At 36.6% G+C, this 250162-nt stretch overlaps 7 protein-coding genes and 1 long non-coding RNA gene across 12 annotated transcripts; 4 read left to right on the top strand and 4 right to left on the bottom strand.

Annotated features, from left to right (window-relative positions):
- The first annotated feature begins 36831 nt into the window (after window positions 1-36831).
- On the top strand, window positions 36832-40758 carry LOC106071941 (uncharacterized). The gene is made up of 2 exons (XM_013232173.2): window positions 36832-37275; window positions 37718-40758. The coding sequence occupies exon 2, from the start codon at window positions 37737-37739 to the stop codon at window positions 38847-38849; it is 1113 nt and encodes a 370-aa protein (XP_013087627.2). The 5' UTR covers window positions 36832-37275; window positions 37718-37736; the 3' UTR covers window positions 38850-40758.
- A 147-nt stretch (window positions 40759-40905) lies between these two features.
- Window positions 40906-100566, top strand: LOC106053523 (uncharacterized). The gene is made up of 19 exons (XM_056041581.1): window positions 40906-41078; window positions 46153-46311; window positions 48086-48207; window positions 55068-55219; window positions 57179-57407; window positions 58707-58824; window positions 60824-60923; window positions 71846-71941; window positions 72234-72284; window positions 76999-77083; window positions 77650-77712; window positions 78232-78408; window positions 80462-80600; window positions 82310-82418; window positions 86556-86628; window positions 86755-86916; window positions 87745-87887; window positions 99745-99964; window positions 100165-100566. The coding sequence occupies exons 1-19, from the start codon at window positions 41030-41032 to the stop codon at window positions 100408-100410; spliced, it is 2493 nt and encodes an 830-aa protein (XP_055897556.1). The 5' UTR covers window positions 40906-41029; the 3' UTR covers window positions 100411-100566.
- Window positions 60937-76261, bottom strand: LOC129928233 (uncharacterized). Its single transcript, XR_008779819.1, has 3 exons — window positions 76009-76261; window positions 66015-66179; window positions 60937-61435 (listed from the first exon to the last, which is right to left on the bottom strand). It is a non-coding gene; the product is annotated as an uncharacterized LOC129928233 (long non-coding RNA).
- Window positions 100567-105307: 4741 nt separating the features above from the next.
- Window positions 105308-129019, top strand: LOC106059172 (radial spoke head 1 homolog). Of its 2 annotated transcripts, none has more exons than XM_056041587.1 (8): window positions 105308-105462; window positions 112749-112906; window positions 115541-115725; window positions 116213-116385; window positions 120341-120428; window positions 126590-126803; window positions 128004-128122; window positions 128511-129019. In XM_056041587.1, the coding sequence occupies exons 2-8, from the start codon at window positions 112849-112851 to the stop codon at window positions 128748-128750; spliced, it is 1077 nt and encodes a 358-aa protein (XP_055897562.1). In that variant the 5' UTR covers window positions 105308-105462; window positions 112749-112848; the 3' UTR covers window positions 128751-129019. The 2 variants fall into 2 exon arrangements, with proteins under 2 accessions (XP_055897562.1, XP_055897563.1); XM_056041588.1 differs by lacking the exon at window positions 105308-105462 and adding an exon at window positions 109491-109620.
- On the bottom strand, window positions 129009-154921 carry LOC106059169 (probable ATP-dependent RNA helicase DDX31). Of its 2 annotated transcripts, none has more exons than XM_056041582.1 (17): window positions 154768-154921; window positions 151711-151904; window positions 146970-147045; window positions 146572-146686; window positions 146171-146280; window positions 145985-146026; window positions 145731-145795; window positions 144634-144753; window positions 141799-141908; window positions 139549-139757; window positions 138832-139053; window positions 138659-138718; window positions 136801-136991; window positions 129834-129921; window positions 129601-129703; window positions 129262-129436; window positions 129009-129160 (listed from the first exon to the last, which is right to left on the bottom strand). In XM_056041582.1, exons 1-17 carry the CDS (start codon window positions 154882-154884, stop codon window positions 129031-129033), a joined length of 2127 nt encoding a protein of 708 aa, XP_055897557.1. In that variant the 5' UTR covers window positions 154885-154921; the 3' UTR covers window positions 129009-129030. The 2 variants fall into 2 exon arrangements, with proteins under 2 accessions (XP_055897557.1, XP_055897558.1); XM_056041583.1 differs by lacking the exon at window positions 154768-154921 and adding an exon at window positions 154310-154422.
- A 13725-nt stretch (window positions 154922-168646) lies between these two features.
- LOC106059171 (uncharacterized) lies at window positions 168647-209046 on the bottom strand. The gene is made up of 20 exons (XM_013216730.2): window positions 209029-209046; window positions 199645-199728; window positions 198816-199375; window positions 197662-197785; window positions 194488-194603; window positions 192518-192670; window positions 189798-190037; window positions 187986-188078; window positions 187480-187546; window positions 185693-185844; window positions 181727-181828; window positions 181499-181642; window positions 181180-181405; window positions 180771-180984; window positions 180238-180361; window positions 175606-175713; window positions 172092-172304; window positions 171183-171843; window positions 170968-171084; window positions 168647-169597 (listed from the first exon to the last, which is right to left on the bottom strand). The coding sequence occupies exons 2-20, from the start codon at window positions 199697-199699 to the stop codon at window positions 169506-169508; spliced, it is 3561 nt and encodes a 1186-aa protein (XP_013072184.2). The 5' UTR covers window positions 199700-199728; window positions 209029-209046; the 3' UTR covers window positions 168647-169505.
- Window positions 209047-209188: 142 nt separating this feature from the next.
- On the top strand, window positions 209189-229054 carry LOC106059170 (estradiol 17-beta-dehydrogenase 8-like). Of its 3 annotated transcripts, none has more exons than XM_013216729.2 (8): window positions 209189-209589; window positions 215608-215727; window positions 215924-216114; window positions 219142-219237; window positions 225778-225863; window positions 227137-227264; window positions 227360-227434; window positions 227835-229054. In XM_013216729.2, exons 1-8 carry the CDS (start codon window positions 209544-209546, stop codon window positions 227849-227851), a joined length of 759 nt encoding a protein of 252 aa, XP_013072183.1. In that variant the 5' UTR covers window positions 209189-209543; the 3' UTR covers window positions 227852-229054. The 3 variants fall into 3 exon arrangements, with proteins under 3 accessions (XP_013072183.1, XP_055895888.1, XP_013072181.2); XM_013216727.2 differs by lacking the exon at window positions 209189-209589 and adding an exon at window positions 214159-214658; XM_056039913.1 differs by lacking the exons at window positions 209189-209589; window positions 227835-229054 and adding an exon at window positions 214155-214658 and having other exon boundaries at window positions 227360-227439.
- Window positions 229055-230702: 1648 nt separating this feature from the next.
- On the bottom strand, window positions 230703-246119 carry LOC129928027 (endothelial differentiation-related factor 1 homolog). Its single transcript, XM_056039914.1, has 5 exons — window positions 245881-246119; window positions 235571-235622; window positions 235271-235431; window positions 233421-233514; window positions 230703-232074 (listed from the first exon to the last, which is right to left on the bottom strand). The coding sequence occupies exons 1-5, from the start codon at window positions 245956-245958 to the stop codon at window positions 232025-232027; spliced, it is 435 nt and encodes a 144-aa protein (XP_055895889.1). The 5' UTR covers window positions 245959-246119; the 3' UTR covers window positions 230703-232024.
- Window positions 246120-250162: the final 4043 nt, after the last annotated feature.

The following is a 250162-nucleotide window of genomic DNA, read 5'->3' as shown; positions in this document are numbered from 1 at the left end:
CTACTTTATAATATATATATATATATATATATATATATATATATATATATATATATATATATATATATATATATATATATAAGAATTAATTAATTACCATGAATGAATGAATGAATTAATATTTTTTTTAATTGCGTCATGTTTTGAAAGGGACAATGACTAATTGTGTAAAGATTCAAGTAGATCCGAGAATGGGAAATGGGACCCATTAAGCTGTACAAAATGTGCACCAGACACACAGAGTGGATATATATACGCTTAGTTAAAAGTTTTAGTCAATACATTTTATATCTAAATCTTAAACCCTTTGGCTACGCTCATAGATTTTTGAGTGTGCAATTTGCCCTTTTTTTTTTATTGAAGAGGTATTTTTTTTTAGCTTCAAACCCTGCTGAAAGGGGGGTTTAAGCTCAAAACCTTTTTTTGGCTGCGCTAATAGATTTTTGGGTGTGTAATTTGCTTTTTAGATATAAGAGGTGATATTTAGCTTCAAACGCCGTTGAAAGGTGGGGGGGGGGGGAGGAGTTAAAATCAAAACCCCCTTAGGCTACGCTCATATATTTTTGAGTGTGTAATTTGCTTGTTTTTTATATTTAAGAGGTATTTTTTAACTTTAAATCTGGCTGAAGAGAATTTTAAACTCAAAACCCTTTGGCTAAACTCATAGAATTTTGAGTGTGTAATTTGCTTTTTTATATTGAAGAGATAGTTTTCAGCTCTAAACCCCGCTGGAGGGGGGAGGAAGTTAAACACAAAACTTCTCTTGGCTACGCTCATAAATTTCGGAGGGGGTTTTAAAATCAAAATTTTCCTTAGCTATGCTCGAGGAATTTGGGAATTGTCGTTTGCATTCTTTATTTTTGGTTTTGTTTTATAGAAGTGGGGGATTTGACTGCAAACCCCCTGGTATGGGTTTTTAATCTCAAAACCCCCTTGGCTGCGCTGTGACAAGTGATGGTTTAGTGTTGAAATCTCAACTAAAATAAGCAAAATCAAAGAAAAAAATAAGTCACTAAGTTCCGATCCCCAATTCCGATTTCATTTCGGGGGGAGTGGGTTGAACCCCCACCCCCACACTCTGATTACGCCCATGATGTAGTTGGAATAAACCTGACATGTAACATATAATAATAGCAGCAAGGTCAGGTACCAAGGTCATTCGGAGAAAAAGGTCAGAAAAATAGGACTAAATGTAGACGTCATCGACTAGCACACACACACACAAATGAGTTCAGACGAGTCATTTGGTCTCGCATCAGGGCCGCTCAGGGTCACATAATTACACGCCCCCACCGAGAGCACGCCCATATCCATTATATCCATAATAGTCCCCACACCGCAATTCTATATTTAGTGTCAACACGTGTTGGAGGCCCATGGCTTCCTATATTATAAAAAGACCCTCATTTAAATTGCATCTCTCTCTCTCTCTCTCTCTCTCTCTCTCTCTCTCTCTCCCTCCCTCTCTCTCTCTAACAATACAACACGATGATAGTAATACATATCACAGAGATAGCTACAAGAAGTAAGAATGAAACATCAACGGAGTTTGCGATGACGCCGGGTCGGGGGTCAGTGGTTTGAGCCCTCCTCTGGGCCTGCCATATTTTCCTGTCCCCTCTTCTCTTAATAACCTCTGTACCTTAGTGCTGCTATATGTCACGTGCCTTGTTGATTCAGAATTTGTTTGAGAACTAAAAACTTCAAACTCCATATCATGCAGCAATGATTCCCAAAGTGGTCTATAAAGACCCCCAGGGGTCTACGAAGGCTTCCAAAGGGTCTACAAAGTGAAAAAAAGAATTGGAGGTCTATGAGATGTAAATGGGGGTCCACGAGAGTGGATCTCATTTGAGAAGGTTGTGATTTTAATTTTGACTTCACATCAATGAAATTAACAATAATCTATACCTTATCATAGTTAATCCTTTAATTTTGAATCGTATTATTCCAATGAAGAGTTATTGTACATTTTAATACCTCATGTAAATTACTTATTTTAGTCTACAGGTCACTAATAATTAGTATAGCAGAATGTAAATATAAAATGTAGACAATAGTGTTAATTTGTTTTTTAAATTTGGCTTTTTTTCTTGTCGAGCTTCTATTGCCTCTGAGTATTTGATGTCACAAAGTTACTGTAATAACACTATCAAACCACCGCAGGCTGGAGAATCATTTGAGATGATGCCAACCTGATAAAATGTATTAAGATTTGAATAATCCCATATCTTACTATGTATACTGGCAGTGTACATTTTAAAAAAAATTATAATAAAAAAAACTATTCAAGTTTTTTTTTTTTTTTCTTTTGTTTTCGTTTAAGAGCATGTTTGTTTACATTTTGCCATGTGCTGTTTGACTTTTTACAGTTGCGTTTTATTATTTTATTGCGCTTGAAAGTGACAACATTGTCAAAAATTGCAAAAAAATGAAACCAGTTCGGAAAATGTAAGTAATAACACTTTTTTATAAATATTTTCAAATAAAACTACTTGATTTAGAAACATAAAGTATACTTATATCATAATCAATAATTAGACCTAACATTTGTAGCATGGTCTTTTCAAATTCTAACTTTTTGTAACGTACACTACCAGTGTACATGGCAGGATATGCCACTGTAGGAATCAATTACTGATATATGAATCAAAATAGATCAAGACTTCATTTAGAACATAGATTTGCATGTTTTAACCAATATTATTATATATTATTGCTATACAACATTGATACTCTTATAATTGCAAATTATAGAACTAATTATAAGGTTATTATTTGAAAAAATACAAACAATAATATAATAATTCCTTTACTATATTTTTTTTTGTTTTACTTGATGCAGTTCTCTTATGCTCTAGTATTTTAACTGATTGCTTAGAATAATATTTGTTACATTAGCAAATTATAATCTTATTGATGTATGGTTCTGTGAAAAAAATATTATTAAAATAATTATTGATATTTATATATATATATTTTTTAGGGTCTCAAGTAAATATAAATAGTTCCCAATGTCAACATTAAGAATCAAGATAAGAACCTGATTTCTGATAGTCAATAAATAAATGAGACAAAAACATGATTGAGTTTCAGTGATATTAGAATCATATAATTTGTTATTAGGTCCTTGTGTTATATCATAGTCCATTATGTCTACCTCTAAGACACCGTTATTTAATATGTATAATTATGTATAATTATTTTTACAATTTAGTCACAATTTAGTAAAGCTAATTGAGTCTATAGACTTTATCAAAGCTATCAATCTTGAAATATGTCAAATGATGACTGCGACCCAATGAAAAGAATTAGGGAAAAAATGGAATTTATGATTATTACATAACTACATAAGCATATGAATCTACAGTGGATGCTCAGTTATGTGTATTTTGGTTCATCTGCACTTCAAATATTAAAATCTTTGCTTATGGACATGATCTTTGGATATCTCACTACTGTATTATTATTTATTGTTGTAAAAAATATATCTGGATAGTACTGGTTAGTACCGGATAATGTACAATTTTTATGCCTTTTTTACTAAATTGTTATAATTTTTTAGTAAAAAAAGCATTAAAAATATACTTTTTTTGCATTAAAATGTTTAATTTGTGTGTATTTCAATGTTATAACTAATCTGTTTTCACTTAAAGATTGTAAAAATAAAAAATAAAAATCTTTTATATAATGTTCCTCACGGGGCCACTTCCTGCTACGTACACTGCCAGTGTACATCTCACAGAATCGTTACTACATGGAATTTTTCAAAAATTCTTTTTGCAATGTCTGCAATAGACATTTATATTTGATAGAAAATATATATTTAATGCAATAATAAAGTTTGGCGGTTAATGGGTCAATGATAAAGTTGAGAAAAGACCAAAAATGGACAAAATCTCTGCTTTCACATCAAAAAGAGAAGATAATGGTTTGCAAGTGTCTTAAAGTATCTTTTACTTATTGTGAAATTTGGAAAACATCACCCAATAAGCGGAAAAAAAAAGATTTTGCCAGCAGCTGAAGTTTTAAAAACTATTTTGTACACAAACCTTCATCTAATATTATTAAAGAATTCAACTAAGCAATAACACAGTTAAAAGGCCAATTGACGAAATGAATAGTGACATTGAAAGCTTCTAATGTAATTATTTGCTAACGACTTATTTCTTTATACAAGTGGACGAACCAACCCTAATGAAGCATTTTGGTGAAAATGGATAACCGCGTATGAATATTTGATGTTTGAAGGACTACTTTAAAGAGAAAGTAATCAAATATAATATCAATAGCAATGAGTGGAGCACCTTTCCTGGTTGAGTCCTACTGTGGATAATGTACCTGGATTGTTAGACCGTGAGTAATCCATCGAAAGCTAAAGATATGAGTGGTGGATTGCATGAATATCTTCAATTCGTTAGCACTGCAGTTCACCGAAGCAACTTGTTCAGGTTCAATATACAAATTCTTGTTCAAATGTGTTCAGAAAGGGATGATCAGTTGCTTCTTCACACTAAAGTTTGATGGTTGTCAAAAAGTTTTTGTTAGACAGGACGATTTATTTGTCTTGTAGATACTGTATCGGAGTTCTTGGATGTTAAAACATCTCATTTTAAAATTGAATTGAATCGAGAGGAAATCGGACATCGCCTATTGAACAGACTTGTTTCATACATTCTGTGAGATTGTTAATTGACATGATGTGAGATTGTTAATTAACATGATGTGAGATTGTTAATTAACATGATGTGAGATTGTTAATTAACATAATGTATGTTGATTTTTTTAGTCTTCACATTACAAGGTTAGAAATCAGTGAAAAATACATTTGAAAGTCATGAATCAGCGAATTGCAATATTAGCTAAGCAGGGGTCTATCAAATATCGGAAAACATTGCAAGGGGTCTACGAGCCAAAAAAAGTTTGGGAACCACTGTCGTGCTGTCTGCACAACTACCAAACACCAATAACAGCTACTGACTCATTAAAGGTAGACAATCTAAAATCTCCCCACAAAGAGTCAAAGCCATTAGACGATCATTAAGCCACCAAGTAATGTAAAAGGCTATATTGGAATTGTTTGATATTTTATATACACTATTTTTTTTATCATTACTATATATAGCTCCTCCTTCGCGGTCGAAGATGAGCACATTTCTCATTTCCTATGGACTCAAAGATGGCTGTAAAGTCCAATCCTCGCTTTAAAAAGCCGTCAGTATACGTGGCTTGGGTGGGTTAGGTCAGTTGCAGATAGGCCTGCTTCTTCTCTCTGCTTTTTGTTGGTTCAGCGCTCTTTCGCCCTGGCCACTCTTCTTGCTTCAAATCTTGAGACTCCGAGACTCACAGCTTCACGCCATGTGGAGCGATCGAGAGCTAGTGCTTCCCAGCCTAGAATGTGGATATCGCATTCCTTGAAGGAGCTCTTGAGAGTGTCTTTGTAGCGCTTGTATTGGCCTCCTTGAAGGAGCTCTAGAGAGTGTCTTTGTAGCGCTTGTATTGGCCTCCTTGAAGGAGCTCTTGGGAGTGTCTTTGTAGCGCTTGTATTGGTCTCCTTGGGAGCTCTTGAGAGTGTCTTTGTAGCGCTTGTATTGGCCTCCTTGAAGGAGCTCTTGGGAGTGTCTTTGTAGCGCTTGTATTGGTCTCCTTGAAGGAGCTCTTGAGAGTGTCTTTGTAGCGCTTGTATTGGTCTCCTTGAAGGAGCTCTTGAGAGTGTCTTTGTGGCGCTTGTATTGGCCTCCTTGGGAGCTCTTGAGAGTGTCTTTGTAGCGCTTGTATTGGCCTCCTTGAAGGAGCTCTTGAGAGTGTCTTTGTATCGCTTGTATTGGTCTCCTTGAAGGAGCTCTTGAGAGTGTCTTTGTAGCGCTTGTATTGGTCTCCTTGAAGGAGCTCTTGAGAGTGTCTTTGTAGCGCTTGTATTGGTCTCCTTGAAGGAGCTCTTGGGAGTGTCTTTGTAGCGCTTGTATTGGTCTCCTTGAAGGAGCTCTTGAGAGTGTCTTTGTAGCGCTTGTATTGGTCTCCTTGAAGGAGCTCTTGAGAGTGTCTTTGTAGCGCTTGTATTGGCCTCCTTGGGAGCTCTTGAGAGTGTCTTTGTAGCGCTTGTGTTGGCCTCCTTGGGAGCACACAACTCACCGTACAGAAGTCGCTTGGGAAGGCGATTGTCTGGCATGCGGACTACATGTCCCGCCCATCGAAGTTGGGACCTTTTTACTGTCGCATTGATACTGTGCATGTTGGACAGCTTTAAGATTTCTGTGTCTTGTATGTGGTCGGACCAACGCACCTTATGGATACTCCTTAAACAGCGTAGTTGGAAGGAGTTTAGCTTTTTGGTGTGGCGGGAATATAGGGTCCAGGACTCTGATACATATAGGATTGACGGGAGAACTACAGCACTGTAGACTTTCAGTTTTGTAGATATGCTGAGTCCTCTCCGTTGCCACACTTGTTCTTGAAGTCTGCCAAAAGCAGCACTGGCAGGAGCAATACGGATGTCAACCTCATCATCTAGATTGGCATTTGCTGATATGATGCTTCCCAGATAGACAAACTTTTTGACGTTTGCTAATTTCTGGCCATCTATGAGAATTATGGTTCTGTGACAGATCAATATTTTATAATTAAATGGCTATATAAAAAAAAATTTTGATCTTTCAATTTATACTATAAAGTAGAAAGTAAGGCGTATGTATGTAGTGACTATATAAAAGAATATTGTGATAATGAAATGACTATATAAAATAATAGTTTGATCATTAAATGACTATATAAAAGAATATTTTATAATTAAATAGCTATATTAAATGACTATATAAAAGACTATTGTGATCATTAAATTGCTATGTAAAAGAATATTGTGATCATTAAATGACTATATAAAACAATATTGTGATCATTTAATGACTATATAAAAAAATATTGTGATAATTAAATGACTATATAAAACAATATTGTGATCATTTAATGACTATATAAAAAAATATTGTGATAATTAAATTACTATATAAAATAATATTGTGATAATGAAATGACTATATAAAACAATTTTGTGATAATGAAATGACTATATAAAACAATATTGTGATAATGAAATGACTATATAAAACAATATTGTGATAATGAAATGACTATATAAAACAATATTGTGATAATGAAATGACTATATAAAATAATATTGTGATCATGTAATAGCTGAAGATTTCTGTCCACAAGCAAGTAACGTTCCCGGAGATCTCTATGATACTAAATCAATTTCCCAGGACTGTTTGAAGAGGGTTAAAAGAGTCTTTGAGGGTTAAAGTATTCACTAGGACAGCTCGTTACTTTAGACCTTTTGCGGTTGTAACGTAGCGGGCAAATCTCGACGAAGGACCAAATCGGGCGGAGTGAATGTTTGCCGAGGGTAGCCGAGGGCGCGTGCGAAAGTTAATTGGAGCGATAACGAGTAAGTCGTCTCAGCCCCCCCCCCCCACCTCCGTGCCGAGTGTGCAGGTCGTGTGGAGATGTCCGGTTCGAATCATTAAGTCTCAAGGTGTCGGTGAAGTAATGAACAAGTTGAAACATTGACTGGAGCTTTGAACTGTGGAGTTCTGTTCTGTCTACTACAGCTTTGAACTGTGGAGTTCTGTTCTGTCTACTACAGCTTTGAACTGTGGAGTTCTGTTCTGTCTACTACAGCTTTGAACTGTGGAGTTCTGTTCTGTCTACTACAGCTTTGAACTGTGGAGTTCTGTTCTGTCTACTACAGCTTTGAACTGTGGAGTTCTGTTCTGTCTACTACAGCTTTGACTAACTCTAGTCTATAACGTTAGCTGTCAATCTCTCTCTCCCTCTCTCTCTCTCTCTCTTTATCTCACCCTCTCTCTCTCTCTATCTATATCTATCTATCTATCTATCTATCTATCTTCACTCACTCATTGACTCAAGCCTCAATTAGTCCTTGCCCTATTTAGAATGATATTGAAAATTTTAAATAAATTTAAATAAATAAATGATAATTTCACTTTGAATTATGTTGACAGTAGACGCCTAGTAAATGTGGAAACATCTTTCAAATAGAGATAATCCTATCTAAATCTAGTACATGTGGAAACATCTTTAAAATAGAGATAATCCTATCTAAATCTAGTACATGTGGAAACATCTTTAAAATAGAGATAATCCTATCTAAATCTAGTGGAAACATCTTTCAAATAGAGATATTAAATACAGAACAAGATGTGTATCAGTGTAGCTCCAGCTACACTAAATAATGTCGAGAAACATTTTATGCCATTCGTTACTTTGACTACATGGCACAATACATGAGCAAGCTAGAGATCTGCTTGGACCATAGGGGACAAAACTCTTGTGGAGGGTGAGCTTTAATTGGTGATGGCTATTGTATAGTTGGACTAGAGCTCTGACCACTTGAGAAGGCGTGGATGATCTCTTGTCAAGTCTGAGGTTAGATGTCTATCAAAGAGGCACAAGACTACAGTCCAGTTAGTGGAGCATTCCCTTGACAAAAAAACCCAGCTTCCTTCATTGGTTCAGTTGTTCAAGTTTTCTCGCTACTGTTGGACTGGATAGATGTACATACGACACTTAAGACAAATTTATTTAGTTTTTAGTCTGTAATTATTTGAAATTAAAATAGCGGCCTGTATTTTATATTTAGTTTTTAAAGTGCTTTGAGCTGTCCCCGTCTGTCCGTCTGTCCCACTCAGATCTCTATTAAATGTACAAGAAATGTTCACAATAAATATAAATATTAGATAACTTTTTTCTGATACACTATATTCTAAAATAAAATGAAACATTTATGTTTGTTTATAAAGACTAAGAATGTAGTTTGTATGTAAATATCACACACATTTTAAAAAATCGACTTTTTATGCATTGACAACGTGCAGTAGCGTGGCGTTCGCGGCTACATCGAACTAAATTAGTCCCCTCAAAAACTTATAAACAGATTTATTTTATGTTTTTGTTTAGTGTGACGTAATAGATTTTTTTTCTCTTTGACGTAATACGGAATGAGTTCTTTAAATGAAGTGCTATAAGACCTCGGTACACTAATGTCTTGTAATCCTTATCATCTCTCTCATGTTTGCTATATATCTCATGTTTATAAAGACATATTTTAGTCTAACTGGTCGAGTGACGTAGTGGAAACCTTTTTTTCTTTGACGTCGTTTGAGATAATTTTATTAAATAAAATTCTATAAGAACTCGTGCGCCAATGTTTATTAACCCTCAACTCTCTGTTGTTGAAAAAACATTAGTTTGCACGAAATGGGGAAAATAAACCCGTCGCAACTGGGTTTGCGTAGTCATGTAAAACACTGCATTGATTCTTAATCTTTGAAGTCGATTTTAATAGTAATTATTATTATTAGGCCATTGATGTAGTGAATTTATTTTCCTTTGACGCCATTCAGAATGATTTCATTAAATGAAATGCTATAAGAACGCGTGCAAAAATGTTTATTGACCCTCGTCACTCTCTTGTATTAAAAAAGACATTATTAGTCTAACTAAGCCATGTAACGTAGGGAATTTGATTTCCTTTGACGTTATTCGAAATATTTCTTATGTATCGTCTGTCGGGGGCCGCCTCTGAATACAATTGTCTTGTCTAACACAATATTGTGGTCTAAGACTAAGAATGCTTTATTGATCCATATAGAAATTTGTTGTGATTACAAGGACTAATTTCTCATTTAAAGACAACACAACAGAAACATACACATAAATAGAACAGACACAACATTCAGCGATTACACACAGGCATCTTGGTCCTTTTCCTGATTCTTGATCAACGGCTGGCGTTGATAGAGTCTGACCGAGTAAGGTACGAACGAGTTTTTGTACCGCTCTGTTCTTGTCTTGATTGACAGTAGTCGCCCACTTCGCGACGACTTGAGTGGGTGGCTGTTGTCTTCCAAGATCTCTTCACACATAAAACTGTCTTGTCTAATGAAAGGTCTTTAAAAAAGAGTCTCCAAGACAATGTTCTAATCTAAAAAGAGTCTCCAAGACAATGTTCTAATCTAAAAAGAGTCTCCAAGACAATGTTCTAATCTAAAATGAGTCTCCAAGACAATGTTCTAATCTAAAAAGAGTCTCCAAGACAATGTTCTAATCTAAAAAGAGTCTCCAAGACAATGTTCTAATCTAAAAAGAGTCTCCAAGACAATGTTCTAATCTAAAAAGAGTCTCCAAGACAATGTTCTAATCTAAAAAGAGTCTCCAAGACAATGTTCTAATCTAAAAAGAGTCTCCAAGACAATGTTCTAATCTAAACCAAAGAAAACATTACAACCTATTCGTCATCCTGCCTTGTTTGCACATTGTTTTGAAAACAAAACGTTTCAATTGGCTCTGTTGATGCAAGTACAAATTATATGTGTCAGACGCATTTAGCACAATATCGGGCTTTTTAAAAAAAGAATTTACAGCAATGTATGTTTATGGTTTGCATTGTGAAAATAGTATACAACTAAATACCTTTATATACTATAATATATATATTTTATAGGTTTGTGGTTTGTGAATACAATTTATTTAATTATTGTCATCGCATGTAGTTGTTTTGGACGAGCCCCCAAAATGTCAAGGTTCTTTTCTTCTTTCTCTACGTCTGTGTATTTCAATGCTGACTTCCAAATGTAACCAAGTCATGAAGATAACAATCACAACAAAAATGAAGACAGAATGAAGATTCAGAATGCCGATTCACGGACATATTACTTGTTTATGAATATGTATATAAAGTACAGGCACCGTTCATGCAAATGAAGTTTCCAGTATCATTAATATAGTAATAATAATAGCTCAATATCTAATAGACTGAATAATAGCTACACAAAATACTTAGAGTCTATATATCAACTCGTAAAACTAAAATCCAACTGTCCTGGACTAGGAACAAAAACCACACTGTTTTACTATGAGCTACATTCCATTCCAAAAACATCTCACAAAGTAAAACAATCCAAAACAAAAATAATCTTGAAGTCAACAACCTGAATTGCCCCCCCCCCTTTCTCCTCTACAGTTAACAAGAGGCCCAGGCTGACCAGAACTCAGTCCTGACAGTTTAACTCAAATGTCAAGGCCGTTTATAGAGCTGAGACCTGGAGAAACACTACTGCTGCCATGCAAACTTTCACAGTTGACTACGTACAATTCTTCACATCCGTTGGCCAGACACCATAAGCAACAATAATATTGTTACGAATCTCACTATCCAGGCTCTCTGCAAACTGCACCATACATAGTGATGGGAACTAAACTATTTTTTTTTAGTTAAACTAAAACTAAGTTTGAACTAAAAAAAAAGTAATTAAACTTTTAGTTAATCACAAATTGAAAAAATTAGTTTAACTAAACTAAGTAACTTTAGTTAAACTTTTACTAACTATGTTGACCTTTTTAAAGGACGAAACAGCCAAACATGAAAAATATAAAGCACAACCAATCTCTTTAACAAAATGTAATAAACATTTATTTGTGCACATGAAAAAAGATTTAAATGTCTTTATGGGATAGATGTAGATCTTAATAGAAGCACTAGAATGATACTGTTATAGAAAGAAATTAGAAGTAATTGTCCAAGTTCTAATATAAGTTACCTTCAGAAGTAATGATAAAACTTCATGTTGACTCTCTAACTAACTCTAGATTCTAGAATATTCTGGATCTAATATCTTCTACAAACGAAATGATCAGAAATATAATCTGGATCTAGAATTAGATCTAGCTACTAGACCTAGCTCAAATAATTAATATTTTAATCTAAAAATAATCTAAGAAATACTAGTTACTACTAGATCTAAAATCTAGATAGAGTCTAGTAGATATCTTAGTAACTAGATCTAGAGATTTTAGATTATTATAATTACGATTATAACTAGATATGGGTATTTAGATCTATATACTCTAGTAGATAATACTAGATCTAGATAGTAGATATAAGTATAATTATAATAGAAGTAGATGTAGATCTAGTCTAGATTTAGTTAATTTAGTATTAGATCTAGTATAGTGACGACTATTGTTAGTTAGTAGGCCTATTATAGTCATTATTTTTTTTTTATAGATCTATCATCTACGCATCTTGGGTCTTAGTATAATAAGTATAATCTAGATATATCTAGATCTAATCTAGACTAGTAGAATCTCTAAACTAATAGATCTAGTCTAATAATGTAAAGTAATATAGAGATTTCAATTAATAGATCTATATTATTGACTTTTAATTTTAAATTTACATCTAGATCTAAGACTAAGACTACTAAGAGTTAGACTCTTCTTATCTTATCTTATATAATACAGACGTTACTTCAAAAAAGAAGATGATTACGTCCTACGCGTCATGCATTTAGTCATGAGACTAAAATAATTAAATATAGACTATTATGACTATAGATCTAGACGTCACTAGACTCTAACTCTAGATCTACATCTATCTAGATCTAGTTTAATTTAGTAAAAAGTTTTAAAATAAAAAGAGTAGACATTTCTTTTAGATCTATAGTAAAGCAAAATGCTTTGCCTGCAGCTATACAGTAACACACTGGTGTTTAATAAAAAGCAGCAAAATGTAGATCTATAGAAGCAAGGAAATTATCAGTATTTATCAAGCAGCGAAACTTGCTAGAAATATAATGAACACGTTTATTTTTCTCGCCTTTCAAATACCTTGAATTGGCGGGAATAGCGACCATTATAGGGTAAAGGTCAAAAGGCTTACTAGTGACCTGTGCACCTTCTAGTTTATATTCTCCTCTCTATTATTCGTTATATATATTCTCCAAATTACATAGATCTAAATATTTATTGGTATGTATGTTAAAAAAGTTTGTAAAATTTGTAATTAAACGTTTTAGTTTGTAACTAAAAAAAAAAAATTAAACTAGGATTTTAAATAACTTTTTTTTAAATTAAACTTTGGCTTTAACAATTTTTTTAGTTAAACTAAAAGTTAGCAACTTTTTGGTTAACTTTTGCCCATCACTAACCATACACCACCAACTTAAAGAACTTGACAACTCAGGGCTCCAAAGTAACGTAACACTTTAATAGTTGAATAAATAACAGCCAATACTGTACAATTGGCAGCACGTAACACAAGACTGTACAAATATCTCTTCGATAACACCGTACCGCCGTATCAACTCTTGCACTGGCCTCTCCGTCTCGTTCCGGGCTTGCACTGGGTTCAACAGTTCAGGACTGACTTTACACACTAGGCTCGTTGTGTCGGACTCGATCGCAGACCAAGATCAAGACGCCAGTCGTCTCAACTGTACTTGACAGTACTCGGCACTGAACCGTCGTAATGCTCCGTACAGAACCACACCGTTGAACTGTGCTGTAGTGAACCTTCTGCCGTGAACCCCTTTTCTGAACCTCGCTGTATTGAGCCCCTTTTCTCCACCGTCTTGACTGCGACACCTCCTCTCTTATATAGGGTCCCTACTGGCCTTCTCGAACTGGACAGAACGCCGCTCGACGTTTCTAGGTGGTCAGATGACTACAACTCTCGTGACGCTCCTGAGCTTTGTTCACGACGGCGATCTTTCCCGAACCGTCCTGTTGATACTCGACTCGGCTGACCGTCACGGTTGACCGCTCGTCTAGCGCTGGCCTGGGGTGATTTGAGTCGGCTGACTACACACACACCATTACCCCCCATCTGTGCCACCACCAGGTTTATAACACTGCCCCCTCCTTAGATCTGTCCGTCCCGGACAGAATCAAGCTCGCCATGAAACGGGTGGAGTTGGTTGATGTGGACGACCTTTCACTTGGACCGGTGGCTTCCTTGTATCCGATAAACGACATCTGTGATCCTTTTGACTACATGGTAAGGGCCTTCCCAATCCATCTGATGCTTATAGGACCTTCCGTCTCTTCTCCGGGGGTTGGATAGCCAGACCAAATCGTTCTTACGGAACCTCGAGGCATTGGCCCTATCGTCGTTCCTTGCCTTCATTTGGTCACTGCTGCTGTTGATGTTTCTGCGGGCTAAATTATGAGCTTCCTTCATTCGGAGGATGGGGGCTACATTTTCATCTTTTCGCTGAGCATCTTGGCTTTTCTCGTCTGACCGCGGCTCGGGAGCTTGCACCTCAAGACGACGACAATCGATGATCACCCCCGTTTCTTCAGCCTTCCTGCAGGGTCTGTATACTTTCTCAGATCTGTGTTGGTTCACTTCTTGTCAAAAATACCTTTTTGCACAGTTTCTTTGTAGGTGGCCTAACCCACCACAATTTCAGCATCGTTTTCTCACTCCACGTTGACCTTGTGGTATCTGGATGGTTCTACATTTCTCTAGGGTCTCGTTCATTTTTCTCAGTTCCTTTGGGATCTTCATCTTTGACCTCCAGCCTCTGGTCCTGGTAAATGTTCTCGGGCTCGTCTTTAGCAGCTTGGTATAAGAGAGCGTACACAAGGGCTTCGCTAGCTTTGTGATTACCACTAACTCTGATGGCTTCCTTCAGTTCAGGGTCACGAAGTGCATCGGCAAACGCATCAGTAATGATTATTTCCAGGAGATCTTGATTGGCTGTTGGGTAAGCTAAATGAGCGAGTCGTGCAATGTCTGCCTCCAACTCCTGTAGAGTTTCATTTGGTTGCTGTCTTCGGGTCTTTAATTTGACTCGATACAATTCTGACAGATACTCGTCCCCGTAACGGAGCTCCATCGCCTTTAGGAGAGCAGCGTAGTCTTGTGGGTTTGGAATGGACTGCAGCAGTTCGGAGGCCTTTCCTCTTAAGGATAATATAAGGGCTGTTGCTTTCTCCTCATCGCTGTTCCATTTGTTTACAATTGCCGCGGCGTCGAATTGTCGCTTGTAGACGGACCAGGACACGGATCCATCAAACACAGGAGGCTCTACCTTCATGGAAACGTCGGGTACGATCGACATCACATTTGCTTTCTGCATCTTGGTCAATTCCCTGTAAACTTGCGTCTTTATTTCTTCGATTGTTTTCGCAAGAGCGTAGACCCTCTGGTTCATCTGCTCTTCTATGGTGGTGATTCTCTCCTCCACAGCATGTATGCGTTGGTTCATAGCTAATAACTCCGTTTTGATTCCCGAGTCCATGGCGTCTATCTTGTAATTGGTGTTTTCTAGCCCCGAGTTCATAGCTGCCATCTGCTCCTGTTTGCTAGTGGTGATCTGTCCCTGCATAGCTGCCATCTGTCCCTGCATAGCTGCCATCTGTTCCTGCATGATACTGGTACTGGTGATCTGTTTCTGCATGCTACTGGTGAGCTGTTCCAGCAAGTCTGGTTCGACTTCAAAAAGTTATGTGTCCGGATCTTCTTTTTCCTTCACCAGTTCTTCCCGAAGGCGTGCTTGTAAGTTTTCTTTGTTGCCGCTCGTCTTCAGATCTCGACCACATAGCTCTTACTTCAGTTCCTTCAAAAGGAGTTGGTCTAGCGTTTTCGTAGTAGCCATAGCAGATCCGATCCAATCCGATTCGATCCGATCCGATTCCACTTCTGACACCAGTTGTTACGAATCTCACTATCCAGGCTCTCTGCAAACTGCACCATACACCACCAACTTAAAGAACTTGTCAACTCAGGGCTCCAAAGTAACGTAACACTTTAATAGTTGAATAAAGAACAGCCAATACTTTACAAATATCTCTCCGATAACACCGTACCGCCGTATCAACTCTTGCACTGGCCTCTCCGTCTCGTTCCGGGCTTGCACTGGGTTCAACAGTTCAGGACTGACTTCACACACTAGGCTCGTTGTGTCGGACTCGATCACAGACCAAGATCAAGACGCCAGTCGTCTCAACTGTACTTGACAGTACTCGGCACTGAACCGTCGTAATGCTCCGTACAGAACCACACCGTTGAACTGTGCTGTAGTGAACCTTCTGTCGTGAACCCCTTTTCTGAACCTCGCTGTATTGAGCCCCTTTTCTCCACCGTCTTGACTGCGACACCTCCTCTCTTATATAGGGTTCCTACTGGCCTTCTCGAACCGGACAGAACGCCGCTCGACGTTTCTAGGTGGTCAGATGACTACGACTCTCGTGACGCTCCTGAGCTCTGTTCACGACGGCGATCCTTCCCGAACCGTCCTGTTGATACTCGACTCGGCTGACCGTCGTAGCTCGTCACGGTTGACCGCTGGTCTAGCGCTGGCCTGGGGCGATTTGAGTCGGCTGACTACACACACACCACTACCCCCCATCTGTGCCACCACCAGGTTTATAACAATATCTTGCAAAGAACCAACCAAACTCTTGTAGAAGAAGAAATCAGAGAGAGAAGATGGGGCTGGATAGGGAAGACTTTGAGCGAATCACCAACTAGCATCACAAGGCAGAATCTATAAAGCGTCCTAGAAGATTGTAATTAGTTCTTTGACCCATTCTAATTTTAGAAAAAAATCAAAATCAATATTTATTGTCGTTTGTATTCTTACAGAAAGCATGATCTTTATCAGGGCCGCCGCGAGGGTTGTGGCCGCCTGCGTGCAAAATTTTAAAATGCCGCCCCCCTTTTTTATTCTAGATTAAAAATTAAGATTGAGTTGGACACTGTACCAAAAGCGTCCTTTGATTTAAATCTATTTTTGTACCATTCCTTATATTTTCGCACCGTTGACGTATCCAGCATGCCCTCTTAGATGTTTTATTTCCAATTTCAACTTAACAGGGTTTTTTTCTTCTACGGTGTCACAAAGTCCTTCTCCAGTTGCCTGAGTAATTAGGCGAAACCCCAGAAAATTTTCATGTATTTCAACATAAGGTTTTAAGGACCATAAAATGCAGAATAAAGTGACTTGAAATACAAAAGCCATTGATGGTGAATCTTTTTCAACGTTCGTAATTTTTGATAATGATCATCACGATTGTATTAGCAAAGACGTGCATTGTCTCCACAATCATCTGACATACGTGCATTGTCTCCACAATCATCTGACATACGTGCATTGTCTCCACAATCATCTGATAGACGTGCATTGTCTCCACAATCATCTGACATATGTGCATTGTCTCCACAATCATCTGACATACGTGCATTGTCTCCACAATCATCTGACATACGTGCATTGTCTCCACAATCATCTGACATACGCGTATTGTCTCCACAATCATCTGACATACGTGTATTCGAAAGTGCCTACACATTTATCTAACACACCACCAGGACAAAAGGAAGCAAATCAGCGCTGAATATTTTTCTTGAATTAATACAAAATAAATAATCCCAAGTACAAGTTACTTTAAACAAAATAACACAGTAAGGAAGTGTTTCTAAAATTTCCTGGTGTGACCCCTAAATGACAAAATTTTGTTCGAGCCCTCCTTAGAAGCTGGGCATCTAGAGGATCGATGTGGTCATCTAGAGGATCGATGTGGGCATCTAGAGGATCGATGTGGGCATCTAGAGGATCGATGTAAGGGTTTCTTTTAAAGAAAGTAATGGAAAAGAAACGTAACATCATTTTTTGGTTTTATTTTTCATTTATATAACACAATGTTTAGAATCTAAACCAGCCATTCCGAATTTCACATAACGAGTCCTTATGATTTTTGTTGATTTATTTTCAGAAATAGTGTTGTCTATACAATTTTAAGCATTATAGAACGTTTTTCGTGGAGATAGAATTGAAGATACGGAGGGTTTCCGCTAAAGGCGGCAAGGAGTCTGATTTCGGCGCATTCCGGCGTTTTCATTTTCAGAAATTCTTCCTCCTGGCGTCTACAACGAATTGGTTCTTACCATAAGAAGAGAGAATATTGAAACGCCAATGTTGAAGTGTTTTCTTTCAGAACGCACTAGTCATCTTTGTAAAAAAAAAAGTCGAGAGCCATATTAAGTCTAATAATAAAGAGGAAGCCCTGGTCAATAGCATTATGCGAGGGACATTCCAGGTACGTATAGAGCACGGACTTCTGTAATGGTCGTGATCTTTTTAAGACCATCTTCGTGTTAAGTACATCTCTGTGGCGGACCATTTTTTTGTTCCACACAAAAGTCGTCAATATTGTTATAACCTTGCCATGCACACCACCATCCAAGATAGTGCAGAAAGAAGGTGCGCACTATCAGTGACTAAACAGGAAGGATGTTGACATTATTAGACAGGAGAGAATGATTTCCGCCCAAGTGAGAGCTGATGTAAAGATGCTGTGTACAAGACATGTTGTTCTACATGTATTTGTGATGTCCTGTAAATAAACATCGATGTGCCTCGTTGAGTTTGCCTCCCTTCAGTTGTTACAATTGGTGTCAGAAACGGGATTATAGGCGACTCAACGAGAGGAGGTAGGAATTACCATGGCAGCTTTGAAACAATTAGACCAACTCTCAGTTAAAGAGCTTAGGAAGGAACTTCGTTACCGATATGAGATAATTGGTGGTACCAAGGAGGTGCTTACAGCTCTTCTCCGGCAAGCCTTGATAGATGAAGACGAAGATCCAGATACCTACTTATTTGAAATTAAATCGGAGATTTATGAGCTCATTGGCAAGATACAGGAAAAAATTAATGCAATGCGTGAACAAATTAACAGGATGGGGAGTAAGGTAGATGAAAGTGTATTGCAAGTGGAAGGACAAACAGATCAATTTGATAGAATGGTGTCTCAAGCGAAAGGAGGAATAGACTCGTTAGTGAAGGAGCAGTTGCCTGTAGACTCGTTGGTAAAGAAGTTGCGTGGTCAGGACTGTGGCTGCAAAAACAGTGGTGACGGAGACGCTTGGTATTGGAGCGCTGTCTGTGACTGTGTTGTGGGCGAGTCTTGTGGTTGTGACTTTCAAGACGAGAAACGTGACAACGATTGCGGTGATGATCTCAACGAGATGTACCGAAGCGAAGGGAAAGAGACAAATGAAGAAACTGAAGTCTGTTATGTGCCTGAAGCGTTTGTTCCTGTTGTACCTGTTACCAGTACCTCAATGAGCCGGACAGATCAAGACAACGTTGGGTCTGCGTCCAAGCCTGTTGCTATGGACTTTAAAGACCTCTGCCAATCTGCGGTGCCTACGAAGGAAATTCGAAGCTCGACAACTGCATCCAGAAGTTTAGCATGAGCTGTACGTGCGACGCATCACACAGGAAATGTGGATGCCTAGAAAACTACAAACAGGGCATGTGTACTTCTAAAATCATCATCGACATTGGCATAGACGAATGTCAGTCAACCAACTTTAAATCTGAGCTGTCAAGAGGAAGACATCTTCAACGTGAACTCGAAGAGACCTATCTCCTGGACGTGAGACTGTTATCTGAGGATGACCGCGGCGCATTGGACTTCGTTTGCAGCGTGGCGGCATGTGAACCTGCAGTCTCCTTCAAAGGCGTCTGTCAGGAAGGTCTGCAGAAACAGCTTGCCCGAGAAACGGCTGTGCTGAGGAAACAGTGCTTGACACTATCTCTTTGTGAGTCAGAAGGCCACGTCATCGTCTCAACAACAGCCTGATCAACTGGAGAAAGAGAAAGCGGCACCGGAGGAAAACAGTGCGGATGCCTTCGTGGGGAACACGCTCCCTGCCGCCTGTGACTCCCACGGATCGACTGTCAAACCTCTACTACATTGTTTCTTTTCGGGACGAAAAGTGCTAAGAAGGGGGCAATGTTATAACCTTGCCATGCACACCGCCATCCAAGATAGTGCAGAAAGAAGGTGCGCACTATCGGTGACTAAACAGGAAGGATGTTGACATTATTAGACAGGAGAGAACGATTTCCGCCCAAGTGAGAGCTGATGTAAAGATGCTGTGTACAAGACTTGTTGTTCTATATGTATTTGTGATGTCCTGTAAATAAACATCTATGTGCCTCGTTGAGTTTGCCTCCCTTCAGTTATTACAATATGATGAGGTGCTATGATTGGAAGAGATTCGACCATTCTGAGACAAGAAAATCCGTATGAATCACATGTTTTGAAATATTTTCTTCAAAAGTTTTGACCCATTACGTTACATACACCTCTATGGTCTATATTTGACAAGGTCTTTTAAGAGATGAAAGGACGTCTTTTACTTAAGGTATTTTAATTTGTAAAACATTAGTAAGTATGTACATTTAATAATATTCAGAAATGAATTTATAAGTACAATAAATATAAACTTTGTTTTTGCCGCCCCCCCCCCCCCCCAACCTTGTTAGTCATTCGTTGGCTTGTGGCTCTACACAGAGAATACAGCTGAACCGATGTAGGCTATTATAGTTTTAATAAATAAACTTGAAATCACTTGAACAGACTACTCTTGTGAACAAAAACACAATAAAACTACTTTTACAATATACAAAAGCCATTTAAAATAAAAGTGAAAATGACTTTTTAATTACTAGATCTAGTTTTTAAAGGATAGTGGAATAATTAGAATTTATATAAAATATTTATTTAAATTTTTAAGTAATTTTTGTTGTTAAACTAAAACAAAAATTAACCATGGAATAATGATTTGGCCGCCCCCTAACTTGGGCCGCCTGCTTGCAATTCACACATTGCACAATAGGTAGCGGCGGCCCTGATCTTTATGTTTACTCTATGTTTTTTTAAGTTTCTAGGGATATATTATTTAGCAGTTATATGTCTGGGGTATGTGGTATTTGCAATGTCACTGAAGTATTAACAAATGACATATCAAAATGTGTCATCCTACACTATTGAGACTTCAAGATTAAGTAAGGTTTCAGTATGTCTACAGAAATTATCACATCACCGGGCTAAAGTATGTAAAATAACTATTTACCATATTTTGAACACATTTATGCAAATGGTTTTGGATTTTTTTGTTTTAAAAAAATTCTTTCAATATTTGTATTCCTACGTTAATTCAGTTCTGTCCTATTAACTACTACTTTTACAAAAATGTTTACTTTTTTTTAAGAGAAAAAAATCTATTTAGTATGCTTATATGTTGGCCATAATTTTAAAGAACAATTAATAAGTAGTTTTTCGTATTTACGAGTGACCTACAGAGGTTCACTACAGCGATATAACACTTGACAAAAAGAAAAAAAATACTTTTTTTTACGGAAATGTTTTTTTCTTGAGGATTTGAATAAGTTCGTAAAATAACTTGGATTTTTTAGTTAGACATGATCACATGACCGGGCTAAAGTAAGTAAAATAACTTGCGTCTTTAAGTTTAACTTCCTTAATTATCCATATTATATTCTTCCTCTCTCTCTCCCTCTCTCTCTTTCTCCCTCTCTCTCTCTTCCCCCACCCCTCTCTCTCTCTTTCTCCCTCTCTCTCTTTCTCCCTCTCTTTCTCTCTCTCTCTTTCTCCCTCTCTCTCTTTCTCTCTCTCTTTCTCTTTCTCCCTCTCTTTTTCTCTCTCTCTCTCTTTCTCCCTCCCTCTCTCTTTCTCCCTCTTTCTCACTTTCTCCCTCTCTCTTTCTCTCTCTACTTCTTTCTCTCCCTTTTTCCCACCTCTCTCTTTTTCCCCCCTCTCTCTTTCTCTCTCACTCTCTTTCTCTCTCTCTTTCACTCTCGCTCTTTCTCTCTCTCTCTTTCTCGCTTTCTCCCTCTCTCTCTACCTTTCTCTCTCTTTCTCTCTCTTTCTCTCTCTCCCTTTCCCCCCTCTCTCTCTTTCTCTCACTCTCTTTCTCTCGCTCTCTCACTTCCTCTTTCTCTCTTTCTCTTTCTCCCTCTCTCTCTCGTTCTCTCTCTCTTTCTCCCTCCCTCTCTTTCTCTCTCTCTTTCTCCCTCTCTTTCTCCATTTCTCCCTCTCTCTCTTACCACTCTCTCTCTCTCTTTCTCTCTCTTTCTCACTCTTTTTCTCTCTCTCTTTCTCCATCTCTCCCTCTCTCTCTTACCACTCTCTCTTTCTCTCTCACTCTCTTTCTCTCTCTCTCTTTCTCGCTCTCTCTCTCTCTCTCTTACCACTCTCTCACTTTCTCTCTCACTCTCTTTCTCTCTCTCACTCTCTCTCTCTCTTACCACTCTCTCTCTCTTTAGTCCTAACAGAACTTCTTCCCTTACATCTCTATGGCCTCTGTACAAACACAAGATTTGATTGTCTCCCAATAGAAAGAAGTCACCGCTAGTGTTTGTCTAAGAGAAACCTTTGATTCAAACGTACACTAAACATTAGGTTGTAGTCGATGCAAATGGAAACTTTGGAAAAAATATAAAATATATAGAAGCTGTTTTTCTTAGAATTCAAATCTTTAACATGTCAACAATGAATAGGACTATAACCCACTTCGACTGTATTTATTGTCATCTTAATCTGGGCGATTTATATACAATGCATTACTAGCCACAGTGATATCTCAATATGGTGTGTTCTCAACATTCTTTTTGGTTATTTCAAAATCGCTCCAGACCGTCCTTTCTTTTTGTTTTTGTTTTATAAAGTTTTTCTTTAGGTTCAACTATACCGCTCCAACATTGTATCGTATCACTGTGTCTTCTTTTTAGTGACCTAGAGGAGAAAAGCCGCTATTTTTTTGTGGTCTGTCTGAACTAAAACATAGAAATATAATCTCTAAAATAAAGCAACCTCGTCGGAAGTTGATGCATGTGGCTTTAAATTTCCTCAGTAGGAGTTGTGAGGTTTGTGAGGCCAAGGAGCAGTCCCATTGTGAGGTAAGGCCAAGGAGCAGTCCCATTGTGAGGTAAGGCCAAGGAGCAGTCCCATTGTGAGGTGAGGCCAAGGAGCTGTTTCATTGTGAGGTGAGGCCAAGGAGCAGTCCCATTGTAAGGTAAGGCCAAGGAGCAGTCCCATTGTGAGGTAAGGCCAAGGAGCAGTCCCATTGTAAGGTAAGGCCAAGGAGCAGTCCCATTGTGAGGTAAGGCCAAGGAGCAGTCCCATTGTGAGGTAAGGCCAAGGAGCAGTCCCAATGTGAGTTGAGGCCAAGGAGCTGTCCCATTGTGAGGTGAGGCCAAGTAGCAGTCCCATTGTGAGGTAAGGCCAAGGAGCAGTCCCATTGTGAGGTGAGGCCAAGGAGCTGTCCCATTGTGAGGTTTGTGAGGCCAAGGAGCTGTCCCATTGTGAGGTTTGTGAGGCCAAGGAGCAGTCCCATTGTGAGGTGAGGCCAAGGAGCTGTCCCATTGTGAGGTTTGTGAGGCCAAGGAGCTGTCCCATTGTGAGGTTTGTGAGGCCAAAGAGCAGTCCCATTGTGAGGTGAGGCCAAGGAGCTGTCCCATTGTGAGGTTTGTGAGGCCAAGGAGCTGTCCCATTGTGAGGTTTGTGAGGCATAGGAGCTGTCCCATTGTGAGGTGAGGCCAAGGAGCTGTCCCATTGTGAGGTGAGGCCAAGGAGCTGTCCCATTGTGAGGTGAGGCCAAGGAGCTGTCCCATTGTGAGGTTTGTGAGGCCAAGGAGCTGTCCCATTGTGAGGTTTGTGAGGCCAAGGAGCTGTCCCATTGTGAGGTGAGGCCAAGGAGCTGTCCCATTGTGAGGTGAGGTCAAGGAGCTGTCCCATTGTGAGGTGAGGCCAAGGAGCTGTCCCATTGTGAGGTGAGGCAAAGGAGCTGTCCCATTGTGAGGTAAGGCCAAGGAGCTGTCCCATTGTGAGGTGAGGTCAAGGAGCTGTCCCATTGTGAGGTGAGGCCAAGGAGCTGTCCCATTGTGAGGTGAGGCCAAGGAGCTGTCCCATTGTGAGGTGAGGTCAAGGAGCTGTCCCATTGTGAGGTGAGGCCAAGGAGCTGTCCCATTGTGAGGTGAGGTCAAGGAGCAGTCCCATTGTGAGGTGAGGCCAAGGAGCTGTCCCATTGTGAGGTGAGGCAAAGGAGCTGTCCCATTGTGAGGTGAGGCCAAGGAGCCGTCCCATTGTGAGGTGAGGCCAAGAAGCTGTCCCATTGTGAGGTGAGGCCAAGGAGCCGTCCCATTGTGAGGTGAGGCCAAGGAGCAGTCCCATTGTGAGGTAAGGCCAAGGAGCAGTCCCATTGTGAGGTAAGGTCAAGGAGCAGTCCCATTGTGAGGTGAGGCCAAGGAGCTGTCCCATTGTGAGGTGAGGCAAAGGAGCTGTCCCATTGTGAGGTGAGGCCAAGGAGCCGTCCCATTGTGAGGTGAGGCCAAGAAGCTGTCCCATTGTGAGGTGAGGCCAAGGAGCCGTCCCATTGTGAGGTGAGGCCAAGGAGCAGTCCCATTGTGAGGTAAGGCCAAGGAGCAGTCCCATTAGGAGGTAAGGCCAAGGAGCAGTCCCATTGTGAGGTGAGGGCAAGGAGCTGTCCCATTGTGAGGTTTGTGAGGCCAAGGAGCAGTCCCATTGTGAGGTGAGGCCAAGGAGCTGTTTCATTGTGAGGTGAGGCCAAGGAGCAGTCCCATTGTGAGGTTTGTGAGGCCAAGGAGCAGTCCCATTGTGAGGTTTGTGAGGCCAAGGAGCAGTCCCATTGTGAGGTGAGGCCAAGGAGCAGTCCCATTGTGAGGTTTGTGAGGCCAAGGAGCATTCCCATTGTGAGGTTTGTGAGGCCAAGGAGCTGTCCCATTGTGAGGTGAGGCCAAGGAGCAGTCCCATTGTGAGGTTTGTGAGGCCAAGGAGCAGTCCCATTGTGAGGTGAGGCCAAGGAGCTGTTTCATTGTGAGGTGAGGCCAAGGAACAGTCCCATTGTGAGGTTTGTGAGGCCAAGGAGCTGTTTCATTGTGAGGTGAGGCCAAGGAGCAGTCCAATTGTGAGGTTTGTGAGGCCAAGGAGCTGTTTCATTGTGAGGTGAGGCCAAGGAGCAGTCCCATTGTGAGGTTTGTGAGGCCAATGAGCAGTCCCATTGTGAGGTTTGTGAGGCCAAAGAGCAGTCCCATTGTGAGGTGAGGCCAAGGAGCAGTCCCATTGTGAGGTTTGTGAGGCCAAGGAGCAGTCCCATTGTGAGGTTTGTGAGGCCAAGGAGCAGTCCCATTGTGAGGTGAGGCCAAGGAGCTGTTTCATTGTGAGGTGAGGCCAAGGAGCAGTCCCATTGTGAGGTTTGTGCGGCCAAGGAGCAGTCCCATTGTGAGGTTTGTGAGGCCAAGGAGCAGTCCCATTGTGAGGTTTGTGAGGCCAAGGAGCAGTCCCATTGTGAGGTGAGGCCAAGGAGCAGTCCCATTGTGAGGTTTGTGAGGCCAAGGAGCAGTCCCATTGTGAGGTGAGGCCAAGGAGCTGTCCCATTGTGAGGTTTGTGAGGCCAAGGAGCAGTCCCATTTTGAGGTGAGGCCAAGGAGCTGTTTCATTGTGAGGTGAGGCAAGGGAGCAGTCCAATTGTGAGGTTTGTGAGGCCAAGGAGCTGTTTCATTGTGAGGTGAGGCCAAGGAGCAGTCCCATTGTGAGGTTTGTGAGGCCAATGAGCAGTCCCATTGTGAGGTTTGTGAGGCCAAAGAGCAGTCCCATTGTGAGGTGAGACCAAGGAGCAGTCCCATTGTGAGGTTTGTGAGGCCAAGGAGCAGTCCCATTGTGAGGTTTGTGAGGCCAAGGAGCAGTCCCATTGTGAGGTGAGGCCAAAGAGCAGTCCCATTGTGAGGTTTGTGAGGCCAAGGAGCAGTCCCATTGTGAGGTTTGTGAGGCCAAGGAGCTGTCCCATTATGAGGTGAGGACAAGGAGCAGTCCCATTGTGAGGTTTGTGAGGCCAAGGAGCAGTCCCATTGTGAGGTTTGTGAGGCCAAGGAGCAGTCCCATTGTGAGGTGAGGCCAAGGAGCTGTTTCATTGTGAGGTGAGGCCAAGGAGCAGTCCCATTGTGAGGTTTGTGAGGCCAAGGAGCAGTCCCATTGTGAGGTGAGGCCAAGGAGCAGTCCCATTGTGAGGTTTGTGAGGCCAAGGAGCAGTCCCATTGTGAGGTTTGTGAGGCCAAGGAGCTGTCCCATTGTGAGGTGAGGCCAAGGAGCAGTCCCATTGTGAGGTTTGTGAGGCCAAGGAGCAGTCCCATTGTGAGGTGAGGCCAAGGAGCAGTCCCATTGTGAGGTTTGTGAGGCCAAGGAGCAGTCCCATTGTGAGGTTTGTGAGGCCAAGGAGCAGTCCCATTGTGAGGTAAGGCCAAGGAGCAGTCCCATTGTGAGGTTTGTGAGGCCAAAAAGCAGTCCCATTGTGAGGTTTGTGAGGCCAAGGAGCTGTCCCATTGTGAGGTTTGTGAGGCCAAGGAGCAGTTCCATTGTGAGGTGAGGCCAAGGAGCAGTCCCATTGTGAGGTTTGTGAGGCCAAGGAGCAGTCCCATTGTGAGGTTTTTGAGGCCAAGGAGCTGTCCCATTGTGAGGTGAGGCCAAGGAGCAGTCCCATTGTGAGGTTTGTGAGGCCAAGGAGCAGTCCCATTGTGAGGTGAGGCCAAGGAGCTGTCCCATTGTGAGGCCAAGGAGCAGTCCCATTGTGAGGTTAGTGAGGCCAAGGAGCAGTCCCATTGTGAGGTGAGGCCAAGGAGCAGTCCCATTGTGAGGTTTGTGAGGCCAATGAGCAGTCCCATTGTGAGGTTTGTGAGGCCAAAGAGCAGTCCCATTGTGAGGTGAGGCCAAGGAGCAGTCCCATTGTGAGGTTTGTGAGGCCAAGGAGCAGTCCCATTGTGAGGTTTGTGAGGCCAAGGAGCAGTCCCATTGTGAGGTGAGGCCAAGGAGCTGTTTCATTGTGAGGTGAGGCCAAGGAGCAGTCCCATTGTGAGGTTTGTGCGGCCAAGGAGCAGTCCCATTGTGAGGTTTGTGAGGCCAAGGAGCAGTCCCATTGTGAGGTTTGTGAGGCCAAGGAGCAGTCCCATTGTGAGGTGAGGCCAAGGAGCAGTCCCATTGTGAGGTTTGTGAGGCCAAGGAGCAGTCCCATTGTGAGGTTTGTGAGGCCAAGGAGCTGTCCCATTGTGAGGTTTGTGAGGCCAAGAGCAGTCCCATTGTGAGGTGAGGCCAAGGAGCTGTTTCATTGTGAGGTGAGGCAAGGGAGCAGTCCAATTGTGAGGTTTGTGAGGCCAAGGAGCTGTTTCATTGTGAGGTGAGGCCAAGGAGCAGTCCCATTGTGAGGTTTGTGAGGCCAATGAGCAGTCCCATTGTGAGGTTTGTGAGGCCAAAGAGCAGTCCCATTGTGAGGTGAGACCAAGGAGCAGTCCCATTGTGAGGTTTGTGAGGCCAAGGAGCAGTCCCATTGTGAGGTTTGTGAGGCCAAGGAGCAGTCCCATTGTGAGGTGAGGCCAAGGAGCTGTTTCATTGTAAGGTGAGGCCAAGGAGCAGTCCCATTGTGAGGTTTGTGAGGCCAAGGAGCAGTCCCATTGTGAGGTGAGGCCAAAGAGCAGTCCCATTGTGAGGTTTGTGAGGCCAAGGAGCAGTCCCATTGTGAGGTTTGTGAGGCCAAGGAGCTGTCCCATTGTGAGGTGAGGCCAAGGAGCAGTCCCATTGTGAGGTTTGTGAGGCCAAGGAGCAGTCCCATTGTGAGGTTTGTGAGGCCAAGGAGCAGTCCCATTGTGAGGTGAGGCCAAGGAGCTGTTTCATTGTGAGGTGAGGCCAAGGAGCAGTCCCATTGTGAGGTTTGTGAGGCCAAGGAGCAGTCCCATTGTGAGGTGAGGCCAAAAAGCAGTCCCATTGTGAGGTTTGTGAGGCCAAGGAGCAGTCCCATTGTGAGGTTTGTGAGGCCAAGGAGCTGTCCCATTGTGAGGTGAGGCCAAGGAGCAGTCCCATTGTGAGGTTTGTGAGGCCAAGGAGCAGTCCCATTGTGATGTGAGGCCAAGGAGCAGTCCCATTGTGAGGTTTGTGAGGCCAAGGAGCAGTCCCATTGTGAGGTTTGTGAGGCCAAGGAGCAGTCCCATTGTGAGGTGAGGCCAAGGAGCAGTCCCATTGTGAGGTTTGTGAGGCCAAGGAGCAGTCCCATTGTGAGGTTTGTGAGGCCAAGGAGCTGTCCCATTGTGAGGTTTGTGAGGCCAAGGAGCAGTTCCATTGTGAGGTGAGGCCAAGGAGCAGTCCCATTGTGAGGTTTGTGAGGCCAAGGAGCAGTCCCATTGTGAGGTTTTTGAGGCCAAGGAGCTGTCCCATTGTGAGGTGAGGCCAAGGAGCAGTCCCATTGTGAGGTTTGTGAGGCCAAGGAGCAGTCCCATTGTGAGGTGAGGCCAAGGAGCTGTCCCATTGTGAGGCCAAGGAGCAGTCCCATTGTGAGGTTTGTGAGGCCAAGGAGCTGTCCCATTGTGAGGTGAGGCCAAGGAGCAGTCCCATTGTGAGGTTTGTGAGGCCAAGGAGCCGTCCCATTGTGAGGTAAGGCCAATGAGCAGTCCCATTGTGAGGTAAGGCCAAGGAGCAGTCCCATTGTGAGGTGAGGCCAAGGAGCAGTCCCATTGTGAGGTGAGGCCAAGGAGCTGTCCCATTGTGAGGTTTGTGAGGCCAAGGAGCAGTCCCATTGTGAGGTTTGTGAGGCCAAGGAGCAGTCCCATTGTGAGACGAGGCCAAGGAGCTGTTTCATTGTGAGGTGAGGCCAAGGAGCAGTCCCATTGTGAGGTTTGTGAGGCCAAGGAGCAGTCCCATTGTGAGGTTTGTGAGGCCAAGGAGCAGTCCCATTGTGAGGTGAGGCCAAGGAGCAGTCCCATTGTGAGGTTTGTGAGGCCAAGGAGCAGTCCCATTGTGAGGTTTGTGAGGCCAAGGAGCAGTCCCATTGTGAGGTGTGGCCAAGGAGCAGTCCCATTGTGAGGTTTGTGAGGCCAAGGAGCAGTCCCATTGTGAGGTTTGTGAGGCCAAGGAGCAGTCCCATTGTGAGGTGAGGCCAAGGAGCTGTTTCATTGTGAGGTGAGGCCAAGGAGCAGTCCCATTGTGAGGTTTGTGAGGCCAAGGAGCAGTCCCATTGTGAGGTTTGTGAGGCCAAGGAGCAGTCCCATTGTGAGGTGAGGCCAAGGAGCAGTCCCATTGTGATGTGAGGCCAAGGAGCCGTCCCATTGTGAGGTGAGGCCAAGGAGCAGCAGTCCCATTGTGAGGTTTGTGAGGCCAAGGAGCCGTCCCATTGTGAGGTGAGGCCAAGGAGCTGTCCCATTGTGAGGTTTGTGAGGCCAAGGAGCAGTCCCATTGTGAGGTGAGGCCAAGGAGCAGTCCCATTGTGAGGTGAGGCCAAGGAGCTGTCCCATTGTGAGGTTTGTGAGGCCAAGGAGCAGTCCCATTGTGAGGTTTGTGAGGCCAAGGAGCAGTTCCATTGTGAGGTGAGGCCAAGGAGCTGTTTCATTGTGAGGTGAGGCCAAGGAGCAGTCCCATTGTGAGGTTTGTGAGGCCAAGGAGCAGTCCCATTGTGAGGTTTGTGAGGCCAAGGAGCAGTCCCATTGTGAGGTTTGTGAGGCCAAGGAGCTGTCCCATTGTGAGGTGAGGCCAAGGAGCAGTCCCATTGTGAGGTTTGTGAGGCCAAGGAGCAGTCCCATTGTGAGGTGAGGCCAAGGAGCAGTCCCATTGTGAGGTGAGGCCAAGGAGCAGTCCCATTGTGAGGTTTGTGAGGCCAAGGAGCTGTTTCATTGTGAGGTGAGGCCAAGGAGCAGTCCCATTGTGAGGTTTGTGAGGCCAAGGAGCAGTCCCATTGTGAGGTGAGGCCAAGGAGCAGTCCTATTGTGAGGTTTGTGAGGCCAAGGAGCAGTCCCATTGTGAGGTTTGTGAGGCCAAGGAGCTGTCCCATTGTGAGGTTTGTGAGGCCAAGGAGCAGTCCCATTGTGAGGTGAGGCCAAGGAGCTGTTTCATTGTGAGGTGAGGCCAAGGAGCAGTCCCATTGTGAGGTTTGTGAGGCCAAGGAGCAGTCCCATTGTGAGGTTTGTGAGGCGAAGGAGCAGTCCCATTGTGAAATGAGGCCAAGGAGCAGTCCCATTGTGAGGTTTGTGAGGCCAAGGAGCAGTCCCATTGTGAGGTTTGTGAGGCCAAGGAGCTGTCCCATTGTGAGGTGAGGCCAAGGAGCAGTCCCATTGTGAGGTTTGTGAGGCCAAGGAGCAGTCCCATTGTGAGGTGAGGCCAAGGAGCTGTTTCATTGTGAGGTGAGGCCAAGGAGCAGTCCCATTGTGAGGTTTGTGAGGCCAAGGAGCTGTTTCATTGTGAGGTGAGGCCAAGGAGCAGTCCCATTGTGAGGTTTGTGAGGCCAAGGAGCTGTTTCATTGTGAGGTGAGGCCAAGGAGCAGTCCCTTTGTGAGGTTTGTGAGGCCAAGGAGCAGTCCCATTGTGAGGTTTGTGAGGCCAAGGAGCAGTCCCATTGTGAGGTGAGGCCAAGGAGCAGTCTCATTGTGAGGTTTGTGAGGCCAAGGAGCAGTCCCATTGTGAGGTTTGTGAGGCCAAGGAGCTGTCCCATTGTGAGGTTTGTGAGGCCAAGGAGCAGTCCCATTTTGAGGTGAGGCCAAGGAGCAGTCCCATTGTGAGGTTTGTGAGGCCAAGGAGCAGTCCCATTGTGAGGTTTGTGAGGCCAAGGAGCTGTCCCATTGTGAGGTGAGGCCAAGGAGCAGTCCCATTGTGAGGTTTGTGAGGCCAAGGAGCAGTCCCATTGTGAGGTGAGGCCAAGGAGCTGTCCCATTGTGAGGCCAAGGAGCAGTCCCATTGTGAGGTTTGTGAGGCCAAGGAGCTGTCCCATTGTGAGGTGAGGCCAAGGAGCAGTCCCATTATGAGGTTTGTGATGCCAAGGAGCCGTCCCATTGTGAGGTGAGGCCAAGGAGCAGTCCCATTGTGAGGTAAGGCCAAGGAGCAGTCCCATTGTGAGGTGAGGCCAAGGAGCAGTCCCATTGTGAGGTGAGGCCAAGGAGCTGTCCCATTGTGAGGTTTGTGAGGCCAAGGAGCTGTCCCATTGTGAGGTGAGGCCAAGGAGCAGTCCCATTGTGAGGTTTGTGAGGCCAAGGAGCCGTCCCATTGTGAGGTGAGGCCAAGGAGCAGTCCCATTGTGAGGTAAGGCCAAGGAGCAGTCCCATTGTGAGGTGAGGCCAAGGAGCAGTCCCATTGTGAGGTGAGGCCAAGGAGCTGTCCCATTGTGAGGTGAGGCCAAGGAGCAGTCCCATTGTGAGGTTTGTGAGGCCAAGGAGCAGTCCCATTGTGAGGTGAGGCCAAGGAGCTTTTTCATTGTGAGGTGAGGCCAAGGAGCAGTCCCATTGTGAGGTTTGTGAGGCCAAGGAGCTGTTTCATTGTGAGGTGAGGCCAAGGAGCAGTCCAATTGTGAGGTTTGTGAGGCCAAGGAGCTGTTTCATTGTGAGGTGAGGCCAATGAGCAGTCCCATTTTGAGGTTTGTGAGGCCAAGGAGCAGTCCCATTGTGAGGTTTGTGAGGCCAAGGAGCAGTCCCATTGTGAGGTGAGGCCAAGGAGCTGTTTCATTGTGAGGTGAGGCCAAGGAGCAGTCCCATTGTGAGGTTTGTGAGGCCAAGGAGCTGTTTCATTGTGAGGTGAGGCCAAGGAGCAGTCCAATTGTGAGGTTTGTGAGGCCAAGGAGCTGTTTCATTGTGAGGTGAGGCCAAGGAGCAGTCCCATTGTGAGGTTTGTGAGGCCAAGGAGCAGTCCCATTGTGAGGTTATTGAGGCCAAGGAGCAGTCCCATTGTGAGGTGAGGCCAAGGAGCAGTCCCATTGTGAGGTTTGTGAGGCCAAGGAGCAGTCCCATTGTGAAATGAGGCCAAGGAGCAGTCCCATTGTGAGGTTTGTGAGGCCAAGGAGCAGTCCCATTGTGAGGTTTGTGAGGCCAAGGAGCTGTCCCATTGTGAGGTGAGGCCAAGGAGCAGTCCCATTGTGAGGTGAGGCCAAGGAGCTGTCCCATTGTGAGGTTTGTGAGGCCAAGGAGCAGTCCCATTGTGAGGTGAGGCCAAGGAGCAGTCCCATTGTGAGGTGAGGCCAAGGAGCAGTCCCATTGTGAGGTGAGGCCAAGGAGCAGTCCCATTGTGAGGTTTGTGAGGCCAAGGAGCAGTCCCATTGTGAGGTGAGGCCAAGGAGCAGTCCCATTGTGAGGTTTGTGAGGCCAAGGAGCAGTCCCATTGTGAGGTTTGTGAGGCCAAGGAGCTGTTTCGTTGTGAGGTGAGGCCAAGGCGCAGTCCCATTGTGAGGTGAGGCCAAGGAGCAGTCCCATTGTGAGGTTTGTGAGGCCAAGGAGCAGTCCCATTGTGAGGTTTGTGAGGCCAAGGAGCTGTTTCGTTGTGAGGTGAGGCCAAGGAGCAGTCCCATTGTGAGGTGAGGCCAAGGAGCTGTCCCATTGTGAGGTTTGTGAGGCCAAGGAGCAGTCCCATTGTGAGGTGAGGCCAAGGAGCAGTCCCATTGTGAGGTGAGACCAAGGAGCAGTCCCATTGTGAGGTTTGTGAGGCCAAGGAGCTGTTTCGTTGTGAGGTGAGGCCAAGGAGCAGTCCCATTGTGAGGTGAGGCCAAGGAGCAGTCCCATTGTGAGGTGAGACCAAGGAGCAGTCCCATTGTGAGGCGAGGCCAGGGAGCAGTCCCATTGTGAGGTGAGGCCAAGGAGCAGTCCAATTATGAGATTTTGCTCTTGTTACAGTGACTTCTTCCACTGTGAAATCCTTTACCGTCATTTCTGGTATAATCTAGTATTAGTATTTTGTATTTCATCTATCCAACCAGCCCCCGTGTTGTAATAAAGATGGTCAGACAGCGGCCCAGTAGTGAAAGGACACGGCGCCTTGTGTGGTGTCAATGCTTTGAACTCTGTCAACGTTCATCTTTGGTTTCCAAAGTTAAAACATTGCTGGTAATTTGGTATCATTAATACTATTAACAAGAAAAACATAAAAATAACAAAGGTTATATTAAGTTTAATTGCATCAATTAGTTTGGTTCAGTCATGTAATTAAATTTGTAATAGATCTATACTAACAATAATAAATATTTTTACCCATTGTTTTTGTTTAGCCCTATTTCATGCATTTAGCTTTCTCAATGCTCTATGACTCCATCACTTGTCTGAACCAGTTGGAGAAAGGCGTGAGAGGGTGAAGATGTAGAGATGAATGCAGTGGCGTAGCTACCAATGTGCGGGTGGTGCGGGCCGCACAGGGCACCAAGTGGATAGGGGCACCAAAATTCTCCCAGTGTGTATTAATTTCCTATTTCCGTGAGCTTTTCAGTAAAAACGACTAATTGTATGGACACGAACAAACTTAGACTACTGTATTTTAAACATCAACTAATGATTTATAAACTAGTCATGTCGCTATTTTGTTTCATCTCATTGACTATTTCTTCAATACAATGTAAGCTATAGAACAGTTTGAATCTAATTTACTAGATTTCTTTCGGACACACGTACATGTTGTTACTACACTGATCAATGCTCTGTAATATAAAGAAGAAGATAGGCCAACCTTTTTTTTTTTTACTTCATTGTTAAATCTAGATATTGAGTTAAAAAATATATTTTTAAACTCTAGCTTTAAACAATTGTCTTAGTTTATTCATTTCTTTATGATCGCCTCTTGGTGGCTCCCTCTTGACCTATAAGGGACATGCTTATTTGTGGGGCCGGCTTCTTCTCCACGGAGGGCAAGTACTAATTATTCTAATTTGGTTTCTGGAGAGCCCAGCTGATTTTGACAAAAATGGACGCAATGTGGAGGAACGATCGCATTTTATGCGGTTCCTCTCTCTCCACTGTTGCACTAATATTGAGGTGGGTAGCCTAAAGTCGCCCCTTTTATAGCGCTCATAGGCTGTAAGTACCGCCCTCTCTCTCCTTAAATGTAAAGGGGCCACGTTTGTTAAGATTTCAGCAGCGTTTGTTGGGCTTGTCCGAAAGGTGCCACAAATGAACCTTAGTGCCTGTGATTGTACTCGGTCGAGTGATTCGAGGGCAGTTTTACTAGCATATACTTGAGCTGTACTCAATTTGTGATCTGACTGCCCCTAAGTACAATGTGCGTAGCATGTCAGCTTTGGCACCCCACTTTGTGCTGGCCAGCTTTCTTAGTAACGCTAACTTCTCCGAGGCTTTTCTTTCAACTTCCAGGACGTGTTGGAACATTGACAACTTTCTATCCAGGGTTACCCCTGGATATTTTGGCGTGTTTTCACATTGGAGTCGCAGCCCACCGAGTTGAAGCTCGAATAGAGCCTTAAGAATGTCGATCCATAGGCTGAACAGGGACCAGGTCGTTTTGGCAACGTTTATCTGAATCTGTCATTTTCGCAATACGAGGAGATGGTTTGGAGGTCTGCTTGTGATGCCGCCTGTATTTGGTCGGCTTTCTTGCCGGTTGACTAGAGGACAATGTCATCCGCATAAAGCAGTTTCTTTTACTGCAGTGAGGTGCGTTTCTTAAATTTCTTTAAGTCCAAAGAAGCATCGAGACAATTTCAAGTCACATCATTGCCAGAGTCCAACGACTATAGGCGAGCTGTTAATGGGTATGAATTAACTGAACAATTAAAAGCAACAAAGCAAGATGAGACGGTTATCATTGAATCTAGAAAAAAATGATGAGGCCGACATCGTGAAAAGAAGAAAATACTTCAATACCGCAGGTTCTAGAGACTAAAGGACAGCACACAAGCATGTCCTCAAAAATTCATACTGAAGAAGCTGAACCATCAGACAGTGTAAACAATACAGAAATAAACTCTAGACTGAACGACATTGGAGATTGGCCTGATGTCATCACAGATAATATTCGCATACACCTTGTCACTCAAGGATCTGAAACAGTTCAGCGTATGGACAGTCAATTCAGAGAGGCGTATAGACATCAAGAATCAGCAAAAGGAAAGGCTAGAAAGCTTTCAAAGGCTTGGTTTTTCCGGCAAATGTCAAACGGCGAGAAAGTTCTTAGAAAGTGGATGTGTTATTCGCCAAAAAAAGAATCCTTATTTTGCTTCCCCTGCACACTCTTCTCAACAAGATCAAGTACCAAATCTTCATTTAAATCCAAAGATGGATTCAATGAGTGGTGGAGGTTATCCCCGAAAATAGAAAAACATGATACCAGCAGAGCTCACATTCAGTCATCGCTTGCTTGGAGGGAACTTGAAGTTCGCCTGAGAGTAAGGAACAATATTGACAACAAGGCCCAAGATTTGATTATACAAGAGACGAAAACCTGGAGAGTTAGTAAAATTACTATCAAAGTACGATCCTCTCTTGAGGGAGCATGTGCTTCGAACTAAGCTTTGTTCCAGACCGAATACATACATGTCTCCACAAATACAAAATGAATTTATTACAATATTAGGGGATCACGCTAAAAAACAAATCATACAGCAAGTAAAACAAACCAAATATTTCTCTATTATTTTTGACAGTACACTTGACATCTCAAAGCTGCATCAAATTTCCCAAATTTTACGGTATGTTGTCTTGGAGAATGATGGGGTGCAGGTTCGTGAGTCTTTTGTTGACTTCATCGACACAAAGGACACGCATGCTGCTGGAATCGCTGAGATGATTCTAGAGAAATTGCGTTTGGATGGCTTAGACATAATGGACTGCAGGGGTCAAGGCTATGATAGTGCTGCGGTCATGAAAGAATTAACAATATTTGATTAATGAATATATATTATAATGAAAAAAAAAGTAAAGTTTTGCAATGTTATTAATTAGTTATTGTTTTTTTATTGGGGGGGGGGCATCAAGATGAGGTACCGCACCAGGCATCATATACTCTAGCTACGCCACTGGATGAATGTGAATGCTACCGTGATCGCTTTTTAATACATAAAAAAATCTGTCAAGTAGAATTTCTTTTCCTTGTTCGATACCAAAAAAAAAATTCTATTATAAATAGTTAATTAACTTATTGTTTTTAGTGGCCCCCGAAAGGGAAAAAAAAGACTCTGTTAGTTTTGTGTGGAATGTCTGTCCGTCCGTCCCGTTAGATCTCGTAAACTAGAAAAGATAGTGAAAATCCGATTTTATAATAATTTAGACCATTCAAAGTTTTGATGCAACGGCTACTTTTTTTTTTCTGAAAGCGAAAAATCTAATTTTTTAAATCACTTATGCAAGCGTTTTTTTCTCATAAAAATACACCACTTTTACAACTATGTACTATTATTAGTAGCAAAGACGGGAGGCTCTTTTATAGGGGAGATAGTCATCTACCATATTTATGCAAATGGTTTTGGATTTTTTGTTTTTAAAAAAATTCTTTTTGCATTTGTATTACTAAGTTGAGTAAGTTCTGTCCTATTAACTACTACTTTTACAAAAATGTTTACTTTTTTTTTAAAGAGAAAAAATCTATTTAGTATGCTTATAAGTTGGCCATTATTCAAAACAACAATTAATAAGTAGTTTTTCATATTATCGCGTGATCTGCAGAGGTGCACTACAGCGATATAACACTTAACTAAAGGAAAAAAAATTTTTTTTTACGGAAATGTTTTTTTCTTGGGTATTGATCCTTTACAAAACAATTAGATCAAATAGATATTCATTTAAGACGTCAGTTAGGCCATGCTCACATCTAACTTTACATTCATTTTCACCTATCTTTTGGTCTGCTGGACCGCTGGAGCACCACACAAGATCTGTCAACCTTCTTTCTCCATTCTTCACTGTCATTTGTCTTTGATAGAACTTCATTCTGATGTTCTTTCTGAAAATATTGAGACCTGCCTTTTTGTTGCATGTGTGGACCACTTCGGGGGCCGATTTTGAGTTTGTGTTTCCACCCAAACTGTCTTTATAACCTTGTTTATTGATTATTGCTTTTTCAAGAAATAATTGTGTTAAATTTCAACTTGATCTGAGATTGGGTGTGGGAGAAATAACGTGTACACACTTTGTTTTTACCAGAGAGACAGAGTGAGTTGATATAAACTTTATATAAACCTAGGTCTACTTTATCTATTAGTTTGACCATTATTTACGATGTATCAGTGTGTGTTTGTATTGTTAACGAGATAACTGAACACACGGAACACACAATGATAACATGTCAGGTAAAATACCAGGGTTACAGCTTGGTACACAGTGTTGGCTCATGATCATCACTACTGCAATGTCATATCAAACCTAATATCTAGATGACAAATAGGGAATGAAAAACTCGTGAATCCAAAGTATATTACTATGTAGATAGGTACTTAACTTGGTACTTTGACTAACAGACACAAAGAGTGATTTGGTAATAGAAAAGAGTGATTTGGAATGAGAAATAAAAAAGACTTGAGACAAAATGTGAGAGTTTTAAAAGCGAGGATGATGTTGAAGGGAAAATGATGAAACCAGAAAAAAAAAGGAAAGAGAGGGTCAGTGCAGAAGCTCAAGAAAAGGGAAAGAAACCTGGCTAATGAGTAAGAAAGAAGGGGAGATAGAAAGAGGGAGAATTAAGACTAGAAGACAGAGTGAGAGGCTGACAGAAGAGAAAAGGTTTGTCTGCGGTACTAGAAGAGAGGGCTGTTTGTGTCTCTAACAGACATTAGAATAACAACTTGAAAACAGTCTATTTTTTTAAAAGCAGAAACCAACCAGATTTGTATCGCTTTGAAATCTAGTGCTGGTAAGTAGTTACAATTATGAGAGATTGTAACAATTTTGTCTCTCTAAACTTGAAGTAGTATCATAAGTGAAAATGTTAGATTTGTGAAAAATTGATTTGCAATTATACGGAATTAATTATTGATTTTCATGATTAATTTTAATTCTAAACATGTCAAGGACGTTCCGGTAAAAGAGAACTGCTGCCAACTAAATAATAATCATGCATTGTGTGTGTGTGGGGTGGGTGTATGGGCAGTCTTGTGTCCTACCAAGAAACAGACCTTTAGGATAGCCTTTATATGGATGGATAGATGGATAGACAGATGGACGGACGGACGGACGGACGGATATAGATAGATAGATAGATAGATAGATAGATAGATAGATGGATAGATAGATAGATAGATAGATAGATAGATAGATAGATAGATAGATAAATTAAATCTATTATTTATCTACAGCCTTGTCCCCATCTCAGGCATGCAGTACATTGGTCCCCTCGTTCACCTATTTCTCCTGCCACTTGTCATGTGTTTACAAGAACAGACTTCTAGACTGCCTAATTACAGCCCTCAAGTGACATTATGCCATCAGTACACTGACACAGACAGTCTTTGTAATCATTGCTTGTCAACAATTAAGACAAACTACAATTATTGTTGTCTGGACTTATTAGTCAGAACAACGTGCAAATTATGTCACAAGGAATTTAATAATTGTCATCTTTTAGTCGAGATAATTAAAACAATGGCAGATGCAAGTATTCTGATCCCCATCAAACAGAATTCGACTTATAATAAAATGTTACCATCAGAAGCGCAAGAAAATTTGGTCCAAAGAATAATTCTACAATTATCTGTGGCTACAGTTCCGGCACCATGGACTTCCATCGGAAAGGCTATAAATAGACTGATAGAATCAAGCAGAAAAGATTTGTTCTATGTAAATAGAAACATTGTTCTAAATAGTTCAAAACAAAGTTTAGCAGCAGTTAAACCCATATCTTGGGCGATAAACACAATAGAGAAAGTTGTTGACTTTCCTGAAGATGTCAGTTCTGAGTTAAAGCAGCTAAGTTTTGTTAGCCAGTTTGTTAACTCCAGTTGGATCTTATTTCCAGCTCTACAAATGTATAATACACAACAGGAAACTGGGCAAGGTTTAATGCCACAAATGAAAAGTCCATTGACAAATACAGACTCTGGATTTCAGACTCTTCCGGAAGTCAGCAAAACTTCCGCCTATTCACACAGTCACCTGTTTGTAATGAACAACCCCGAGTCCAAAAAGTTCATTACTAAAGGAAACAAGCTCAAGATGGACAACAAAACTTCAAATCTTGAATTAGTTGATGGGAAAAAGTCATCACTGCCGGCAAGTGGAAACTCTTTGAAATCTCTCGTTGCTAGAAACTTCCGATCAATCAAGGATAACAAGAAAACTGATAAGACTAGAGGAGGACGACATTTAGATCATGACCTAGATGTAGACAACTCAAGACAAAGGGAACCAAGAATCAATCAAGACAAGAAATGGGGAAGTTTAGGAGCTGGAAAGTTTAGACGTTGGTGGTTTGGGAAAGTTTCAACTTGAGCTCGTTGATTCCAAGTGTACAGTGATACAGGCAAGTTGCACGCATTGACTAGGAGATTTTCAGGAAACCTTTGAACACAATAAACCATTTTTTTTATTTCGTTTCTTAAAGTCATAAAAAATGCAGGAAAATAAAAAAAGAAGAGACTGCGATATTGAGAATTGTGGTAAAGATATTAGGAAACCTCTAGAAATATGTCAGAAAATAAACTTGAGAGAGACTTTGAACAAACAGTAAAACTAAACAATGTCAAGGAGGCCATTTTTTTAAGAGCTGTGTTTCAAATTCACTGTTCCACGTGAACAGCTTACAGCTGTGTTTCAAATTCAATGTGTTCCACGTGAACAGCTTACAGCTGTGGCTGTGCAGGTAAAAGTGAAACTAAACTTTTTCCAAGAAACAGATTCGATGATCCATACTTCCTGGAGTCTGTACACCAGACACAGCCATATTAAAAACTATACAAATAGTTCAACTGATATTTAGACATGTCTTTCTGACATGCATAAACTGTGTTCAAGATTAAAGGTGTTTGATTTCATTTTTCTTTTTTTTGTTCATATCTGAAAGTCAATTTCATATTCGTATTCTCAGTAGAACAAAAAATATTGGCATTCTCGCTGTTTATTATTAATATTATTTATTTTGTAACAGCAAGTTAACAACAACACATGCATGTTTAATGCAATAAAGTGACGCAATCAAATAGAGTGTATTTGTAAGATTTTCTTTTGTTCTGAAAGAAATGTCAATAAAATGTTTTTCATATAACGATTAATGAACCATTGAAATAAGCTATTGGTAATTCTATCAAATAAAACTTGTTTTGACCATTTGTCAACGTATAAAGCCATTATTAACAGAGAAAAGTGTTTTCAAGTGTTATGAAACTGGAGAGAACGTTCCAATCATAGTACTGACCATATTTCGATTAACCAACATATTCAGCAAACTTCAAAATAGCGTAACACAAAATAGCGCCAACCTTATCTATACTATAGAATGATAATGATGTGTGTGTGTGTGGATCTTGTAGTCAGGTGTCTGGATCTAATATCTGGATTATTTAGCGGTAGCGCTCTTTGATAAATCTGTGGGTGACGGAGTTAGTAACCTTGCTATTTCTTATATTACCAATACCTTTGACTGGCTCATTTTTACCGTTTGCCGTTGTAATTAATGCCTATGAAAAATTAAATGATTCTCGACCACATTATGTAGAGAATTTGCATGACTTTCTTTTGATAGTCACACCCTAATGCATAACTTTGAAGAGACCTGACAAACTCAATACTGATAAGGTTTTTTTTACATTTTAATGTAACTCTCTTGTACTTGGATGCTATTTCACTGAAAAAAACAACAACTTTTACATTCGTAATTTAATTTCAATCATGAATAGAGTCCATGACTAGAGTCCATGACTAGAGTCCATGACTAGAGTTCATGACTAGAGTCCACACTTTGCCTGAAAACGTCATTCAATAGAATGTAAACTTTGTGAATTACAAACACAAGTCAACAAAAAGACCTTCGACATTGTGTTCCTAGGAATGTGTCTCATAGTGTCTGGGGTATTGGGTGAGGAAAAGCTAATTGAAGTCTTAATAAGTGACTCTCTGAAGTCTAAAGAAGTGAATATCTGAAGTCTAAATACGTGACTATCTGAAGTCTGTATAATTGAATATCTGAAGTATAAATACATGACTATCTAAAGTCTAAATATGTGACTATATAAAGTCTATGTGACTATTTGTTTTTGAAGCCTAAATACTTGATTATTTGAAGTCTAAATAAGTGAATATCTGAAGTGACTATATGTTTATGTGACTATATGAAGTCTAACTAAGTGACTATCTAAAGTCGAAATAAGTGACTATATGAAGTCTAAATATGTGACTATTTGAATTTCAGTTGTCGATTATGTAAATACTTTCCAAAGCCTAAGGGCATTTGTTGATGTTTATTATTATGATAAATCCATATCTAAGATGATAAGTCTAGGAACAGGCAAAGAAAGATAAAATGAAAGATCTAGTACATCAAACAGTCAGATCTAGCTGATAACGTTAGTTGCAACATTTGACAATCAACTGCTACGAGATATGTGACAATCAAGGACATTGTGGAGTCAGTTGAGATTGTCCAGCAGTTCATTGGTGACTCCGTACCAACCAAAATGTTCCAGTTATTATTGTATACACTTTATATTTCTCACATTAGTGCATGTAAGTGTTATCTAGCATTTTAAATATTCAACTTATTCATATATATGTCATCTTCTTTTTTGAAGTAACGTCTGTATTATATATATATATGTCATCTTCTTTTTTGAAGTAACGTCTGTCTTATATATATATATGTCATCTTCTTTTTTGAAGTAACGTCTGTATTATATATATATATGTCATCTTCTTTTTTGAAGTAACGTCTGTCTTATATATATATATATGTCATCTTCTTTTTTGCAGTAACGTCTGTATTATATATATATATGTCATCTTCTTTTTTGAAGTAACGTCTGTATTATATATATATATGTCATCTTCTTTTTTGAAGTAACGTCTGTCTTATATATATATGTCATCTTCTTTTTTGAAGTAACGTCTGTCTTATATATATATATGTCATCTTCTTTTTTGAAGTAACGTCTGTCTTATATATATATATGTCATCTTCTTTTTTGAAGTAACGTCTGTCTTATATATATATATGTCATCTTCTTTTTTGAAGTAACGTCTGTATTATATATATATATGTCATCTTCTTTTTTGAAGTAACGTCTGTATTATATATATATATGTCATCTTCTTTTTTGAAGTAACGTCTGTCTTATATATATATATATGTCATCTTCTTTTTTGAAGTAACGTCTGTATTATATATATATATGTCATCTTCTTTTTTGAAGTAACGTCTGTATTATATATATATATGTCATCTTCTTTTTTGAAGTAACGTCTGTATTATATATATATATGTCATCTTCTTTTTTGAAGTAACGTCTGTATTATATATATATATGTCATCTTCTTTTTTGAAGTAACGTCTGTATTATATATATATATGTCATCTTCTTTTTTGAAGTAACGTCTGTCTTATATATATATATATGTCATCTTCTTTTTTGAAGTAACGTCTGTATTATATATATATATGTCATCTTCTTTTTTGAAGTAACGTCTGTATTATATATATATATGTCATCTTCTTTTTTGAAGTAACGTCTGTATTATATATATATATGTCATCTTCTTTTTTGAAGTAACGTCTGTATTATATATATATATGTCATCTTCTTTTTTGAAGTAACGTCTGTATTATATATATATATGTCATCTTCTTTTTTGAAGTAACGTCTGTATTATATATATATACACACATTTGTTTTGTGACGATACTTACCGGTACGGCGTACCGGCACCTTTTTGAATGTGGGGAAAAATGTTATTTTAACGTATACTATTAATTTAATAGTAGTTAAAGGTTAGGCAATCAATCACTGAATACCGGCACCTAATCACTGAGTACCGGCACCTAATCACTGAGTACCGGCACCTATTTATTTTACAAAAAAAAGCACTGTATGAAGATAGATAGATAAATATGAAGATAGATAGATAGATAGATAGATAGATAGATAGATAGATAGATAGATAGATAGGAATATTTGCTCCGGATCCATAAGAATATACCTGTAGGATAGTTGACCGGATAGTAAATAGTACAGAGTAGTACCTACACTTGTATTAAATAAGTATACAGTGGACGTGGTTCTCTTGTGGAATGTATTCATGTTCATATTGACATCAAAATAATGTGCTGACAATCTATAAAATATGCACCAAACATCTTTGATTCTAAAGACGAGGCGTGTCAATAGAAATACAAACGAGACTTTGCATTATACATGCGCTTTACAAACATATCGGACGTTCCTTTGGATACATCCGCTGCGTGGAGAGGGGGGGGGGAACTGATGTGTGGGCGACATCGTTCCGACCACAGCTAATGCCCAGGCATTCATCTCACCAAGATTATCCATAGTCGCTTGGCGACTGAAGGAGGCCATAGAATAGACAAACAGAGCAGCCCCCAATGGCTGGCACATTTGTGTTTTGTTGTTCGTCTTAAGAGTTTTGACCTTTGAGTGGGTTAGTTCACATGTTCTACTCCTGAACTACGTCCAACTGACCAGATGTCTGTCCTAGCTGTGCTGCTATATCTCCAGGGATAGAGATGAATAACTCTCACCCCCATTTATTTGTTTAGTCCATCCCATTGAGTTCATAGATAGATAGGTGACCACCAGATAGGAGAGGACGGACTTAATGTTAGCATATTGACACTGTCTACAGGTCACACAGTAACACCCGAGTTTGTTTACTTGGTAATAAATCTTAATTAAGGGGCTAGCCTTCAAGCCACACCTCTACAAGGGTAACCGAGTAATGAGTTTGCTTACTTGGAGAAAAATCTCAATTACGGGATTGGGCTACCACCCACACCTCTACACGGGTGCCACGTTTGCTTACTTGGAGACCAATGTACATTAGGAGGCTGGACTGTAGAACATATGAGTGACCTTTTGCTACACAAACCAAGAGCATTTTACTATTTTTATTGTCCAACAAGCCAGTAACTATTTTTGATGTAAAAAATAGTATAAGCTCAGATTTGTGTATCTTAGCAAAGGGACACTGAGCAGGGCTATAAAGGAAGAGCTAACCACATCCAACTCCTTATTTGTTTAGCCCTTGACACTAAAGTTATTGATAGACATAAACCATATTTAAGCAAGCATGGATCAACGCAGCGTACAAAGACAGCGTACTGACACTCTAAATAAATATTACTTTGGAATTACTTTTTTTTTCTTACTTTGCGTTGAGTTATTCTGAATAATTTGAGTCAAATAATTCCTCGTTATTAGTAGTAACTTATTACTGCCATTACTTGTCTACACTTTGCCACAATGTATCGGGACATAGACGCCAGTTTATGGCCGAAAGATTTCTTCCTAACAGAGACATTAATTCACGGGCTAAAAAGTATTTTGGAGGATCGTTTACACTATAAAATCTGGGAACAAATCAACGGGCGTTGCCGGTGTGTACTGCTAGTAACTTATAGATTTAAAGTGTTTTCAAATCATGACTTATTTTCAATCTAGCTCTAGATCTATTAAGTCTAATTTAGAATTTCGTTCGGTAAATAATGATGGCATTTCAAGACTGACGTAATTCAAGTATTACGTTAAGACTTACAACTTAAGAGAGAGGTGGAACGAGTATTTGATGCAATATGGTAAAGTGTTAGCAACATCAATACTAAACCATCAACTTGTTTCTCTTGTGACCTTATTTTGTGTACTCAAACCTCAGTCTGGTGTACATAGACAAGAGACACATCATTTGATGATGTCATCCGTGACTTTGCTCTGACCAACATAGAAAATAGATGTATCAAATATTTAATTTTATTATAATTCAGTCTTCAATCTTTCAAAATAGTGTCTTTTCTTTTTTTTACCAGTTTCTATTTTTAAGATAATGAATTAAAGATTTATTAGTACATCTCGATTGTATATTAGTTCAAGCCTCTAAGTAACCGAACAACCTATTTAGCAATATGGCTTACTATCTGAAGAGTTGAATCAATCAATAGACGTTTAAAAACATTGAGTACACCATCAAATGTAGAACACATGAACTGAACTGCTAGAGATTCACTTCGAAAACATTGAGTACACCATCAAATGTAGAACAAATGAACTGAACTGCTAGAGATTCACTTCAAAAACATTGAGTACACCATCAAATGTAGAACACATGAACTGAACTGCTAGAGATTCACTTCAAAAACATTGAGTACACCATCAAATGTAGAAAGCATGAACTGAACTGCTAGAGATTCACTTCAAAAACATTGAGTACACCATCAAATGTAGAACACATGAACTGAACTGCTAGAGATTCACTTTGAAATAAAAAAAAAACGTAAGCTACATTTCATTTTCAAATAATTCTGTTTTGATTCAAGTTGACAGGACAAACACAAACTCTGTTTTGATTCAAGTTGACAGGACAAACACAAACTCTGTTTTGATTCAAGTTGACAGGACAAACACAAACTCTGTTTTGATTCAAGTTGACAGGACAAACACAAACTCTATTTTGATTCAAGTTGAAAGGACAAACACAAACTCTGTTTTGATTCAAATTGACAGGACAAACACAAACTCTGTTTTGATTCAAGTTGACAGGACAAACACAAACTCTGTTTTGATTCAAGTTGAAAGGACAAACACAAACTCTGTTTTGATTCAAATTGACAGGACAAACACAAACTCTGGTTTTGATTCAAGTTGAAAGGACAAACACAAACTCTGTTTTGATTCAAATTGACAGGACAAACACAAACTCTGTTTTGATTCAAGTTGACAGGACAAACACAAACTCTGTTTTGATTCAAGTTGACAGGACAAACACAAACTCTGGTTTGATTCAAGTTGAAAGGACAAACACAAACTCTGTTTTGATTCAAATTGACAGGACAAACACAAACTCTGGTTTTGATTCAAGTTGAAAGGACAAACACAAACTCTGTTTTGATTCAAATTGACAGGACAAACACAAACTCTGTTTTGATTCAAGTTGAAAGGACAAACACAAACTCTGTTTTGATTCAAGTTGACAGGACAATCACAAACTCTATTTTGATTCAAGTTGACAGGACAAACACAAACTCTGTTTTGATTCAAGTTGACAGGACAAACACAAACTCTGTTTTGATTCAAGTTGACAGGACAAACACAAACTCTGGTTTTGATTCAAGTTGACAGGACAAACACAAACTCTGTTTTGATTCAAGTTGACAGGACAAACACAAACTCTGTTTTGATTCAAGTTGACAGGACAAACACAAACTCTGGTTTTGATTCAAGTTGACAGGACAAACACAAACTCTGTTTTGATTCAAGTTGACAGGACAAACACAAACTCTGTTTTGATTCAAGTTGAAAGGACAAACACAAACTCCGTGGTGCCAATGAGCTAGAGTTTTGTTTTCCCCAATATATACATAAGCTTCTAAAATCTCTTGGAAAATCGGTAGAAATCGGTCCAGGTTCCACCCATGAGTTTGCCAGTTAATAAAAGGAATAGTACAAAAGTAGACAATTTAATGAATATATAGATATATAGGTCATTGTTCTAGTTCACACAAGCACTTCTTGAGTACAACGGCTCTCTATGTACTGATACAGCCAACCATCTAAGCAATTATTCATTTGTATTTTAGGTTTTCTGTCAGTAGCTGATAACGGTGCCTACAATATCTCCGCCAGTGGTTCTAGTAATTGGCTCTCAAGTGGACCCTATGCATTTAATCTTGATAGAAAATGGAGATCAACGTCTGATGGAACATTACAAATAAGTAATGTTTCTATAAGCATGGAAGGTGTGGTTACATCTACTACTTGTACCAATTATTCCCTCTTTATCCACTTTATTCGCCATCATTTATTTCTTTTCTTAGCCACTTTATTCGCCATCATTTATTTCTTCTCATATCTACTATATTCCTCATCATTTATTTCTTCTCATATCCACTTTATTCCTCATCATTTATTTCTTCTCATATCTACTATATTCCCCATCATTTATTTCTTCTCATATCCACTTTATTCCTCATCATTTATTTCTTCTCATATCTACTATATTCCTCATCATTTATTTCTTCTCATATCCACTTTATTCCTCATCATTTATTTCTTCTCATATCTACTATATTCCTCATCATTTATTTCTTCTCATATCCACTTTATTCCTCATCATTTATTTCTTCTCATATCTACTATATTCCTCATCATTTATTTCTTCTCATATCCACTTTATTCCTCATCATTTATTTCTTCTCATATCCACTTTATTCCCCATCATTTATTCCCTCTCATATCCACTATATTCCCCATCATTTATTCACTTTCATATCCACTTTATTCCTCATCATTTATTTCTTCTCATATCCACTTTATTCCTCATCATTTATTTCTTCTCATATCCACTATATTCCCCATCATTTATTCCCTCTCATATCCACTATATTCCCCATCATTTATTCCCTCTCATATCCACTATATTCCCCATCATTTATTTCTTCTCATATCCACTATATTCCCCATCATTTATTCCCTCTCATATACACTTTATTCCCCATCATTTATTCACTTTCATATACACTGTATTCCCAATCATTTATTTCTTCTCATATCCACTTTATTTCCTTTGTATTCCTCCTTATTTTCCTGTCAGTTCCAGTTTATTATCCCTCGTTTCATATCATTGCCCTGTCTCTGTACATAATTTGACCATTAGAACCCTAACATTTCAATGTCATATAACATGAAAACTCATAAAACTTATTGTAATAGAATAATAGAATAATAATAGTTCAGTTTAATTTTAATAAATAGTACATATTAATTATAATGAGTTCTCAAGAGCTGCCTTTGAAGAAAAAAACGTCAATTGAACAGCTTATACAACAGAGGGAGCCATCTCTTCACTGTCCTCAACAAAGTCCCGAGAGAACGAGCGGCGGTGATACCAGAACAAAAACAAGAAGTTGACAGAAAGTTTTGGGATTTGTTCACAGATTATAAGATAAGATTACAGAACATAAGATTACAAAATATAATGTAGTGGAGTGGATATCTTTTTATAAAACACCGGCCACCCCGATATCCACGTGACCCTTCACCCTAGATGGCACCTTGTGTCCGCGCATGACAAGGCAGACCAACGTGGGCACTGTCCATTCGACCGGCACCTCTTATCGCTGTAATGTCCGTATGTTACTGGACCTAAGTCGTCTCCACTCCCTTTTGTGCTTGGTTCTACACCATGTGTTCATGTATGGCTGCAGGTCTTTAATGTATAATAAACAGTTTTGAATCGCCCTACGAGTCGCCTTGTCCTTTAGTTTGTTCTGTGCCAAACCCACCACATAAGATTACAGAAGATAAGATTACAGAAGATAAGATTACAGAAGATAAGATTACAGAAGATAAGATTACAGAAGATAAGATTACAAAAGATAAGATTACAGAAGATAAGATTACAGAAGATAACACCACTAAGACAAGATGAATAGAATTTTTTAAAAAAATATTTGCTTTTGACTGAAGTATGTGGTGAGTTAAAAAAGCCAGAAATATATTTTGTTTGAATAGGAACGGACGAATTAGGGGAGTACAGTGACCATGTGTGGACTTTGACTGCGGACAACATTACAATGGAAGCGGCCTTACGAGATTATAGTTCTCCAGATATTCCAGCCATCATGTTTATACAGGTAGAGATATGTCATAGAGATATAGTTTATAATATATATTTACAAGGCTCTGACTGATAGACTGAATACTCATAGGACAAAAGAATGAGACTAGAACCTGTTATTACTGACCTTGTATCAAGAACAACTAAGCAACCTTCACAATAGAACTGGCAGTGGTTAATTTTCCACAAAACGATTTTTTATTCGTTTCGTCCCATTTCTACACATTTTCGATTTCAAGAAACCTATCTATCAAATCTATCAAGTCTATCAAATCTATCAAGTCTTTCACGTCTATCAAATCTATCAAGTGTATCAAATCTATCAAGTGTATCAAATCTATCAAGTGTATCAAATCTATCAAGTCTATCAAATCTATCAAGTCTATCAAATCTATCAAGTGTATCAAATCTATCAAGTGATGTGGTGAAATAGTTGCTATTTCTTTATGTTTGTGTAACGTCGTGAGAATGTGTTCACAACATTGATTTAGTGTGCTACTGTCCAAGTCTCTTTCGTCAGTTCATGTGTCGTTCTAGTTTAATAAAGCCTTGTTTTAGGTTACTCTTCAGTGTTTCTTTATTTCTTATTACAATTGATTAAACTAGAAATTTTCAATTCTATGGATCTATGTGCCTCACGTATCTTTTTTGGATTTTCGTTCAACACTATTCTCAGTCTGTAAGTAAAAGTAGTAATACGAATGGAACGTCTATTTAGGCCAAAAGAGCTAGACATAGAGCCTAGCTCGCCATCGGCTGCCGAGAAGTGGCTGCACTGGCTGAGAACATTTGAGAATTTCATCTCCTCAGTCTCTCATTGCGAGATTGACAAAAAGAAATTACTAGAAAACTACGTTTCTTCGAGCGTATTTCAGTACATAAGTGAGTGTACAACGTTCGAAGAATCAATCAAAGTTCTACAAAATGTCTACGTGAAGCCTAAAAGCGAAATTTTTGCACGGCACATGATAACTCTTTGTCGACAAGAGAACGGACAAACCGTTGACTCCTTCCTACTTAAGCTTAAAAGTATGGCCAAAGACTGTGACTTCAAAGCTGTCACCGCTGAAGAACACAGAGATATCTTCGTAAGAGACGCCTTCATTACTGGACTGGCTTCAAACAGCATAAGGCTGCGACTCTTAGAGAAATCTACTCTAACTCTACAGTGCGCCTTTGATGAGGCAAGACAACTTGAATATGCCCATAACCATGCCATGGCGTATAACATCTACACAAACTCCCAGTGGAGCTAACGCCGACGTGGAGAGGCTCTCTCCAACGACAAAAGTAGAACACGAGGTGAGTGCGGCGACTAGTAAAAGATGTTTCTTTTGTGGAAACAGCCCACATCAACGCTTTAGATGTCCGGCCCGTGACGCTACATGCAACTTGTGCGGTAAGAGGGGCCATTTCCAGAAAGTCTGTAAATCGACCAGACAGACACTCAAATCTACAACCTCAGCCATAGTGAAAGCAGATGATGACACGTCTCGGACTACAACCGTTGGATCTTCCTGGGCATCGACACCAGCGTCCGGTCTTACTAAATCTACTATTTCAATACTCGTCAATGGAGTACCATTGAAGGCTCTCGTAGATACGGGGAGCAGTGAAAGCTATATATCTTCTTCAATTGCTAAAAGGTACAAATGGAAATTAGAAACGTCCAGAAACAGAATCTACATGGCCTCTACACATCTTTCTCGCACTACTCACGGCCATATTTTCGCTAAAATAAAGTACAAAGATGAACAATATGAAAGTGTTAAGCTCTCACTACTAGATGGACTAGTATCTGATGTAATCTTAGGGCTAGATTTCATCAGCCAGCACGAAAAACTGATGATCCCATTTGAAGGAAAACGAAGCACTCTCCAGGTCTGTACGCTGAAAGCTGCACGAGTTGAAGCCCCTCGCCTCTTCGCTAATCTGGCTCCTAACTGCCACCCCATAGCCACTAAATCTAGAAAATATTCTATGCCTGACTCCAAATTCATTCAAACTGAAATCAAGAGACTTCTATCTGACAAAATTATTGAGCCTTCCACGTCCCCGTGGCGAGCCCAGATAATTGTAACAACGAATGAAAGGCACAAAAAGAGAATGGTTATCGACTATAGCCAAACCATCAATCGATTCACTTACCTCGACGCGTATCCCGTGCCAAAAGTGGATGAACTGGTGCAGGAAATATCTAAATACTCAATGTACAGTACATTTGACCTCAAAAGCGCTTACCACCAGATACCTATCAGGGATGATGAAAAGCAGTACACGGCGTTCGAGGCTGGCCCAAAGCTTTATCAGTTTTGCCGCATTCCTTTTGGAGTGACAAACGGAGTCGCCGCATTTCAAAGGACGATCAACACAATAATTGAGGAGGCAGGGCTACAGGACACGTTCGCTTACGTGGATAACGTTACCATCTGCGGACTTGACTCCATTAGCCACGACCAGAATCTACAGAGATTTCTCAATGCCGCTAAAAAGTACGGTATCACCTTCAACAATGATAAAAGTGCTATTGCGACTAATAAAGTATGCCTCCTAGGCTACGAAATCTCACAAGGGCAATTAAGACCAGACCCCGAAAGATTTCAAGCATTGAGAAACCTACCTCCACCACAAGACATGAAATCACAAAAGCGGGTGATTGGACTACTGTCCTATTATTCTCAATGGATCACAAATTTCTCCAACAAGATCCATTTATTGGTGAACAACAAAGCCTTTCCTCCCCCTGAACAAGTACAACAAGCTTTTAAACAGCTAAAACACGAACTTGAAAACGCTGCTGTGTCGACGATAGACTACAATCGACCACTAACAGTCGAAACAGATGCCTCTGACATCGCGATTGCCGCCACTCTTAATCAAGACGGCCGTCCTGTCGCCTTCTTTTCAAGAACACTCACTAATAGTGAACGCAGACACTCAGCAGTGGAAAAGGAAGCATACGCTATCGTAGAAGCCCTGAGAAAATGGCAACATTACCTTATCAGTAGACCCTTCACATTGGTTACAGATCAACGCTCAGTGTCTTTTATGTTTGACCAGCAGAACAAGGGCAAGATCAAAAACGAAAAGATTCAAAGATGGCGACTGGAGCTTAGTTGTTTCCAATATGACGTCGTATATCGACCCGGGAAACAAAACGCTGCGGCGGATACCTTTTCAAGGAACCACTTTGCGTCAGCAATGACTGGAGAAGACCTCAAACTGTTACACAACAACCTCTGTCACCCAGGGGTCACGAGACTCCTCCATTTCGTTCGGACTAAGAACTTACCTTTTTCCTGCGAGGACGTCCGCAAAGTGGTAAACCAATGTAAAACTTGCGCTGAACTGAAGCCTAGATTCTTCAAACAGTTTTCAGGCACCCTCATCAAAGCTACCCAACCATTTCAGAGAGTAAGCATTGATTTTAAGGGGCCACTCCCATCTGCTACTCACAATAAATACTTATTAACAATGGTGGATGAGTACTCACGCTTCCCATTTGCCTACCCATGTCCCGATATGTCCTCATCCACTGTCATAAAGTGTTTAAATCAGCTGTTTTCCTTTGTTGGGATGCCAGAGTACGTCCATTCTGACAGAGGTACGTCCTTTATGTCGAGGGAGGTGCAATCCTTTCTGCACGAGAGGGGAATAGCTACAAGTAGAACAACCGCCTTTAATCCTTCAGGCAACGGACAAATTGAACGACTAAACAAAACTCTATGGAACGCTGTTACTTTAGCACTGAAAGACCTCGATCTCCCGATCTCGAGATGGGAGCTTGTCTTGAACCAGGCCCTATACTCGATTAGATCATTACTATCTACGGCAACAAACGAAACTCCACATGAGAGAGTTTTCCGGTTCAACCGGAAATCCTCCTTCGGGATATCTATCCCCACTTGGCTATCTAGCCCTGGTAGAGTGTTGCTGAGAAGAGAGAACCGATCTTCAAAGTATGATCCTCTCTCGGAGGAAGTCGAATTGCTGATGTGTAACCCCCAATATGCTGTCGTACGGTTGCCCAGCGGTAAAGAGGAGACGGTCTCTCTAAGACGCTTGGCTCCCACCCCCTCCCCATCCACAACAACAAGTGAACCTTCGTTCTTCCCTCAGAGTGAGGATAATGAATATCCTCCAGAAACTCAAAACACGGAAGTACCAGTCAACACCCCTACGGTGATACAAGAAAGGAAAGAACCCCTGGTAGGCTCTGAGGACCTCCGAGCGCTTCCTCTTGAAAATACCCCACTTGACGCTCAGGAACTCACTAGTGACTCCCAAACTGTAGAACAGGATAGTCATCCCCGTTACAACTTAAGAGAGAGAAGAACCAGACCGAACTATAGAGTATAGAGTTGTTCCTTTATTGCACTACATATGTTCTACATAAACTGGCATTGTTATCTCTTGCTACTGATACTAGAGTTTACTTTTCACTTACTTACGTACATGTCTACTTACTACACTATTTGTTAATATTTAAAACAGAAACTAGTAATTGTTTATAAGTCATACAACAGATACTGGTTTTTAGGTTTCTTTGTATCACCATTCACTATTGTTTACAAGAGAAATTAATATTTCGACACTATTTATTGATCTATTGTATTACAGGCACTGGCATTCTCTTTTATTTATGCTATTGGCCTACTATATTACTATACTTGCTATTTTAATTCTAGGCGGGGTGAATGTGGTGAAATAGTTGCTATTTGTTTATGTTTGTGTAACGTCGTGAGAATGTGTTCACAACATTGATTTAGTGTGCTACAGTCCAAGTCTCTTTCGTCAGTTCATGTGTCGTTCTAGTTTAATAAAGCCTTGTTTTAGGTTACTCTTCAGTGTTCCTTTATTTCTTATTACATGTATCAAATCTATCAAGTGTATCAAATCTATCAAGTCTATCAAATCTATCAAGTCTATCAAATCTATCAAGTGTATCAAATCTATCAAGTGTATCAAATATTTTGAAATAGACCTGAGAAGTCGATTTACAAACTCTCCTAATTAAATGGGCTGACTAAAAAAAAAGAAATTTATCCCAGTTATTCCTTGATATATATATATACTTGGAGAAATTTTGCAATTTTAGAAAAGAGTTCTAGACTTTGCGCTGTTAGGAATCCTGTTTCAGACTTTGCACTTTTAGAAATCAGTTTACGGTTTGGCACTTTTAGAAATCAGTTTACGGTTTGGCACTTTTAGAAATCAGTTTACGGTTTGGCACTTTTAGAAATCAGTTTACGGTTTGGCACTTTTAGAAATCAGTTTACGGTTTGGCACTTTTAGAAATCAGTTTACGGTTTGGCAGTAGGATAAAATTCCCCAAGCAATTTCTTGTTCACGTAATTAATTTTAATCCAATTTTTTAATGTTTAATTCTCTGTGGCATTTTGGGTTTAATTCTACTATTTGTTAATTACACTGTCTAGTGTATTGATTTTCTCTTCCTTTAATCCGATCAATTCCAGATGTTCCTTTACGCTCAACATCAACATCAACACTTTCTTATAGTAAATTTCTTTTTTTTTTATTTTCTATCCTATATTTGGACTTTTCCGAATTGACTTTAGAAATGAAAGAAAAGTCAAAGATTTTATTTAGCACTTTCTTTTTGGTGAGTTTATATTATTACGTTAGTATCTAGCTTCCCATCTTGGGTTTATGCTGGGTAGAGAAATAAATTGTTCTTGAAGGATTAAGGTTCACGGTATGTTTCGGATGTTGAAGGTTATTCCATCCTAGGTCAAATATTCTGAAGGACGGCGGAGCAGGTTCGAACCCGTGACCATTTAGACGACAGTTCAGAGCATAGACCAGACGATATGCCAATAAACCTAACCGGGGAGGGGGAGAAACGTGATACTAAAACACGAGGGCCAAAAGTAAGAGTATGTGTGTGTGTGTGTGGGGGGTTATTAAGTTATAGTTCAAGTATTAGAACTTAGGGGCCAAAAGTTTGTTAGAGATTCCTCAAAATGCAGGCCGTTTCATTGGCGATAACACAAAAGGGAAAGTGGAGGATCTATTAGACTACTATGTGGGAGAGCGGTAGGATGCTCAGTATGCAATTTTAAAGAAAGGTGTTCCGACCATTTTATTGAAATTGGAATGGAAAATAAAAGGGGGGGGGGGGAGGTACTGGTCAAATAAAAAAAAATACTTGGGAACAAATCAACGGGCGTAGTCGGGTGTTAAAAGTTAGTTTCATATATATTTGATTTCAACGTAAGTGTCTATTTATTTGTGTGCCTTGTTTTATTCAACAAATCCATTCTGAAATTAAAAGAAATCAAATCACAAATCAAATTACAAATGTAAAAATATCCAAAGATGTCATTATTGCAGTATTATTGAAGATGTGTATACATTGAAAGTAATCCAAAGATGTCATTATTGCAGTATTATTGAAGATGTGTATACATTGAAAGTAATCCAAAGATGTCATTATTGCAGTATTATTGAAGATGTGTATACATTGAAAGTAATCTATAAATAGAAAGATGTGTTGGTCTATCCGGTGTGCAGACTAAGAAAGTCAAGAGCACAGAGTAGAATCCAATGTCTGAGTTCTTGTACTTAAAGCACAGAGTAGAATCCAATGTCTGAGTTATTGTACTTAAAGCACAGAGTAGAATCCAATGTCTGAGTTCTTGTACTTAAAGCACAGAGTAGAATCGAATGTCTGAGTTCTTGTACTTAAAGCACAGAGTAGAATCCAATGTCTGAGTTCTTGTACTTAAAGCACAGAGTAGAATCAAATCGAATGTCTGATCTATCCTTTTCTCTCGTTAAAAATAGTTTACCTATGTTTGAATCTATGTTTTCATGTCTCTGTGTTTGAAATATATTCACGCTAACAATGTCCAGAGATTTCCCCAAGGACTACAAGGGGCAAGCACTGACGTACAGAAAGTCATTTCGAAGTTCCCAACGTTCCAACTCCATGATCCAGACACACCATTAGGATATTTATCTTTTGGAGGCTTGATGCTAGGAGATATGAATAAGAAAGTAGGACGGTAAGTTACATACACAATGACTCTATCTGACGTAAGTCTTTAGTCTCACCTATTACTTCATGTCCTGTGTCCTAAAATTCTGTGACGATGCAGGCTCTCAACACTTTTTAGACAGAATGCCCGCAGTAGCTTTTTCCTAACCAGAGACTAGCTCAATCCCGTTCTTTGCGTACAATTCCTAACCAGAGATAAGCTCAATCCCGTTCTCTGCGTACAATTCCTAACCAGAGACTAGCTCAATTCCGTTCTTTGCGTACTATTCCTAACCAGAGACTAGCTCAATTCCGTTCTTTGCGTACTATTCCTAACCAGAGACTAGCTCAATCCTGTTCTTTGCTTACAATTCCTAACCAGAGACTAGCTCAATCCTGTTCTTTGCTTACAATTCCTAACCAGAGACTAGCTCAATCCTGTTCTTTGCTTACAATTCCTAACCAGAGACTAGCTCAATCCTGTTCTTTGCTTACAATTCCTAACCAGAGACTAGCTCAATCCTGTTCTTTGCTTACAATTCCTAACCAGAGACTAGCTCAATCCTGTTCTTTGCGTAGATTTCTTTGCGGTGATTCTTACACAATAGTCTTCACTGAAGATTTCCACATAGTGAGATTTGGTTGAGATAACGGGATGGTAGATCAAAATAAGAAAACAAAATCTTTGTAGGAAGAAATGCTCTGGAACATTACCTGGTGAATGACAGAAGAGACTAATGGGAGATTGCCTGGTGAATGACAGAAGAATACTAATGGGAGATTGCCTGGTGAATGACAGAAGAATACTAATGGGAGATTGCCTGGTGAATGACAGAAGAATACTAATGGGAGATTGCCTGGTGAATGACAGAAGAATACTAATGGGAGATTGCCTGGTGAATGACAGAAGAATACTAATGGGAGATTGCCTGGTGAATGACAGAAGAATACTAATGGGAGATTGCCTGGTGAATGACAGAAGAATACTAATGGGAGATTGCCTGGTGAATGACAGAAGAATACTAATGGGAGATTGCCTGGTGAATGACAGAAGAATACTAATGGGAGATTGCCTGGTGAATGACAGAAGAATACTAATGGGAGATTGCCTGGTGAATGACAGAGAAACTAATGGAAGTTTGCCTGGCGAATGACAGAAGAAACTAATGGGAGATTGCCTGGTGAATAACAGAAGAAACTAATGGGAGATTGCCTGGTGAATAACAGAAGAAACTAATGGGAGATTGCCTGGTGAATGACAGAAGAGACTAATGGGAGATTGCCTGGTGAATGACAGAAGAGACTAATGGGAGATTGCCTGGTGAATGACAGAAGAGACTAATGGGAGATTGCCTGGTGAATGACAGAAGAGACTAATGGAAGATTGCCTGGTGAATGACAGAAGAAACTAATGGGAGATTGCCTGGTGAATGACAGAAGAAACTAATGGGAGATTGCCTGGTGAATGACAGAAGAAACTAATGGGAGATTGCCTGGTGAATGACAGAAGAAACTAATGGGAGATTGCCTGGTGAATGACAGAAGAAACTAATGGGAGATTGCCTGGTGAATGACAGAAGAGACTAATGGGAGATTGCCTGGTGAATGACAGAAGAAACTAATGGGAGATTGCCTGGTGAATGACAGAAGAAATTAATGGGAGATTGCCTGGTGAATGACAGAAGAAATTAATGGGAGATTGCCTGGTGCAACTTTTTCTTTTCCTTTTTGTCTTTTGTCTCCCCCCCCCCTCTCCTCTCTCTTTCTCTAAAACATTCTTTTGTTCTGTTTCATGTTCGCTCGCATGAGAATTTGCAAAGGAAAAAGATCGTCGCTTCAGACACACACACACACGTATATATATATATATATATATATATATATATATATATATATATATATATATATGTGCCTCCTGTCCTGTTAATTAGTCATAATGAATCATCACTGTCATGTTTTTAATATTGTATTATTATATTATTGTCAGGTGGGGACCTAAGGCTTTAATCAATGACGGCCTAGAATCAGGACCACTCACTCTGTTTGACAAGACAGGCAATGCCATGCTGATAGCTCCTTACACCAACTTTATGGCTGCCTCAATGCTGCAAGATGGCTCTCATGTCAACTGGGGCATTATGGGGGGTGTCGATTCACTTCCTGCAGGATTTGAATATAAAACTTTAGCTTTCTGCTCTCAGAATGGCATTGGAGATGTAAGTACTAGATTCACATCTTCTCACCATTGTCTCTAGACATTAGTTGTGATAATTTAGATCAACAAAGGATATGAAAGCTGGTAACTAATTAATCTGTTTCAGTTGTAAGATAAGCAGATTTGATGTGCCCGTGTCTTTGTCTTATGGTGGATGTAGCTACACATTTAATATTCTTTCTTGGAATAATCATTTCATTAGGCCGTTTCTGTGTTTTTCCTTATTTGTGATTTGCATTTTTCAGTTCTCTTTTTAATTAAAATATACACTATTAAACTTAACTTGTAGAGTAACAAATTCTGTATGGGAGAGTTGAGATCAAACTCGATGCAGGTTATAAATTAAAAAGACACCAAACGTGGATATGGAAACTACACAGTTATAATACTTTCTTGACGAGTATTTTACATAAGATCTGTGTACTTTTTTTTTTACTAGTTTAGTTTAAGTACCCGCCTATATCGATACAGATTTTAAAAAAAAATTCTAACAATTTACAGTTTTAGCGCTGATATATATCTAGATTTAAAAAAAAAAGACATTTACAATTTCAGTCCTAAAGTTCAACTAAGTACGTAAAGATGAAACATGAGCATACAACTCAATTCTTTCCGTCATTTCTTCATTGCCCACAAATTCCTCAATCTTGGTTTCTTATAATGTTTAAATCGGTTTTCTCTAAGCATTCAGTTTCAACTTTCAACAACTTCTGCTAAGTAATTCTTATGTTTAATTGTGTACAGTAATTAATTCTGTGAGAACAGAACAGTGTTAGTATCTAGTTGGCTAAGCTTGTTGTAGGCATTCACAAGAGTTGAAGGAATAGTTCGCTATTTACGCAGCATTACAACCAATACTAGTAAAGAATCCCAAAATCATCTCAATTCGACCCCAAGTTCATCTAAATCTGATCTCAAGATCATCTCAATCAGATCTTAAGGTCATCCTAATCTGATCTTAAGGTCATCCCAATCTGATCTTAATGTCATCCTATTCTGATCTCAAGGTCATCTCAATCTGATCTTTAGACCATCACAATCTGATCTTATGACCATCTCAATCTGGCTCTTAAGTCATGTAAATTCGACATCAAGCATGCAATCTGACCCACCCAATCTGACCCACCCAATCTAACCCACCCAATCTAACCCACCCAATCTGACCTTAAGATCATCTTGATCTGAACCCGAAGATTATCTAAATTTGACCCCAAGATCATATCAAATCTTAAAATCATCTCTGACTTGAATTTAGATCATCTCAATCTGACACACATTTATTTATGATCTTGATTTACAGTTATTTACTAACTGGGGTGCAAAACTGAGAACCCTCTACAACAAAACGGACGATGTCCTAAAAGTTCAACAATCCAATGATGTGTCTCTAACACAGTTAGGTGTTTGGACTGACAATGGTAGGAGCTGCTATGAAGTGTATGCGATGTACACTTGTTATATAATAGAATTGACTATAAGAAAATGTTTAAAAGCCATTTGCAAACATTCGAAGTCAATAAGAGACAAAAAAAGTGAACAAAAATATAGAGTAGTTTATGCTATTCGGACACCTATAGGCCCAAATTTGAAAGTTTGACTTTGACAGCGCATTATTTTACAATGGTTTGACATAGAAAAGAAAATGACGTATCAAAATCTTCTTTAGTTAATGGAGAATAAGGATGACTACTTATATTTGTACCTCTAACCTATATTTGTTGTTATATTTAAGGTCAAAGAGGCCGTGTGTTTTCATTTAATTCGGACACATTTGACCCACATTATTTGATTCCGGACACCATAATTTATTTCGGACAGTCTCTATATTTAGGCATCAATAAACTCAGATTTTAATTCTATATTAATATTAACTAAATTTTAAGATCCCCAGGCATAGCCCCTCACAGGAAATCATTACGATGTTTTCAAACTATGCATAAATACGAACACAAAAAATAAAAATATGAACACACTTATTCTATCAAAATTAGGTCACTGGAATAGTGACTTCTACACTGACTTTTAGACTTATTTTATGTTTGTTTATTTTATGTGTGTTGAATGTTTGGTGTTTGCATGATTAGATGTGTGTTGAATGTTTGAGTTTTTTTTTTGTTTATTAATTTAATACATTTCTAGATCTAATACAGATGATCTTTTGTAGTATAGTAGGCCCCTACAGGTTACGATAGCCATTCTGAATCCTCTATATTCTCTCTATATAAATCTAGATCTATCTAGTAGGTCTAGATCTAAGCATTTAACGTCATTCAATGTACCAAGCTCACTCCAAACATTTGCCCATTTATTCTTTATTTAAAAAAACAACAACAAACGAACAAATATAATATAAGATCATTTTTATTGATGTCCAAAACTGGCTGTCCGAAATAAATTTTGGTAAGAAAATCGTAATCTAATTCGGACAACGTATTAATTTTTTTTTTTGTATGGAATTAGAAAACTTGGCTTATGAATCAAATAAATTAGCTCCAAAAACAGAATAATTATTGCCGGGCTCATTAGTGTAGACTTAGCCAATCAAAAAATATAGTCTTAACTCTAGGAAGAGGTAAAGTCATCCGGGTAACATAGGAAAAAACAACAACCTGACTAACAAATTTGAAATTCGTTTTTCTTACATAAAAAGACAGCTAAATGGAAGGAAATTGGGTTAGAATCATTGGAAAATGGACAAGCACATTATATAGCGCGCTAGTTTTATAATACATATTAAAATAATTATTTAATGACCACAAAAAACAGCGAATGTCCGAATTCATGTAATGTCCGAAATAAATAAACTACTATATTTGTGTAGACTGGCCGGTCACTTATTTTGAAACAGATTCTTTTATTTTAGTATGTACTATAATTACGGACACATTTTTAACAGAGTGTATAACAATAACGCTTATGTGCTAAATTATTGAAATATAAATTGTTATTTATCTACTGTGCATCTTCAAGGGTCAAAGGTCACACGCAAGTTTTACGTGTTGTCCAGTCTGTTGTCAAATCCAACCAGTAGATTGTAAATGACATTTTTTGAATTCAATTTTCTTTCGTTCAACTTTGTTACAAATTCACTGACAAGTGACACACTGTGCGTGCAAACAAAAACAAATATTTAATGGCTACACTCTTGTATCATTTCGATAGGCTTTGAATAAAAAGTTACCATTTCAGACCTTACGACCTATCTATGTGGCCAGCACAATGACCAACCGCCTTTCATTTTCCCAGTAGAAGCGTCTTAAAGATCACGAAATTAAATAGTCCTGTCTTCACTAGGTTTCGAACCCGGGACTTTTCGGTTGGGAAGCCAGGCGCTTTATTCCTCACCCACCGCGCTTTCAAATTTATTATACCTTAAGACAAACTTTAAAATATGTTCATAATTCTTGGTTTCAACAGGGGCCTATTATTACTATAAAACTAGAGATAATAACACCAACTATCAAGACACTCTCCTGGCTATACAATCTTATGGTCTTCAGATGAAAATACCTTACAGGTAATAAAAAAAACAACATATCTCTGTAGTGCATGAAAGCCGTTAGGGTCTTTATTTATATATGTTTAACATATAACATAATTTTAATGTCTATTTATTCCATACTCGTCTAACGACATTAATTTGGTGACATGTAATTCAATAACCATCAAGTTTCATCTTCTTAAATTACAAATCCCTAAAGTCAACTTGTTCCATTTATCTGATGACATATGTTTCAATATTCATGTAGTGCAGTAGCGGCCCTAGGGGGTGGCAAGTGGGGCATGAGGGGCCCCGCGTTTGTAGATTATTTTGTCACCCTCAACTTCGCTATCCAGATCAGTTCGCATTAACTAGGAATTGTTACTCAATATTTTGGAAGCCTTCCCGGCTTCTAACATGACATTTTTTGGTTTCCAATACAATTCAGTACAGGTAAAGACAGCCTCTTAAAACCTGTTGGTTTGGGGAGGCTATCATTGTTGAACAGCTCACCTTGGCATCAATAAAAACAAGTAGCCGGTAGCGACCTGTAATGAAATGATAACGACTAGAATACCAATAACATGGCTTTATTCGACAAAATTAGACTACAGTAAACAGTGAATGAAACCAGCACGTCTAGCATACCACTGATGCAGTCTATACACACACACACACTGGACATGAAACACACACAATGGCCATGACCTTCAGACACGCTGGACGCACGCAGAAAATCAACTCAGTTACACTACAATCACCCCGCCTAAAAGTTATAGGAACATAAACATGTAAATAATAGTGAAGGACAGCGATATAAGAGGCCTTAGTATCCCTACAGAATACTTACAGAGTTACTCTATTGAAAAGCATTGTATAACTATAAACAAACACGTTATACACTATAAATTGATCAGTTCAAGTGTGTCATATTAAACCTACAGATACTGAGTTAGAACTTGTGATATGGAAAAATAATTAAATAAATGTTAGACCTTATAATTAGGTCTGCTTGTTCTTGGTCTTAGGTTATATCTACCAGGACCAATACTGCCGTCGCTTGGAGTTGGTGACATCGGCGGCTCTCTAACTGGAGACTCAGCCCCTGCATTTACTTCTTCTTGATGTCCATTTTCCCCTTGTTAGACATGTGTGTTAGGAGCAGCCATTGGTTCTATAGTCACATGGTCAGTAGGCACCTGCATCTGTGTTATAGGGTTTGTCTCTGGCTCAAAGTCTTCATGTTCCATATTTTGATACACCTCTGATTGTCCCTCTCTTGGAGCTGGGGCCAAATGTCGCAATGACACTGTTTCTTCTCTTCCATCAGGAAGTCTTACAATGGCATACTGTGGGTTGCATGTAATTAAGTCCACAGCTATTGTACCATCGTCATATTTTGATGCACGGACTCCCTTTTTTAACAACACTTTTCCTGGTTGAGCTAACCATGTCGGGAGTGATTTGCCGAAGGTGGACCTGCGATAGAACTTGAATATTCTCTCGTGAGGTGTCTCATTTGTAGCGGTACACAGCAGAGAACGAAGAGAGTGCAGGGCTTGGTTTAACGCCTGCTCCCATTTGGAAACCGGGAGTCCTTGAGTTTTTAAGGCCAGAGTTATAGCTTTCCATAATGACCCGTTTAGCCTTTCTACTTGAGAGTTCCCTCTGGGATTAATGTGATCCCATACTTTCTAGAAGCATCTAGAAATCTTTGCATATTCTCATCGTGCGACTCTTGATCATGACCACATACCGTTACATTGTCCACGTATGCAAAGGTGTCCTGAAACTTTTCATTCTCAATAATTTGATTTATTGTTCTCTGAAAGCATGCAACTCCGTTGGTAACACCGAAAGGGATGCGACAGAACTGGTAGAGTTTGCCACATGCCTCAAATGCAGTAAACGGCCTTTCCTCAGTCTTGATTGGTATTTGATGGTAGGCACTTTTGAGGTCTAGAGTACTAAAAACGGAATAGTTGGATATCCGTTCTACCAGTTCATCGACTCGGGGCATTGGGTATGCATCCAGTAAGGTGAAGCGATTTATTGTTTGACTGTAATCAATGACCATCCTTCTTTTATGTCTCTCGTTTGTTGTCACAAGCACCTGTGCTCTCCAGGGAGACTTTGAAGGTTCAATGATTTTGTCCGAGAGGAGTTTTCTAACTTCGGACTCAATAAATTTGTTATCACCTATTGAGTGCTTTCGGGACTTAGTAGCCACCGGTCTGCAGTCAGAAGTTAGATTACTGAATAGGCTCGGTGTTTCGACTCGTGCTGCTTTAAGACCACAGATGTGTAGAGGATTGCGTTTTCCTCCGTACGGTATGGTCAATTCCTTATGAAGACTTATAAAGTCTACACCAAGGATTACATCCGAGCACAATCCAGCAAGTAGAGAAAGTTTGACCTTTTTGTAGTGTTCTCCTTTGTACTGGACATCGGCAAATGTATGTCCTAATGTCTTTTCAGAAGATGTGTAGTGGCCATGAATATTCTGTTTGTAGACGGACGTACTGGCCATTTATTTCTCTTGACGATGGCTTCTGATATGTAACTTTCACAGCTGCCAGTGTCTATGAGAGCTTGCAACCGCAACCCGTTGACGTTCACTTGGGCCGTAGACTGTGTAAGCCCAGAGAAATGCGTTGATGACAAGGTACATGGAGTTATCACACTGGTCAGTGATATTTTGCTGTCAGCTTTGTTGGCTGTTGTTTTACTTGATTTACAAACAGTTTGGAAGTGTCCCTTTTTACCGCACTGATGACATAATGCATTTCGAGCAGGGCATTCAGTCCTAGAGTGTCTCCTCCTACCACAAAAGTAGCATAGCGACTTAATGGCATTTAATTCCTGGTCTTCATTAGAAATGTATGTTTCTAGATGGGAGCTAGTTGGTGTTTTCATTGCCCCACAGGAGATTTCGTTCGTTGAATTGTAAGCCTGAGCATGCGTTGTGGCTGTTTCTAACACTCTAGCTTCGTCAAAAGCGCTTTGTAGAGTAAGAGATGTCTTTTCCAGTAACCGCTGTCTAATAGTGTTGGATGCCAGACCAGTTATGAAGGCGTCTCTAATGCAAATGTCTCTGTGCTGTTCAGCAGTTACTTCTTTAAAGTCACAGTCCCGGGCCAGGCTTCGCAACTTTAGCATAAAGGACTCTACCGTTTGGCCCGGCTGCTGTTTACATGTAGCAACCAAATGTCTAGCAAAAATGTCATTCTTTACCTTAATATAAGTAGTCTTGAGTGTGTCTATGGCCATCGAATAGGACGATACATCACTGATGAGCATATAAACCGTAGCAGATACGTGGTTCTTCAACAACTTTAGTTTAAAGTCTTCGTTTATATCCTTGATGGACGAAAGAAAATTCTGAAATGTGTCATACCAGTGAGTCCATTTTTCTGAGGCCAGAGGAGCATTAGGATCAATGTCCAACTCTTTCGGTCTGAGTAATTTATCCATTGTAAATTAAGGAATCCAACACTAATCCAGATACATAATTTTGTCGAATAAATTGTAATGAAATGATAACGACTAGAATACCAATAACATGGCTTTATTCGACAAAATTAGACTACAGTAAACAGTGAATGAAACCAGCACGTCTAGCATACCACTGATGCAGTCTATACACACACACACACTGGACATGAAACACACACAATGGCCATGACCTTCAGACACGCTGGACGCACGCAGAAAATCAACTCAGTTACACTACACGACCAATGAACATTATTTATTTCGTCAATAAATGACATCAAATCGGATTTGACTAGGAAAACGCCTCAATCAACACCTGTGACGGGAAACGAGTTATTGGTCTACACAGGTTGCGACGTCGCGGGTCAGCTTTGAGGCCACTATAACGTTTTGGCGCGAGCCGTTTTAGCGACGGGACGTTTTGGCGCGAGATATCATTTGACGATAATTTAAAAAGCACGTAGCTTTTTTTTTAATGAGCCCTGGAATTCCAGCGACTTAAGCAAATAACCATGGTGTCTATGTATACTTAACTTAAAGTATTTTGAGTAACATGGTACATGTAATATATTTTTACTTATTATTAGCAAGTGTTTGGTATGTATAGCTGGAGATACCATACAGTCATTAAATAAACCAATGTTAATGTCAACAAATAATTGCATCAATTTTTTAGTGTATCATCTTTTCATTTTGTTTTTAATTTTAAAATGATATCTTAAAAAACGTTTTTGAAAATAAAAGTGTGCCTCTTAATAAACACACATACACAAGCCAAAATGTTTATTAAAGAAAATGATGTGAAATACAAACACACATTTACATTTAGTACGTGAAAAATATGTCTTAACACAAACACTCATGCAAAACATAGATATGAATAATTCTTATAAAAGAAATAATACAATAAACGTACATAATGTATTTCGCGCCAAAACGTCCCGTCGCCAAAACGGCTCGCGCCAAAACGACCTTCGCGCCAAAACGGCGGGGCCAAAACGGCGTCGCCAAAACGGCGTCGCCAAAACGTCATGCTTCGCGCTATTTCGGCCAATCAGCATCCAGAAAGTGTTTTTTTTTTTCAATGGGCTACTGTGAATATACGTCGGCTGGCCGTAGGGAAAAAAAAGCAAAAAAAAAAAACGCGGGATTTTTTTTTCATTATTTATTTTGAAAACCCCGTGGGATAGTCCATCCGCGAAACTCGGATCTGCGAAAGTCAAATGACAAATGTAGGCCCTGGCGCCTATCGCAAAACTTATTCTTAAATAACATCAATTTGGCTTCTGTATTCGGACCGCGCATTGCGCGAGAAGATACATAATATGATTATTAGTTCAAAGCTACGCGCCAGGAAAGTTCCATGAGGGAATCTGTCTGTGACCGTCTATGCAACAATAAGGTTACTGCAAGTGTTCTGGCTCTCCTATCAATAGTTATTTTCCGACTCCAGCGTGCTTAGCATCAATTATTATTATCTAGTTTGTGGATGCAAAATGTTTCTACATCGTTAGTTACGTTTATTAACCGTACGAAATGTTTCATGCAGAAAAATTAGAATACAGTATGTAATTAGTCATAGGCTAATTATACTGTACCTACGTAAGGTTTAGTAACAAAAATAAGGCTTACAACAGCGGTTCTCATAGGCCTAGGTAAATGTTGTAAACTCTGTATCCAAATGTATAGCTTCTGATCTCCATGTTGTAAACTCTGTATCTAAATGTATAGCTTCTGATCTCCATGTTGTAAACTCTGTATCTAAATGTATAGCTTCTGATCTCCATGTGGTTAATTCTATTGTTAGAAAATGAACAAAAAAAAACTTTGTTTAGTGTAAAATAAATCTGTGCTTAAATTACAAAAAAAGTGTATATTCAAACACGCCAAAGTTAGGACGAAGGTTGAGGGCAAAGGTTGAGCTTGTTTCTGTTCCACTACATCACGGCACAGTTTTTGTAAGAACACATCGTCTGCATCAAGTTGAGTTTTGTATTTAGACTTGATAACTAACAAGCAGAAAAGCAAAGATATATTTTGGAAATGGACGAGGAAGTCGTCAAAAGTCTCAAAAAGAACAGAGTAGCTCCTAACAGAGTAGCTCCTAACAGAGTAGCTCCTAACAGAGCTCCTAACAGAGTAGCTCCTAACAGAGTAGCTCCTAACAGAGTAGCTCCTAACAGAGTAGCTCCTAACAGAGCTCCTAACAGAGTAGCTCCTAACAGAGTAGCTCCCAACAGAGCTCCTAACAGAGTAGCTCCTAACAGAGCTCCTAACAGAGTAGCTCCTAACAGAGTAGCTCCTAACAGAGTAGCTCCTAACAGAGCTCCTAACAGAGTAGCTCCTAACAGAGTAGCTCCTAACAGAGTAGCTCCTAACAGAGTAGCTCCTAACAGAGCTCCTAACAGAGTAGCTCCTAACAGAGTAGCTCCTAACAGAGCTCCTAACAGAGTAGCTCCCAACAGAGCTCCTAACAGAGTAGCTCCTAACAGAGTAGTTCCTAACAGAGTAGCTCCTAACAGAGTAGCTCCTAACAGAGTAGCTCCTAACAGAGTAGCTCCTAACAGAGTAGTTCCTAACAGAGTAGCTCCTAACAGAGTAGCTCCTAACAGAGTAGCTCCTAACAGAGCTCCTAACAGAGTAGCTCCTAACAGAGTAGCTCCTAACAGAGTAGCTCCTAACAGAGTAGGTCCTAACAGAGTAGCTCCTAACAGAGCTCCTAACAGAGTAGGTCCTAACAGAGTAGCTCCTAACAGAGCTCCTAACAGAGTAGGTCCTAACAGAGTAGCTCCTAACAGAGCTCCTAACAGAGTAGGTCCTAACAGAGTAGCTCCTAACAGAGTAGCTCCTAACAGAGTAGCTCCTAACAGAGTAGCTCCTAACAGAGCTCCTAACAGAGTAGCTCCTAACAGAGTAGCTCCTAACAGAGCTCCTAACAGAGTAGCTCCTAACAGAGTAGCTCCTAACAGAGCTCCTAACAGAGTAGCTCCTAACAGAGTAGCTCCTAACAGAGCTCCTAACAGAGTAGCTCCTAACAGAGTAGCTCCTAACAGAGCTCCTAACAGAGTAGCTCCTAACAGAGTAGCTCCCAACAGAGCTCCTGACAGAGTAGCTCCTAATAGAGTAGCTCCTAACAGAGTAGCTCCTAACAGAGTAGCTCCTAACAGAGTAGCTCCTAATAGAGTAGCTCCTGACAGAGTAGCTCCTAACAGAGTAGCTCCTAACAGAGTAGCTCCTAATAGAGTAGCTCCTAACAGAGTAGCTCCTAACAGAGTAGCTCCTAATAGAGTAGCTCCTAACAGAGTAGCTCCTAACAGAGTAGCTCCTAACAGAGCTCCTAACAGAGTAGCTCCTAACAGAGTAGCTCCTAACAGAGCTCCTAACAGAGTAGCTCCTAACAGAGTAGCTCCCAACAGAGCTCCTAACAGAGTAGCTCCTAACAGAGTAGCTCCTAACAGAGTAGCTCCTAACAGAGTAGCTCCCAACAGAGTAGCTCCCAACAGAGCTCCTAACAGAGTAGCTCCTAACAGAGTAGCTCCTAACAGAGTAGCTCCTAACAGAGTAGGTCCTAACAGAGTAGCTCCTAACAGAGCTCCTAACAGAGTAGCTCCTAACAGAGTAGCTCCTAACAGAGTAGCTCCCAACAGAGCTCCTAACAGAGTAGCTCCTAACAGAGTAGTAACCTAACAGAGCTCCTAACAGAGTAGCTCCTAACAGAGTAGCTCCCAACAGAGCTCCTAACAGAGTAGCTCCTAACAGAGCTCCTAACAGAGTAGCTCCTAACAGAGTAGCTCCCAACAGAGCTCCTAACAGAGTAGCTCCTAACAGAGCTCCTAACAGAGTAGCTCCTAACAGAGTAGCTCCTAACAGAGTAGCTCCTAACAGAGTAGCTCCCAACAGAGCTCCTAACAGAGTAGCTCCTAACAGAGTAGGTCCTAACAGAGTAGCTCCTAACAGAGTAGCTCCTAACAGAGTAGCTCCTAACAGAGTAGCTCCCAACAGAGCTCCTAACAGAGTAGCTCCTAACAGAGTAGCTCCCAACAGAGCTCCTAACAGAGTAGCTCCTAACAGAGTAGGTCCTAACAGAGTAGCTCCTAACAGAGTAGGTCCTAACAGAGTAGCTCCTAACAGAGTAGCTCCTAACAGAGTAGGTCCTAACAGAGTAGCTCCTAACAGAGCTCCTAACAGAGTAGCTCCTAACAGAGTAGCTCCCAACAGAGCTCCTAACAGAGTAGCTCCTAACAGAGCTCCTAACAGAGTAGTTCCTAACAGAGTAGCTCCTAACAGAGTAGCTCCTAACAGAGTAGCTCCTAACAGAGTAGCTTCTAACAGAGTAGCTCCTAACAGAGCTCCTAACAGAGTAGCTCCTAACAGAGTAGCTCCTAACAGAGTAGCTCCTAACAGAGTAGGTCCTAACAGAGTAGCTCCTAACAGAGCTCCTAACAGAGTAGGTCCTAACAGAGTAGCTCCTAACAGAGCTCCTAACAGAGTAGGTCCTAACAGAGTAGCTCCTAACAGAGCTCCTAACAGAGTAGGTCCTAACAGAGTAGCTCCTAACAGAGTAGCTCCTAACAGAGTAGCTCCTAACAGAGTAGCTCCTAACAGAGCTCCTAACAGAGTAGCTCCTAACAGAGTAGCTCCTAACAGAGCTCCTAACAGAGTAGCTCCTAACAGAGTAGCTCCTAACAGAGCTCCTAACAGAGTAGCTCCTAACAGAGTAGCTCCTAACAGAGCTCCTAACAGAGTAGCTCCTAACAGAGTAGCTCCTAACAGAGCTCCTAACAGAGTAGCTCCTAACAGAGTAGCTCCCAACAGAGCTCCTAACAGAGTAGCTCCTAATAGAGTAGCTCCTAACAGAGTAGCTCCTAACAGAGTAGCTCCTAACAGAGTAGCTCCTAATAGAGTAGCTCCTGACAGAGTAGCTCCTAACAGAGTAGCTCCTAACAGAGTAGCTCCTAATAGAGTAGCTCCTAACAGAGTAGCTCCTAACAGAGTAGCTCCTAATAGAGTAGCTCCTAACAGAGTAGCTCCTAACAGAGTAGCTCCTAACAGAGCTCCTAACAGAGTAGCTCCTAACAGAGTAGCTCCTAACAGAGCTCCTAACAGAGTAGCTCCTAACAGAGTAGCTCCCAACAGAGCTCCTAACAGACTAGCTCCTAACAGAGTAGCTCCTAACAGAGTAGCTCCTAACAGAGTAGCTCCTAACAGAGTAGCTCCCAACAGAGTAGCTCCCAACAGAGCTCCTAACAGAGTAGCTCCTAACAGAGTAGCTTCTAACAGAGTAGCTCCTAACAGAGTAGGTCCTAACAGAGTAGCTCCTAACAGAGCTCCTAACAGAGTAGCTCCTAACAGAGTAGCTCCTAACAGAGTAGCTCCCAACAGAGCTCCTAACAGAGTAGCTCCTAACAGAGTAGCTCCTAACAGAGCTCCTAACAGAGTAGCTCCTAACAGAGTAGCTCCCAACAGAGCTCCTAACAGAGTAGCTCCTAACAGAGCTCCTAACAGAGTAGCTCCTAACAGAGTAGCTCCCAACAGAGCTCCTAACAGAGTAGCTCCTAACAGAGCTCCTAACAGAGTAGCTCCTAACAGAGTAGCTCCTAACAGAGCTCCTAACAGAGTAGCTCCTAACAGAGTAGCTCCCAACAGAGCTCCTAACAGAGTAGCTCCTAACAGAGTAGGTCCTAACAGAGTAGCTTCTAACAGAGTAGCTCCTAACAGAGTAGCTCCTAACAGAGTAGCTCCCAACAGAGCTCCTAACAGAGTAGCTCCTAAAAGAGTAGCTCCCAACAGAGCTCCTAACAGAGTAGCTCCTAACAGAGTAGGTCCTAACAGAGTAGCTCCTAACAGAGTAGCTCCTAACAGAGTAGCTCCTAACAGAGTAGCTCCCAACAGAGCTCCTAACAGAGTAGCTCCTAACAGAGTAGCTCCTAACAGAGTAGGTCCTAACAGAGTAGCTCCTAACAGAGTAGCTCCTAACAGAGTAGCTCCTAACAAGTGACCTAAAATTGTGCAACTAACTGACATTGAAGAGAAATCATATTTAGCTGCATTGTAATGCTTCTGGCAGTGTCTTCGTTGCTTATATATGACGATGAATCCTACAGTGAATTTAGGTGAATTATGGTGTCTGTTATCAAACATTGAACTCCAAAAATTAATCAACTTTGTCAATTACATCAAGTGCTGTAGGGTCGCTTCAAGAGGTTTGCATAGAAACTATTATTTAAACTCGCCGTTATGTACATATCTGAGGTAAACCAGTAATTGTCAACAATTTGCAATGTCTGTGGATTTATCAAGCTGGATGCTTAATATCGGAAAAGGAGCAGACAGTATTTCCTGAATGACCTGATTGATAATATCAGAAGACGTGTCAACTATTCTCCTCTGAACAGCGTCATTAGATATGAAAATTGCATTAAATTTATTATCGAATTCGGCACCAATCAGAATTCTAGCAATGCCTCGGCATATGTTTTATAAAGTGACATTAGCACTGACAATTTTGAGAGCCACCAATAAAGTTTTTTTTTTTTTTTGATTGAATTGATTCTTGCTACCTGCGTCAAAACTGATTTTTTTGACTCCATCAGCTATAAAATTACTTGATGTCCTTATCGACAAATCTCAGATGTTTGTTTGGCTTCATACATTTTGCAGAAAGCTCCATTTCAATTGACACATTGGGGTATTTCAAATCATGCTGTAACTATTGAAGTAAAACCATATCGCTAAGAAGTTGTCATTTTCTTTTCTTAACGTTGATTTATTTGAAGTTTATGTTCAAGGTTTACTCCATAATGAATTTATTTCCTTCAATATCATTCAGTAGGTCCCTTTGTATTCTTCGTGTTCTTAGATCTGTATTTGTCACCCCCATTGGCTGCCTGGTCGTGCGGTTTGCGCGCTGGACTGTCGTTCAGATTTATCGATGGTCCTGGGTTCAAACCCTGCCCGCTCCCATCCCCCGTCGTCCTGCGGGAGGTTTTGACTAGGAAGTAATTATCTTCAACTCTGAAGGAACATCCGAAACATGTAAAACATTTTACAAACAAACATTTTTATTTTATTTATTGATGTTTGACGATCGTAGATGTAATCTGAGTAATGCCCCTTTTCCTTACTAACTCAAATAGTATATCAACTATGGTTCATATATGCTTGTTACAAAACGTTAAAAACAATTCTAATGACAATTAGCCGGGGGAAAAAATGTTCAATGGTCTTAGGCGACCCCCAAAGCGATCGCGATCCACAGGTTGAGAACCCCTGGCTTACAACGTTAGAGGCGGACGAGCCCGTTAGCGTGGTGTGGTGCGGTGTATAATGGCTCAAGGCCCGTCATATGGCACTCGTCCAGTGCTTCGCGTTCTGCTAAGGCCGGCTCTGATGTAGTGTCATTTTATTTAATGTCATTGCAACACTTGACATTTATTTCATCTCCCTAATTCATTCCAATCCAGGTATTTTCAGCTCGACTCTTGGTTCTATCCTAAAGATAAACTTGGAGCAGTCACTCACTGGGACTCCATGGAAACAGTTTTCCCGAAAAGTATCGAGTAAATTTTAACAATTATTTTGTTTTTAACAAGTGTCAATAGAACAGAGTCATTTAATAGTTCTTTAGTCTGTTCCGCCCTGCTGGATCAATCTTAAATCTATTCTTTTCTTCTAATTTATTATGGACTCTATTCTTCTTATCTATCCTTTTCTAATATATCATTTTTTTATCTATTCTTCTTTAATTAATTATTTTCTAATCTATTCTTCTTCTAATTTATTCTTCACTAATTTATTTTTTTGATCTACTCTTCCCTGATCTATTCTTTTGAAATCTATTCTCCTCCTCAGGGATCTACAGAATCATCTACGTCTGCCCCTTGTTGCTCATAACAGATATTGGTGAGTTGTCTGCTCATTGTCATTGAAGCCTAAGCTATATTTAGCTGATCTAATATCTAGACTATTCTAGACTAAGAAAGTTAAACAAAAAAAAAAAAGTGATAATGTGATCTAGAGCTGCACAAATCTCTTTAGCTAACTAGAATACTATTGACTTCAACACTTGACAGCTCACAAACAACAGTCAGATACTGTTTGAACATGGAGCTTTAAGTCATATAGGTTCAATTAGTCCACTTTCTACTTTGTAGGTAGCCGCTTTAAAGTTTGAAGGTAACAATAGATAATTATAAAACCTTCTATTTTCATAAGCGATTCGCTGGCATAGTGGTTAGTGTATTGGCTTGAGGAGCCTTAGACCCTCGAATTCAAATTCCATATAAATGCATTTAAAAAGCTATCCCCCAAGATATTCCCCTCTCCCTTCAACCCCTGGTCCAGAGAAGAGACAGGATTAGGATGTAGTGGGAAAGCTAAAAGCATGAAATCGCACTAAACAAACAAAAATTGATACAAATATTTGTAATCGCGCAGATCTGTGATTGTTAGTCTAGAGTCTAGATCTTGTACAAATTTAATTGCATAACTGATCCAAACTAATTGACGCTTTTTTTTTTAAAGTATTTTTTTTCTTCTTACATAAAATACTAATAATAGATCTGTTAGAACAATGCAAATACAACAGAAATGTTGTCCGTTAAATGAACACCTTTCTTTTCAGCTTGTTAGAGCCCTGCTCTGATTTTAAGGAAGGGAGCTTCAAGGGCTCTCCCCCCCCCCCCCGGACAAAAAAATCAATAAAAAACCGTACATGCTTAATTTCGTTTAAAAACTTAGTTTTGTTACAGAACTAGACGCTGTCTTATGAAAAAAACACAACATTAAAATACTTCTATACCTCCGTTACAATGACCAGACATACTCTTGCTTCGTTCAATGAACGTTTAATACGATTAACTTTTCCCTTTCTGAAGTGTGTCTACAAGCCTATTTATCACTGCAAGAGGGCTGAGACAATCTACGAAAGTGTTCAAATATCAACAACACCGTTTATACTTGTGATAGGTAACTTTATTTGTTTACAAGGAAAATTAATTTTAGGGGAACGATTTATCTATCGCTCCGCCCTCCACTGGATCCGCAGGGTTATTACTACCATAGAAAAGTGGGAAGAAGGTCGACTAGAAGCATTCCTCCAAGTTCCTATGAAAATCAAAAAGCAATATAAAGTACTTAGTTATTGACACAAGCATGTCTAAAGTTTATAAGTTTGTAGTTCATCTCTTGGTGTTTCTTTACTTGGAGTTGATAGCTTGTCTAGTACAACAGATAGTAGAAATCACTCATTAACTCTTTGCATTTTTTAAAGTTCTCTTTTTAAATTAAACTACTTTTATTAAGCTGTGAATCGAAGTGTCACGTGTAGAAAAAAAATCTGCACAAAAATACGGAAAGTAGGAACTAGTCCCGATTACTTAGACTTACTTAGACTTAGATCCTCCCGCGCCGTTCGGCTGTCTCCACAAAGATCTGTCACTATCTGAAGCTTCTTCCCATCTGGTGTCCACTGCTCTGAGGTCCTCCATAAAAGTGTGGCACCAAGTGATACGAGGACGTCTCTGTTTGCGCTTTCCTCGAACTGGCCTCTATGTCATGGCAACTCTTGGTATGCTGATGCTCGAGGGCACTGTGAGTGCTGGGTATGGAACTCTCGGTATGACTCTCTGGCAATCCCGAAAGTGAAGAGCTGATGGGACCCTGACACGGGAAAAGCTGATGGGACCCTGACACGGGAAGAGCTGATGGGACCCTGACACGGGAAAAGCTGATGGGACCCTGACACGGGAAAAGCTGATGGGACCCTGACACGGGAAAAGCTGATGGGACCCTGACACGGGAAGTGCTGATGGGACCCTGACACGGGAAAAGCTGATGGGACCCTGACACGGGAAAAGCTGATGGGACCCTGACACGGGAAAAGCTGATGGGACCCTGACACGGGAAGTGCTGATGGGACCCTGACACGGGAAAAGCTGATGGGACCCTGACACAGGAAAAGCAGCCTGGAGGCGAATTTGGAAGCAATGTTCAAAGGGAATGAGTGGAGAAAAAAAGTCAAAAATAGCACTGCGCCAGCTGAGGGGGTAGTCATTTTCACTGAGGCCCTCGAAGGGCAGTGTGCATGTGTCAGAAGGGTGTTGAAAGAAAGGTATTGATAGACATTGACCATTCTTAAGCCAGAAAGGATTAACGCAAATTGTTAAGACATATTGACACCGTCTAGAGGTCACTAGATGATGACACTAAGTTTGTTTACTTGGAGAGAAATGTCAATTAGGGCGCTGAACTACAGGACACACCCCTACAAGTATTTTGTGACACAAGCCACGGGTATAAAAGTGAATTGTAAGGGCCTTTAGTAAATTGAATAATAATAATAATGACTGATAAAAAATCATCACTTCTATGGCATTTATTTAATGTCAAAACAATGGACAACTCTAAAGCAGTTTGCAATGCTTGTAAATTGTTGTACCAGGCAAACATTGTCATATACATTCATTTTGTTTTGCTTTAATGCTGTAAGTTTTAATGGATGTGTATATTATTATTATAGTAAATTAGCGTTATGTATTATTTTGTAAATAAATATTACTGTTGAATGACTTTTCTAACGTGTTAACTTTAAATCTTTCTCTTGTGTTCTGTGTGTCTTGATTGAATCACAATATTCTTATGTGAGCAGGCCAGGCAGGCGCGAGTGGGAGAGGACCTATTCTCTGCTGCTCAACATTAAAATTTACCAACAGTAGGCAGATGTTAGCGCTACTGGGTGGGCTCAATCTGTGCACCTCGGTATGGTGACCAAGGGGCTAGAGTAGCCTAAGTAACCAGACAACTAACTATACTAACTCAACTAAATGAAAACAAGATAACAAACTTTAGTTTACGATAAATAAAACAAAAAGAAACTTTATTTACATACAAAAATAAATCAATTATAAAAAATAATATATACACTAACTTGACTAATCACTACTACTGAACCCATCAACTAACTAAAACCCTCTAAATCTACACCACTACACTACAAACACTAACAAACTAACCAAACCAACTATCTAACTAAATCACTACAACTACTACCCTAGACTTAGATCGACAAACAAACTACAATAAACTAATCTAGATCTACAATATCCTACTACTACAACCAACCCATAGCTAAAACAAGAACATCTTAGCCTTAGGCTCAGTACATTACTATTCACTAAGAACAGAACTGAGAAACAGACTATAAATATAACTAAGTTTACTAAGGCGATAATAAAGAAACAAAATAACACTAGCTTAAATTAAGCTTCCCTAGAATTAGATCTAGAATAGATCTACAGAAACAATAACAAAACTATCAATAGTGACAATAGCAGAAACAAAATAACACTAGATTCCCTAGAATTAGAATAGATTTCAATAGATCTACAACAGCAGTTATTAGCAGTAATATTCAACAGCAGCAGTTAAAAGCAGTAACACAGCAGTAATAATAGCCTGCAATACATAAATGCAAAACTATATTAGATCTATATTCTATTAGGACTGATGGACGCCGCCATCTTCCGTACAGCATGTTGCCAACTACTATGACAAATAGTCCAAGTAGAAAATAAAATAACTACCTTACACATAGTATAGATCTAGTATAAAATATTTCTACACTTACAGGCCGTCCCAGGTACAGGAATAAAAATATAAGTAGACGACAGACCACAACGATCTTCAGCTGTCACACAGACAGATATAATATGGTACTGACCACTGGTCAACTGTACACTGAACTGTTTTAAAACAGCGTGGCATCACTTTTTATACATAAAAAGCGGAAGTAGAAATAATAAGTTTGGCACTAGCCTATAAAAATAAAATATATAAAAATATAGCTCTAGGAGCGCAAGCTCACACTTAATAATAATTTAACAGTGTCAAGTAACTCCTCGTTATTACTAGTAGATTTACGCTATAAAACCAAGATTGAACTTTACCTTTGACAGATTTACCTTAGTTACATATAAGTTTATATATTCTGCATGAGTTATCCCACATTCTACTTTACAATTAGCGGCCTCATACATACACACACACACACTCTCATGTTACAAAGATTAGTTTATGATAAGCATATCTGTAAAAAAATGATGTTAATTTTAATTTATCAATCAGTAATAGAGTTTAAAGCAAGAAAGTAAATAAAAAAATATGAATATAGGTATGTTATTTATAAGATTTGCAAAAACTTCAATAAAACGAGCTGTTTGAGTCATGTAGGTATCCGGCTCCGGCCGAATATCTAATTTTACTATCCGGTCATATCCGTCTCCGGCCGAATATCTAATTTTACTATCCGGTCATATCCGGCTCCGGTCGGATATCACAAAGTACTATCCAGTGCACCTCTAGTTTATCTGTATATAATGACTTCTGTATTGCCACCTAGTTGAACACAAATGTTAGGCAATGTACTGATACGTTTCCAGAACGTACGATGGAAGCCCTTGGTCTAAGGTCTGCCAGAGATGGATGAACTAAGTATAATGATACTAAATGTACATATTTAAAGGAACTCTCTTGTTGGGGTATCACATAGAGTCAGTTAATCTTTGTATCTAATTTATTTTTATTTATCCCTTACTTTGAGAAAAATATCTTTCTATAGGTCAGTGAATGCAACCTACGCTAAGGAAAATGGCGGTGAATTTGACTTTATTTTTGGAACTAATGTGTCATTGCCTAATGACCAGGTCAGTACAAACCATTTTTTAAAAAACATTGTCTCCAGTTTTATTGTCTGGTCGAAAGATCCTTTTGATAAGCTCGTGGTATTTTGATAAGCTCGTGGTATTTTGATAAGCTCAGGGTATTTGGATAAGCTCAGTGTATTTGGATAAGCTCAGGGTATTTGGATAAGCTCAGGGTATTTTGATAAGCTCATGGTATTTTGATAAGCTCAGGTTATTTTGATAAGCTCATGGTATTTTGATAAGCTCATGGTATTTTGATAAGCTCAGGGTATTTTGATACGCTCATTGTATTTTGATAAGCTCATGGTATTTGATAAGCTCAGGGTATTTTGATAAGCTCAGGGTATTTTGATAAGCTCAGGGTATTTTGATAAGCTCATGGTATTTTGATAAGCTCATGGTATTTTGATAAGCTCATGGTATTTTGATAAGCTCATGGTATTTTGATAAGCTCATGGTATTTGATAAGCTCATGGTATTTTGATAAGCTCATGGTATTTTGATAAGCTCAGGGTATTTTGATAAGCTCATGGTATTTGTGATTTTGATGTTTCCTTTTTTTTCAGAAATTTTGGGATTTTCTATTTTCTCGTGCTCGTAATAATTGGGGCTTGATTGTTTATGAACAAGTAAGTTTGTATGTGATTGTTTAATAACAAGTAAGTTTGTATGTGATAGTGATTGTTAATAAACAAGTAAGTTTGTTTGTTATTGTTTATGAACAAGTTAGTTTGTTTGAGGTTGTTATGAACAAGTAAGTTTGTATGTGATTGTTATGAAGAAGTAAGTTTGTATGTGATTGTTTATGAAAAAGTAAGTTTTATGTGATTTTTTATGAACAAGAAAGTTTGTATGTGATTGATTGTTATGAACAAATAAGTTTGTATGGGATTGATTGTTATGAACAAATAAGTTTGTATGTGATTGATTGTTATGAACAAATAAGTTTGTATGTGATTGATTGTTATGAACAAATAAGTTTGTATGTGATTGATTGTCATGAACAAGTAAGTGACTCTAGCTCCAGCTTGTGTGTAGATTTAGATTTCAAATCTCTTAACCTTGAGCCTAATTACTTAGCACCAATATTTTAAAAGCATTTGATTCTGAAACTAATAAAAACATTATTTTCTGCATGTATAAATCAGGACTGGCTAAATGTCCAGCTATTGTCCACTCAAGCTCTAATGACCAGTTTGACAACTGGACGAGATTGGCTTATGCAAATGGGCAGCTCCGCAGCAAGAAATGGACTGAAGATTCAATACTGTATGTCTTTACCTAGACATGCTTTACAGAGTTTAGAACTACCCGTTGTTACACAGGTTAGTGCTGCTACAGGTGCAGATTAGTGCTACTAGAGGTGCAGGTTAGTGCTGTTAGAGGTGCAGGTTAGTGATGCTACAGGTGCAGGTTAGTGCTGTTAGAAGTGCAGGTTAGTGCTGCTACAGGTTCAGGTTAGTGCTGCTAGTGGTGCAGGTTAGTGCTGCTACAGGTGCAGGTTAGTGCTGCTACAGGTGCAGGTTAGTGCTGCTAGGGGTGCAGGTTAGTGCTGCTACAGGTGCAGGTTAGTGCTGTTAGAAGTGCACGTTAGTGCTGCTACAGGTGCAGGTTAGTGCTGTTAGAGGTGCAGGTTAGTGCTGTTAGAGGTGCAGGTTAGTGCTGTTAGAGGTGCAGGTTAGTGCTGCTAGAGGTGCTGGTTAGTGCTGCTACATGTGCAGGTTAGTGCTGCTACAGGTGCAGGTTAGTGCTGCTACAGGTGCAGGTTAGTGCTGCTGTATGTGCAGATTAGTGCTACTAGGGGTGCAGATTAGTGCTGCTAGAGGTGCAGGTTATTGCTGCTAGAGGTGCAGATTAGTGTTGCTAGAGGTGCAGGCTAGTGCTGTTAGAGGTGCAGGTTAGTGCTGCTAGAGGTGCAGGTTAATGCTGCTAAAGATTAGGGTTAGTGCTGTTAGAGGTGCAGGTTAGTGCTGCTAGAGGGGCTAAGAGTTTCACACACTAATTTTCTCTAAAATCGTACACTATTTGCAATGTTTACGTAAAAATACTTTTGGTTTTGTGCTGTCTGTCCGTCTGTCAAGATTTCAAAACTCAATTCCCTACTAAAAACCCGATTTCCCCATCGTGTTGTTAATAGATGCAATGTGGTGTTTGGTTTAAAATATAATTTGTTTAAATAAACATTTACACACATTTTAAAACAAGATTCAAAATATTATAGTTTAGTAAGCAGATCCTGTGTATTCATGTAACTGTAAAGATATATATATATATATATATATATATATATATATATATATATATATATATATATAGAGAGAGAGAGAGAGAGAGAGAGAGAGAGAGAGAGAGAGTGCAAGAGCTTTACTGAGAGCGAGGGATTTATATATTTTTTTGTCTTTCAATTTCACATCATGCTATCTGACACTTGCTTCAATACATCTCACTTCCCCTGCTTCAATACATCAAACTCCACCTGCTCAATACATCACACTCCACCTGCTTCAGAACATCACACTCCACCTGCTTCAGAACATCACAATCCACCTGCTTCAATACATGACACTCACCCTGCTCAATACATCTCACTTCCCCTGCTTCAATACATCACAATCCACCTGCTTCAATACATCACACTTCACCTGCTTCAGAACATCACAATCCACCTGCTTCAATACATCACACTCCCCCTGCTTCAATACATCACAATCCACCTGCTTCAATACATCACACTTCACCTGCTCAATACATCACACTCCACCTGCTCAATACATCACACTCCCCCTGCTTCAGTACATCACAATCCACCTGCTTCAATACATCACACTTCACCTGCTCAATACATCACACTCCACCTGCTCAATACATCACACTCCCCCTGCTTCAGTACATCACACTCCCCCTGCTCAATACATCACACTCCACCTGCTCAATACATCACACTCCCCCTGCTCAATACATCACACTCCACCTGCTCAATACATCACACTTCACCTGCTCAATACATCACACTCCACCTGCTCAATACATCACACTCCACCTGCTCAATACATCACACTTCACCTGCTCAATACATCACACTCCACCTGCTCAATACATCACACTCCACCTGCTTCAATACATCACACTCCACCTACTCAATACATCACACTTCACCTGCTCAATACATCACACTTCCCCTGCTTCAATACATCACACTCCACCAGCTAAATACATCACACTTCCCCTGCTTGAATACATCACACTCCACCTGCTCAATACGTTACACTTCCCCTGCTTCAGTACATCACACTAAGCCTTATATACATCAGTTAACCTGCTATAATAAATATTAGACTTTATATATTGATGATGTTGAGAGCGGGTCTTATGTCCTAGATCCGAGTCTCCAATGATTATCACCTGAGTGAAGACCAGTGGAAAATAGGAGTTACTTCTCATCTGGCAGACGCGCTTGGAGTGGCTCCCTCGAAAGACACATTTTGGACTACTACAAAAGAGATAGGAAATAAATATAGTAAGATTAATATCAGAGAGTAACATTTGTTTACTATCATGTTACAATTTGTAAAAAGAAATATTATTATTGTATAGATTTTAACTAGGTATTTTATTCCATACTGTGCTGCGGGTCTTAGACATTTCCTTGATGACTGTCTGATTATCACTCAAATATTTTTAGAAAACTTAATTCATGGAAGTTTAAGGCCTATTATAACCAATGCCGACAAGATCAACGTCTAATCTTTCACCTCAAAACCGGGCACAACAGAATGAGACAACATATTTTCCGGAATCTCAAAATTAGAACCAGTGAAATCTGTCCATGTTGAGTGTCACCAGAGAAAGCTGATCACTTCATCCCCGGTCACTTCATCTCCTGGTCAATTCATCCCCTGGTCAATTCATCCTCTAATCCATCATATAATAATTGTAAAAAAGTATCAAATTAACAATATTTCATAATTTTTTTTACATGACAAAAAGAAATAACATTAATAAATAAGAATAGAATATAACTTTATTAAAAATATTTATAAAATTAATATCTATAGATATAGAGCTAATGTAAAAATTGTTTTACCGTGTTGATTGAAATTAATAAGATAGGCTTTTGATTGTAGGTACAGACGACAATCCATTGATTCCTATTGCTGTACATCATTTGTAATTTCTTGGCCAGTGTTTCATATTTCTTGAAGGCAGCGTTGATTAGAATAAATAAAACGTTCTATCGGGGTTTGAAATGACACTATTTAAGAAAAAACGATTGACCAATAAAGTGAAAGATGGACTTGAGGAGATAAGTTCTCAGCGACAAGATCAGAAGTAGTCTCATCGTTCTCAGCTCTCCAAAGATGTCCACTACTTCCACCACACCTTGGACTTGGATGATAAATTCTGATCGCATAGCGGCATGATCATAATTATTCTAATCGTACTTCTATTTCTCAAAAGATTTTCCCAACTTCCACCACACCTTGGCCTTTGGTCATTACATCACGCAATATGCGCAGGATAATATATTGACATCCCTTCAACAAACAGAAACCATATAACTAAATACAAACTCCGCATTACACTATATCTACTTATTGAAATATATTCTTTCATTTCTCCACAAGTCTGAAGAGAGTAGGGGGAACTACACTCTAATAACAAGACCAAAAATATCAAAAAGTATTCTAAATTAACATATTTATATATTAGAGGAAATGAGGGCTTAAAGGCAAAGCCTTAACAGGACAACTACACAATAACTAAGTCAAAAATAATTCATTGGGGATGAAATGACCGGGTATGAAATGAACGGTCATCATATTGGACTAGTCATCTGAACGCTTCAACATAATATTTAGAATGAGGAAGAAAAAGAAGAAGAAAGGCAATCGCCTAGCTTTCCCCCCGCCCTCTGCCTATTGGACGCAATCAAACCCCTCCCCCTCGCACACCCTTTCCAAGAAATAAAAAGTTTTCCAAATCAAAAGTTCTGTATTTGGTCTTGCTTGGAAAGTTAAAGGTTATGAACGTTTGAAATAAATTGATGACTATTGATGAGATGTTCATTTGTACTAGCCTCAAATCATCTAAGAATTCAATCTAATTAGAAACTACTAGACATCCATTACGTCACACTATGTTATTTGAATTAAAACTAAATTTAAATTAATATCACAATGAAACAGTTGACTTGAACTAACGGTAGACCAATGCTTGTATGTTTAGATAAAGAAGAAAAGAATCCAACATTACAGGTGGTTGTTTCTACATTAAGTAGAGGGCCAGTTGGACCTGGTGATGGAATCGGTCTAACAAATAGGTCTATATTAATGGGGTAAGTAGCTAAATATAAAAATACATTTATCTATAAACCTTACATAATTTGAAGTAAAAACAGATATTTCCAGATGCAACTAAAAAATCTGAAGTGGTCAAATGACAGGATATCATTAGAGCTGTCTGGTCTAACAAATGACAGGATAACATTAGAGCTGTGTGGTCTAACAAATGACAAGATAACATTAGAGCTGTGTGGTCTAACAAATGACAAGATAATATTAGAGCTGTGTGGTCTAACAAATGACAAGATAACATTAGAGCTGTGTGGTCTAACAAATGACAAGATAATATTAGAGCTGTGTGGTCTAACAAATGACAAGATAACATTAGAGCTGTGTGGTCTAACAAATGACAAGATAACATTAGAGCTGTGTGGTCTAACAAATGACAAGATAATATTAGAGCTGTGTGGTCTAACAAACGACAGGATAACATTAGAGCTGTGTGGTCTAACAAATGACAAGATAACATTAGAGCTGTGTGGTCTAACAAATGACAAGATAACATTAGAGCTGTGTGGTCTAACAAATGACAAGATAACATTAGAGCTGTGTGGTCTAACAAATGACAAGATAATATTAGAGCTGTGTGGTCTAACAAATGACAAGATAACATTAGAGCTGTGTGGTCTAACAAATGACAAGATAACATTAGAGCTGTGTGGTCTAACAAATGACAAGATAACATTAGAGCTGTGTGGTCTAACAAATGACAAGATAATATTAGAGCTGTGTGGTCTAACAAATGACAAGATAACATTAGAGCTGTGTGGTCTAACAAACGTCAGGATAACATTAGAGCTGTGTGGTCTAGCAAATGACAAGATAATATTAGAGCTGTGTGGTCTAACAAATGACAAGATATCATTAGAGCTGTCTGGTCTAACAAACGACAGGATAACATTAGAGTTGTGTGGTCTAACAAATGACAAGATAACATTAGAGCTGTGTGGTCTAACAAATGACAAGATAACATTAGAGCTGTGTGGTCTAACAAACGTCAGGATAACATTAGAGCTGTGTGGTCTAACAAATGACAAGATAACATTAGAGTTGTGTGGTCTAACAAATGACAAGATAACATTAGAGCTGTGTGGTCTAACAAATGACAAGATAACATTAGAGCTGTGTGGTCTAACAAATGACAAGATAACATTAGAGCTGTGTGGTCTAACAAATGACAAGATACCATTAGAGCTGTGTGGTCTAACAAATGACAAGATAACATTAGAGCTGTGTGGTCTAACAAATGACAAGATAATATTAGAGCTGTGTGGTCTAACAAATGACAAGATAACATTAGAGCTGTGTGGTCTAACAAATGACAAGATAACATTAGAGCTGTGTGGTCTAACAAATGACAAGATAACATTAGAGCTGTCTAACAAATGACAAGATAACATTAGAGCTGTGTGGTCTAACAAACGTCAGGATAACATTAGAGCTGTGTGGTCTAACAAATGACAAGATACCATTTATTAAGGGGACAAAAGCCTAAACATTTAACCATAGTTGGGAATAGTAAAGGATTATTTTCCCTTGTTTGTATCAAACAAAAAAAAAAATTATCAGTAATTAATTGACTAATTTTTAGCGGCCGTCCCGTTTAGATTTCAGAAACTAGAAGAGAAAATGAAAATCGGACATCATTTTAGATCATTCAAAGTTCTGATGTAACGGCTACTTTTTTCTCTTCCGAAAGTGAACCATCTAATTTTTTAAATTAGATATCCAAGCAGATTTTTCAAAAAAATTACACCAATTCTCAATGAAAAACTTCAGGGGAGGTAACTCTTTTTAAAAGGTCATGGACTTCTTCACTAATAAATCAAGCTTCGTTCATAGATTCGCTCATTGGTACAAAACATTTGCAACTAAGGTCACAGTGGTAAAAGTGTCAATGGATCATTATAAAATAAATTTTCCATTTATTAACTTAATCATTGAATAGAATAATGATTCAATTGATATTTTTTAAAAAGAATTTTGATACGAACTTCGTTTTAGTTATAAGTTTCAAAAATTACAAACTACTTTTTTGACATATCCACATTATAGGGTCCTGCACTTGACAGTCTAAATAAGACTAAATAGAGCTTGAGTTTTAGTTTTGAGCTTTTTCAAGATTCTAGATATAGATTTAGACTTAGATCTAGATATAGACTTAGATCTAACTCTAGATCTAGACTTAGAGACTTAGATCTATTTCTAGATCTAGACATAGACTTAGATATTGAATCTAGATTTAGATCTAAAACTTGGTCTAGATCTAGCTAGATCTATGTCTAGTTTGTATGACAATTGACAATGGAGATATTAATTTGTATTTGCGTGGGGAAAATCTTGTTGTCATCTGTAAATTAGGTCAAGAATTTTTTTTTCGTGTTGCCAATTTATCTTAGTTTGATAGAAGAATAAATCTTGTTTAGTTTCTCTTTATACAATGTGACATGGTATTCAATTTGAATGTATGGATAAGGTTAAAAAAATGATTTTTTTTTTAAAATATAACTGTACGCTAAATGAATATATGGAGATGTTGTGGCTGAGGGGTATAGCACTTTGAACTGATCACTTTGGGGGCCGATTTTGAGTTTGTGTTTCACAAAAACTGTCTTTGTAACCTTGTTTTTACTGATTCATGTCTTGTCTATACCAATGGATAAATGTGCAAAGCTTCAACTGATGCAAGAATAAGTTATGGGAGTAATAATGTGTAAACAAAATGTACCAAAGTAAGTTTATAGAAGCTTTGTAACATTTAAAAAAAAAAGGGTAAAACTAACCAAAGTTGCTCTATCTAGAATCTAAAATAGCTGAAAACTATGTGGGTGATGTGGTGATGCAAACTAAAAAAGTTTGTCATTGTACTAAAAAAAAAAAGGAGCATAAACATTTGAAAGCAGTTGTGTGTGTGTGTGTGTGTGTGTATGTTTTAAAAGATTAGAGAAAGTGTCGTTTAATTGTTTTGTTGTGGGCGGAAGGGGAGCGGATACGTCAAAGTAAGATTTTAATACACGGACCATAAGCATGTGTGTATGGGAGGGGTGGGGGGTTCGTTATAAAGCGGGTCTTTCAAGATTAATTGAAAGTATATGTCAGAGAAATTACGATGCGCTGAGTGAAAAAAATGGTGTTATAAAGAGAAAGAGAGAAAGAAAGAAAGTAAGAGAGAAGAAAAGAAAGTAAAAGAGAAGGAAAGAAAGTAAGAGAGAGAAGGAAAGAGATAAAGAGAGAGAAGAAAAGAAAGTAAGAGAAAAGGAAAGAAAGAGAGAGAGAAGTAAAGAAAGTAAGAGAGAAGGAAAGTAAGAGAGAAGAAATGAGATAAAGAGAGAGAGAAGAAAAGAAAGTAAGAGAGAAGAAAAGAAAGTAAGAGAGAAGGAAAGAGATAAAGAGAGAGAAGAAAAGAAAGTAAGAGAGAAAGAAAGAAAGTAAGAGAGAAAGAAAGAAAGTAAGAGAGAAAGAAAGAAAATAAGAGAGAAGAAAAGAAAGTAAGAGAAAAGAAAAGAAAAGAGAGAAAGAAAAGAAAGTAAGAGAGAAGGAAAGAAAGTAAGAGAGAAGGAAAGAAAGTAAGAGAAAAGAAAAGAAAAGAGAGAAAGAAAAGAAAGTAAGAGAGAAGGAAAGAAAGTAAGAGAGAAGGAAAGAAAGTAAGAGAGAAGGAAAGAAAGTAAGAGAAAAGAAAAGAAAAGAGAGAAAGAAAAGAAAGAAAGAGAGAAGGAAAGAAAGTAAGAGAGAAGAAAAGAAAGTAAGAGAGAAGAAAAGAAAGTAAGAGAGAAGAAAAGAAAGTAAGAGAGAAGAAAAGAAAGTAAGAAAGAAGGAAAGAAAGTAAGAGAGAGAAGAAAAGAGGTGTGCGTTTCATTTTATTGTAACAGAAATAAAAATTTAGTGGCCAAAAATAAAACATTAAAAATATGGTCCATTCATTGAATCTAAAAAAACGGAGGGGAATGTTTCAACCATAAAAGGCACTATAAAGCAAAGGAATAAGTCAACTGGCCTGGCCGGTGTAGTAGATCTATAGTTACAAAGTTGTTTCTTTAAACCAATATGTTTCTCTGGTTGATTCTATTCAGCTTCCATAAAAAAGAAAATAGCAAAGAAATCATTGGCACCTCCTTCCCTTTTATTTCCAGCTGTTGTAATGAAGACGGCCTGATTCTCAAACCTTTTAGACCTGCTACAGCTATAGATGATCAAATCCTTGAGGTAAACAAATGCAACAAATTTATTGATCTAGAAAACATTTCCATGTGGTATGATTATCGATAAAGAATTGAAAGAAATTCCACACATTAAAAAAAAAAGCATCAATTCATTGACTATTTCTCCTAGATGGCTTTCGCTGATGGTCAAGGTGCTAGAGGGGAAGTTTGGTCAACTTATTCCATAGTCAACGATCAAGTGTATGGAATCATCCTAGCAGCTGGTCTCACTGCTGACTACACAATTACAGCACAAAAACTTGGATTTCTGTCGCCCACACTTCCGTTTCAAGTAAGGAGACTTTTTTCCCCCAATTTACTTGTCACGTAAGACTTATTGATGAATTATTTTCTCTAAGACTCTATTGATCATTTTTTTTTTAAATGTAGTCATTTCTAAGTGGAAAGATCTGTATGTAGATAATATACCGCATTAAGTGACAAGAGAAAATGAATATGTGATACAACTCAGTGCAAAAAATAGTGTCGGTTTCAATTATCTAGTCTTTCCGTCTGTTTATCTGTCTGTCAGTCATCTATCTATCTATCCATTTATATGCCTTCTTTAAATCCAAATGACATAGTATCCTACCATTTTAAACTATTCATAGATGTTAATGAATCTGACAGATGTTTAAGCTTGCTCTAGGAAAACTTCTAAAAGTGTCTACAACTGTATACAGTTGACGATACAATAATCACGAGCGTTTCGGGATAACCCTAATTACATTGCACTTAGTCTCATCCTGTTTATTAACCCTTACAGTGCTGAGCTGTTTTACAATGAGTTCATAAAAAATGGAATGACAATTCTGATGTTTAGAGACTAAACTACCACACGCGTTTTAAGGGTTAAATATCAAAAACTCGAGCAGATCTCTTCAAGTTCAGTCCCGTAGTTTAAGTCAGTTTTATATAACCAGAAATGTTCGACAAGGAACCATTCTGATAATTCACCCAATTCTTTCAGAACATTTGAAACTGTGTTCAATGTTCTACTAATACGTGATATGCTGTACTATTTCTCTCGAGAATGTTTATTCTAAATGAAACCAAAGTAAAAGAGTTAATAGTCTAAGAACTCAAACCAAAAGGTTAATCTGGTCGTGTTGACGTTTAGTTTCAGCCAAGTGTCCTGTATTCAGCCAATGGAGTCTACGTCAATTTTAACTCCACCGATACATACACCATCAAGTCTGCTGACTGCAAAACAAATGGAGAAAACTTTTGTCTCTTCTACACAGCACCCATCTTTTATTTTGGGTAAGAACTTTCTTTTTTTTTTTCTAACATAGCATAATTTTAAATAAAGTTTTTATAATTCCTTTGTATAGCACAGGGGTTCTCAACCTGTGGGTCGCGACCCCTTTCGGGGTCGATGACGATTTGTCAGGGGTAGCCTAAAACCATCAAAAATATAAATTGTATTTTGTCTATTCTTCTATTGTGTGTGTGTTAGTGTGGGTTTGTGGCAGAGTGTGGGATTGTAAAAAGGGGTCGCCGAGCTTAATAGGTTGAGAACCTCTGGTATAGCACAATGTTCATGTTATAACATCCTAAGTGTACACTGGTCCTATCTCTTTTGTAGAGATTGGGGGATGGAAGGTTTTCATGAAGCATTGAGGCGCTCATCAAACACAACTCAGCTCTCATCAAACACAACTCAGCTCTCATCAAACACAACTCAGCTTTCATCAAACACAACTCAGCTCTCATCAAACACAACTCAGCTCTCATCAAACACAACTCAGCTCTCATCAAACACAACTCAGCTCTCATCAATAACAGCTCAGCTTTCATCAAACACAACTCAGCTCTCATCAATAACAGCTCAGCTTTCATCAAACACAACTCAGCTCTCATCAAACACAACTCAGCTTTCATCAAACACAACTCAGCTCTCATCAAACACAACTCAGCTTTCATCAAACACAACTGAGCTCTCATCAAACACAACTGAGCTCTCATCAATAACAGCTCAGCTTTCATCAAACACAACTCAGCTTTCATCAAACACAATTGAGCTCTCATCAAACAGAACTGAGCTCTCATCAATAACAGCTCAGCTTTCATCAAACACAACTCAGCTCTCATCAAACACAACTTAGCTCTCATCAAACACAACTCAGCTCTCATCAAACACAACTCAGCTTTCATCAAACATAACTCAGCTTTCATCAAACACAGCTCATCTCTCATCAAACACAACTCAACTCTCATCAAACACAACTCAGCTTTCATCAAACACAACTCAACTCTCATCAAACACAACTCAACTCTCATCAAACACAACTCAGCTCTCATCAAACACAACTCAGCTCTCATCAATAACAGCTCAGCTTTCATCATACACAACTCAGCTCTCATCAAACTCAACTTAGCTCTCGTCAAACACAACTCAGCTCTCATCAATAACAGCTCAGCTTTCATCATACACAACTCAGCTCTCATCAAACACAACTCAGCTCTCATCAATAACAGCTCAGCTTTCATCATACACAACTAAGCTCTCATCAAACACAACTCAGCTCTCATCAAACACAACTCAGCTCTCATCAATAACAGCTCAGCTTTCATCATACACAACTCAGCTCTCATCAAACTCAACTTAGCTCTCGTCAAACACAACTCAGCTTTCATCAAACACAACTAAGCTCTCATCAAACACAACTCAGCTCTCATCAAACACAACTCAGCTCTCATCATTAACAGCTCAGCATTCATCAAACACAACTCAGCTCTCATCAATAACAGCTCAGCTTTAATCATACACAACTCAGCTCTCATCAAACACAACTCAGATTTCATCAAACACAACTCAGCTCTCATCAAACACAACTCAGCTTTCATCAAACACAATTGAGCTCTCATCAAACAGAACTGAGCTCTCATCAATAACAGCTCAGCTTTCATCAAACACAACTCAGCTCTCATCAAACACAACTTAGCTCTCATCAAACACAACTCAGCTCTCATCAAACACAACTTAGCTCTCATCAAACACAACTCAGCTCTCATCAAACACAACTCAGCTTTCATCAAACACAACTCAGCTTTCATCAAACACAGCTCATCTCTCATCAAACACAACTCAGCTTTCATCAAACACAACTCAACTCTCATCAAACACAACTCAGCTTTCATCAAACACAACTCAACTCTCATCAAACACAACTCAACTCTCATCAAACACAACTCAGCTCTCATCAAACACAACTCAGCTCTCATCAATAACAGCTCAGCTTTCATCATACACAACTCAGCTCTCATCAAACTCAACTTAGCTCTCATCAAACACAACTCAGCTTTCATCAAACACAACTTAGCTCTCATCAAACACAACTCAGCTCTCATCAAACACAACTCAGCTCTCATCAAACACAACTCAGCTCTCATCAAACACAACTCAGCTCTCATCAAACACAACTCAGCTCTCATCAATAACAGCTCAGCTTTCATCAAACACAACTCAGCTCTCATCAATAACAGCTCAGCTTTCATCATACACAACTCAGCTCTCATCAAACACAACTCAGCTTTCATCGAACACAATTGAGCTCTCATCAAACACAACTTAGTTCTCATCAATAACAGCTCAGCTTTCATCAAACACAACTCAGCTCTCATCAATAACATCTCACATTTCATCATACACAACTCAGCTCTCATCAAACACAACTCAGCTTTCATCAAACACAACTCAGCTTTCATCATACACAACTCAGCTCTCATCAAACACAACTCAGCTCTCATCAAACACAATTCAGCTCTCATCAAACACAACTCAGCTCTCATCAAACACAACTCAGCTCTCATCAAACACAACTCAGCTTTCATCATACACAACTGAGCTTTCATCAAACACAACTCAGCTCTCATCAAACACAACTCAGCTTTCATCAAACACAACTCAGCTTTCATCAAACACAACTCAGCTCTCATCAAACACAACTCAGCTCTCATCAAACACAACTGAGCTCTCATCAATAACAGCTTAGCTTTCATCATACACAACTCAGCTCTCATCAAACTCAACTTAGCTCTCATCAAACACAACTCAGCTCTCATCAAACACAACTCAGCTCTCATCAAACACAACTCAGATTTCATGAAACACAGCTCAGCTCTCATCAAACACAACTCAGCTTTCATCAAACACAACTGAGCTCTCATCAAACACAACTGAGCTCTCATCAATAACAGCTCAGCTTTCATCAAACACAACTCAGCTTTCATCAAACACAATTGAGCTCTCATCAAACAGAACTGAGCTCTCATCAATAACAGCTCAGCTTTCATCAAACACAACTCAGCTCTCATCAAACACAACTTAGCTCTCATCAAACACAACTCAGCTCTCATCAAACACAACTCAGCTTTCATCAAACATAACTCAGCTTTCATCAAACACAGCTCATCTCTCATCAAACACAACTCAACTCTCATCAAACACAACTCAGCTTTCATCAAACACAACTCAACTCTCATCAAACACAACTCAACTCTCATCAAACACAACTCAGCTCTCATCAAACACAACTCAGCTCTCATCAATAACAGCTCAGCTTTCATCATACACAACTCAGCTCTCATCAAACTCAACTTAGCTCTCGTCAAACACAACTCAGCTCTCATCAATAACAGCTCAGCTTTCATCATACACAACTCAGCTCTCATCAAACACAACTCAGCTCTCATCAATAACAGCTCAGCTTTCATCATACACAACTAAGCTCTCATCAAACACAACTCAGCTCTCATCAAACACAACTCAGCTCTCATCAATAACAGCTCAGCTTTCATCATACACAACTCAGCTCTCATCAAACTCAACTTAGCTCTCGTCAAACACAACTCAGCTTTCATCAAACACAACTAAGCTCTCATCAAACACAACTCAGCTCTCATCAAACACAACTCAGCTCTCATCATTAACAGCTCAGCATTCATCAAACACAACTCAGCTCTCATCAATAACAGCTCAGCTTTAATCATACACAACTCAGCTCTCATCAAACACAACTCAGATTTCATCAAACACAACTCAGCTCTCATCAAACACAACTCAGCTTTCATCAAACACAATTGAGCTCTCATCAAACAGAACTGAGCTCTCATCAATAACAGCTCAGCTTTCATCAAACACAACTCAGCTCTCATCAAACACAACTTAGCTCTCATCAAACACAACTCAGCTCTCATCAAACACAACTTAGCTCTCATCAAACACAACTCAGCTCTCATCAAACACAACTCAGCTTTCATCAAACACAACTCAGCTTTCATCAAACACAGCTCATCTCTCATCAAACACAACTCAGCTTTCATCAAACACAACTCAACTCTCATCAAACACAACTCAGCTTTCATCAAACACAACTCAACTCTCATCAAACACAACTCAACTCTCATCAAACACAACTCAGCTCTCATCAAACACAACTCAGCTCTCATCAATAACAGCTCAGCTTTCATCATACACAACTCAGCTCTCATCAAACTCAACTTAGCTCTCATCAAACACAACTCAGCTTTCATCAAACACAACTTAGCTCTCATCAAACACAACTCAGCTCTCATCAAACACAACTCAGCTCTCATCAAACACAACTCAGCTCTCATCAAACACAACTCAGCTCTCATCAAACACAACTCAGCTCTCATCAATAACAGCTCAGCTTTCATCAAACACAACTCAGCTCTCATCAATAACAGCTCAGCTTTCATCATACACAACTCAGCTCTCATCAAACACAACTCAGCTTTCATCGAACACAATTGAGCTCTCATCAAACACAACTTAGTTCTCATCAATAACAGCTCAGCTTTCATCAAACACAACTCAGCTCTCATCAATAACATCTCACATTTCATCATACACAACTCAGCTCTCATCAAACACAACTCAGCTTTCATCAAACACAACTCAGCTTTCATCATACACAACTCAGCTCTCATCAAACACAACTCAGCTCTCATCAAACACAATTCAGCTCTCATCAAACACAACTCAGCTCTCATCAAACACAACTCAGCTCTCATCAAACACAACTCAGCTTTCATCATACACAACTGAGCTTTCATCAAACACAACTCAGCTCTCATCAAACACAACTCAGCTTTCATCAAACACAACTCAGCTTTCATCAAACACAACTCAGCTCTCATCAAACACAACTCAGCTCTCATCAAACACAACTGAGCTCTCATCAATAACAGCTTAGCTTTCATCATACACAACTCAGCTCTCATCAAACTCAACTTAGCTCTCATCAAACACAACTCAGCTCTCATCAAACACAACTCAGCTCTCATCAAACACAACTCAGATTTCATGAAACACAGCTCAGCTCTCATCAAACACAACTCAGCTTTCATCAAACACAACTCAACTCTCATCAAACACAACTCAGCTTTCATCAAACACAACTCAACTCTCATCAAACACAACTCAACTCTCATCAAACACAACTCAGCTCTCATCAATAACAGCTCAGCTCTCATCAATCACAACTCAGCTCTCAACAAACACAACTCAGCTCTCATCAAACACAACTCAGCTTTCATCAAACACAACTCAACTCTCATCAAACACAACTCAGCTTTCATCAAACACAACTCACTCTCATCAAACACAACTCAGCTCTCATCAAACACAACTCATCTCTCATCAATAACAGCTCAGCTTTCATCAAACACAACTCAGCTGTCATCAATAACAGCTCAGCTTTCATCATACACAACTCAGCTCTCATGAAACACAACTCAGCTTTCATCAAACACAACTCAGCTCTCATCAAACACAACTCAGCTTTCATCAAACACAACTGAGCTCTCATCAAACACAACTCAGCTCTCATCAATAACAGCTCAGATTTCATCAAACACAACTCAGCTCTCATCAATAACATCTCAGCTTTCATCAAACACAACTCAGCTCTCATCAAACACAACTCAGCTTTCATCAAACACAACTCAGCTTTCATCAAACACAACTCAGCTCTCATCAAACACAACTCAGCTCTCATCAAACACAACTCAGCTCTCATCATACACAACTCGGCTCTCATCAATTACAACTCAGCTCTCATCAAACACAACTCAGCTTTCATCATACACAACTCAGCTCTCATCAAACACAACTCAGCTCTCATCAATAACATCTCAGCTTTCATCATACACAACTCAGCTCTCATCAAACACAACTCAGCTTTCATCAAACACAACTCAGCTTTCATCAAACACAACTCAGCTCTCATCAAACACAACTCAGCTCTCATCAAACACAACTTAGCTCTCATCAAACACAACTCAGCTCTCATCCAACACAACTCAGCTCTCATCAAACACAACTCAGCTCTCATCAAACACAGCTCAGCTCGAGTTTAGATTCGCCACTCTAATATCCTCAGAAGATATCTTTCTGTTGTACACAGCATCTTCTACTTTGGGCTTTAAAGAGATAACATTCTGCGCCTTACCCCCCTTTCAACCTAGTCAACTTTTACGTCCTCATTGCCATGGACTAGGAGTAGACAATGTAAATAAGATCCACACCTTCTTCTTCATTTATATTTCTACTTGCTAAGTTTTTAAAATGCATTCTCTTTAATAAATAACTATTTGTACCCAATATTTTGCACAAATTTATGTATATATCTATACTATTTATACTATAAAGTATAAAGTAAGGCGTATGTATGTGACGAATAGAAATCAAAACCGCTTGACCAATCTTGTCCGACTCTATTAAAGCTATAGTATTTATGGATCTAGGCCATGTTTACAATGTTGACATGAGAAAAGATCGAAAGGATATAGATCTATATATAATTTTAAGAAATACACTTTGCGCAGATAGTTTTTTTACTTTGACACATGAAAATACAAAAAAAAAGGTCCCTTGATTTCATTATATAATAAAATTAACCTTCAGATTTGTGTTTCAAAACCATTTTTTTTTAATTAGTTCCTTATATCTGTGACTACAAATTTCCTGACGAACATTCTTTCATTAGACAATATCGTAATGTTACACATCTTTCCATGCCTAGGTCTAAAACTCGTTTTCGCAAAATTAATTTTATTTTCGTAGCGAAAGAGAAAAAACTTGAAAGAATTATTAGCTAAGTTTAACATACATCTAAATCCAATCCACTAGATTAGTAAACACAAACTTAGACCCGCAGGCCGCGGGTAATGTCAGGGTAGTATATATATATATATAGATATATATAGATAGATAGAGAGAGAGAGAGAGACCGAGACAGAGAGAGAGAAAGAGAGAGAGAAAGAGAGAGATACATATATATATATATATATATATATATATATATATATATATATATATTGTAAATTATGATCTAGGTTCACAGTCAGCAATAAACAAACAACAACCATTAGTGTCATGGCGGAGAATGATACTTTATTATATTGAACGCGTGCACCTTTGCGCACCATATCAACATCCCCTTTTCTTTAAAAAAAAATTTAAAAAAAAAAAAAACATTTCGGGGAGTATCATAGAAAAAAAAAAAACAACAACAACATAAACAACTAAACGTAACATACATGTATACGCTTCAATCAATATGAAACATATCACATTTAAAAATCAACATTCAATAGTTCATTAAGACACATAGTCATTGAATCTTGTCGGTTTCTTCAACTGATCCCTTGGTCGCAGGGAATGATCAGTTGATGAGTGGCGAACGTGTTGATCCTGAGTTCTATTGTCCTGTATGTTGTTATCAGTATCGGGAAATATATCTTCTTCTGTTTCTCTGTTCGGGTTAATATGCACTCTGTTTCTTTGGTACACTGCACCATTGTCACCTCGAATAATGTAAGCTCTCTGATTGACTTGAGACTGGATTCTTCCACGTCTCCATGTAGGGTCATTAGGAGATTGGAAATAGACCATCTGTCCAGTTTTCAGCTGACTTAAATTTCTTGACCTCTTATCATAAGATGTTTTTACACTCATCTGACGTTTTTCTTTCCTTCTCATAATGTTCTCTTGACATGTAGAAATCTTAATGTTACTCCTTTTGTTTGGTATCAGTGTTCGAGTCATCCGACCAAAAAACATCTGAACTGGGCTTAGATTTGTGTCTTGCCTTGGAGTATTTCTAAATTCCAGAAGAGCTTCATAAGCATCTGACTTTGATTCTCTAGATTTTTTCATTATGTTCTTCAAAATTTTAACTGCTGACTCAGCTTTTCCATTGGATTGATGGTGTCCTGGAGAAGATTTCAAATGAGTCACTCCCCATTCCATCATAAATTTGGAAAAATATTCCGATGTGAACTGAGGTCCGCTATACAAACTTTGGGCACCCCATATCTTGCAAATAAAACTTTCAGTTTCTTTATAATTGCGTGTGTTGTTGTCAACTGCATGTTTTCTACCTCTATGAAATTTGAATAATAGTCCACTATGGCTAGATATTGTTGGTCACACATTTGAAATAAATCAATTCCAATCTTTTCCCACGGATTAGAACCTATTTCGTGATGATCTCTCTGGTTTGCTGGTTTATTTTTCTGACAAATGTAGCATGAGTTGGCTATTTCCTGTATTCGAGCTGATAATCCAGGCCAGAAAACTGTTTCTTTTGCTCTTCTTTTCATTGAGTCTACTCCCAGATGTGCTGCATGGAGTTTTTCTTCTATTTCCTTGCGAAGTGATATCGGTATGATTATTTGTTCTCCTTTCAACAGGAGTCCGTCTTCGTATGTTAACATGTCTCTTAGTGAAAAATATTGTTTGAGTTCAGGTAAACTATTATGTTTGTCTGGCCATCCATTTAGGATATACTGAATAAGTGTTTGCATTGTTCTATCTTTCTCTGTCTCGATTCTGACTTTCTCCAGCACTGCATCTGGTATTGCCAGTCCGACTGTATTGACACAAACATCAGGGATATCACTCTTTTCCTCTGATGGGTCTCTACTCAAAGTATCAACTATGAACAAATTTTTGCCTTTGACATATTGAAACTGGATATCGTAACGATAAAGACGCATCATTAGACTTTGTAGCCTTCTCGGAGCAGAACTGAGTGGTTTTTGAAGGATGTTTTCCAGTGGTTTATGGTCATTCTGAACTATAACTGTCCTGCCATACGTATACTGGTCAAAACGTTCCAAACCAACAACCACTGCTAACAATTCTTTTTCAATCTGTGCCCATCTTTTCTGAGTATCAGTTAATGATCTAGAAGCATATGCTATTGGACTGCCATCTTGTAATAACGCTGCTCCTAACCCATTTTGGCTACTATCTGCTTGTAATGTAAGCTCTTTGTTAGGGTCAAAATATATCAATGTGCCATAAGTCGATATTTTCTGTTTTATCTTGTTGAAAGCTCGTGTGCATTGATCAGACCAAACAAATGGTGTGTTCTTTCTGATCAACTCTGTTATGGGCTGTAAATATGTCGACAAATCTGGAACAAATCTTGCAAGATATTGAACCATGCCACAGAATCTTCGGACTGATGAAATATCTTTTGGAGCATTCAAACTCAAAATCGCAGATACTTTGTTCGGGTCTGGTTTTATTCCTGCTTCTGTAATAATATGACCCAAAAAATTAATCTCAGCTGTTCTAAAAACAGACTTTTCATGGTTCAGTTTAATCTTCTTTTCTTGACATCTCTTCATCAGCTCTCTTAGGTTAATATCATGATTTCTGAGTGCTTCTTCTTTCGTTCTTCCTCTTCCTACCACTATAATATCATCAACGTAATTGAAACAGCCTTTCAGTCCTTCTAGTGCTAGATTTAATCGTCTCTGAAAAATTTCTGAACTCACTTTCAGTCCAAATGGTAATCGTTTCCATTTGTATCTACCAAAATGGGTTATCATTGCTGTCAAATTAGATGACGCTGTGTCTAGTCTGACATGCCAGAAAGCTTCTTGCACATCCAATTTGCTGAATATTTTGGCATCGTTCAAATCTGCCAATATGTCATCTAAAGTAGCAAGATTATAGAATTCCCTTAGTAAAACTTTATTCAGGGCTTGTGGATCTATGCAGATCCTAATTTTTCCATTAGCTTTTTCCACAATTGCCATCTGACTCACCCACTCTGTAGGCTCTATCACTGGTTCTATGATTCCTCTCTGCACTAGGGTCTTTAACTCCTCCTTAACTCTTTCTTGTAAAGCAATAGGGATCTTTCTACACGGAGGAACCTTGGGCTTAATGCTGCTATCAATCTTTAAAGACACTTCTCCTAAGTCACCCAAATCACCAGTAAACTTTGGACTATAGTCTTCTTCTTGGTTATTCACTACTGATGCTATGAACCTATCTTTATTGACTTTAATTAACTTCATTCTTGTTAAAGTTTCATGACCTAGAAGGCATGCTAGATTATTTGGTACAACTATATATTCCACCTCAAATGTTTCGTTAGTTTTCTCATTTCTCGTCGTTAGAGTGGCTTTCCCTATGGGTCTCATTTCAGTCTTATTCCACATTAGTAATCTTTGCGTTGCCTTTTCTATCTGATTCTTTTTTACGTATTTTTCCTGGATGGTATTTACATCAGCTCCACTATCCATTTGAAACCTTACACGGTGACCATTTACTGTCATAACTGCTGTCATCCTTTTCGTTTTGTGGTTCTCCAAAGACATCACCCATTCATTTTTTACCATCATGACATTATCTCTTGTGTCCGACTGTAGCTGTCTTTCATCGTTAGACATATCATCTGACACCTGCTGAATTTTCTTTTTGCACATCACAGCAAAATGATGTCTCCCCTTGCATGCTAGGCACATTTTACCCCATGCAGGGCACTTTGCTTTAATGTATTCGTGAATCCTTCCACAATACCTGCATTTACCTTTCTGAATGTTTGTTCTTGAAGGTGTTGATACTTTCTCAATGATTGGAGGATCGGCTTGTATTTGTCTCAACTGTTTGTTGGCGGTCTCGTATGCTCTGCAAATATCTCTGCACCTTTCCAATGTGAGACTACTATCTTGTAGCAATTTCATTTTGAGGCATTCATGTCTAATACCAAGAACTACTCTGTCTCTAATCAAGCTATCTTCCAGGCGTTCAAAACTACACGTTTTTGCTAGTCTTCTCAGATTTGTTATGTACTTTTCAATGTCCTCGCCTTCTTGCTGTTCACGCGTATTGAACACATAGCGCTCATAAGTATCATTCGTTTTTCCAATGCAAAAACTTTCAAATTTGTTCACTATTTCTTCCATCTTTCTTTCTTTTCCCTTCTCAATTTCAAGACCATCATATATGTCCATCGCTTTTGTTCCTATAATTGTTAGAAAGGTGGCCACTCTGACCTCCTCTGATTCTTCCGACAATTTAATGGCTAACTCATAGTTTCACCAGCTCCGGTGAAACTTTTGCCAATTAGCGGCCATGTTTCCTTCTACCTCGAGCGGCTCGGGTACAGGAAGGAAATTTCTAGCTGCCATTGCACGGCGTAGCCTTGAATTGTTGTCTATTTATTATTGCAAACAATTAACCTTTATATACTGATTAATGATTACCTCTGATCATTAATATACCGCTGCCACCATGTTAATTATGATCTAGGTTCACAGTCAGCAATAAACAAACAACAACCATTAGTGTCATGGCGGAGAATGATACTTTATTATATTGAACGCGTGCACCTTTGCGCACCATATCAACATATATCATTATCAGTAGGCCTATTTCCATGTACGTAGTAGAGTCTCCCAAACTTTGCGGCCATCAGTTAACAAGAATGTCATGTGGCCAGAAAAACTATCTTTCCTTTTCTCGATTAATGTCGGCGCATTTTTTGAATGTGCTTTTAAAATCAAAAACCCTCTGGAGGAAAGTTTGAAACCTAAAAAAAGTTTTACTACGTTCATAGAATTCGGTGACTTGCAGTTTTCTTTAGTTTTAAATTGAAGAGCGGTTAAAACTCAAAATTTAATTTTGTGAGGGGCTTGTACCCCGAAAACCCTATGGCTACGCCCATGATATACATATAATGGAGAGAGAGAGAGAGAGAGAGAGAGAGAGAGAGAGAGGGTATTCACTATTCAGTTCTTTGTTTTTTATTCTATTCCAAACGCATTCTTTGATAATCTACTGCAGATCCCAGCCAATCGTATTACTTGGAGATTTAACCAAGTGGGTTCCAATGTCAGGTCTTAGGGTTGTCAATGTCTGGCAATCCTTGTTTGATGTGACTCTAGCAGTCAGAGGCAGGTCAGGGGACGTGGTCCAGTTTACATTTACCTTGTCTGGCAAGCAACAAGTTCAACAAAGTCAAGTCAACTCTAATGGATGTGCATTTGTTCTCATTGATCAATTTGTAAGTTCGAGTTGAGTTGTTCAGTCTAGATCTCTCATAATTTCCTGATTGGTTCAACTAAACTATTCAAATGCTATTTAAACTCAAAATGTATTTGAAATATGAAGAGCAAAAATGTGTGTGTATGTGTACTTCTGTGTCAGTGTTTACGTGAGTGAATTGAGTCTTTACGTTAATGAATTCAACTATTTTATCTACAGGGTAATTCTACAATTAGAAACGAGACAATAAATTACAATTGTAGATTTAAACCTCTACCTGGTACAACCTCCCAGCCTGTATCTACACCAGTTACAACATCGGCAACAACTCATGCTACCAGTGGTGCGTGTGAAAACCTCCATTTTAACATGCCTGCAGTATTTCTCATTTTGTGTTTACATTTTTTGACCCAGAAGTTCTTTGAAACGTTCGGGTCAACCAATCAAATCTTTGTTCATGTTTAGCTTGGTAGAAGAACTCAACCAATGGAGTATCTCATAGGTACTACATTTGTTATCTAGCTCCCTGGTAAAAACACAGGATATTTTAACATTTATGTAAATAATGGTTGTAATCACCCAAAAATAGTATTGTCTGAAATTAAAACAAACTATCACTCATGTTTATTTGTTTTTCTAATTTTCTATTTACAATTTTTACTGATTGTTTTTATAGATGTGTGAACAGTTTCTTATTGGTCATTTGAATCTTGAACTAATAGAGTCACTTGCATCTTATATCTTGTTGGTCAGCAAAGACTTCGTAGTGAAAAGTTGCTTGTTTGTTCTCCTGGTCAATACCTCCCATTAAAGCCCCTCCCATGTTTGAATGTGAGTTTCTACAAATGTTGTGATGCTCTTTCTAGCCATCGGAGTATGAAATAAAAGATGTTGTGAATGTAACTTCTGAAATGTTTCTGTTAGAGCTTAGCCAATGTTTCCACTTGATAATACTTGCCTAATACTTCTTTACTTTTAAACCTTGGCTTGCTAGCTGTTCTTAAGTAAGTTAATGATGGTAAAAGTTCAAATAAAATGACAACATTCAACAACAACTACAAAGTAATGGATAATAACAAGTCGATATGGAAAAGATTTTCAGAATAATTAACTTTTGAAGTACAACCCTATTACCAAGATGTTAAAAATAAAACATTAATATAGAGGACGAATGTGTAACACATGTAGATCCTGAAAGAAAAAAAAAAGTGGTCATAACAGTTTAAGTACACGGATTTTATATTTAGAAAGGTCAACATTTATGTCTTGGATGTTATATTTAGAAAGGTCAACATTCAAGTCTTATAATGTTTACCATTGTGTTGAAACACTTGTACATTGCTATTCCTATTCAGTATGTAGATCCAACAAATGAGAACAAAACTAACAACAAGAAAAACATTGACAATACATTTGAAAAACAATACCTCCACTATACAACTCAAAGTTACATAAAATATAAAATAATAATAATAATAGGGCCTATTAATAATAAGAATCTTTGCTCTAGCTGGCTATCGAACTGAGCACCTGGACAGCTGGATGTCCCAACGACGATAGCCACTGAGCCAAAGAAACGTCTGTGAAAATGTAGAATTATTTATTGGTACTTTCATTATATAAACATCTACATCTACCTAAACTTCTGATTTAGAACTCTAAAGATCTAGTCTAGATCTACGTCTAGAATCTAGATTATATTTACGTAAAAATATACGCAAAGCTTCGATAATCTTTCAATAAACTGAAAGCAACTTTACATTTAATGAACAACTCGTATCAGTATAGGCTTCTACGACTGACTTCGTCATAGTTTATAGCTAAATTCAAATATATTTCTTTTTAAAACTTACTTTGAAAAATGTGAAAGGTTAAACTAGAGTTTGCCAGTGTGGCCAACGAGCTAGTAATTCTTTTCTCAATTGGTTTTCGCTACAGAGACACAAATCCCTTGAGTTCAATCCAAAATGTAATTCCCTAAGCAATGTCGAGATTATAACTCCGCCCCACTATTAAACATGAACTAAATTGACTCTAGTCATGGGACAAAGCTGACAAGGGACCAGAGAGTGAAACTGTAGTCAGGCTGTCATGTCAGACTGACATGTCAGAGTGTCAGAGCTCATTTCTCTCTACTTAAAAATCTTTTTACTTCACAAATCTCAGTTATCTTTAATTTTCTTTTCTTTCCCAAGAATTTTGAGCTTCACATTTTCCTGTGAAAGGGAAATTATTGTCATCCCTCGTCATAACCTTATCATATCCGGGTCATCGGTGATTTTATCCTGGTCACCCCTTATCATAACCTGATCATATCCGGGTCATCTGTGGTTTTATCCTGGTCATCCCTGATCATAACCAGATCATATCCGGGTCATCGGTGGTTTTTATCCTGGTCACCCCTTATCATAACCTGATCATATCCAGGTCATCGGTGGTTTTATCCTGGTCATCCCTTATCATAACCAGATCATTTCCGTGTAGCTGGAGAGACTATTGAAATTGTGCAAACCTTTAAATACCTTGGTACTATCCTAGACAATAAACTAAATTTTACTGCAAATACTGATTATATCAGCAAAAAAGGGCAGCAAAGATTACGACTACTAAGAAAACTGTCCTCGTTTAATGTTAGTGAAAAGGCCTTGGCTATGTTTTATCACGCTCACATCTGCAATATTTTAAGTTTCAATATCACTGCCTGGTATGGCAATCTGAGCATTAAAAATAGGAATAAACTTTATAGAATCCTAAATGCTGCTGGCAAAATCATTGGCAAAAAACAAACCCCATTTGGTCAGTTGTTTGAGACAAACATCTATAAAAAAGCTAACAAGATCCTCGAAATAAAGAATCACCCTTTGTGTCAGGATTTTGTGATTTTACCATCACAAAAGAGATACAAGACACCGATAGCAAAGACAAACAGACACAAACACTCTTTTGTTCCCCTGGCAATCAAATCATTAAATAAGAACAATCTGGTATAAACTTTGTCACATGTAAATTATGAGTGCGTCTGGTGTGAATGTACACTTTGGTTTCTTATAGTTATAATGTTTTTTGTTTGGTGTAATGCACAAATTGTAAGACAAATTTCCTTACGGATAATAAAGATTATTATTATTATTATTATTATTATTATTTGTGACTATATTCTGATAATCCTTCGTCCTATCGGATGAAAGCCTGGGCATTATCTATGGTCGGGTCGTTGTCGACCACACAGCAGTTCCCTCCTCTCTGTGCAGCTGTGAGACCAAAGGAACTGAATATCCGATACAGTTTGGGATCAGTAGCGCCGCAGGCTCTGTTCAGCTTCCGAGAGAGTTTGAACTATTTCGATCATGAAAAGTCGATGAATAGTCAGAGATTGTATGTAGGGCTGTTTCTTTGTATGTAGGGCTATTTCTTTGTATGTAGGGCTATTTCTTTGTATGTAGGGCTATTTCTTTGTATGTTGGGCTATTTCTTTGTATGTAGGGCTATTTCTTTGTATGTAGGGCTATTTCTTTGTATGTAGGGCTATTTCTTTGTATGTAGGGCTATTTCTTTGTATGTAGGGCTATTTCTTTGTATGTAGGGCTACTTCTTTGTATGTAGGGCTATTTCTTTGTATGTAGGGCTATTTCTTTGTATGTAGGGCTATTTCTTTGTATGTAGGGCTATTTCTTTGTATGTAGGGCTATTTCTTTGTATGTAGGGCTATTTCTTTGTATGTAGGGCTACTTCTTTGTATGTTGGGCTATTTCTTTGTATGTAGGGCTATTTCTTTGTATGTAGGGCTATTTCTTTGTATGTAGGGCTATTTCTTTGTATGTAGGGCTATTTCTTTGTATGTAGGGCTACTTCTTTGTATGTAGGGCTATTTCTTTGTATGTAGGGCTATTTCTTTGTATGTAGGGCTATTTCTTTGTATGTAGGGCTATTTCTTTGTATGTAGGGCTATTTCTTTGTATGTAGGGCTACTTCTTTGTATGTTGGGCTATTTCTTTGTATGTAGGGCTATTTCTTTGTATGTAGGGCTATTTCTTTGTATGTAGGGCTATTTCTTTGTATGTAGGGCTATTTCTTTGTATGTTGGGCTATTTCTTTGTATGTAGGGCTATTTTTTTGTATGTTGGGCTATTTCTTTGTATGTTGGGCTATTTCTTTGTATGTAGGGCTATTTCTTTGTATGTAGGGCTATTTCTTTGTATGTAGGGCTATTTCTTTGTATGTAGGGCTATTTCTTTGTATGTTGGGCTATTTCTTTGTATGTTGGGCTATTTCTTTGTATGTTGGGCTATTTCTTTGTATGTAGGGCTATTTCTTTGTATGTAGGGCTATTTCTTTGTATGTAGGGCTATTTCTTTGTATGTAGGGCTATTTCTTTGTATGTAGGGCTACTTCTTTGTATGTAGGGCTATTTCTTTGTATGTTGGGCTATTTTTTTGTATGTAGGGCTATTTCTTTGTATGTAGGGCTATTTCTTAGTATGTAGGGCTATTTCTTTGTATGTAGGGCTATTTCTTTGTATGTAGGGCTATTTCTCTGTATGTAGGGCTATTTCTTTGTATGTAGGGCTATTTCTTTGTATGTTGGGCTATTTCTTTGTATGTAGGGCTATTTCTTTGTATGTAGGGCTAGTTCTTTGTATGTAGGGCTATTTCTTTGTATGTTGGGCTATTTCTTTGTATGTAGGGCTATTTCTTTGTATGTAGGGCTATTTCTTTGTATGTTGGGCTATTTCTTTGTATGTAGGGCTATTTCTTTGTATGTAGGGCTATTTCTCTGTATGTAGGGCTATTTCTTTGTATGTAGGGCTATTTCTTTGTATATAGGGCTATTTCTTTGTATGTAGGGCTATTTCTTTGTATGTAGGGCTATTTCTTTGTATGTTGGGCTATTTCCTTTTATGTAGGGCTATTTCCTTTTATGTAGGGCTATTTCCTTGTATGTTGGGCTATTTCTTTGTATGTTGGGCTATTTCTTTGTATGTTGGGCTATTTCTTTGTATGTTGGGCTATTTCTTTGTATGTTGGGCTATTTCCTTTTATGTAGGGCTATTTCCTTTTATGTAGGGCTATTTCCTTGTATGTTGGGCTATTTCTTTGTATGTTGGGCTATTTCTTTGTATGTTGGGCTATTTCCTAAGGGGTAGTGTGGATAAAAGGGGGGGGGGTATAAAAGATACCTGTCCTGGAATTCACGGGTAAAAAGTATTGGGAGGGGTAGTCCACGTTCTAAGTAAGAAAAAAAAGGAGGGCGTACATGGCCAATATAAACACTCTATAGAATGAGATCAAATGTGAGTAAGTCTGATCAACAAAGGTCAGATATAACTAATTACCATGATGGGAATTCCCGCTCTTAAGTTCTTGGTGTACCAAACTAAACTGTCTAGTTTAACGTCCGTCTTTGGTTGGCAGGAAGTTTATCTCTAGCATTTTAGACTTTCCATGGTTAATAAACAGAACAAAGTCAACTACTTTTGTGTCTTCGCGAGAATCCAAGTTGGCCTACATTCTATTCTAAGTATAACAAAATAGTCTTTTACATTTTGGATTAAATTTTAATGTTAAAACATTTCTAGTTCACTTGCTTAGTAATCTAGACTCTAGACCTTGGAATCCTAACAATACTAATCTAGACTCTAGACCTTAATATTATATTTAAATATAGATCTAGATCTAACAATACTAACCTAGACTCTAGGGCTTGCATCTAACAATATTAATCTTATTGAGTAGAAAATTTTTCATTGTTCAAGAATTACCTGCAACAAAATGTAAAGGACAAAAAAAGAGATGGATTGAACATTTGCAGGAGCTACTTAATAATAATAGACCTACTCGTGCAAACCCACCCGAGATACCACCAGCTGCAAGAGACCTGCCTATCAAGTGCAGTGCACCCACCAAGGAAGAGATTTGCAGCGCAATCAAGCGTTTGAAGAATGGCAAATCTGCAGGACTTGACATCATCCCAGTTGCTCTAAAGGCAGACATTGATACCAGTGTGAAGTTACTCAAACCTCTCTTCTGCAAGATATGGGAAAAAGAAGAAGTGCCACCAGAATGAAAGGAGGGCTACCTCATCAAACTCCCAAAGAAATGGCATTCTTAGTTCCTGCTCCAACTATCGAGGAATAATGCTACTGTCCATTCCAGCAAATGAACCGAATGAAAGAAGCCGTAGATCCACATCTCCGTGACCAACAAGCCACAGGCTTTTGAAACAAGATACGCACAGATCAGATAGCGACGCTACGTATCATTTTGAAACAGTCAGTGGATTGGAACTCCCATCTCTACGTCAGTTTTAAAGACTATGAGAAGGCTTTGACTGCCTGTACAGACAGACCTTCTAGTGATCGTACTAGGACTACAGTCAAAAGCATATGATCAATGCTAGTATCTAAGGGCAGTGGCGTCACTAGGGTCGGTGTCACCCGGTGCGGTAAGCTTGGGGGTGTCACCCCCACCCCTTTTCAAGGAAAATAATAACCTCCCCCTTAAAAAAACTATTGTTTATTTGGTTTCTTTATGTTGAACAATAAAATTGTAAGCTAATTAATTGATTGGTTATACGCGAAAATGGTTTTCAACTCTATTTTAAAATGTAGTTGTTTTAGACATTTTATAAAAAGTTATTACATAAATTAAAAATGTACAATTATTGAATTAAGAAACACTGAGTTTAACATATTTTTTATTCGAATTTTTTTTAGGAGCTCCTTACGGGAAAGGTTAATTATATTAGTGTTTCTCAGTTTCTTCCTAAAAGGCAAATCAAACACTGAACAGGTTTACCTCCAGCGAAAGATCGTCGATCAAAGCCTGCAATACAAACAAAGGATGGAAAATAGCAAGAGCATAAGGCATCTCTAAAGCTGTTGTGTAACAACTTTCGGTGGAATTCAAAATCGCCCTCAGAGTTACGCATATTAGGTGCAGATTACCCAGTAACCCGATCAACATTGATCATAGAGATCTTTAACAAATAAAAAAGTTTCATCTATTTAGTCAGTGTTATCTCAAGCGATGGAGTTGCATTTCACGGTGTTGCATGTTGGAAAGCAGGAGCCTAACCCTATCTGAACAAACAAATCAATTAGGCTGGAGGTTAAAATCCACCTACTCAATACAATCATTGTCCCAATGACCACCTACGCTACGAGACGTGGAAGGTTGAAAAGAGACTGAGCAGTGAGGGCTGAGAAAGTTCCTACCAACAGAGAAATCTTTTCCTGCACAGGCATTCGCCGTTTAAGGGAAGTGGCGACTGAAAGTCGATTGACATTTGTGAGACAGATCATTAGACAAGACGAAACACGTTTACTAAAGTCAGCCTTAACAAAAAAGCTTAAAATTGGAACGCAAAAACATGGCCGTCACCGTGAAACCGTCTATCATGGCGTTACACCTTTTTAGAAGTCCTGAATTTCGTATTCATCTGCTGAGAATGGGCTGTGAAAGTCGCCAAGGGTTTTTCTACATTTCTGAGCTTCAGGAACTATTTCTCCTGGCGTCTACAACGCATTATTTTTCTCATAATAAAGCTGATTAAAGTCAAATGTAATTTAATCAAGAAGGTTCGTGACATGTTGATACTGTGAGAGACATTCGAGGTAGTAATTTTTATTTTTAAAAGTTGTATTTAGTAAAAGTGCGTTTTTCCCATTTGGGTGTCACCCGGTGCGATCCGCAATACAAACAATGTGAGAACGAAAATAAATACATAGGCCTACGTTTGAGAGTAGACAAGAGGAAATAACTATACAGCATGTGTGATAAAGCCTAATAAAAGAAAATGCGTTCAGTATTGGGTTCAGGGCCGCCGCTACCTATTGTGCACTGTGTGCATTGCACGCAGGTGGCCGACTTTAGGGGCGGCCAAATCATTATTCCAAGGTGACTTTTTAAAAAATGTAGTTAAATAGAAAAAAATTACTTAAATATTGTTACGAATCTCACTATCCAGGCTCTCTGCAAACTGCACCATACACCACCAACTTAAAGAACTTGACAACTCAGGGCTCCAAAGTAACGTAACACTTTAATAGTTGAATAAATAACAGACAATACTGTACAATTGGCAACACGTATACTGTACAAATATCTCTCCGATAACACCGTTCCGCCGTATCATCTCTTGCACTGGCCTCTCCGTCTCGTTCCGGGCTTGCACTGGGTTCAACAGTTCAGGACTGACTTCACACACTAGGCTCGTTGTGTCGGACTCGATCGCAGACCAAGATCAAGATGCCAGTTGTCTCAACTGTACTTGACAGTACTCGGTACTGAACCGTCGTAATGCTCCGTACAGAACCACACCGTTGAACTGTGCTGTAGTCGACCGTGTTCTGAGCCCTGTCGTGAACCTTCTGTCGTGAACCTTCTGTCGTGGACCTTCTCTCGTGAACCGTGCTGTATTGAGCCCCTTTTCTCAACCGTCTTGACTGCGACACCTCCGCTCTTTACATAGGGTCCCTGCTGGCCTTCTAGAACCGGACAGAACATCGCTCGACGTTTCTAGCTTCGTCACATGACTACATCCCTCGTGACGCTCCTGAGCTCTGTTCACGACGTCGATCCTTCCTGAACCATCATGTTGACACTCGTCTCGGCCGACCGTCGTAACTCGTCACGGTTGACCGCTCGTCTAGCGCTGGCCTGGGGCGATTTGCGTCGGCTGACTACACTCACACCACTACCCCTCTGTGTGCCACCACCAGGTTTATAACAATATTTTAAATAAATTATAATTATTCCATTATCCTTTGAAAATATAAACGACATTTGTTCATAAGAAATTATTTTGGAAACTAGAACAAATAAAATAGAGCAGCGAGCGAGGGATTCTCACGGATTTTTCGAATAGCTTGCCTTAATTTTAAAAAAGTCAATTTTGAAAACATTTTCACTTGGAAAAGGGGGGTGGTGGTGGCGGCGCTAATTTCTTTCATATGGAGGGCGCAACGTCCTGACAAAAAGGGGGGGATATAGAGTGTGTTTCCTAGGTGCGGTGAGAAGAAGCTAAGCGATGGATTGGTTGGTTCTGCAGTGACCATGATGAAGTTAACGTACCTAGTGCCAATGTGAGACGATCTGAAGACATGAAAGAGAAAGACTTTATTTTGGTTGTGAGCTAGATTTTGTTTTAAATATCAGTTTCTATTTCATGACTCTTAGATCTAGATCTCAAGTTCAATCGTGAATACTAACAGTTCTATGGAGTCATGACCTCATTGTGAAAGCCGTCATCGCTCCTCTGGGCTACAGCTTCTAATGGGAGCTCGAACGAAAACTCAAGAAAGATATTCAGCGCTGAATAGCTTCATTTGTTGGATAAATTTGTTGACAACTCTGTATCCATGTATGTCGAATGATTGTGGATACAATGCACATCTCTCCAAAATACAATCGTGATAATTATTATGAAAGTGTACAGAACATTGAAAAAGTTCCATTGTCAATGGCTTTTGTATTTCCAGCTTTTTTTCTTGGGATTATGCTTGAACTTATAAAAACAGATTAGTGAACATCTCCACGTCCAGACCATAGAACACTGAGGTCGTTGAGAAGTCAAAGTGATCGAGAAATTGTATACAGATCATGATCAATTACACAATTCATTGTAATATACCTCCGCAGCACATCAATTATAATCGTTACAAATACAGGAGCATAAGTGAGTAGTCAGAACGAGATCAGTTTTTAATGTTTATCACAAAGACCCAAGATGTCTTAGTTCTGAATGCACGTAAGTCCGAAATTGTTCTCAGTGTAAGATTCCTAGTTATACTTGAGGGCTACAACAACGATGCGAATATGAAAGGAAAAAACAGAATAGTCAACAAAAGATTTCAATCAAAAGGCTTGTTTGGATCAGTGTCCAGCTCAGTCTTAATGGATTCTTTTTCTAGAAATAAAAGAGGGGCGGTATTTTTAATTTCGCACTCAGGCGGCCACAACCCTCGCGGCTGCCCAGATTGGGTAATTCAATATATCATCAGAATTAAAAGGCATGTATTAATAGCAATCTCGTCCTACTTGAATACACCAAAACATCCTCACGTCCTACTTGAATACTCCAAAACATCCACGTCCTACTTGAATACACCAAAACATCCACGCGTCCTACTTGAATACTCCAAAACATCCTCGCGTCCTACTTGAATACACCAAAACATCCTCGCGTCCTACTTGAATACACCAAAACATCCTCGCGTCCTACTTGAATACACCAAAACATCCTCGCGTCCTACTTGAATACTCCAAAACATCCTCGCGTCCTACTTGAATACACCAAAACATCCACGTCCTACTTGAATACACCAAAACATCCACGTCCTACTTGAATACACCAAAACATCCACGTCCTACTTGAATACACCAAAACATCCACGTCCTACTTGAATACACCAAAACATCCACGTCCTACTTGAATACACCAAAACATCCACGTCCTACTTGAATGCACCAAAACATCCACGTCCTACTTGAATACACCAAAACATCCACGTCCTACTTGAATACACCAAAACATCCACGTCCTACTTGAATACACCAAAACATCCACGTCCTACTTGAATACACCAAAACATCCACGTCCTACTTGAATACACCAAAACATCCACGTCCTACTTGAATACACCAAAACATCCACGTCCTACTTGAATACACCAAAACATCCACGTCCTACTTGAATACACCAAAACATCCACGTCCTACTTGAATACACCAAAACATCCACGTCCTACTTGAATACACCAAAACATCCACGTTCTACTTGAATACACCAAAACATCCACGTCCTACTTGAATACACCAAAACATCCTCACGTCCTACTTGAATACACCAAAACATTCACGTCCTACTTGAATACACCAAAACATCCTCGCGTCCTACTTCAATACTCCAAAACATCCTCACGTCCAACTTGAATACACTAAAACATCCTCGCGTCCTACTTCAATACTCCAAAACATCCACGTCCTACTTGAATACACCAAAACATTCGCGTCCTACTTCAATACACCAAAACATTCACGTCCTACTTGAATACACCAAAACATCCTCAAGTCCTACTTGAATACACCAAAACATCCTCGCGTCCTACTTGAATACACCAAAACATCCTCGCGTCCTACTTGAATACACCAAAACATCCTCCTTCTACTTGAATACACCAAAACATCCTCGCGTCCTACTTGAATACACCAAAACATCCTCACGTCCTACTTGAATACACCAAAACATCCTCACGTCCTACTTGAATATACCAAAACATCCTCACGTCCTACTTGAATACACCAAAACATCCTCGCGTCCTACTTGAATACTCCAAAACATCCTCACGTCCTACTTGAATACACCAAAACATCCTCGCGTCCTACTTGAATACACCAAAACATCCACGTCCTACTTGAATACACCAAAACATCCTCGTCCTACTTGAATACACCAAAACATCCTCGTCCTACTTGAATACACCAAAACATCCTCGTCCTACTTGAATACACCAAAACATCCACGTTCTACTTGAATACACCAAAACATCCACGTCCTACTTGAATACACCAAAACATCCTCACGTCCTACTTGAATACACCAAAACATTCACGTCCTACTTGAATACACCAAAACATCCTCGCGTCCTACTTCAATACTCCAAAACATCCTCACGTCCAACTTGAATACACTAAAACATCCTCGCGTCCTACTTCAATACTCCAAAACATCCACGTCCTACTTGAATACACCAAAACATTCGCGTCCTACTTCAATACACCAAAACATTCACGTCCTACTTGAATACACCAAAACATCCTCAAGTCCTACTTGAATACACCAAAACATCCTCGCGTCCTACTTGAATACACCAAAACATCCTCGCGTCCTACTTGAATACACCAAAACATCCTCCTTCTACTTGAATACACCAAAACATCCTCGCGTCCTACTTGAATACACCAAAACATCCTCACGTCCTACTTGAATACACCAAAACATCCTCACGTCCTACTTGAATATACCAAAACATCCTCACGTCCTACTTGAATACACCAAAACATCCTCGCGTCCTACTTGAATACTCCAAAACATCCTCACGTCCTACTTGAATACACCAAAACATCCTCGCGTCCTACTTGAATACACCAAAACATCCACGTCCTACTTGAATACACCAAAACATCCTCGTCCTACTTGAATACACCAAAACATCCTCGTCCTACTTGAATACACCAAAACATCCTCGTCCTACTTGAATACACCAAAACATCCACGTCCTACTTGAATACACCAAAACATCCTCGTCCTACTTGAATACACCAAAACATCCTCGTCCTACTTGAATACACCAAAACATCCTCGTCCTACTTGAATACACCAAAACATCCACGTCCTACTTGAATACACCAAAACATCCTCGTCCTACTTGAATACACCAAAACATCCTCCTCCTACTTGAATACACCAAAACATCCTCCTCCTACTTGAATACACCAAAACATCCTCGTCCTACTTGAATACACCAAAACCCGATCAAGTTTCTCGGATGAAATGTTATACTGTAATAGTTTGACATTATTTTTTTAAAAGTCGTGTAATAATTAATGAATGTAGGTAATTGCATTATGGTTGAAGAACTAGAACAAACTAACGATAGTTTTGTTGGGATTTGGGGGGCACCGACCCTGGTGACGCTTCTGATCTAAATCATTATTATTATTGTTATTGTTTTAATTAGTAATACATGCCCTACATAATCGTATAATATATGCATCTAATTAAACATTTTGTTTCACATACAGATAAACACTATCGTGTTTCAGAACTAGATCTAGTTGGATCTTAAAAGGGAGAACACTCTAGTGTCAATCTAATCCTTGTGAAGGGGAGATTGGGCCAACGATGGAGGACGATGAAAGAGATGTAGAGGACGACTTTCCAACATTAGGAGAATATATAGGTCAGTTCACGTTATCTTTTACCCCCACCCCTTCTTTTAGAGCTATGCAGTTATTGTGTTTATGTTGTCCATTTTGTCAGCCAAAAAGATACATTGGTATCTTTGGTCATCCTAATGCGTATAAACCAACTTCAGTACAGAGTGATAAAACGATTATTTAGAAGATATATAAATGTCTTAGGACAGCAAAAGTAGGCCTACAGCTGTTAATTCAACTTTGTATTGTATTGCAAGGGCGTAGCCAGGGGGGATGGGGTTCAACCCCCCCCCCTGAAATGAAATCCCCCCCACCCCCGAAAAAAAATCCTGGCTACGCCCATGTTGTATTGTATTGTACTACTAGATTACACAACTGTTATTATTATAAAATCTATCATTACATTTTTATATATCATAAATACTCTCACTTTCCGGGCTCTCTGCAAACTGCTCCACACGACACTACCAACTCAAAGACCTTGACAACTCAGGGCTCCAAAATAAAGTAACACGTTATTGTCCAATAAATGACCGCCAACATTGTACACTTGGTAACAAGGTAAAACTGGCTGTACAAAGTTTTCTCCCTTTCGAACTTATTCACAAGACGTAGTTTCGAACTCGCGAGGTGTCTTTGACTCTATTCAGCACCGAACTGTCGTCATGCGTAGTACAGAACCACACCGCAGAACCGCACTGAACTGTCGTCATGCGTAGTACAGAACCACACCGCAGAACCGCACTGAACTGTCGTCATGCGTAGTACAGAACCACACCGCAGAACCGCACTGAACTGAACCAAGACAAGCCTTTAGTAAACCGTCTTGACTACGCCCCCTTCCCTCATTATATAGGGTCCCCGAAGGCCTTCTAGAAACCGACGAAACGTCGCTCGACCCTTCTGGTTGATCACATGACCATATCTGACGTGACTAGCCAGAGTAGTGTTCACTTTAGATGTTTCTTGAAACTTCGCCAGTCATAGCTGTGTTGTAATAGTTGTGATATAATAGTTGTGATGTAATAGTTGTGATGTAATAGTTGTGATGTAATAGCTGTGATGTAATAGCTGTGATGTAATAGTTGTGGTGTAATAGTTGTGATGTAATAGTTGTGATGTAATAATTGTGATGTAATAGCTGTGATGTAATAGCTGTGATGTAATAGTTGTGATGTAATAGCTGTGATGTAATAGCTGTGATGTAATAATTGTGATGTAATAGCTGTGATGTAATAGCTGTGATGTAATAGTTGTGATGTAATAGCTGTGATGTAATAGCTGTGATGTAATAGTTGTGATGTAATAGTTGTGATGTAATAGCTATAAAATGACATTATGACTTAAAAATAAAACAGAGAGGCTTTAGAACAGTGATTCCCAAAGTGGTCTATATAGACCCCAGGGATCTACGAAGACTTCCAAGGGGTATACGAAAGTGAAAAAATAAATTAGGGGTCTATGAGATGTCCACGGGGTCTACGATAATAGATTTCATTTAAGTGGGTCTTGACTTTAATTTTCACATCCCATTCATGTAACTCTTCCTAATAATATATAATTTAGACCTGAGTTCATCCTTTCAATATTTATCCTTCTATTTAAACGAAAAATTGTCGTATTTAATTTCAAGAATTATTTAAATTACTTAATTTTGTCTACATGCTTCTGTTTAGCAAAAATAAATGTAAGCTGTATAGCGTGATTATTTAAAATTGTTCATTTCTTCCTTATCAAACATGCCAATTGCCTTTTTTATGACAATATGAAACTAAGTTAGCTGGAGGATCACCTGAGACAATGTCACCCTGATAAAAAGATTTGAAAAACTTTAAAACATTGAAATATAAAGTTCAGAAGAGACCCACATCTTCAACATCATATAGAGAAGATGGTGGTTTGTGGGCGTCCTACAATATCTGTATCTTATAGCAAAATTGGTTTAAATTTGAATGTTATCAATAAAAAAGATAGATCTCTTATAACTTTGTACGTAGCTTTAAATTATTTTCTCACTTTTCAACTCACTACAGACAGAAATTAGTTTTAAGAAAATGTTGATGAATTTGAAAAAAATGTGCATGTTAAACTTGGGGGTCTACCGAAAACCAGAAAACATGGCAAAGGGTCTACGAGACAAAAAAGTTTGGGAACCACTGCTTTAGAAGATCGGAGTCTTGTGAAAATGGAAAGGAAAATTCGAAATAAAAACACGCTGCTGTCAATTAGAGAATCGAGTGTCCTGTCCTCAGCTCCCCCCCCCCCCCACTCTAAAAATAAACGTTTTGATTACTGGGTTATTATATAGAACTTTGAAGAACTATCTGTCTAGCTAGATATTCAAAGTGAGTGTGTATCTATCCATGTAATGTTAAATGTACAAAAGTTAATGTGTTACAAACAGTTCAATGTCTAAAGCTGTTCAAACAAAGGAATGTCTACAGCTGCTCAAACAAAGGAATGTCTAAAGCTGTTCAAACAAATGAATGTCTAAAGCTGTTCAAACAAATGAATGTCTAAAGCTGTTCAAACAAAGGAATGTCTAAAGCTGTTCAAACAAAGGAATGTCTAAAGCTGTTCAAACAAAGGAATGTCTAAAGCTGTTCAAACAAGGGAATGGCTATCTGTAGATCTCTAGGTTTCTCTTGTATTCTCAGGAGACAGAAATGAAAAGAATGAACGTCATGGCAAGGGGAGAGCACTACTTCCTAACCGTGACGTCTATGACGGCAACTACATGTTTGGTAAACGGGACGGACAAGGAGTTTATAAATTCAAAAACAAACTTGCTAAAAATGCTCGCTATATTGGAAACTATGTCCAAGGCAAGAAGCAAGGATTCGTAAGTCAACTTTCAGTTATACATATTGCATAAATAATTGACTTTAAATGTAAAATTAAAGCTATAGGGCCCACATTAGGCTTCAACGAAACAGGTGTAGTGAGTAAAAATTCTATTGGTTGAAATGTTCGATATTGACTAAATCAATTGAAAAGACCGTTAGTAAGTTGACCTACGTACTTTCTACGTGCGGAATACAAATCTAACTCACTATTCACTCCATTAATCCAATGCAAGCGGTTGTTGAAGTGTGTGGCTCTAGTAGTCTTATATAACAAATCAGAATGTGTCCCTCTTTGAAAGCTGTTGAGTTCAATCGGGTCCCGTGTCTTAGGGCAAAGTAGGCTACTCCATCCAACAACAAAAAGGCTTGTGACTCTGCTGGGGCCTATTCTATATATTTTAAAGCAGGTTGATTTGATCTTTAACTCCATTAATGAATGCATCAAATATCTTTTTTTCTTTTTGTTCAACATTTTGTCCTCAGGGAAAATTTATTTATCCTGACGGCTCCAGATATGAAGGTAACTGGGTGGATGACCTGAAAGAAGGTCAAGGCAAGTATTTTTATGTGAACGGTGACGTGTACTCTGGTGACTGGAGTAAAGGATTGCGTCACGGCAAAGGAACTTATACCTACGCTAATGGAACAAAATATGTGTGAGTAGCTAAAGAGAAGCAGTCGATATCACAATTTGTTATAAGTTGTATGGATGATCTGTAAGTTAACATTATCAGCTTCATCGCACCCTTACTGTGTGTAATCTTTAACTGTTTGGATTTCAGCCACTTCATTTTGTTTCCTGTCAAGAGCCATCCTTGTAAGCGTAGATTAAGAGGGAGGCTGGCCCATTACTTTTTAATGTCCAGCGAGTTTTTATTTTGTCCATCATGTCCCTACTTTACCTTCATGTTTAATTGGATGTATATCCTATAGGTATCACATTGTGAGTGTTTGTTTTCTTTCATTGCCTATCAAATCATAGCTACAACAAAAGTGAAGTTTTTTACACCAGATTTGTACAAAGACAGCGTTATTTTCACTAGAACATAGACGATGTTATTTTCACTAAAACATAGACGTTGTTATTTTCATTAGAACATAGACGACGTTATTTTCACTAGAACATAGACGATGTTATTTTCACTAGAACATAGACGTTGTTATTTTAACTACAACATAGACGTTGTTATTTTCACTACAACATAGACGTTATTTTCACTAGAACATAGACGACGTTATTTTCACTACAACATAGACGACGTTATTTTCACTACAACATAGACGTTATTTTCACTAGAACATAGACGTTGTTATTTTCACTACAACATAGACGTTATTTTCACTAGAACATAGACGTTGTTTTCACTAGAACATAGACGACGTTATTTTCACTAGAACATAGACGTTGTTATTTTCACTTCAACATAGACGTTATTTTCACTAGAACATAGACGACGTTATTTTCACTAGAACATAGACGACGTTATTTTCACTACAACATAGACGTTGTTATTTTCACTTCAACATAGACGTTATTTTCACTAGAACATAGACGACGTTATTTTCACTAGAACATAGACGTTGTTATTTTCACTAGAACATAGACGTTATTTTCACTAGAACATAGACGATGTTTTTTTCACTAGAACATAGACGACGTTATTTTCACTAGAACATAGACGTTGTTTTTTTCACTAGAACATAGACGTTGTTATTTTCACTACAACATAGACGTTATTTTCACTTGAACATAGACGTTGTTATTTTCACTACAACATAGACGTTATTTTCACTAGAACATAGACGACGTTATTTTCACTAGAACATAGACGTTATTTTCACTAGAACATAGACGTTATTTTCACTAGAACATAGACGTTGTTATTTTCACTAGAACATAGACGTTGTTATTTTCACTAGAACATAGACGACGTTATTTTCACTAGAACAAAGACGTTGTTATTTTCACTAGAACATAGACGTTGTTATTTTCACTACAACATAGACGTTGTTATTTTCACTAGAACATAGACGTTGTTATTTTCACTACAACATAGACGTTATTTTCACTAGAACATAGACGACGTTATTTTCACTAGAACATAGACGTTGTTATTTTCACTATAACATAGACGTTGTTATTTTCACTAGAACATAGACGATGTTATTTTCACTACAACATAGACGTTGTTATTTTCACTACAACATAGACGTTGTTATTTTCACTACAACATAGACGTTGTTATTTTCACTACAACATAGACGTTGTTATTTTCACTAGAACATAGACGACGTTATTTTCACTAGAACATAGACGTTGTTATTTTCACTAGAACATAGACGTTGTTATTTTCACTAGAACATAGACGTTATTTTCACTAGAACATAGACGTTGTTATTTTATCTAGAACATAGACGTTGTTATTTTCACTAAAACATAGACGTTATTTTCACTACAACATAGACGACGTTATTTTCACTACAACATAGACGTTGTTATTTTCACTAGAACATAGACGATGTTATTTTCACTAGAACATAGACGACGTTATTTTCACTAGAACATAGACGTTGTTATTTTCACTAGAACATAGACGCTATTTTCACTAGAACATAGACGACGTTATTTTCACTAGAACATAGACGACGTTATTTTCACTAGAACATAGACGTTGTTATTTTCACTAGAACATAGACGCTATTTTCACTAGAACATAGACGACGTTATTTTCACTAGAACATAGACGACGTTATTTTCACTAGAACATAGACGACGTTATTTTCACTAGAACATAGACGACGTTATTTTCACTAGAACATAGACAACGTTATTTTTTTTTTTCATATTCAGTTGCTACTCTTAGTCGTTTTTTTTTTTACCGCTACTCCTCCTGAAAATAATTGTATAAAACTGTGTGAGTATCTAAACAAAAACAAGTAACAAAACCCTTATTTGATTACACCAATAACAACAATTATTTGTTACAAAGCTGATATCAACTCTCACTGTGCAGTAAAAAATGTGTACACGTTATTTTTACCACGCCCATTCTCAGATCAAATTGAAACTTTGCACCATTATTCATTGGCGTAGCAAGACATGAATCAATACAAAACATTAACCAATAAGTCAGTTATTACTAGTAATTTATATTATTATTTTTTATATCAACAAGGGAGATTAATCCTTTAGTATTCACAGAAATGGCTAAATTAATAGGGTATTAGTATGGGGTATTAGTATGGGGTATTAGTATGGGGTATTAGTATGGGGTTCTAGTATGGGGTATTAGTATGGGGTATTAGTCCCATTACTAAATTGTTCACGCTATTTGTCCTACACGCATGTTCCGATCAAGTTGATACGTTCAAAAATGTATTCTTTGTACCTAATAAAACATGAATGAATAAAAAAAAATACTCATTATGCAATTTATTATTGGTAATTAACTACTTCTTTTGATAACAAAAAAATAACTTCTACAGTACTGATATTGTCGTAAGTGAGGAGTTCTTGTCCTTAGAGAAGCTTTGTTTTTTTAAAAGGATTTTTGTGTATTTTGCTTGTTCATACTTTGGTTAAGGTGATGTAGTGAGGATATTATGATGTTGTTAAGTGTACTTGTTATATCATGATGATGTTAAAAGTAGTGAACTGACTGAAGATGTCCCAATGTTTATTGATGATTTGAACTGAGACGTGAAGTCACTCCTTGTATGGATGTGAACACTTCTTGTATTGATGTGAACACTCCTTGTATTGATGTGAACACTTCTTGTATTGATGTGAACACTTCTTGTATTGATGTGAACACTTCTTGTGTTGATGTGAACACTTCTTGTATTGATGTGAACACTTCTTGTATTGATGTGAACACTGCTTGTATTGATGTGAACACTTCTTGTATTGATGTGAACACTGCTTGTATTGATGTGAACACTGCTTGTATTGATGTGAACACTTCTTGTATTGATGTGAACACTTCTTGTATTGATATGAACACTGCTTGTATTGATGTGAACACTTCTTGTATTGATATGAACACTTCTTGTATTGATGTGAACACTTCTTGTATTGATGTGAACACTTCTTGTATTGATGTGAACACTTCTTGTATTGATATGAACACTCCTTGTATTGATGTGAACACTGCTTGTATTGATGTGAAAACTCCTTGTATTGATGTGAACACTTCTTGTATTGATGTGAACACTTCTTGTGTTGATATGAACACTGCTTGTATTGATGTGAACATTGCTTGTATTGATGTGAACACTTCTTGTATTGATGTGAACACTGCTTGTATTGATGTGAACATTGCTTGTATTGATGTGAACACTTCTTGTATTGATGTGAACACTTCTTGTGTTGATGTGAACACTTCTTGTGTTGATGTGAACATTGCTTGTATTGATGTGAACACTTCTTGTATTGATGTCAACACTGCTTGTATTGATGTGAACATTGCTTGTATTGATGTGAACACTGCTTGTATTGATGTGAACACTGCTGCTTGTATTGATGTGAACATTGCTTGTATTGATGTGAACACTTCTTGTATTGATGTGAACACTCCTTGTATTGATGTGAACACTACTTGTTTTTTCCAGCGGCTCCTGGTGTAAAGGGAAGTGGGAAGGCTTTGGTGAGTTCCATTACTGTAACTACAAATACTGTGGACGTTTTCGAGATAATAAGGTCAGTATCTACAAGTCATTCACAAGTCATTCACTGGTTATTCATTTATCACTAGAATGTAGATAGACGTATTAGTTTTCTTGACAAACGTAATGTCAAGAAGTAACACATCTTTAAGTATGTGACAGTGACCCTAATGAGAAAACGTGATGTGTTGCTGAGTCTGGAGATCTGATCCAGACCAATTTTTACAAAGTTTATATCAACTCACTCTGTCTGGTTATTTCTCCCACACCCCATCTCGGATCAAGCTGAAATTTTGTACAATGATTCCTTTTACCGAACAAAACAAAATCAATAAAAAAAAGCAATTAGTTAATTAACTAATCATTGTAGGCCTACATTTACCCAGATACCCCCTACCCCTCCCAACCATATTTCTCAACTGTTCCAGACAAGTGTTAGGATCATAGCATAGAAAGCTTAACGCCTGAAATAGCGCTAAACAAAAACAATTGGTAAAAATATTTCTAATCGCACAGATTTCTTGTTGTTAGTCTAGCTCTATTACATATTTAAATACATGATTGATTCCAACTAGGCTAATTGATACAACTTCGCTTCATATAATTTTTTAAAGTATTCTTTTTGATATTTTCTTGTTTAGTAAGTGAGGCCCTACCCTCTTTTGAGTGTTGAAATTAATGTGAAGAAAGCTCTACATGTAGAGTAGGACATATACTATATAGTCTATGAAAGAAAGCTATACATGTAGCGTAGGACATATACTATATAGTCTATGGAAGAAAGCTCTACATGTAGAGTAGGACATATACTATATAGTCTATGAAAGAAAGCTATACATGTAGAGTAGGACATATACTATATAGTCTATGGAAGAAAGCTATACATGTAAAGTAGGACATATACTATACAGTCTATGAAAGAAAGCTATACATGTAGAGTAGGACATATACTATATAGTCTATGAAAGAAAGCTATACATGTAGAGTAGGACATATACTATACAGTCTATGAAAGAAAGCTATACATGTAGAGTAGGACATATACTATACAGTCTATGAAAGAAAGCTATACATGTAGAGTAGGACATATACTATATAGTCTATGAAAGAAAGCTATACATGTAGAGTAGGACATATACTATATAGTCTATGGAAGAAAGCTATACATGTAAAGTAGGACATATACTATACAGTCTATGAAAGAAAGCTATACATGTAGAGTAGGACATATACTATATAGTCTATGAAAGAAAGCTATACATGTAGAGTAGGACATATACTATACAGTCTATGAAAGAAAGCTATACATGTAGAGTAGGACATATACTATATAGTCTATGGAAGAAAGCTATACATGTAGAGTAGGACATATACTATATAGTCTATGGAAGAAAGCTATACATGTAGAGTAGGACATATACTATATAGTCTATGGAAGAAAGCTATACATGTAGAGTAGGACATATACTATATTGTTGACTTCAATATATATATATATCTTTTCTTTTACATTGTATAGTTTTGAGTACGTTTTTTAGCCTACCTTAATGGTAGGGCCCTGGGAGACCGCAGAGTGGACTGTCATAAATAGATAGCTACCTGGTCGAGGGGCATGCGCTTCGGACTGTCGTCCCGATAGCCCTGAGTCTGAACCCTACCCTCTTCCAGTCTGAAGTTTGGATTAATGTGTAAAATGTTTATTTCTGAAGGAACACCCGAAACATGTAAACCAAAAAAAATTAACAGGGTGTCCTAGTGTTACATCAAGTCATGATTGTGTACTGATGTCCTAGTGTTACATCAAGTCATGATTGTGTACTGATGTCCTAGTGTTACATCAAGTCATGGTTGTGTACTGATGTCCTAGTGTTACATCAAGTCATGATTGTGTACTGATGTCCTAGTGTTACATCAAGTCATGGTTGTGTACTGATGTCCTAGTGTTACATCACGTCATGATTCTGTACTGATGTCCTAGTGTTACATCAAGTCATGGTTGTGTACTGATGTCCTAGTGTTACATCAAGTCATGATTGTGTACTGATGTCCTAGTGTTACATCAAGTCATGATTGTGTACTGATGTCCTAGTGTTACATCAAGTCATGATTGTGTACTGATGTCCTAGTGTTACATCAAGTCATGGTTGTGTACTGATGTCCTAGTGTTACATCAAGTCATGGCCATGTATATTAATGTTGGTCTTGTAATGTTATAACTAGAGCACTACATCAAGCCATGGCCATGTATGTTAATGTTGGTCTTGTAATGTTATAACTAGAGCAGTACATCAAGCCATGGCCATGTATGTTAAATTTGGTCTTGTAATGTTATAACTAGAGCAGTACATCAAGCCATGGCCATGTATGTTAATGTTGGTCTTGTAATGTTATAACTAGAGCACTACATCAAGCCATGGCCATGTATGTTAATGTTGGTCTTGTAATGTTATAACTAGAGCACTACATCAAGCCATGGCCATGTATGTTAATGTTGGTCTTGTAATGTTATAACTAGAGCACTACATCAAGCCATGGCCATGTATGTTAATGTTGGTCTTGTAATGTTATAACTAGAGCACTACATCAAGCCATGGCCATGTATGTTAATGTTGGTCTTGTAATGTTATAACTAGAGCACTACATCAAGCCATGGCCATGTATGTTAATGTTGGTCTTGTAATGTTATAACTAGAGCACTACATCAAGCCATGGCCATGTATGTTAATGTTGGTCTTGTAATGTTATAACTAGAGCACTACATCAAGCCATGGCCATGTATGTTAATGTTGGTCTTGTAATGTTATAACTAGAGCACTACATCAAGCCATGGCCATGTATGTTAATGTTGGTCTTGTAATGTTATAACTAGAGAACTACATCAAGACATGGCCATGTATGTTAATGTTGGTCTTGTAATGTTATAACTAGAGCACTACATCAAGCCATGGCCATGTATGTTAATGTTGGTCTTGTAATGTTATAACTAGAGCACTACATCAAGCCATGGCCATGTATGTAAATGTTGGTCTTGTAATGTTATAACTAGAGCACTACATCAAGCCATGGCCATGTATGTTAATGTTGGTCTTGTAATGTTATAACTAGAGCACTACATCAAGCCATGGCCATGTATGTAAATGTTGGTCTTGTAATGTTATAACTAGAGCACTACATCAAGCCATGGCCATGTATGTTAATGTTGGTCTTGTAATGTTATAACTAGAGCACTACATCAAGCCATGGCCATGTATGTTAATGTTGGTCTTGTAATGTTATAACTAGAGCACTACATCAAGCCATGGCCATGTATGTAAATGTTGGTCTTGTAATGTTATAACTAGAGCACTACATCAAGCCATGGCCATGTATGTTAATGTTGGTCTTGTAATGTTATAACTAGAGCACTACATCAAGCCATGGCCATGTATGTTAATGTTGGTCTTGTAATGTTATAACTAGAGCACTACATCAAGCCATGGCCATGTATGTAAATGTTGGTCTTGTAATGTTATAACTAGAACACTACATCAAGCAGTTGAGGCTGTGGAGCTCTACTAACATATAATGTACCTGATTGATGGGAATGGCTAATACTACAATGGATTTCAGTTTTGAGTATCAATTGTACTTTCCATGAGATAGTTTCCTATGTGGGAAACGCACAATGACTTGGACATATTTGTTTGTTACTGTCACGAATTGATTGAAAATATTAAATACTTGAACATATCTATGCCTGTAAAGCACGTGTCAACTATAGGAATTTCCCATGACGTTAGCAGAAATCTGTCAATCTCTTGTATGACACTTGACAGGAAATTATTTGATTGGTTGAAGAAAATGATTTCACTGGTTAAGCCAAGGGTCAAAAATTGGAGGATGGAAAAGGCGCCATCGAAAACCTTCAGTCGTGATGTAAATTTTATAGAGATAGGACGTATTTTAATTTTGAGTTAGAATTTGTAGAGACAAGTCTTGTATTTTATTAAATCTAGAAGTAATCTGAGCATAGTTTATTATTGAGCTTTGAACGAAGTTATTCATCTGACACAGTTTTATTTCTGTATATATTATATCTATTCCTGTGCTTCCAAGTTTTGAATTAAAGTTCTGTATTTGATTTAAAAAGGATCTTCATTTATTGAATCTTTAAGATAGTATTTAGATCTAGAGATATATATCTATAGAATCCCCTGCACGTCACAGTAACTTCTTGCAACATCTGACATCTCAAGAAAAGGTCTACAGGTTTAGCACTTCTCGGCAAAACCAACAAATTAGCCCCTTCAACAAGAAGAAAGCTGTGACAGTTACATTTAAATAGGATCATTGTGGCCTAAAGTGAAGATGTCATAATGTTAGAAAAACGCCTCATGATGTTTGTTGGGAAGTGTTGAACACAGTTTGAAGTATTAACACCACATTTACACACCCTAACTATGTATGACTTCTAAACGATACAATTACACATTATGGTGAATGCTACTAAATGTGTTTTGGTGTTGTTGTTTTTTTATTGTCTTATGGATACAGTTGTATAAAATTATATAGCTCTATCAGATAGGCCTAATGTCTCAATGCTACATTCAACAATTGTGTCTGGGAACATGTCTATTTGAACAAAGTAGATATAATAGCTTGCAAGCTTGTTAAAGCCTGGGCAGTCTCGGTAAGGGCGTCTCATGTACTTCTATACTCCGTGGGATATTTGGTCCCAACACTCAAGCCTTTTTTCCCTTTTTTTTGTTTGTTGCCAGAGCATGATATAACCTCACACGATACCCACTGCATTATTACCTGGCGGGGTGCTTTATGTTGTGTGAGGCCATGATGATAGTGTCGATATTTGGGGGTGGGGGGATTGTCCAGGGCTTTGCAAAGCCTTTAGTACAGTTTTCGAGTCAGTGACCACGACCATCTGTGTTGCACTCATGTCGAGCTGAAAGTCAATGACTTGAATTGAGCCTTGCCTCCAAATCAAAACTGCAAAGACTACCAAAGATTTTAACTGTCAATGTAGGCTCCATAGTCTAAACTTCAAGAGTATATTGAATCCGACCAATCAGTATATGCAAAAATGGCACTAGGCTTGAACTCATTAATGGTGTCCAGTACTAGCAATTGAAAATTGATAGATGAATGCCTTCGCTTAGTGGTGATAGGGTCCACTAGTTTCAAACGTAGGTCTGGGGTCGTTGGGCGACACCAAGGGGAAAGCGATGAAAACGTTAATGTTTTGTCTGTTGGTGGAGAGGCCAGCTTTATCAGCTAGTTTAGTGGCATGGTGGAGAGGCCAGCTTTATCAGCTAGTTTAGTGGCATGGTGGAGAGGCCAGCTTTATCAGCTAGTCTAGTGGCATGGTGGAGAGGCCAGCTTTATCAGCTAGTCTAGTGGCATGGTGGAGAGGCCAGCTTTATCAGCTAGTCTAGTGGCATGGTGGAGAGGCCAGCTTTATCAGCTAGTCTAGTGGCATGGTGGACAGGCCAGCTTTATCAGCTAGTTTAGTGGCATGGTGGAGAGGCCAGCTTTATCAGCTAGTCTAGTGGCATGGTGGACAGGCCAGCTTTATCAGCTAGTTTAGTGGCATGGTGGAGAGGCCAGCTTCATCAGCTAGTTTAGTGGCATGGTGGAGAGGCCAGCTTTATCAGCTAGTCTAGTGGCATGGTGGACAGGCCAGCTTTATCAGCTAGTCTAGTGGCATGGTGGACAGGCCAGCTTTATCAGCTAGTTTAGTGGCATGGTGGAGAGGCCAGCTTTATCAGCTAGTCTAGTGGCATGGTGGACAGGCCAGCTTTATCAGCTAGTTTAGTGGCATGGTGGAGAGGCCAGCTTCATCAGCTAGTTTAGTGGCATGGTGGACAGGCCAGCTTTATCAGCTAGTTTAGTGGCATGGTGGAGAGGCCAGCTTTATCAGCTAGTTTAGTGGCATGGTGGAGAGGCCAGCTTTATCAGCTAGTTTAGTGGTATGGTGGAGAGGCCAGCTTTATCAGCTAGTCTAGTGGCATGGTGGAGAGGCCAGCTTTATCAGCTAGTCTAGTGGCATGGTGGACAGGCCAGCTTTATCAGCTAGTTTAGTGGCATGATGCATAAAAGACGGTTCGCACTTAGGACCATGAAGACAACAGTCTTAGCCATCCCTAGAACAAATTATTAGATCTATAAAGTAAATGATGGATGTATTGAACCATTTTTCAGATGTTTGGTTACGGTAAATTTGTGTTTGATGTGGCATGTGAACTGCATGGTCAGTATGTTCTTGACAACAAAGATGAAATTAGTGGACTGATGGATCTGGCTCAAGAAGCAGCTCTGGTCATTTTAGATGAGCAAGATCGTGGTATTGGCGAGGACTTCTTGGACGATGTTGGAGAGACAACATTGAGAATGCCGCCCTCCCCGCCTCCCATTGGTCAGTTGGTTTCTAGATTCAAGAGTTTTAAGCAATTAGACGCAGATACATTGAGGTGTAGCCCTAGTCAAAGTAGTGTATGCTCCTACACAACTTGAGGCCTAATCATATTATTATATTGTACACGCCTTCACAACTTGATTGACTTGACACATACGCTATTATAAGAATTTGTTTCTTATTCTTGACAAGTAATTCCATTGGCGTATCCAAAACTTTTGATGGGGGGGGGGGGGGGGGGGTCAAACCCTAACCCCATTTAAACTCGAACCCTATATATAAACACACACAAAAACATACATAGTATATAGCCTAGAATAAGGGGGCCTCCGACCAGAGGCGTCCCGGGATTTTTAATTTTAAGGACACTCCTGGATTCACCCAACTCCAATGGGTACCTGACATTAGTTTGGAAAGTAAAGCGGTTGGTCGTTGTGCTGGACACATGATCATAAATGACAGCTTCGTTAACCATAGGCCACAGAAACTGATGATCTAAACATCATCTGCCCTATAGATCGAAAAGTCTAAATGGGTACTTTTTTTTTTTTAAAGTAGAGTGTCTTCCCCCAACTGAAAAAAAACTCTTTAATCTTAAACCAGTATTTTGACTGACTTTGAGATTGGAGTGCGGTGCAACTATCAACAAGTTGCATACATTAAATAGATGTATATTATAATTTTTATTTAAAAAAAAAAAAAAAAAAAAGATGAATAGCCCTACACCCGAAGGGTTGGGGGTGTCAGATGCAATAGTATTCCCCAAACTCTGAATCGGCCAACATTCTAGAGGCACAATATAAAAACTGGCAAAAAAAAAAAATATTTACTTGTAAATATTTTTTTTTTACAAATTTCGTCATTTCTCTATAAATAATACCGGTACCTCTTGGGCAGCGGTTCTCAACCTTTTATGCTCGGCGACCCCTTTTTACAATCCCCCACTTAGCCGCTACCCCCCCCCCCCCCACAGCAATTGAAGAATAGACAATAACAATCCATTTTTTCAATGGTCTTTTTCAATGAGAACCCCTGCTCTAAGGTGTGGGTGGGTTTCAATTCTGGAACTAACATTCACATCAAACTTGGGCTCACTTATTTAAGCCTTAAGAGTTACGCCCCATTACATTGAGTTGATAGAGGTGCCGAAAGAATTCCCATGCTGCTCTATTCCTGTTCTTCTCTCGTCAATTGTTTCAGGACCAACTCACTTTGAAGCTGGCATGTTGACAGGGCTGCATGTTATGACGCCCGAGGAAGAAGAGGAAGCTCGTCTGGTAGATGAATTGAATGCACTCCGGGCAACTGTTGAAGCTCAGGTCAGAGAGTATCTAGTGTCAAGTTCATTCATGCCTGGCACCTTTCAATTGTATCATAGGGGAGGGTGCTGTGTGGGGGACGAAGGATGTTGACCCTGACATTACCTTACATAATGATCCATTGACCTAAGTGACAATTATTTTGACTGGTAACATATAGATGTATTCACCGAACTTCAAATGCCGTGTTGAAGCACCCAATTCTGTTGAAGCACCCAATTCGTGCAATAAACAAAGTTTTGAAAAGCTTTCTGGATCACTAAACTACTTCTGAATAGCTCTATACACTAAGCTATGTGTATACGTTAAAATAGTGAAATAATAAGACAACATCATAAGATGTTTAAAGTCTAGGAATCCTTTAAGTCACTCTAATCCTTGTGTTCAGATTGCTGCTAGAAAAGAAGCTGAACTGCGCAGACAACAAGCAGAAGCTGCTAAATGGGCCAGAGAAGAGGCGGAAAGAGTTACCCTAGAAATCTTGGCTGAAGGTGCAGACGTGAATGAGGAGGTGCTGCCAAACGTAGCCCTGAAACAGCCATCTGACATCGAGACTGCTGGGACAGAGGAGACGGAGCAGAAAGAGGACATGCCAGCAGAAGTATCAGATCTTGAAGAAGCTGAATAAGACAGTCCAGGATCTAATAGTGATAGAAACAGTTTTATAGAGATGTATTGGTTACAAATATAATACTAGGCTTGTGTAATAATAAAAACAACTCTATTTCTATTTATCTACTAAAATGTTACTAAATGGACTGAGTGGTTCCAGACCTATGCTCCTGAGACACAGAGTGATACTGACATAACGGGGTAGTATACAACAACCAGTTTATGTCCAATAACTTTCCAATGGACAAAATGTAAAGGAATAATAAAAAACATGTTTAGTTGGTAGTTTTTTTTGTTTATTTCCATTTCAATTTTGTTTTGAACTTTCTCTTGATTGATGGTTTGGTCTTGACATTACAATTAGCAGCTTGTAATCCTGAAGAGTATTCACTTAATGTGACTTGCCTGAAATTGTCTGGCCTGTTACTGAAACATTCATGAAAAATAAAATGGCAATGTAAAGTTGGTATCTAACAAAACAAATGATTTATTCCTGAATTGTCTCATGTACTACTAAAATAGCCCACCTTGTTTTCTTCTTGTGTTTGAGAGCCAAAGTGGCAGTGGCATTGTGAACCAAGGCAGGAGCAACTCTTAGAGCAAAACTTTTAGCTACATGTCCAAGGTGAAGGTCACTTACTTTAAAAATATTTTTTACTTCCTTTGAATAAGTGGCATAGGCTCTGATATAGGACTGAAAACCTGTTGAAAGGTTAAATTATTACATACTTCAGCAGAGTCTGAAAGTTATTTACAATATGCAACATTTCTATTCATTTAAACCAAACCATTGTTGAGATGTTTGTAACTAAGTAGTAAAAACTGTATCAATATAATAGTTTGCTAAAACAGACATAATGCCCAACCTTTACTTGCTAAAATGTTCATGTCCTTATCATTCAAAACACATTCTTCAAACCTGTCCTGTAGAAATGTTGCAGCTTCTTCAACAGTCTTGGGTGTCTGGCGCTGTGAATAAGTTACATTACAGTTTTGTTTTTACAGGGAACTAGACTAAGCTTGATTGATAAGAAAACTTTAAATATTTTGTAGGAATAGAAACTCAAATTCTCTAAGGTATTACTATATTCAGTTTTACCTTGGTAGTGACATCTTGTGGTTGAGGGAGATCTTGAACATGAAGCAACAAAGGTTCCAGTACACTGGACACATCCATCTGGTCAAGGCTGGTCAAAAAAAAAAAATGTAATGATGCAAGTTTCAAAGTTTGTTTAATTTCTAAAAGTCAAGCATTTTAAGGGCTACATAAAATCTGACAATTTTTGTGAAGTCTAAACCAGAATGCAGGAAAACTAGAAAGAAGTACCTGAACATCCGAACATCAATGCTGAACTATATACATGAACACCCACTGAACATCCATACATCAATGCTGAACTATATATGACATCTAAACATGACAAATGACACACTTGAAACATTTATTTAATACCCTGGGGCCTTTGAAACACTAACTGCAATATGGATACCTACCAATGACAAAGCGATGCTACTGACAACTTCATAACACTTTACATGGGTGATTTTTAAAGAATTTTAAAATGGTTATACATTCATTTCTGTCTAAAGAGCTAATAATATATGGCAATCAGTGGCTTTGTAAGTCTGAAAAGACAATCTTTTCTTTTTGCAACTTCTTGTGTGACAAAAATCTTATATTGCAAGAATATAGTAAAATATTGCTCTCTACTTTTAGAAACTGTTTTTACTTTTATTTTATTTAGTCCCTTACTTCTTATGGTCCTGTCAGTGACTGGCTACTCTCAGATACTAATATAAATCAGACACTAATTGTTTTCAGTCACTGATTTCCTTCAAAAGTCAGGTTACTTTAGCATTAATATTTTACAATTTTACATACAATTCAAATGGACACACAAACAAAAGATGTGATGATCTACAAAACTAATTGGTCAACACTTTTCTAGACACTGAAATATTGAGACAAACAACACAGAGTCATGAAGATATTCAACTCACTCAAGTGCAAGGTTTATTAAAGTTCATAATTGTCTGGCATAAAGAAAGTTTTAAAAACTTCCAATTACTTTGATAACAATCCAACACAACTCAACTTTTATAGTTGTTGTTTTTTTTTCTCTAGCCAAACAAAAAAAAAGTTTTGAACTGATAAGAAAATCTATTGTTGTTTTGATATTTCAATGGTCTGTTTAAAACCTCTACACAGCCTGAACAATTTTTTCAAGACCTTTACAGTAAATGTTCTTTCCTTCAAAATAAATAAGACTAATTCAAAGTATAGTTTCTATACATCTCCTCAGCTTATAATCAAGACCCTTTTTGAAATGTCTAAAAATATATCTGTAATGAGATAGAGACAGAACAAAGCTCTGAGATTAACTGACAGTCTTTGGCTGAGATTTAATCAATAAGATTAAGCAGGGCTGTAACAGTCTTTAAATATGATGCAATCTTTCAGGTTCAAATAGAGAAACAATCCTTGTGTCCTTTGTCACATTTGGCCAGTGGCATTTCAATCCAAAATATTTGAATTTCTAATGATGAAGAACTGTCATGAGACAAGTCCTTTAATCCACTTATTTCTCTTTTCTTGTTTATGTCATTTAGTAAGAAATTCAATAGCTGTCTAGACAGAAACAACAAGACTTGATCAAGTCAACAAGTTCAAGGGAAAAAAAAGAAATATTATTGGAAACTTACATAAATGGTTCCAAATGATCATGCTGATGTGAAAATGTAGGAATGATGTTAAAAGATGACAAAATTCACAACACATCAACATGGACTACAAATATAAGGGCTCAGATGTAGTCTCTGCTCCAGAGGTGCTCCATCTCATCTGTCCCTTGACTGTGACAGTTTGCATAACTAAATCCCTCACTTTTCCTAGTCAGCAGATGTTCTTAGCAGGATATCAAAATAGAATTTTACTCTCAAACCAGTGAATCCATCCTTACTTCAGCAACATTTTATTAGTACTCAAATCATAAAAGAAAGCCACAGTTCCCTTTAGTCTGTATAACAAGGATTTGCAAGTGTCATCATATGCACTTGACAAAAAGGGGCAACATTTGGAAAAGTATTCCATATTCTAGTGTAAAGGGAAAATCCAGAAATATTCTAGTATTGGATACAACAGATGCTTGAGAAGAAAATTGTAGCTTCAGACTTTTTGAAGGCAGAGATATTTCAGGCAAAAGCAAGAGATCAAGTCTTTGCCTGCCTGGTTGTGCAGTTTGCGTGCAGGACTTTCATTTGGACTTGTTGATGATCACAGGTTCAAACCCTGCCCCCTTCCCCTTTGTCCTGCGGGAGGTTTGGACTAGGAAGTAAACTATCTTTGACTCTGAAGGAACATCCGAAACATGTAAAACATATGACAAACAAACATTTTGTACAAAACATTAAATGACACTGAACAAGTTATTAATTACACCTAGAGCCGGTACGTGACGTTTTGGCGCGGCCGTTTTGGCGACGGGACGTTTTGGCGCAAGCCGTTTTGGCGACGGGACGTTTTGGCACGAGATATCATTTGACGATAATTTAATAAGCACGTAGCTTTTTTTTTAATGAACCCTTGAATTCCAGCGACTTAGGCAAATAACCATGGTGTCTATGTATACTTAACTTAAAGTATTTTGAGAAACATGGTACATGTATTATATTTTTACTTATTATTAGCAAGTGTTTGGTAAGTATAGCTGGAGATACCATACAGTCATTAAATAAACCAATGTTAATGTAAACAAATAATTGCATCAATTTTTAGTCTATCATCGTTTCATTTTGTTTTTAATTTTAAAGTAATATCTTAAAAAACTTTTTTGAAAATAAAAGTGTGCCTCTTAATAAACACACATACACAAGCCAAAATGTTTATTAAAGAAAATGATGTGAAAAACAAACACACATTTACATTTAGTACGTGAAAAATATGTCTTAACACAAACACTCATGCAAAACATAGATATGAATAATTCTTTTAAAAGAAATAATACAATAAACTTACATAATGTATTTCGCGCCAAAACGGCTTGTGCCAAAACGACCTTCGCGCCAAAATGGCGGGGCCAAAACGGTGTCGCCAAACCGTCCTGCTTCGACCTAGAGCAACAGTTTGAAATGTGGTTATTTCATCAACTGTGCTAAGAAATAGGTTCTGGCCATGAGAAGCTTTTGCAGTTAATGATTTCCTAGAGAAATTTTGACATTTGAGACATTTTGAGCTCCACTTCATTTCTTGAAGATTTGTTATGGCTTTGCTGCCTTGGACACCTTGATGACCTGTTCAAAAAATTTAAAGAACTGAATGTATCTCTCCTTGATAAGGACTCAGTATTTTCACCATGAAATAGGAATCTTCAGCTCTTCAAAAGTCTCTTTCTGGATAAATTTGTCCACAAATGTAAAGTTGGTAGTATTTCTGTTCTCTTGAAATTTCTAATAATCAATGCTTGTCTTTGTTGTCGAAACAAAGGAAATAGTGGAAATTTGACCAATCATCAAACTTAAAACATTTTTGATACAGGAAACGGCTGTAGTATGGAAAATATTGTGAGTGCTAATATTTTCATCTAGCAGCAAAAGCTATTGATAGAGATGACAGATAACAAGCATTTTCAAGAAACTTTCAAAGAAAATTCAGTGAATTTATTCTGAAATCCAGTGAGGAAAGAGCAAAATGAGCGAGGAAGTTAGTTTTCTGCTACCCATCAGCTCAATGTGTCCATGCAAAAATATTTTTTGTTGCATATCAATGCAAATAGACAAAACTAAGAAACTGTTTGCATTTGCAACAAGATCTGGTGGTCTCTGTAAGCACACTTTTTCCAAGGAAGCAAAACCAGCACTAAAAGTAAGTACAAGTGATCCTATATTTTGAATGTGAACAATGTGAATCCTGTACAAATTCTTCTCATAGGCAAAAATCTGATGTCCAATAATTGTGTACATAACTATTCAGTCATTTTACATTTAATTATACACCTCCTGTTTTTAAAACAGTTCATTAATAATTAAAGTGTAATTAATTAAAATCAATTCAATGTCTTCATGAAAGTCATAATAATGTCTTTATTCAAAAGAATATGGTAAAAAATGAATGACTTATTGTTAGTGGTACTTTACAGTTACTGGTCCTCACCAAATAATAGCTGTTAAAAAAAAACTGCTTGTACTCATATCTCAATTTATTCATCTTATCTCCTCTAGATGACCCACTCTTGCTAGTCTGTATACTGACCATCTTTAGCTTTGTTACTCACACTTAACTACAGGTATTATATCCCAGTCTCCCTAACATAAATGTTTTTTAACATTTCCAGAGACTAAGAACAAGTGTTCAAAACAATTATTACAAATGTTTTGATTACAAAGCTTATATTAACTCACTCTGTCTGTCTGTATGATAAAAGGTTTGTACACCTTATTTCTCCCACACCCAATCTTGGATTAAGCTGAAATTTTACACAATTATTTCTTTTACCTGACAACACAAGAATCAATAAAAAAAATAGTTATTAATTATTGGTAAATAATTATTTAATAAAACATAAAGTTACATGACTGATCCAAACTAATTGATGCAATTACACTTAATATAAGCTTTGTTTTTTTTTAAAGTTTTTTTTTTTCTTGTTACAAATTGAGATGAGAAAACTGCACCACAATAAGGTCTTTTTTAAAGCTTTCCAAAGAATTTGTTAAGGATGAAATCAAAGAAATGTACTTCTACTAAGGATGGCATCAAAGAAGTGTACTTCTACTCAAAATAAATTATAACTAAATATTACCATCTATATTATAAAGTAGAATGTGAGGGGTATGTATGTATGGATGTATGTTACTTATAGACATCAAAACCGCTTGACCAATCTTGATAAAACTAGGCAGGAATGTTCCTTGGGTACCAACTTAGACCGCAGTGTATGTATTGTAGCCCTAAAACAAACGTAAGACCCTCAAAAAAAAATGTCCGACTCTATTACAGCTATAGTATTTTATGGATCTAGGCCATGTCTACAATGTTGACATGAGAAAAGATAGAAAGGATTTAGACCTAGATCTAATTTTAAGAAATACACTTTGCGCAGATAGTTTTTTACTTTGACACATGAAAATACAAAAGAAGATCCATTGATTTCATTATATAATAAAATTAACCTTCAATTTTGTGTTTCAAAAGCATTTTTTACATAAATTAGTTCCTTATATCTGTGACTACAGATTTCCTGACGAACATTCTTTCATTAGACAATACCGTAATGAATCGCGTACTAAATATTAATTCGTTTAATTGTTTACTTTATAATCCCATCCCTAGATCTAAAACTCTAATTCAACTCTAAGATGATAAAACTTCTCTTCGCACAGATAGTTTTATACTTTAACACATTAACATATTAATTAAAGTCCATTCATTTCATATTTTGATCAAATAAACATTCAAATTTGTTTATAAAAGCTGCGAAGCCGAGTTGAGATAGGCCTAGATCTATATTCATTCATGAATCGCGTACTAAAAATTATTTCGTTTAATTGTTCACTTTATAATCCCATTCATTTAACAAAGCTATCGCTCTTTTCGTTTTTAATAGATAAGAATGTATCGACTTCGGGTAAACCGATTTTCGCAAAACTAGCGAAAGAGAAATAACGTGAAAGGATCATTAGCTACGTTTAACATACATCTAAATCCAATCCACTAGATTATTCAAAAGCATTTTTTTACATAAATTAGTTCCTGATATCTGTGACTACAGATTTCCTGGCGAACATTCTTTCATTAGACATTACCAAATGGTTACAATATAACACATCTCTCTACTGAGTCTATTCCTAGGCCTAGGTCTAAAACTCTTATTGAACTCTAAGATGATAAAACTTCTTTTCGCAAAGATAGTTTTATGCTTTAACACATAAACATACTAATTATTGTCCATTCATTTCATATTTTAATCAAATTAACATTCAAATTTGTTTTTCTAAAGCATTTTTAATACATTCGTTCGCTGTTCGCTAAAGCTGCGTAGCCGTGTTGAGATAGGCCTATATAAATTCATTCATGAAAAAAGGTCACGCATGCGCAGCACAAAACTCTAGATTAGTGTAGATTTAGATCTACGTCTACCTCAAGATCTACTTTATACTTTATACACATGAACATACAAAATTTAGTCTATTCATCTCAAATTTTAATCAAATATATGTAGGCCTACATACAAATGTTTTAATTTGAAAAAAATGGATTTAAGCCTATTAGCTATTCTGATTTGATCGCTTCATTCACACTATTTTTAAATTGACACATTCGCTTTACTTATTACATTATTATTTCGTTTAATTGTTTACAAAATACTCTCAGTGACTATATCGACAGTAATGCGCAAATAAAGACCCGCGGGTCGCGGGTAACATATGTCTAGTACTAATATAAAATTAGAAAGAAAAATGGATGTGATTTAAATGTCTAATAACTTTCAATATTCTGATCTTTATAAGTATCCTATCTACAGGGTTCATAGCCAATTTCATGAATGATTTTCCAGGTTTTCAAGGTAGAGTTTTAGATTTTCAAGGTATGCATCGCACTATAGCAAGCAATATATATGTATATATGAAATTCAAGGTGTTTTCCAGGTTTTCAAGGTGGCTACGAAACCTGTATCTACAATGTTAGGTCAGCTCAATGTAACCGGGAAAAAAAACGAAAATAAACACCAGGTAACAGGAGGGAAAGAGCTCAAGGTCCAGTTTTAAAATTCAAGTTTTTTTCACCGTTTTTTACGAAATTCAAGGCTTTTTCAAGGCCTTGAATATAATATGAAATTCAAGGTGTTTTCCAGGTTTTCAAGGTGGCTACAAACCCTGCATCTACAATGTTAGGTCAATAAAAGTAAATTCCCTTATGTGAATAGAGAAAAATACAATGAAGTGTTAAATTAATCTTTTTTCAGACTTTACAAATATTGAATAGTATTAAAACAAAAATTATTTTACCAATAACATAACATTATTGAAATTATCATCTAGGTGTGGTCATTGCAAGTAAATATTCTAACCTTATTTTGTGTTTGTTCAACTCCTGAATGTAGGTCACTTCCGAAGGCATTAAAAACAAGACAGACTGCCCTTTTGTTCCTGCCCTAGCTGTACGCCCCACTCTGTGGATGTAATCCACTGTTGCTCCAGGTGATGTATATTGAACAATCCAATCGACATGGGGTAAATCCAAACCTCTAGCTGCTACATCCTACACAAGCAGAGAACATAACACAGAACTGGTCAGAAGGAATCTAAAACTGTTTACTTCTGACTACAAGTAAAATGATCATTTAACTTTTCAGTTTTAGATTACAACAAATGACCTGAGACTGCTTATGTGTTACTTTTCAGTTGTAAATGACAACAAATAACATGAGACTGCTTATGTGTTACTTTTCAGTTGTATAATACAGCAATTGACATGTGACTGCATATGTTTTTCATGAAATATAATGCCAAGAAAACTTCAAGGGAAACTCTGATGGTTTGGACAATTTTAATATGTGTTTTCATTTACCTGTAATGAATATATTATTCTTTTCATTTTATTTTCAATAATAACTTAGCAAATGATCTTGCTCTGGCAATTTTTATGTGTATCTAAAATGGTCAGATTTTCACTGGATATCTATGTGACGTAAGAAATCCCTAAATGTGTATGTATGCCTGAACAGGTTGTTAACATCAGACTCAAAGCCTATTTACTTTTTGGGCAGGGAGGGGTGTGGATGAAAATGTAATTTTTTTTTTCATCTCGATTTGTTTATCCTAATGCTATTTTATCTATACAACTATAACAATGACAATTACAGCCTATGGACTAGGCTATAACTACGACTATCAGCCACTGTAGGAATGAAGCAATGCAATTGGTTAGATCTGGATCCACTTTCAGTATTGTTGAGGACAATCCTTAAACATAAAAGCTTGTATAAACCTGTTCTTTGTGAGATGTCAAGAATTTACCATCTAATTTATTAAATATAAATGTTTCTAAGCCTCTAAATAAAAAATGGTCTAATGTTAACGATTACAACCTTTTATGTTTATTTGTAGAATTCAAATGCGTCAATAACACAAATTTGAAAATCCATTGGAGTTTCCCTTTAAAACCCAATAAAATTTCTTCATAAAATCATGTATTGATTAAAAAACAAATCCATTGAAAAACAAGATTACAAAAAGAGTTTGTGTTATCACACAAAATCAGAGGCGGCCCCATCAAATTCACCAATGTTTTGATCGTTTAAAGAAATTTGGCGTTATTTTTCCATAAAAGCAAACAGCGCAACACGTCGTCTTTGATAAGACTCTTCTAACTCTTCTGGAATAAGCAGAAAAGCGTTAAGTGATCACCTAAGATCAGCATGGAAACCTCCCGATACAGTGTGAGCTCATTACCTACTTTTATTGATTTTTACTCAAATTTAAAATCCCAATGTTAATTACATTTATTCAATTGTTATTGCACATTTTACAATAATACGCGAATCTATGAATGAAGCTGGATTTATTAATGAAGAAGCTTGTGAACTTTGTAATAAGACTTACTTCCCCTGAAGTTTTTCATTGAAAAGTGGTGTAATTTTTTTAAAAATCTGCTTGCATATATAATTTTAAAAATTTGATGGTTCACTTCCGGAAAAGAAAAAAGTAGCTGTTGCATCAGAACTTTGAATGATCTAAAATATCATGATGTCCGATTTTCATTTTCTCTTCTAGTTTTTGAGATCTAAACGGGATGGACGGACAGACAGGCCACACAAAAATTCAGATTCAGCAAATATTTCTACAATCAACCATTAAGTAAAAGAAGTAGCTTTTAGTTTTAAATAATATAAATGTTTACATAAACTAACAATGACATTAACTTACTGTGCATAATAGAACACCAGAAGTAGCTTTGGCAAACTTATTGAAGGTGTAAGTTCTGTCCTGAAATTAATGAACACTACTAAATAACAAGTGACATGAATAATTTGCTGGAGATGGTTGCTATCTAAATAGTCAAAATTAGATTTGACAGTCTTGAAACAAATGATACAAACCTTTTGCTGCATGTCACCGTGCAATTGATACATTGTTAATTCTGCCTTGTCTTTCAGTTCTACCCCATCCTCACTGCTTTCCTCTTGACCCAGAGCCATTTGAGTCAAAGTTTTCTTGATGTTATGTGCTGGACCAAGGACTTGATTCAGAAGTTTAGAATGGAAATGGACTGAGTCTTGTGTTGACATAAAGATGATCATTTTGCTTGCACATCCAGAGTACTAGAATATAGAGTTGAGGATAGGATAGCATGGTATCAAGTGGAAATAAACCAACAATATAAATAGCCAGAAGGTGATAAAATATATCAGCACAGACTCATTTAGAACTATCTCACATAGAATTTGTTAAACATTGTTTTTGTTTTTTTTAATGCATTACAATAATTATTTCTTTTAACAAAACCATTCACCAATGGGAAATGCAAGTGTTTTGAAAGGAATAGCTATAGCATAACTGACCATTGTGCTATCAAAGGTGCTTTAAGTATTTTATTCTAAGACTATCATTCATTAGGAATTCTTTGACCTTTGAAATTTGCCTAGCCATCCTCTAACCTTTTGGGATAAGTCTATCCATCTTCTGACAAATGCAACCATTTTTATAACATAGGTAAAGAAACAATCCAATTCTTAATTTGTCATGAACTGCTAATGTTATTACTTTTTCTTTTCTGCTAATATAATCAGACATTTACAAAATAGAATGTACTTTACCTTACATTTCCATAACATCAATGCTGCTAAAGTTACAAGGCGTAGTTTACAAGGGGTGACAATAAAATATTGTTTTAATTGAGATGGAAGTGTGAAGTTTTCTTGACTTGATTCTGTTGATACAGTGGGTTGCTGAAGAGTGTCAGTTAACTCTCCAACACATATATGTTCAGGGTTGTCTAAAGTGATACTGGACAAACGTTCAACACCTTCAACAAGAAACATGCAGCAGATGAAAACAAAAAGATGCTTCAAAATCAAGTTCAACAAAATCATCAAGAAAGAAGGGAGGGACAGAGTACTCTAACCAGGATTAAGTGAAGCCTGAACTCTATATTTTTAAAGAGGGGAGAGACAGAGTACTCTAACCAGGATTAAGTGAAGCCTGAACTCTATATTTTTAAAGAGGGGAGAGACAGAGTACTCTAACCAGGATTAAGTGAAGCCTGAACTCTATATTTTTAAAGAGGGGAGAGACAGAGTACTCTAACCAGGATTAAGTGAAGCCTGAAATAGTATTTTGAACAATGGTGGAATGCCATCAGGTCGAAATGATTATAAGGTTTTGTTAGCTAATAGTTATTTGATCAGATTTTCTATGTTTCTGACTTCTTTAAATTAGGCATCTACTGGAGCTGAGAATGCTTATGCAGAGTATTAGAAAACAATGTTGGTTTAACTTAGACATAAACTAGAAGATACAATATTACTTTAGAGAAAGGTACAAGAATATATTATGCATTAACATTAAGTGGAAACATTTCTCAGAAAAAAAAGAATCTAAGATTTAGAGTAAAAACTAATACTAATATATAGGAACTGTATCAATCACAATTATGCTCACTATTTGTTAAAAAATAACAAGTGTTTGAAATAAGGGTGCACTGTATATTTGTTTTTGAAGTTATCTATTTCTTTTGAATTAATGACTTAATAATCTTTCTATTTACCTATCAAATATTTCTATATTGATAGACTTTCATTTGGATTGTTCCTGGCTGTTTAATGGGAGGTGAGAAACGTAAAGCTGACAAATCTAGGTCAGTATAAGTCTGGTGTTTATTTGAGAATTGGCATATTTGTGTCTTTGTCTAACTATTCTCTCACAGTACAGCCGTAGCTAAGCAAAGTCAATACATTATACATTGAAGTGACACAGCTTTTAATTGGATTTGTAACTGCCCCTGCTGCTATCAAAGTTGTGCTGAAACCAATAATTTTTAAGTTTTTCAAATAAAAACATTATATTTGAACCATCAGATTTCCTTAAATCCATCTATCTGATATACATGTCTGGACTTTTTTTTTAGTGTAAACCAGATATGTGTATAAACCTCTACCTCGGAAGAGTATTTTTTAACCTTGCTTTTTTTTTTAAAGGTATTAAAAGTATCTATTATTTGAAAGACATTTTTCAATATTGTAAACTTGTTTATTGATTATTGTAATTTCTCTCCAGCTAGGCAAGTTTTTTTTTCAAAACGGAAATAGCCACCATTGGGTTAAGTACTTATAGAAGCAAAAACAAATTATCAGGTACAATAGTATCACTGGTTACAATAACATTCAATATCAATATAGAGAGGAAACATCCATGACCAGGTCTACTACTGACATCTAGACCTCCCCTGAACAGCTGTGTTCAATTCCCAGCTCTAAACAAAAAAACAACAAAACTTTCACACAACTGAACATCTTACACCCCCACACCCAAACAATTTGAAAGGGTTAGAACTATGTAAATAAACTCCTAAGATGTGACCTCTAGACTGTCAGCATGTTGTATTAACTAGGTATGTTAATCCCTTCTGACTTAATGTGGACACATATCTTACTATAAATTCAATGTATTGGACTAACCAAACAAGGGAAGGCGGTCTGCTCAGCTCCCACTCTAAAGATAGCTTAGCACCATGAGAGACATGAGACTTAAGACCACAACACACAAACTAAAAAAAATGTAGGCATTAAAGTATACTTTTGCCTATCAGTCAGAGCTAAATATGGAAGGAAATTGAAAATTTGCTAAAGCCAGAGCTCAGCTTCAGTGCAACCCTAGTATGAAATAATCTTATAATACAAAGAATTTGAATAAAGATATTGTCCTACAGTAGCTATTTACAAATTCTAGTAGACAATTGACAGTACTAGTTTGACAACTACAAGGTGTAAATGTTGCCTTCAAGAGTGATAGTTGACATTATTTAGAGGACAGATACAAAGAAAGAAAAAAAAACTGTAAAGACTTACCATCAGTAAGAGTAGCTGATAATAATACTGTCTGTGGTGGGTCTGGGCACTGAGACTTAAGTGCATTTAATATTAGAGCTATATCTCTTTCATAGCCCAGTTCAAGAAGTCTAAACAGATTGAGTATAAAAGAGTTACTAATTAAAGTGGATGTTTGTGAGCAATAGAATGGGTTGGAAAAGTTGAAAGATACATACACATATCTATTTAAAAAACATTCTTCTTTACAGAAGTTGACTGATAACAATGACATAAATTGTTTTATTTCCAATTGATATAGCTTAGTCTTATTCAAACTAGAAAATTCTGAAGTATAAAAGTAATAGTTTCATGGAAAATACATTATAATTTTTTTTTTAAAATGAGCACTGACAGTTAAGAGTCTTTTAAAAAAAACAACAACAATTTATTGATCAAATTTTTGTTTATAGTTTCCCCATAATAAAAGTGGCAGAGTGAAACTGGACAGATGACACAGGTAATCAATTGAAGTTAAATAGAAATGTGTAAATCTAGAACCTTCAGAAAAACTTTAGAAGTTATATATCAGACCTTAGCGACTGTTAATATTATCGGGTAATTTTTCACTACACTCAATTTTTAAAAACAAGCAAACAAAATTGCCTTTTAAAATAGCTTTTTAACCTCTGTGGCATTTTACATCTAGAGACAATCTTTTCCTTTGCAACTTCTCATGTGACCAACAAGGCCAATCCTTGATACACAGATGCCGTCACATGTTTCACTTTCACCCTTCTTTCTACTACTGTTGTGTATGACATCTGCAATCCAGGACCCTTCCTTTATGCTTGCTCTACATGTGGATCTATCCAGTGTTTTATCTTCCCAACTGTTAGTGTCAATTTTGAAGTGCTTCACATCATGTTGGCATGCATCAGTTTACCTTACGGCTATCTTGCCTTCCTTCTAATAGATTATAATAAAGACTAAGACTGCTTTATTGATCCTTACGGAAATTTGTTGTGATAAAGAATGTCTTCAGGAAGTAGACCTTGTGGCATTCTGTGAACATGACCAAGTCAGATGTCCTGACACCCTGCTCTTCGCAGCATTTCCTCATTCTTCATTAAAATCTGCCTTAAACATTGGCAGCAGAAGATATTCAGCTTTTTTCCTGCTAAGAGTAGGTTGACCATGTTTCACTACTGTATAGCATCACACAGGTCCGGTAGACTAAGGTTTTGGTATTGTTAGTCAGCAAGGTCCCACATAATTTCCTGCAGCGGTGACTTGGGAGTGTTAGTATATTTAAACCTGAAGATATGCTTATTACATTATATAATAATAATAATAATAATAATAATATATTGTCCGTAAGGAAATTTGTATTACAATTTGTGCATTACAACCAACAAAACATTGTAACTAGAAAAAAAAACAAAATGTACATTCACACCAGACTCACTCATTGCAGTAAACAAAAAAACAAAATGTACATTCACACCTGACTCACTCATTGCAGTAAACAAAAAAACAAAACAAAAAAAGCCAGACATTTCACACTTAAGGCTAATGCTGGCAGGCTGGAGGACATGACCAGAAAAAGGAGGACATGGCTTTCTTTTGCCGGATGTCTGGTAACCCTACATGGTATGATATTTAGTCTACCATTAGGGCTCAGGGCCCCACATATGACATTTGCCCAGGGCCCCATGCACTGCTAAGGCCACCTCTAGCTGTACGCATATTCCAGTAGGCAGATGAATATGCCAAACATTGTAGGTGAGAGCACAAATCCCTGCTTGACACCGCTGCTGACCTCAAAAGATTTTGATTGGGCTCCATTAAATTTCATTGTACATTTTATTTCCTCATGTAAACTTTCAATGAACTATGGTAAAGCATCCTAAGAGTTTGAAATGGCCACTTCTGTTGACTATGGATAGTGCAAACTATTTTGCCAACTATGCTGAGGAGAGAAATACTCCTATTATTGTTATAATCACTGCAATCTCCTTTTTACTCATATATTGTGACTATTTTGGCATCATGCATGTGGGACAGGATCTGTTTTCAAGGAGTGGCAGAGGAGATTATAGAGTTCAGGCAGCAGGAGTGTTTGGTTGACCTTAACTACTTCTGCTGGAATGCCATCATTCCCTGGAGAATTTCTATTTTCAAAATATTTATTATTTTTTTAAGATCGTCAGGGTTTGGTAACTCATCTAGGCATTCCAATGCTGGAAGACCTGGTAGTGAAGCCAGGGCTACATCGCCTACTCTGTGGCATAGATATTGAGGTAGTGTTCTGTCCATTGTTCTAGTTACTGAGTCTGATCTGTCATTTTTTCCCCAGATTTTGATAAAAAGGGGGATGGAGGGCCAGTTTTATGTCATCAGAGTTTTACTATTTCTTAAGGAAAGACTTTCTTGAATTTTGTTGCAGGTACCCCTCCAAAAGTTGTTAGCACACTGTCTTGCCATTTGTTTTGTCTCTTTATAAGCAATTCTAAAATCCTGTAGAGATTTTGGGCTACGGTTTGCCTTGTAAGCAAGGTGTGCAAATCTCTTTTTCTTAATGCAAGGTTCCATCTGTGCTAGATTCACCTCAAACCAGTCTACATTTTTGTGTTTTTGAGGACCCAAGGCAGTTAATGCTGAGCTGTAGATTACATCTCTTAATTTCTCCCATCAGATAGAGATGAGTCTTCTTCCTCACTTATCAAGGCTATTGAACTCACCAAAGAGTGCAGATTTCTCTGGGTCACCAATATGATTTGTCAAGTTTTCTCCATGCATATATTTTGTTCTGCTCAATGCAGAAATGTAAGAAAATATTACATGGACTATTCTATTTCCAAAGCTGTCAATTACCTGTCTGCTTCATCAATGACCAACCACTGGATTCGAGCTAGATGTAGGACACTTGTGAACTTGATATGATCCATTAACCTTCCAGGTGTGGCAACAAGAATGTTAACACCTTTACGCAACCTAGATATAATAGAATAACAATAGTAATAATAATAGAAATATGGTCAATAGAAATATACAGCAAAGAAATAGTGCTAAATCAACAGAAATACAGAAACAGAAATAGTGCTTATTCAATACAAGAATAGAGCACAGAACTATTGATCATTCAATCAAAGAATAGAGCACAAAAGTGTTGAACCTATTCAGTCTATAGTTTGTGGCCCACCACTTATAGAAGATGCTCTATGTTGGAAAGACATTAATGGAGAATAAAAGTGGACAAGAAAGTGAGAAGTAATATTGGAATGGCATAATAACTGAATACTTCTATGCTGAAATTTAATTGCACTTCAACTTTGTTTTGTTTTTAGTGTCATCGATATCAAATAATTCACAATCAGATTTAGCTTAGATTATTACATAGCCAAGATCACCTGTAATGAAATACATCACCTTAATATTCTGAATTGATCACTGTAAAGAAACAACCCATCTGCTTAACATTCCATTAAAGAAACTGTTAAATTGACTATCACTCGCATCAACTTGAATCAGCAATACACCAACACACACACATAATGATAAAGACTGAATAGATTAAAATTTTGCATCCACATATATCACTCCAGTTTCACATTTCATCCGACAATTGTTATTCAACCCTTCGGCATCCATCACAATCCCAGAAAGGTAAAGGTTACAGAGCCCTGATCCAGTCCCAGCCAGTACCTGTTAAGTCCAGACATATATATCAGATAGTTGGATTTAAGGAAATCTGATGGTTCAAATATAATGTTTTTATTTGAAAAACTTAAAAATTATTGGTTTCAGCACAACTTTGATAGCAGCAGGGGCAGTTACAAATCCAATTAAAAGCTGTGTCACTTCAATGTATAATGTATTGACTTTGCTTAGCTACGGCTGTACTGTGAGAGAATAGTTAGACAAAGACACAAATATGCCAATTCTCAAATAAACACCAGACTTATACTGACCTAGATTTCTCAGCTTTACGTTTCTCACCTCCCATTAAACAGCCAGGAACAATCCAAATGAAAGTCTATCAATATAGAAATATTTGATAGGTAAAGAGAAAGATTATTAAGTCATTAATTCAAAAGAAATAGATAACTTCAAAAACAAATATTTAATGTAGATTCACAGTTATAACTTAAAAATGCAATCTTGAATGACCTGATGATCATTTGTTATACTGTTAACAAAAGCATGCTATTACAGACTGACTTACCCTTAAAAGTTTGACAAATGTATCGTAACTCTGTAAGACTAGCTGACAGCGAGGTACATATGAGGATAACAAATCAATATATCAAGATATATAATAAATAAATTTCCAACACATGCATAATTTACATATTATTTTTAAAATTGTTCAACATTACCAACCAAACATAATAACTAGTTCCTTTTTTACCTCCCTTGTAGGTACAATGATCAAAGCATAAGGGCCATCATCTCTTTTTATTTTCAACTTTCTGGATTGTAACATCTGAACTATGGGCACTGCATAGGCTAACGTTTTACCTGAATACAGTGACAAACTAAACATTAGAATGTTGTGGGTGTACTTGTTGGAAGGCATAACATGTACAAGTTAAAACATAATGAATGCATTTTTTTTTTGTTTATTACTTTATATGTAAATTTATTGTTTCAAACTGTGGCTAGATCAATGATTCATATTTTGCTTGCAATATTTGAAAGGTACACATTTTTATAAAAAGACTTCTTTTGGTAACTTTTTTTATTTCCTGTTTTTCCCTTTCATCAATTAAGAATTTTGAATAAAACAGATTCATTAAAGTTGAACTAGACCTGAACCAGTCTGGGACTTGATCAAAGCATCTTTCTTCTTCAGTAATACAGGAATAGCTTTTTTCTGCACTTCTGTCATTTGTTTAAAGCCTTGTTTTTCTTCCAGGTTAGATATCTAAAGAGAATTGAATATCACAATGGAATAGAAATAGTTGAATGTTGCCACATTGAAAGTTAATACGTAGTTAAAAGATTGTAATAATTATATACTCATAGGTTACTTAAGGTTACCTGTATGTAAATGATTTTTTCACATTTTTATATAAATAATATTTATTGTTCAATGCAATATGAGATTCACTGATATAAACTAATTTCAATATAAATAAATATATTTAATATATATATATATTTTTTAATATAAAGTAATTTCAATATAAATAAATATATTTACTGACCAAAAAAGGGTGAAGTGGTAATTCTTTGAATGTTTCTCCAGTGAACACATTTTCTGACACTGTTTCAACTTTGGAGCTGAATTGAAAAGAATAAAGCTTACTAGTAATATGAAACAATACAAGTTTTAAATACAATTCTTCAAATACAAGTTTAGTCTAATATATGCCTAGAGAACTTTTTAAATTCATGTATTTTTTAAATCTGACAAGTTTCCAAAACATTGAACAGGAAACTACACCAAAAGGTCATAGTATAACATTTTTCCAAGTAATTTTTTTTAAAACTTAATTTCAATGGATAGACCCAACAACATGGAAGTGTTCTAGCATCAATTAAAAATATGTATTAATATGTTACTAGTCGACCAGCGGCGTAGCATACACGTCAGCAGTGTGCCCATCGCTTTCATAGGTCCTGCGCTGGTGACCGGTCACTTCATCCCCGGTCATTTCATCCCCTGGTCATTTCATCCCCTGGTCATTTCATCCCCTGGTCACTTCATCCCCCGGTCACTTCATCCACTGATATTTTCATCATCTGATAATAATCTGATAATATCAATAAACAAAATACATACTTACATATACATGTAGAAATGAAATATCGATAGAAATAAAGTCCTATAACACAATTTGTAACTTATGTTCATAAGGAAGACCGCCTTTATTAGAAAAAAATAAAACCTTATTACAAGGCTAAAAATGACTCGCCCATTTTCAAGAAAGAGCGATTGAAAAATCAAATAAAGTGAAACATGGTCGTACTTTCACCACAGCTTGGCCTTTGATGATAAGTTATCAGCGGCACGGTCATAATTATTGTAATCACACTTCTATCTCTCAAAAGATTTCCACTACTTGGACCACACATTGGCCTTTGATGATAAGTTATCAGCGGCAAGGTCATAATTATTCTAATCGCACTTCTATCTTTCAAAAGATTTCCACTACTTGCACCACACCTTGGCCTTTGATGATAAGTTATCAGCAGCACGGTCATAATTATTCTAATCGCACTTCTATCTATCAAAAGATTCCCACTACTTGCACTACACATTGGCCTTTGATGATAAGTTATCAGCGGCACGGTCATAATTATTGTAATCGCACTTCTATCTCTCAAAAGATTTCCACTACTTGGACCACACATTGGCCTTTGATGATAAGTTATCAGCGGCAAGGTCATAATTATTCTAATCGCACTTCTATCTTTCAAAAGATTTCCACTACTTGCACCACACCTTGGCCTTTGATGATAAGTTATCAGCAGCACGGTCATAATTATTCTAATCGCACTTCTATCTATCAAAAGATTCCCACTACTTGCACTACACATTGGCCTTTGATGATAAGTTATCAGCGGCACGGTCATAATTATTGTAATCGCACTTCTATCTATCAAAAGATTCCCACTACTTGCACTACACCTTGGCCTTTAATGATTACGCTATAGATAAGTACACATCCAGATTTACCATATAATATTAGATTTCTCATTAAGAATACAAAGTGGAAGAGGAAACACTATAAACGCATTAGTAATATGTCATAAAATGTAAAAAAGAAAGCATTCTACATAATCATATTTATATATAAAATATTTAATTGGGGATGAAATGACCGGGGGATGAAATGACCGGGGGATGAAGTGACCAGGGGATGAAATGACCAGGGGATGAAATGACCGGGGATGAAATGACCGGGGATGAAGTGACCGGGGATGAAGTGACCGGGAACCGTCCTGCGCTAATTCTAGGTGTATAAATTATTAAATTAAACCATTTTATAACTTATAATAGATTTCCCCCAACCTCCTGATTTGGCAGGAGCTCCTGGAAATCTCCTGAAATTGCAAAATATACGAAAAAATCATGGAAATATCCGGAAATTATTAAAATCTTTTCAAAACTTATGCAAATATCCTGAAATATATGGACAAAAAATGTCATTTTGGAGTGTCATTCAATATGGAAAACGCCAATCCTACGTGCGATAAAAAAAAACAACAGCATTATGCAATACCTGTAATTGTGGAATCTAGTGAAAGAAGCTTCTCGCGCTTCAAACTAATGAAGAATTACTTGAGGTCAACAATTCTCGTAGATAGATTGAAACATTTGGTAATTCTTGCTATTGAACGTGATCTATGTAGGAAATAAAATGTTTATAACACTAAATAGCAGCGCCGGACTTAAACATTGTGATCAAGAAGTCATGGAAAGAGAACAACTAATGTACTATGTATATTCACCCGTCACTAAATAGCAGGGCCAACTTAATCATTGTGAGGCCCTATGCAAAACGGATTTCGCAGGGCCAAGTTTGTGTAGGGAAGCAGATAATAAGTGAAATTTAAGAGTTTGTATTACAAAATAAATTTGTCTATGCATTTGATTCATTCTTTACTAAGTACACGAGCCCTGCGTGTAGCAGTCATACAGTATATCATAATAATTCTGTTTCCTACATAGATCACTACATAGATCACATACAATAGCAAGAATTAGCAAATATATATATATGTAGTGGAGAGGACCTGATGTACTTGACCAAGCACCGGTCAGCAAAGGGTCAAGTTGACCTCTGCCCCAGTAACTGAGATTTGAATTCCTTTTCCTGCTGGCATCCTCCATTGAAACTTGCTGCTACACACCTACTCCAATACCACCTTGTCTGATCCTGCTGTGTTTGTCCTAAGTTCATTGTTTTGACCAAGGCTGCAGGTAAACACATTTTTACTGTTTCTTGTATATCATATATTCTTGTTTATTTTTTTATATAGCATATTGCTACCCAGGTTTTGTCCTCATTGCCTTTGTTTTGTAGTTTTGAGATGCCTTTGGAAGGAAGGCCCACTCTGTATATAATGTGGGGACCTCAGTTCCTATTTTGTTTTTCTTGTTAGTCGAGTTCATATCTTATGAGCCAAGCCCATTGTATCTTTTGTTTGTGAGTCAAGCTCACCATATTAATTGTCCCTCTTGTAAATATATTCCTATAACCAGTTGTAGATACTGGCTGTTAAGAAACCGTGTATAGATTTGTTCTATTTAATTGTCATAGTTTTGTAAGAAAAGGTAAGAGCGAAGCTCTTCAATGTATGTTAGTTTTATATAGAACTAGTTGATTTATTTTTTGAAAATTACTTTATGTCATTTATTTTTATAATGTTTGTTGGTGTTCCATATCTCTCTTGTGTTTATAAAAGAGATGATTGGTTCACACTATAAGAATTTCTTTTTTTGTTTTTTTTTTGTTTATTTCTAGTATTTATACCTGATGTTGTGTTTACAAATTGGTCTGTTCATTTAGACCATATAATTATGTTTATTTTATGCTCATTAGTAATTATGTTGTATGTTTGCCTTCGGCAGGTTTTTTGTGTACATTATCTATCTATCTATATCTATAACTATATATCTATATCTATCTATATATATCTATATCTATCTATATATATCTATATCTATATATATATCTATATCTATATATATATATCTATATCTATCTATATATATCTATATCTATCTATCTATACATATAAATATAATATACACGTATGTATAAACTAAATGTTTGACTAAAGAATGCATAAATAAGTTGTCAAATTTATTATATATATATATACTATAAAGTAGAATGTTTGGTTGGTGTATTGGTGTATGTATGTATGTGACGAACAGACATCAAAGCCGCTTGACCAATCTTGATAAAACTTGGCAGGAATGTTCCTTGGGTACAAACTTAGACCGTAGTGTATGTATTGTAGCCCTAAAACAAACTTAAGACCCTAAAAAAAAATAAAGTTGTCCAACTCTATTAAAGCTATAGTATTTATGGATCTAGGCCATGTTTACAATGTTGACATGAGAAAAGATAGAAAGGATTTAGACCTAGATCTAATTTTAAGAAATACACTTTGCAGAGAGTTTTTTACTTTGACACATGAAAATACAAAAGAAGATCCATTGATTTCACTAAATAATAAAATTAACCTTCAATTTTGTGTTTCAAAAGCATTTTTTACATAAATTAGTTCCTTATATCTGTGACTACAGATTTCCTGACATACATTCTTTCATTAGACAATACTGTAATGAATCGCGAACTAAAAATTAATTCGTTTAATTGTTTACTTTATAATCCCATCCCTAGATCTAAAACTCTAATTCAACTCTAAGATGATAAAACTTCTCTTCACACAGATAGTTTTATACTTTAACACATGAACATACTAATTATAGTCCATTCATTTCATATTTTGATCAAATAAACATTCAAATTTGGTTTTCTAAAGCATTATTTTTAAGAGACTACATTCGTTTACGAAAGCTGCGAAGCCGAGTTGAGATAGACCTAGATCTATATTCATTCATGAATTGCATATTAAAAATTATTTCATTTAATTGTTCACTTTATAATCCCATTCATTTAACAAAGCTGATCGCTCTTTTCGTTTTTAATAGATATGAATGTATCAGCTTCGGGTAAACCCATTTTCGCAAAACTAATTTTATTTTTGTAGCGAAAGAGAAAAAACTTGAAAGGATCATTAGCTAAGTTTAACATACATCTAAATCCAATCCACTAGATTAGTAAACACAAACTTAGACCCGCAGGCCGCAGGTAATGTCAGGCTAGTATATATATATTTCACTTTTGTTTTTATAGATTTTACTTTTCATTTCAAAATAACTACAAACACTAATTTTACATTGGCATTAAATTTTGTGGTACATACCTTAAGACTTCTGGAATATCAGGATTCTTTCTAAATAAAGATGATATTACCATGTCACTTTTAGGCTTTTTCCCATGACTTATCTCAGCATTGTCTGACAATTTTCTCTTTCTATTATCTTCTTTCGGTGAGCTTTCTTCACGTCTCTCAACTTTTGTATGAGCAGGAACAAACTGTTCTTTATGATTGAATTTCTGTCAAAGAACCATAGCCTATATATAACTCTACTATTTGGTTGGTTCATTTAAGAAATAAATTGATGACATCCTATTGTAGAGTAACAATTACAATAAATAGAAATTCTTGTTTAGACTATTGTCTTGATTATACCAGCAAGTAAAGTAACTACATAGTCAAGAAACACAAATATGGTGGGTAATCAAAAACTTTCTTTGATTAAGAAATTATAGAACCTTTTACACCTATGACAAAATTAACAAAACAATGTTTGCAAGCATCTCTAGAAGAAACAGAATTGAAGACAAAGTAAGGCTAATATAATATATATATATATATGTAATAAGTAACAAGATTTCTTTTTTTTCAAATCCAATCAAGAAAATGTTGAAACTAAAGCTAACTTTATTAAGTCACATCCTGACAAAAAAAAGCTTATAAAGCATATTCTATGGGTAAATATTACCGTGATAATTTTAAAAATGCATATATTAAAAAAAAAAAGGTGAACAACCTGAATTGAAACTCAACTGCTCAAGCCTTCTCATGCCAACATACTAACCACTGTGCTGGGAAAGTGCTTATAAAAATAAAATGTTTTTATAGTTTTTATCTATTGTTTGTTTCAAACTTTATAAAGCTTTCTCTCTACAGAAAAAAAAGGAGACTAATCAACTTAAACCACCACATCAGTCAAGTACAATCTCTTTCCCTTGCCTGATACCAAACAAAATAATTAATTACCAATATTTAATTTACTAATTGGTTAATTTTTTTATTGATTCTTCTTTTGTCAGGTAAAAGAAATAATTGTGCAAAATTTCAGCTTGATCCAAGATTGTGTGTGGGAGAAAACTGTGAGTACAAACTTTTTCAAGCTGTACATCTAATGAAAGTCACAATTTTTTCTTATCAATCAGCCTCTCTATGGAAGTATAAACATTTTTAATCTTTGTGAAATTATTACTTTTAAGAGTCTTTTATATTTATTTATTGTGTATTTTATCATATTTGAGTATCTAGTCACTGACAATTATTTTAAAAAATTGTTTGCTTTAGTAAAAAAGTGAATTTTTCTCACTTTGGTGTCAGCCCCTTTTGAGTGTCACCTGGTGCAGACTGCACCCCCCACACCTCCTTGTGTTAAGCTTTAGTCCTATTTATGGTTTGTCTCAAGGAAGGTGATGCTGTTCTGATCTATGAGCAGTACTTTCAAGATGGACTAACTGATAGGTCAGGTCAGACTCTAGATCTATCTATATAGATCTAGATATCTAGATCTAGAAAGTCTTACTACAGTGACTGGGGACTTTGCTTTTCAAACAGCCTCTTATGATTATCTTATATAGTACAAACGTTACTTCAAAAAAGAAGATGATTAAGTCCTACGTTGTTTGTTTTGTTTGATTGGTGTAAAATGTTTTACATGTTTCAAATGTTCCTTCAGAGTTGAAGATAGTTTACTTCCTAGTCCAAACCTCTCACAGGACGACGGGGGATGGGAGTGGGCAGTCCAAACCGCACGACCAGGGATCCATCCTACTCTTAGTTAACCAATGACTTAAATTCTGCCAAGTCATTGGTTTTCCTGGCTGGCTCAGGCAACCCATTCCATGCTCTAATAGCACTAGGGAAGAAGGAGTATTTACTTAGTACAAATTTATCCTAGCGCCATATTTCACAATATTTGAAGATTATGGTTCAGTGTTTTATGTATAAAATTGCTACTTTACTTTTGAGTCTTCTCTCCTGAAGGCTTTCTAAATTTAGTGATTTTACTAAAGCCAAAGGCAGGTGTTACTCTACTCACTACTCTAGTCAAATGTGAATATTCTTTTGTTATATGAATCTCTGCTCTTTTTTGTGTCTTTGTCTCTTTGTGATATCTATCACTGTGTTATACTCACAGGACGACTGTGTTCGTGACTGTATACTCAGTCACTATAGTAAGAATACTTAGCCAAAGGCAGTAAAGACTAAAACTAAGAGTAGTAAGACTACTGTCACTACTAAGACTAGGACTTATAGATCTATATTTCTATATAAAATAACTATTATAAGGTCTACATTATCTAGACCTAGATCTACTCATGATTCATGATCTAATACGAGAGATGATACTTATACTGTCACTATCTGAATACTTTTATCTTAGTCTTATGTCCAGTGATGTCTGGTCTGATGATTCTGAGTGATACACTGAGTTACAAAGTTCTGAATTATAGATCTAGTGAAATCTAGTGACTCTAGTCTATATCTATACTAGATTCTAGATCTAATATAGACTTAGATTCTAAAGATAGTAGTCATAGAATAGAGTCTAGTAGATCTAGAATCTAAATCTAGATCTATAAAATCTATAGAATCTAGATCTAGATTAGATCTATGACTATAGTGAATAACACTTCAATAGCTTGAATACCTGATTGATTTGAATATTTTGAATAACTTCTCTTTGATAAATAATAAAAATAAAGGTAAAATATAAATAAGTCTCTAGACTCTATATAGATAGATCTAGAATAATCTAGATCTAGAACTCTAGTCACTAGATCTAGTGTCACTAGTGACAATCTAGTGCTAGTCACACTAGAGACTAGACCTCACTAGTGAGTCTAGTCACCAGTCTAGACTCTCTAGACTACACAACACACTAGTCTAATCATGACTAGTCACTCACTAGTCTAGTCACTAGTGACTAGTGTCTCTAGAGTCTAAGTCTAAGTCTAAGAGTCTGAGTAAGAGTAGACTGTAGAGTCCTAGACTCTAACTCTAGGTCTAGTGACTAGTGACTAGACTCATGACTAGAGTCTAGACTTAGAATCTAGATTTAGATTCTAGATCTAAAACTCATTTATTGTGAATTAAATTTCAAAATACCTTATTAGCGCGATTTTTATTAGATCTAGATCTAGGCCTAACATCGTTGACGTTAACGTCTGTTGATAAATTTAAAGAAATGTTGGAAAACTCAGCCATCGTGTTTAATAACAACATGTGTGTTTCTAAAAATAGAATGATGATCTTCTAAGTACCAAAAGTACTTGAAATAGGCCTGCACAGAAAAAATGTTTTTAAAAATTATCCAAAAGTATTTGAAATATTATCGAGATGTAGAAAGTAGATTATTAAACTTTTTAGACATCAAAAACTTAATTAATCCAGTATTTTTTTAAACTAATCTTATTTCATCCCATCTAGATTTACTAGATTATTCTAGCTTATCAACTCCGAAGGAACACCCGAAACATGTAAAAAGCATATCCATCGCAGACCGCCTTGCCTTGTTTTCCATAGACCCCCCCCCCTTTTTTTTTTTTCAAATTTGTATTTACTGATTTCTAAGTCTAATATATTTATTAAAATAAATTCAAATTAAAGTGAAGTAAAACAATATTTAATATACCTTTAATAAGTATATTACATGAATTCGATATCAACATGCTAATTATTTACTAATACGAGTCCGAAGATTATAGTGATGAATAATAGATTAAAGAATAATAGATTAAAGAAGTTTTGTAAACAGAAGGAAAACCTATATAGGAGATTTAAAGAAACTAAGGCAGAAAGAGTTTATAAAAAGTATATAAAAATTAAACACGGTAGGCCTACCTAACCCAAAAAGTAAGCAGACAGCTGCAGAGTGAATACATAAACAATGTAATATCTAAAGATAACAACAGACAGACAGAGGGACAGACATATTAAATTTAGTTAATATAAGCTTCGTAAAAATAAGCTCGATCCTATTAGACAGTGGGCTGATTTTTTCAATATTCAAAACTTTTCTGTTAGTGGTTTACTAATTTTTGTTAAGTATCAGAATATAAAATTAGTAACCTTAATGAAACCCTTCCACTAGACATGAAGATGGAAAAACAATTATAAACTCTATGGCGATATGTAATAGTAGCCTTATAAAAACACTACAGGAAAACATATTATGCCTTTATCTTAGGCTTTATTGTACTTCTTCTTCTTCTTGAAACTGTCAGGTAGAGTTGAGCATTCGGCTCTTAAATTGGAACTCCAGGCCAGCAAAAGTGAACAAGAGCTCCCTTTCACCGGCCTGGCGGGTTGTCAGACTCGCGGCCAAAGACCGCGTGCACAGGGACCCCTGCCATTTTCCGTTTCTATATCAGGCTAATCGTGCAGGACACGCCATTTATGTAACGGCCCCTTGAGGATCGGCGCCTGAATTGTGACAAGGTTGTGGGAGCTTTTTTTAAAACTCCGCACAGTGCAATGAGGATATGCTCTCGAACCCCCTTAGGCACCCCCACGGGTTAATCAATTGACCAATAAAATACAGATTATCGTACAATAATTAATATTTCTAACCAATCACATTTATTCCAAAACAAAAGGTTGCTGCATGCTTGATTCTCCACGAGCCAGCTGAAATCTAGCCGACAAGCCTTGAGCTAAATATAGACAAAGCGTACGTGACAGCCATATTCAGATCTATGGGGCAGATGATGTAAAGGTCATCTGTTTCTGTGGCCTACGGTTAACGAGGGTGTCATGTGGCCGGCACAACGACCAACCGCATTTACTTTTCCCCAACTAATGTCAGGTATCCTTTAGATTCAGGGGCGCCAAATGATCTCGAAATTAAAAACCACAGTCCACTAGGATTCGAAGCCGGGTCCCCTGTTCAGAAGCCTTACCGCTCAGCCTCTTATAATATAGATAGGCCTATGTCTGCGCTTCAAACATTATCTGAAAATCGGAATAGAGGTCATTGAAATCTTCAACATAAGTCAAAACATCAGCTTCCTGGCAGTTTGACTGTTCTAAATTTGGAATTAGGGAAAATGCGCCTATTCCAATGTTTTGCTTCATTAATTCAATTAAAAATGCTGAGACTATGGAATTTGTTATTATCAAATTTAGGTTATTTCATTATAGCTGCTAGTTTGTTAAATAGACCAGGGGTCGGCAACCTGCGGCTCGCGACCCATACGCGGCTCTTTTGGAGTTAAGATTTGGCTCATACGCAAATACTATTTATTTTATCGAAAAAAAAAATCGTTCTGATTCGATAAACGAGGATTAGGCACCGATTCTATCTCTCAACCACTTTTACTCGCTTTTCAGCGCTCCCCTCCCCCATTTCTTGAAATGTAACATATTTTCAGGTGACAGATACTGATATAGATAAGTCGCGACATAAAAGACACGGCACTAGTTGGCCATGTTGTCAGGTCCAAAAGAAGAACGTCTGGGATTGCTACTGCTCTCTGTGGCGCAAAATAAACCAACAAATTCTTACATTTCACTGCATAATATACCAAGAAGCACTTTGTGTCTAAACATTCCAAGCCGAAATATATAGATGAGGTCATGAATTTGCTAATCAAGATTTTTAACAGAATCTTGACAAAAGCACTCTACCATCGTCAGTTTAAAGAATTCTCATTCCGACCTCCTGAGACATTTAGAATTGATACTGGATCTCTCGAAATACAATTGATTGATTTGAAAAGTAAAGCTTTGTGTAGTGTTAAATTTACATAGTTGAAAACCAAGTTGGAAGAGGTCCAGAAATGTAACGCGACAAAAGTGGACAGCTTTAAAAGAAATGCCGCGAGATGAGGCACTTATACTCGACGCATGGAATAGTCTTCCAGCTTGCAATAGTAAGGTGAAAAAGTTGGCATTTGGAGTGCTGACTTCTGATCAACATATTCGAGCGAGGAAGCGTTCTCTTGCATGAATATAATTAAAAGTAAAGTAGGAAGACAACTAACAAATGAGAATTTAGAGTCGTGTTTGAAACAATAAACAAATTATGAGCCAAATTTAACCAAACTTTCTAAAACCATGCAAAGCCATCGTTCCGACTGAAGTTGTTTGCTCAATTGTTTGTTATTGAAGTACACGTTAGTGTTGTTAGTAAATGTTTTATTGTTTAAATTTTAAACTTAAATAATAAGTAGGCTAATTATTTAATAATTACATATTTATATATATATATATATATATATATATATATATATATATATATATATATATATATATATATATATATATATATATAGGCCCTAAATATAGGTCTACCATGTGCGTAGCCAGGGGGGGGGGGTCTTGGGGTTCAAACCCCCCCCAAGACCCCCCCCCCCCGAAATGGGACGGAATTAAGTAACTGATTTTTGCTTTCATTTTGTTTATTTTAGGTGAGATTTTAATACTAAATCATCACTTACCACAGCACAGCCGAGGCAGTTTTGAGTTAAAAACCCTCTACCAGGAGGTTTTGAGTTTAAATCCCCCTACCAGGGGGTTTTGAGATTTAAAAAACCCCTACATGGGGTTTTGAATTTTAAACCCCTACCAGAGGTTTTTGCAGTTAAATCCCCCTCTTCTATAAAACAAAACAAAAAAAATGCAAACAACAATCCCCAAATTCCAACAGCACAGTTGAAGAAGATTTTGGTTTTAAAACCCCCTCCAAAATTTACGATAAACCCCATCTTCAAAATAAAAAAAGCAAATTACACACTCAAAATTCTATGAGCGTAGCCAAAGGGTTTTGAGTTTCACCCCCCCCCCCAGTTGGGGTTTGAAGCTAAAAAGTACCTCTTCAATATAAAAAAAAAAGCAAATTACACACTATAAAATCTATGAGCGTAGCCAAAGGGGTTTTGAGTGTAAATCCCCCTCCTCCAGGTGGCTTTTTAAAGTTTAAAACCCCTCCAGATGGTATTGAGTTTAAAATTCCCCTACAGAGCGTTTAGAGTTGAAAACCTCTCTCTTCAATATTATTTTAAAGCAAACTACAGTCACCAAATTCTATGATCGTAGCTAAATGGGGTTTTGAATTAAAAACAAAACAAAAAAACTCCAGAGATTTCTTAGTTTAAAACCCCTCAACAGATGATTTGACGAAAAAACTTTCCTTTTCGATATAAAATCTAAAGCGAAATACAGGCATGTAATTCCAAGAGCGTAGTCAAGAAAGGTTACAAATTTCTACCAGTGGCTTGGGCTCCATTAATAAAGTGTGAATAGTCATCTGTCGAAATTGAAAATCCTTAAATGTATCTCAACAAAGATGGCTAAGACAGATTTTAGGAGTCAGTCATAGAGATCGGGTCTAAATTAAAGAAATCATATGCCGAACTGGGAGTCGAATCCTTAGTAAGGTTGTGACAGAGCGTCGCATGAGGTTTTGCGGGACATGTTCTCACACAAAATGAATTACGCAAAATAAGAGTTGCGGAAACAGCTTGCCGGAAAATGCGCCGAACGGCGCGAGAGGGTCTAAGTCAGTAAGAATATCACATTAGGTTTTTGAAATAAAACTTTTTAATAGCAAGATAATGCACTGTAGATACCTCAGAATATGCATTTTGTTGGCTTTCAATACCAGAAATAGTGCCCGGCGGCGGGGCTTCGCCCCGCGCTGGGGGAGCGCTGCGAACTCCCCCAGACCCCCTTGCTAGCAAGGGCGGGGAGTCTACAATAAACGTTTTCCGAAAGGGTCAGAATGTAATAAAGATTAATTATGTACACACACACACACACACACATATATATATAATTTTTTTCCGCGGGGGGGGGGGGGGGGCCTCAAAACCCTCCCCGAAAAAAAATCATGGCTACGCCCATGAGGTCTACATATATATTGTTACGTATTTCTGAATCTTCTGGCTAGATGTATTAGTTGGCACACAAATAAAAACACTTTAAAGAACTTGACGACTAAACTTTTAGCTTCATATAACTTTAATGACTATTAACTCTAACAATTCGTTACTGTAACATGTAGCGTAGAAGACTGTACAATATCTGTCAGTTTACAGTTAGCTATACTTCGTTGCAATTCATCTCTTCACTTCGTTGCTATTCATCTCTTCTCAACTTGCATCGAGCCGTATTCCACAGAACAGACCAACGACACACTTCCCAGTGTCGCTCCAGGTCTCCCAAAGCTGAACCAAGTCGTACTCAAGTCTACCACATCAGAGCCGCACACGTCTTACATCGACTGTAACGGCTCAAGTCCACTGTAGTTCGCTGTATAGACTTTAACGACAGTAGTCCACTCCAGTTAACTCTACCCTAGTTAACTTGCATCGAGTCGTACACATTTCTCTTCCACAGAGCCGCACACGTCTTACATAGTCTGTATCGACTGTAACGGCTCACTCACGACTCCATACGACTGACTTTCACATTAACTTTCAGGCTTATGTAGAGTCCCTAATCGCTTCTCTAAAGTTGCACAAACACTCCTAGTATCCTCTGGAATAACATGTCAGGAAACGTCACATCCTGTCTTTATTTATACATGTAGATTCCAGAAAACACTCGCTGTAGTGTCATCAAGTCGGGGTCACACGTAGTGACCTTTATCTGTCACTGTTCATTAGTAACTGTCCCCCTACTTAGATCTGTTCGTCCCCTGGAACAACACGTGAGGACACGTCACATCCTGTCTCTGTTTATACATGTACATTCCAGGGAACACCCGCTGCTGTGTTATCTCGTCGGGGTCACACGTTAACCTCTTCCTGTCACTGGTCATTTGTAACACTATCTATATTATCTAATTTGTTGTGAAAAAGACTATTTATATAACAATACATAGATATTTTTTTCCTCTTAACGATATATAGATTCGTTTTTTTTTTTATTATTTAAAAAGTTTATTTATGCGAGTACTATTTATTGCTGGCAAGAAAAACACAATTGTGGCTCTTTGAAAAAGTTGACATTTTGTAAGTTGTAATTTTGGCTCTTCCGTCTCAAAAGGTTGCCGACCCCTGAAATAGACTATAATTTCCGCTTGATTACTATTTTGTTTTACATTTGGCCCATATTTGGTAAAAAAGAACTCCGAAACAGTGTTTAAAAAATATTGTCAAACATAAGCCTTTTGACAACTAACGTACTTCAGTGTGAAGGAACAACTGATATAAGTTCTCGGCAAATAATATTTCTTTGTGGATTTCTTGATTCATATCAAAACGTACACATGCCAATAAATTAATGTTTCAATACCAGGAAAGGTTAACTCGTTCAGCAGTATGACTTACAAATAATGACATAAGAAGCTTTCAACCAATGTCATAACTCATTGTTTCTCAAACTTTTACTTTTTTACTCCCTAAATTAGAAAAACTTCGTACGCCCCCCCCCCCCCTCTTAACAACTGATGACTTGGAGAAGCGTTGCAGAAGGTCACAGTGGGGTAGGAGTGGGTTTTAATTTTTTTATTAATGAAAAGGTGAAGAAAATTAAAGACAAATAATAATAACACAATTTTTGTTTTCATTTCTATTAACACTCTAATTAAATTTTACGTCATCAAATGTCACTCAAGCGAGTTCGTTTATTTAGATCTATATTATTTGTTAAAAATAGTGTTTCGTATAGAATTATAATGTTTTATATGTTTTGTATAGTAGAAGAAGTTAAAGCTAGATATAAAATTGGATAAGCAGCAGGTCCTCTGTGCAGCTAGATGATCTTTGGGGTGCACTGAAAGCTCTCCCAGCAGGGTTTTTTTTTATAGGGTTTTTGCAGATTTTAAAATGGGTGGTGCTGCTCTCATGAAAAGGTTAACAGACCTCTTCACTTTGTACTATTATTCCGCCTGAATTTCGCGATGCTTCCATCAAATCCTTTAAAAAAGTGACAAGTCCAACTGCTCAAATTACCGTGGCATTAGTTAACTGGTCAACTAAAGATCATTATTTTTCTGAGAAAGAAGAGCGATTTCCAAGATTCAATTTGGCGGATTCCTTACACTTACAGCATGAGAAAAAGAGTTTACGTACATAACAATTTGACACTAAATTTGGCTGTTTAGTCTGTTTGGTCGTACCTGATAGGGAAATGTGCCCTGTTCAGCGTAGCTATCGATCTACAAGCAGTTCCCCTACACTGTCCATACCGGCATTCTCTATTTGTAGTGAATCTTACAATCGTATGTCCATGATGGAGTGCTGACATCTTTGGAAAAGCGTTCAAGAAGTCTTAGTTACTTTCTGTGTAGTACCCGTGTCTCAGATCCATAGAGAAGTGTTAAGAGAACCACGCATTTGTTTCCAAAAGCTCTACTCGCCTTAGCAAGACGGTTATCAACTTATTTTGAAAGAGATGAATCCTTGGATATAATGCTTCTCAGATATTTCACGTGGTCTACCAAGTTGAAATGGTGTCTGTACACGGTGATCTTTGGGGCCTGAGTAGATTTTATTTGGGTGCCTTTTGTTTTTCCGAGGTTGATTGTTAAACCAAAAGAAGCGGCAACGTACGCAGTCATTCAACATGTTCAGTGTGAGCAAGTAGGGCTCGATCAACGTCATAGAGAAGCGCGGTTACGACCAACTCTTTTCTTTTGAAGTATGAGACAGTAGATGACGAAGTTTGGTCCCATTGCTCAACCCGCGACGTAGATGCCTTCGTGCAGTCGTTGCTTCATTTCACCCAGCATTGGGTCAAAGTTATAGCAAACAAAGTGGAGCACGTCCACCACCCTGCTTCACGCCCTTTTTCTAGGGGAAGTCATGATGCACATACTGATTAGATCAGCAAAAAAGGGCAGCAAAGATTACGATTACTAAGAAAACTGTCCTCGTTTAATGTTAGCGAAAAGGCCTTGGCTATGTTTTATCACGCTCACATCTGCAATATTTTAAGTTTCAATATCACTGCCTGGTATGGCAATCTGAGCATTAAAAATAAAAATAAACTTTATAGAATCCTAAATGCTGCAGGCAAAATCATTGGCAAAAAACAAACCCCATTTGGGCAGTTGTTTGAGACAAACATCTCTAAAAAAGCTAACAAGATCCTCGAAATAAAGAATCACCCTTTGTGTCAGGATTTTGTGATTTTACCATCACAAAAGAGATACAAGACACCGATAGCAAAGACAAACAGACACAAACACTCTTTTGTTCCACTGGCAATCAAATCATTAAATAAGAACAATCTGGTATAAACTTTGTCACATGGGACGCCACCTGCGCTGACTCGGACATGCTTGCCGGATGGAGGACAATCGCATCCCAAAAATCATTCTGTACGGGCAACTTGCGTCTGGCTCAAGAAAAACTGGCCGCCCTCACCTCCGTTATGTTGATGTGATAAAAAGGGATTAGACACGAAGCAGGACGTTTTGGCGCCGCAGTTTTGGCGACGTCGTTTTGGCGTGAAGGTCGTTTTTGCGCAAGGGACGTTTTGGTGCGAAATACATTATGTACGTTTATTGTATTATTTCTTTAAAAAGAATTATGCATATTTATGTTTTGCATGAGTTTTTGTGTTAAGACATATTTTTCACGTACAGAAGAAGAAATATTTGTGTATTTAAGTTTGTTATTTAATTTATTGTTAAATCTCTAACATTACATAACACCAGGCTGCCATCCATACTTTAGAGTATGCATGCACGAAATAGTCAAAATTATTAAGTTATTAAGACTTTTTTTGGTGTCGGGGGGGGGGGTAGAATATATATTTTGTTTGTCTCGGTATAAAATAGTGAAAAAATCTGTTTGTTATACATTTTTAAACACATTTTTAAGCGAAAAACATAAGTAGCTTTCGTACATTATATGTTATTTGAGTAATTATTTTTATATCTGCTCCTAAAACCTATTTTTATATGTGTGTTAGGGTTAGGGTTAATCAATGTGACTTCTCATTTGCTACATGTAGGCCTAAATGTGTGTGTTTCACATCATTTTCTTGTTTGCAGAAGAGAGGGGCGGGATAGGTGTCACAGGTAATGACCAGTCCCAAGGAGATGATCGCCAGACGCATGACGCCAACGACCAGTGCTCGGTGCTGGTCTTGTCTTCTTTTGTTTAACTATACCTGCGTCTATGTGAAATATGTCAACCAAATCACTCCTACCCGATTTCTCAAAATATATCTTTTCAAAGTATCTTAGTGTGGTGAATTTGTTTCTATCTATTGTCGCCCCTAGTGTTTGTTTACATTGGTGAATTCACGTTAGAGTTTGTACTGACCACATTCCGTGTCTTAATCTTAACTACTAGTCGACCGGCGGCGTAGCATACGCCGCTATTTTGCAGGGCCGGCCTTGGGTGACCGCAGTGGGCTCCGCACTTATGCGACCGCAGTGGGCCCCGCACTTTCATAGGACCCGCGCTAATTCTATGTGTATAAATTATTAAATTAAACCATTGTACAACTTATAACAGATTTTCCCGCTGCCTCCTGTTGATTTACCAAGAGCTCCTGGAAATCTCCTGAAATCGCAAAATATACGAAAAGTCCTGGAAATATCCGGAAATTATTAAAATCTTTAGAAAACTCATACAAATCTCCTGAAATATATAGACAAAAATTGTCATTTTGGGGTGTCATTCAATAAGGATAATGCCAATCCTACGCACGATAAAAAAAAAACGGCATTATCCTGTAATTGTGTAATCTGGTGAAAGAAGCTTCTCGCGCCTCAAACTAATATAGAATTACTTTAATTCAACAATTCTCGTAAATAGATTGAAACATTTCACAGTTATTGCTATTGAGCGTGATCTATGTAGGAAATAACATTTTCATGATACACTGTATGACTTTGCTACACTTAAGGCTCGTAAAGTTCGTGGGATAACTATGTCAGCAGAAATAAAAGAGTGATCTTTCCTTTACTTCTCGTCCAAACTCCTGAGCGAATAAGAGAATTATATATATTGTAATAACTTAAGTGAGGCAACTCAACGAGGACATAGACGTTTATTTACATGGAGACATGACAAACACAAAGGGCATCTGCCTTGAGTACGGCATCTCCATATTGGCTCTCTACTTGGGCGGAATTCGTTAGTCTCTTATGTCAACATCCGACTTGTCTGGTCACTGATAGTGCGCACCTTCTTTCTGCACTATCTTGGATGGCGGTGCGCATGGCAAAGTCATAACATTGCCCCCGTCTTAGCACTTTTCGTCCCGAAAAGAAACACTGCAGCTGAGGTTTGACAGTTCAGGTGGAGGTCGATCAGTGGGAGCCACAGGCGGCAGGGAGCGTGTTCCCCACGAGGCCATCCGCATTGTTTTCCTCCAGTGCCGCTTTCTCTTTCTCCAGTTGACCAGGCTGTTGTTGCGATAATGACGTGGCCGTTTGACACACAAAGAGATAGGGTCGAGCACTGTTTTCTTCAGCACAGCCGTTGATCGGACACGCTGTCTCAGCAGACCTTTCCGACAGACGCCTCTCAAGGGAGCTGCAGGTTCGCTTGCAGCCACGTTACAAGCAAAGTCCAATGCACCGCAGTCATCCTCAGACAACAGGCTTACGTCCAGAAGATAGGTCTCTTCAGGTTCAAGTGGAAAATGTCTTCCTCTTGACAGCTCAGATTTAGAGTGATTTGATTGACATTCATCTATGCCAATGTCGATGATGATGGTAGAAGTACATATGCGCTGTTGGTGGTTTTCTTGGCATCTAAATTCTTTGTGTGAAGCGCCGCACGTACAGTTCATGCTAAACTTCTGGATGCTGTTGTCAAGCTTCGAATTTCCCTCGTGAGCACCGGCAGATAGGCAGAGGTCTTTAAAGTCCACAGCAACAGGCTCGAACGCAGACCCAACGTTGTCTTGATCTGTCCGGCTCATTGAGGTATTGGTAACAGGTACAACAGGAACAAACGCTTCAGGCACATAACAGACTTTAGTTAAGGTACTGGTAACAGGTACAACAGGAACAAATACTTCATTTGTCTCCTTCCGTTCGACTCGGTACATCCCGTTGAGATCATCACAGCAATCGCCATCACGTTTCTCGTCTTGAAAGTCACAATCACAAGACTTGCCCACAACACAGACACAGACGGCGCTCAAATCCCCAGCGTCTCCGTCACCACTGTTTGTGCAACCAGAGTCTTGACCACGCAACTTCTTGACCAACGAGTCTACAGGCAACTGCTCCTTTACCAACGAGTCTACTCCTTCTTTCATTCGAGACACCATTTTATCTACCTTGTTCCCCATACTGTTAATTTGTTCACACATTGCTTCATTTATCTTGCCAATAAGCTCATAAATCTCCGGTTCAATTTCAAATAAGTAGGTATCTGGATCTTCGTCTTCATCTATCAAGGCTTGCCGGAGACGAGCTGTAAGCACCTCCTTGGTACCACCAATTATCTCATATCGGTTACGAAGTTCCTTCCTAAGCTCTCTAACTGAGAGTTGGTCTAATCGTTTCAAAGCTGCCATTGTAAATCCTACCTCCTCTCGTTGAGTTGCCTATAATCCCACTTCTGACAACCAATTGTAATAACTTAAGTGAGGCAACTCAACGAGGACATAGACGTTTATTTACATGGAGACATGACAAACACAAAGGGCATCTGCCTTGAGTACGGCATCTCCATATTGGCTCTCTACTTGGGCGGAATTCGTTAGTCTCTTATGTCAACATCCGACTTGTCTGGTCACTGATAGTGCGCACCTTCTTTCTGCACTATCTTGGATGGCGGTGCGCATGGCAAAGTCATAACAATATAGATGTGTGGAGTTATTGTCGTCATTCAGCGTAATAAAGCTTTAGATGTTAACATGGTTTTGTTATATGAAAGTTATTACAATAATGTCAAATAAAAAATTGTCATTTGGAAAGAAATCGAAAAATGCCATCTAGTGCGATTAGCAGAACTCACATATAAATTAATTGGAGGGGATAGCATGTCATTACCATTCAGGAATCTGACTTATTATAGGCCTATATTCATGAAATAAGCAAAACCTTTATATTTATAAAAAACAACAACAATTCGCTGGACGGTGTTAGAATTCATACTATACATACAATATTATGGTAGAGGGAAATAAATACGTTATAAACGCTACGTGCTTATTAAATTATCGTCAAATTATAACTCGCGCCAAAACGTCCCCAGCGCCAAAACAGCTCGAGCCAAAACGGCGGGGCCAAAACGTCACGTACCGATTAGACCCTATACTACCTAGATATGTGAAGTGGTCTATCACGTTAAGGGGCGGAGTAGGTTTTATTGGGGGACTTCTGTTTTCCTGAGGTTTTTAGATAAGCCGAAAGAGGCGGCAGCGTATGCAAATTCGTTTACCGCAATCTGGAGATCAGTATAGCACTAAGCTACAATTAATCATAGCATCTGTTAGCTTAGTCATATTGCCAAGTTGGAGGTCTGTAGTTTGAATCAATAGTCAGAGCTGATCCATGTTTTTTCATTGTATTCTAGTGCTGCTATAGTTTGTGGTGTTGTTCATCATTTGTTTCAGCACTATTGAATTCTAGTGTTGCTATAGTTTGTCGTGATTCATCATTTGTTTCAGCACTATTGAATTCTAGTGTTGCTATAGTTTGTGGTGTTGTTCATCATTTGTTTCAGCGCTATTGAATTCTAGTGTTGCTATAGTTTGTGGTGGTGTTCATCATTTGTTTCAGCGCTATTGAATTCTAGTGTTGCTATAGTTTGTGGTGGTGTTCATCATTTGTTTCAGCACTATTGAATTCTAGTGTTGCTATAGTTTGTGGTGTTGTTCATCAATTGTTTCAGCGCTATTGAATTCTAGTGTTGCTATAGTTTGTGGTGGTGTTCATCATTTGTTTCAGCGCTATTGAATTCTAGTGTTGCTATAGTTTGTGGTGTTGTTCATCATTTGTTTCAGCGCTATTGAATTCTAGTGTTGCTATAGTTTGTGGTGTTGTTCATCATTTGTTTCAGCGCTATTGAATTCTAGTGTTGCTATAGTTTGTGGTGTTGTTCATCATTTGTTTCAGCACTATTGTATTCTAGTGTTGCTTTGTTTGTCGTGATTCATCATTTGTTTCAGCACTATTGTATTCCATTGTTGCTATAGTTCATCATTTGTTTCAGCACTATTGAATTCTAGTGTTGCTTTGTTTGTCGTGATTCATCGTTTCAGCACTATTGTATTCTATTGTTGCTATAGTTCATCTGTCGTGTTGTTCATCATATGTTTCAGCACTATTGAATTCTAGTGTTGCTTTGTTTGTCGTGATTCATCATTTGTTTCAGCACTATTGAATTCTATTGTTGCTATAGTTCATCTGTCATGTTGTTCATCATTTGTTTCAGCACTATTGTATTCTATTGTTGCTATAGTTCATCTGTCGTGTTGTTCATCATGTTTCAGCACTATTGAATTCTATTGTTGCTTTGTTTGTCATGTTATTCATCATTTGTTTCAGCACTATTGAATTCTATTGTTGCTTTGTTTGTCATGTTATTCATCATTTGTTTCAGCACTATTGAATTCTATTGTTGCTTTGTTTGTCATGTTATTCATCATTTGTTTCAGCACTATTGTATTCTAGTGCTGCTATAATTTGTCTGTGGTGTTGTTCGTCATGTTACAACACTGGAACTTCACCTGTCTTTTCTATTCTAAATCGACTAAACACACTATTGGACAGAATTCATTAATCAAGACAACCTTACATAGAGACAGCAAATGGGTGTGGCAGAAGCAAGTCTCTTGGTATTTCTAGCTGGATTACTTTGTGCATCTCCACAAGTCAAGGGTGTGGCAGAACAGACTTAAGAAAAAGTATATCCTTGTCTAGTGTACAACAAGAAAGCCTACAGCTTTGAAGTGAACTAATTAAATGACTATGAGACATGGGTTTGAATCAGTTTCAAGAAACAAAACTTTCATTTTTTCATTATCTCCTTTATTGAATAAAAAGCAACAAATTGAAAGGCCTTTCAACATTTACAACTGTTTATAAATAAAAACCAATTAATTTATTAATAAATACTGCAATAAACCCAATAAGTTAAATGAAGGACAAACAGGTATATAATGCATCTTTCAATAATATGATGGTAAATGACAAATATTTCAATCCATGGCATAGTACTACTCTACCAACACCAATCCATGGCATGGTTCTATCTGATCAACACACCAATCCATGGCATGGTTCTATCTGATCAACACACCAATCCATGGCATGGTTCTATCTGATCAACACACCAATCCATGGCATGGTTCTATCTGATCAACACACCAATCCATGGCATGGTTCTATCTGATCAACACACCAATCCATGGCATGGTTCTATCTGATCAACACACCAATCCATGGCATGGTTCTATCTGATCAACACACCAATCCATGGCATGGTTCTATCTGATCAACACACCAATCAATGGCATATAGTACATACTATTACACCATTCTATGGTATAGACAAACAAAAAAAATAATCTGATATAAAATCAACAACTTTAAAATGAATTTTCAATAATTAACGAAAGATAAATAGATTTCATTAACAATCAAATACAAAGTTAAAAAAAAACAACTCTAAATAAATACATGACTTACGTTAAGGTTGAATAAATTATGCTTTTTTTTTTAAACCAAATGACTTAAAATGAGCTTTATATAATTTTAAACAATATATATACATTTATTTTTTTTTGCAATTTTAATGTTGACCAAAAATATTATGCAGTTTTGTCACAGACAAATACCCAAAGAGAGAGAAAAATAAAATGATTATGATTTTTTAAAAAAAATTACACCACACATTTTCAAATCCTTTACATACAAAAATAAAATTGTAATTTAATAATAAATATATGAGACTAAAAAGTGATATTTAACACAGTGGTTATATCTCACTGTATGTTGTGTATGTAGCCTGAACACCACTAGCTGGCTGCTGGTTCCCTGAACTTGATATATCATATAGGTGTGGATAGCCTGGAAAGTAACACATGTCACATTCTTGAGAAAATAGAAAATTATTTCAATATTATACTCTACATGATATATCATCTTGATACTATGTAGCCAACTGGTCACATTTGTTTGTAGTGAATGCTCACCATCTAATATTTGAAACTAATTACATCAAATTTAATTAAAAAAGTGAGTTTCCAATTTTGTAAACATAAAGATCTTTGACTAGATGAAAGAAAGAAATTTGAAGTGTACTATGAAACTCCTATATTATTTATATATATATATATCTTATATATACAAGTATTATAAACATGATATCTCAACCTCTCTTAATGCTATATTTCTGAACAATAACAAGGTTACAAAGACAGTTTGTGTGGAAACACAAACTCAAAATCGGCCCCTGAAGTGGTCCACACAGGCAAGTATCAATATTTTCAGAAAGAACATCAGAATTAAATTCTATCAAAGAAAAATGACAGAGAAGAATGGAGAAAGAAAGTTGACAGATCTTGTGTGGTGCCCCAGTGGTCCAGCAGACCAAAGGATAGGTGAAAGTGAATGTTATGTTTAATGTGAACCTGGCCTAACGGATGTCTTATAATGAATATCTAATTGATATAATTGTTTTGTATCGGGTCAATCTCTTATTCAAATCCTCAAAAAAAAAGAAAAAAACATTTCAGTAAAAACAAAACAAAATTCCTTTACTTAAGTGTTCTATGGGTGTGGTTTTGCACTGCAGTTCATGCAATAATATGAAAACCGACTTATTAATTGTTGTTTAAATTATGTACAACTTATATGCATACTAAATAGATTTTTTTTCTTTTTAAAAAAGTAAATATTATTTTTGGGTAAATGTAGTAGTAAGTAGGACAGAACTTACATAACATAGCAATATAAATATAAAAAAAAATAATTTAACAAAAAATCTAAAACCATTTGCATAAATGTGTTAAAAATATGGTAAATAGTCATATCCCCTACTAAAGAGCCTCCAGTGTTTGTTACTATTAATAGTGAATTGTTGTAAAAGTAGTAAGTGGGGGATTGTAAAAAGGGGTCGCCGAGCATAAAAGGTTGAGAACCGCTGGTCTACAGTGTTTGTTACTATTAATAGTGAATAGTTGTAAAAGTGGTGTATTTTTATGAAAAAACTGCTTGCATAAGTGATTTTAAAAAGATTTTTCGCTTTTAGAAAAGAAAAAAAAGTAGACGTTGCATCAGCTCTTTGAATGGACTAAAATATTATGTCAGATTTTCACTAACTTTTCTAGTTTACGAGATCTAAACAGGACAGACAGGCCACACAAAACTAATAGCATCTTTTCCCCTTTCGGAGGCCGCTAATAAAACTGATTGTTTATAAATGAGATTCTAGTTACCAGTTTGCCAATGAGCTAGAGTGTTCTTAACCACAGTGTTCTTCAATCTGTAACACCAGTCTTTACTATCCTCTGATTGCATACGTCCAGCCTCTACATCAACATTGTAATGTGAACCTTGATCAATAAAACAAATAAATAAATAGCATAAAGGCTCATATATCTTGTCTATAAATATACTATACTAAACATCAATAACACAAATTGTAACATACCAATTGGAACAAATGACTGTGGAGAAATATAGCTGGTAGCATTTGGCTGGAATGTGTTGAAAGGTTTAGCTGTCTGAGCATAGCTGAAATATGTGCTACTTTCAGTCCCCAAGGGTTCTGACTTGTAAACATGCTCCAAAGGTTCTGACTTGAAATCATGCTCCAAAGATTCAGACTTGTAAACATGCTCGTTGCTACCTACATTAATTTCCCTATAAGCTGGTAACTGGTTCATTGACACTGGTTTCAAATCTGGTTTGAATACTTCTTGTTTCTGGTACTGATTATATTTCTCCAAATTACAAGTTGGCCTTGAAGGTGTGGATGTAGATTTTGGTAATGGGATTTCAGCAAGGTTGATTGGTGTATCAGCAGTCTTCACAGTTTCAGCAGTCACAGATGAGTTGTCAACAAATACTGTATTGGCTGTGATGAATGGCTCGCTATCAGAATCTAGAGTTATTTCTTCTTGTGGGTCACTGTCTTCCTCAGTGGCATCTGGGGCTGGCTCAAGGTTACTGGCACCAACAAATTCTTTGATCAGAGAATCATTGGCAGCTAGTTCTCCAGCTATATCATTGTAAGATGGCTTCTCTTCATCTGGAACAAGACTATATCTCCCATGAGTCTTGATGGGCTGATACTTGAGAATTTCAACAATCTAAAACAAAAATTGATTAAGCAATAATCAGTTCCCTATACAATTTGCATTGGAAAAAAAGTGATCATTTCAAAAGGATTTAATCAATACAATTAAATTTGTCAGCAATGTATATTTCATGGTTTCTGTTTATTAAGGATAAAGTGTGTAAGGCTGTCTATGGTTCAGGCTAAATAGATTTTTAATAGGCTGTTCAATGAAAGGTGTGTTAGACTAGGATTTAATGTGCATACTATGTTGGCAGTTACCTGTAAAAGATCATACTTTTGACTAACAACAAACACTGTCTCCTCACAATAGATTTCTGCAAGAACTCTCAGACCTTTAATGTTACATATGTTGCGTAAATATTTCTTTTCAGCTGGAAGCCAATCAGGAGCTGTTATAAATTCTTCTAGGGTGGAAATATTAAACAGACCATCTAGCTTTGTCTCTATGGCTTTGGCTATGTTTAGATCAATCTACAGAAATAAAATAAGAGACCACACTGCTAAATATTACATTTTACTCTACCTTCTGAACATATTGATTTCATGCTACATACAAATATAAGTAATAAAACTCAAAACAACTATTACATTCATTGACACTGGTACTAAATATAATGTGCATATCTTGATAAAGCTTTGTTAATGCAGAAACAAAGGATTCTCTTGTTCTTTAAAATACTTTTCAAGTAAACAAAACAAATTGATTAAGCAATAATTAATTCCATATTCAATTTGCATTGGAAAAAAGTGATCATTTAAAAAGGATTTAATAAATACAATTAAATTTGTCAGCCCATGACATGATGCTATCCGTCAAATAGTAGAAAAAATGTATCTTTCCCTATATTAGGGTTCTCACTGTTTTTTGGATTGATATCTTTATAATCTATAATGTTCTAATAATGTAATTTTTTTTGTCTTAAGAAAACAATGTTGTTTTTTTGTCAGGGACATGACTTAGTTGACTCAATCCTGAGTACCACCAGGGGAGCATACGGCTGCAACCACACCTCTCTATCAACTCAGTTCTGAGAAGCTTTATTTATCTGCACCCATATCATTCATCCCCATCTTCTCCTCCAGATTTGTTAAGGCTTTCTCACTTTCATCTTTCCCTTTAGACTCCAGTCAAATGCTTGCTTTGCAACATTATATTGGTTTTAGCAAGGCGTGTCCTAGCCAGCTTCATTTTCACTAGGTTTCTGCTTGGTTCTCTCCCACAAGATGACCATATAGAAGAACCATAGTTAACCTTTGGGTTAAAACAGATTTTGTTCTGTAAAGACATTTCTTTGGAGTGTGAGATTTCTAGAAGAATCCTAAAAACAAACCTAGCTTTATTAATGTGGTTTTGTGTATCATCAGTTCCACTGCATTGCTAGCCCTATTTCTGAACCCTACATCTGAAGATGTATGTCTTTGTTTCTCATAACATTTGGTTTTCTTTTGTGATCAGTTGTCAAGTCTTTTGCACTTCTGAAAATCTGATCAATTTGGCCTGAGTGATTTGTTGTGTATGGAGTTTGAGTTTTTGGCACATTGGCACAATTTAGGCCATGTCGTGCCCGGTTGTGTATGGAAGAAGAGACAGATGTCATCAGTGCAATAAAAGTTTTCTAGGAAATGAATTCGCAAGCTTACTGTTGTGTGTCACTTGTCAATGCTGTCTATGGGACTGCCATTCAATGGACTGTTCTATGATGATACATGATTTGTCCTGCTGGATACCAGCCTGTTCTAGTCTTAATATTTTGTCTGATGCATTGTTCAACTATAACCCTATTTAAAACCTTACATAATTTTTCTAGCTCATTGTTGTCCTGGAGAAGGTCACAGCTTTCTTGGGTAACTGAGTTCTGTTTTCTGATACTGAGCTCTGCTTTCTGATACTGAGCTCTGCTCCCTGATACTGAGCTCTGCTTCCTGATACTGAGCTCTGCTTCCTGATACCGAGCTCTGCTTTCTGATACTGAGCTCTGCTTCCTGATACTGAGCTCTGCTTTCTGATACTGAGCTATTCTTTCTGATACTGAGTTCTGCTTCCTGATACTGAGTTCTGCTTCCTGATACTGAGCTCTGCTTCCTGATACTGAGCTCTGCTTCCTGATACTGAGTTCTGCTTCCTGATACTGAGTTCTGCTTTCTGCTCTGAGTTCTGGCATTGGTTGAGCTCTTTCAGGTCAATCTGTTTTTGTTGGCCCATGTCACTGTATTGTTTTCCTCCCTTTACTTCTGTGCATGTGTTTTTTTTACACACCTTTTGGAAGGTAAGAAACAATTGCTCCATTGTTTCTTCTGTCCAGCAAGGGCTTCCAAATAATTTTTAACATCACAATTGAAGACTTTTTTTTTTTTTACTTTCACTCTTCAAATACTAGATGTTCAAGTTATAGTGTTCGCTCTTCAAATACTGGAAGTTCAATTTATAGTGTTCACTCTTGAAATACTGGATGTTCAAGTTATTTAGTGTCTGAAAGATTTGTGCTTGATCCCTGAAGTAGCAGCAGATGATAGGAGGCTACATCTCCATCTCACTCTGACAGCAAGTAGCAGCAGATAATCAGAGGCTACATCTCCATCTCACTCTGACAGCAAGTAGCAGCAGATGATCAGAGGCTACATCTCCATCTCACTTTGACAGCAAGTAGCAGCAGATGATCAGAGGCTACATCTCCATCTCACTCTGACAGCAAGTAGCAGCAGATGATCAGAGGCTACATCTCCATCTCACTCTGACAGCAAGTAGCAGCAGATGATCAGAGGCTACATCTCCATCTCACTCTGACAGCAAGTAGCAGCAGATGATCAGAGGCTACATCTCCATCTCACTCTGACAGCAAGTAGCAGCAGATGATCAGAGGCTACATCTTCATCTCACTCTGACAGCAAGTAGCAGCAGATGATCAGAGGCTACATCTTCATCTCACTCTGACAGCAAGTAGCAGCAGATGATCAGAGGCTACATCTTCATCTCACTCTGACAGCAAGTAGCAGCAGATGATCAGAGGCTACATCTTCATCTCACTCTGACAGCATGTAGCAGCAGATGATCAGAGGCTACATCTCCATCTCACTTTGACAGCAAGTAGCAGCAGATGATCAGAGGCTACATCTCCATCTCACTCTGACAGCATGTAGGCTTCTCCTCCATTTGAGAGAGATTGTAAAGTGGTCAATATGATTCTCTGTTTTATCATCTGTGAATGTCCAGTTTGTCTTGTGTATGGCTTTGGTTCCCCCAATAATGACGACATTAAATGTGCAGAAATCAGCAAAAAGGTCTCTATTTCCATTGCATGTGCCCACAGAAAGCTCTCTGCCAGCATTGTTTGTACCTACTTTTGCAATAATAAGCTTGATATTTCTGTGACATGAGTTGACAGGTTTTTTTGGTTCTAAGAAATGTCTACTAGCAGAGTCCTTGACATCTTGTGTGTTTAACAGAAGGCATCATTTTGGGTCAGCTTCTCGGCGAGTTGTACCATATCATTTAACCTTTGGGTGTTAACGAAATGGAGGAGGACTCTAAATGTAGAAATTTCATGGAAAATTGGATAGATCTTTACTTTTTTTTTGTGTGGGACATAGCCAACATGTTTAATTAGCAAACAAAAGTGTGGCTTATTCCCATGATCTTTACCTTCTACTCTCAATAACCTTGGTACCTTAGTGCTCTGCTATTCTAACATGTCATGTTTATTACAACACTAACAATCTGTGTTTCTTTGGTCAAGAAGTTAGAGTCAAACACACATCAAACAAAACAAATTACCTCTGTTGCCTCTAGCAAAATGTTGACTTCACCATCAGTGAAGCTACTGGCTAAGAGGACAAGTTCATTTCTACTACACCATTGGGAAGCAAATTGAGCACGAGAGCGCTGAAAAAAATGGAGTGTAAGAATTTATTGATGTAGTCCAGTGTTTCTCAAACTTTTACTAGTGACTATCCCTTTACCAAATAGTTTCCATTAGCCCCCCTAATGTAAGCCAAGTGTTTAATTACATTCTGAGCTTCAGAAATGTATTCTCCTAATAAGAAGAGTGCATGTCAAATAATGTTAAATTAAGAAGGGGTGGGATGGGCTGATACTGAAGTGTGAAGAGGTATTGAAACGTCCAAGGTGCGACGTGAGAGATAATTCTTATCCTCGGTGCCTTTCCTGTTTGCGTCCACCTCTTCCGGACCTTTATAAGGTAGACTAAGGCTGGACATTCATTCTCTCACTTCTCAATCTCGCCGACATCGAGTCTGGACTATTTCATTTATTTTTACTCTTAGAGGAATACCTGGTGGTAAGCCGAACTTAATCACAGTTCCACTTAATTACTTTGTGCATATTTCTCACTGGATATAATCATGTGTATTTTATTATTTCATTTATATTTAATTAGTGCATTGTGTATTTCGCACTGTCGTAAGTAGAAAACATAAACATGGCATATGTATATAATTATGTATTGCATTAATTTATTAATGCTACGTTGCTCAATTGATCGTTGATGCAACCATGTATATATTTGTACGTCTTATTTTATTTCCTTTATCTCGGCTGACCGCCTTGATAATTTTACTACAGCACTAATACCGCGCTTAGAAAAGAGATATGAATTATCTCCCCTGTAGTCATTCTACTTTGACGAGAGTTGCGCCCCTTAAACGGACACTCCCCATTCAAGCTCGCTCCTTTGTTTATGGCCGATGGCCATGTGTAAACAATAGCGTCATGGTCGCAGACCAGCATCCGCCCCCTCCCCTTTTCTCTTTCCATTTGTGTTGTTTATTTGAGATTATTATTTCCCCTTTTTTGTACATTTTTATATTGCTATTATCAACCATCTATTTTCCTAATCCCATTTGTCATCATCTCCCCATTGTACTCAAAAGCAGTTTTACCAATCTGACGAGTGCACCTCAGTAGAGGGCATCGATAAGATGCATGAGAGACATGTCCTAATCTGTCTTTGTTTATCCGCAGCCTCCCTCAGGTGTCTGCCTATTTGTTTGGATCACCTGCCTATTTGTTATTGAGTATCATCTCCCGCCTACTGGGATCTACTCAACTATTTATTGGATCACTTGCCTACTTATTCCACATCAAGCAACTACTTTATTTGGTGCTAGTCAGCACTGCGACCTACTACTTGGCGCTATCGGCTCTACTTGCCTGCCTATTCAACAGCCCACCTGTCAACTTATTAGGTACGACGTCCCTATAGACCCAGTGTCTGTGCGAGACGTCATAGCTTCGCCAAACCCTCTGAAACTCACTGGACATATCCAGCTAACCACGCTGCCCACGGCAGATCAGCTCTGCCCTCGGTACACGTGTGCCCACAGTAGCCGGCCACCCGCCCTACTGTGCCCACTACAGATATCAGAACTTTGGATTGAGACTCCACAAGTACTGAATCACTGGCGTCCCTCTACCCACTAAAGTACCACCTCCAGCTGCAGAACCTCAAGCCAGGACACAGCCAGCTGCGACCCGAGCAGGACAACCAGCTAAGTTCAGAAGACAAAGTGACATACTCTCTTATTAATGTGATGATTAAATATAGTATTGATTAGAGATAGATGCAAACCCTGCCCCTTTTTATTCTTCTATGTAAATAAATATTCTTCAATTTTAAACTTTGTATCTCTCTTTCATTGCTTGTCTCGTTGCGTGCCTGTGTGTGATAGCTTTCAAAAATAATCATCCCATAGACGTTAAAACACACGTCACATGCGAAAACCTGTCACACAAGTCATCTTCACAATAATGCATTCAATCTTATTGCAGGTATCCTTGCCAAAGCAAGATGAATAATCACTTCATTTATGAATTCAAACATTGCTAGAAAATGTTTTTACTTTATCAATGCTCATATATGGATTTATAACTACAATGCAAGTATGACAGATTTTTGTCCTAAAATTAAAAAAAAAAAGAATACCTTATCAGTAGCTAGGGGAGGGTGCCTCCTATAATACTGATTTTGTTCATTCATTACATACCACTTGTTACACTGAGCAACATGTATTCTTCCTAGTCTGATGTAATCTTCTCAGTATCATCAAAGTCAAGGATTCCAAGTCTCTCTTAGACTTTACCCTTCAGGTGATCATGGATCAGTTTATTCCCCTCTAGGTGATCATGGAACCAGTTTATTACCCTCTAGGTGATCATGGATCAGTTGATTACCCTCCAGGTGATCATGGAACCAGTTTAATAACCTCTATGTGATCATGGATCAGTTGATTACCCTCCAGGTGATCATGGATCAGTTGATTACCCTCCAGGTGATCATGGACCCAGTTTATTGTGCTCCACTTGATCATGGACCCAGTTTATTGTGCTCCACTTGATCATGGACCCAGTCTATTGGGCTCCACTTGATCATGGACCCAGTCTATTGGGCTCCACTTGATCATGGACCCAGTTTATTGCGCTCCACTTGATCATGGACCCAGTTTATTGTGCTCCACTTGATCATGGACCCAGTCTATTGTGCTCCACTTGATCATGGACACAGTTTATTGCGCTCCACTTGATCATGGACCCAGTCTATTGGGCTCCACTTGATCATGGACCCAGTTTATTGCGCTCCACTTGATCATGGACCCAGTCTATTGGGCTCCACTTGATCATGGACCCAGTTTATTGTGCTCCACTTGATCATGGACCCAGTTTATTGGGCTCCACTTGATCATGGACCCAGTTTATTGCGCTCCACTTGATCATGGACCCAGTTTATTGCGCTCCACTTGATCATGGACCCAGTCTATTGGGCTCCACTTGATCATGGACCCAGTCTATTGGGCTCCACTTGATCATGGACCCAGTTTATTGGGCTCCACTTGATCATGGACCCAGTTTATTGCGCTCCACTTGATCATGGACCCAGTCTATTGGGCTCCACTTGATCATGGACCCAGTTTATTGGGCTCCACTTGATCATGGACCCAGTCTATTGGGCTCCACTTGATCATGGACACAGTTTATTGCGCTCCACTTGATCATGGACCCAGTCTATTGGGCTCCACTTGATCATGGACCCAGTTTATTGCGCTCCACTTGATCATGGACCCAGTCTATTGGGCTCCACTTGATCATGGACCCAGTTTATTGTGCTCCACTTGATCATGGACCCAGTTTATTGCGCTCCACTTGATCATGGACCCAGTCTATTGGGCTCCACTTGATCATGGACCCAGTTTATTGCGCTCCACTTGATCATGGACCCAGTCTATTGGGCTCCACTTGATCATGGACCCAGTCTATTGTGCTCCACTTGATCATGGACCCAGTTTATTGGGCTCCACTTGATCATGGACCCAGTTTATTGCGCTCCACTTGATCATGGACCCAGTTTATTGCGCTCCACTTGATCATGGACCCAGTCTATTGGGCTCCACTTGATCATGGACCCAGTCTATTGGGCTCCACTTGATCATGGACCCAGTTTATTGGGCTCCACTTGATCATGGACCCAGTTTATTGCGCTCCACTTGATCATGGACCCAGTTTACTGCGCTCCACTTGATCATGGACCCAGTTTATTGTGCTCCACTTGATCATGGACCCAGTCTATTGGGCTCCACTTGATCATGGACCCAGTTTATTGGCCTCCACTTGATCATGGACCCAGTCTATTGGGCTCCACTTGATCATGGACCCAGTCTATTGGGCTCCACTTGATCATGGACCCAGTCTATTGGGCTCCACTTGATCATGGACCCAGTTTATTGGCCTCCACTTGATCATGGACCCAGTCTATTGGGCTCCACTTGATCATGGACCCAGTCTATTGGGCTCCACTTGATCATGGACCCAGTTTATTGGGCTCCACTTGATCATGGACCCAGTTTATTGGGCTCCACTTGATCATGGACCCAGTTTATTGTGCTCCACTTGATCATGGACCCAGTCTATTGGGCTCCACTTGATCATGGACCCAGTTTATTGTGCTCCACTTGATCATGGACCCAGTCTATTGTGCTCCACTTGATCATAGATCTGCTAATTATGGATGCAGATTATATTATACTTTGGGTGATCCTGTCCAGATTATTGCACTCCTTTGTTTTTCATTACTATGCTGTCTGAGTAAATAAAATGTTAGACCTTGCCAATCAATTGTCTTATCAGTTCAATAAGAAGTTTCAATGATTCTATTAAAATTTAAAACAAAACTTTTCTCTACTCCCATGAAAACCAAATTTCTTTATTTGATGCTCAAGATGTTGGGCCATAAGCTTTAATATCAAATGCACTTTAAGCCACATAATTTGCATGATCCATAAGCCACATAATTTGCACGATCCATATTTGTTGAATATCTTCTGATCATAGACAAATTTTCCCAATTACTTAAATATAATTTATTTAATCAATTAAGAAATGGTGTTTTTAACTTACATGAACCAATGGCTGACTTTCAAACAGTTGAAATAAGGCTTTGGATGATGCTAATGAAACAGCAACTTTCCTTTGTTTAGCTAAACAACTAGAGATTTCTTCACCTTGCAATTTAATGGTACACCTAAAACAATTTTCAATCTTCTTATGATCTTTATTCATATTTACAACTTTATTTGAAAATTCACTAATAATTCCTTTCAATAAAACATACTTGACTAAACAAGACTAATTGGTTATGCAGTAATAAAAATGTGAATGTGTTTATTGCAATATATGTATATATACTATGTAAAGAGAGAAAAATAATCTTCCAGGTCACACCCAAAGCTAATTGGAATGACTAGAATACTCTTCAATGTTCTTCATGCTCAATATAATGAATCAAATGTACATAATAAATGACTAAACTACAATGCACTTTACTAAAACTGTTGCCTATCGGGAGGCAAATGTAAAATGAAAATGTAACCAACATTTATTTGTTCATAAGGGCTAAAGGGTGCAATATCTTAACTATGTAATTAACTCACCTAAAACAACCATTTTCTGGTTCTGAAATCCACTCTAATAAACATCCACATTGTGTAGCACTCTGATTTAATATACAATGTGAATGTTTCTGTCTGTCTAGGCTCCATTCTTCATGTTCAATGAGCACAAGATCTGAACGTTTTCTTTTACCTTCTGGTAACTGCTTCAATCTATTTAATCTACAAAGATTGGACTCGTACATTTTACTGTAGCCTGGGAACACATTTGAGACCAAACATTCATTTTCAGACACTGATTTTAGTGTTAAAAATTGTAAAAAAAATAAAATAAATATTGAAGATTTAAAAAAACAACAACATAATACCAAACTTTAATTTTAACTTCTAAAATAATTTTTACTTTTTTTAAAAAAAATATTTTAAAAAGAAATGACATCAACAAAACTACCTTTGTATACAATATCAATAACATCAGGTTTTTTCAACTCTGACTCATCAAACTTGGGGAAATTGGTCAGTACTTCAAGTCCTGTACAGTTTTGAAGGATTTCAGCCCCTTTGTTGTAAGCATTCATTTGAGCAATTTTTCTGTTTGGTCCTGTCCCTTGTGCTATAAAACGATCCACTATGTAAAGGTCACAGGTCACAGCAACTGATTCCTCTGGTAAATGAATCTAAACAGAAACACATGTTGATATCTCTTTATAAGATTAAAAATTACAATGTATTTAGAACTACAGAAATTATATATGTAAATAAAATTCTACCATTTTATACACAGTAAGAAGTTTTATCTTCAGTTGAAGGCAATTCTTATCAATGGTCATAACAGCATTGACTTTTTTCTTGACTGGAGAATTAAGGTCATTGATCATCTTATCAAGCAAATCTCCATACTCTTGTTCAGTAGGCTGAGGATCAGTTTCAGAAAAAGTTAGTACAAAACTTGGATAACAAAGAATGCAAAAGTGACAAAATATAATGTTAGTACTTACAATTAAAGACTGTTTCAAAAGTGCATTCTTTTCTCTGTGTTTCTTAATGAGTTCTTGTATTTCCTTGGGAATATCATCAGTGGGAACTTGGCTTATAAAATGCTTGTACAAATAAATAAAATAAAAAAATGAAGTTACAGACAGTAATCACTTTTGGTAGGTTGTTTTTCAAGGAGTGTCTAGTATAATTGTAAAGTATTGATATTTTAATCTTTAAAAATTAAAGTGATCATTCTGCTTTAATTACAACATTTTATTCAAATGGAACTCCATGATTCTCATCATCAAACTCTATGTGAGGGGGTGAGAAGCTCAAATCATTGGCTTCTGTTGAATAAGAATTGAGCAAGTCTGGGACAGTAAAAAGAAAATGAGACATGGTTTCCCCTTCCTCCCTGCAGTGATTTGAGGTTTGACTTGTGAATAGTGCCTGCTGAACCTTTCAGGCTTCTAAATGGATGATGTCAATCTTCTCTATTAAGTCTGCAATGGGACCAAATAATAACTAGGTTTAGATGAAAAAAAAATAAAAAAAATTTTGTATTGCTTTGTGCCACATAAAAGTAGCATGTTGCTGAGCAAAATGTTTAGTCTGTTGGCTCAGTTTTCAACATAGAGCATGAGTTGGGCTTTGTTTTTGTAATGCTCAGAAAACAGTAACATAATGAAATGCAAAATTGTTTTAACTAAAAATTAAGAGCTTGATTATTCTTAATTTTGGTTCTCATTATGATGCATCTCACATGTATTAATACACAGAACATTGTTATTTGTGACTCTTGACTTTCAATAAGCACACCCAAGTTAACATAAAATTTAGAAAATATCAAAGAATGTACCAAATTTTCAGTCACTGACATAAAATATTACATTCAAGTTTTTTATTAAAAAAAATAGAGTAAATTATATATGTTACTGGTTAAGTGCAAAACACAGGCATTCTCCATTTCCTACTTTGTCTGGGAAATCTATAGAATGACTAGTTCTAAGTCAGGCAAAGTAGAAAATGCCTTAATTGGAAAGATATATTTATAAATTAATTATAAATAAGTGAAAAAAAACAACCCACAAATATTTCTTCTCTGTAGGGCCATGTTTTTATACCCGATGCTAAAAGCAATTTAAATTTTGAAATAAGCAAAATAGTAATATTCATTTGTAAATATAAAACTGTTTAATTTCTTCTCACTAGACTCAAATAAGTGATTAAAATATGCCAAAACATTTATCCAACAATATTGTCTACATGCAACAGCTAAGGGGGTTCAAAGTAATTTATAAAACTCTTAAAAGCTCTGCTTATTTAAAAAAAATATTTTTTAGTTTCTTCTTAAATACAAAAAATACAAATATAAATTCAATATAATAAAGTTTCAATCAACTGTAATAACTTCTATAATAGAAAGTTAATAAAAAAAAATCTGCCACTAAAGCAAAAGAAAAAATTGGTCTATTTCAGTCTACCACATGTCCTGTTGGTAAGAGTTTTTATTGCATTTCCCAACTTTTTCTTAAACTTTTCTAGTTGAAGAAAACACTTGTAGGAAGTCAAGAATTCATTTTGTACTTTGCTTGACATTTTTGGGCATGCTATAGAATGCCTAGGCCTTCGACAAAATGCTGGATTTCACACTTTGCCGGTAACATATACACCTATATGAGAACTACAGTGGTCATACATATTTGTTGTTAAAAGTGTCTAGCAAAAGGCAACTAACTATGACCTACTACTTATAGACATTAACAAGCACTACAATACATATTTTTACATGATGCTAGGCAATAATGCTTACAATCACAACTAAATCTCTCAAGCAATAAAGAAGACAAAAAATAAAATAACAATGTATTTATACTTTAGGACATATGAAAAGATGTTATCTAGGTCAAGTCAGACAATCAATGATGGGAAAAAGCCATAAAAAAAAAACAACTAGCCACTGTAACAATCAGCCATGAAGGCTTAACATGTACTGCAGCAATTTATTATGGATGCTAGATAGTATTTAATAAATAGTATGAATAGAATAGAATGCATAAAAAATCTGTCCTCCAAGTACAACATAGTCAAATCTATTTGGACAGACTGGAGAGGCAAGAAAAGAAAATTATGAAGAGAAATCCAATTAATCTCAAGTCAAAGAAAAAACTTACACCTTTCATTGTTAGGTATGAACAATTTTCAGATCACCAGCAGTGTGTATACATTTGATTATTTAAAATTGATATAGAATAGTCAATTCCTCATCTTAAAAAAAGGTGGATGTCAAATATTTATCTCCTTCAGTCTTTTTTTGATCTGCTGAGTGGTGATAAATATCTTTTTGGTTTAAGTCAACATCTACACCCAACGACACATACAAGTTTTAGTGAAATTTAAAATTTGTCCAAACATTTAAATAGTTGGCACATTTTACCTTACTTAGATATTTTAAATTCAACACAGGCACACAAATTTAAAATTAAAACTATTAATGGCACATTAAACATTTTATGATTTGGGGAGGGGAGGGTTGGGGCATAGTGCTGAAGGAAGGGAGAAAGGCAGAGTGGGAACATGTCATTAGTAGTTCAAATTATACAAAGAAAATTAAATTGTAGAAAATGATTTCTAGATTAGATGAGCAACAGACAAAGCAACACAAACTGTTAAGGCTGAATGTTAAGCATATTAGAAGGTTAATGCTAGAGGAGGCTGCCTAACCTAAGACCTTACACAAATAGACATGAACCAAACACTGCCAACATGTAATTAGGCAATCACAATAATTTCATAAAAATATTCTTTAGAATGACATCAGTATTAAGAGATATGTTGGAAACATACCAAATAGGGAACACAATAAAATGCAGATCAAATACACACACACCTTGTAGAGGGCAACAACAGGGAACAGATTGAAACCCTCTGAGAAAAGATTTGATGAGAATTTATTTGCATACATATTAAGATGCTTCGCGTTACAAAATATATTTTATTATGACATTCTGTGACCTGATCTAAGACATTGTATTGGTGCTGAAGGACTTAATGAACATATTTGACTAATGTATTCTAGTGACTTTTACATTTCCAAACACACTCACTTCTGGCCTGGAAATTCTTTACCACTTTTCTCTAGCCCCTCCCCTTTTTCACACTGCCCCCCTCTCCCCACCCTTCAAAACACTTGGGTCTCTCTTACATCTAATTTTATGACCCAAACATCTCCCAAACACATTTGTTTTGCCTGTGAATTTGATGACCAATATCAGTTAATCCATCCCCCCCCTCTACGCCTTAGAAAATATTCCTACATACAATTATATATAAGCATACTTCAACTTTTCAAATTTGTATCGAAATATTTGAAGGGCTCTCTGATGTTTTCAAACACCATTTTTTTAATCAAGTGTTAGAAATCATCATAGGATCAAGGTTATAAATTCCGTTTTAACTTTTATGTAGATCTCATATTAAAATTAAATTGTGCAAAAAACACTATTTAAAAAATAATTTTAAAAGTAATCATTAGGACTTGAATCCTTGACACCCTCAGATTTAAAGTCTGATGCTATACTGAGCTAACCGAGTGTTAATATCCAGAGAAAAATATTCACAAAACATAAAGTGTTTAAAAACAGAAGTTTTCAATATGTCAGATCTAAAAAAAAAACAACAATTTGGAGTAACTGCGAATAAAAAATCCTTTTTGATAAATTTAACCGCTGTGGTTTTGATGATGAAAATACCTTAGTTGTCATAGACCAAAGGTAAGTAGTAGCAGGTTACATTTTATTTTCTCATCCACAGCAAGTGGGAGAATTAGTTATGAATGAATGAGGGCTTTTGCATATATGTATGTTTTCTGACTACTATATTACATATTTTTTTGTGTGAACTTTTTCATATACTTAAAGAATATATATCAGTTCATAGAAAACTTGTATACAAATATTTCCTGCAACAATAGTGAACTTATTTACCTTTTTAACAATGGTTTCAATCTCACTTTCACAGAAAATTGTGATAGCTTTTTGACAAGCTCTGGATTTTGCTTCTTTTCTTGTCAGAGCAATGGCATCAACAAAAGGTTGATCTTCAATAAACAATATAGCTTTAGTATACATATGCACCCCTGAAACATCAAGAAGACAATATAGCTTTAGTATACATATGCACCCCTGAAACATCAAGAAGACAATATAGCTTTAGTTTAGTATACATATGAAAGCATGACACATCATAAAACACCAAGAAAAAAAAAAGATTTAGTATACATATGAATCCCTGAAACTTTAATAAGACATAGCCTTAGTATAAATGTGTACCTACATATGAACCCATGAAACATAGAGAAGACAATATAGCTTAAGTATAGAGGTAATTTCGATATTTTGAACTATCTTAGTAGCCCGGACATTTTGAACTATCTGGCCATATATCACTGCAGGATAGAACAAGGTTACAAAGACAGTTTGTGTGGAAACACAAACTCAAAATCAGCCCCCAAAGTGGTCAACCCAGGCAGATAAAAATGCAGGTATCAATATTTTCAGAAAGAGCATCAGAATTAAATTCTATCAAAGACAAATGAAAGAAGAATGGAGAAAGAAGGTTGACAGATCTTGTGTGGTGCCCCAGCTGTCCAGCAGACCAAAGGATAGGTGAAAGTGAATGAAGTTAAATGTGAACCTGGCCTAACTCTTATAATAATATCTAATTGATCTAATTGTTTTGTAAAGGGTCAATCTCTTAAATCCTCAAAAAAAAAAAAAAAAAAGAAAAAAAAAACGTTTCCGTTAAAAAAAATCCTTTAGTTAAGTGTTCTATGGCTGAAGTGTAGCACTGCAATTCACGCGATAATGTGAAAACCGACTTATTAATTGTTGTTTAAATTATGTCCACCCTATATGCATACTAAATAAATTTTTTTCTCTGTAAAAAAAGTAAACATTATTTTTGGGTAAATGTAGTAGTTAGTAGGACAGAACTTACATAACGTAGCAATATAAATATAAAAAAAAATAATTTTTTAACAAAAAATCTAAAACCATTTGCATAAATGTGTTAAAAATATGGTAAATAGTCATATCCCCTACTAAAGAGCCTCCTGTGTTTGTTACTATTAATAGTGAATTGTTGTAAAAGTAGTATATTTTTTATGAAAAAACTGCTTGCATAAGTGATTTAAAAAATTAGATTTGTCACTTTTAGAAAAGAAAAAAGTAGCCGTTGGATCAGAACTTTGAATGGACTAAAATATTATGATGCCGATTTTCACTATCTTTTCTAGTTTACGGGATCTAAATGGGACGGACGGACAGACATTTCACACAAAACTAATAGCGTCTTTTCACCTTTCAGGGGCCGCTAATAAAAAATGAAAATATAAAATGTATTTAGATTTAGTATACATGAGTAAACATCAAGAAAACAATATAATTTTACAATACCTTGGGACCCATGAAACAATCATCAAATAAAATCATCAATGTAATTTAGACATACAATGTGTACAATAATAATAATGGCAACATCTTCGATTCCAAAGACTAAGGATGAGTTCAGTGTTTCATAGGACTATGCAGACCCAGTTGTATCTAAATTTTCCTGCATCTTATGCAGACAAAGCGGTTGTCCGCAGACTGTCTATTGAAGTTTTCTTTTTGTTTTTTGCACCTGTCTTCAGCAAGGTCTTTTCTTTGGGTCTCAATGAGCCTTGGATAAAAAAAAAGTTAAAATTAAGAAAAAAAAAAATGATTAGCATTACCTCTCTCTGTCTGAATAGCTTCATAGTCAAAGTTAAGTCGCAGACCACATCTCGACTCTGTAAAGGCCTAAATAATAAAATATTAGGAATTTAGTTTAAAGTTTGAAAAAATGGAAGTTTTTTTTAAATTTTAAATTATTAATTAATTTTATTTTAAATATAATAAACTCTCCATCCCAACATTTTGGTCTTTAAAAGTGTTACTTCATAAAAATTTATTTCATATAATTATCATTTCATAATTATATATTATTAGCTATCTAAAAACTAAAATATCTACGAACAAAACGTTAAATTATCAAAACCACATTTTAATAAAATAAGAAACATTTTTTTTTATAGATAATGTAATGAAATGTAAACAATTTTGTTTACATTTTCAAGTCAAACAGGCAACTAAAGCTAACATTTGTTGCATATTGGATCTCAATAATAAAAGTTTTAAGGTGTTTAAATAAAAAATCAACTGAACTCTGACAATGAATTTTTTTCTTCACACAATTTACCAGATTGACTGTAGTGAAAGGCTGGTTTTCTGAAGAGCTTTTCTTGATGTATTCTTGAAGTTTGCTTAACTTATTTTGTAGTGTTTCCTGGGTCTAAAAATATTTGTTGAACACTTAATATATGGATTTAAATATATAAATATATATATATACAACACCATAAACATAAAAGGCGAAAATAAAAGAAAAAAAAAACAGTATCATAAATGTGTGATTTAGCTCCTAAAATACAAACCATTTCCTAAAATACAGTATTTGCACAAGCAAACTTAGTCTTCAGATGCTATGTTGAAAATAGACTAGAAAGAAGCCACCAGAGATGAGCTCTACACTTTCCCTGATTAGCAAAGAATTACTTCTCTGCTTTATTACTAAACAGGCACTTTAACAATTTTATTGACATTTTTTAGTGCTCATTTTATTATAAAACAATTTAAATAGAAAATAAAAAACAAGAAAAACATTTTAAAAATACTTTAAAAAAAAAAAAATAAAGCTTAAAGGAAGTGTAATTGTATCAATTAGTTTGGATCAGTCATGTAATTAAATTTGTAATGGATCTAGACTAGTGATGCCCAAAATACAGCCCGCGGGCCAGATCCGGCCCGAGGCGTGGTACCATGACATTTAAAATTTGTAGATTTATAAAATGGGAGAGTCGAAGAAACTAAAAGTGACTCTGATTAGAATCTACCAGGAAAAGTGAATGGATCTTCACTTTTTTTGTGGAACCAACATATTTGTTTTGTAAACTGTGGCTATTTTAAAGCACAACATATAAACGGATTATAAAACATTCTTAGTTTGACAGCGAAATAAAGACTATTAAACTACGCTTGAAGGAATAGGAATTTTACCAACAAGAGACAAGAATATGAGTCATTGGTAAAGCTATCTACAGTGTTGCTCACATTTTAAGTAGAGAAAAATCAGTTTCTGACACTAAAACAAAAGATGAACTTCCAATATCCCATTAATTAATGTAAGTACTAGATCCACAAGTTTCTATTAATAATCTTGTTTTAGGTCAATTTCATTATTTTGTACATTTTCGGCCATGTGGCCTGTGACACGAGTGTCGGAAATTCAAATGGCCTGCAGGTCCAATTAGGCTAGGCATCACTGATCTAGACTAACAATAATAAATCTATGCAATTAGAAATATTTTTACCGATTGCTTTTGTTTAGCACAATTTCGTGCATTTAGCTTTCTCAATACACTATGACTTATTTATACTTAATCACTTATTTATACCAGTTGGGAAAATTTGGGGGGGGGGGGGGGGGGGGTGTCAAGAAAGAAAGGGATATCTGAGTGAATTTTACTGTAATCAGTTTTTAAAAGCCCTTATAAAAAAAGGGTGTGGTGGGGAGTGGGAACAATCTGAATGTGAACTCATGGTTTATGCCTCCTCAAGTTGCATACTAACCACTCTGCCAGTGATGTGAATATGAAAATAGAAGTTTGTAGAAGTTATCTATTGTTTGTTTCAAAATTACTTTACAGCTATTCAGCTTATACCACCACTTCAGTCAAGTAAAATTTCTTTCCCTTGTTCAAGATACCAAACAAAATAATTTATTACCAATAATTTGGTTAATTTTTATTTTAGATTCTTGTGTTGTCAGGTAAAAGAAATAATTGTGCAAAGTTTCAGCTTGATCCAAGATTAGGTGTTGGAGAAATAACGTGTACAACCTTTTGACCAGACAGACTGAGTTAATATAAGCTTTGTAAAAACAACAAAGGTTTAATGTTAAATTGTTTAAGTTAATACAATACCAAAACTGTTATTTAATATAGAGCTATACCTCATAGTTTCCACCAAAAGGATCCAGACCTTGACCTTTATCAACACCAGGATCCATTTGAGCCAAAAGTTCATTAACAGTCTTAGTTTTTAACAAATCTACAGCACTTTCATAAACACTATGTTTTAGAGATTTCTTGTTAGCACTGCTGGTTCTAGTGATGAACAGATCATTAATATAGAGGACTCCAGAGAAATATGTTTTGTTCTGCTGTATGACATCTGTGACTACATAGAAAGTCTGGGAAGAAAGAGTCACTTCAATGGTAAAGAGGATCAAATTGATACAAGCTGAAGTCACTCACTTTTTACTTATTTGAGCACATCAGCTATTTACTACAATAACTAGAAAGAGATCAGCTATTTACTAAAATAACTAGAAGGACATCCGCTATTAACTACAATAACTAGAAAGAGATCAGCTATTTACTACAATAACTAAAAGGACATCCACTATTTACTACAATTACTAGAAGGACATCAGCTATTTACTACAATAACTAGAAAGAGATCAGCTATTTACTAAAATAACTAGAAGGACATCCGCTATTAACTACAATAACTAGAAAGAGATCAGCTATTTACTACAATAACTAAAAGGACATCCACTATTTACTACAATTACTAGAAGGACATCAGCTATTTACTACAATTACTAGAAGGACATCAGCTATTTACTACAATTACTAGAAGGACATCAGCTATTTACTAAAATAACTAGAAGGACATCATCTATTTACTACAATAACTAGAAGGACATCAGCTATTAACTACAATAACTAGAAGGATATCAAAACCCATTAGAAATTGTATTTACCTAGAGGCAGATTGACATATTTTGAGGCCCTGGTGCAAGATTTTTGTGGAGGCCTCTACACTCTTTCAAAAGCTTTAATAAGAATGCACGTCTGAATAGAAATACTTATATCTACAAGTATGCTATATTTTAGAAGAAGTAGAGTTCTTTTAAATTTAATCTCATTTTCTTTTTTTTTTTAAATATATTTAATTTGCATATTTTACTTTTTAAAAAAGTGCATATGTTTACTTTGTGGAGGGCAAGGCCCTTGGTAGACACACTGCTGTAAATCCAGTTATTACATAGATTGCATATATTATATTACATATTCTGGGCATGCTACAACTACAACTGGACACTTCTTAATTACATTGTTGCCTCTTGACATAAGATTTAAAGTGTTAGCACTAAAAATGAGAAAAAAATACTTAAAATTTTCTGACCCATTGAAATTCCTATATATTTTTCTCTAATGTGGAGGCCCCTTTTTGGTGGAGGCTCCGCCAGCCCTCCCATAAATCCGGCCTTATATTCACTACTTGTCATTAAACATTGACAAAGGACTTCAGTTGATAGCTATCATCTTTTCAAAAAATGTGTTCCTTAACACTGTATCTTGATTGAACTTATAGTGTTTTTTTAAATTCTAAATACTAAACATCTTTAAATTTGTCAGCTATAAGATTTTTTTAAAATGGTATAAGCCTATTAATTCCTTAGTGACAATGTGACAACATAATAATTAATGTTTGCTTTATGTGTATGAAATAAATACAGGTAAATGGCAAATGTTTAATGATTTTTTTTTTAGCAGCCCCAGAAAGGGGAAAAGCTGCTATTAGTTTTGTGGGATCTGTCTGTCTGTCAATCCTGTTTAGATCACATAATCTAGAAAGAGAGATTAAACATCTGATATCATGGTATTTAGATCTTGCAAAGTTCTGCACAACAGCTACTTTTTTGTTTTCTGAAAGCAAACCCTTAAATTTTTAAATTAAATATTTAGTATTAAGGACATTCGTCTTACAATTTGTGCATTACACCAAACTAAACATTATAACTATCAGAACCAAAATTATATTCACATCAAGACTCACTCATAATTTACATCTGAAAAGTTTATATCAGATTATTTCTATTTAATGATTTGATTGCAGGGGAACAAAAACATTTTTGTGTCTGTTTGTCTTTGGTATCGGTGTCTTGAATCTCTTTTGTGATGGTAAAATCACAAAATCCTGACCCAAAGGGTGATTTTTTATTTCTAGAATCTTTTTAGCTTTTTTATGGATGTTTGTCTCAAACAGCTGCCCAAATGGGGTTTGTTTTTTGCCAACGACTTTACCAGCAGCATTTAGGATTCTATGAAGTTTATTTTTATTTTTAAATGTTCAGATTGCCATACAAGGCAGTGATATTAAAACTTAAAATATTGCAGATGTGAGTGTGATAAAACACAGCCAAGGCCTTTTCACTAACATTAAACGAGGACAGTAATCATAATCTTTGCTGCTCTTATTACTTCAATAAAAAAAAAAGTCCATGGCTTGAATATTCCTTATATATGGGCAGATCTGGTCGAAGCCACCTTTGAGTTTGTGTGATAACACTAACGCTCTTTGTAATCTTGTTTGTTTTTTTTTGGATTCAATAATTAAGATTAGTTTCCCCCCTTTTTTTTTCAGTTCTTATCAAATCATATTTTTAATATTGATTAACAACACTGAGCAGTTTTACTGAAATCAAATAAAGTTAAAACCACAAATGAAATTTAAAGGAATATATCCCAGAGATTTTATATATGTATCTTTGACAAACAAGGTAATAAATTGTGGATTGCAAATATAGACCTTTCCTGATTTGTGGAAACTTTCAAGGACCAATTTTAATAGGTTAATTTTTGAAATAAAAAGAAATCTTACCTTAAGAGGTAAATGGCATGACATTAAACAATTTTCATAAGTTTGAATGGAGTTCTCTTTCTCTGGAAATTTCTTTAATTTTGTAATGAACTTATGGAGGTGCTTAGCAAAAGTTACTTTACTTGAATCTTCACTCAGAACAGTTGCTGTTGTCTAAGAGTAAAATAAAATTGTATCAAATCTGGGAGGATTTCAATAATATTTACAAGACTTTTTGTGGATTAATTTAAAACTAATGTGCATACAAAATGAAGAAAAATGTTTTCAAATAAATTCTAACATAAAATACGTACATTTGGAACAAGTGAATCTTCAAGGTATATTTAAATTTAGATTAACAAAAACTTAAGCATTGACAAAAAACTAGAAAATTGTGTAATCGAGGTTGCTCTAGAATTGTTACTTTGTTGTAAGCTGAAATCCTTTGCTTATCCAGAATGGCTAGAGCTCAAAGTTTGTTCATCTTCATGGATTTCATTGAGATTTTAAAAAGAAAAAAGGTTCCAGCTACATTAACATTTTTTAAATAAAATATTTCCTTTTAAAGAAAAAAAAAAAGAAAAGAGTTGAACTGAGACCTAAATGGTGCCTAAAAATATTTCAAATGAATCAATGAGAAAGAGTTTTAACAATATTTTACAAAATGAATCAACATAACAAAAAGATCTCAGAAGCCTCAGAATTGAGCAAATGAGACAGTAATAAGCTAGTGGGTACATGCTGTGAAATATAAAACATAGAAAACACAACTAAATCATTTTAAGCAAAGATTTTTTTTTTTTCATTTTTTAGAATGAAGTAAAAAAAATTACAATGCTGTCAAAAGTTATCGACAAAATAAAATTTTAAAATATCATTACACCCTCTGTCTGTCTGGTTGAATGCTTGTACACTTTATTTCTCCTACACCCTATCTCAGATCTATCTGACAAAACAAGAATTGATTAAATTAACTATTAGTAATTTTTTTTATATCAAACAAGGGAAAGAAATTATACTTGACTGATGTGGTGAATTAGTTGAAGTTGACTTCAATGTCTGTAGAGAGAAAGCTTTAAAGCTTGAAACTAACAATAGATAACTATAAAACCTTCTATTTCATATGCAAGTCCCTGGCATAGTGGTTAGTGTGTTGGCTTGAGCCCTGAGTTAAAGTTCAGGTCGTTCGACTTTTTAAAAAATAATAAATATGCATTTAAAACACGATCACCATAACATTCACTTATATACTCCTTTTTCACTCCCCACCTCTTTCTCAACTGGTCCAGTCAATTGACAGGATCATAAATTATTCAGAAAGCTAAAAGCATGAAATTGCGGTAAACAAAAACAATTATGAAAAATATTTCTAATTCCACAGATTTATCATTGTTATTGTAGATCAATTACAAATTCATTTACATGGCTGATTGGAACTAATTAATACAACTACGCTTAATATAAGTTTTTTTTTTTGTAAAGTATTTTTAAAATATTTTTTTTGTTTAACTTATAGCTTGAAATCAACTTTGGTGACTTCTATACCAAACCATGAACCACCATCCAGATTGGGGACCTGAGGAGCTTGACCTTTTTAGGGCCCCTGCATTTTGACATTCGACAATATGACATAAGACGATGTTTTTAATAAATAAATGTCTAAATTCTGATTGGTACAGTATGTAAGTAAAATTAACAAAAAATAATTATTAAGACTCATTGTTTATATTGGCGAGATACACAAGTTACAAATCTCAATTCATATCGCCTCATGTCATGCTTTCTGTGCAGCAAAGGTTATCTATAACATCATCAATGCTGTTTATTACGTTTGATTCTACGTGAATAGCAAAATTATATGGCAGTGGCGTGATATTTAATGGAAAAAATACAACAACAACATTTAGGACATTCTTTTAAGGGCCCAACCAAATGTGGACCCCCCCCCCCCTGCCACCTTCCCAATTGATGTTTATTTATCAATATCTTACTATTGCTTTTGAAGATGGACTTCTACTCTTTAAGAATACTTCTTTCTTCTGCTGTTGACTTCCATGAGCTTTGTTTGATTGGATGTTTTGATTCAATATCTGTGGATTCTGCTTTCCTTAAAATAAAGTTAGTTAAAATCATTATAGGTTTACATTAAAAAAAAAACAACATACCATTAGTATATTATTTCATTGAATGTGTTTGATTGCTTTACAGACTAAGAATGTTTAACAATGAATAATTTAAACTGAAATCAACTTTCTGATGATCAAAATGTTCGAGTGAAATAGTGATATGAACATATCCTTGTTATAATGTATAATGCAAAAGTGAAAGACAAATGTCCTCAAGGATAATACAGATGCAAATTATTACCAGGGATTTATCATGAAGATGTAAATCAAAAACTTCAGAAGCCCATTACTTTTCCTAAGTTATATTCTTCACAAACTATTTGCAGAAAACTTCACACAACTTACAAAAAGCAAATATTCTAAAAAGAAAAGTGTCCCAGCAAGTTGCTTCTCTTATTGTTACAGGCATATAATACTCGAGTAATAAGCAACACAGAACTGACACTCATAGATTAAAGAACTTTTATCTTGGTTTAAAGAATAGCAATGTCAATAACTTTGTTCACATATTGGTGTCATATTGTCGGGACCCGACAAATTAAGAGGAAAACTTGTAAAGCAAGTAAGCAGAACAACTAGCTTGTATCTTCTGTGCTATATTAACAAGATCTGGCAAACGCACAGATACCTACCATTAGGAAGACATCAGAAAAAATACCAGCACCCAAAAAGATCATTGCTTCTAGTAACAATCATAGCACTTACATCAGTTCCAATGAAGTGCTTAGAGAAAATGATTTTAAAACATCTACTGTAGTAAGAAGTAGAAACACATCTTGACCCGCACCAGTTTGTTTACAAACTGCCAAGAAGAACATAGGATGCAATGCTTACTCATGCTGGATCGTCTTACCATCATCTTGATACTCAGAAACACCATGCCTGAGTGTTATTTGTTGACGTATCTGTCTTCACAACCATCCAACCACATCTCATAATAGAAAAACTATCTAACTTGAATGTTAGCAAACTTTCTAATTTTAAATGTTCAGAAAACTTCAGAAATAATAGATTTTAGGAAACATAAAGGCCATCTTGCCGAAATTCAGATAAACAAACAAGCCATAGATAAAGTACAAAAATATAAAAACCTAGGTACAACCATAAACAACAAACTGAAATGGAGTAAACACTGTCAAAACCTTTACACCAAATTTCATCAACAACTCTTCTATCTTAGAAAGCTAAGAAAACTTAAAATTGACAAAACAATAATTAAACTTTTCTATATTATACAGCAACCATCAGCAGTCTAATTAACTTTGCCATCACCTGCTGGTATGGTAATACTTCACTGGCACAAAGACATAGACTAAATATCTATATGTATAATTTTCTTCATGGCTCAACAGTTTGGACACCAAATCGTAAAGGAAAGATCACTCTTTCACTCTTTTATGCAAGTCAGACTAGAGTTACCCCAAGAAAAAAAAAGAGGGGAGGGGGACAACAAGTAGTATTCACCTGTCACTAAATAGCAGGGCCGGACTTAACCACTGTGACCAAGAAGTCATGGAAAGATAACTCTTATTTCTACCCCACGTAACTTTAGCGGCGGAAAAAAAAAGAGGGGGGGAGGGGGAGAACAAGTAATTTACTCTGTATTCACCCGTGACTAAATAGCAGAGCTGGACTCAAATGTTGTGGGGCCCTGTGCCAAACGGATTTGGTGAGGACAAGATTATCTAGGGATACGGATAATAGGTGAACATTAAGAGTTTGTTTTAGAAAATAAATTTGTCTTTGCATTTTATTCATTCTTTACTACATAGAGAATTACTTTATGAGCCTTTAGTGTAGCGGAGTCATACAGTTTATCATACAAATTCTATTCTACATAGATCACGCTGAATAGCAAGAATTACCAAATTTTTCAATATATCTTTGAGAATTGTATCTTCATTAATTTAAGCTGCAAGAAGCTTCTTTCACCAGATTCCACAATTATGGGTATTGCATAATGCCGTTTTTTTTTTATCACACATAGGATTGGCCTTTCCCATATTGAATGGCACCCCAAAATAATTTTTGTCTATATATTTTAGGAGATTTGTATGAGTTTTCAAAAGATTTTAATAATTTCCAGAGATTTCCAGGGCTTTTTCATATATTTTGCAATATCAGGAGATTTCCAGGAGCTCCTGGTAAATCAGGCAGCCGCGGAAAATCTGTTACAAGATATAAAATGGTTTCATTTAATAATTTACATCTAGAATTAGCACGTGTCCTAAGAAAGTGTGAGGCCCACTGGGGGTCGCATATGTTGCAGTGGTCGAAGGCAGGCCCTGCAAAATAGCGGCATATGCTACGCCGTGGTCGACTAGTACTAATTACAAAAGCATCTATATCACTCAAACACAGCTACTATCTCTTGAAGAACTTTTTCATGAAAAAACGCACAGGTTCCTCAAAAACAACCTGCACCCATTAAATCACTGTTACATCAGATCTGAACGAAGTAGTTGTCTCCTTTCCATTAGGACTAAAACAGAAAGATTTTTAAAATTCCTTTTCTCACTTTCAGAGTGTTACAAGGTCATCTGTCGTCACCGAGAAGTACATAGAAGTCCTATTCATAAAGGGCTGGTTATGAGTGTGTAATAGTGTATGTGTTAAGTGTGTGAATGTTGTTCGTATTTGCATCTATATTGTTATTGTTTGGACCAATAAAAATTATCTTATCTTATACCAAGAATTTTCTTGACACATACAGTTACATTCTTTGAAGTGCAACAAACCTTTGGTAATTTAACATTTTTGGTAATCCGACAAACAAGAGTAGATTCAATACAATATAATATAAAACAACTTTCAAATAGAAAACATACCTAATAAAATACTCAAATACAAAATAACATTTAGTATTCCCTTTGTTAAGACAAACTATTTAACCTTAGATTAATACTGGAATTTGAATTATGTTTTCAAGATTCCCTCAACTCAAGAAAAAAAAAAACACAATGGACCCAAAATAGAATCATGAGATTTAATACTAATGAACCCTCCCAATGAGCTTTAGTAACAATAGTCATATTTTACCTCTGGATTTCAATGCATCAAAATCACAAAGTGGGGGAATATTACTTGTAGCATTCCACTCCCATCTGTGACCCTCTAATTTCAGCAAGCCTGGTCTGTGCTGCAGATTTGGAGGATGAGAACCCTAATCCCACACAGAAATAAAAATATTTTTGTTAAATCACTATTATCAGCCAATAAATGTGATAGATTAGGCATTGTCTTCAATTTTGAAGGATGAGTGCATATTTCACATGACCATGCAAACCCATATATTGCCAGATCAACCGAACAAACCTACCCATGAGACCAGCTTTAAAAAGCAAGGATTGGGCTTTACAGTCATCTTCGAGTTTATAGGATATGAGAAATGCGCTCACCTTCAATGGTGAAGGAGGAGCTATCTGTGGCATTTTACGTCTCGAGAGACGATCTTTTCCCTTTGCAACTTTTTGTGTGACTAAAGAGGCCAATCCTTGATACACAGCTGCGACCGCAGGTTGGGCATATGTGATCACCAGTGCCATTGCATTTTCACCCTTCTTTCTGCTTCTGTTGTGTATGGCATCTGCAATCAGAGACCCTTCCTTTATGCTCTCTCTCCATGTGGATCTATCCAGTGCTACTTTTTCCCAGTTACTAGTGTTGATTTTGAAGAGCTTCCTGTCGCGTTTGCATACATCTGGGAGGAGGAGATATATATATTGCCAAATATGATGTGTTGTCCGCCAGGGGTCTGTTTAAGTTTTCTTTTTATCATCTGTGCCAGTTTTCGGCAAGAGCTTTTCTTTGGGTCTCAAATGTACGGGAGTCTTGACAACACATGTCCATTAAGAAGCAAAAGCACCTTTGATAGAAGCATTCAAGGAGTTTTAGATGCTTCCTATAGAACATCCAGAACTTAGAGTCATAGAAAAGTGTGGAAAGAACCACTGCTTGAAAGACATTGACACAATTTACTATACAACACTTTCTTCCTTTCAAACATCAAGCAACCTTTTAAATTTAATATGCGTTTTAAAAATTAATTGCATTTATTCAAAATTTAATAAAGCATAAATAATATTTAATTTTTTTATATTAATTAAAAAAATCTTGCAACCAAATTTAGAAATATTATTATTTGAATAGCCAATTAAATTTAAAAAAAAACAACAAAACAAAACAACACAAACCTGCTGTGTCTGCTGGGCAGCAATCTTTGGATATTTTCTGTAGTTTAGCATTCTAGCATCTGTATTTGGTCTCCTTTGTTCCCAATCATTTTCAGGCCAATGTTTGATATATGATGGTGATAATGACCTTCTATCATGTTGATACTGCAAATCTAACTCTTCAAAAGGAAAATCCCAATGATGATGATGAGGCACATGTTTGTAAGGGGGTAATTGTGGATGCAGCCGAGAAGGAATATCTAAATAGTTTGGCATGTCACCCATGTCTTCATTATATTGACTATAATGCCTTTCTCTATCATATAGTCTTGGAGGATATGCATCAAAATCATGGTCAGGAACAAAATAATTGCTCCTGTATCTATCAAATCTGTCGTATGGTTCTTCTAAAAAATCAGCATAATAATCCCTACTAGTGAATCTGTGAGATGTACGTTCATAGTATGAAACTCGACTGTGTAGTCTGTCATCCTCTCTGAAGTGTTTAGGGAAATAATCATATGGACTTTCTGGCCTCTTTCGTCTTCTAGGATATTGATCCATAGGTTCTAAATTTTTACCTAGAATGTAGACAAATATTATGTCAATAATGAAAAGAAGAAAATAGTAAACTATTATAAAAATTTTTAGAGGAAAACCAGAATAGAGAACAGAATGAAGAATTTGTATTTAATCTATAATTATAAAAGTGAAGAAAGGCATTAAGAGACAAATCACTAAATAAAAAAAACAACTGCTTTGTTAATTTTTTAAAATATCTACAATGCATTAGGAGTTGGCAAAGCTTTTTTTTTTTTTTTTTTTTTTTAGGTCTACTACATTTGTGTACCTTGTACCACTAGAGCTTTGTCTTTACACAATGTTTTATTGTTGTCATGATCCATAAGCTCCAATTGTGCATTGTTCCCATGATCTATTTGGAATATTTGCCGACTGTTATATTTTTTATGACATATTTGTTTTTCATCCACATGTTGCACTACCTTGTCCTTCAAGTTTGTAAGTGATTGACATTTTTGTTCGATTTGCAAGATATCAAGATCAATGATTTTAGCTTCTGTTTCTTTAACACAATTATTAGATTGCAACTGATTAGTGACAGTAAGAGAGAAAGGAATGTGTACCTCACTGGGTACTTGTTGAAACAAAACTGGTGCTGGGTACTGCACTACATACTTAGTGTATTCATCATTTAAGTTCTGAGGAAGGAATCGTTTCTCTGAATTGGACTCATCTAGAAAACTAAGATTAAACACTGGATAACAGGAATCATCAAGTAATGGAGTTTCTGAAGTGTAACAAAATGGAGGAAGCTTATGATTAACATATTTACTAGCGATGAACTCTAAAGGCTTTTGACCAGGAAGAATAAAGGGGCCATTATAAATAGTTCTGGTTCTAAAATTCTTGTTCATAATACAGTATAAATAATGACATAAATAAATACACATCCACACAGATTTAAATGAATATTTCCAATGCTTTAGTCTAGTAACACTCCTCAACATTGATTATCTACAAGAATCAAATTCTTTATTAACAAAACACTGTATCATCTAAACACAAACACACACTCCCTACACACAACTAAGAATGAGGCATGGTGGACATGACAAAGAAACAATTAAGAAACAGAAACCATGGAGTGAACACTAATCAAGTTTACTGTATTATATATAACCATTGATCTCATTCACCAATGGTAAACAAATGTGATTCCCAATCTTTGAACAACAACAAATTAATCTATGATAGTCTAGGTTAAATTTAAAGGTATGTCAATTCAGAAATACATAGAAAACAGAAACAAAAAATATTTTTGAAACTTACCTAAATGAGCTATAGATTTATAACATTTAAATTTTACTAGTATTTTAAAAATATGAAGGTTTCAAAGACCAGAGGATGTCAATGGGGATAACCACCCATTATCTATAATAATAAGATTAAAGAGGAGTGTGGTATTTCATGTGGCTACACAGCCCTAGCTGCGACCTACATATTTTGCAAAATCATTGTCCACCGGTGATCGATGGATCTACAATTCAAGATGACCTGTTTCTGGAAGAGGAGATAAATAAAAACACATGGAAGGCTGCATCAGGCCATAAATTCAGGCCAAGAGTTTGGGAAAACCAGAAGTTCACTACAAAGACCAAAATGGAAGTCTACAAGGCATGCATCCTGAGTACGCTACTGTACGTCAGTGAGTCATGGACTACCTACGTAAAGCAAGAGAGAAAACTAAACTCATTCCAATTCCACTTGCATTGCCTCTGAAGGATCTTGAAAATCACATGGCAAGAGAGAGTGTACAATACAGGTCTTCCCAGCATCTTTACAGTCCTCAAACAATGCTGCCTGAGCTGGCTCGGACATGTTCGACGGATGGAGAACAATCGCATTCCAAAAGTCATTCTCTATGGTCAACTCGCGTCTGGCTCAAGAAAAACTGGTCGCCCCCACCTCCATTACATGGATGTAATAAAATGGGACCTCAAAACAGTGAAAATTGATACTGACCACTGAGAAGACATAGCCCTAGGGTTTGAGTTTAGGCACATCAGCACAATTTAAGCCATGTCGTGCCCTAGACCGCACTAAATGTAGAAAGACAGTGACCAAGCTATAGACAGTGAAAAAACAAGGGCCTCAGCTATGGAAGAAAAGTGTACCATACGAAAAATGGCTGGTTCCTCTACCACCAAAGTGAAGGCTACCTTAACCTGCAATATATGTGGATGGGAATGTCTCTCCAAAATAGGGCTCCACAGTCATATGAAAAAATGTTCAAGATGAACCATAGTTGTTGTACTTCTGAGCCATTTTAGTTGACAAGGAAACACCAAAGCATGATCGCAAAGTCTCAGTCAAGGATGAAGCTGACGTTCTTTTACCTGATCCACTATTAACAGAAGCATTAAATTTTAAACTATATGAGTAGCTGAAACCAAAAAATTGACACTAAGCAAAATTCTTCAAAAAGCTTTTTGAGACAAAGACAGAACAAACCATTAGTGACTAACTTTCAATGAAGAAAACATGGCTTTATTCTGTAATGTTGACTAGGTATTTGCAAAGCACAATAAAAAAATGCATCTCTTGAAGGCAAGAAAGATAGACATCATGTTCATCAAAGAATAGAAGAACATGATTAAAAAATTAGATGGCTCTAACTAATTTCCAAAGCATATTTTGTAAGAGAGAATGACACTTAATTTTTTTTTTTTCAAATCGGATGAGTTTGAGATGCAATCAAGTCAGAAAGAGGAGAAATGTAATGGAACACATTGTTTTAAAAATTTTAAGAAAATGTGGGATTAAGTTTTCGTGGTAGCAAAATGGAAGCGCCTTACACCCTGGATGAAAAAATTGTTAATCATGGAATTTTCTTAGATCCATAGCATTCAAAGATGCATTACTGAATATAACAGATATAAAACCATATTGACATATTTGTCATTGAACTAACATCACTTTCAAATTACTTTCAAAAAATGAAATGGGTGTTCTGAGATCATGGTGTATGTGACAAAAACCAAGATGAAGACAATCAGACAAGATTTTGAGGTGGTGACTGAAAGCAACAGATGACTTTGTGATGTGAGCAGATACCAAAAGAGTTGGCACTAGAAATTGAAGTGTGCCTGAGAAAATGACAAAGATGAAAAAGCGAATGCCAGGAGAACAGGAAAATGGTTAGATAATTCTTAATGCTCAAAAAAAGGTTATGAAATTCAGTTTTTAATGTCATCTTGAGTCTTGCAAGACATCTTTTATGCAGACCTTGCAAGTCGTGATCCCAGAAATTTCAAATACAGCAGAAAATGTATGTAGCGAATTGATGAATCTAGCTGAGCAGTGGGACAAACTGAAAACATCACCCTTGGATTGATATAAGTTTGGGAAACAACAAATATGAACAGAACATTGAGAGCAAAGTGTGGTACAAGTGACATATCTTGACTTAACTTATAAATTAGTGCTTATGCTGTCATGTACTCAAGTAGCTAGTGAAAGAAGCACCCACCCATTAACATTTATAAAGAATAGGCTGATAAGCACCATGGCACAAGAACAATTTGTAAATTTTATGTTAATGTTTTACAAGAAATTGATTTGGACATGATTATGAACATAATATGCTAATGTATACAGAATCAACAGCTTTTCATGTTGTTAAGTAAGTGCCTTTTTAAGCATTAGGCTCTATTTCTTTTAGTAATACAGAAACTGGTCCAGAACATTTAATAACATTTACATATTCATTAAAGCTCATTACTTTTTATTGTAAATAATATTTAGACTACCTACATGCATAAATAAAATAGTTTACACAAACCTACACATGCATTTTTCAACTTATTATCAAACTTAACATATTTTGAAGAGAAATAGGATGCATATAATATAGCACACCATTTGTGGGCTGGGTTATCTCTGCTAATGCCCACCAAATTTCGATACCCAGTCTGCCCCTGGTTGACAGTTAACAAGGGCTGCCTGGTCATGTGGTTTGTGCGCTGGACTGTCATTTGGATTTATCGATGGTCCTGGGCTCAAACCCTGCCTGCTCCCATCCTTTGTCGTCCTGCGGGAGGTTTGGACTAGGAAGTAAACTATCTTCAACTCTGAAGGAACATCCGAAACATGTCAAACATTTTACAAACAAACAAGGGTTTCATTTTGTCAGCACAACGACTAACCTACTTCACTTTACCAAACTAATAACTAATGTCAGATTTAATCATTTATATATTACATTGCAAATAATTCAAATTTTAACTTTATAGATGATAGACTAAACTGATTATTAATAGTTTAGTAATAGCTAGCAGCTAGAATCTAGATCTAAATATCATAAATTCATAATAATTCATATAATATAGATCTAGATTAGATCCTAGATCTCTAGAATTTGAATTTATAGAAGAAAAGAGAGAGAGAACTAGATCTATAAAATCTAGAATATCTATAGTTACTATAATTAGCATATTTATTTTTAACATTAAAATGGCGTTCGATATCTTACGAAGCTGAGATTGCTTATATAAAAACTGCTATTATCGAACACCCCCTTTTTAAACCTCAATTTTCATGTTTAGGTAACAAAGGACACTTTCAAATAAATAGTTGTAAATATTTCTCAGCCTAATTAGAAGCGTATTATATAGTTTTTTTGAGCTGAAGCATCATTAGCATTAAAAAATACCCTTAACCCGAGACTCACTCCACTCTTCCCAAGAGTTCAAAAAATGTGAAATTTTTATACCAATATTACCAATGCACTTTGAATATAAGTAAAAAAATGATCCTCGGGTGAAAATGAAACTAATTATAACTTAACTATCAAGAAATGGACGATGCACAATAAGAATGGACTAGTTTCTTTATAATCATCGAAATAAAGGAGAATTTTTTAAAATACAATGGGGTGTTCGATAAGTACCTTAAAACGAAGGTGTTCGATAGATGTAAGTTACTCTAGAGTAACTTACATCTATCGAACACCTCCAAAACTCGTTACTTATCGAACACCCCACGATATTCTCATGAAATCTTATTTATTTTGAAGATTACAGCAAAAAGACTACATTGGTACTGCGCATGCGCCATTTTCGTTTACTTTCTTCGTGTGTCTGGTTGATTTTCTAATAATAGCAAAGTGCAAGTTCATAACAAAGTTCATAGGTATGTAAACTTACATTTTTTGACCTTTTGGGAAGAAGGAGCTTATGTTCGGCTTAGTGCTATTTTTAATGCTGAATACTGTCTTATCAACATGAAATTTGATTATTAGGCATCTAGATAGATGGGGACACATGTGTGTTCTATTCAAAATGGCGTTCATTGACCCCATGAATATTAATTAGAGGGTTTTTGGCAGGGTGTTGGATTCTAATGGACATTTTAACGTAACTGAAGTTATCGAACATACTATTTTTAGAAAAAAAAATCCCAACTTATTAAAAAATAATGAATCTTTAATTTAAAAGATACGGATCAAATTGTGAATTACAACTTTAAATTTTTTTTTTTTTTTTTTTTTTTAGACTTGTCACTACTACTCACGTAGGCCTATATATTGGCTATTGGATTGGTACTATGCCTTCAAAGAAAAATAAAGGCATCAGGATTCTGCATGATATTGAAGTATTGAATGCTGCCATTGTAGATATTAAATTTAATAACATGTCACTGAAAAAAGCATCTAAATTTCACAACATACCTCTGACCACTCTTCATGACAAAATAAAAGGAAAACAGCCTTTAGTTCCCAAACGATCACTTTTAACCATAGGTGAAGAGAAACGATTAGCGCGATGGCTAATCGAAATGGCACAACGAGGCTTTGGAAAAACTCGTGTTGAGGTTAGGGAGACTGCAAGGGCCATCATTGCTGTGTGAAATAAGACTATAGAAAGTCAAGATCTGGATAAGGTACCTTTGCCAAGTACACAATGGTTAAATGGATTTTTCTCCCGACATCCCGAAATTTCTTCAAGAACACCCATGCCCCTCTCAAAAGAAAGAGCTGTAGTCACACCAAAAGCTATAGAAAAATGGTTTATGGATTTCCGACAAACCATTGAATCAATAGACCCAACAATATTTACAAGCCCTAGTCGCATCTTCAATGCAGACGAAACTGGCTTTGGTTTTGATGTCAAAAGCAGGCAGGTTATAGCATGTAAAGGCAGCAAAAATGTATACAACATAACAGCTAACACTAAAAAACAGGTCACTGTATTGGCATGCTGTAGTGCGGCAGGTGAGTACATGCCACCATTACTGATTTATCCCTACAAACGGGTGCCCAAACACAACCTACTTGATGCATTTCCAGAAGCATTAATTCAGCTATCAGATAAAGGCTGGATGACAGCAGCTGTTTTTTTTACATGGTTGAGAGACGTTTTCATCCCCTCTACAAATCACCTCACTAAGCCCATCTTGCTTCTCGTTGATGGGCATGCAAGTCATACATCCCTTTTGGAAACCTCTACAATATGCCATGACAACAATATCATCTTGTACTGCCTTCTTCCTCATGCCAGCCATATCATTCAACCCCTTGATCAGGCATTTTTCAGCTCAGTAAAGTCAGCCTGGCAGAAAGCTGTCAGTAAACATATATCAGTTACTGGTGCAGGAGTTAATTTAGAATCTTTTTCTGGAGTTTTAAAGCCAGCTTGGTACAAAGCGGCCACACCAGAAATAGCCTCTAGCAGCTTCAGGGCTGCCGGTATTTTCCCTTTTAACCCAGACATGATTATAAGTTCCCAAAAAATGTGGCCTAGCAGATCTTTTTCATATGATGAAGCCATTGTGCCAGATGTCTCAGAAGCACCATCGCAATGTAGGCCTGAATCTACAGAACCTGAATATACGGAATTTGACATGAATGAATCTTCATTAAATATCTACTCCCTTGTGCCAAATGTATCGGAAACCCCATCGCAACAAAAATCAACAGAACCTGAATCTACGGAATTTGATATGAATGAATCTTCATTAAATATCTACTCTCTTGTACCAGTTGAATCGGAAATCCCATCGCAACAAAAAGCAGCAGAACCTGAATCTACGGAATTTGATATGAATGAATCTTCATTAAATATCTACTCTCTTGTACCAGTTGAATCGGAAACACTGTCGCAAAGAAAGTCAACAGAATATGAATCGCCATGTACACAATTTTATGAGAATGAAGCCGCTAATATTTCTGAAGTCCCTATCTCCAACCCTGTTAAGTTAAATGTTGGAAAAATAGCTTCACTTAAAGAATATGCATACTTTATTTTCAATGAAATGACAAAAACTGAATTGTCAATGTTTTTTTCAAGGATATCAAGCCCCCAAAAGGAGAAATTTAATGAATCAGTATATGAAAAAAAAATTAAGAAATTTGAAGCTTTAACTCTTAGTATAGATCGGGCATTTCAAGAACCAGAATCTGCACCACCTAAAGCCATTTTGACACATGATAATATATTCAAATTACCCAGTTTTAGTGGAAAGGGAAGAGGCAGACTTAGAAATAGAACAACCCCAACCTTACCCAATATAATCAGTGGAGAGGAATTCCGAGCTTCTCTCAAAAGGAAGATGATAGAAAAGGATGAAATAGAAAAGTCAAAAATTGACAGAAAACACAAGAGAGAAGAAAATAAGAGAATAAGAGAAGAACTTGATGAGAAAACAAGACTTTTTCAAGAACACAAAAAGATCGAAAAAGCGAAAAAAAAGGAAGAAGAAGCGAAAAAAAAGGAAGAAGAAGCAAAAAAAAGAGGAAAGAAAAAATCGGTCAACTTTACAAAAAAAAATAGTGATGTGGTTGAGAATCCAGATTCTAGAAAGTCAAAGGAGATGGAACTATCAAAGAGCATTGAGGTGGACAATGTTGAATTATTCACAAATGAAAAATGTTTGGGCTGTAATACAATGGACCAAGGGGACCTCTAGGTTCTCTGTGAGAGGTGTGACTCGTGGTGGCATACCATTTGCACACAAAATGCCAAAAATTTGACAAAAAAACAGTTGAAAAAATTTAAATTTGTGTGTAACTATTGTAGCCCCGATCATACCTATTTGCACTGAACTTAGAGGTTCCTTACACACTACTCGTTATCAGTCGTAAATATACATGATAATTTTATATCCATATTACTGTGTATGTTTAAAATAATCTACTAACTACACATCTTTTGTATGTTTTTATTCTCATCAATTGAAATAATGAAAATTACATAAACTCACACATAGATATATGACATATATATATATATACATGTACACATATATGTAAATACATATATATGCTGTGTATTTACTGATTGTGTAAATTATATTTTGAAAGTCATCACTGGTTCTTTTGTTGTAACTTTAAAAAATAAAGTAAATAAATATGTACATATATTTTAAAAAAGATTTCCTTTTTTTATTACACTATTGCATACGATAATTAAATTGACAATCTCTGTCTATAATTATGTCTATAATTTCAAATATTGTTCGGAAGGGGAAGGGGGGGGGGGGAAGGAGGGCTTGTGAAGTCATGTGACAAACAATTATGATCATCTAGATACACATCACTGAACATTTTAGACACTTGAGTACGGAAAAAAAAATGTCAACGACATGGATAAGACATAATTCTCCAATGTTTGAATGATTGCGCACATCAACACAGTACGAAAACATTGCTACTTAGTGAGAACATTATTGCGGGGAAAGTGGGAGGAGCCAATTATTAATTGACAGGTATCAACGATCAAGGCGCCAATTAGGTCACCAACATCAAGAGCATTTAATACGTAGTCATAGAGTCGTCGACGCAATTTTTTTTTTACACAACACACAACCAGATATATACAGTTGTGTTCTCCAGTGGCTTGGGCAACATTATATACAAGCTTATACAGCTCATAGCTTAGGCCACAAGAAATATATAGCACTGACAAATAATAATAAAGGGCCCCATATTTACCATATATCTACCATAGATTCTTAGCCTTAGGCAAAACTTAGGGACTTAGGCTAACTTGACTTATGACCTTTTCAAGTCTTAACAAAATACAGCACTGGTTGGAATTGAGTGTGACTCTGTGAGGTCATTTTTTAACTAGATGGGCGGTATTTAAAGTGTGAAAATGACTAAGACCTCTCTGTCTTGACATTGCGTCAAAAGAAAATGATATTAATAACCAAATTTTAAGGTTATAACACTTTTAAAACACCATTCTTCTCATGTGTTCGATAGTTTCTTAAGATGTTCGATAACGCTAGAAAAATGTTCGATAATTTAAGCTCTAGAAAATATCGACCTGACCCACTTTAACATCTAATATAATTTTAACTATGAGTAGTAATAGAATAAAACATATCTACATTATAAGAAAAATGGATGAGGAGTTCATAGATACAATCAGTTTTTTTCTAGGTCTAATTTTTACGGAGATACACAAATTCAAACATAAAAAATGTCGGCGACTGAGCTTAACTTGTTCGATAAACGTAAGTTACTGTAGTAGATCTAGACAATCTAGTAACGTTAATATTTTTAATTTTAGAAAAAAATCTTTTTTTAAGCGACTTTTACTTTAGATATCATATAAAATCTAGAATATAGATCTAGACATTATAAACTAGAATTGCCATTAGTCAATTTAGATTAATTTATTTAGATAATTAAAAGAAGATTGAAGATTACAAGTATGAAGTTGATTTAATCATGAAGTAACAACTTTAACAAGTCAAGTCAATCTAATCTAGATCTAGAATCTAGATCTCTAGAGTCTAGAGACACAAAATACTCTCAAACTGACTGAGTGGATCTCTAAAAATAAAAGATTAAAATCTAGGATTCAATATCTATCAAAATGACACACTTACAGTGAGTTACACTAGCGCTAGATCAAGTAGATCTAGATTATATGTCTAGATCTAGATCTAGAATCTAGATTGATAGACTCTACAGTCTACATACAGTAAATCTAAACTAAATTAAATTTTTGCTTTTGCATCGCAAATAAAACAACGTGGAATCCCTATATTTTACTACGGTTTTGATTGGCTAATTCAACAAAGGTCATATGTCAACATAAATAAGGTTCAAAAATCAGACAGCTATGTTTTATTTATCTATTTAACTTGACGAGGGTCTTCATCATATAGTCTACAATAAATTGAATAGAATCTAGACTAAATCTAGATCTATATAGAACAATGGCATCAACCGGTCTTTTGGTAGGTCGTTTAGCTTTAGTTACAGGTAAGAATAATATTTAGTTAATTTAGATCTATTTTTTCTATATTATTTTAGAAAAAAAAAAGAATATAAATAATATATTATATAAATAATATTATATTAGACTATATTATCTATTATTTTTAACCTTTGGACCGTATCATTATAAATCATATGAACTCAACTGTCTATGATTCTCATAATAGACATAAGATCTATATAGAACTAGGACATAGACATAGATCTATATATATAATATTTGTATAAGTATTAGTATAGGCATAGGCCTGGCCTAGCCAGCCTAACCTATATCCCTATAACTATAAATACTATAATGACAAAACACAAAAGTATAATATATACAATATAGTATAGATCTAGACTCTAGACTATTCTAGACTCTAGGACACTCTACTCTAGGTCTAGATTGCTTCTTCAATATTGCCAATTATATTGCTATTTTCAATTTTTGATAGATCTACCCTCTGTATGTTAATTGTTAGATCTAGATTCTATATGTTTCTCAAAACTGTCACTTAATAAACACTTAACTATCTCATTGACCGACACTTAGAGTCTTAAATTAATTAACACTTAAAGGGTAACTCCGATGGTTTTGACAATTTTTGATATAATATGTGTTTTGATTTATAGATAATGAATATATTATTCTTTTTTTTTTATTTGCAAGAATAACTTAGTAATTGATGTTTTTGTGACATAATTTTTCTGCGCATCCAAAACAGTCAGATTTTCACTGAATTTCTGTGTGACGTCACGACGGTGCACTCAAATCCTATTGATACTCATTGATAGGGAGGCGAAAAAGAAATTATCTTTGATAAAAAAAATTTTTCGTTATTACATCATTAAAATACTTTAAAAGAAATTTCTAATGGTGTATAAATTATGACTGTATGTTTGACCGTAAAAAAATTATGATTTTTGTGTGCTGTTTCGACCTAACATTGGTTGACATGGAAAAAGTGATGAGAGAGCTTGACGCTGGCTCAGCCGGCGAGACACACCCCCAAGGTCAAAAGTTAAAAAGTTGGAATTGAGTTTCGTAGACGATAGATCTACTTATTAAATAAGAAATTTAATAGTAGATCTAGTATTCGTAGTAAATTTCTAGCTCACAAATCTGATTTCATTTATATTTATGAACTTCAGTTGTTTAAAATGTCTCAGTAGTATCATTAATTGAATTCTTTGGCCTGGAAATCCAATGTATTGTTGGTACTGCACCTGGTATTAACTTCAATTTTTTTTTTAAATCCCATTTCCACAGCAATGAAGTTGCTGAAACAGCTTCTCTCAAAATGGTTTGAGCATAAACAGGAATTAGCTAATGCCTTTGTAAAATATTTGCTCTTCAGGCGAATAAATTTTCCCCATTTTCCCTTTAAAACTTCATCTCTTGGAAACAAATGAAAAGAGACACTAATTTCTGTATCAGCATACTTGCTGATTTTATCTTTGTGATTGGAACTACTGCAACAAGCTGAAGAACAATATTTAATTTTCTTCAAGTAGAAATAGAGGTTTATAAACAATGACCGATTATAAATCAACGTGGAGACTAGATCTAGCTGTGAAGCGTAACAATAAATGCGATCCGATAGGTCTAGATCTAGACTAGAGTCTAGAGAGTTTATCGGTTATATAGGTCTAGATCTATATTTAGCCAGCACCCTCGTGACGTCACGTTTTTAAAAACTAAAAACATCTCGCAGAACCCCGTTTTTTGGGGGGCGTGGAGAATTTTCTGTCTAATTTATTAAATATAAAATTTTCCGAGCATTTAAATAAAAAATGATATAATTTTTACTATTACAACTTTTTACGCAGAATTTAAATATGTCAATAACTAAAATTTGAAAAACTATCGGAGTTTCCCTTTAACAATCTCATTGACCAACACTTAATTAACACTTAAAAATCTGATTGACCTATTCTTTTCACTAATTAAAAATAAAGTGATTTCTAAATAAATTAATAATTTATCATTTAAAAAGTCAAAGTAATATTATATATTATAAATATAATTAATTTAATAGTGTCATAAATTAAACACCTTTATTTTGTATTAAATTATCTGCAATTAATTTTTCTAGTTTTTATCCATTTGGCCATTCAATGAATATTCTAGCTCCTCCATTTGTGATGGCTTTATGAGATGAACCATCCTTGTAAATTCTGATCCTGTTGATTAGTATTATATGAAGTATCAAAACAACAAATGTAGAAGTACATAGATAACAGAGCCACTGATTGTTAGGGTAATGAGTATGTAGAAATTAGTTCTAGTTCACTATTTTCTTAAGCTCTGTTGGAATGTAGTCAGATTTTTAGGGTTATATTTTCAATATGGTCTCTTATATTAGGAAGAGGGCTTTGGTTCCAAGGTGGAGATTCATTGTGTTTTGTGGATTCCAGATTTATTTTTTCAAGTTGTGTTCTTTTTAGGTTTAGAAATTCCTGTATTAAATTAGTCCTTTTTAGATGGTTTTTAGTGCCAGTTTTGTGGATTTTAGTTTTGAGTGGGTGTCTCTCCAAGGTTTCCATTTTAGTGAATTGGGAAAGTATTTTATTTCTCTTATTTTATCCAGAGAGACCAGAGCAGCTGTTTCCTCCATAGCTCTTTTATGCTATTGCTGAGCCCCACACTGTGGCACCATATTCTAGAACAGGTCTTGTGTAACTGGTATAGGTCTTTTTCAGATTGTTGTGATTCGCTCCCCAGTCTGTGCCGGCTAATTTTTTCATAAGGTTTAGTCTCTGGATTCCTTTACTCTGCATTTTTTCTTTTTGCTTTTTCCCAGTTAATATCAGGTCATAGAACTCCAAAATATGTAGGACTGTAATTTTTTTCTAAAGCTTCCTTATCTTATATATGTTAATTTTTTGTTGCTTTGTTGACAGCAAGAAGATGGTATATACCGGTATTGTCTTTTTTGTGTTGATGGACATAATGCAATTTTTGGACCATTTATTGAGTTAATCGAGAGCATCTTGTAATAAAAATTTTGATGTTCCTACATAATATTCTGTGCTAATTAAGGTGAGGTCATCTGCATACATTCTGCTTTTAATTTTTCTTGGTAGGTTTTGGTTAAGATCATTTATGAATATGAAGAAGAGTGTTGGGGACAAGACGCCTTATTGGGGGACACCATTTTGTTATACCCCCTGTGTGACTTCTTTGCCTTGGCATGCAAACTAAAGCTTTTTAATTGTTTAGATATTCCTTTATCCAGTTTTACATTCTGTGGGATATGTGGTGGTGGATTAGCTCGAGTAAGAGGTCTTGTTCCCAGACTTTGTCAAATGCTTTTTCCAAGTTAATCCACACAATCATTGTTAGATTCTTTTCTTGAAAGCTGTCTTATGTCTCTTTTGTGATGTAGGCTATTTGATCTTCCTTTTCTAAAGCCAGTCTGGGCTACAGTAAGTAGATTATTTGACTCAAGGATCCAAGTGAGCCTGTTATTCTTATCATAGGTTTGCATGTACTGTTACAGCTAGTGAGGCTGATAGGATTATTTCTGTGTTTGCCATGCTATAGTCTAGGGATCATGATGGCTTTTTTCCAGATGTTTGGGTTTTTTTTTTCTGATTTCCAGCTTTCATTAAAGATTTGTAGCAGTCCAAATATGAAGTGCGCTGGTTAAGCCAAATAAAGGTGCTAAAACGGCTTTTTGATTTTAGCCATGACCAGACCTGCCTACCAAAAAAAGTCCAAATGCGTAACACTTACGGTCAAAATGCGTATTTTGGCACCAGAATGCGTAACACTTACGCAATCCACTATTTTGTCATATATATATATATATATATATATATATATATATATATATATATATATATATATATATATATATATAATATTAGATGTCATGATTAGATCTACGATCTAAATCTAGATCATTAGAGATGATATCTAGACTAGATCTGGAACTATGTCTAAGACCTAAGACTTAATGTCTATAATATAATGAATATAATCTACTCTAGATCTAGGCTCAAGAGTATTACAGATGACGTGGATCCGCTACAAACGTAGACCGTAGGTCTATTCTATACTAAGACTCTAGCCTAGATCTAGACTATATGGTAGTTATCGATCTAGATCTAGTCAATCTAAATTTTAAATCATACTAAAACTAATTTCTACTAATGAACTTACACAAAAAAAAAAGTCACGTTGGTGTTTCAGCTAACTGACGGTACCAACCTGGTACCAACCCGCCACTCCCTCACTCTCGCGTTCTTCATTTCTAGACATCTAATTGCTATTTAGAACCAATCAACGTATAGATCTGGACACATTGTGTTCACCCCACCTTTTCTGTTTCCCCTCTCTCCCCACAGGCGGGCTTAGCGTGACCTCCTTGACCGCTTGTAAGCTAGTCTAGAGAGGAGAAAAAAAAAAGGATACGAAATGCGTAACGCGACGGGTTAAAAGCGTATTTGCGTACTGGCGGTCATTTTTGGGAGATTTTGCGTAACGAATACGCATTTTGCGTAACGGTAGGCAGGTCTGCATGACATTTAAAAAATCAAAGCAGATTCCTCAACTTAATCACCCTTCATGGTTGTAGATTTTGTCGATTTTATGTGACATCATGTTATATCTCAATTAACTCAACACCAAACAAGAGAAAGAGAAGTTGATTTTGCATGTGTATTCTCACAAACAATATTTCAGTGAAAGATTTGTGGTATTTCGTGATTTGATGAATGAAATACATCTTTTCGAAAATCCATTTAAGCCTGATGTGTCCTGACAAAACTGCTACTGGAACTGATTGACTTACAAAGCCAGACATCCCTGCTTGACAATTTTCAAGTGATTCAGACATTTGATTTCTATGCTGTGTTGCAGAAACTTTTTCAAATCTCAAAAAACCAGCTTAAGGGAAATAAACAATTTTTAATAGCACTTATTTGTTTGAACAAACTTTCCCAGTGATAAAACCTAATCACCTAACATGCAAACATCTAGATTCAATGCTCCGACTTGGTTTCATCTATGCAGCTTCATATTCAGAAGGTGGTTTGGGATAAACTCCAATTTCACATTATTTATTGTAAGTAGGCCTATGCGTTTGTAATAATGGTTTATTGTCTTATTTCATTTTTTGTGATGTGACCTGCGACACGATTTCAGAAATTAAAATGGCCTGTAGGCCGAATAAAATTTGGGCAGTAGTGTTCTGGCAGAAAGTGGACTTAATTTAAAAATATGAAATAAGTGGAGAGGATGTCTTTTATTTGTATGCCATTAGAAAATAGTTTAAGTGCCTACTGTTGATGTGTAGAAGACTTCCTACTATTGATGGGCTGGAGACTGCTTACTGATCTGCCTATAAAAGTGTTAAGTCTTCCTTGTTCAACATTTGTATCTGAACAGACACTTGTAAAACAGACAAATTAGTGCTATATTACAATAGAGGAACAAAAGTAAAAAATGAACTAAAAAGTAGGTGATACTGTGAGAATTAGAAGTCATGCTAGTTAGCAGTTGTCTTGCAGTGCTATCATTTATTATGCACTTAAATTAGGAAGTTATAACTGTTTTGTTTTGATATATAGAAGTTAATTTTTCTCTTTTTGGACATTTAGTTTTTAAAAGAAAAAAAGGAAGATGTGCTGATATGTAAATCATGTATGGTATTCATGGTGTAGAACTGAAGGTCAGTCGAGATCAAGATGAAATTGAAGATCATTGTCTCAATGTTATCTTTGTGATTATTTATTGTTGTTGGAATCTTTACAATACTGTTTTAGTTTACCTTTTTTTTTTTAACAGTAGTCAGCAGGTTACCATGGGGCCTCATTGCCATTGTTATCCTGTTTCGGATTTCATCATTTGTGGTGCAGTCTTTGTAGGTGCTACTTAGGATACTTCCATAGCATCTTCAATCCAAGGCTAGGATCCTCCTTGACAGGATTAACTCACAGGCATTCTAAAATTCAGATCAAAAGCCTCTTTTTTTGCAGTCACCAAAATATAAAGCAGTCTTATTATATTGCCAGGTGGTGGTAGTGGCATTGGAAAAGCTGTTTGCTCTGTTCTTGCTAGAGAAGGGGCCAGAGTGGCTGTAACAGACATAAACAAGTCAAGTGCTCAAGAAACAGTTCTATCTTTACCAAATTGTAAGCAGTCAAAATCATGTACTTTGCAAATGATACATTTGTTTCATTAATTTGATTTTAAAAAATCATTTACTTTTTTAAAAATATCCATTCATTGATGAAAAAAAAAATGTTATTATTATGCCAGCCAGCATTTTTTTGTTTTGATGAATTTTGTTTATTTGACTTATGAATATGTTTTACTTGTTTGTAACAGCTTCTCTGCATGAAGCCTTTGAAATAAATGTATCATCATCTACAGAAGTAACAAATCTGCTAGAGAATATAGAAAAGAGATTTAAATCTGTCCCCTGTATTGCTGTACATGCTGCTGGTATTACCAGAGACAACTTTCTACTTAAATTAGATGAACAAAGTTTTGATGAAGTTATCAATGTTAATTTAAAAGTGAGCATAAGTTTTCTCTTAAATTAAATTTATGCATTTTTATAAAGTTATTTTTTTTTTAATTCTAATTTTTTCAATTGTGGAGTTGTGGTTCTCCCATTGAGTGCCTTCCTGGTGGAGGATAGGGGAATGCCCTCTCAGATATGGTAGGTACCAGAGAAATCAAATACAAAACATTAAAATAAAAAAAGCTGTTCAAGTGGCAAGGACCAGTTACTGTCATTAGAAACATTACTGATGTTGATTATGAAATTGAAATTAACAACAAGAAAAAAGTATTTCACATTAACATGTTACAGAAATACAATGATGACACCGACACCACTGCAAGTCTAAAAAACACTGAACAAGTCCTAGCAGTTATAACAGAAAAAGATAAAATTGACATGTCAGATATGAGTGACCTTGTCTTACCATAAAGCTAACTGAAACTGTGAGAGACATCACAATGGATAATGCAACACAAAGAAAGATAGACATATCACAGATACATAACTAATATGTTAAGATGTTTAATGATGTACTTGGCATTTCAACAGTTACAAACATTGCAATCAACTTAAGAAGTGACATGCTTGCCAAACCACATTCATATCCTCTACCTTTGCACAAAATAGATTTGCTTCAGAAAGACATAAATGATTGCATCATTGAAGATTCTAAATTTGTGTTGTCTGCTCCAATCATTTCCCAATGTCAACAGTAGTCCAAGAAAAGTTTGAGTGTCGGTTTTGGACAGTTCTTGTTTGGGCAAAGCGAAAGTATGTTTTATGAAGACAGTAATTGTGTGTTGCATTAAACATGGGTAAAACATATTCCTGAGCTGAGAGATGTTCACTAAGTTGAAAGTACGTTGAAAACCCAGAAGTGACATTTTTAAAATACAGAGTTGGACGAAACTCCCTGAAACCAAAGATCAATAATATTTAACATATTTTGAACTATCAAATACCCAAGAAAAAGTCAGAAATATACTAGGACTGTTTCAAATACCTAGGAAGAAGAAAGTTGCTAATTTACTAGGACTGTATACCTGTTTCAAGATTTACTTAAATTATTATGTAGTACAATTATTTATTATTTGGTAAAAAGACCTTTGCTTCAAAAATGAGTAATACTGCATTTTAAATTTTTTATATAACAAATGTGGGAAAATAAGTTAATATTTAGATATTCTGTTTTCACATGTAATGTGTTTAGATGACATGTATTTTTCAGTACCATTAAGTTTTGTCATATTGGATGTGTAAAATATTTAGAATTATGAATTATGAAAGTGTAAGGAAACATTTTTTTTATATTTTGAGTTTTGTAAATTTAACGAAACAATTTTATTAGTTTTGCATATAGCATAATATATGACAGTAATTTAATATTTTTGTGCGCATTTTTTATTACATTCAAAATGCAAAAGAGTTCAGGGGATGGAAGCCTGAAAAAGCCATTTTGAATAACAAAGTATTATTTCTTTCATTGGTTGAATATTTGCATCACAAGGTCATGGCAGCATGTTCATGACTGAAAAGGAGTGGTTGAGAAATTCCATGTGTGCGAAGGGAGATTGGTTGATTCCAAAAGACAAGAGGATGGAGATGGTAAAAAGTATTTAAAGAGATGCATTGGTAGTTTGGGGGACCTGAAAATGGCGGCAGTAAAAGTGATTAATTCAACTGCATTGTACATTTATAAAGTGTGTATATTATTAAAGTGATTCCTTGTTCCAGAATAAAAGCTTTGTAGTTATATTAAAAGAATCTCAGTTTTTAATAAATAGTTTACATTTGTATCTCTGGCATAACAATATTGTTTGAGTGTTAAGTAAAAGTTTAAAAGGAAAAAACTATATGAAATTAAACATTAGAAACGGATTGTCTGATTAACAGCAAAATACTAGTTTATGGTTGAGATAGTACGAAATATTGCATACATTTGAATAGTATGACATACATTTGAATGGCCAAACATTAGAAATTGACTCATTTAGGGTCAATAAAAGATTTTTTAAAAAGCTTGCGTAACCTTAAAAAAAAAAATTTGCCATGAGCAAACTGTGGAAAATCTGGAAGAGAAACATCAGCTTCCTGGTAAAATTAAAATTGTATTCTTCACTAGTGGTCTCTCTACTTTTATATGGTTGTGAAAGTTGGACAATGAATGCTGAGGCTGGCTGAAAGATGAATTCAAGCCTCTGAAAGTAAATGCTACAGAAAAATGTAGGGTATCAGGTACCAAGAAAATAAAATAAATGAGTTTGTACTGTTACAAGTCAACACTCTGGCTGGCAAAAAGGAGGAACTCCTCAATACTGTGAAGAGCTGAAAGTTCAGATGGCATGATCACAGTGTGAGACATAACTCAATGTCTAAAGTCTACCTTCAAGATGCAGTGGAAGGAGCATGACAAGAGGGTTGTCTTAAGAAAAAGTGGCTAGACAATGTAAAAGTGGCTAGACAATGTAAAAGTGGCTGGACAATGTCAAAGTGGCTAGACAATGTAAAAGTGGCTGGACAATGTAAAAGAATGAACCAGCCTCACTTTTGATATCATGCTAAGAACAGCTGCTGACAGAAAAAAGGAGGGATTTGGTTACGCCAACTGTCACAGCACCTCAATAATAAAAGTCAAGGGACAAATGAGAGAAATTAATAATCATGCAGAAGTATTTTATGTCATGTTTTAAGTACCCTACTGTACGGTAATGAGACATGAACTAAACATGCAAATCAAAGTATAAAATTAAACTTATTCTATTTTCCATTTCTGCTATCTCCACCATATTTTGAAAGTTACCTATTTCAAAACAGAATAAGCAACAGAGATATGTAGAGATATGAACATATATTTTGTGTGCTATTGTACACATTGTTTGCTTTAATAATGTATTTTTATATATTTAATACACAATTGTAAAACAAATTTCCTCACAGATAATAAAGATGATGATTATTATTATTATAAATACTTTTATTGATCTTTGCTTTAGAGGTTTGCATCAGTGCTTAATTAAATTTTTTTTTTACTTTTAAGGGAACATTTCTAATAAATCAAGCAGTTGGACGAGCTATGCAAAAAGCCAGAATAGAAAATGGATCTATTGTGAATATATCAAGTATTGTTGGAAAGGTGAATCTTTCTGTGGTCAATGGGATAGGAATATGTTGAAAAAATTATATGCCTTTTTTTTAACAAATATCAGCCGCCATATCACTCACTGACAACTTGCTCACTACAAAATGTTTTAATGTATACAGATTAAACAATATGTTACTATCCAGTTAACGATTTGTCGATGAACAAATTGTCTCTGAACAAGTTGTCGGTTAGCGATATGTCAAGTGATTGAATAGTCGTGTGAATAAATTGTTGGTGAACAAATTATCATGGAACCGAAGCTATCCTTTTGCTACTCTTGTTTTACTGTTGTTCGTGCCTTCTTCTTTCATTCTCTTCTGAAGAGTTTCTGTTTAAATCCACTCCTTCTGGGTGTATGTCTTGGGACCCAGTACTTCTTGGCGTGACTGTTTCTTTCACTTTCTTCCACGTCTGTTATGCTGTCTCCTCTTCTAGGAGATGGAACTTGTTAGATAGGGTGACTTTGATCTCTTCCTGTTTTGTGCAGTCTTTCAGCGCAATAGTATTGTAGTGTTGGTGTTGGCTGGGCCCACTTGTCCAAGTCTTCTTCAGCTTCAGTTTCACTCGAGTGCACAGAAGATGATGATCTGAAGCAACATCTGCTCCTCATCTGACATGTTTATCCTGAAGAGATCTTCACAATACAGACGTGTTTTTTTTGTTTCTGTTGATAAATCTGGTGATATCTACATTGCCTTGTGTATTTGATTGTACTGTTTCACCTCAGCTGCCACTTGGGCTGTCTTCCCAGTCTCATACATTGTCCGGACATTCCATGTATCGATGGTTGTAGTGGTTGTCCTGGTATGGTCTCCAGGTTACTCCGGCTTTCACTGACATGCACCATAAACCTTCCAGCTGGAGGTCCATCTTCTCCCAGGGTCATGACTTCTGTTGATTGGCTGTTTAGTGTTTCTGTAGCTAGTGGCTTTTCTACAGGGCTTGGCACTGTCCTATGGTGGAGTTGCAAATATCTCAAGCTTTCTTTTGTATTTAATTTTTAGTATTTCCCCAAAATAGCTACATAATCTATTATATAAAGCAGATTGTTTGACGTATGTATGTATGTACCCGTATAGAAATAAAAACCGCTTGACCAATCTTGATAAAACTTGGCAGAAATGTTCCTTGGGTACCAACTTAGACCATAGTCTATGTATTGTGGCCCTAAAACAAACTTAAGATCCTCAAAGAAAAAAAAAAAAAAAGACCAACTCTATTACAGCTATAGTATTTTATGGATCTAGGCCATGTTTACAATGTTGACATGAGAAAAGATCGAAAGGATTTAGATCTATATATAATTTTAAGAACTAAACTTTGCACTTATAGTTGTTTTTTTTTGACACATGAAAATACAAAATATACTATTATAGTTTATTGATTTCATTATTTAATAAAATTAACCTTCAAATTTGTGTTTCAAAAGCATTTTTACATTAATTTGTTATTTATATCTGCGAATTTGGATATCCTGATGCACATTCTTTCATTAGATGCCCAACCTAATTCGACCAGTGGGCCGTTTTAATTTCCGACACTCGTCTAGCGAGCCACATGGCCAAAAAGTTACAAAAACGAAATGAAATTGTTCTGAAACTATTTTGGTAGAAACTTGTGGATTTAATACTTAATTAATAAGTTATTTGACAATTATCTCTTTGTTACGTGTCAGAAAATAGCTTTATTTCTCTGATTAAAATGTGAGTACCATTGTAGGTAGCTTAACCACCGACTCATTTTATGGTCTCTTTTTCCCATGGATCCTCCAACCTCTAGGCGTAGTTTAACACTTTTTTATTTGCGACTCAAACCAAGAATGCCGCCAGATTTATTTAATAATGCCGTTTTTATGTTGTTGTTTTATTAAACAACCACATTTTCTTTATACAATATACAATAAATATGTTTGCTTATTATCATGTTCAACAAAAAAAAGTACAGACACGTTCACTTTTCCTGGTAGATTCTACATTCAGAGTTCCAATTCATAAACACACACATGTTAAAGATCATAATACCAATCCAATGGAGAAAAAATGAGGGCCCAAACGTAAATAAAGATACATTTTTTCAACCTTTTTTTTTGTGCCGACGATTCGGTGGGCCGGATGTGGCCCGCGGGCCGTATTTTGGGCATCACTGCTTTAACACATGAACATACTATAATCATAGTCCATTCATTTCATATTTTAATCAAATTAACATTCAAATTTGTTTTTCTAAAGCATATATATTTTTAATACATTCGTTCGCTGTTCGCTAAAGCTGCGTAGCCATGTTGAGATAGGCCTATATTCATTCTTGAAAAGAGTTCACTCATGCGCAGAGCAAAGCCTTCACGCAGCACAGAATGAACTCTATAAAAGCCAATTTTTAACTTTAGATTAGTCTAGATCTAGATCTATGTCTACCTCAAGGTCTACTTTTTACTTTAACACATGAACATACAAAATTAAGTCTATATTCATTTCAAATTTTAATCAAATATATGTGGGCCTACAAGCAAATGTTTTAATTTGAAAAAATGGATTTAAGTAGATTAGCTATTTTGATTTGATGACTTCATTCATACTATTTTTACAGTTCCACGACAATTCGTTCACTGACATTTCGTTCACCGACAAATCGTTCACGACTTTTCGTTCACGCGACTATTCGTTCACCAGACATTTCGTTCACCCGACAATTCGTTCACGCGACTATTCGCTCACGGACTATTCGCTCACAGACAACTTGTTCACCGACAGTTGGTTCATGACAAATCGTTCACGCGACTATTCGTTCACGGCACGGACAAATTGTTCACAGACAAATCGTTCACTGTATAGTAACATATTGTTAATATTATATATTCTCGTCGCGTGTTTAATTTATTTACATTAAAACTTTTATAGCTATTATTTCCAAATGCAAAAAAATTTCTAGAGATCAGGTCAAATCCGAGTTTATTTAATTTCGTTGTTGTTGTTGTTAATATTTTGTTAATGAGGACAGTATGTGATAAAAATTATACTTAAAATAAAAAAAAATAAAAAAAGAGATCTTACAAGCTAGCTGAAAAATTTAAACGGGCCCTCACTTTACTATAGGTAACATTTTTACTTTCACCTTTAATATACCTTTACACCCCCCTCTTTTTTTCATCTACCGGGAATCTACCCATTCATCTAGATACTCTAGTTAACACCTAGTGGAGTGCTAGACAGACTGGCTCCTCTGGAAGTCATACAACTTTATTGGACATTGCCTATACCAGACCTGCCTACCAAAAAAAGTCCAAATGCGTAACACTTACGGTCAAAATGCGTATTTTGGCACCAGAATGCGTAACACTTACGTGATCCTCTATTTTGTCATATATATCTATATATATACGGTATATATATATATATATATATATATATATATATATATATATATATATATATATATATATATATATAATATTAGATGTCATGATTAGATCTACAATCTAAATCTAGATCAATAGAGTTGATTTCTAGACTAGATCTGGATCTATGTCTATATAATGAATATAATCTACTCTAGATCTGGGCTCAAAAGTGTTACCGATGCCGTGGCGTGGATCCGCTAGATCCAAACTTTCGTAGGCCTACCTTCATACTTGACCTATTCTATACTAAGACTAAGAATCTAGTCTAGATCTAGACTAGATGGTAGTAAATGTTATCGATCTAGATCTAGTCAATCTAAATCATACTAGATCTAGATCTATAACTAGTTTGTAGGGTAATGTAGAGAATCATAACGTAATGACTAGCTAGACTCGAGCTAGATCTATCCCTGTATAACAAGTTATCTAGATTCTAGATCTAGAATCCAGATCTAGATCTAGACTAGATATCTACAATGTCACTCAATGTGTTTTGAATCGATAGCTCTTCGATTTTTTTTCTATACAAATGAATACGAGAATCTGGAATGCACCAACATAATTAATTTCTACTCATGAACTTACAAAAAAAAAAGTCACGTTGGTGTATCAGCTAACTGACGGTACCAACCTGGTACCGGCCCGCCACTCCCTCACTCACGCGTTCTTCATTTCTATAGACATCTAATTGCTATTAAGTACCAATCAACGTATAGATCTGGGCACATTGTGTTCACCCCACCTTTTCTGTTTCGCCCCTCTCCCCACAGGTGGGCTTAGCGTGACCTCCGTGACCGCTTGTAAGCTAGTCTAGAGAGGAGAAAAAAAAAAGCATACGAAATGCGTAACGCGACGGGTGAAATGCGTATTTGCGTACTGGCGGTCATTTTTGGGAGATTTTGCGTAACGAATACGCATTTTGCGTAACGGTAGGCAGGTCTGCTATACACATGTTCAATCTGTTAACATTGAAAATATCTACTAGACACTAGTATAGTACTTTCCATCAAGTTTAAAAGTTCTATTTTATTTTTATTTTAGTTAACTTGTTTCTATATGTGACCACCCATTGGTAGACTAATTTGATTGCTTGGACTTCAATGACAAATTTATTGAAACAATTTTATTTTGTTGTATTGCGATAAATTATAATTTTTTGATAGGGAAACAAAATATTTCCTAGTGTTGTATTTGTAATTAGTTGTTTTTTTCTTAGATGTCTTAATTGATAAGTATTAACCTTAGATCTGTATCTAGTATGTGACGTTCAGAGTTGAACAGTGAAACCATATATATTGTACCAAATCTAGTACCATTGTTAAAAAGCTAAATTATCTCTCGTAAAAACACTGAAAGGATTGTGGATAAAATACTAGTATGTCTGAGCTAGCCAGGAAAACCAGTGACTTGGCAGAATGCATGACGCGTAGGACGTAATCATCTTCTTTTTTGAAGAAACGTCTGTATTATATAAGATAAAATTTGTTTTTGTTAAAATGATATCAATAAAAATGGGTATGTTAATTAAACATCTGGACCGCTATTAAGAAGATAAGCAAATATGGGTAGGTCGAACAAGACTACATGATGGACATGAGTGTAAAAGAAGGCCTACATGTTGAAAGTAAAAATGTTACCTATAGTAAAGTGAGGTCCCATTTAAATGTTTCAGCTTGCTTGTAAGATCTCTTTTTTTTTTAAGTATAATTTTGTATCACATACTGTCCTCGTTAACAAAATATTAACAACAAACAAACAAAAATTTACAAAGAATTTCGGATCAGGCCCGATCTCTAGCAATTTTTTGTTTTTGGAAATATCCAGTGAACGATTTGTCTGTGAACGAATTGTTAGTGAACGATTTGTCGCGTGAACGATTTGTCGTGAACCAACTGTTGGTGAACAAGTTGTCGGTGAACAAGTTGTCTGTGAGCGAATAGTCGCGTGAACGAATTGTCGGGTGAACGAAATGTCTGGTGAACGAATAGTCGCGTGAACGAAAAGTCGTGAACGATTTGTCGGTGAACGAAATGTCAGTGAACGAATTGTCGTGTCCCCGGGCCTACAAGCAAATGTTTTAATTTGAAAAAATGGATTTAAGTAGATTAGCTATTTTGATTTGATGACTTCATTCATACTATTTTTACATTTACACATTCGCTTTATTTATTACATTATTATTTCGTTTAAATGTTTTAAAAACACTCTCAGTGACTATATCGACAGTAATACGCAAATAAAGACCCGCGAGTCGCGGGTAAAATATGTCTACTATTAATTAAAATAAATATAGCTTATATGGTATAATTACGAATGTTTAATAGCATAAAAAAAAAATAGACTTCTGCCTTTTAATAGCATATTTTCTTTTTTTTTTTTCCTAAACAGTCAATAGCTGCCTGAATGCATGTGTTTGTGTGTACAAATATATAAAACCAAAATGACCATTTTGCGTGTGTACTTCGGAAGGAAGAAAAAGATAATGGAATTCTCTGGAACAGATTTAAAATTGCATGGAATAGTCTATGTTAGAAAGCATTATTCTATCAAGGGTGCAAAAAAAAAAGGTTCCAGACAAAAAATTACATAGAACCTATCACCTATCAAATATTTTACTATTTCCCGTTTATTTTTAAAAGAAGGGGGAGGGGTTGGCCAAAATATTGTGTGAGTGTTCAATGGGAAAATGTAAAAAAGAAAAAAAATGGCTCCGGCCAAAAAGCCTCTTAGAGCGTATCAAATATTTAAATAAAGAATTGAAAAGCCAAAGAAAAGTCAGTAATTGATTTTTTTTTTCAAGTAGAGATTGGGGGGAGGGCCTACATGTTGGGGGGGGGGGGGGTATTATTGAACAGCCTATACCAATTCAGTGTAAGATAGTAGAATTCATGGGTCAGAGGTAAGTATTGTGGGCCTTTCAAGAGAAAAAATGGAGAGACAAAATAAATGATACATATAAGCTAGGAACAAATCAACAGGCGTAGCTGGAGGGTTTAAAGCTAGTATTGTACGAAAGTTTTAATTCTCTATGAAAAAATGGTAATATTGTAATACATTTTGAATTCACTATTAAAGAACAGCAATAGTGTACTATATTTTAATTCATTGTTGTTATTGTTTATGAATTATTAAAGAATGGAAATGTTGCTCAGACGAACTATGCTGCCTCTAAAGCAGGTGTCATTGGGTTTACAAAATCAGCTGCCAAAGAATTAGCCAGGTGAGTTTGTTTATCAACATGAAATCAATTGAAATTCATCATAACATTACCAGTATTTGGGTGCACATTCATGCTAATTGTAAAAATATTTTTACTTTATGTTTATTAAAGATTTGAATATTATCTTGTAATGTTAATTTGTTTTTTTTTTGTTGTTGTTTTTTTTTTGGGTAGTTTATGCAAATTATTTCATATTTAATAGGATCCATTGTGTTCTTACAAATGTTTGTCATTTTATATGGAATGTGCTTTCATTAAATTGTGTTTCTGATCATTTAACGCTTAGTTGAAGGATTCCAGACAGAATAAAATAATTTGTAGCTTATCTAATGAAGTAACTTTATAATGTTGTGTTGCCCCCTCTTTCTAAAATTCATGAGTCTAAAAATCCTTAGTAAATATCAAATAGCAAACAAAAAGAAAGTGGGAGGGAGGTCACGGAACAGAAGTGTGCAAGGCCATTTTGAAGGACAAATTAGTTTTATTTCATTGGTTGAATGTTTGCATCACAAGGTCATGGCAGCATGTTGATGACTGAAATTCTTTACCAAAAAAGGAGTGGTTGAGAAATTCCACCCACGGGAAAGGAGATTGGTTGATTCCAAAACAATCAAAGGCAGCTAGGAGGTGGTAAAAGTATTGAAAGGGCTGCATGGTTAGTTTGAGAGCTTGAAGGACATTAGTAAAAGTGTTTCATTTCATTGTAGTGTACATTTATAAAGTGTGTATATTATTACAGTGATTCCTAGTTCCAGCATCATAATATTATTTGAGTATTCAGTAATTGTTTCAAAGGCACTCTAAATATATTATCACATTATGTTTCGGTGTTCAAACAACTACCCCCCCCCCCCCTTCTATTGTCAATTAAAAGTATGTTGATAATAATAATAATCTTTATTATCCATGAGGAAATTTGTTTGACATTTGTGCATTACAAAAAACACCAGATAATTAGGAAAAACATTTGTATAATAGCACACAAGATATACAGATATACGTTCATACCCCAGTTTCTCTTTAACATAACACGCGAAATTTACAAGTAATTTACATATTGTTCAACAAATTAATTTCCAAAGGAACAAAAGAGTTTTTGTGTCTATTTTTGTGGTTGGTGTCTTATAATAACACTGATGGATCCAGCAGGGGGTGGTAAATGCAATTGCCCCCCCCCCCCCCCTCCACCCCAAATTACTTACTATCTCTAACCCTTAATTATACTTTTGGTAATATAATCAGCTGAAAATGTTTTGTTTTCTTTATTTGTTAGATATAACATTCGTGTCAATGCCATTCTACCTGGATTTATTGAAACACCTATGACAGAGAAAGTACCAGAAAATATAATGCAGATGATAACAGCTTTGATTCCATTAAAAAGAACTGGACAACCTCAAGGTCAAGATTTTAGTTTGTAACTGAATACAAAAACTTAATCAATACACCTAAATAACTTAAATCTATAAAAATGTTTTTCTATTTTTTTTTTATAGAAATAGCTGAAGTCTGTGCTTTCTTGGTATCACCAAAAAGTAGTTATATCACTGGCGAAGCAATTGAAGTCACTGGTTAGTATATCATGAAGTCTATATTTGTGATTATGATTATTTGGCACATCGGCTCACTGTAGGCCTTGACATGCCCTTAAATCCATCAAGGATTCAACTCCTCTACTCACTAAATACAAACAGGACAATAAACCTGTACAAGTTACAAAATAACTATTAAAACCAGACTATTTATAATTTTAATATTAAAAATTCTAAATTATTTTTTTTCATTCCAAAATTTTAAAAGCATTAAAAAAAAATAAAATTAAAAAACCTCAAGATTATTTCATGTTTATATAATCTTTATATAAGATAATATAAAAATATAATAGTTATCATCCAGTTGGAATTCATAAATAGACAACAATAAAGTGGCATAGGTTGTACCAATTTTTTAATATATTTTTGTTTGTTTCAGGAGGATTAAACTTTTAAATCTTGATGACAATATCAGGGCATACTAAACAGTTTAGTCAAAAGTATGCTGTGTCTGTGTTTTGGATGTAAAAAGACTATCTACATATGTTTTGCTAAGGTTTTAATGTATTTAAAAAATTAAATTATATTTTTTTTTCTACTTACGATAAGAATTGCCTTTATTTTAAGAAAATGCTATTAGTCCTATCTTAGTTTTTATTGAAAATAACATACTGGTATGTGATATATTTTAATATAATGCAAGTTATGTGTATTGTAAGTGTTTTAGAAAAATAAAAAAAAGTATGTTCTAAATTTCCAACTTCAAAGAAAATACTTCAACTATTACTTGACATTCTTGTAATACATTAAACTGTGATCTGAAGTACTCTTCTCACTACTATCTGTTATACAGGTTTAGGTCTAGTTAATGCTACACACCAAGCTCTGTTATACAGGTTTATGTCTAGTTAATGCTACACACCAAGCTCTGTTATACAGGTTTAGGTCTAGTTAATGCTACACACCAAGCTCTGTTATACAGGTTTAGGTCTAGTTAATACTACACACCAAGCTCTGTTATACAGGTTTAGGTCTAGTTAATGCTACACACCAAGCTCTGTTATACAGGTTTAGGTCTAGTTAATACTACACACCAAGCTCTGTTATACAGGTTTAGGTCTAGTTAATGCTACACACCAAGCTCTGTTATTCAGGCTTAGGTCTAGTTAATGCTACACACCAAGCTCTGTTATACAGATTTAGGTCTAGTTATTACTACACACCTAGCTCGTCAGAATAAGCTGTACTTTTTTTGCTTGGTTTTACATGAAGGTATTTGTTACTTGAAATTAAAATCATTAAAATCTAAAGGATGTTTGAAAAGCTTTTAAAATGTACATAAATAAGGTTACAAACAGTTTGTGTTGAAACACAAACTGAAAATCAGCCCCCGAAGTGGTCCACCCAGGCAGGTAAAAAGGCAGAATGAAATTCTATCTAAGATAATTGACAGAAAATAATGGAGAAAAAAAGGTTCACAGATCTTGTGTGGTGCCCCAGCGGTCCAGCAGACCAAAGGATAGATGAAAGTGAATGTGAATTTAGATGTGAACCTGGCCTAACTGATGTCTTATAATGTATATCTAATTGATCTAATTGTTTTGTTAAGGGCCAATCTTATTTTTCCTCAAGAATAAAACATTTCCGTTGAAAAAAAAATTTTTTTGTTTTTCTTTGGTTATGTGTTCTATAGTTCCGTTGCAGTACTGCAGTTCTCGTGATAATATGAAAAACTACTTATTAATTGTTGTTTTAAATTATGTCTGACTTATATGCATACTGAATAGATTTTTTCTCTTTAAAAAAATAATAAACATTTTTTTTTGCGTAAATATAGATTTAGTATAACAGAACTTACATAACATAGCAATACAAATATATATAAAAAAAAATTTGACAAAAAATCTACAACCATTCGCCTAAATGTGTTAGAAATAGGTTAATGCCTGTCTCCCCTAATAAAGAGCCACAAGTGTTTCTTACTATTAATAGTGAGTAGTTGTAAAAGTGGTGTATTTTTATAAAAAAACTGCTTGCATAAGTGATCTAAAAAATTAGATTTTTCGCTTTCAGAAAAGAAAAAAAGTAGCTGTTGCATCAGAACTTTGAATGGTCTAAAATATTGTGATGTCAGATTTTCACTATCTTTTCTAGTTTACGAGTTCTAAACGTGGCGGACGGACAGACAGGCCACACAAAACTAATAGCGTATTTTCCCCTTTCGGGGGCGCTAATAAAAATTGGTTCACAGTAAGATATTAGCAGCAGCAGAAGTAAGAATACATGTGGCAGTATAAGAATATTGTAGTGGTTGAGATGTAATTTTAATTATTTGCCAATGTTTGATTTGGTAGTGAATCATTTTACACTGTACATAATTTGCTCCACCAAAATGTCAAGTTCCATTTCCTGATCCTCTTCAAAATGATGAACAGTTCTACTCATTGTTCATTCTCATCACTTCTGTGGTATAACAAACATGTCAGCAGTTTTTCATAATGATGCATACATTTAGCAATATTTGTATTCATTCTACCAGTACAAGAGTTGGCAATCCTTTCAATCATCATTATCAAACTCTAAATTTGAGTGAGGACCCGAGAGGTTCAAATCCTCTTTCGCAAAAGCCCTTAACTTAAGCCCTTTTATTATTCATAATGGGAAATAAGTCACCAGTCAGGTTAGTAACATGTTTTCCTAGAATTTTTAAGATGGAATTCAGCATATCTTTAGCAGTCAAAAAGAATTTGAGACAGGTTTCCTCTACATCCCCACTGCAGGGCACAGTGAGTCAAAATTGAACCCAAAGGCACTTCATGTGCTCTGAGGTTTTTTGGAACTTGTCCCAGCACTCAAACTATTTCCATTTCTATTTTTTATAATCATTGCTAGAGCATGATGAAAACTCATGGCTACTCTGTGGGTAGTGTTAGCCTTGTCTGACATGCCAAAGACTGCAAGTGATGATATTAAGTCACACCTAAGTGAATCATAACCCACTGAATTATTACCAAGGCACCATAGCGTTGGCTTCCATTGTGAGAACAGTGGTGACCAGGGCTTTGTTTAAGTCTGTAGTATACCTATTTCTAGTCAGTGATTATAACAATTTGTGTGGCCTTAAGTGCCCCTCACAGCCAAGATACAATGATTTATATGGCCTCACTTATTACCTTTGCTTCTACATCAAAGCCACATGAACCACTAAGCCAGGAAACTCAAAATAGACTAACCTGCTCTGCCAGAGTGCACTGATGCCAACCCATCAGTAAATGCCAAGATTACAATGATGAACATTAACAAACACTTGTTGACTTTCAATAATTTTAATAAGATCAAATTAAAAACAATCCAATATGAACAAGATTCATGAATCTGGTAGGAAATGTTAATGGCAGCTTTCGTAATATATAAACACCAAAGTCTTACATTCATAATATCCCCTTGGATCAAACAAATGACATTCTACCCTATGATCAAACAATCACTCATTTTATAATTGAGATTCCTAATTAAAATATTTTAATTTGAAGCCTGTCAAGGATTTAGCACAAATTTCAAGAACATCCCAGAAGTTCAAGATTTTTATGTACAAAAGATGCATAAATGCAAGTTACAAGATTGTAACTGTGTCAACTTTTTATTTGACACAAAAACATGACTTTGTACTCTCAACAATGTTCACTTTAATATTCATTGACTCTCAAAACTATTTCTATTGACATCAACATGTTCCTATGTATGACAATTTGCACATGTAATCATTGACTACACGCTTTTGGATCAACACCTCAGAAACCCAAATACTTATTTTCTTTAATAGCATAGAAACCACTTAGTAAATAAAATATTTGGTGTATGACAATCACAGCTTTATACTGATTAAGTTCAAAAACTTGTGTAAAAATATAAACATATTGGTGACAGTGTGGTTTGTACAGCTTGAGGGGAAACAACTCAATCCAAGGCACTAATGTGGTTGTGAGATCAGTCAAGATTTTTCTAAATGATTCATTGAAAGTACATTTGTACAAGTATTTAAAATAAAAAATAATTTCCCTACAAAACAAAAAAATCCATTAAAATGTTAAGATTTTGAAAATCATTTTATTATTAAAAAGAAGCAACTTTAACATTTGAATGCACTTTATATTCTGGTGTTTATAGACTTCATTATTTCAGAGACACATTGACAATTTGTGCTAAATCAATGAAGTGGCTATAAGAAAAATTTAAAATAACAACGTAGGAGATGCTAATTTTTTTCTTCTTTAAAAAAAAAAAAAACACAAAAAAACAAAAGCACCAAATGTCTAAAGAAAAAAAAAAAAAAAAAGAAAACTATTTCCACTAGAAGAAAAAAAAAAAAAAAAAAAAACACTTCTATTTTGGCAGCAGACATATCCAATGATCCCACTGGAATCCATAATGTATGTTTCTGTTAGTAAGCTTCATCTGATCACAAGTTGGCTAGAAGTGTTGGTGGAAACAAACTCATGATTTGAAATGAAAGTTAAACTTGATAAAAACATAAGGGCAGAGAGACCACACCCTCATTGTAATTAAGACTGCTGGTGCAAACCATTCTCTTTAGAACAAGGGGTGGTCAGCAAATAAATCTTGATTCTTTCATTTTGTATTTAGTGGTTGACCTTTATCTTTGCCACGAAGCTTCATTCCTGTTCAAAACAGAGCAACATTTTACATTGAGCTACACAGCTGAAATAACATTGAGATAAACTAGAGAAAGAATACTGTTTGGAATGTACAAGTTATATTTACTTAATCAACATTGACATAACAGGTCATGGCAAAAAGAAAAGAATATTGAAAGATGTGCTGTTTATCTTTGTAAAATTATACATCAATATCACATGATACATTGAGAAACTACCTCTTTATCACATGATTGTCATTGTATATCTTTAAAAATAACTTCATTCTCAAACTACAAATAAACCTACATCAATGCCATTTCATATATTTGGCCACTTTTGTCAATTTATAGTAAGTTTTTATAGTATAGTATTTATAGTAAGTAAGTTGTTTTTTCTTTGTTCCATCTGATAATACGCTGACTTTTTCTCAGTTTATTAAGTGTGTATAAAAATATTCCGTGCAATCTATGGCTGCTGGTTATCAGTGTCGTGGCCAGCATAATGACCAAAGGCCTTTACCTTTACCAACTAATGTCAGGTACCCATGAGCTGAGTGGACTCAGGGATATCCTGAAAATAATAATAAGGCTTGTCTTAGAGTCTGAAGATTAATGAGAAATACAGTATTTTCCAATGCACCCCTGTTACATAAACCCCCGTTCAGCTCACCAAAAAGGTCTGCTTTTGGAATACATACCCCCCCCCCCCCCATCCTTACGGGATACATGCCTTGACCAGCTTAACTGTCGGACTATAAGAAAACCCTTTATTCGGTCCATACTGGCATTCACAAGGATATCGCTGTTTATCGTTGTTCATTAATATTGTTATAATTATAATTTATAATCTACATTACCACTTACATCATAATTACTTTTCATTTGTTTTCATTTTGATTATGTGTATATTGTTATTATTTGTAATACCAAATTTGTATTTGCCTTTCTAGCACTTGTGCTTTGTGGCAAAACAAATAAAATGGTTAAATTGTTTAAAAGAAAGATGAAAACACCACTGTATGAGCATGCATCTTTGGTGAAAGTGTTCAGGAAGTCTTAGTTGCTTTCTGTATAGTACCAAGTCTCAGATCCATATTATAGGTACAAAGGCAATGAAATAATAGGTTTGTTTTATTAATCATTCTAGAAAATTTGTATTAAAAAAATGTTAATTTTCTTTATGGAGGAAGGGAGATGTTTTAAATATTACCTAAACCTTAAACTTAACGGAAACTTTTTTCCATACTCAAATTTTAATGAAGCTAGCAAGTTGTTATATTAATTGTGATAATCATATATTGAAGAAGTATAGGTTTATTTTATTATCATAGTCAATAGCAATAAACTGGACTATTAATGACAACTTGCCTAAAACTCTTTCAAGCTTCCCAATAACTTGTTGATTAGGAATAGCTTTGCCACCTTCATAGTCATTCACAACTTGTTGCTTCTCATTGATTTTCTGTGGTTTCAATACAAGTACAAATTAAATAAACAATATCCCTTATAAATGGAATCAGTATCTTATTAGACAATGAAAATAGTACCATATTATAACTTATAACTTTTCACAAACTCTTAATCTTAATATATTCATGCATTGAATAGCAGTTTATGTCCACCACCTTTTAAGTAAATGACTTGATATTATATTTACAAAAATGGACTATACAAGTTTTAATGGCTCTGAACAAAAGATTAAAAAACAAGATTTAGCTGATAGAAGAATAAAATATGATTGTACAATACATCTAACTATACATTTGGGATTTATTTTAAAAAAAAACTGAATTTATTAACTTAACAAGCTGATGATTATGTTAAAAAGATTGTCCCAGCTCATTCTAACAACTTTATTTCAAAATGAAACCTATATTATTATTGAATCCTTTACCATATCACCCCATTCCTAGAAGAATGAAATTTTAAATGAACTTTGATCTATTTTAATGATCCTGTGGTCTACCAATCAAAGCTTTCAGATTCATAAGTACTGTTCCCCTTTAACCACTGCATCATTTGACAAGGACATGATAGGCCCAACAAATGGATTGAATAGAGACCACAAGCAACTAACTTGGAAACTTTCAAGTGAAATAATGAAAAAGGTGGCAGTGACAAAAGTGAGATGCAGGGTAAAACTAACCTAATTCAGAATGGCAAGCATGAACAGCAGTAAAGGCATAGATGGGGCGGATTTTATTTTTTTTTTGGGGGGGGGGGGGGGGGGGGGGGGGGGTTGAGGTGGACAAAAAATGGCATTAATGACTTTCTATACAGCTGATGGAAAGGGAAGAGAAAGGAACAAATCAACTATTGTGTGCTGAATGAACAAAATAGGAGCAAAGAAACAGCTACTCAAGACCAAGCAGACTATTATTTTTGTAGTGAATAATCAAGTAAGCTATTTATAGATATATAGAAATTTTAAAAAGTTCTGTTTCTATTTGTGTATTAACCCTTTGACAACTAGAGTCGCCGCTACTGGTTGACAACTAGAGTCGCCGGCAAACGCCGATTTTGGGTTGTTTCGTTTACGCAAGCACTGCTAGTTTTAAAATAACTATTTATACCTTTACTAACTCTGACTTAGAAGAGCGATAGTGATGCTATTTTTAGGTGTTTATTTTGTATCTGCAGCATGTTAGAATGGATTTTTATGATTTATTGAAAATTACGTTTTTTTTTGGCTGGTTTAGAAAATGGAACATATTTAGGCTTATGTTTAGGCTTTAATAGAATTAGATTTTAATGGGAATATTAATGTTTAAGCTGTAGAATAAGGATATAATGATTGGGGTAAGTGATTTAGAACCATTTAAGACCGATAGTAGTGAAAATAAATAAAAAATTGATGCTAGATCTAGCATTGAATATGTTAGATCTAGTCAAACGGGAGATTGGAAGGCAACTAAATATGACATGATATTTTAATGTTTTTGATCTCTGTAGGCCTATTTATGACTTCAAACATGATGCTTAACCCTAGGTCTATTTTTTCTATTATAAAAAGAAGGTTTTTGTTAGGTTTTATTAGTTTTTTTCTGTGAATTTAGTCAAAAAATTGTTTTTTTTAAATAGCTCATACAGAGTTATATCCCTTCTCTTAGGGATGGGGTAGATAGTTTCTTACAACTGCTTAGTGGTGAAATGGTTAAATACTGGAGACAAACTTGTAAAGTTTATAAACTACACTGATTAAACAGATCAATACTCACAGTGGCAAGGTCCTTTTGGGTCCAGCCCTTCGCTTGGCGACCTTGTTGAATAAGTTTGGCCACATCCAATGCGACATGTTCATGGTGTAACTCTTCTGTTTCCCTATCAAGTTTAGCTGTATTTTTGTTGGCAGACATTTGTTTATTTTGACCTCCAGCATCTGACAGAAAGAATTTCACTTAATAATGATATTTTCAAAACATTTTTTAAAATATCCCCCTAATTTCTTTAGACACTAATTAATTATTTAAAAAATTAATCATGTCTTTAAATTGTAGTTGATGTTAAAATATATTTACATTTCTTATTGGTTTCAATGTCTGCGCCTGTCCTTAGTGCAGAGTTGACAGCCTAAAAGATAAAATTTTAAAATATGAAACATGCAGCTTCAGAGAGCCAATGTTATTCACAAGTCTAACTCTAACTTAATATGTTGAAATACGAAACAAAAATATATAATTTTATTGGACCAAATGAGTGGATATTCAGTTTGACTACATTTGTCCACATCAGCATTAATAATAATAAGAATTGTCTTCGAGTCTAGACACACAACTTTTAATGGTGGCCCTTAATATGTCAAGAATTAAAATACATATTTGTGCATAATTTATTTAGGTCGATGACTATAGTCTAGCTTTACATTGTATTTTTATAGTCTTGTCTTTACCCTTTGAATACAATTTTAAATACATTTTCATTCATTATGAATTGTAACTCACTCTTTGTTGCTTGCCTATTATTAATTCTGTGCCTGTATGTGATTTTTGTGCAAGTGTATTTCTTAAAAATTCATTAAGACTGCACTTGTCACACTAAGTTCAACAATAATCAACAAACTTAAATTGAATGAACTCTGTCAAAATCTTCACACAAAGATACATCAAAGACATCTTAGGAAATTAGGAGAACTAATTATTGACAAAAATAATTAAACTTTTAAAAACTGCAACCATCAGTAGTCTAACTACAGTTACCATCACTTAATGAGATAGAAATACTTCACATGGACTAAATCAAAAAATCATCTTCTATCACTCAAATACAACACTATTATCTCTTGAAATACTAGTTCATGAAAAAGGGCTTTCCAAAACATATAAAATCCTGAATGTTGTTGTGTACACTGTTATTGTTACAGTAGTAATGGTGAGGTCACAGCTGAGGCTGCGCAGTCACGGGAAATACTGCATTCCTCACTAATATTTTTTTTTGTTTTAATGTTATCATTATTCTTCAGTCATTTGTAGGAAACACTTTAGAAATCTTATAACATAAATATGCAAACAATAAGCAAAAATTATAAATAAGCTAAAATAAATAATTTCAATATATATCATTTATATACATTCTAAAAGTGTACTTTGAAAACAGGCAAAGATACTTGTCAGATTTATATAAACACACACACAAACTTTCACAAAGTTAAATTGTAGGAAATGTCACATAGAAATTACATCACTGCTTGAACGGGGTCACCACATTTCAAAATCCTATTTTTAGCAAGTTATGCATTTAAACATTGGTGAAAAAGCAAAATTTAAAGTATTCTCGTTCTCTGCAAATATGGCATACTTTCAGATCTATTAATATTGAATAAGATAGAAGAGACATCAACAAAAATGCTGCCCAGAACATTAAATTACTAATAATCCGGTACTTTTATACACATCATATATAAGTCCGCGCTATTTTGTCAGGTTACCTGTTAAGCCAATACTACTTTACGGAACAGAGACCTGAAGAACCAACATCAACACCATGAAAAAAATCCAGGTACTGGTATTTATCAATAGTTGCCTGAGGAAGATTTTTATTCCTCATCATCATCATCATCAAACTCCATTAGAGTGAGGGCTTGAGAGGCTCAAATCCTCTCTTGCAAAAGCCCTGGACAGAAACCCTGCTGTCTTGCGTAGTGCATGAATGTCGCCATACAGGTCGAGAATTTTGGGTTTCCCAGACCTGTCTAGACGGAGATCAGCAAGTCTGGGGCAGTCAAACAGAATATGAGGCACGGTTTCCTCTTCTTACCCGCAGCGAGGGCACCGTGAATCGAAATTTGGCCATAGCCGCGAGAAATATGAGCCAACAGGACAGTGGCCTGTCCTGCACTATGCTATAATAGCTTGCTCAGGCCTGGACAGCCTCCACCACGGGGAAGTGCGGTCAGGGCGCCTCATGCGCTCCCAGACTCCACGGGCTTTTTGGGACTTGTCCCAGCACTCAAACCACTTTTCCATTTCTGTTTTTTGTATTATAGCCAGGGCTTGATGAAAGCTTACAGCCTGATCAGTGGGTGGAATTTGCCCTCCCTGGTGGGCCAAAGAGTCTGCGATTGTGTTGCCAGTCACACCTATGTGACTCAGTACCCACTGCATTATTACAGGGGTGCCATAGCGTTGTTTGATGTTATGTGAAGCCATGATGACAGTGTTGATATTGGGGGGCCATGGTCCGGGGCTTTGCAAAGCATGTAGTACAGATTTTGAGTCAGTGACCACAACAATCTGTGTTGCCCTCAAATGTCCCTCGCCGAGTTGAGAGTCAATGACTTTTAAGGCTTCACAGACTGCCATGGTCTCCGCATCAAAACTGCAAACACTACCACATGGTCCAAAGATTTTGACTGTGTGAGAGCCAAGAAAGTCGATGTAGGCTCCATAGCCTGCTCTTCCAGAATCTATTGATGCAGATCCATCAGTGTATGCAAAAATAGCACTGGGCTTGAAGGTATTAATGGTCTCCAGAGCTAGGATTTGAAGGTCGTTAGATGAACGGCTTTGCTGAGTAGCATTAGGGTCTACTAATTTCAAGCGTATGTCTGGGGTTGTTGGGCGACACCAAGGGGGAAGGGGATGAAAGCGTTGAATGTTTTGTCGGTTGGTGGAGAGGCCAGCTTCATCAGATAGTCTAGTGGCATGATGCATAAAAGACTGCATCTGGATACGTCTTCTGCATCTCCAACCATCCACTAGTTTTCTAGCTGGGAGGTATTCATCCAGCCTTTTATACCGCTCATAGCAGGTCAGTACTGACCTTTCCCTCCTAAGGGTTAGTGGAGCTATATTAGCCATTATTTCAGCCGCATTCACTGGACTTGTCCTAAAGGTTCCACAGACAAATCTTAGTGCTTGGGACTGTATTTTCTCAAGTTGTTCAAGAGCAGTCCTAGAGCCATAAATTTGCACAGGTAGGCTGTAGTCTATCTGTGATCGGACTGCTCCTAAATACAGGGATCGGAGCATGTCTGCTCGGGCTCCGCACTTCGTGGATGCCAGCTTCCGCACAATGCAAAGTTTCCCAGAGGCTTTTCTTACAACATCCTGGATGTGCTCACACATTTTTAGTTTGCGATCTAAAGTTACACCAAGGTACTTGGGTAGCTTTTCCATGCTGAGAGCCACTCCGTTGAGGGAGAGCTGGAAAGGTTGCCCGAGAATGCCAGTCCCGAGCGTGAACAGAGAATAGACCGTCTTGGAGGTGTTTATTTCTAGCCTCCATTTTTGTGTGTATGAGCAGAGCGTATGGAGGTCCTCTTGTAGCACTTTTTGTATAGAGGATGCGCTCCTTCCGGATTTCCAAAGGACAATATCATCAGCATATAGCAGTTTTTGGCAATTTAGCTGAGCCGGTAGGTCATTTATGAAGGCCGTGAAAAGGGCGCATGACAGGACGGAGCCCTGGGGGAGGCCGTGCTCGAGGGTCATTTCCCTTAAGACTTCTCCGTACATCCTTGTTCTTATTGTACGCTCTTGTAGGAAGTCTCTAATCCAGTAATATATCCGTCCCCGCACCCCCACGGCTCTTATCTTATGAAGCAAACCAGGCCGCCATACTTTATCATATGCCTGTTTTAAGTCAATGAAGACTGCGTATGTGCTTTAGGTCCTTTGGAATCCATCTGCTACGCTCTGCACAAAGATGTTGACTTGGTCTATAGCGGACATTCCAGCCCTGAAACCAGCCTGTTCTGGAGCTATAAGACGGGCACTCTCAAGGTACCAAACCAGACGCTCATTTACCATTGCCTGAGGAAGATTTTTATTAGACAAGACGAGATCTCGAATGAGTAACTGTGGCAATAAATAAAGCAGCAGCCCATTGAAGTAGATATCCTTCAGAGACGCTGGAGATGGAGAGGTCACACCCTTCACAAGCCTGTATCCAACATAACAAGGCAAGCCCTAACCTGGAACCCACAATTTGGAAGCAGATGCTTATCTTATCTAATATGATACAGACGTTAATTCAAAAAAGAAGATGATTTCGTCCTACGCGTCATGCATATTAACCAATGCCAAGCAGATTGGCAAGACGTGGGGACAGTTGGAGAGACTCGCTCAGAACCGAGATGCCTGGAGGAAGCTGGTTGGTGGCCTATGCCCCAGAAGCCAACGGACCACAGGCAGAGATCTAGAGTAGAGTCGTAGACTAGTAGTACTAAATCTAGATAGATACTGTTTACTTAGTCACTGACACACAGTCACTAAATCTACTTATTTATCTTATCTTAGTCTTATGATTATGTAATACACTATAATGACGTTACTTCAAAAAAGATGATTACGTCCTATGCGTCATGCAATTAATTATTTATATATTATTTACAAGATCTACGGCAATATCCGCATTGAGCGTCGATATTTACACTCCTGGCCATTTTTCTGCGTTGTCAAGGAGCAGGATCAAGACCAAAAGCATTATCAAAAGGGGGAATAACCTAGTTGTTTTTAGGAAGAGAGAGAAAATTAACTAATAGAAATAATAGAGCTGTAGAGCTCACAGACCTATATAAAATACCGACCGTAAATACAGATAGCTATGTAGATTGAATAAACAATTAGGACTATACACTATTTATTACTAGAAGCAGTTTTGAATAGGGGGTGGAGAGAATAGTATATTATTATATAATTAATAAATATATTCTTATTAATTACATCTGAATTACAAAAATTGCAGAAAAAATAGTGGATCTAGATGTTGCATTTGTATTTGATATAGACTAGGTCTAGGTGCAGATTTTTTTGATTAAAATTTAATGTGCTGTCAACATGTAATATTTCTAAGTTAAAGTTGAGATTAATATTGAATTTAAATAGCTATACGCATACCAGGACGTCTATCTAGTCAAATGTCAATTAAGTTATAATTAAATTATAATAATTACATACAGTAGTGGATCTAGATGAGGAAAAACATTATTATAATTCTAGACAGATGTAAGAGAGCAGTATTTCATGTTGACTTGGTAATAGGTTTAGATTATGTGTGTGTGTGTTAGTGTGTGTGATAAGAACTGAATTTAAATACACCTTCATCTAGGTCTATATAGAGACTAATGATTAAATTTTAAATAGATCCATTTAGTAATATTTTGATTATGATTTAAATTAAATAATGTTGAGATCAATATTGTATTTAAATAAATCAAATCTAGGCCTACTGCAACATTTCTTAATATGTCTGTCTAGAATAATGTTAAAATTAGTAAAATACGACCTTATATTTTTATTTCAACTTATAGTGCTGTCAACATTTACTTAAAATGGACATTATTATAGTGATCATATTTCTTTCAGACTTTTGGGCCTATTAAAATCACAATAGACAATATTTAGCATTGTTTTCTTCTTTTAACGCTGGATGAGTGGATCCCTGTTTTTTGTAGCAAAGATTTTGGGCCCAGTAAGGGCCCCAACTGGGCCAGCTCATACTAACCACATGGGCCCCATTTGGGGGATGAACATTGGCCCAAACAGGTGCCTATAGGGCTGAGTCTGAGCTCAGTCAGGGGGCCCAGAAAATCCCCTTGTGAAACCCGTGTGAGGCCTGTAAGGGGAAGGACTTGTGGGCCCCAACAGGGCCAAAGATAATTGGCCCTTTAGGGGCAATTAATGAAAGCCCAAATAGGGTCCTTAAGGATTGAGTCTAGGCACAATGAGGGGGCCCAGATGAATCCCCGATAGAAACCCTCATGGGCTAGTATGGGGCAAATGTTAAGGGGCATGAAAGGGCTAACCACATGGGCCCCATTTGGGGATGAACATTGCCCATATGAGGGCCCTAAGGGCTGAGTCTGGTCAGTTCGGGGCCCCTGATGGAACCCTCATGGAGCCAGTGTGGGGCTAACATTTAGGGGCCTCTAAGGGCTAAACACATGGGCCCCATTTGGGAGGTGAACATTAGCCCAACCCTTAGGGCTGAGTCTAGGCTCAGTTTGGGGGCCCAGATGGAACCCTCATAGAGCTAGTGTGGGGCTTTATTGAGGGGCCTGAAAGGGCTAAACACATGGCCCCATTGCAGAGGTGAACATTAGACCAAATGGGGGCCCTTAGGGCTGAGTCTGGGCTCAGTTCAGGGGCCCAGATGAAGCCCTATTGGAACCCTTATAGAGCCATTGTGGGGCAAACACTGAGGGGCCAGAAAGGGCTATACACATGGACCTCATTTGGGGGATGAACGTTGGCCCAAACGGGCGCAATCAGGGGGTCCTGATGAAGCCCTAATGAAAACCTAATGGGGCTAGTATAGGACAAATGTTGAGAGGCCTGTAAGGACTAACCACATGGGCACCATTTGGAGGTTGAACATTGGCCCAAACGGGCGCCCTTAGGGCTGAGTTTGGGCTCAGTCAGAACGCCCAGAAAATCCCCTTGTGAAACCCAAGTGGGGGCCCCAACTAGATCTATTTCATCTAAAGTTTTCATGTGGTAAATAAAAACTGTTCAAAATATCAGTCAAAGAAGTTGAAGATTCATTGACGCTAGATCCAGAATAGTCTAGATCTAGGCAGCACTAGGCTAGATGATCGATCTAATGTTTACTTCACTCTCTCTCTCTGAATCGGACTAGATCTAAGTCTAAATGTAGCGCTAAATTCTAATGATCAATGTCTGTGCAGCTAAGAAAAATAATAAAAAAAAAATCAACAAACTTCGAAGGCCCATAGAAACTGAAGCGAAAGACGTAAAAACATCCGTTTTTTTTTATGAAACGATCTATATTTCTACTTTTTAAAAAACCCAGCCAGCTCAAAATAACACCACGCGCCGCGCAGGAAAACGAGAGCTACGCAAGTCACGCTGTATGTGTGCTGTGGCGGGCGCATTAGTACTGAGGGGGGAAGGGCGCATTTGGTCGCATTAGTAGCTAATGAGTTAATTCTTAAGAGTTAAGAGTAAAGACAAACAAAATCATTACAAAAAAAAAAGTTAGATCTAGAAATAATATACATTTGCTCTATAATTTGCAATAGATCTAGAGTAGTTTATGCTATTCTGACACCTATAGCCCCAAATTTGAAAGTTTGACTTTGACAGTGCATTATTTGACAATGATTCGACATAGAAAAGAAAATGAAGTATCAAAATCTTCTTTAGTTTAAGGAGAATAAGGATGACTACTTATATTTGTACCCCTAACCTATATTTGTTATTATATTTAAGGTCAAAGAGGCCGTGTGTTTTCATTTAATTCGGACAATTTTGATCCACATTATTTGATTCCGGACACCATTATTTATTTCGGACAGTCTCTATATTTAGGCCTCAATAAACTCAGATTTTAATTCTTTACTAACATTAACTAAATTTTAAGATCCCCAGGCATAACCCCTCACATTAAATCATTAAGGTGTTTTGGAATTATGCATAAATACGAACACAAAAAGTAAAAATATGAACACACTTATTCTACCAATATTAGGTCACTGGGATAGTGACTTCTATACCGACTTTTAGACTTATTTTATGTTTGAATTGTTTGCATGATTAGATGTGTGTTGAATGTTTGTGTTTTTTGTTTATTAATTTAATAAATTTCTAATACAGATGTCAGATGATCTTTTGTAGTATATAGTACATGTTAGGATAACCATTCTTGCCTAACTGAATCCTCTATATTCTCTCACTATAATCTAGATCTATCTAGTAGGTCTAGATCTAAGCATTTAACTTCATTCAATGTACCAAGCTCACTCCAAACATTTGCCCATTTATTCTCTATTAAAAAAAAAACAACAAACGAACAAATATAATAAATAAGATCATTTTTATTGATGTCCAAAACTGGCTGTCGGAATTAATTTTGGTAAGAAAATCGTAATTTAATTCGGACACCTTATTAATTTTTTATTTGTATGGAATCAGACAACTTGGCTTATAAATCAAATAAAACAGCTCCAAAAACAGAATTAGGTACTTCGATAAACTGACCTAGATCCATTTTTTTTTTCTCCCAAAAAATGGCTGAAAAGTGTGTCAGCACATTTTACCCTTTTTTTAGGGGTGGTCATTTCCATCAAAGTTTTAGCATATTGTATTTGAGTTGAGGACTAATAATGATTACTTTTTGTAAACATAAGATATCAGAGATCATTTTTTATTTGCTTTTGAAGCCAATCTGTTAAATTTTTCTTAACAAAAGTTTATGTGAAAGTTGACATTTTTTCCTATAAAAGTTACAACAATGCTGTTTGCTACAATAATTTATCATATTATGAAATGTGTATATTTCAAATTTCATTAAATTCTCTTGGCGCACTTTAAAGATATTTGATATTAAAATTAACAAAGACAAAGAAGGGTAAAATTTTCTTTTTTAAATAAAATAAAAGTGTTTATGGTTACAACAATCTCACTAATTCTATTGAATTTAGCATGTTAATATATATATGTGTGCTAAGTTTGAACTTTGTAGCTTGGCGCACTCTTTAGATATTAATTTTCAAAGTTGATGGTTAAAATCTATTTTTAGTAACAACCAACACTGTGATTTACTGGAAATGGTCAATTTCTGTCTATCACGAGCTATTTTTAGAAGCACACATAGGAATTTTTCATTTAAATTAACTTTTATAGTGTTTGAATGCTAGATTATGGAGAGGGAATGTGTCTTTATTATAATGACTTTGTAATCTGCAAATTTTAAAGTAAAAGTTTAATTACTTTAAAAAATAATATTAACTATTACAATTTTTTTTTCATATTTTTAGCTCAGCGAACTAATAATTAATTTTTTTTTCTGTGTGTTGTTTTTTTCTATTAATATACATGTAAATTAATAGTTAATAAATGAGTACATTATATTTTTAAAATGATGAGCTATTATTGCACAAAAATTCAAGCAAAAAATCTTTTAATAACTTCTATAAAATCGCAAGGTTTCTTTTTTATTTTATTGTCCGAAGCAAGAAATTTTTCATTTACAATCTAATTTTTAAAGCATTTAAATTAAGGCATTTTAAAATGATTAATTGCCAGTGCTCTACAAAAAGGTTAAAACTGTTTTTTTATGAAGTTTATGAAACTTATAGTCATTAAATTTTAGGAAATATTTTTCTGCGCAGTGCTATTTTCATTTATAATTTATAAGAATTATCTATCTGATGCATATAAATAGCTATTTAAATACAGTAGAATTATAATTAAACAAAATAAAACACAATACAGATCTCTGATTATTTTTATTTGTGATTTTTGGGCTCATATGATGACAAAATCACATATTTTTATTTTTTGTCGAAGGCTTTTTTATATATTAATTAACTTTTTTTCAAAGATTTTATTGCTTGGTCTTATTTTTTAAATTTATTTTAACAGAATACTGGTTAATGTAAAAGAGTGTGAAGTTTCAACCCCATATCTTTAAGACTTTTTATAATACAGTTAATTTAAGTTCAACTGTCAGTTGTTTCGGTCACAGATTTTTTTTTTATTTACAAAGGCTAAAGAAGGCTAATTTTTGGCCACTAAAAATTTAATAACTTCCCTCACAATTAACTCAGCAATATAAAATTGGTATCATTGGAAAGCATTTCTCAAGCTCTATCTAACTACATAGGTTTCATTGCATTGTGATCATTTTGAAATTTTTATCGAAGTACCTAACAGAATAAATATTGCCGGGCTCATTAGTATAGACTTAGCCAATCAAAAATATAGTCTTAACCCTAGGAAGAGGTAAAGTCAGCCGGGTAACATAGGAAAAAACAACAACCTGACTAACAAATTTGAAATTCGTTTTTCTTACATAAAAACTTTAAAAAAGACAACTAAATGGAAGGAAATTGGGTCAGAATCATTGGAAAATGGACAAGCACATTATACAGCGCGCTAGTTTTATAATAAATATTAAAATAATTATTTAATGACCACAAAAACAGCGAATGTCCAAATTCATGTAATGTCCGAAATAAATAAACTACTATAGTAAATGTATGGGTTGTTTAAACAAAATAGATCTACATTTTCAAACACTATCGAACTTTTTCAGAACTATATTTTATAGTTGGCAACAAAAGAGAACTCATTTTATTTTATTTTTTGGTTTGAGTGGTATATAGTATATCTAATTTATCGGTAACCAACCAAGCCAATCTGGCAACAGTTGCAGTTTGTAAATATTGACGCTCATTGCGGAAATTGCCAGATCTACTATGAGTAACTATGTCTAGTTCTAGACCTAGAAATACACACGGCATTGTGGCCACTATCAGAGTCTCAGTATGGCTGTGAGTCAACTGAGTGTGACACTGTCACCTGTGACTCTGACTCAACTGACTGTCCGACTCGCGACTGTGATCACTGTGACTCTCCTCACTCACCTGTTTGGACCTCAACTGGCTTGCCTTGCCAGGTCTGTGTCCAATGTAAGTAACTTCACTCCAATCTGATTCTGCCATTCTTTTTATATTTCAATGCTTTGATATACTAATGTTATCTTAAAAGTAAATAAAACAGTTTTGCGTTAGTATTATGTACTGTTTATAATTATAAAAACTATCAAAACACAACCCTAACAGCAATAACTTCGTATGGTGCAATAAGGCGGAAATGAAGCTAACTGTCGTAACAAAAAAAAAACAGCTATTGATGTCGTTTTTTTTTTTAATGTTGGCATTTTCATTTTTATAATTTTATATTTAGATCTAAATTTAATTTTATCTTTACATGTTAATATATAGATCTAGATCTACCATAGTCAATGTTTATTTTAAAATGCGTTAATCTATTTTATAAGCGCAAAAACTAAATTTATTCGCATGAAATTTCTATAATTTATATAATTAATAATTACCTCTTGGGTGCTCACAACGATATACGGTTTTAACAGATTCGAATCCTAAACACCACAGTTCACGAAAAACCGTAAGCTTTCCTTTAAACTTTATTGAAGAGCTGAAAAGTTTGTTATTGGTCGATCTATTAAATTCTATTTGAAGATATTGTAAAAGAAAAGGTGTGGGGTTCAGTAAAAGTGATATAATAAGTACGGCCGAATAGTAGGATATGTGTGCGTGTGTATTTGGGGGGAGGGTGTTATAAAGTAGGTCGTACCAATCGAAAGTCTATGTTTAATAACGATAAATGCGCAGGGTGGGAAAAAATAAATAGGGGGTTCCAGAGAGAGAGAGAGGGGGGGGGGGGGAGAGAAAGTTTGAAAAAGAGAGGGGATGTTCCTGCTATAAATAACAATATAAAGCCTGGAAAAACAAATCAACATCAGGCATAGCCGGTAAGCAATGCTATTATAGCCTATAATATATTTAGTTTGTTTTTTTTTTGTTTTTTTTTTTTGAAAAAAGAGAATTTAAGGGGATATAAACTTAAAACCCATTTTTAGCTACTCTTATGTAGTTTAATGACTTCATCTTTGCTTTTCTTTTTTATTTTAAGAGGGTTTAACCACAGAAGGATCCTCAAAAAATCCAACACAAACAGAGGAGCTGGCATATATAGCCTAGGCCTATACTAATAGGAATGGGCCAAGGAGAAATGCTAGAAAAGGCGATCTCTCAAACAGCCATAAGAGCAGAAAGGCGAGCACTTGAACTAGCTGCTACCACTCTAATTAAACTAATCATGTACAGTTGTACACCAAACAGCCACATAATCTACTAGCCGATGCCAAAACAGTCATTCAAATCCTGAAAACAAAAACTCGGATACTTTCAATATAAAGCTACTCAGGACAGCTCTTAATCTTAACAACAACAGGAAGGAAATTTAACTGCTCTTCAATGGATTCCAGCACACATTGAATTAGAAGGCAATGAAAAGCAGATATAGCTCTAAGCCTATTATACTGTCCAAAGATGGAGGAATGAAAAAAAAAAGATTGCTCTATACCTAGAAGAATTGAAGAAAATGATAGAGAGTAGAATAAATGAGAAACCCCCCCCCCCCCTTTTCCGATCAACTTTACAAAAGATAAATAAAAAAATACTTTTTTTAAAAAAATTTTTATACAACTTCTAGATCGAGCGATTATTCTGTTCTTAAGAACAATTCCGATGGTTCAGTCATTAAATTTTATTATGGCTTAATTAGGGATAATCTTTAATGTTTTTCAATACTGTAGTTTAAAACAAATTCATTAGTAATTTTTTGTTTTATAATGCCCTTTTTGTTCAGATGCAGCTCAATGGCTATAAGTATGAGATTTTTAACCTTTTACATAGGTCTACTTTCACACTAGCAATAGAATTATTTCACATAATTGTTTGGAAATTATAATGAATAATTGAATCAGTGCATGATCTCTATATACATCTAGCTAACATATTTATTAAGTAATTATGGACATGTTATATTACATTTTTGGGTTTGAACACTAGCAAACAATACAATTTTTGGTAATGTAGTATATAGCCTAAGACTTGCATTCTTTCTTAAATCAAACTTACACAATTAACTTTTTTTTTTATTTTTTATTCATGGAATAATTAACCAACACAAAAGACAAATATAACAGCACAAACAAGATATCAAGACAGCATTTTCATTCAATCCTTCTCTAAAAAAAAAAAAAAGATTTTTCTTTCTTGGTCAAAACGCTCCGGCCCTGCTATTTCGTGAATACTTGTTCTCCCCCCTCTCTTGTTTTTTCGTGGGGGGACTATCCGCAGAAATAAGAGAGTGATCTTTTCTTCTGCTCGTCCAAGCTTGTACTATTTCTTCTTCTCTTGAGCGACGGAGAGGATTATATATATATATAACATGGGCGTAGCCAGGGAGGGGGGGGGTTGGGGTTCAAACCCCCCCCCCCCGAAATGAAATCCCCCCCCTTGGGGGGGGGGGGGATCGGAATTTAGTGAATGATTTTTTGCTTTGATTTTGTTTATTTTAGATGAGATTTTAATACTAAACCATCAATTGCCCCAGCACAACCAATGGGGTTTTGAGTTTAAAACCCCTTACCAGGGGGTTTTGAGTTTAAAACCCCCTACCAGGGGGGTTCGAGTTTAAAAACCCCTACCAGGGGTTTTGAGTTTAAAACCCCCTACTAGGGGTTTTGAGTTTTAAACCCCCTACTTGGGGTTTTTGCAGTTAACACCCCCCTCTTCTATAAAACAAAACAAAACAAAAACGCAAACGAAAATCCCCTAATTCCAAGAGCACAGTTAAGGGAGATTTCGATTTTAAAACCCCCTCCAAAATTTACGATTAACCCCCTCTTCAATATAAAAATAAGTTAATTACGCACTCAAAATGTTATGAGCGTAGCTAAATGGGTTTTGACTTAGTTTTTAGTTTAAATCCCACTTCAGCTGGGTTTAAAGGTAAAAAATACCTCTTTAATCATAAAAACAAAGCAAATTATACACTCAAAATGTTTTGAGTGTAGTCAAAGGGGTTTTGAGTTTAAACTCCCCTCCAGTGAAGTTTGAAGCTAAAAAGTACCTCTTCAATATAAATAAAAGCAAATTACTCACACTAAAATCTATGAATGCAGCCAAAGGGGTTTTGAGTTTAAACCCCCCGCCAGGGGGGTTTGAGGCTAAAAAATACATCTTCAGTGTAAGAAAAAAAGCAAATTACGCACTCAAAATGCTATGAGCGTTGCCAAAAGGGGTTTCGAGTTTAAACCCCCATTCAGAGGGGTTTAATGCTAAAAATACCTCTTCAATATAAAAAAAAGCAAATTACATACTAAAATTATTTGAGCGTAGCCAATCCAATCGGGGTTTTGAGTTTAAACCCCTCTGCTACAAATTGCGTTTGTTTAAAGTTTAAAACCCCTCCAGATTGTTTTGAGTTTAAGATCCCCCTACAGAGCGTTTTGAGGTAGAAAACCCCCAACAGATGATTTTGACGATAAAACTTCTCTTTTCCATATAAAATCTAAAGCAAACTACAGTCCCTTAATTCCAAGAGCGTATTCAAGAGTGGTTACACATTTTTACCAGTGGCAGGGCTCCCTAAATAAACTGCAGTGAATAGTCATCTGCCGAAATTGAAAAACACTAAATGTGGCTCAACAAAGATGGCTAAGACAGATTTTAGGAGTCAGTTATAGAGATCGGGTTTAAATCAAGGAAATCCTAAGCCGAACTGGGAGTCGACCCTTTAGTAAGATTGTGAGAGAGCGACACACGAGGTTTGCGGGACATGTTCTCCGACAAAATGAATTACGCATAAGAAGAGTTGCAATGATATCCTAGTACAACTTGACGCCACTCATTCATTGAGGTCTTCATGGCAGGTGGGAAGAGGCTTCAGACATTACCAGTGACAGATTTTTATGGAAACAGCTTTACGTCAAATGCTCCGAACGGCGCGGTAGGGTCTAAGTCAGTAAGAATAGCACATTAGGTTTTTGAAATAAAACTTTTTAATAGCAGGAAAATGCACTGTAGATACCTCAGAATTTGCATTTTGTTGGCTTTCAATACCAGAAATAGTGCTTGGCTAGCGCTCCCCAGACCATATTGCTAGTAATGGCAGGGAATCTACAATTTTATGGAAACAGCTTGACGGCAAATGCGCCAAACGGCGCGGGAGGGTCTAAGTCAGTAAGAATAGCACATTAGGTTTTTGAAATAAAACTTTTTAATAGCAGGAAAATGCACTGTAGATACCTCAGAATATGAATTTTGTTAACTT

Source organism: Biomphalaria glabrata, chromosome 9, assembly GCF_947242115.1.
Source record: "Biomphalaria glabrata chromosome 9, xgBioGlab47.1, whole genome shotgun sequence".
NCBI lineage: Eukaryota > Metazoa > Mollusca > Gastropoda > Planorbidae > Biomphalaria > Biomphalaria glabrata.
Note: the sequence above shows the minus strand (reverse complement) of the source record. Positions and strands in the feature narration are given on the sequence as shown.

Coding starts and splice junctions, on each gene's coding strand:
- LOC106059170 (XM_013216727.2), top strand. CDS start 214,601: ATGCAGCTTCATATTCAGAAGGTGGTTTGGGATAAACTCCAATTTCAC. Junction 219,238..225,777: donor TATCAAGTATTGTTGGAAAG/GTGAATCTTTCT, acceptor GAATTATTAAAG/AATGGAAATGTTGCTCAGAC. Junction 225,864..227,136: donor GCTGCCAAAGAATTAGCCAG/GTGAGTTTGTTT, acceptor TTTATTTGTTAG/ATATAACATTCGTGTCAATG.
- LOC106059169 (XM_056041582.1), bottom strand. CDS start 154,884: ATGTTGTTATTAAACACGATGGCTGAGTTTTCCAACATTTCTTTAAAT. Junction 146,687..146,969: donor TACCACTTCACCCTTTTTTG/GTCAGTAAATAT, acceptor AATTCTCTTTAG/ATATCTAACCTGGAAGAAAA. Junction 129,704..129,833: donor CACAAGATGTCACTACCAAG/GTAAAACTGAAT, acceptor ACTTATTCACAG/CGCCAGACACCCAAGACTGT.
- LOC106059172 (XM_056041587.1), top strand. CDS start 112,849: ATGGAGGACGATGAAAGAGATGTAGAGGACGACTTTCCAACATTAGGA. Junction 115,726..116,212: donor AAGGCAAGAAGCAAGGATTC/GTAAGTCAACTT, acceptor TTTTGTCCTCAG/GGAAAATTTATTTATCCTGA. Junction 120,429..126,589: donor GACGTTTTCGAGATAATAAG/GTCAGTATCTAC, acceptor ACCATTTTTCAG/ATGTTTGGTTACGGTAAATT.
- LOC129928027 (XM_056039914.1), bottom strand. CDS start 245,958: ATGGCAGAATCAGATTGGAGTGAAGTTACTTACATTGGACACAGACCT. Junction 235,623..245,880: donor GCCAGTTGAGGTCCAAACAG/GTGAGTGAGGAG, acceptor TTTATCTTTTAG/GCTGTCAACTCTGCACTAAG. Junction 235,432..235,570: donor CATTGAAACCAATAAGAAAT/GTAAATATATTT, acceptor TCTTTCTGTCAG/ATGCTGGAGGTCAAAATAAA.
- LOC106059171 (XM_013216730.2), bottom strand. CDS start 199,699: ATGGATCATGACAACAATAAAACATTGTGTAAAGACAAAGCTCTAGTG. Junction 190,038..192,517: donor CATGCCATTTACCTCTTAAG/GTAAGATTTCTT, acceptor CTTTCTTCCCAG/ACTTTCTATGTAGTCACAGA. Junction 169,598..170,967: donor TCTAGCTCATTGGCAAACTG/GTAACTAGAATC, acceptor GTTACTTTCCAG/GCTATCCACACCTATATGAT.
- LOC106053523 (XM_056041581.1), top strand. CDS start 41,030: ATGTTCCAGTTATTATTGTATACACTTTATATTTCTCACATTAGTGCA. Junction 77,713..78,231: donor GCTTGATTGTTTATGAACAA/GTAAGTTTGTAT, acceptor TGTATAAATCAG/GACTGGCTAAATGTCCAGCT. Junction 80,601..82,309: donor AGAGATAGGAAATAAATATA/GTAAGATTAATA, acceptor TTGTATGTTTAG/ATAAAGAAGAAAAGAATCCA.
- LOC106071941 (XM_013232173.2), top strand. CDS start 37,737: ATGCAGTACATTGGTCCCCTCGTTCACCTATTTCTCCTGCCACTTGTC.